Raw genomic sequence first — 288358 nt, 5'->3', positions numbered from 1 at the left:
AAATGTTATTACGAATTTTAAATGTCAATACTGGCTCGTCTTAAAGATGCACGTAGTAATGTTTTGCTAATTAAAAAAAAAGAAAATAAGAACACTTTTAAGAACGAAAAAAAATGAAGATGAAGACTAAGATGAAGAGATAAAGACTTAAAACAAATCAGTCTTTTACATTGAGGGTCGCCCCCTCATGGGCACTGCCATACTGAGATCACATGACTAGTCATGTCACGCAACTGTCTAACAATACTGATTAATATGATATACAGTAGTATACAGTAATTACTGTGCTAAAAGCATAAATAACAGGTATATCTAAACAGAACAAGTAAACAAAACAATATAAATTCTACAGGCACAACATAGGGTACGGGGCTAAAGGCACACCGGGGTAAAAGGCACATTTGACTATTCTTTTTTAAACTACTAGATGGCACAAACATTCAGCTCAGCACTTTTAGGACAGCAACCTGCACTAATCTGATCTATGTAGCAAATGAGAATCGATAAAATGATTGGCTATATTTTGAGACAAATGTCTTGTTAATGATTTTCAGTTTGTTCAAGATAATTAAAGCAACTGTTTTTCAATAACGGAGGAATATGTAAAAAGTATGGTATGTGGCACCCCTGCTGTCAGGGCTAAAGGCATAACAATTAACATGATAATAAATAGCTGGCTGACTTTTCCATTTGTTGACATAACATGGTTAGAGTTGGGTGTCCATCTTAGAGATAATCACCATATTTATAATGAAACCATTAAAAATGTGATATTAATCATATAATTTAGGCTAAATAGCATAATTTTGTAAAGCTACTTATTAAATTATTATAGCATCTCATTCAATGATTTCAGAATCTTTACTTTTAAAAAAATGTTTCTGTATTTTTATAATGAACATATTTTGATGACAAAATAATTATTGAACAAACATAAATATTAAATAGTACAAAGTTTGCTAAAGTGATTGTTTTGAACAAGTAGGCTATTAAAGTCCCCCTGCATCTTTGATCACCAAAATTACATATTTAAATGTTTTTCCTTGAAAAAATGATTCATGCCTAAAATAGCTTGAATGTAACTCTTTCCTCATGTAGTATAAGTGGTTCCGTGAATATGCAAATTAGCCCCGCCTCCACTCACTCGCACCAGCTCAGAGATCCACTCGTTGACGATCACACGTTCACCTGATTGGTTACAAGGTAGTTTGTGACGTCAGAAGCACCTGCGATTTCAAACCACGTTTTTGAGACGGACTTTGTTTTATGGAGAAAATACTCAGCAATGGTGTTGACTTATGAATTTGCACATGGTTTGTCTTAAAGCATAATAAAAACACAACACAGACATATAAACAACATTAAAAGCTTGATTTTCACCACAGGGACTTGAACTTAGAACTTTAGCTAAAGTATTTGTATCAATACTTTGTGCCTTTTACCCTGTGTGAGGTAAATGGCCCACCTCATACATTTATAAGATTTTTAAACAAACAAACAAACAAACAAACAAACAAACAAACACACTTTTATTACTTATTTTCACACAAAATCTGTCGCTCCATCAATGTTCAATAAAAACATATCTATTTTTTCTGCAATCATACACTATAGGAGTTATGAAAAGAAATCAATGGCCTGAGTAAATAGTATAGTCCTGAGTAATGGAATGGATCAGCGTTTGTGCAATCCAAACATAATGAGCAAGAGTAGAACAATACATTTTCAAATAAGCAGTCCTGTGAGAGCACAAACAAACCTCAACAAGCTACAGCTCCTAGGTCACAGACAAAACAAAAGATAAACAGCTTTAGTGTGAAGTGACAGCAGTTGGCAACCAGAGCCTATAGGTGTCAGTAAAAGTCCAAAACCACTGATGCAATGAGACAAATCAAATCCAGATAAACAAAAATGTTCTGCGCAGCTTCAAATGAGTGCAAACTATAAATTATGGGAGACAATAGGTATGTTTACATGCACTCATTTTCATCAATCCGAGTGAATTCAATCCAATTTCATTTTCTGAAAGGCCTACATAAACCTTAAACTTTGCAATCCGATTCACATTTTCGTTCACATGCATTTATGGATTTTGAACAAAACTTCAGTGCAGAAAAAAAGTGCTCTGGTAAACATGCGCATCACAGCACAACGTGTTTTTGAATCCAATCAAGAAGATAGTTGTATTTATGTGTTGACATGCTTAGTTTTTTCCCCTTTTGATACCCCTTTTTACCCTACACCACCCCTTTCAATTCTATTTCGTATCAAACTCAATCAGATCTACTGAGGTCTTAATATGAAGGCTTTTCAATCCGACCGAGCCATCAATCTAATTACTTATTCATTTGGGTGTATGTAAACGTACCTATTGTGGGAATGTGAGGAATGAGTCATCACTATGAGAGCACTCATCACATCACCATTTTTAGATCATTTGATGTTTGTGGCATTCAGGGTTATGTGACATAAGAGTAAATAACTAAATTAGCAAAAGTTTGCATGGAACATTGCATTAGCTTGCTTCAAACCTACATCTCGCTCAGTCTCAGAGCACTGGTGCTTCTAGGACACAACTGTCTGACAGCTGTGCTCATTGTAACCCTCGGTTGGGTTATGTCAATGCATGGTCCACCAGGGATAATCAACAAAGAAGGAATATAATCAAAACTTTTGTCAGACTTAATTAGCTCTGGCTTTTCTTTGTTTCTGTGTTTATAGTGCGAATGAAGTCACTCTGGCAGATGAACTTACAAAGGATGAGGTAGCTAGAACAGAAGTGCAGCCCATTTGGATAGAGAGAGATATAATATGATTATATGATTCACTATTGTTGTGATTTCACTTTTTCGCAAAGACAAACACTCAAGAAGTGATTTATGTAGTAATAGCATAAGGCTTGACTCTTTTGATGACTTTTTTTGCTCGCATTTTCCCTACAATCCAATCAGTTGAACTTAAGGATGTGTAACTCCCTCATGCAGGGAAACACTAGATCACACTCAGCTCTTTTCTGGCCAAGTCGTTTACTGTGATTGCACTTCATATACTGAATGTAAACTGGTATCTCAGAGCTGATAATACAACCTGTTTTACCAAAGTAATCTTGCTTGTTGGGTCTATGACACTCTTTTGACACACACTTTCTTTAATATTATTGGTTTTTAATAAATACTACAGATTTTTTTCATAGTATTTTATGTACCCTAAATACTCAACTTTAAATAATATTTCACACTTTTTAGATAATTTAAAAGGAAAATAAAATGAAAAATATAGATTGACTGGAAAAAGCACAAAATGTTCTCTTTATAAATTGTGGGTCATGGTGGAAAAAACACCACAACTCCAGTAAGAAACCATAAAAATGTATACGGTACATAATTTTTGCTTAATATTTACTGTAATGGGTTAATTCATTAATTCATAATTGTCATCATTTAAAATTAAAAAGACTGGTTTCAACACACAAGTAAAATGATTGAATTTACACATATACAGGACCATATTGTAATGTATCTTTATTTTTTTATATTTTTTTCAACTACATGTGTCTACAGGGTCAGACCAGGTCACTGTGAATGAAGTCATAACCATTAACAGAAAGAGAGAGTGAAGGTAGCAGGTTTTTCACGTTATTCTAAAATTACCTGACATTAGTTCTCTGAAAAGATTTGTCCAACTTACCAACGTTCAAGCCTGTCAAGAAACATAATGGAATAGTTGACAACAGATGATTGTAAGTATGATCCATGTTTGTAGCACAGTGCGGGATGAGTTAGGAACACTCATCAGTTTAGTTGCAGTTTATAACAAATGATTAACATTCTTGAAACATATGTCAGCCAGTCTCCGAGACTGAGCATTTAAAACAGCCCTGGAATTCCTTACACTCAACTTCATTCCACAGAACATACAGTGTCGAACTGCTCGGGTGACCTGAGGGCAGCAGGTTATAGGTCCAATAGAGTGCTAACATACAGGCTGTTTTGGCATTTCATCAGGTGTTTGGGAGTTCACTTTACAGTTTTTGTCTTTATCTGAAAGAATATTCATCAGAAAAGTCTCTTTTTACTGACCTCACCCTAACATTCTCCACGTTAGCCTTGATTTCATTTCTCTATAAAGTGCTTGGGATGTTGAGCTTGTGGAGACAGATAGATTTCAAAAACATTGCCTATAAAAGTTAGCTTGTCCCTCATTTCTTGATCTCTTGGAGTTCACAGTAAAACCATTGAGACATGTCCTGATGTCATTCCGTGAACAAATTCACTTAGAGTTCATGAGGTCATGTTACTCTCCAGCATGTTTCACTTAGAGTAATGCTGAAAGATTCTGTCATGCATATGTGCTGCAAGAGAACACTGGAATTGCCATATGATAGCTTTGTTTGAGGAACAGTCTAAGAACAGTCTAATATTTAAGCAATTATTCATGTGATGAACTTGCACACACATCTCATCCATTCTGCATATTCAAACTGGCGCATCATGTTTTTTTTCTGACTCATAAGAACCAATAACAGCGAATGAGGTCAAACTGAGATGCCAAGACATTTAAAATTGCAATGTTTGATTTAAAATAGTTAAATGAGAAAAGGTTAAATTCTGAATATTGACATCAATTAGGCTATAATCTACATTGAGTTATACAATAATGTGTTGTTCAGACCATGTTTATGGTACTTTTATGTGCTTTTTAAAAATATTTAGAGCTCAGTATAGCATCTCATTTTACTTTCATTGTATGAATAAGAACATTCAGGACAGTCTTCTTTTGTCATTCCACCTCAAAAACAACAGTGTATGGTTTTGGAATGGCATAAGGATCTTTTTTTATTTTTTAATGGGGGGGAGCTGATCCTTTATATCTAATGGAAGACTTCCATATTTCCTGTGAAATGTTTCGAACAAGAGTCCGCAAAGCCACCCTAAATTCAACTTGCCATTCAGTGCGCTGACTTAATTCCGGAGAAGACAAAGGGAAACACAACTTCAAAATGGCCCATTTGTTGAGCAGACTTGGACCTCAGAACTTTTCTTCCCTCTCTTTTAATGTCCCATATGTCATGAATCTGAGCCATGAACCAATCGGACAGCTGGTTCCAGTTTGGCAAGACAATTCTCACCAGTCAAACCATCAAACCATCAAAGCCTGAGAAACTGGAGACACTCTGCATGGAAACAATAATTAATGCAATATGGTGCACAGAACAACTACTTTCAGGTTTCCTTGAGAGGCTCTCTTGTTTAATAAAGGGTGGCCAGTGAATTATAAAGGTTATATCCTGAAGATGTATGAACATGTGTAGGATATCAGGAGGAACCATCTGAATGTTATTTAGTATTGGTTGTTAGCATTATGGTAGAATTTTCCACTGGGCTGGTGGCGCTTGCAAACACTGCTCTCAAGAAATGTAGGGAGAAGTTTGTACATGCTTACATTAAATGGATAAAAAAATTGAATTACATTGCAGCATAAACTATGCAAATTGATATGCCATTACATGTTCCATGGTTCAGTAGAGCCTGTGTAATCTACACTTTATCTAAACATTTGTATCTCAAAAACTTTACAATAAACAGGCACTGTTATTAAGCAAGTATTCAACGCCTTGCCAGAAAAAACATGTTTACTAAATATTTATTTCTTATACTCATAGCCTCTTTTTGGATTCTCAGGAGAGTGACACTCTGTCCTTTGGAATGCACAAATAAAATCTTGCCTTAATTTTCCTTTAAGGAATAGTTCTTCCAGAAATGGAAATTCTGTCGCCACTTCACTTACTTACCTTCATGTTTAAAAGAAACAAAGAAAGAAAAGAGAAGAACATTTGAAGGATGCACACGCTCCTGAATGGAACAAGCTGGCAAACTTGACCATGTCAAGCTCCAAAAAGGACAGGAAACCCCCTTTTTAAATTATCTTAAAAGTTCATTACAACTCCATCCATCAATTCTCCAAATCATTAGCACTAAGAATTCTTTAAATAATAGCCTTTCAAATGCATTTCAGATAGAAATGTGCTTTTTTTGCTCTTTAAGGTGCTCAACACCCATGGTCACCGTGAACTCCGACACTGTACGGAAAAGAGGAGTGTATATTCTTCAAAATACATCCTTTTGTACTCAACAGAAAACCAACAGCATAAGGGTTTGCTAAAGCTGAGACTCAAGACTTAGGCATTTAGTACAAAAAGATTCTGGAGCTCAGTGAAAATCCATCAGAGAATTCTGGAACTCTAGTTGGATCTAGATGTTCCAAGTCTGGCAATGAGCACAGGGTTTGTAAAAGCCCCTGAGCTTCTGATGCCCCTCTAAAGAGTCTGAATTAGATCCAGATGGAGGGACTCTCTGCTGTCAAGGTCCAAAGCCAATGTTTCCGTTAGGGAAAATGGGCTATAGAAGCCAGGTGGAAAACCATTCACCTCAAACCCATTTCCCTCACTGACAGCAATGGCGTTTGATGCCAACAAACCTATGAACAAAGCTTGCATATGATTGTATATGCCTAATCATATAGTACCGGGGGGGGGGAAGCCTTAATTAACGAGACGGTTCAATAAACCATTCAAAACTCTCTAACATATGCACATGCATTAACTTGTCATTTGTTTTGAGTAACTGTGTTTTCCTTTTCCCAAATGACTAAAATGGAAAAATATACATTGAAGATGATTACACGTGCATGCTACAAACCATTAAGCTTGCATTTGGATGTCTTAAAGGTGTACAAACACTAGTCAAAAAGAGAGAAATATTCCTGTACGCTAATGGTGGCCAAATTGCACACTGAATAAAGGAGAACAAGCGTTGTGAAGAGTCTGTATGAAAGTCTCATTTCCCCACATTGTGCCAATGTAACCATGTTTTTTTTCATTCATATTTTTAAAAACCACCCTTGAAACTTTGACAACAAAGTTTCCTCATTGCCTCACCGCTGGAAGGTGTGTGTGTATGTGTGTGTTGATGTGTGAAAGTTTGCAAGACTGCGGGGCGAAACAGCAAGAGACCAGCCAAAAAGCAGCTTTGAACGCCAATCACAAGTAATAAATTCTTCACTCACATAGAGATGCAAGAGAAAGAACAAAGAGGAAAGAATAGTCCTCCTTTGTAAAATTACTGGGACACTGTATAATTAACCTCTAATTTGTACTATGTATGTTTTCACTATTCACTATTTTGCTTTAAACGTAATACTTTTGCTAATGCTTTAGGAAAAACAAATACAAAGGCAGCTCTAATACAAACACACATATGTAAAGAACACAAATAGAGCTGTCCCAGCATACCCTTACCTCCCATCTCCTTAGCTGTTTCCCTCTGTACAAATATATGGGTCATTGACATTAAGTGTCCCAAGTGGTGGTGAACTATTACAACACTGAGGCCCACACAGGAGAAACAAAAATACACAGAGTGTGCGACTTTTGTAGTGTAGCATGCTTTTGTAGTGCTAATTTTGTTCCTCGTGTTTGATACACCCTATATGGTAAGAACATTACAAGCATTACAGTAACAAGCCGAAAACATACATTATAAAGCCAGCTTTAACATTTTTTTTTTCACAATGCTAGTGTGTTGCTATGTCATTGATGTCATTAGTATTCCAAGTGGTTTTGAGCATGTTGCTAGGTATTCACTAAAGTGGTTGGTTACTGGCTCAAATTAGTCAAAAGACCACTCTAAAGCTCCATGGTGTAACAAACGTCCACTGTATGCAAGCTTGATGAACCCATGTGCAGTTTACTGAAATCCAAAACAATGGACAAATACAAGATAAACAGAGACTTGACATGACTATGAAACAAAGACTCATCAACAGCAGGTTACACATAACAATACTAGACAAGAGACCAAATAAACATTAAGGCTATACACACACGACTAATGACCAAACAAGAAACACATGAAACACAATGAAACAATGAACCAATTGACACAAAAGACAAGTAACCAATAAGAATTTATTTATTTTTTATATAATTTATCATCCACTTTGTAAAATCCTAAGTCAAATTGCTTAGAAAAGTACTAGCACACTTCTTCTCAATAATCCTGAAAATGTATAATTAATTTCCATTGTACAGATTGTGTGGGAAGAATGTAATATTTAGGGTGAGCGGTTTGCTCAAATCGTATTTTCATCATATTCCACACATGATGATTATTTGTCATATAATATGTGTATTGCGTTTCTTCTTAGGATGGACGAAAACTACAGTATCATTCCTCACGGAGTCAACTTCCAGGACCCCATCTTCCCTGACACACCGGAGAACCACCGCATGTTTGCCAGCTTGTTCCAATTTTCCAACTGCACCGCTGGCACACAGGTTCACACGTACACCCCAGACTGGGAGGTCCAGGAGGACAACCGAGTGAGCTACTTTTAATATATTAAAATAATAATAATAATAATAATAATAGAATCTAACAAGTAAAAGATGAATTTATGTCAAAGTATTGTAGAGGTCCATTGGACACACAGACTATTAATTCAATAACAAAAGATGTGGAAATTGTTCAAATCTTATTAGATTTTTGCATCACAACCAACCCATTAAAAACCTCTGTTATAGACTTATAAAATTACTTTTTTTTTTCAAAATGAGGTAACACTTTATTTCAATTCTACATTTTAGACATTCTTCTACTAACTATAAGTAATTTTGCAACTGTACATTTCAGCTACTAGTCTTTAGCGTATTAGACTGCCTGCTTAATATCTGCTAACACTTTATTTTGATGCTTGGATATTGCTTGTTCGGGTCTTTTTGCATGTCTGTTTGTGGTTCTCTTGGCTTGTGAAAGGACCAGGGACTCTAGCAGAATTTTTTGTGGCTACTGCATGCTGAACACATAATTAAACATTTCAGTGGAAGATCTGCCTAAACATCAGCTAGTCTGCCAGAGGAATCCAGCAACAATAAGTAGGCAACTTCTCTCGAGAATCCAAATAACTGATATTTTCAAACCTATATTTTGCTGTCAACTGGGATTCACCATTAAGTGTAGATTATGTCTGGGTCCAAGTCTCAAGGGCAGGAAGAGAAATGATTGCTGGGATATTAACATTCCTCTCTGGACATCCTTTCTTCTTTAGCTTTTCACTTGGGAGAACATGTTTTGTATAATGTTGGTGGGATGTTTAAACTCTAAACCAGAGGTTCTCAGGCTTAAATTGCGATTTAGATTTAGATTAGACTTAGACTTAGATTTCTCTATGTTATTGATGGCATATTGTTTAAAGTTCCTTGAGCATAATCTTTATAGCCAAAGAGTTTTAAAGCTGTTTGCTAGTACTTAATGGTACAAAACAGGATTCACTCTCCTTATTTGCATTAGGACCAAGTGAGACACACTTTCAATTTCTTGTGGTAAAAACATCCAAGGCCAGCCCAATTGGCCAAACGTCAGTTTTCGATAAGTGGGTGAAGGTTTCTGTGCATTTGGTCTATTCAGTGTGGCAAAGTGATTTAATTCCAATTTACTTTTATCTGCCTCCATTTTATCACGACCTTGAATTTAGGTTAGAATGCTAATTGATTATTGGTCATTTGTATAATAATTTAACTACACATTTGATTATTCTATTTAACTCTTTACTCTTACTGTGCTTGTTATGCCACTCAGGGTCTCGCAACGGCTGCTCTTTTACATGGATCCGACGGTCAAAAACTTGCTAGTCTGATCATTAATTAGAGGTTATGGCTAATGCTATTTAAAAGCCTGCCCATGCTTGCCATGAAATAGCAGTTCCGCTTACCCCCCATAGTCGCCTATATATATATATATATATATATATATATATATATATATATATATATATACATATATATATATATATATATAATTAAAGCTCAAACATTAATCAGAGGTTATGGCTACTAGTACTATGAAATAATGTCACCCCAATGCTTGCTATTATCTCAATAGTATTTTAATCTAGCCCCCTATAATTAATAATATAGCTATATAACAACTTGAATAAAGCTGAAGCAGGAAACAGAGGTTATGGCTAGTACTATAAAATAATGCCCCAATGCTTGCTATTATTTTATTAGTATTTTTATCTAGCCCCCTATAGTGAATGTGACTGCATAACAACTTAACTAAAGTCGAGCAGTTAATCAGAAATCTAAAATCCCTCCTAATGTGCCCCATGCTCCATCTAATCTGAGGTCTAGTATGCACTTAACCCTGGACGCAGATTTGCGGAAACAATGGATACAACATAATCGACAATAGTTAATCATTTCAGAGTAAGAATATACTAAAATGTAACAATTTATTATTAGTCAGGTAAATGTATCATGCCAATTACATAATCAATTCAAAGATAATCAATACATAACATCAAATGCTCTGAAGTAAAAGATGCATTCCTTACCTCAGGAAAATAGTATACACAATGCAATAGCACACTCAGCATTATGGGCTGATCTGACTACAAAACGCGCCTTGAGCCTCCTGCAACATCTCTTTATATACTCAGACCAAGACAGAAACCTCTTTCAAATGGAAACATGAGCTAATGGGGATTTGCATTACTCAAGTCTCCAGACCTGGGTAGTTTACACCTTTTGAGGATAGAAAGTCATTTGCATGAAAGACCTTGGAAGAGGATCCACCCTCCTCTGTAAGCAAGATATCTCTAAACTCTTAAAACTTGATTACCTTTTGGTTTACCTCTGTGGGAATGAGACCTTTGTACCAGTCGTACTGAGACATTTCAAATGATACCAAACATGTATTGTAAAGAGTTGTATGATAATTGTTCAAATTAAACCATATAGATTTTTGGGTGAATTTCAGATGGTTTCAGCATGTGGATAGAAGAGATGGGGGAAGAGGGGGAGATGGGAAAGAAATGTAAATTAAGACAATACTGATTGACTCTCGGGGTTGGGATGCTAATTTTGCAAGAGAGAGTTCAAATGTGAATTTCCTTTGTTTTCTCAGAAAGTAGCCCTTTCTGAGTCTCGACAGCTTGACTCTAGTCTTACAAACAACAAGAAGTGTTTTCAAGGCTGACACCATAACTTGAAAAAAGGGAGTACTGTATATAACCCTGGTTCCCTGTGAAGCAGTCATTATGTTGATGCTATGGGAATGCCCCCAGGTGTGACCAGTGTCTGAACTAACACCAACTAGTTGGCAGACGCCAATCCTATGACGCCACATGGAGTGCCCCTGCGTTAAACAGGGTGCCAGCATTAGACGTCATCAGCTTCATTGTCCGAAGGAGACGCACAGGCTTTCCAGAAGCATGGAAACGCGATGCAGCGAACTGGAGTTATATAACGTTGACACTATGGGAACGTTCATACCCACTCCGCCATGCTGAACAAATGCCTGCTCCACTAAGCTGTGAAGATCTGCACACTCATAGTGAGCTAGCACTAAATACCTCAACGGACTTAGACTGGAGCTTTAGGACCCGAGTTAATATTAGAAAAGCTTTCCAGCATTAGAGAGACCTAAACGGGAAGGCCTGAAAACGGACACTGAGGTTGCGTTGTTTCTGCTCCATATGTGAGTAACATGGTTTTGAATGTGTGCTGCTGGCAACTAACAATGAACTCTAGATTGTACTCTTGTGCACTGTATGTTAATTTTTTGTGCTTCCTTGTCATTCGTTTGTCATCTTTACTTTATTTTTCGTGATCCCCGCAATCAAAGCTATCACACTGCCTCAGCAGACACAGGGTCCAAACCATGAAGTACAGAAGCTTGACTCTCATCCCTCAAGAAAAGAGTCAAGCAAGAGCGGAATTTACCCACCAGTACATTCAGCTCTCCCGCTCCGCTCTCATAACACAAAGCTTGTGTACATCACTGGCCATGATGCAAGCTGTTGATAAACACTCTCTAAACTGGCATAAGCTAGCATACTAGCATAATGCAGGTACCCTTTTATACGCATGTGTGCCCCATGTGACGCCAAAGGACTGCCGTCTGCCAACTAGTTGATGTGTTTCACACGTGCTTCTGACACCGGTCAAGTCTGGGGGCATTCCCATAGTGTCAACTTAATGATGCAGTATTTGATGAGTTCTCTTGAAAGGGAACTGTTATTTGGGTTGAGTTGAGTGGGAGCATGGGGTCACAAGAATTATAAAACCTTAACATAGGTCATGAATTACACAAGTTTTTTTTTATTATTATTATTTAAAATATTATTAAAACTATAATAGTATCTTAATAATACTTAAATAGCACTGATCTAAATCTTTAAACGTTACATGCATTCATACTGTTGTTGTATTGTGATTTTTGTCAAGTCTAGTCAAGTCACCTTTATTTCTATAGCACTATACAATACAGATTGTTTCAAAGCAGTTTCACGGTAATAAACTGGGAAAAAAAAGATCAATGCAAACTTCATCAGATATAAGACAAATTCAAATTCTGCTGTAAAGCAGCTCTACAGAAGACAGAAGTGTTGTTATTCAGCTCAAGTCAATTCAGTATTGATGCAATTCAGTAACATTGTCAATGTTGTGAGATTATGAAACAAAGTACAATCAGCTAGCTCTGCAGAAAACAGTGTCTTCATCATTCAAGTTTTGTTTTCATCCAATAGTGTCAGTGCAGTCGAATTAATATATTGTGGAACACAACAGGGGAAATTTAGAAGAATATACTTGTAAGAAATTGTAGTTTGCCTCGACCCAGATTCCACTCCAAAATATATTTTAGAATGAGCTCATCCCCAAAATGGCTTAATTATCATAGAGATGAAGGAAGTCAAGTTATATGGTTTCTTCACCATTGATCACATCCTGAGCAAATGGTAGTCAATTGTAGAATGGGACTGGGTGTGGGACACAGAGAACCTTCTCAGACAATGGGGTGTCTCAACTTCATTAACATACAGACCACAGCTGTTACAACAAGAGCAACTTCATTTACATTAAGAGTTGTTAATTGTAACAGGATAAAAGGTTTAAGATTTAGTTCTGGGTTCACTCTCATGCCAGTGAACCCAATGTGCTTTGTGTACCTTGTCACCGCTATGCTGTAATAAACTTAATTTTTTAGATCTTTGACGTCTTTTTTTCTTACATACTGGTCTCTCTTTCAATAAAATGAAGTACATTCATTCCAGTATTTTTTTTTTAATCCTTTTTTTTTCTATTACATTAGAATGGAATGAATGTGATTAAATTATGATAGAATTTTAATTTTTGGGTGTCTTCATTGCTTTTACTGTAATCATCCAAGCATTCCTGGTTGCATTTTATGTAGTAGTCCTGAATCATAATGAATGATTAAGCAATAATCTGTGAGAGCAGTCAACAAAAGATTGATCCCCATAGGAACTGAAAGTAGCACCCAATGGAAATCAATCCTGTCTTCTTCAGTTAACAATCATGTAAATATTTTTTTCAGACAACATTTATATTGGCCAACTATTCTTTATTTCATTTTTTTCTTTTGTTTGCAACACTGATGCCAGAAGAACTTTTGTATGACCTCAGTACTCAGTACTTTCATATGACCTCTATTTAGTTTCCTAAATATATTCCACATTGACAACAGTCTTTACATGTTTATATTACGCAAATCTACAATCACATCTGACCTACATGCAGGTTCAGGTGCAAGCATGATGGTTAGATCTACCCAGGAAACCCACACTTAAAGAAAAGGCCCAGCTGTGACTAATTTTCGGATGTAAAATCTTTTTCAGGCAAGACTCAGGAACACATGTGAGAGTCAAACATGGCTTTCCTCATGGATTATGAAGTTACTGTTGTGTATCAAGAACAACATATGTTATCAAAAGTTTCAAATGAGTTTCAGCTGCTTTGATTTCCAAATGATAATCAGAGCCTGATTAAAATACAGCCAAATTAATCATGTTTTCTCTCTATATCATACTCCAAATACATTAAACCACATGCCTGATGTACAGTAAGTTGAGCAATGAAGGACTTTACACCAAGCTGTGCTTAAAAAAAAGCACCACATAGCTGTAAATTAAATATTAAATAGCCGTTCTGAATGGTAGTGATTTTGTTTAGTGTTACATTTTGCTTTTGGTGAAAACAGAGTTGCTTGACACAGAAACTTTTACAGTTCAAGAATATTCTACTTGGTTTAAATTGCCACAAAAGACTCAATCTGCTTCTGAAGTTTATTTTAGACCATGTTTATAAGTATAGGAGCCAAACAGATGCTTTATGGATTTTGTACTTCCTGTTTACTTCAATTTACTTTCTGTTTACTTTCATTTAGCTATGGTGCTCCAATGTGCAGAAGGCCTTATTTGAGGAGGAAGAGAAAGTCAGAAACCTCTCTCAAAAAGTGAAAATCCTGGAAAAGGCCAACAATCACCTGAGAGACAAGGTGAAGAACATGAAACGTCTCTTGAGGCAGGCCAAACGAGAGACCAAAGAGCCAGTTCAAAGCTTCAAACAGCTTCACGAAGCCGAACCAGAGTTACCCCATCCACAGCAGGACACCACCCAGGAGCAGAAGCCTACTCTCAGGAAAATCCTGCCCAAAAAGCTCAAGAACTAAGAGCTGTTCCTGCACTGAAGGAACGTTGATTGAAATGATGGTGTATTGGCAGATCTAGACTAATGCTTAAAGGTCATAGGGATCTATGAAAATAGTGTAGCCTTCAAAAGGTTCTCATCTGCAATGAACCTTCTACTGTGGATTATACTTCAAAATGGATAGACAAATAAATCCAAAGAGGCATTAGACTAGTTAAATTGTTCTTTAATGACTTCAGAAGGTTTAGACAAACAACTTTTTTCATATACGTTCACACTGCAGGCAAAAGTGGCCCAAATCCATTTTTTTTTTATGCTCATATGCCAATCAGATCACTTTTTTTATATATAACAGTGTAAACAGCACAAACCACATGGAATCTGATCTTTTTTTGACCTTAAAAATGAACACATAAATGCCGACTTCTGTACCTCTGTGTTTACTTGAGTATGACAGTGTGCTGTGCGCCGTCTTTGTTATCATTCTTTTGCACATGCGGGTCAGTTCAGGACCGAAACCAGTTCACACTCAAATCAGAAATTGGCCACGTGTGAACAGCCAAACAAAAAATTTCAGATCTGAGCAATGAATCAGACCTGAGCATTAAGGCTTGCAGTTTGAACATAGCCTAAACGTACAATATCATCAAAACTCAAAATAACAAAAATTATACAATGTTTTGACTTTGATGAATATAAAGTATCATGATCCTTTATCAAAATCTGAAAATACTGATATATATTACAACTTGTATAACCACAGCATGAGGTTTAGGCCAGTAATCATCCAATCCTAATCGAAAATAATGTTTTTGTGAAAGCAAATTTGGTCTTCCTGCCTAGATGCAGATGTCATTGTTAATCGGGCAGAGCCTGACAAGATCACGGATACAGTTGTCTTATGAATTTATTTGGCCAGGTGTTTATATGGAAATTAATTTTGGCACAGTGTAACAACATTGACTTTCAGTTCACAAAAAGTCACCCTTACACATTACTCTAAAAGTCTTTCAGCTGAAACATCCATCTAGACACAAAATCTGGTTTTGAGCTTTTGTGTAAAAGTTCCATATTTGACCATTTATGGCTAAAATATAATCCTAAGAGTCAATGCACATCACAAATCTCCTTGTTTAGGATCAGCTTTCCATTTTCCATTTAAGTTTTTATTTTTTATGAGTTTTATAATTGCAAACAGGGTGCTGAGCACCTGATATATATAACCTTTACTCAGTGAAGCTAAAGTGAAAATGTTCGCCATTTAAGGAACCGTTTACTGAAAAGGTTTTAAAAATGGTGTTTTTTTAAAATGTAAAATAAAATGTATTATCATTTTCTGTTTAACACATTCACATGTATTCCAATGAGTAATTAAACATCACATTTCTCTTAATATTTGTCCATACTTTTTTATGTTTCTTTTATATGTAATGAATCTAATGATATCATAAAAAACAATGCTCCCTTTCGTGGTCACTACGAGTTACGTCGTGACGATGAATGGGGTTTCGCTTAGAAAGCCTATCACCTTCGAGTATTACAAAACGAGCCAATGGCAACGAAATGCCATGGGTCTGCGGAATTTGCATAGCGTGACTCCGCCCCACCGTGTGGGTATATAAGGAAGTACGCTGGCAACATGCAGTTATGTTTTTGCTTCGGAGCCAAGAGGTCCTCTTCACTCCTGCACTCTTCACTCCAGCCTGTTTCTCTGTGTCTACTTTTTGGGGGGTGGCGCGTGCTGACGCCCGTCAGCACCCGCCCTCAATTCTTTTCTTCCCGGAAGTGCATGAAGAGGTCATGAGATCGTGGAAGTCTCCTTTGACTTTTCGCGACTACTCAGCGGCGTCTTCTGCCTTCTCTGCCCTTGCAGAGGCCGCGGCCAAAGGGTACACTGGGGTTCCCCCCGTGGAGTGTTCTGTGGCAACACAACTGTGTCCCCACAGCGCCTCCACCTGGCATGGAGACCCTAAGCACCACTCCAAAGCCTGTAGGTTTTTGTCTACTCTGGTGGCAGAGACCTATAGAGCTGCGGGGCAAGCTGCCGCCTCACTGCATGCTAAGGCCACCCTTCAGGTCTACCAGGCCAGGGTGCTTACTGACATACATAAACCCTTCTCAGGCTTCCATTCAAGATGTCGACAGTCGACGCATTTTCGAATGTGTTCGTCCATTGGATTGGTTTGCAGCAATCGACCTGAAGGACGTGTACTTTCATGTCTCCATTCTTCCTCGACACAGACCGTTTCTTCGGTTTTCTTTCGAGGGGCAGGCATACGAGTACACAGTTCTCCCATTCGAGTTAGCCCTGTCCCCTCGCGTCTTCACGAAAGTCGTCGAGGCAGCCCTTGTGCCACTCCGGCAACACGGGGTTCGCATCCTGAACTATCTCAACGACTGGCTGCTCCTAGCTTACTCTCCCTCGGGCCGAGGATCTCTTTTCTCGGTATGGTCGAATCGGTCGCCATGTGCGCACAGCTTACGAGCGAGTGCGCGCAGTCACTACTGACTTGCCTGAGTCAATTCCAGAGCAAGATTGCGGTTCCACTGAAGTTTTGTGAGAGGCTCCTGGGGCATATGACGTCCACAGCGGCGGACCCGGGACTTCACCCTGTGGACGAACCTCAGCTTTCTACGGGCCGGAGTGCCCTTAGAACGAGTTTCCAGGCATGTTGTTGTCTCAACAGATGCCTCCACCACAGGCTGGGGTGCCATGTGCCATGGACATGCTGCCGCGCGCTCCTGGAAAGGACCCCAGCGCCTTTGGCATGTCAATGAGTTGCTGGCGGTATGTTTAGATCTACACCGCTTCCGTGAGTTGCTCAAGGACCAACACGTACTTGTCCGCTCAGACAATACCGCGACAGTAGCGTACATCAACCGACAAGTTGGTCTATGCTCCCGCCGTATGTCGCAACTCGCCTGCCACCTCCTCCTATGGAGTCAAAAGCATCTAAGGTTGCTTCGAGCCATTCACATACCAGGAGAGCTGAACCGTGCAGCCTACGAGCTTTCACGGTTTCATCCACTTCCTGGGAAATGGAGACTCCATCGCCAGTCAGTTCAGCTGATTTGGGAACAGTTCAGCGACGCACAGATAGATTTGTTTGCCTCCCACGACTCTTCCCATTGCAGCCTGTTTTATTCCCTGACCGAGGGCACGCTAGGCACGGATGCACTGGCGCACAGCTGGCCGCGGGGCCTCTGCAAGTATGCGTTTCCCCCAGTGAGCCTTCTCGCACAGACTCTGTGCAAGATCAGAGAGGACGAGGAACAGGTCATTTTGGTTGCGCCTCACTGGCCCACCCGGACCTGGTTCTCCGAATTTGTACTCCTTGCGATAGCACCTCCCTGGCCAATTCCTCTGAGGAAGGACCTCCTTTCTCATAGACGGGGCACCCTATGGCACCCTCATCCTGATCTGTGGAACCTACACGTATGGCTCCTGGATGGGAAGAGGGAGGTTTGAGTACCCTACCACCTCTGGTGGTGGCTACCATCACTTCCGCTAGGGCATTGTCCACGAGACATGCCTACGCGTTGAAGTGGAACCTCTTCGTCACCTGGTGCTCTTCTCGCCGAGAAGACCCCAGAAAATGCCAGATCAGTGTCGTGCTTTCCTTCCTGCAAGATGGGTTGGAGCGAAGGCTGTCTCCCTCCACCCTCAAAGTGTATGTTGCCGCTATCGCTGCACATCACGACGCAGTTGAAGGTAAGTCCATGAAGGTACCTCTTGGGACCTCGCAGTGGTTCTGTCTGCCCTGCAGAGTGCTCCCTTTGAGCCTTTGCAATTATTTGAGCTTAAAGCCCCTGTAAAGTCAAAATTAAGTATGTGTCCTGAATTTGTCACACCACAGAAAAATGTGTTATTAGCCACCCAGCCAAATTTGAATGATAAAAAAGGCAGCCAAGTAAATAAATTAAGCTATCAAAATCTTGAAAAAATGAGCAGTGGTCTCTGCTCTCAAATGCTGGGGGCTGCGCTGAAACCACGCCCACTCGCGGGAAAGTTGACTCACGGGCACGCATTGCCGATGATTGCACCAGTTGTCGGCGTGACGGCAGGATGAAGGCCAAGGCGGGAGATCGTCGGTTCGGCTCATTCACCAGTAACAGTGGATAATCAGTGAATCCCAGTTGTCTCTGACGAAAGTTTATAAAACTATCCTGTGTAAAATGATCACTACAGAGGCGGGTGTTGGTGGTGATCCTCAGCTCTCCATCAAGGTGGCTCTTCACAAAATTAATCCACCTTTTCTTGATATGATAGTTTTCAGAAATTTAAATAAGGGCTAGTGGTCGACCGATATATCGCCAAGGCCGATATATCGGCCGATATTTGGCATTTTTGAAATATCGGCATCGGCCGATACGTTTTTCTGATTGGCCGATGTGTTGGAAGCGGGACTTTTATTTTGACAGCGCTCCGGACTTTTATTTTGAAGGGAGGCGCTGAGACCACCGGCGCCTTAAGAGAACGGCAACGGCAGCTCCTCAGATCTGATGATGTGATATCATGTGAAGTGTGCATTACTGTCTGTCAGTGACGGTCGGTCCGTGCGAAGTGAGTGAATGCGAACAGAAGATTAGCTTCACAGGAGACGCGATCGAACAACTTTAAATCCTTCATTTTAAAATATGCTGATATATAACCAGTTGCCAACTGTGTCATATTCATATCGTTTTCACTGTGCTATATGTAAAATTAGCGTTACCTTGTCTTTATTTGAAAAAATATGATTACCAGCAAGAAAATAAACCAGATTACTGAGTGCCCTGTTACAGTGTTTACATTCTTTTTATTCACATATTCATATATTTCTAAACAATTACTTTGTGAAAAATACTGTAATAGGATTGCAAATTTAAGAAGTTGCCATTCTAAAGTATAAAAGCATGTTTATTTTAAAAATTTGTTTTATAATTTATTTATAATTTATTAAATATTGATTAAAATAAATATATATAAAAATATCGGCCATTGGCCACCCTGCTCTCTAAGATATCGGCATCGGCCATCAAAAAACCAATATCGGTCGACCACTAATAAGGATCTGTGTTGTAAGTGATCACATCCAGGTAATATATTGCATCCAGAGTACAAAATTGAATTCAGTCCAAGACTTGTCACTAGAATGAAATATAGTCCACAAGGCTCCTGAGGCCTGTAAAAGATATCCTTCTTCCTCTCATGTCACATCTCAGGAATTTGAAGCCCTTGGAGGAACATTGTTTCCAAACACATACACACATTAGCCAAATCTTTGACTCAGACATGCAATAAAAATGGGTAAAAATAGGCTGAACTCTACTAAGGATACCGAAGGGATCATAAAAGCAGTCTGGGTTTCTCCCTGTGCTTGAGAAACTCCCAATCTAATGATCATTTACGACTTATGCAAAGTGATGTTAAGCCAAGTATAAAGTACAAAGCGAAAATGTTTCATCAGATCCCAATCTCTTCTCTAAAGGTTTTCAAACATATTTGAAGAGAAATCATATACTTTATCATGGAATTTTCTTGGCAGACCAATTGCTTGATTCATTTTTCTCAACACAATTTACAGGAGGTTCAAACCCAATCATTTCCATATGCGTGTGACTGTTCCTGAATGGGGGAGGAGGGAGGGGTATGAATTTAACATTGAACAACTTAACCTTAAAAAACTGTACAGTGTGTTCTTTTTTGCAATCATCTGAGAAAAGTGATATTGCGGTGAATGTATGAAGTGGAGAAGTGTGACAGACATTTATAGGTTTTTTATATACGTTCAAACCAACAGCACGGAACTGGCATTTTTTACAAGAGGCAGAAATTGAATTACTCTTTCCAGTGACCTCTTTTTAAAGCATATTCATTTACAACATCATAGTACTCCATCATAGTAGTGCTGCACCCTGCAAGAATCTGTCATTACTCCATGAACACACTCCAAAGAAGATATACATACACTGCGTTTTAAACATAAACCATTTTCTCGGCCAAGCTGCAGACCAGATGTCTTGACAATATGGGGTGCTGCAGTGATCCTCCTTAGAGACTTCACACTAGACATGACTTTGTTTATTTTTTTCCTTCTGTTGATATTTTCAGCAGAATGCTGTATTACATTTGATTAAAAAAATTGGGATTTCCTACTTGATTTCACTAGAATGCCACATGATATCGGATTTCCAGCCTGGAACCTTTCATAGAAATATGCAAATTTCTGCTGACTTTTGCTGAGATCATGTTATAGTAAATTGCAAATGTAATGTGCAAGCAATGGCTCCGCCATAAGAATAGCAATGTACAGTGAGACAATTAAGATTGTTTACAAGTCATTACAATATTTTTCTATTAGTCTGCATTTACTGTACATTGCTTACTGCTTATCTATTTTGACATGCCATAATTTTGTCCTGTGCTAATGACAGCTGTGAATAGAAGCATTTGATCTTCTCCAGAGTGCAAGCACAAATAGAATTATATATCAAACTCATGAAATTATTGAAATACAACCTCATGGAGTACAATAATTGCTAAATTAACAATTAACAACATGCCACTTGGCATGTTTTATGTGATGTGATAAACCAATTTAGCAAAAGTTTCCATACTGTTATATATAAAGTTTATCTGTTCTTAAAGTTAAAGAACTCACTTTAGTAAGTAGCAAGCAGTCGACAATATATACTGCACAGTATTTAGTAAGCAATATTCCATTACAGACAGTTGTATTCATGTTTTCTGTTTTTCTGCGAGTACAATATTTAAAAAAAGGATGTATCATACTGCCCCAGTCATATTTGAATTTCATTTTGGCATAAACTTTAAATGCAAACCTGATCTTAAGCCCCAAATCTTAGACTCTATAGCCAATTCAAAATGGGAGGTAGCCCTCAAGCATGTGGTAAGTAGAAAACTGTTCCAAACTTTGTATGATTATTCAGAAACCTTATATTGAGTCTAAATTTATATATATATATAAACATGAAACATGACAAATGCTTTGGTCTTCATCTTGGAGGGGGCACTGTACTTTCCACTTTTTCCCCCTTCTTTTTTAGCCGGTATCTTATAATCACTGTTTTAGGACTGATATTTTTAGATATATTTTACAGTCATGGTAATTCATGAACATTTAAATATATTGGTAAAAATTACCTATACATATTTTCAAATATGAATGCATATTGTTGCTGACAATGCTTAGGCTGCCATAAGTTTCAAAACTGTGGTATAAAAACCTTCCAACCCAAATGTCTTAATTCATCAGTATTGTACTGTATATGCCGACTCTGCTTGATAAGTGACACAGGAAGAGTGGGATATGATGAACCTGTGGGTAAGTTGACCCACCCCCTGTATCCAGGCAACAGTCAATATTTATGTCATTTGATTATATAACCAGGAAGTACAGTATCCATCATTTATATCTGGCTGTAAAGAGATGAAGTACATGGGAAAATATTTACTGTTTGGAATTAAAAGAGGACCTAATTATTCCATTAGGTATTTTGGAAAATACATCATTCCATCGTCTTTCTACTAAATTAAAAGGCATCCAGTATAAAAGTCTTTTTTTTTATATACAATTTTAAATTGTATTTGAAATGGTAACAATAATGCTAAATAAATATTTTACTATAATAAACTGTTATTTTTTAAGACACAATAAACATTTAAACAATTGTATACTGTCACAAGACTTTATAGTGTTATGTTTAATTGAGCAAGTGGCATTCAGTTACCAATCTATAAAATTAAATCAATGATTTCAAATGTCCATTGGTAATACAATGAAATATTGAGTAAAATATTTAAGACATCTAGCTCAGTCTTCTACAAATAGAAGGTTACTTGCATTTGTCATAAGGTCACAATTTTGCATATGCAGGGGGTCATCAAAGTATCCCATACTGAGTAAATACTAATACTACAGGAATAGTAAAAGAGTATAATGGTACACTACACTCAGCAGCACATAGCCTTAGTCTCAAATCCTCAATATGTTCTAAATTCACTAGTCTGGATTTTTTGAGATGGGTTCATTGACTTGGCAGCTGAAACTAGATTTAAAGGATTAGTTCACTTCAGAATTAAAATGTTCTGATAATTGACTCACCCCTATGTCATCCAAGATGTTCATGTCTTTCTTTCTTCAGTCGAAAAGAAATGAAGGTATTTGAGGAAAACATTCCAGGATGTTTCTCCAAATAGTGGACTTCAATGGGGTCCAACAGTTTGAAGGTCCAAATTGCAGTTTCAATACATCTTCAAAGAGCTCTACATGACCCCAGCCAAGGAATAAGGGTCTTATCTAGTGAAACGATCGGTCATTTTCAAAAAAAAAAATATATATAATATCTATATTTTTTTAACCACAAATGATCATCTTGCACTAGCTCTGCGATGCGCCACCCATTACGTAGTCACGTTGGAAGGTCACGTGTTAAAGAGGCGGAAGTACAGACCTCGTGTTTACAAAGCGAAAGAGCAAAGACTAACGGCGCCTTCACACTGGCAGTTGAAATCAGCTCCGATACGGCTTCGAAATGACCGGAAGTCATTCATTCCCTATGGAGATTCGCAGACCGCATGCGAATGGGTCCGAACCGGGTCCGAACGAGTGCGGTGCGGAAAAAATCGTGTCAGTTGGTCATCCGGATGCGTTCAAAAAATTTAACTCTTGCGAAAGGCTACGGACGGTTCCTATCCGACAATTCCAGCGGAAGTTAGCGTTGCTATGGTACTGATAAACAAACCTGAAATCTTAACTTTTAATAAAATAAATAATGATTTTATAACTAATTTGTCATGTCATTTTTTTATTTTCATGACTTTCTAACGTTATTAGGGCAGTTAATACAATTAAAAGCCCTATTTACCACTATATCACATTTAGCCGACCTGACATGTCAACGTCCTGGGCAACTTTCCTCCACGCAGCAGCCTTCCGATTAATGTCTCTATAACCCTCATCAGAGAGATCATACATTCATACACAGATCATACACAGAATTGTACATTCTGACACTGACAAAATCAACCGTTCTAATCTCTCCGCCATTTTTGTTCTACTCGTTTCAGAAGCTTACGACACTTTTCAACGGTGTAGTACGACGTCCGCTGGGGGGCGTATTGCGTATTACGGAGCTGATTTCAACTGCCAGTGTGAAGGCGGTGTAAAGGTCCTTGCACACTGAATCCGAAATTCGCGTCCAAAAATTTCGCACGTTAAAAAATAAATACGACCACATGTTTTGTCAATCACGTTTACACACTACCTCCAATACTTACGTCCGTCATCATTTTTTTTGGATTGGGTTAGATTTTCTGCGTATTTTGCATCCGTAGCAAGCATTTTGAATGGTGTTTTGACAATTCAGAGACACCGAATGACAAATACGAAAAAACGCATATGAAAATTTCAGACTCAGTGTGCAAGGACCTTAAGTCAAATGGCATTAAAAAAAAAAACACCAACTAAATAACGATGTCAGACGATTTTAAAGTTGGAGGAGAAAAGAGTTTTTCGCCCTACTCTACCTTTTTTTTTACCGGAACACGCGTGATTACGTAATGCGTGGCACATCGCAGAGCTAGTGCAAGAGAACATTTGTGGTTAAAAAGTATATAATTGTTGTTGTTTTTTTTTTTTTTTAAATGACCGATCGTTTCACTAGATAAGACCCTTTTTCCTCGCCTGGGAACGTGTAGAGCCATTTGAAGCTGCATTGAAACTGCAATTTGGACCTTCAAACCATTGTACCCCATTGAAGTCCACTATATGGAAAAAAATCCTGGAATGTTTTCCTCAAAAACCTTAATTTCTTTTCGACTGAAGAAAGAAAGACATGAACGTCTCTTAGATAACGTGGGGGTAAATTATCAGGCAATTTTAACTCCGAAGTGAACAAATCCTTTAAGCAGAAGTTTAAGGTTATTCCTAATTATAATTATAACTTTAAAAAATTAAATCCCTCAACCTAAGAGACAACAAAACATCAAGACTGCCAAGAAAAGCAGTGGAAAAAGAAGCATTTTAAACACAGAGCCACAGGCATAACAAAGGAAAAGTCAGCACTCGCATAATTAAAGAGTAAATGAAGGGGTGGATCAGTGCCAGGACATTCTGCTCAGTTGCAGATGGAAAAAGAGCAAACCTGCTAGATTAGCCTGTTGCACATGTGATTAGCGAATGGTATGTGGGTGTTTGCAAAATCCAGTCTATAGACACAGCCTTCCAAGCATGTTTTATGGCCCACAACATCTCAGACAGACAAGAATGCTGGCAATAATACAGTCTCTGAGAGCTGATGTGTTTAACAGTTTTCCCAGCTTTTGATTCAGTAGTAGGTTTCTCATCCCAGAATTTCCCCAGAGATTATTCAGTTTATCTTTTTAACAGAAGCAAATATAAACTGAACAATTCTATCTCTATTAATTTTTAACACTGGAATATATCAAATTGAGTTAGAAGACAGGGCGAGAGGTACAGATAGCAAGTTAGGGACGCCAGATCGATAAAGTCCCGGGTATGGTCCCCCTGCTCCAAGCAGAGTAACTGGACAGCGGGAAGGTCTATTTTACAAAAAAAAAAAAAAAAAAGAGGGAAAAACTGTGCAAAAATCTCTTCAGTTAGGTTCCTCGTTCTGTCACAAATGGCTGTGACTGTAGTAATCACACGACAAAGATAAACTCAAAGAAAAAAGGATTTCCACAATATAAGAGCGACCATAGGGTGTTAACACAACCAAAGACGACATAGAACACTGATCAAACAGAACCGAGGGTATAAATATACAAGGAACGTAATCAAGGATACAACAGAACAGGTGTAGTGCTAATTAATAACCAAGGAAACTAACTAGGAACTCAAACGGGAATAGAACACAGAAAAACGCAACCAAAACTGAACATTCACGTTATAAAGACAGGGTAAAATCACAAATTAATAGAAACAAAAGCACAACATAACTGCCTAAAGATGCTAATGAAAGCAGTGAGGCAGATCACACAGGGCGAAGCTCAAACCATTAATTAATCTAGAGATCCAAAACTTCATAATATATTTGTTTAAAGATTAATAAAAAAAAATAAAAAAAATGATAGATAAATGTAAAAGAGAATTCCACTAAATGCTTTAAAATTTGAGTCTACTCATTAACACTGCTGCCGCTTCATGGAAATAAACAAAAGTCCACTACATCCTCATCATTTTCAGTGTCAACAGTAAGAATAAGCCAATTTAAGTGCAAAAAGAGCCTAATATAAGTGATATAGGAATAAGCAACATAATTAGCAGTCATGTCACATGCGTTCATGCACACACCAAGACAGCCAAAAATGTGTCATTCATTGATACATACTGTACTGTATCTGACAACAAAAAATGAATAGCATCTACACTGCGATTGCCTTTGTGTTGCGCTTCAACTTCAGACAGAACTACAGTCTTTCGTGAAGTACATATTGTAGAACATAATGCAGAACTTAGCACAGTCAAAATTGATCAAGTCCAGCAGCTGTCAAGGCCGAACATACCAGAGTACAGTCTGGACAGTTTAAAAGATGTAGTAATGCTGGACAGGAGTAGTATAGTCCAATATTCAGATTTGATTTTGATTATATCATTCAATTGTACTCTGATTTTAGAGTTACAATTATATTTACAAAGAGCCTTTGAGTCATCTCCCACAGGTGTAATTGACGTTTTGAGAGTTGGTCACTATATTACTCTTTACAGTGCAACTTAGATTTAGGCCACTTTAGCAGTGCGATCGCTTGTAAACATAAAAAAAATGGTCTCTTATCGCGCTGAAACCGTGACCCATGAGTCATCACGTCTCACCAACATAAAAGACCAACGTAATAGGATTGATAGGTCTCCCTTATTTTGTTCAAATGCATTAAAATAACATAAAAGTCAGTATTATTATATAAAAAAAAAAAAAAAATGTCCAGCCTTTTTAAGTTGACACAAAGGCATCTAGCAGTTTGGCTATGAACTTGCAGAACGGCGCAGACGCAGACACCAGACACCAGACAAACGATGCCTGTGGCTGTACGGAGGTTGTCACTCCAAATTTCTATTTGATGCTTTGTTTTCTTTGCCAAAATAGATAATCCATTTGATTTGTTAGATCTGAGGTTAAATCACGGCAGGCACGTGCAGAGATAGACCTCAAGTGGTGCTCAAGCATTTGCCCTTTTGACCTCTGACCAGATAAGTGCCATTTTTTTATGTTTTAGTTTTTGTTTACAGTTGGCCTGTGGCAGTGGCATCAATTTTCAATTCTCAGTGTGTGCCCGATGACTTATTCTTAATAATTCTGCGAGACCACATGAGCCCCTCCCACAGGTGAGCAGCATCCACGTCTCCTGAACCTTCAATGTGACAAGCCAGGAAATGATCGTGTTTGCCCTAAACTTCAGTAGCACCTCACTGCAGTACATGAGATCCAGGGGGCGGAGTTGGATCCAGATTTAAGGGGTGGAGATTGGTAGGTTTAGGGGTGGGTTTAGGGATCAGGGGGTGGAAATGGGTAGGTTTAGGTATGTAAGGTGGGAGGAGTTGGATCTGGATCCAACTCCTCCCCTTGGATTTCGTGTTCTGCAGTGAGGACCATCTCCTAAACTTCGGCACTGTTTGACACCGCTATGAAATTAAACCACTATTAAAACATCTCAATTCAGCCAGTCCTTCTTTAAGCTTTACAACAAGCAAGCTAGTCTAGCATTGATGTAAAATAGCATCATGCAAGGTCGGAAATGCTACCAAAATGAATAAAATTGCCCCCAAAATTCAAGATATGAATGGCCCTTGCATGAGTTCTATTTTTTGTTTATAACAATTCAGTTAAGCAATATCACATGAGCAAGAATGCTTGTTTCTCGAATATCAGCACGATTGCAAATTGTGATATTCATTTTATACAATAATAATAATAATTTGTTACATTTTTATACTGTAGCACTTTTCTGGGTACTCAAATCGCTTTCTACATGGAAGGAGGAATCTCCTCCGGGGGGAACTACCACCGACGGCAGCCATACTACGCCAGAACGCCCACCATACCCCAGCTTATTGGTGGAGAGGAGACAGAGTGATGAAGCCAATCAGTTTATATGTGGATGATTAGGAGGCCATGATGGACAGAGGCAAATGGGCAAATTTGGCCAAGATGCCAGGGTTTTTAATGACCACAAAGAGTCAGGACCTTAGTTTAACGTATAGTGTAGTGTCCCCATCATACTGGGGCGTGAGGACCCACACAGACCACAGGGTGAGCAGTGCCCCCTACTGGCCTCAATAACACCTCCTGCGGCAGTGACCTGGTTTCCCCAGGACTCCCATCCAGGTATTGAGCCGTCTCAACCCTGCTTTGCTTCAGTGGGCAACTAGTCTTGGGCTACAGAGAGATATAGCTGCTGACAACAACAGTTCAATAAATAATAAGTTGTTTATATGGAATGAGACACAACAAGGCTATGTAGATTCAGATTCAGCTATCACATGTAGCCCAAGACTGGTTGCCCACTGAAGCTAAGCAGAGTTGAACCTGGTCAGTAACTGGATGGGAGACCTCCTGGGAAAACTAGGTATAATGATGGGGATACTATACTGTAACAACCACCGTCTGGATGAAACGTTAAACCGATGTCCTAACTCTGTGTGGTCATTAACAATTCCAGAATGCCCTTCAAAAAGAGTAGAGGTCTAACCCCGGCATCCTGGACAAATTTGCCAATTGGCCTCTGTCCGTAGTATGGCTGCCGTCGCATCATCCATTGGTGGTGGTTTAGGAGATTCCCCCATTCTATATGTAAAGCACTTTGAGTGCAGAGAAAAGCGCTATATAAATGTAACAAATTATTATTATAATTTTTCTGAAAGCTCACATAAAGTTCACATAAATTTGTTATGGTTTTACAGAAGCAAAAAATAAATAAATAATAAACAAACAAATCTACAACTATAGTATGTTGGCAAGTTGTCAAAAACTACCGACTTCGGTACCATGTCAGTACTGAAATTTAAAAAATGTGACGATACCAGCATTTCCTACTAGAATTTTGGGCGCTGTTGAATAAATTCTTAAACACCTCTAATTGGCCATTGTGTTGCCAATCGAAGTCAGTACTTTTGACAACTCTAGTTGGCATATTATTGGTTATCATGGTAACATTTTTGCAAGAGAAAATTTAAACAGGAATTCAAATCAGGATTATAATATTGTTTTATATTGTGTCCTTCATCAGACTCAAAAGCTTTTATGCATGCCACATCTCTCTGTCAGATACTGTATGTTAGTGGACTAATGTAGTGAAAAGTGAACTGGGGGTAATTTCGGGTTAAAAAAAACCCGGCAGCTGGCAGCAGCTGCCATTAAAACCAGACATCAATGGCCTTTCACAACAACCAAAAGTAGGAGGTGCCTGATATGAATAATATAATTGTTCTTGTTTATATAAAGTAATACCAGCCGTCTGTATGGACAGGTGGGGCAGGTCAAGTCACCTTCATTTATATAGCGCTTTTAACAATATGAATTGTTTCAAAGCAGCTTTACAGTGATAATTGGAAATTAAAGTTGTTTAATGTTTTCGCTTTACAGGAGCTCTAGAATAAAGTTATTGTCCAGCTAAAGTTAGTATTTGATTGATTCACTTCCGTTGCAAAGATCATTAGTTATTAACTTACACAACACAGTTTTAAATGAAAACAGAAAACTTTTTGGGTCGTTCATTTGCACGACAACAGTGTTTGGGGGCTCGAGAATGCAAACTTTGAAATAGGTTCCAAGGTGCAAGTTTTGAAAAGTTTTGAAAAACTATCATCTCCGTGTAAACTTCAAAAACATGAATCTGTGAAAATGGTGATGGCATGCTCATGCGTATTACATGTTTAGTCTATAGGTATGCGCGTTTGAATATGTATGTGCGCAGGCGTGTAGTTCTTTTCAAAGTGACAACGCCAAATTACTTGTCTGACCTGCATAATACAGATTTTTTTTTTGTCATTTCCGCAGATCCATGCGAACTGCAATCATTTTGACAACGTTTTATCTGAAAAGAGGTAAAGGGAAGGGAAGGAGTGCCTTCACAGGGGAGAGACTAGTTGACACTTCAGGGCTGCATTGTGGTCGTGTCTAGGCGCAGGTCCTTTATCAGATCTGGATTCGGCCTGGATCGGGCAGACTGCGGTAAACCTCGGGAGAAAAAGAGAGACTAATATTAGCGTAGACGCCATTCTTCTTATGATCAGGTGTTATGGGAAGTCTTCCCGGTTCCAGCTGATGTTTCTTGAACATGTAGTTGATGTCATGAAACTAAAGGTAAACTGTCAAACTGCAGCAAAGGAAAGTACATAATGTGCCAATGTGTCTTTTGTTTTTTGTTTTTAAATATGGAAGGGGTATAAAGGGTTTTCTTATTGTACTATTTGTATATTGTCTATTTGTACACGTTAGTTAAATGTATATTTTCTCTTTAACATCCGCCGATGCTCTCCTCTGAGCTCCCGTAGTTCCGAACGGGCTCAACGTTTGCCATAGAGATACACAAACAATATGGCAAATGAACAAGACCGCGGCAGCACAAGCACACCAGCCAAAAACATTTACAAACTGAATCAGCAGGGCTGCCAACTCTCACGAATTCACCTTGAGACTCACGCAATTGTCACTTTTTACATGCTCTCACGCCACACATCCATATTCTCACGCAGAGAAAAATTGCGACGCAAAGAGGACACTGACACGACACCAACAGACAAGACAGAGAAGGTTACTACTGATATGAAACAAATTCTCAGCTCTCAGATTCTGTCAATTTAATTCAAACAATAAACACCACTTTGGCGCTTGTAAATGTGACGTGACAGATCGCTGACAGATCTCAGTTCAAGCGGCACATGAACCGATGATCTGTTACTCTTTACTATTAATTAATGGTCAATAAACACAAATGATCAATAGGTAATTTGAAAGATACAGTTCAACTTACCGAAATGTAATAAAATCGATCGATCATTGTTTCTCAACCACAGATAGAGGTCCATAAAACAGCTGGAGAACAATATGTCACGTAACATTACATTTACTTCAGGAAAGCCAATTATGACCATAGCATGTTAGTTGGACTTAAAGAAATTGCTATAGAGAGGAGTATTTTGCTAAATATGATAACTATATTACATATTTATTATATTTTTACCTATATACATCATTAAAATATTATAATATAATATTATAAAATATATATGTTATTATAAAATACGCATTATATTTCATTTGAGATGTTATTTTTAACCTTTAATAATAAAACCAGCTGACAGGGCTCTGTATGTTTACAGCATTAGGTGAGATTTTTTTTTTGGGGAGAAAAACATAATACATTAACATATCTACTGTACCTAATATTTATCCAAAGGAATCGATATTGAATCAAGATCAGAATCAAATAACAAGAATTGAATTGAATTAAAATTGTGAAATTTGTGTCAAGCAATAATAGAAACGTCCTGGTTGGCGTCCAGACGTAGTCGACGTTGACTGAATAGGGATACATATTGAAAACGCCACTAGTGCTGCCACCTTCCAGTGCCTAGACAGAAGCACCCTGATCCCCCCGCGATTTAAGGCGGAGAAGGGACAGGGCTTTAGGCCAGGGAAGTCACTGCTGTTCCTACAGGACCACTGGGAAAGCGTTCCCTGTACATGGAAGGAAGGGACGCTGCGGAAGCCACATCCTGCTCACAGGGAGGTAACATGTGGAGAATACACATATGGACTGGGCGAATTGACGGTTAGTACAACATATGGAATGTCACTGGGGAGGCTCCAGCCTATAACCAGGGGGAGCTACTCACCAGACAGTGATGGCAGAAAGCTCTGCCAAGGGAAGACACAGGCTCGCCGTAGGGAGCTGTATCGAGGAAGAATACACATATGGGATCACTGTGGGGATCGCAACATATGGACCCTGCCTAGCACAAGTTCGACCAGTGCATACAAGTGGTAGGCCTGGCTTCGGACGCTGCGCCGCGTCCGTCGCCGGGGGGTTTGGAGGAACTCAACAGGGTTCGGTTTAAGAGGGAACTCTATCCAGTCCATAGGAGGGGAATGGTGCAGCAAGCTGACACTTCGAACCGGGCTCAAGTGAAACTGGCTTCATGAGAAGGGAGCCCACAAGAAGCAGCGGTTCGACTATAGGTGTCGCCCAGCCCCCAACTCTAGAATATCTGTCAGCGAAGCACTCTGTGTCAACGCCTAGGCGAGAGCACACACTCACTTCAGAGGAGCTCACCACCTAAGTGGACATGTGCATCTCGGGATTTTCACCAAGATGAAGGCAGCCACCATTCAGTGGACCAACCTCGCTTGGAAACAGCCTTTCCTTTCTGCTGATTTCCTTAACAGACAAGAGCTGGTCTGAGGTCCTAAGGCTTATGTTCTGTGCACGTATAACCGCAATGAAGCGGACGGACAGAGAAAGCCAGGGCTGGGTCTGCCTCCTCCGGGGCAGTGCTTGCAGGCTCACCACCTGGTCCCACCTTTAGGAAGAGGTGGGAACCTTGGGCACATATAAAGGCCGGGGTCTCAGCTGGTGAGAGTTAGCCGGCCTGAATTCCAGGCACAACTCGTTGGCCGAAAGCAAACAAGTTCCTACCCTCTAGTTCCTACCCCCTACGCATCCAAACTTTAACCCCCTGAGGTCGGCTATCGCGCCGGCGCAATAGGCTCGTTTTTTTCCGTATGAGTGCAAAAAAATAATAAAATAAAAATATTAATTTTTATCTTATATGCTTGTGTTATACATCAATCTATCCTGTTAAGTGTGTATTATTTTTGTGTACACTCACAATAAAAACAAAGTGTTGTGCTTTTCGCCAAATAAAGAAAAATAAACACGAAGCGAGTTCTGCCTTCTCTCTGTCCGTGTAGTCCATTCTGAAACGCGTCCGAAAATGAATCATAACTCAGCGAATACTTCTCACACAGGCACGTGAGATATGTCTTTATGAAGCTTGAAATCTCCTCTTTTAAATGAAGTAATTTATATAAAAAACAAATGTTTTCAACTCATGTAATCCGTTTGAAAGCAAGGAGAGGTACCGTTTTTCCTTCTGCCTCATTATCTCTATAATCAGCTGCGGCCGCCCCGCCCCCGGCGCGATTCACATGTAAATCGTTAGATGATCTAGTATGCAGCGCACCCGCCCCCTGATCAATGCCATAAAAAGTTTCTTCATCAGACTTACTGATAGTTCATCGCGTTTTGAGTATGACACGCTTCTCCGGTAATAAAGACTCCCTTCAGATGATTCTGGACGGCGAGGAAGAATGCACCTTTTCCTCAGAGAAAGATTGTAACTCAGACGACGAACGGCAGCATTTTGAAGAGCGAATTCCGCCGAGAACACAATTTCGGAGTAAGTTTTACTCAAAAGTCTTTTGTCTTTTATTTTTCGTGTTCGCATTTATGAGGAAAAAACAATATTACGTGACAGTTCTCCATTATGGACGCGAGCGCTCTAAAAAAATCACTAAAAGACTTTTAAACTTTCACAGAGACCTCAAAACAGAAAGTACAAATCCTTTCTTTAAAACGAATTTCGTTTTGTATCAATTGTATCTTACTTTTAAGAATTTTTTCATTAACAAATTTCCTGGATTTAAACTGCAAATTAACATTTATATTTCTTATAATAAAAATGAAAGACCTATGTTACAGACATATGAAAGACAACATTTCGTTGATTAGTTTTGGATAGATTATACATTTTTAATGTAAAATATCTGCCACCTCAAATAAGCTTTTGTTTGCCAATATTTGCTTATGTTAAATATAATATGTTTTGTCAAAAATAAAGTTATCAAATAATCAATCAAATCCTTAACTTTGAAATATGTATGATAAAATGTATACTTTAGTTTTTACAAAGAAAGATTACACTTGAATTGTTGTTGTAATTGTAACCTTTTTAATAAAAAAAATATATTTACAAGGTAGATGTAAACAAACTATTAAAAGGTAAATATAAGCCTTTTCTTTAAATAACTTTTATTGTGTTTTATTATTGACAAATTTGGGGAGAGCATAAATATTCCAAAACTGAAAATACAGTATGAGAATTAACTGCACAATTACTAGACATGTTTTCCTTAGATATTATAGGCCAAATTGCAAGCACAATATGAGGAAAAATAAAAAAGAATTGAGATGCTTCCAACTGTTGCTCTTGCATTCTTGTGGCTCAGTGACTCACCTGAATGAATGGCTAATTAAGTATGCGGGCCCCATTGTCTCCTCAGGTGTGAACCACTACATATACATGACCGTTGACGCCCACTCCGCATATGGCCTTTCCAAACAGAAAGTGCTTTGCAAAATTCAAATCAATGTATTGTGTTATGTGAATGATAAGGCAGGGTGATTTTCACTTCATTTTGAAGAAAAAACACTAGGCGATGACATCTTTTAGACAAAAGTCTTATTGGCACATATTTAGAATGTGTTTTATGGCCTTATTTCAGAAACTTTAGTTTTTAGTTTTTTCAATAACCACGCATAAACATTATTCTCTCAAAAATGCAGACATGTACATTCTTGTTGCTCACATTTCATGGTAGCCCTGTTTGTGCTAAATAGTGTGTAATTTTTTTTTGCCATTAATATGTTTATAAGCAACTGAAAAAAGCAAAAATGTCAGGGCATGTCAGAACATCTCAAGGACCCCAAAAACACCTTAGACCCCAGAGGGTTAATTGAGGATAGTAAGAGTGCTAGAGCTTTAGATACTATTTTGGATGCGCCTAGCATAATGAACTCTTTACATGATTCGGTTCCAGCTGAAGTAGAGCCCATGCAGCCGGGCAAATGGGTGACAGTGAGGGATCGCTCTAGTCGCTGATCAAAAAAACACTCTTCCATTCCGATTACCATAACAAATCGATTTGCCCCGCTCAGTGAAACACCCACTGAGAGTTCTGTTGATTGTGCCCTAGTAATTGGCGATTCTATTACACGGAACGTGAAAATAGAGACACCAACCACCATAGTCACATGTTTGCCGGGAGCCAGAGCGCCTGACATCAAAGCAAATTTAAAAGTGCTGGCTAATGCTAATCGTAAATTCTCTATGATCATTATTCACGTCGGCACTAATGATGTTCAACTCCGCCAGTCGGAGATCACCAAAATTAATATTAAAGGGGTGTGTGAACTCGCAAGTACGATGTCAGGCACTGTAATTTGCTCTGGCCCCCTTCCTGTTCGCATGAGTGATGAGATAGTCAGTAGATTGTGTTCTCTTCTCTGCTCTTCTCTCTAGTAATATGGCTCATAGTCTTAGAGCTCAAACATGACAATCTGGGGCTCAGGTCAGGAAGCAAACAGACTGGCTAAACCGACCGTCTGCTAGCGGCCTCGCGTCACCCGGGTCAGATAAATCCCATCACATAGAGCATCTTTCACCTAGCTATCATCATATAGAGACTGTGTCTGTTCCCTGAATTTGGAAATCAAAAAAAACGTTTTAACCCATCTAAGGTTAAAAATTTAATTGATGTTCAACAAATAAAAAACAGCTATAATACAGATGAGCAAATGCTAAAGCTTGGGTTGCTGAATATTCGATCACTTCAAAAGCACTCATTGTTAATGATATGATTTCAGATAATAACCTAGATGTGTTGTGTTTGACAGAAACCTGGCTAAAACCAAATGATTACATTACTTTAAATGAGTCCACCCCGCAAGATTACTGTTACAAACATGAGCCTCGTCTGAAACGCAAAGGGGGAGGAGTTGCTGTAATTTATAGTAATATTTTCAAAACCACTAAGAAATCAAGTTTTAAATATAATTATTTTGAAGTGTTAGTACTTGATGTAAAAATATATAGTATAAACGATAAATCACGCTTGAGATTTATGCTGGCTACTGAATACAGGCCACCAGGGCACCATACAGATTTTATCAAAGAATTTGCGGACTTTCTATCAGAATTAATATTGACTGCAGATAAAGTACTAATTGTTGGTGATTTTAATATACACATCGATAATGAAAAAGATGCATTGGGATTGGCATTTAAAGACATTGTAAACTCTATTGGAGTTAGACAACACGTGTCAGGACCCACTCATTCTCGTAATCATACTCTAGATCTAATATTATCACATGGAATAGATGTTGATGCTGTTGAAATTCTGCAGCAGAGCGATGACATCTCAGATCATTATCTAGTCTCGTGTAAACTTCATTTAGCCAAGGCTGCAAAGCCGACTCCGTGTTTCAAATATGTTAGACCTATCACTTCTGCCACTAAAGATTGCTTTATCAATAATCTTCCTGATCAGTTTCATCATCTCAGCATCCCAGATAGCTTAGAACAGGGGTTCCCAAACTTTTTCATTCTAGGACCCACCTAGACAAGTATAATCAATCTCAAGACCCACTTGCACTGGTGCTACCAACTTTCTCAGTTGGTCGCACCAGCATGATTTGGTTGCACTTTTTTTTTTTTTTTGCTACATGCCATGGGATTAATCAATGCATGCTGATGGTCTTAATCTGCATACCCTAGTTTTGCACTGATGTAAAAAGACTGACAGTGACAAGACCTCATGTTAGCAAAATATTTTAAACTTTTAACTCTTAAAAAAAAAACAAAAAAAAAACATGTATGTTCTTTAATGTTTGATTATAATTTTACCGTCTTCACATAGGGATGGGAAATGATAAGATTTTATCAATAATAATAATGCCACTGACGATTCTGCTTATCGATCCGATTCTTTAACGATTCTCTTATCGATTCTTGATAGCACTGTGTGTGGAAAAATGTGGTCATATGCTTTTCAAAAAAAAAAACAAAAAAAAAACAAGGGGTTTTATTTTATTTTAAAGCTTAAGCTTGAGTAAGCAAACTGTACTTTTATGTAATTTATGTAATAAATAGAACCTTATTGTAAAGTGTTACTGATTAGTTATACACCGATTCAGACGTCTCCTGAGTTCACTGTTGGAAAGATCAGTTGTTTTAACCATTCATTAAAATGAATCGTTCAAAGAAGTCATTAGTTCGCGAATTGGACGTGTGCGCGTTGTGTGATTATCCCAGCAGTTAGGACATGGACATCCAAGATTTGTGTCAACACAGAAAACATTTCATTACTGGATAATTTTTTTCTTTAATTAAAGTGTTGTTTTATGTCAGCTGAATGTCTGGGACGCTTTTCAGAGAAGATAAGGCAACAACTTATTTAGCACAATTCACACCCAACGGTAATTAAGAAGAAAAAAATCTCAGAATGCTCCACATGAAACTTTGGTCTTCCGACCTTTTACCACCGTGTCAATTTATTTTGATTAATATGTGTGAGGGAGAGAGAGCAAGACAGCGCTTAGTTTGGAGACGGTGAAGTCTTGTTTACTTTTTCGCCTGGCTCCGAAGAGAGAGAGAGAGAGAGAGAGAGAGAGCGCGCGACCTCTCTCTCTCTCTGCTCGTTCTTTCAGTTAAACATGAACTGTGACTCTGTCACATGCGCAGCAGTTCATCTATTAGGCTACTCACCGATCAAATAAGACTTTGGCGGGACAAAAATTCACTTTGGCGGGCGCTAAAACTCACTTAAAAGTCGTTTGGTCATTAATCGGACTGGTTTTGTTTCACTCATCGTAACGTAAATTTAGCTGCAGCTAAGTGCCTTTGCGCGACCCACCTTTTCTCACTGTGTGACCCACAAGTGGGTCGCGACCCACAGTTTGAAAACCACTGGCTTAGAAGAGCTCGATATTGCAACAGAAACTTTTAACTCTCTCTTTGCCAGCACTTTAGACACAGTTGCTCCGTTGCGCTTAAAGAAGATTAAAGAAAAAAGTCCAACGCCGTGGTACAACGAGCACACTCAGGCCCTTAAGATGGAGCGCAACTGGAAGAAAACAAAACTAGAGGTATTTCGCATTTTGTGGAAAGAGAGCTCGATTGCTTACAGAGAGGCCTTAAAAGCTGCTAAATCTGCTTATTTTTCAAACCTATTAGAAGAAAATAAACATAATCCTAGGTATTTATTTGAAACGGTGGCTAAACTAACGAAAAAGAAAGCTTCAAGCCCAGAAGTTTCCAAGCAACACAGCAGTAATTAATTTATGAACTTCTTCACTTATAAGATTGATAATATCAGGGAGAAAATGATAACTATGCAACCGTCTACTACAGTATCGCATCAGGCAGTGCATTGTAGTCTCCTTGAGGAAAAATTTGATTCGTTCGTTGTTATAGAAGAGGAAGAATTTACTAAACTCGTTAAATCATCTAAATCTACAACATGTATGTTAGACTCTATACCCACTAAACTACTGAAAGAGATGCTTCCAGAGGTCATAGATCAAAAAAACGCAACTTGATTTTACAGAATTAGTCAATTACAGGCCGATCTCGAATCTACCTTTTCTATCAAAGATATTAGAAAAAGCAGTGTCTTCACAACTGTGTTCCTTTCTTGAAAGAAATGATATCTGCGAAGATTTCCAGTCAGGATTTAGACCGTACCATAGTACTGAGGCAGCTCTCATTAGAGTCACAAATGATTTGCTCTTATCATCCGATCGTGGTTGTGTCTCTCTATTAGTGTTACTCGATCTTAGTGCTGCATTTGACACTATCGACCACAACATTCTTTTAAATAGACTCGAAAATTATGTTGGCATTAGTGGAATTGCACTAGCATGGTTTAAATCATACTTATCTGACCGTTATCACTTTGTAGCAGTAAATGAAGAGATGTCTCATCGATCACAAGTTCAGTATGGCGTACCACAAGGCTCAGTACTAGGACCGCTGCTGTTCACCCTGTACATGCTACCATTAGGAGATATCATTAGGAAGCATGGCATTAGCTTTCACTGTTATGCCGACGATACTTAGCTGTATATTTCTTCACACCCTGACGAAACTTAACAAAAATTAACAGAATGCATTGCTGATATAAAAAATTGGATGACTCGTAATTTCCTACTACTTAATTCTGAAAAAACAGAGATTCTAATTATTGGACAAAAAACTTCCTCACGTAATAATCTAGAATACTGTCTAACACTTCATGGCTGCTCTGTTAAGTCTTCGTCGTCGGGTAGGAACCTGTGTGTGCTCTTTGATACCAATCTTTCATTTGAAAGTCACGTGTCTAGTATCTGTAAAACCGCATTCTTCCATCTTAAAAATATATCTAAATTACGCCATATGCTCTCATTGACAAATGCGGAACAATTAGTTCATGCGTTCATGACTTCAAGGCTAGATTATTGTAATGCTCTACTGGGTGGTTGTCCTGCATGCTTAATAAACAAACTACAGCTAGTTCAAAACGCAGCAGCTCGAGTTCTTGCCAGAACCAGGAAGTATGACCATATTAGCCCTGTTCTGTCAAAACTGCATTGGCTGCCTATTAAACATCGCATCAATTTTAAAATATTGCTGATTACTTACAAAGCACTAAATGGTTTAACTCCACAGTACTTGAGCGAGCTCTTAACGCATTATAGTCCTTCACGTCTATTGCGATCTCAAAATTCCGGCCAGTTGATAATATCTAGAATATCAAAATCAACTGTTGGCGGTAGATCTTTCTCCTATTTAGCACCAAAACTTTGGAACAGTCTTCCTACCATTGTCCGGGAAGCAGACACACTCTGTCAGTTCAAAGCTAGATTAAAGACACATCTCTTTGACCTAGCATTCACATAATACATTATAGACTTCTATAATTCAATGTTAGGCTGCATAGATTAGGTCAGCTGGAACCGGGAACACTTCCCGTAAATCCTGATGTACTCGTTACATCATAAGAAGAATGGCATCTACACTAATTTTAGTGTCTTTGTTTATCCCGAGGTTTTCCCGCAGCCAGCCGGATCCAGGCCGTATCCAGATCTGATGAAGGACCTTCGGCTGAATCCGATCCAACGCAGTGCTGAAGTGCCAACTAGTCTCTCCCTATGGAGGATCCCTTTACCCCTCTACAGATAAAGTGTTGTCGGGAAACTCAATTCGCGTACCTACCCCGAAGTGATAAAATAAAATAAAATTCTGTATCAAAAATTATAAGAAAACACCAGTACTTTGTTTAGGCTTGGTTTGTAGGGAATTCCAAACCTGCGCACATATATTCAAACGCACATAACTATAGAACCAATTCTTAATGCGCATGTGAACGCCATCAGCGTTTCTCACAGGTTCGTGTTTAAAGTCTGCGCAGAGAGAATGGTGTCGTCTTAGCGGCCCCAAATTTAATAACAAATGATCGTTGCGACGGAAGCGAATCAATCAAAACTAACTTTAGCTGGAAAATAACTTTATTAAAGAACCGCTATAAAGCCAAAACAATCTCTGTTACCTTATATTATACGTTTATCTCTGTAAAGCTGCTTTGAAACAATCTACATTGTTAAAAGCGCTATATAAATGAAGATGACTTGACTTGACTTGACTGGAGACCAGGCGAGCAAGAGAACTGTTTCTTTAAAAACAGAATTTTTAACTCACTGCCTGCAGTGGCTAAGGCCAGTCTCTGCAGTGCAGTAGTACCAGAGATAAAGCCCAAGAGGATAAAGAGGGGCACAAGGCAGTGTTCCTTTGCTCCCTCAGGAACCTGACGATCAGGATGTGCTTCTGTCATGATAGAAGGACGGAAGCAATCGCAAGTAGCTCAAAACACTCTTTATTTGACAATCAGTGAGAACACAGTAATCCAGGGTGGAACAGGATAGCGGCGCAGGGACTTTGATGGTCAGATGAGTGCTGTGGTGAAGAGTGGTGATGACGGTGACAAGTCCAGAGTGAAACATCCACAGGAACAAGAACAGGCAACGACGAGACACTGGAACTGGAACAAGACGAACCACACACTGGGAACCACATAGAACGATCTGACAGAGGAAATGAGAATTGAGTGAGTATTTATATATGTGCTGAGATGAGCTGCAGCTGGTGACGGGAGTGATGAACTTGATTGCCGATGAGTGAATAATCAGCTGACACACCCACACAATCAGCACACAACAACAGAAACACGAGACAAGGAAGAGACATGGGATTTATGAACCGTGACAGCTTCCCAGCTACTGCATCATGATGTGCGTCAATAGAAAAAATAGAGGCAACATCATTTTGAGGGTGGAGGACACAGCCCTCACTCCAACCCATTTTGCAGAAAAAGGAGCACTGAAATGACCGAACGACTTTCAGGATCTCCTCACGGAGAGAAGACTCACTCAAGGAATAGGTTCCACTTCTATTTGGCGTAAGCAAAAGCTCCTCTTAGAGGGTGCTCTCGCAGAAGTGATGGTGACTACCACATATTCTAGCGGTAGCCACCAGAACCTCCACGTCCATTCTTAGGACCGGCCTGGAATCTCTCCGGGATCTGAACGTGGGTGCCATCATACCCCGTCTCTGAGAATGTACTCAGGGGAAAGTTAGGAAGGGCTGTCGAGGGGAACTAGGTCTGGTTGGGCCAATAAGGGGCAACTGTCAAGACCTGCTCCACTCCTGACCTAGCACAGTATGTGCAAGTGACATGCGCGCACAAGACAGGAGCGCTGCTCAACACTAGGTGTGAAGAAAAATCACTGAGCTTCAGGAGCATCTCTGCTCAACACCTGAGTGTGATGAAATTCACTGAGCTTCAGGAGCATCTCTGCTCAACACCTGAGTGTGATGAAAATCACTGAACTTGAGCGGGCGCCAAGCGACAATGAATCGCATAGCCGCTTTTTTAGAAGGCTCACTGGGGAACGCATTTCTGCGGGGCCCCGGGGCCAGCTGAGAGCCAGTGTCTGTCCAAGGGTTATCTGCTCGGACAGAAATAACACAACTGGCAGAGGAACGAATCCGGAAAGGCAAACAGATGTGACTGTGCGGCCCCGAATTGGTCCCTGCCCAGCTGTACCGCCCGGGGATGGAGTCTCCACTCTCCCTGGCCAAAGGCTGTTGTGAGGCTCGTGGTGGCACGATTGAGCAGACCGGGAGAACAGTGGAATGAAGCGACCCTCAGAAGCTTCTGACTCCAAGGAGGAGGTGACGGGCGAGTTGTGACATGCAAGGGAAGCTAGCGCAACGGTTGCAATGCTGTCTTTTCAGACCAGTACCAGCTCGCTGAGCAGCGGTGGTTCAAAGCGAGGTGAACTGCAACAACTCGAGGTAATGAATACCAATGCAGTCGGAGGTCGCCCAGGCCTCTGTTAAAGCATGCCCTTTGTACATGGCTCAGTCGGTGTTAGTGGACCTTGTTCTAGGAGCGGTTGGCCCGGAGAAACGAAAGGTTTGAACACGGGCTGAGGGTTTGGCGGCAGGCCGTGGTGATCTGTTGTCACAGAGGGCGTGCCGCTCTGCCACGGTCACCTCGGGACTCGACCTTAAACCAGTGCTGAAGCGGTCTTTATATGGAGGAAGCCAATCGGCTGCATCTGCCATATGCCCCAGGAGCCTCTGAAAATTCTTTCAGTGGGACCCTTTCTCACTTCTGTATAGCTCCGACCGGACACACTCTCCTTGAAGAGGCATGTTGGACCGAGTCCATCTCCATACCGGAAAAGAGATACTCAGCCCATGGGCGAGATTACTCTCTCCCAGTTGACCTGAAGACCCAACTGGCTATGGAGCACTCGAAGGGTAGGACTCTGTACTAATACTTCGAGCCCTCAAACGCAACGCGCAGGATGGCCTGTGGTGCAGAAGGCTAGAGATCTGAAGTACATGTCATTCAGGTCAAACGCTGCAGACCAAGCTTGGGGGCGGGGCATTCTGAAAATTGCCTCTCTGTGTAGCAACTTGGACGGAGGCTTTCAAGAAAGGGCCCTTTTCAAGTGACACAGGGCCAAGATGGTCACGACCCACCACATACTAGGTACATGAAGAACATGTTTATACAAACTGGCCTTCATATCGGCTGGAGGGAGCGGCTATATCGCGTCCTTCGCCAGTTGGACAGCGACATGCGCGCACAAGACAGGAGCACTGATCAACAGTAGGTGTGATGAATATCACTGAGCTTTCAGGAGCATTTCTGCTCAACACCTAGTGTGATGATTATCACTGAACTTGAGCGGGCACCGAGCGATAATGAATTGCATAGCCAAGTCTGATGGACCAGTTGGAAAGCACTTTCGCCTCTACAAACAAGGCCCAGGCCCAGACCACAGACGTACCCGAGGTGGGGCAGCGAGGTGGAGGACAGGGACCCGGCTCGGAAGGCCCGGGGGGCAGCCCGAAGCGGAGTCGGAGTGTGCGGTGCAACACTTACCTGTCTCCACGGAGCAACAGGGGATGCGTGAGAAGGGGGACTCCGGGGAGCCAGTGGCGGAACAGTAACCGTCTGAAGATCTCATCCCCCCATCCCTGGGTGGCCTGTCTCAGGGACGCTACGTCTGACACTGGCCCCCTGGCTTGGCAGTGCCAGAGACAGACCGGGCAGCCAGCCTGCTTCTGCCTCTACGCTGGGGCCTGGGTGGAGGCTGCTGCGGGGGCCCTGCGGAACCGCAGGCAGCGGCAGGGGACGCCCTGGGCGACAAGCAGGCGGAGGAACTGCCACCGGCAGTGGGGTGGAGAGCTGTGGGCGCCAAACAACCCAACCTGGGAAATTGGGGAATCCAGGAACCAAACCTTGTCCGCATCCACCATCTCAACCAGGCTAAGCCAACGATGGCACTCCTGGACCACTAGGGTGGACATAGCTAGACCGATCACGCACACTTCGACACTCGTGCCCATGAGGGCGAGGTCAGCAGCAGTGCAGAGCTCACTCATGGGCGCATGGTCTAGACTACCCTTGTGCAGGTCCATGAGTGTCTTGGCCAGATAGACCTGCAACAACGCCGTGGCATGCAAAGAGGAGGCGGCTTGCCCGCAAGCTTTGTAGGCTCTGACTGTCAAACCTGACGCGAGCTCACAGGCCTGCGAGGGGAGACAAGGATCCCCCAGATGCAGCGACCGTTGGACACAGGTGTGTTGCAACAGACCGCTCCACTGGAGGGATAGCCTCATAACCGTTCACCGCTCTTCCCTCAAGGGTAGTGAGGGGGGAAGAACCACTCAGGCAGTTTCGGCAGTAAAAGGTGCCGTCCACGACCTAGTAAGCTCTTCATTAACTTCGGGAAAGAAGGGCACTGGGGCGGCAGGCTGAGAACCAGCACGGCCCGCCCCGAGATACCAATCATCCAACCGAGACTGAGCAGGACATGGTGGAGGGTTCCACTCAAGCCCGACGGCCTCGACGGCCCAATTCAGCATAGCTGACAGTTCTGGATCCGGCTCGGGCAACGTTACGCTCCCAAGGGAGATAACGCAGTCGAGTCATCATCTCCAGAGGCCAGCTCACCCTGTGATGCTGCAATCGGCATCCTGTCCTCTGGGGTAGCCCCGGGTGAAACGGCTGGTCCACCCATTACAGATGGACCAGCACACTCCACTCCACTGGCTGCGGTGGAAGGGAGGAGTGAGGAGCCCACAGGGAATGTATATTGGGCGAGACATCCAACACTATCCTCCTATCACCCACCCCACGCGGCACCCTAAGGCGGGGCGTGGTAATGGGGACTCGCACTTCGCGGACGAAGGTGAGTTTCGACTTCAACACCGCGACAGTCATATTCCGATTGCAGAACTGTCCACAAAAGCTGCTTCAGCGTGCTGTAAGCCCAGACTCGTAATGCAACAATTGTGACCGTTTCAGAGAGAGACACGGAACGAATGCATCCAGAAACGCACGGGCGGAATGACATCTTTTTTTTTTTTTTTTTTTAAAGACGCAAACGAACCCGTGTTGCTCTTTTTGGAAATGTGACCGTCACCAGTGCTGGAGCACACAGGGAATGACCGCGGCAATACTGAATCAGCGAACTGAAACAGTGAAGCACTCACCTCTCGCCCTCTAACCAACCATAAAACACACAAACAAATAGAAATTTGATGCTGTTAAAACAGCAGTTGAGAGCTTGAAAAGCTCGCGATCACCGCTGCACTCACGCTGTAGAAACACCAACACTGGGTGGTCTTCCCGCAAGAACACCGACACACTCGCTTGTTGTGTAAACAATAGTACTCTTCAGAGACATCCGATCAACTCCGAAGCAAAAGGCAACTGGTGCGTGCGTCCACTTCCCTGTTTATGCGCAGCGGGGCGGAGAGTGTAATCACACACGCCAATGTTGAATTGGCTTGATTAAATAGTAGTATGAAGAAGACAGGCTGCCTAAGCGTGATCCCCATTCAGTCGACGTCGACTACGTCTGACGTTCTCGACTGAAAGGGAACAGTAGCATACCAGTCATTGTTCCATGTAAACATTGTGTTGTCACTAAACTTAATAAAATTCCGTTTAGTTACCAAATGTTTTGACAATCACAATACACTTATTGTGATGCAAGTTTTTTTTACATCCCCCCAAAATCCCAATCAACCCATTTTATGTTATGTTACGTTATGTTATGTTACATTTTCACTGTTTACAGTTTTTGGCTTGTTGTTTCTGATTGCAGTTTAACCCCAAGGGGGATATCCAGACCAAATCCCACAAGGGAAAAATAAATAAAGTTAAAACTTTTTTTTTTTACAATTTCCTTGTCATCTGCAGATTGATTTTAAGTAGGGGGGAAAAATCGTTTTAAATCGGAAATCGTATTTTTTGTGAAAAAATCAGGGTTTTTTTTTTTTAGGCCATTTCGCCCAGCCCTAACGCGTACAGCCAGAGCAGATTCTGCAAAGCGTCATGAAAGACGGCATTAAATCTCTTGTCACAAAGCACAAAACATTACAATAAAAATAAACGTAAACATCTTACAGAGCTCAGACTAGTACCACCTGACTGCTGCAGATTCATCTCCTTCAGTTTAGCTCCATGTGTTGTCTTTCTGCACAAGAACACAACAGCCTAGATTAGTCTTTCACTAAAGAGGATTTACACTGAAAATATAATTGTTTGATTCCTGTTCATACTCCAGTTTTACAATGGACTTACATTGTAGACTTATTTCCTATGAAGACATTGGTTCAGACCTCAGTGGCAGGTGTCTGGGGCAGTGTATTGGGACACTTTATTGCTCAGGAACTAACAGATCCATTTCAGATGTAGGCTAAGGAGCGTTCGCATCTGAGATCCCAAAAAGCTTTTGGAAGAATGCACTAATTTTGTTCTTCTTCCTCACTTTGGTATTTTCTGAAAAAAGATGAAAAACAAATATGTTATTTAAAAACATCTCCAACCACAGATTAAACATGAATAATAGTCCAACTTGTAAGACATTTCCTTTTACATATAATTATAATATTGCATCATAAATACTTTGCTGACATTCACCTATTGAGCTGTTCTCCTCAGGGGTTTCAGGAGAAGCATCCATGCCACCCTGATCAATCCAACGCCTTGCTGTTCCTTGCCACTTCTGTTGAAGGCCCTGCTGGGTCAGTCAGATCTTCAGACATCAGCGTAGGGCTCTTCAACTCTGAAATGGCATTGTTGACATCAACCTTCAGACCTTCTGAGGTCACAGGTTCCAGCTCAGAACTGCTTAGACCTGGGACACCCATTCCCTTTGGATTAACCAGATCCAATTCAGGTTCCGGCTCAGGAACGCTTGGAACTGGGACGCTTGATTGCTCAGTAACAGAAAGATCCGTTCGAGATACTGGCTCGAGAGCACTTGCATCTGGGACATACACTGGCTCTGAAACAGTCGGGTCCGTCTTAAGCCGTGCTGAGATCCCAAAAAGCTTTTGGAAGAATGCACTAATTCTGTTCTTCCTTACTTTGGGCATTTCTGAAAAAATAAGAAAAACAAAATAGCATGTTATTAGAAACTCCAACCACAGATTAAACATGAATAATTGGTCCAACTTATTGTATATACGAATTATGCTTTGTTGACATTCACCTAATGATGTTTTATAAACAAAGTTCGGGAGGAGCACATTCAAATAATCAATCCAATCTACTCGTCATCAAACAATTATGTCTACCCTAATCAGCATGACAAGAAGTATATATATATCCACTCTGTCAACTCACCTAATATTCCGTGACAGTTTTCCAGCATCCCTCCACCACCCCGACTCCTCACTCTTGGCTCAATCTTTTACAGCCAGGAATACGGGGGGAGTACTCTGGGTTCGGGCCGAATACCGAGCCCGGAGCCCTCTCCTCGGACAGCACGCCAAATACGCATCTATTTCTATCTGACTTATTTGTAAGTGTGAACTAGTGAATTGGGCTGTTCTCCTCAGGGGTTTCAGGAGAAGCATCCATGCCACCCTGATCGATCCCACTGCTGCTGGCACAGTTGGCACTGGTGTATCTCTGAAGAGGGGCAAGGATGTCATCAGCATTCTTCAGGTCGCCCTCGTTATACAGACTGTGATCTTGAATATAGCCCACCACAGGGTCGGGCACAAGGTAGCGTACACTATGTCCTTTGCGTAGTGCACAGCGCACATGGGTGGCTGAGATCTCATTGGTCACCCATTCTTGAACCACATGGATGTGCTTACGGTGTCTGGACAGCACATTAGACTGATTGATAAACTTCTCAGCGTCACTGCCACATCTTGTGATGCACACCACACCATAACGCCCCACTATCTCTTCAATGTCCTCAGGCTTCCATAGGTTGGGGACGCCAAATGACTCCAGCAAATCAGCACCACACAACAGCTTCAGTTGAGGGGTGTCTAAAATATATATTTAAATATATACATACACATATATTAGTTATTTTGACTGCTTTAATCACGGTTAGAAAATCATCTTGTTATAAAAGTTATGATTTAATTGAAATACTTGCTCCAATCCAAACCCACATGGACAAGCCAACACTATATGTTAATTATGGTTATGCTGTTGTACTGCAACTAAATACTGAAACATGAAGACAGAGTATGTCGAACATTCTAGAAGGCCGCAAGAAAATACATTTGATTTTAACTTATATTTTAAAAAGTTAAATTACAGTTCCAAAGTTTGGGGTCACAAGTTTTTTATTAAAAAGAAATTAACACCTTTATTCAACAAGGATACACTATATCAATCAAAAGTGACAGTAGAGACAGTCATAATGTTCCAAAATATTTCCATTTAAAATAAATGCAATTGTTTCTATTCATCAAAGAATCCTGGGAGAAAAAAAAAACAGCATGATTTCCACAAAAATATCAAGCAGCACAACTGTTTTCAATAATGATCAATCTTAAAATATAAACAGATATTTTAAATTGCAATATCATTGCACAACATTACTGTTTTACTGTACAGACCCCAAACCTTTGAACAGTAAGACTATAATTACAGTTAATATTTTTACAATTTTAATATTTATTTTATATTTATATTTTTACATATAAAATATTTTAAATATATAATACATAAAAAAGGATGTTGTTTTGGAGTTTATCAACTAAACACAAATATAACTCGCTGTACAATTTCTCTACTGTCCCGAGGGCCCATCAGCCATTCATTTTATTGCCTGTTGTCAGGTACTGTGACAGAGTGACATTATAAACACCACTTTAAATGCACTGAGAAGTAGGAACATTTATCCTATGAAGGATTGCTGTGGATTATTTTCCATACCTGCTTTTGTGTTAAAAGAAAAACCGATCTGAGAGATAGTTGTATTTTGCTCCAGCTGTCTCCTCTTCCCACACCTCACTGTGTACCCATTATTACTGTTGTTGTCACAGCTGGAAATTAGTTCTGCATGGTTGTGCCTAAATAAAAAAAAAAAAAAAAGAATCTGATTCAATGTCAATTTTGCATAAAACTTTGATCATTTTGACATAGCAGAACATCACATATGACATCCAGTCCAACCACACAAGATGCCATTATCAGTTGTGACATGGAAGTCATGCAAAGGTAAAAAGCACTACAATAGGTACAAAACAGAAAGGTTGTGCCATTATCTTTTACGTCAACCAAAACTAAACATTCATTGAAAGCACATGATTTTAAGATGTTCCCACCTAAGTACTTTGACTGTCTCCACCCACTCCGGCTGCTGAATCTCCCAGTCATCCACAGTGATCCACTCGGAGTTCTCTGTGGCCAGTCTAGCCATCTCTAACCGATGACAGTCTTCAATCAGACCTTTCTTTTTATACCCATCTCCAACTGGAGAGATTATTCCTTTCACCACTGTGTATCTTCCTGAGTCAACAAAAAATACAAAAGTTATGAGTTAAATGTGTTATAGGCCTATGTAAAAATATATATTTACATTAATACATGTTTTATTAAAAGTTTACCAGTGTCTTCAAGGTAATCTCGAGCCAGTTCGAACATTCGCAGGTGCATGTTTGTGATGGGGTTGAAGGACCCGTCCCGCATGCCAGCAGCACTACTTTGGTCTTTTGTGCTGTCATTGATTATGTCTCGTGCTTCCTATTTAGCGGAGTAGAAGTATAGTCACAACACGAGCAATTTACGAGTATTATTAAGAACTTTGTCGGTATTTACGTTTGTTTAAAGCAATTTTCCACTGTGTCTGCTAGTAAAGGTCGGTGAAGTTGTTACTCAAGCAATAGGGTATATGTCGAACGTCGCATGACGAAACCGGAAACCTGGTCTCATCGCATCCGCTTGTCATAGAAAGTGTTAACAGCCGTATGAACTGATGCCGATATCTATGGATTTTTAAGGTAATCAGCTAACCTACCTATCTCACTTTGTTATTAGCTTTTTATTCTATTTAAATATCTAAACGTTAGTGTGAAGATTTTTTTTTTTTTACTTTTAAATATCGATCTTCACATGCGAGGGACATTGGTTATGATCATCTTTGCTCGCTCCTTTTAAGTTATCTTGAGTAAAACAGTAAAAAAATGCATGAAGCACATACAAAAGACCTGAACCGGAAGCGATGCGTTCTGTTTTCCGGTTTCGTAATGCGGCGTTCGACATATACCCTATAAAGTCGCTGAATCGCTGTAGACTGTAGCGGCATGCATTGTGGCGTCACGCATTATGGCGTCACGCGTGGAATGTGGCCAAGGTCACGCCGTAGGTAGACGTTCTTATTTTTTACAGTCTATGATTATAGAGACAGTCCAGTCATTTTATGAAAAAATGTTGAACAAATTGCAACAGAGGCAAACTCAACTGATTTTGTATCCTCAATATGTCCTAAGTAAGTGAAAAAAAGCCACGAAGAATCCCATAAGGGGAAGATTTCGAAAAAGACCCAAATATAGCCTATTCATAGCCTATTCATTCTTTTACTCACGTGAATAGTGTAAACATTTTAACCTTTAGATATTACCATGAAAAAAAAAACTGAGTTGATTAGTTACTTACATCAAGACAAACAAAAAATGTAGCAATGTGAGACATTGGGTAATGTGAGACACCCCCTGTATCTAGGCAACGGAACACAATTGTGGTCATATGACCATTATGTTTTCAAGCCCCTCCCATTTCCCCTTGGCCATGAAGGAGAGGATCTCATGGTGCTGTAGTAAGCATGTTTTCTTTTTTTTTTTTCACAAAAATATTTTTTTTGCATGTAAAAGTAAATTTTCTTGCTGTCAACTTAATCAACTGTTTTGCCAAAGCAAATTGATTCAGGTAGAAAAACTTATATCATACATGTTGATGAACTACCAACATATAAAACCATGTGATGATGCTAGCTGAAGATAAGCCTGAATTGCTAAGAGAGATCTTTTTTTTTTTCTAAAATGTGGCGATGGGGTAGAGTGAGACAAATGCTGTGGGGTAAAGTGAGACATGAGGCACAAGTTAAGTTTAGTCTTAAACATATTTTAATGTAATATTACATGACATATGTTTTATTTTTAATGTCATAAACATTGTAGAAAAGCCATCATGCCAAGGCAATACACCAGGAAGACAACCTGGATCAACCAAGAAGCCCCGGACGGTGAACCGTGATGCGCAGGCTCCCTACACACGGGTCTCGCTCCACTCAGGCCTGGGCTCGAGACGACACGGCCACACATAGGGTGCGTGAGGAACCATCCGCCGGGGGCAGGGGCGGGAGGCATCTGGATCGAGGCCGTAAACGGTACGGGTGCTTTTAAAGCGGGGGGAGGCGCAGGGTGAAGTTCGGCTCTTAAGGCGTGCCAGGGGGGGCCCAACTAAACCCCCCAACCGTCCAAGCCTCCCGACGTGGCCATGGCCACTGCCGCCTTTGCGGACATCCGTTTCAGACAGGCCATCTGAGTCTCCCAAGGTCGACGCGGCCCTTGGTCTCCCTCCGGGGAAATCGGGGAGGAGCAAGCTGCCCCTCGACCGGGCAGGGGCGGATCCCAGGCGCGTCCGAAGCTCCAATCGACCGGGCACCCCGACTTGACGGCCCGAAGGAGAGGGTGTGCTCCTCTGGGCCCCAGGCAACCCGGAGGCACCTGTTTTCCATTACCTTGTACGATAAGAGTGTCGTCTCCCTCCTCTACAACACCCCAAGCATCCGTGTTTGGACCGTCGTTGCTCCAGCAGGAGCACCAGCAGGAGCACCAGCAGGTGTACGGATCTGACTTTGACTGGAGATGACCCACCCTCCCTGGGGCCGGCCCGGGAGGTCTGCGAGCATGGAGCTCTTCTTCAAATACAAGATATTTTTGGACATTTTTACAAGGAGGAATATCCTCCAGTGTGTCTTTCACCCCTAGCTCACCCAGGACGGTGCACGTTCACCGGTATGCACGCCCTGGCACCGAGGGACTGGGTGTCCAAACCAGACCCTATTTACTGGAAGTCTCGCCCGCACAAAGTGCACTTTCTCTGGGCTGGGTCAGGCTGTTTCCCCACCCGGTCTGACCACCACGGTTCTCTGGTCCGTGTTCCTTGTCCGAGCGGAGCATTGTCCCTCCTCCACAAAGACCCAAAGGTCCGTTTTAGGACCGACTTTGCTCCAGACGAAGCTCCAGCGGTGGAGGACAAATCCAAATCTGGGCTGGCCAGGGAAGGTCTGACTGCATTGAGCTTCAAAATGTATCACAATATTTTGGACATTTGCTTTTTTTTTGTCTTTGAAGAATTTGGTTCTTTTTTTTTAGGAGGAATTTCCTCCAGTGTGCCATTCACCCTTAGCATGCCAAGGGCGTTGCACCTTCATTTGGATGCGCACCGGTGGGTCATCAAAATTTTTTGCTTATTTGCAAAAATTTTGTTACTAGTCCGACATTAGTTCTGGAATGTGTGGTTGTCAAGCTAGCTGTCAGGATTCTAACTGTTACAACATGTGTTGTTATGTAAGTTTCAGAGTGGAAAAAGTAAGTGGATCAGTTTACCCCCAGCTGGTTCACTTTACCCCCTTGATTTCTCTGGTCTGTCTCAGTTTACCCCTATGCTGGAGTAAAGTGAGACACAAGACCACTTTTTAAAAAACAATCATATTTTCACTGCCCTTCGTCCTGAATACATTCTAATAATTTCCATTGCTAGGAAACATCCTGAATTAATGGGAAATGTGTAAATTTGACCGATTATATCATTTTAGCTTGCTTAGAGGGGAACAAATGTAAAAAATGTCTCACTTTACCCCACTCTCCCCTAGGCCTATTACAAGTTTTTTTAAATTGTTTGTTAAAGGGTTAGTTCACCCAAAAATGAAAATTCTGTCAGTAATTACTCACCCTCATGTTGTTCCAACCGCGTAAGACCTTCGTTCATCTTCGGAACATAAATTAAGATATTTTTGATTAAATCTGAGAGTTGTCTCACTCCTCCATAGGCTTTCAGAGGGACCGAAACTTGCTGGCCCAGAAAAGTTATTAAAGAGATCGTTAATATAGTCCAAGTGACTACAGTGGCTCAATCTTAAGTTTATCAAGCGACGAGAATACTTTTTGTGCACAAAAACAAACAAAAATAACGACTTTATTCCACTATTCATTTCCTTCTCTCTGGGCCTCTAGTTGGTTCACGTAGTGTTTTTGCGTAGCGCGTCTGTGTTACACGTCACCACGTAGGCTCACAATTGGCCGAAGCGGGTCATGTGTGTGATGCGTGATGACGTGCAACACAGACGTGCAGCGCAAAAACACTATGAGGCCCAGAGAGAAGGAAATAAATAGTGGAATAAAGTCGTTATTTTTGTTTGTTTTTGCGCACAAAAAGTATTATCGTCGCTTGATATACTTAGGATTAAGCCACTGTAGTCACTTGGACTATATTAACGATCTCTTTAATAACTTTTCTGGGCCAGCAAGTTTCGGTCCCTCTGAAAGCCTATGGAGGAGTGAGACAACTCTCAGATTTAATCAAAAATATCTTAATTTGTGTTCCGAAGATGAACGAAGGTCTTACGCAGTTGGAACAACGTGAGGGTGAGTAATTACTGACAGAATTTTCATTTTTGGGTGAACTAACCCTTTAACATGGACAAACGTGTATAATCTAATTACGTGTAATTTGCATAAATACCACAACAGATCTAAACATTGGGTATAGCCAGGTGAAAATGTCTTGTTGAATCTTGTTGACATATAATAGTAAAATACTTCATGTTAAGGTCTGAATGGAACCTACGGTGACGCATTGCTGCCACATATTTTTTTTTCCCCTCAATTATGTCATAATAACGAGATCTTATGTTGTTAAAACGACATATTTTCACGTAATAACGAGATCTTATGTCGTTAAAACGACATATTTTCTCGTAATAACGTGATCTTATGTCGTTCTAACGACATCTTTTTCTCGTAATAACGAGATGTTATGTCGTTAAAACGACATATTTTCTTGGCCTTATAAGGACATGTGTCATGTACAAAATATGCCTCTATCCACATAAAATTGATAGTCTATCACGCCTTTATCACACTTCTACGTTCAAAAAGCAAGCAAATAGTAGCAGCCCCCAATCAGAGGCGAACACTGAAGTTTTTTATATAATAGGCTATATCTTCATTACCTAGAGATATAGGCTAATTAAACAAAAAGTAGTCAAAACACATCTAACAGAACATAGCCTATAGTTGTTTATTTTTTACAACTTTGTGTTCTTATTTTGTTTAATGGAACAGTATGTAAGAAATGTATTTTAATTAATCATAAAATGGCCCTGATATGTCACTAGACATTAAGAAATCATGTTCATTTCAAAAACTTATATCACTGACAACAGTAGTCCGGCCAGGATATTGTCATTTAAAACTGAAGTTGCAGCCCTCAACTGATGTTGATGTTGTCATGTTGTGTTTTGGCCTGATGCCCCACCCTCCACCTATCTACCAATCACGAAGTCAGCAGTGTTTCGGCATCCGGGTTGCCAGCTCTGCTCTAGTTACCACAGCTGCAGCTACAAACGTTCCTGCTGGATCCTGCAGCCTATCTGGCAACCTCGAGTCAGGGGGGAGGGGGAGGGGATACACCAGAGGACCCTTACAGCATGGCACAATGAATGATTAAAGGGTCAGGAGGTCTCAGTGCTGTTACAAGGACTGGTGCTTCCTGAGGCACGTCCAGTGGCATTAGAACAGCCTGTTGTGTCTCCACAATATAGCCACCAGTTGCATAACTACCAGATGCCACCAGACACAGCTGGACAGGCAAAGAAAAAGTTTAGAAAGATCCATCCCTCAGCTGCCTGTAAATCTGCCACAGCATCTTCATTTGAGCCATCAGCCTTACTCCGTCACCGTTCAGCCACGTTCAGCCAGCTAAGGACAATTTATCCCAGGCCGACAGCACTGCACCCATTGGTTCCTGACACACCCACTGCCCCTGTTGTGTCTCAGATGTTACTGTTGCCCTGCCCAGCTCCATTTTCCACCATTAACCCTAGAGCAATTTCCTCTGACCTACCTGCAAATGAGGCCACCCCAACCAAACGGTCGTACAATCGCTGTCTCAAGTCACTGAGGTCAGATAAATCCCATCACATAGAGACTATTTCACCTAAATATCATCATATAGAGACTGTGTCTGTTCCCCGAATTAGGAAATACAATTTAATTGATGTTCAACAAATAAAAAACATATATTATACAGATGAACAAATGATAAAGCTTGGGTTGCTGAATATTTGTTCCCTTACTTCAAAAGCACTTATTGTTAATGATATGATTACAGATTATAACCTAGATGTGCTGTGTTTGACAGAAACCTGGCTAAAACCAAACGATTACATTACTTTAAATGAGTCCACCCCCCAAGATTACTGTTATAATCATGAACCTCGTCTGAAAGGCAAAGGGGCAGGTGTTGCTGTAATTTATAGTAATATCTTCAGAATTACTAAGAAGTCTAGTTTCAAATCGAATTCTTTTGAAGTGTTGGTGCTTAATGTAACACTATCTAGTGTAAATGATAAATCTAGTGCTGCAAGATTAATCGTATCGCAATCGCAATCGCGATGTCAAGCCTACGCGATTATATGACGCAAAATGCTGCGATTTTATATTAAATAAACAAATTAGTGCTGTTAACGCAACTAACGCAGCATCTGTTAATTTTTGGCATCATTTGGCTAGTGTTATGATCCCGCTATTATTCATGCAAATGCTTTTAAACCATTCATGCGCGATAAGACAAAAAAGAACGCGCTGTCAGTGAATGTCCTCCTGACACACACACACATACACACGACCCACAGATAGACACGCGCCAGGATCAAGTTCTCTTTCGCCGTAGAACGAACAACACACATGTATGCCAAAATGAATGCGCTGCCTGTGAATGTCCTGACTGTGACGCACAGAAAGACTCGCGCTAATATCGTGCGTGCGCACAAAACAGCATGCCAGAATACAGTTCTCTTTCAAGCTTGAACGAACAATTACACACACAATTATGCCAAAATGTCTTTTTGTCGAGTATCTTCATAACATAAGAGTAGTCTTATGATGAACGTGAAGAGATGTCACTCGTGAGAGAATGAGGTGTGTGTGGGATCCACGTCTCTGACAGCAGCGGCTGGTCTTAAAGGGACAGTACACAGTAGCCACTAATTATCTCTGTCGCTAAAGTTAATCAAAGAACAAAGGGAACAGAGAAAAACACTCACTGCTCTTGACTAAAGAACTTTTTTCTTTAGGCAGATTATCACTAATCTGTGTGTGCATTTATTTTCCTTGAGAACCAAGCAAGTTGACTCATGAAACCATTTGTTTATTATATCGCATATCGCAATCGCAATATTGACCTCAATTATCGCAATATGACATTTTCCACAAATCGTGCAGCCCTAGATAAATCCCGTTTGAGATTTGTGCTGGCTACTGTATACAGGCCACCAGGGCACCATACAGACTTTATCAAAGAATTTGATGACTTTCTATCAGAATTAGCACTGGCTGCAGAAAAAGTCCTAATTGTTGGTGATTTTAGTAGATAATGAAAAAGATGCATTGGTATTGGCATTTAAAAATATTCTGAACTCTATTGGAGTTAGACAACACATGTCAGGACCTACTCACTGTTGGTATCATACTCTAGATCTAATATTATTACATGGAATCAATGTTGATGCCGTCGAAATTCTGCAGCAGAGCGATGACATCTCAGATCATTATCTGGTCTCGTGTAAACTTCATTTAGCCAAGGCTGCAAAGCCGACTCTGTGTTACAAATATGTTAGACCTATCACTTCTGCCACTAAAGATTGCTTTATTAATAATCTTCCTGATCAGTTTAATCTTCTCAGCATCCAAGATAGCTTAGAGGAACTCGATATTGCGACAGAAACTTTTAACTTTCTCTTTTCCAGGACTTTAGACACAGTTGCTCCGTTGCGCTTAAAGAAGATTAAAGGAAACAGTCCAACGCGTGGTACAACGAGCACACTCAGGCCCTTAAGAGAGCAACTGGAAGAAAACAAAACTAGAGGTATTTCGCATTTCATGGAAAGAGAGCATGACTGCTCACAGAGAGGCGGTAAAAGCTGCTAGATCTTCATATTTTTCAACCCTATTAGAAAAAAATAAACAAAACCCTAGGTATTTATTTGAAACGTTGGCTAAACTAACGAAAAATAAAGCTTCAAGCCCAGACATTTCCAAGCAGCACATCAGTAATGACTTTGTGAACTTTCTTTACTTACAAGATTGATAATATCAGGGAGAAAATTATAACTATGCAACCGTCTACTACAGTATTGCATCAGGCAGTGCATTGTAGTCTCCCTGAGGAAGTGAGGATAGGAGCAGGCTTCACTCAATGCATATACTTATAAACTTTAAGAGTGCTGGCCTGGATAATTAGAATACGTAAAGTAGGAGAGAGGCCGCACTATGCAGATAAACTTTTATTTGCACTAAGGAAAATTTCAATGTTATTTCAGCCAGCGCACATACCTGTATTTTCTTCTTGTTTTCGGTCAAAGCCCATAGTAATCGATTGTCGAATTCACACGCATAGGTTTAGTTACCTATGATCACGCGCGTGAACTCGACAATCGATTACTATGGACTTCGACCGAAAACAGGATGTAAATACAGGTATGTGGGCTGGCTGAAATAACATCATTTTTATTCATATCTTTCACATCTACTGCAGTCAGATTCACCCGTGATCACTCTGAAGGAATCACTCACAAGCTGTGCACCAGAGAAAATTTGGATTTCTCTGACCGACATATGTGCAATTTAGGACTTTTGAAGGCCAAAAAATTATAAGAAATAGGCCAGCTTTAAAACCTTGTCATTTCTCCTCATCTTCATATTTCTTATTCTCTCAGTATTCTCATCCTGGCCTATTTCTACCCCTCCTAAAGCTGAACTTTGACTGATAGTGTTTTCATTTTCGTCTGTGTCAGTGACGAAAATAAACATATAGGCTCAACTGATGTTTATACGTTTTATGAATCATTTTCTTAGACATGTTAATTTACTCAAGGCTACCAGGAAAGCTGTAGCCCAAGTCAGTATTGCCATTAGGAACCTTCTGCAAGCTTTGGGATTTGAAAACGTCTGTTTTTAAATGTTAATAGTAATTTTAAATAATACAAATTATAGTTTAACGCAGTTGGTGGAATTGGCAGACGTTCCCTTAAGCATCGTGCGCTGTGGAAACGCGTCAAAGCATTCTCAGGTATAATTATGCAGCATTAATGCATGAATGATTTTGAACGAATATTTCATCATGTCGATATACAATGGTCACATAATGTTAAAACTAATATTGCTATTGATATCTTTGTTAGACTACCGACCCTATAGAACAAATGTCCGGCTAATATCGAACCTGAAACGAACTTTACCGCGCTCAACCAGCGGGAGTGCATTTCACAAATTAGTAATCGCTGGCGTTCAGCGGGGAGGGAGGAAAGTCTGCGTGAACCCGCGTAGATGCAGTTTATGCAGTGAAGACTGAAAAGAGTGTGAGAACTTTATTAAATTTCTGTGAATTTCCTACTTGTCAGGGCCCCCTAGATCTCATGGGCCCCTGGGCAAGTGCCCAGTTGCCCTAATGGTTAATCCGGCCCTGCTTGTAATGACACATCAAGGATGTTAAGAGGCTATAAGCTGGTTTAAAACTTGCCCCATTGAAGTCAACAGGGTGCAAATTTTAAAAAGAGGATAACACGGTGTAGGCAACACCGATTTTTGTCGTTGTTCTCTGTATTGACAGCACTCCAAATTTACAAAAAAAATGAGCTCAATGTTAAAATTGACCGGAGTTCTCCTTTAATATCACTAATTCATCTTTGTCATTAGGATACGTACCAAAAACTTTTAAGCTGGCTATGATTAAAAAAACGCAACGTGATCCTACAGAATTAGTAAATTACAGGCCGGTCTCGAATCTACCTTTTCTGTCAAAGATACTAGAAAAAGCAGATGCGAACATGTGATGCGTGTTTGCACAGAGGTTTGCGCAGAGATAACTGATAATCATTTGCACTTTGTAGCCTATTTCCGGGAGTGCGTTCTCGAGCCACCAGGCATTGTTTTGTGCGGATAGGTGGCCGGAGCGCGTTGAGGGTTTTCTGTTAGAGCAGTGTCGTGTTAACGACCCCTAAGTTAATAACTAATGATCTTCGCAATGGAAGTGAATCAATCAATCAAAACTAACTTTAGCTGGACAATAACTTTATCCATGATGCTTCTGTAAAGCCAAAACAATCGCTGTTACTGTAATTTCCTATTATCACTGTAAAGCTGCTTTGAAACAATTCATATTATTTTAAAGCGCTATATAAATGAAGGTGACTTGACTTAAAAGCAAATACGTGCAGAAAGTGTGGCCAATTTCGTACACAAGAAACTGGCCATAGCCAGTAGCTACAAAGGCTACAAAAAAAAATTTGCCCAAATAAACAAACAATTACTACAGGGCAGTGGTTACAGAATATGAGAAAATAACACTTGTGTGTCTGTGTGATTTATTCATTTTGCTCTCTTGGTTGGCTCTGCTCTGTTTTTTATCTTCCAGCCATATTTATTTAAAAATATTATAGCCAACTGTGCACTTTTTTATATTCTATTATTATTATTATTATTATTATTATTATGAAAACAATATTAAAGTCCGCGTGAACCGGAAGTTGCAAACGACTTTTCTCCAGTGCTGTGACGTATTTCCCAGTGAAAAGGAATATTGAACAGAGGGCAGGGCTTAATTTTGATTTCACTTGGACTGAAAATGTGTGAGTATCTAAAAGGATGCATACTTACACTATAACAGATATGGAAATATATAATTAAACAACATTAAACTATTATTTAAGTACAGTGCACAAACATATATTTTTATATACTTATATTTTATATAGACTGTACATAAATTTTTTTTTTTTTACTTATTTTTATGTTTGTCTTCTTTTGTTGTTCCATGAATTCAGTACTTTTCCACATTTTTCGAAATATTTATATAGTTAATAAATCTATTTCTCTATGAAGACTGGTGTGTTGTATTTATTTGTTTTATTGCTTGTAATGAAATTCAGTGTACAGTTGCATTCAGTGTCAAGTAGCTGTTCCTTTTCACTCTGAATGAAATAGTATATTACAATATAGTGTGAATACAGTAATATGGGGGATATTTTGTCCCTACTGCCATAGGAAATGAATAGAATAGAATAGAATAGAATAGAATAGAATAGAATAGAATAGAATAGAATAGAATAGAATAGAATAGAATAGAATATTAGGCATTTATATAGCGCTTTCATATGTACTACTGTACACCCAAACGCTTTACAATCATATCAGGGAATCTCTCCTCAACCACCACCAGTGTGCAGCATCCACTTGGATGATGTGACGGCAGCCACAGTACAACGGCGCCAGTGCGCTCACAACACACCAGCTATAGGTGGAGAGGAGAGAGAGTGATAGAGCCAATTTAGTGGATGGGGATTATTAGGAGGCCATGATTGGTAAGGGCCAATGGGTGGAATGTGGCCAGGACACCGGGGTTACACCCCTACTCTTTACGAGAAATGCCATGGGATTTTTAATGACCACAGAGAGTCAGGACCTCGGTTTAACCTCTCATCCGAAGGATGGTGCTCTTTGACAGTATAGTGTCCCCATCACTATACTGGGGCGTTAGGACCCACACAGACCACAGGGTGAGCAGCGCCCCCTACTGGCCTCACTAACACCTCTTCCAGCAGCAACCTGTTTTTTCCCAGGAGCTCTCCCATCCAGGTACTAACCAGGCTCAACCCTGCTTAGCTTCAGTGGGCAACCAGTCTTGGGTTACAGGGTGATTTGGCTACAGTGTGATATGGGAGGGTGATATGGCAGGGTGATATGGCAGGGTGATAAGGTTAATTACCTTAATAAATGCATTTGGACAAAAATGACTATCTTAGTCAATTGGTCATCTATTCAAATGGTTTACTCCAAAAAGAAAAATTAAACTTAATGAAACAATCAATAAAATTAAAATCAAATACATACATTTCTTTCTAAATCAAACTTAGAAACGAAACAATCGATAAAATCAAATATTTTATGTGACGGTGTGGATTCGAACCTGTGACTTTGTGAATTTCTCACATTGTGAACTGTGTCTCATGAGAACACCAATTTTTAGTGTTTTTCTGGAATTTTTTGGATCAGGGTGAACTATCACTATCCCGCTGACCTCCCAGACATCTCCGGTCTGAATTAGAAAGAAGCCATCATCAGGTGTCTGGAGAGCGTCTGGTCCCGATCCAAGACCCAGTCAGACCCAGAGCCAAATTCTACACCAACGACCGCGGAGAAGTCACGCAGACTGAGCGGCACCACCTGCCGCAACGAGTGAGCCAGAGTCCGTGGACAAGAGGACAGAGCTTACCATCACCCTGGAAGTGACGCACCAGCGTGGTTCTGACCAGGGGTGTGAGCCTGTGACACCAGCGGCCGAGGGAACGGAATCGGAGGACTAGCTGATAGACTTCGATGGGGACTTGTCAACTCCCGGTATCTGAATCATCTTTATTGTTCATAGAGAACTGTGACTCATCAGACTGTTCAGACCTACCACTGTGTAAGGACAACAATATGCTAACCTGTGTGGGCTGCGTCATAATTACAGTCATCCTCTCAAGTTCGGTTGCATCACCATCACCACAGAGCTCAGCCAGTCCTCCAGAACTTTGTATTTGAATTTTCTTGTATATTTTTGAGTAAAAATACAAAATACCTGGAATCACCACTGCACCAATCATCACAACACCATTGATAACTGTCCAGCAAGGTTCCTCTTATCCTCGAAAGGACCTCAACTTCTCTCACCTGTTTGTCTGTCTCTATCTCACTGCTAACAGAAACAATAAGAAATTGTGAGATTTTTCAGAGTGTGGTGAGATGTAACCTCTGAATCGAGGGCACTGGTCTTTTGTGTTAGACAGCTATCACCTCTATGCTGATGGATTTGGTAACCACACAGACTCTTGATGACTGACGCACACACAATGTGCTGCTGTTGAAAGGTAAGTCCGCTGAGTGTGTGCACTCATTAATTCTGGAAACATTCATCACATTGTTGTCTCTGACATGGCTGCATGGTTCTCTATGATACCCATAGTGAAGACAGAGGACTATGGAAGCAATCCAGGAAGATCCCTATACTCCTTTATTCTAATGTTCAGAATGTTCAAGAAAAACTTATGTTTGCATGACAAAGTCTAAAACTTTAAAAAGCCTCGACGTTTTGTTTAAAACAAATAGCAAGAAAGTTAGCAAGGGTTTGATTAAGCTGTATATGTTGCTTAGAAGTTGCTAGGATTATCTCAATGGTTGCTAGGGTGCTGCTGGTTGATACATATGATATTTTGAAAGAAATTGCAACAGAACTTGGTGGTTGCTATGGTGTTCTAGTTTCTGAGGTGTTTCTTGGTCATTGCTAGGCGGTTTTGAGATAGATTTAATTTGATAAAGAATAATAAGCTTAAATAGTATATCAGTATGTTGCTATTGCAAATAACACACCTGAATACTTTTTTGGACTTTTTTGCTCGCGAACTTTAGCTGAAATATCACTAATGTGCCAGCACGTTTACTGTGACCTACACCAGCGGCACTAAACAACAGACTCCAAACAGTGCAAAACATTGACATCAATCATCATTTTATTTTCTTACACTTGTATGGGAGCTGTCATCATTGCTGGCATAAACTTCTGTGATCACTTGAGCTTCATGGATTGACAGTCTGGGATTCTCTACTGCTTTTGAAAGTCTAACAAATAATGAAGAGGTTAAAGGTTGAAGGTCAGACACTCAGATAAGGCCTGGGTCATGCTTCCCTAAGCAAATTGGTTTATGTAGATGATGATACTACATCCTTTTTGGACAAAATGCCTCTGATTAGTTTATCCAGAAATGACCTTTTATTTATTCACCTTGCCATTCAAATTGATTCTATTTGTACAATGAAAGTGAATGGGGACAGATGCTGCAAAATAATAATAAAAAATGCACCATAAAAGTAGTCCAGACATAGTAATATTATAAGCCTTCAGAAACCATTTTACACTGTTCTAAATTTAAACCATTTTCAAATTGCATTAATTCCAATGAGGCTTGGAATATAGTGCACAAGCAGTATGGACCAAGATATTGTTCAATACCTGGAGAAAGCTGTTCATCTCAATGACAGTTGCTTGGAATATATAACTCCTTCGAATGGAGAATGATGCTTTTTGGCAGCAGATTAGTGTAGTTACTATAGCCTATCTAAAAGCAGTGGCTATGGATTGGACCATGCTAACTTGTCAAATCTCATCCCCTTGGTGTGGATTACTTTTTGAGGTCACACTTTAGTTTAGGGCCCAAATCTCACTATTACAGGCACAATGTGTAAGACTTTTAGATTAAAATATCCAAAAACCACTAGAACAATGTTATATACTTTGTTGACTTGTGTACTTACAGTCTCCCAAACGCTTCCAACAATGTTTAAATGAAGAGAAATCAGCAAATTTAACCAGGACACGGACCATGTCATCGCGTCATATCCACGTTAGCCTAAATTTTTAGTTTTACTTTTGTAAAAACCATGGAATCACCAAAGACATTTTAATATTGTAGCCTATGTTTTTTATTAGACAGGTGAGCAAATGTTTGGATACATTTATCAACAGAAAACGAATCATTGTTATATAGCTCAACACGGTTAGTCTTATTGTTTGAATCACTTGTTTTCTTGATTTACCATGAGGGCCATGTTTTTACAATGCCTCAGAGACAACACTATTTTGCCAAGTGGCTAACATAGCTCTATGAAACCATTAATTACATAGAGCTTTCTCCATCATACAATATACGCTGCATTACCCCACATTCGCAATGAAAAGAGTGTAAGTGTCCAACTGCAGCACAAGCATAATAAAAGCTCCGCTGGACTCTTATGTATCGCAGGTGTCTCTCATTAGCATTCACTTTACCGGCCTCATACGTTCCCACAGCTCTCGGCCCACCCTGCTTCATACCACAGTAATGTTACTAAAACTTCCTTGAACATGATTTCTGCCCGAGTCCGTCGGATTCTTTTCCATCGGCTATGGAGGTGAAGACGACAACTCCCATGAACCCACGCTCACTCACGGCGTCATCAAACTACGCCTTTGTTTTGAATAAGTGACTCTAGCGGACAAACGTTCATATTGTGCCTTTTGTTCATAAGCATGAATTACTACTGTTGTGGAAAAATTCATCTTTTCTTTGTATTTTATTTTTCAACGATTTAACAAACGAATGCCATGCGTTCTTTGGCTGTATTTTGAGTTTCTTTTATGATATTGATACAGCTGCAGGGTGTGTGTGTGTGAGATTTCAGAGGTAAGGAGATTCCCGTGCTGGGGAGGGGTCAAGGGGGGTCCCTTTTGTTCCTTGTGCTGTGAAGGGTTCAAGGGGGGGGGGGGGGTCCCTTTTGTTATTTTGTTTAGTGGGGGCTGTAGGAGATAGCTTTTGAATAGAACACTATAAGGAGCTGGTCAACCTCTGCTCTGGGTCTCACTCCACCTGCAGCTGGACTGTGGATGGACTGGGAACATTCTTGCAAGAATAAATATCTTTTAAGGACAATTTGAATCCTGATGTCTCTTATGCCTGATGCTATTTTGTTAGTTACTTGTTTTTGCCTCAACACTACGATATTGGCTGTTTGTAAGTACTTATAAAGCACATATTAGACCATATTCTACATCCCTTAATCCTTCTCAATACCTAAACTTAACAACTACCAACTACCGTACTATTAATAAGCAGAAACTAGGAATTTCTTGAGGCAAAAGTCTGATCTAAAGTGTGACCATAAATATTTACAAATATCTATTTACAGTAATCTTTATTTATACTCTTTGATGACAATATTTGTTTCTTGCTGAGGAACAATAAAACACTAAAAATATTAATGGGAGACAAAAGGAGTTTGAGGAGGAGACTTTCCACACATCATCATTTTTCTCAGATCTTCCACCATGTGTTCCTGTGCTGCAGTGGTTGGAGAGGTGGAAGAAGTGTCTCCAGTCTTCTTAGTTTGGCCAGCTTTGCACACAACAGTTTAGTGGTCAGGTCGAACAGGTAAATGAGGATTCATTGCTTTAAAAGGCAGCGTAGGGAATTTGGACACAAAAAGGGAAAACAAAAATGTTTTGATAAAAAACTTGGTTTGCTTTTGATAAGAAAGGTGATGCAATGGTCCCAAAATCTGACAACAAAAATATAGAGAAGATTGAAGATTGAAGCAAGTGACAAAAACAAAGAGGATGACAATCTATTCCAGAGCTTTGAAAAAGCTTGTAATATATGGCCATTACAGGGTGGTCTCCATTCAGACAACATGGGCCCCTCTTGCCTTTGTAAAAAAATGAAGAGAAGCGTTTATGCAGAGGTCTGATAGCCTGTCAGAAAACACTAGTTGCAGTCTCTTGGGGTCGACACCAAGCAGGGGAGAGGGAATGAGTAGACTGGAAGAAATGAGGTAGAACAGTTTTCATCGCTCCAGCAGGAAGTGTTGACTGACACGAACTGGAACAGAATCACTGGTGTGAGGCTGTGAACTCTGTGTCCTAACTTTCTATTACTTTCCATCATATAATTTAGAGGGAAAAAAAATACTGGTTACACTGACCCTTTGAATCTCATCTCATACCGTAGAGGGTCCTTTATATACATCACACTTTTATACACAGTGGCCAGATGCCACGTTTTGTGTTTTTCTGTTCATGTCTGAGTTTTGTAATAAGTTTTCATTGCCCATTTATTTGATCCAGTTTCCCAGTGTGTCTCATTGATTTATTCCTGTCACCTGTTCTTCAATTAATTCGTTAGTCTTGTCAGCTGTGTCTCGTTTCCTTGATTAGTCCCTGTGTATTTAAGCCCTGTGTTTGGTTCAGTTTAGTTGTCTGTTACCGTTGCATTTGGATGGTTGTTCTGTTCCGTGTTCGTCTGAGTTCATTGTAAATAAACCTTTTACTGTTGCACTTGGATTCTGTTCCTACTTACCCCGCAACCACCGTGTGACAACGGCTAAAGTGTTTGGACCTATATTTGACTACCTTTATGGTGTTTTTGTTATTTATAGAGCTGCAGCTTGGACATTCTGAAAGAAAAAAAATCTTTCTCAGTCCCATGGAAAACTGAAAAAAAAAAAAAAAAAAAAGACAACACAATGAGTGAATAATAACAAGTTTAGCCTAAAGCAATGAAATCTTTCGAAAGATTTAAAGGCCCACTGAAAGTGCCTTGGAACGCGCAGCTTTGTATGATGCGTTGATAGGGTGCAAGGTGGGACCAAGCAGCAACCTCCCTGTCTCTCTCTTGAAACCAACATGGAAGTGAATTCAATGACAATTCATCGACTGGCCGCTTGAGGCTGGGTGCAGAAGTGAGTCAAATCTTTATCTCCCCCATGTTAAAATACCCAACTTTACAGCAGAAAAAAAAAACACATTTACAGCCTGGTGCAAAAAGTGGCTTTGGTCTATACAGCTTATTTTTCCCTTCATGACAACTGTGAGGGGGGTGATTTTTTTTATAACTCACCCATTTAAATTATATTAAGCCTTAAATTTCTGCATAATTAAGGGTGTCCACTTTTGAGTGACACGTTTGTCTGCTGTTTGTTAGCCCTCAGCTCATTGTCTGACTGTAAAAATAAATAAATTCGGGAGTGACGCGCTACCAAGATGGCGACGGTCGGCCACGCCCACTTTGGTCTTCAAAAACGGTCTTCAGAAAACTACGGGTTACGTCACGGACACTACGTTCATATTTTTTTACAGTCTATGGGTGGGACACATTGAATGGCTCCTCCCCCTTTTCAAATAGCCAATAGCGTTTAGTTTACCTCACAGACTGCAAGTTGTACTTGACAACGCCATGGAAGCGAATCTGAGCACTGATGATATGTTGGATTCAATAGTAGAGGTGTGAATAAATCCTAGCCATGTCATTCTTAACCAACGTACAGTTGGAAAACAGAATAAAACTCAAGCGTTTGAGCAACCGAACACACACGTCCAACCCATATTGCTCTGTGACGAGTCAACGGTGGGTTTGGCCGGGCAGCTTTAGATTCTAGAGAGCATTTGATTGGACAGAAGATGTGATGAGAAGCTGAAGTTCGCGGTGATGTCATAAAAATGTGTTATCCATTTTAGCGGAAGTGAGAGACTGTAAGTTCTGAATGCTTATATCTCCTAAATGCGAATTTTGTCATTGTTTTGGAACATACCAGCTTATTCATAACCTTAAGGCTAACTAACATATTCATACTAAAAGCTAAAAAACGTACATTTTTATTTCAGGGGACCTTTAAAATAGCATCAGAGTAACATTAGAAACACAATAAAAATATCTAGTATCTAATTCAAAATATGTGGCTTAGGTGTATATATAGCACATACAGACAATATATAAATTGCATGTATTAAGTGATTTTTATATAACATGTCTGACATTCTGCACAGACCAAGAACTCCCTAGAATTTCCACTGTGGTGCAGGAAATACTAAACCCCCAAAAATCCCACTTTAAAAACATGCTTACCATAACCTGCTATTATTCACTTCTACCATATCCTTCCACTCATCTCTCTCTCTCTCTCATGTATTCAACACGCTAGACAGAACACAGAAACAGTGCATAGACAAGGAAAGTTTAATCCACTTTACAGTTACAAATGTTTTAAAAATACAAATCATTGGCGTCAATATCGAGCAGTACTCCATTACAAATACAGTAAATATCTATGATGCACTGCATCCATACAAGTAGTGGCTCAAAACAGCTTTTACAAGTCTTACAAAAAAGGCTAAACACAGTATGTATATTCTGATGGTCATACATATTAATACAACATACTGTCATTAATATTTTAGTTCAAATCAAATCAAAGACTACGGTGAAATTCAATTTAAACACATTAGGGAAATTGACATAAATCTGATTTTGGTTTAGAAATAGTTTGTTTAGAAAGAGAAATGACTTCAGTTTTTGTTTTAAAGGGTAACTCTCGGCAAAATGCAACCTAGGGTCTTTTTGTTAATCTACCCGAGGCAAACTTTCGTTTAAAAGCATAATTAGAATGGAAACGCCACTTTTAAGTTTGACCGTATTTTCGTTTTCGGTCAAATTGCCTTTTGAATGGGAGTGAATGGGGCACTTCTATGATAGCATCAAAAATCGCTATTCTTAAAACACTAAGAAGGCTCGACACAACATGAAACTTTGCTCTCAGTATCACCAGGGGCCCATGAACACAGAGTTTACTAAAAAGAAAGATTTTGAACAACTCAGTCAAAAATAGTCGATCTCCGAATGCAACATAACAGGGAGGAGAGTAAAGATGGAAAGCTCCTAAAGCTTAGTTCCATATAAATTCACAGATAATTTGTTGTTTTGTCGTTAGTGAAAATCAATATTGACCTTGTATTTGAAAAAGGATCCTCATATAAGAAACAATGCTAAAATTCAGAGTCAGTTCATTCGCATTCGGAGATCGACTATTTTTGACTGACAAAATGGCGGCGGACGAAAACACAGTGAGTTGTTCAAAATCTTTCTTTTTAGTAAACTCTGTGTACACAAACAGTGTTCTCAATGCTGGAGTTCATGTGTAGAGCCCCTGGTGATACTTCCAGCAAAGTTTCATGTTGTGTCGAGCCTTCTTAGTGTTTTAAAAATAGCGATTTTTGATGCTATCATAGTCTTGCCCCATTCACTCCCATTCAAAAGGCAATTTGACCGAAAAAGAAAATACGGTCAAACTTAAAAGTGGCGTTTCCATTCTAATTATACGTTTAAACTAAAGTTTGCCTCGGGTAGATTAACAAAAAGACCCTAGGTTGCATTTTGGCGAGAGTTACCCTTTAAAGAGTCAAGCCCTTGAAATTCATTTTGCATAATTACTAAGACCAATGATACAAATGTTTGGGTTTGCAAATATATTTTAGGAGTGTGGAAAAATGGGGCACTTTTTGCAGATTGTAAATCTAATATTGTTGCCATCCTGAGTTGGTTTAAGTTGGTAGATTTTCACACCGTGTTCATTCCCAAACTTCTTCCAAGATACTGTCAAAAACACTGTCCAAAAGACATGAACAAATGCAAACCACAACTTCTGCAGAAAGCATTCAGAAGCCAGAGAGGTAGCTATCAACTCTTTATCACGGAGAACAGGGATAGTCAGAATGACATACAACTCTTACTATATGTGCAGTGTGCATACTGAGAGCGGTATGTGCGGAATACAACAGTATTCCGAACGACGCTATCTAATTTTGACATCATTAAAACTTCATTTAAAAAACATTTTAAATTATGGGGCAGTATATAGTAGGCCTATATAATGTGCAGTATGCATTACACAGCACACTTGTATTCCACTCCAAACATAGTTGTTTTATGACAATCATGACCCCGTCTCTGTCGTTAGTTCCATGGCGAACATTTTTTTTAGGCTTACACTGAATACATCTTAAATTGAACTAGTAAACTTATTTTTTTCTGCACTTTACATTTAACAATAGCATATATTTCTGAGTAAACATATTTATCTGTGTATTTACAATAATCTTTTTATGTATGTACATAAATCACCACAACATGCTTAAATCATTTGCTTCTGACTATATCAACATATATATTTATGGTAAATCCTCATTTCCACTGTCTCAACCACAGTTACTATGCAATACCTGTGCAAAATACAATCATACATATATTTTTGAAAACGCCACAGCATGTAAAGGGCTACCACAGCAACAACTGATTAGTTCAATTGAATTTATTCTTTGACCCACCATCTCACAATGGCACCTTGATCAATACAGGAGGTCTGCGCAAGCAACACTGCAGGCAAAATCACATGACAGGATGTTCTTCACGTTGCCTTTCACTATTAACTGTTTTGTACTGTTTTTTAAACTTTAACTTCATCCTTCTTCACCACACATCTAAAATAAATTCAGAAAGCAGATACAGATAGAGCAAAATCAATAATTAAATTAACCATTTGTTTTCATCTTTTATTGTTCATTAAAATGTATAATTCTTGGGTTTTATTTAAATGTTTTTTTTTCAACCTTACATTTTCTTATCTATTGGTGAACGGAGATCCTTGAATGCCGTTCAGCACCAGAATTTAACCCTTCCAACCACCATTCTGAACATTATAGACGGATAACAGAGGGTCTATGAAACTGCTGTCACAAATCAGACTTGCATGATATTTGTATGTACTTTTACATAATCAATAAATCCAAAACATTTGGTATCGTTTGAGAATTTAGCACTATATATTATGTTCATCCAAAGCAATTACCAGCATATAGACATTTTTGAAAATAGTGTTTTCCCTAAAAACAAAAACTTAGAGAAGTCTTCCAATGCATTATGGAAAACCACCATCTTCCAACAAACCCGTGGGAAACTCTTTCCGCAAACATCTGGAGATTCCAATTATGTGACTTTTATGAAACAGTTTTTCCATTTAATGTTTTTTTTTTTTTTTTACTTCTGGATGGGAGTGAATGGAAACAAACAAAACAATAAAATTGGAGTCAAGTCACACATTCATGTCATTTAATGGAGGTTACTTTCATACAGGTTCCAACATTGAAAAGAATCCAAATTTTCAAATATAGTTATATAATTTGGACCACAGCCTCGTAGTGACATGATTTCGTATCCTATAGTTCTTGTAAAACAACCATTTAATATATCAAAATTCTCTGATTTCTATATACTTCTAAATATTTCCTCCCCTGAGTACTGTTAATGTTGTAATAGAAAGGGGTTTACAAAAAAACAAAACAAAAGCTTTGCCGTATTTACAGGATGGCAGCATTAAACATTAGACGTTAACAAAGCGTCCACCGACAGTGCATAGCTTAGAATAGCCGTATATATGCCTTGTAGGTGAATCTGATGGTAAACAGCTATGTTTTAACGTGTACAGCTTCCAACATTCCCAAATGAAAAGATGAAACAAAACATGTTTGAACGAACAAAAAAAGTAAAACATTGATACTGAATCCATGAAGGCACCACAGAAGACATTTGAAGCGAGAAAGACGCTCTTAAACATACTGACAATGAATTCATGATCGGTTGAGTTGACTTAGTGTGCAAAAAGACATTGAATGTAAAAAAAAAAGATGTTTCAAACACAAACTAAAATATCATTTACACTTAATCAGCGCTTCTTATGAGATGTGGCAACATGGATCTAAAATCTGTTCGTACCTTAGTTGAAAAGAAAGAATATATAACATTCACGGTGTGAATTTGAAATGGACAATTTTACCATTTTAACCCAACGCCAAAGTTCTCAATCGGATAAAATGTTGCAGAATCTAAAACTGATGTGTATTAAACTAGGCCACATCCCAGCAGCCTTTTTGCATTTTGAATGAAAGGAGAAACAGGCCTGCATACTTTTAGTTTAGGAAAAGAAAAATGAAAGTAGACGGTGTTGTTTTAAAAAGTGAGTTAAAACACAGTCCAATCTCTATCCAGCTCCCACAAAAGCATATATTACCCATGCAGCGCCTGTGGCAATCTTCTCGCTTCTTTTCTTTTCCAACTCGCATTAAACAGAATCCCTCCATTGGAATAGTAGTGACCACATTCCCACCTGGGTTCTTTACACTGCAGTGCCTCCAAGTGGATGCTGGAGCTGCACAGTATTCCTGGCCAGACTGGGGGTGTGGCAGGACTCCAGTGGAAAAACAGGACAGTCAGTCATTGGTTACTGCAGGATGATTGACACTCAGACCCGACTAGTAGGATGGACATGGTAGGTGCAGTTCTGGATGTCGTTCCCTTCACCGACACCCTCGGAACAGCCGCTGTTTTCCCTCCGCAGGGCTGGGAAAGAGAGAGAAAGCTTAGCCCTCATTTAAAATTTCATCCCGAAAAAGAGTCATCCTCATCACTGCAAAAATGAATTGAAATTAAGAGAATTATATATTATTTAAACGGTAAAATATTTTCAGATTATGGTTGTATGTGTTGTACTTTTAATTTATGCTAATTTAAATAAAAAAATGGTTTGGTTTTCGATACTGTATTCCACTAACGAGAGATTTTTTAAATACATTACAATTATAAAAATGAGATATGTATTTTTTTAGTGCTGTCAATATTAATCGCAATTAATCGATTCTAAAATAAAAGTTTGTGTTTATATGTGTATTTACAGTATATTATATATATATATTTTATATATAGTGTGTGTACGTGCCTGTGTATAAATATATATATATATATATATATTTATACAGTATATATACATATGCATACTTATGTTTGTGCACACACACACACACATATCTAAATATAATAGTATATACACATATATTATATAAATACAAACTTTTATTTTAGAATCGATTAAATCGCAATTAATTGATTTGACAGCATTAGTATTTTTTAACATTACAGTTATGAAACTTTGTGAAGAAAAAAAAATTATTAATTAAAAATTGGTTTAAAAAAAGAATGCAAAAAAATCTATGTTACTAAAATAGGCTTTGTTGTCCCCTTATGTAAAATATAATTTCTGTCTTTCTTTTTTTATATTATGGGGTGCAATTTGTTCTGGCTTGACTAAATACTGAAATATACAGATGGACAGATATATGATTGTGGTTTCAAGTTCAGACTGTGTAAATATTTGTTTTGCTTCATTATGACTGGCAGTTGATGATAGTGTCTGTCTGAATGAAAGGGTATGCAAAAACACAATAGGAAATGTAAATGTGACATGTTTGGGGACTGACAGCTCTCTTCCTCGTCCCCCTCGGGCAGCAGCAGGTGTCCATGGCACGGGCTGGGCAGGGTGGACTGCATTTGGCCCTCCTGACTGGTTCCCAACTGCAGTCTGCGCATGTGACGAACTACAGCTGTGGCATTAAATGCTTGCTGTGAATGATAGCAAGAGAAAGATAGCCACTGAAATCAGAAACCATGCTTTACACCTTTGCAGTACAGACTTTCTCAGATGAGGTCCTTCCACTCTCATATGCAATGATTTACCTTCCACTTGCTTTTGGCAAAGTTCTTCTTGATTTGGGCACTGACAGATTCATGGATGTTCTTATCCAACGCTGTGTCTCCAGCAATCCTGAAGTACAAAACACATTTATGTTCAAGTTTCCAATATTTTTGAGTAGCCAATCTGTTGTTTTAAGGCAACGGTTCATCTAAAACACAAAGCTATGTCATTATCTATTCCCACCTTTGTTCCAAAGTTGTAATGCTCACTTTCTCACTACAGTTTAACTCTTATGAAGGTACAGTAGATAGTCAACCAAAATGCCTACACTCAAAAAAATAAAAAAATAAATTTATTCAGGCCCTTCATAGATATGACGCATTTCAATTTCGTTCACTTGACTTAAACATTTCTAATTAGCAGTAATACGTATTTATAGTTAATGAGTCAAACATCAAATATTTAAATAGTGTCATCTATGTAATTTATTTAAGTTTGATCAACTCAGTTTAGCTAGATTTAGGAAAGATGAGCACCTTCTGCACATGCACTCAAGTCTTGTTCAGTTTAATTAAAATGTGCTGAAGTAGCATAATTTTTATGTGTTCAATCAACCTAATATATTTAAAATTGAACTTTACTTAATTCATTTGTGTTAAAACTATAACATTGTTATATATATAGTATATCTATATCTATATCTATATCTATATATATATATATATATATAAAAAACACTCCTCTTTCCTAAATCTAGCTAAATTGAGTTAGACTCATTAAATATAAATATGTTGAAGTAAAGTGAACAAAATAAAGGGGCCAAAATTTCAATCGCAATTTACTGAAAATCTTCCCCTCAGCCACAGCTCTCAAACATCGCTTCTGTGTTCTCAAACGTCATATGACATGATTGGTTACGACATAAGTGAAAACCAATGGCATTCGACATCATTGATGACAGGCCTGGCACAACAACTTTTCATGCATATTCAAATATATTAATGAGATGTTAAAGCTGTAGCAGATTTTCAGTGAATCACGGCATAAAATTATAATGTATAAAGCATAATGTATGTTAATTTTTTTAACATACAGCCTCATACTATTTAATCAAATATTAACACTCCCTCGCAACAACATCTCTTCTCTGATGACGTGTAACACATGTAGTACTTATATATGGTTATTTTTTGTCATTTTCTGAGAGAAAAGAGCAGCATAAACAATATTTAAAATATTCCTTTTTTGTTTCATAAAAGAAAGTTATATGGTTTTGGAATGACACAAGTGTGAATAAATGACGCTTATGGAAAGAATTCCACAAGCTCTACATCATCTGTAACAACGAAAGGTATTCATTGTGTTCTTGGATCCGTTGACAGATGTTTGAAAGGTGATGGTTCATGACAATGTCTGACTGCCTTTTCAGGCAGTAAAACCACAACATCTGGTAACTGTAATAGTTATGCCAATAAATATCTGTATGTAAGCAGTCATTTTTTTTTTAATTGCTATATAAGAGACTGTAAAACACAAAGTATTAAAGTGCTATATGTGAGATTTACAGTATAATTGTTGAAGATCAGTGTGGAGTCTGAACTCATACCATGGGTGCTGAAGAGCCTGTTCACACGTGTAACGCTGGTTGGGATCTTTTTCCATTAAATGCACAATAAAATCTTTGGCTGAGAAAAGAGCACATTGTTAAAGTAAAGAACATGACATAACTGTTTCCATAATGTCATTGAGAAACAAAGGAAATGGCAGAGAAAAAAAGAAAGACATATTTTGACTCTTCAAATATATTTGACAGCCATTATAGTTTAATAAAAGAAAACATGAAAAGTCATGTTTTATCAGCAATAAACTTATGAAAATGTAGCATTACAGAAAAAGTTTGTGCTATACCTGAGTCAGAGATATCATCCCAGTATGGCGAATCAAACTCATACTCCGCCTTCAGGATCTGCTCAAAGAGCTTGGCGTCATTCTCATCGTAAAATGGCGGATAGCCACATAAACTGAAAAGAGACAGACAGATGGTGAGCCCAGTTAAACTCTTATGAACAAATTCAGTTCAGGTACAACATTAGGAAATTATAGCTGAAGAGACAGAGGAAAGATAGGTAAAAATGTAAGAATACACAGTAAAAGCATCAGCAGTAGTGGCACTCACAGGATGTAAGCGATGACCCCGATTGACCAGCAGTCCACCGCTTTACTGTACGGCTTCTGTGCCAGAACCTCAGGAGCTGAAGATCAGGGTAAATAAGATCAAGCATCAATTCACACGTTTATCCATTCAGCCCACCGGGTCAGAAAGCTTTACAACGGACTATTTTTGATTAAATAAAGCAATAAGTCCCGCAAAGCCGTGTTTTACAGTGAATTCACTGTAAAACACGGCTTCAAGGGGCTTATTGCTTTTATAAAACGATTACTCCATAAAAATATTAATTTTAATATTTATTTTATTCATAAAATAAACACTAGCAACAAAAAATATAACGTTATAACACATTTATTCCTCCGCCAAGCAATGTAGTTCCAAAGAGGTTGGAGGGCGGAGCCAGGCTAGAGCAACACATGCGAGATGGTCCTCAATGCAGAGCATAAAATCCGGGGGGAGGAGTCGGATCTAGATCCAACTCCTCCCACCTTACATACCTAAACCTACCAATCTCCACCCCCTGATCCCTAAACCCACCCCTAAACCTACCCATCTCCACCCCTAAACCTACCAATCTCCACCCCTTATATAAGATCCGACTCCTCCCCCCGGATCTTATGTACTGCATTGAGGTGCTACTGACACATGCAGCAACAAAGAATCACAAACGGCAGTTGCACAGTAACACTAATGTAATGCGGTCACAGGTGTGTGTTTGTTGAGTTGAGTAATTTACAACGGCTTCGAACGCGGCTCAACTAATCAGAATCAAGGACCGGAACTATCCGTTTTATGATATATAAATATATCGTGATTAATCATTCCCCTTGACCCATTTGTGATTTCTGCAAATAATTGAGGTACCACCTCACTTCAAATATTGCTATGTGCACTTAATTAATTGGTATATCATATAATCAATTTGTTATTATAATACAATCAATTGAATATAATAAATTATATTAATTATTTATTACTTACTAATTAAAATTGTTAATCGATTGACAGACATTATTTGGCTGGAAACCCACAGGCTGTAAATTCAAACCCGAGAAAGGATCATCGTCATCACAATGTAATTCATGGAAACAAATTCCAAAGGCTCCAGTAGTGTGACAAAAAACATGTTTCCTATCATATTCAGGTTATCCCTGTTAGATTTTACAACTATGTTAATTTTAATGTTGGGGAAAAACTGGTATTTTTCAAGATGAGAATACTGGTTGTGGTTGTAGATACATTTTTAGATTTGTTGTCGCTTGCTCCTTTGCAGTCATCCATGTATAGTTGGCAAAGAGACTTATACCCAAGTTCACTTCTCACTTCTTCTGTATAAATAACCTACATCTAATCTCCCTGACACACATACAGGATATTCTTTAGAATTGGGTGCACATGGAACCAGTCTCAACCAGTCATTTCTAAAGCTATGAAAACTTGCAAGAGATAAGGTCAACAACTGAGGGTATACAGGTATACCAGAGGTTCTTACAACACACATTTTATCTGCACATTTTATCAGAAAAGATTGATGTTAGACCAAGTTTACACCTGGAATTGAACTACATGTCCAGACAGAACATTTCATTGATATTCTCAGTTGTTATATGTGTATTATTCTCTTCAAGTCAGAAACAAATAGTGTTCAAATCCTTCATCCAGATACGTATACCGTACTTTTTGCATATTTGCATATGGAGGCGTGTCTTACCTACATATCCAGGAGTGCCACATGCTGTGCTCATCACACTATCCGAACCCTCAATCTTTGACAGGCCAAAATCGCTGATCATGATTTTGGAGTCTTCATCCAAACTGTAGTACAGCAGGTTCTCTGGCTGAATCAGACAACAGACACAAAAAGGTGATTGAAACTTTTGTGTGAGTGGTACATGTATATACAACACACAGAAAATGTAATTCGAACGTTTACTGTCACTGGGTTAAGTGATCAGACACACACACACACACACACACACACACACACACACACACACACACACACACACACACACACACACACACACACACACACACACACACACACACACACACACACACACACACACACACACACACACACACACACACACACACACACACACACACACACACACACACACACTCTTTTTATTTATGTGTTAGCAGAGGCAGGCAAGAATCACATTGAACATCCTTCACTGCACTGGTTATAAACAAAGAAACTTTGCATAACGACTAGCATAACTCATGTTAACTGTAACACCAGAAACCATGAAGGTAAGTGGCTGGTTAGAAATACTGTTTGATAATAACTAACTGTTGCGAAATTTGAATGGTTGATCAACACCTCTAATATATTAAATTTACTTCTTGTGGATAACAATGTATATGAGCAAAACTCATAAAAAAGTGCATTTACACTACTGTTCAAAAGTTTGGGGTCAGTATTTTTTTATAAAGAAATGAATGCTTTTATTCAACAAGGATGCATTAAATTGACTAAAAGTTACAGAAATGTAGCTTGAGCAGCAAATCAGCATATTAGAATGATTTCTGAAGGATCATGTGACACTGAAGACTGGAGTAATGATGCTGAAAATTCAGCTTTGCCATCACAGGAATAAATTACATTTTTGAAATATATTACAATAGAAAACAGATATTTAAAATTTCACAGGTTTATTGTTTTTGCTGTATTTCTGATCAAATAAATGCAGCCTTGGTGAGCATAATAGACTTCTTTCAGAAACATAAAAAAATATATATTACTTTAACTTTTAAACGGTAGTTGTAAATGAAAATAAAAAGCTAAATATTTCTAAATGGTTTCTAGGGTGTTCAGGTGGTTGCTAGGTGGTTACAATGTGGTTCAGGGTGATTTTTGATGGATATTTACTGGCCAAATTCCCAAGATATGGCTTGAGTCACTCATAATAAACACAATAAAAAACATAAACTGTTGAATAAATATAGTATAAATAATGCATGTATATTGGAGTGTGGGGGGGGGGCACCAGGAATTACACTATCTGGACTCAAACTCACATCTCCCAAATGAGAACCAGGATTCAATGTGAATGAGTCAACCACTAGGCCACGACACTGACCTAAATGACAATTCTTAAGAAAAAATGCGTTACAGATCCTTCATTTTGAACTTATTCTAAAGTTTAGAAATGGGGCCGGAGACATTGATTGATCCATTTACCTAGAACTACTTTCCTGTTCTCTGGGGGCAAAGACCCAACTATTAATATCAAGAGCACTATCAAGGACTCCTGAATGAAATGATAAAGCTGGATGGGAAAAGAAAAGGAGACTTTAAACTTTCAGAACAGATTTCTGACACTGAACCGTTGCTTTAATCTGCTTGATCTGCAGACCCGTTTCCCTCCAGACCAACTGCCGCCTCACCTTCAGGTCTCTGTGCACAATGCCCATGTCATGCAGGTATTTCACAGCGTCCAGGATCTGCTGGATGAGCTTACTGGCATCTTTCTCAGTGTAAAATCCTTTTTCCACAATCCTGTCGAAGAGTTCGCCACCGGACACTCTGCCAATGGAAAAACAGAGAGATGCTTGCAAAGCCGTCTTTCACACACACCAACGCACATGCTCACTTCTCTCTCGTTTTTTTACCCGAGACAGACTGGCGCACAGCAGGATCCCAGCAGAACCACATGCTGATGCTGTACTGCACCATAACCACCAGATGAAGCTGTTTTACTCATTTTATGTTGAAAGACTAGGCAGTCACTCTCCCTCTCTCTCTTACAGGTCTCTCTTACACATTTACTTGCTCAATCTCACTGAGGTAAACTTCAAAGATGACTCATTAAAAGTGCTGTAGTAAGAAGTCGATTTTATTCCTCAGAAGTGGTGACCCTACCTATACTAAGGAAATGTATAATAATTCTCTTGCACTATGAATATTATGGTAATATAATATAAGTTTGGACATAGACCAGGGTAGCCTACTGTTTAAAGTACTTTGGAAGAGCAAGTAAATTCCATGGTATTTGAATATGCCATTTACTGGCTTAAATCAAAGTACAATACCATGTGACACCATCACTTTAAAATGGTGCCACAATAGTACTATTCTTTTGTAAGGATGATCTAGGTTTTACAACAATAGCATTATTATAAATAGTTAATAAAAATAATAATAAAACAAACATTTAAAGGAAGAGCTTCTCCACCCTTCCTAAAACACTATTTGCTTTTTCTATTTGAGTGAATTTCATGGACATGTCAAAAAATGCCCAGGTCATATTTCACATTAAAAATCAAAAGAACAAAAACAAAAGAAGTACTATTTTGCATGCAGTTTTTTATTTTAATTTTTTACATGTGACATTTTCTCTTCCAATTATAATTACCATAATACAAACAAAATGTGTTCCTGGAGTCCCCAACACTGCACATTTTGCATGTCTCCTTTCTCTGGCCTTGTCCACACTAATACGTTTTCGTTTGAAAATGCACCTTTTTCTCTCCGTTTCGGCCTTCCGTTCAAACTGAGACTTTTTGAACAAAGCTTTTTAAATTTGAAAACGGTGTTTCCGCGTTGTAGTGTGGACTGTGAAAACTGAGGTATTTGAAAACGATGACTCATTGTTTATTCATCATGTGGCGCATATTTTACCATATTCTTGTTTATACCGCTATTGTGTCTGTTATGTGCTATTCACTTTCTACTTTAATCCGGACACATTTGAAAACGATGATTTCGTTTTGGATTTGTACTGTGGAAAAACAATGACATTACTTACATTGTAAAGTAACATTTTTGGTATACTTTATGGTAGTATTTGTTGTAATTAATATAATTTAGACTTATTAAAAAAAAAACGTATTACAGTAATGAGAATGATTTGTTTGTTTTGTTTTATAGTAATGAGAATTTGAAGTTTTTCACATTATGGTAATGAAAATTGTGCTTAATTGTCATGAAAATAATTTCACCAATGCAATAAATTTCATTGGTCCTGAAATGTATAATTTCTTTAAGACATGTAATAGGAATATAGATTTTGGGGTGAAATATGATCTGGGCATTTCTGTGAGATTCACCCACTCGTGGAATGGACGAGACATGCTGTCTATGTGCGTGTCAGGTTACAGTGACACATTATTCAGCAGTGAGTGTTTTGTCTGTTCGCGTGTGTAGGATGAAGGCAATGCTGAGGGTGGGATTTCATAGTCTGTGGTATTTGAAGCATCAAGACTGTGGGTGCTAACACACACACACACACACACACATATATATATATATACGCACACATACAGAGTTAATGTCTCGCTGAGTTGAAAGCCTTGGCAAGCTTGGAGTCCTGCTGTCTGCATGCAGAGCTGCCATCACCCGGAAAATACGACAATGAACATCTCTCGCATCCTTTTCTGTCATTCTGTCGCTCTTGATCTCTCTGTTAACACAGCTGTAGTGGAAACCGACCCTTTGCTGTGTTTCGCTCTCCATCTTTTGTCACCCGTGATATAATCTGTCTCTCCTCTCTATATACACATCTAACTCTCTCTCTCCTGACATTTTGGATGGTGGGTGTGAAGAAGCAGGTGTGAGCATATTTTCCTGGCTCCGTTCAGCTTATGCGCCTGTGTGTGTGTGGTTGTTTAGCCTTTTCCTTGATTTCTCAGTGGAAAAGACAATAGCGAAGCTCTCTGGCACATAAGTAATTAAAACAGGTTGACACTATGACACGGCGAGAGAGAGCCGAGGGTGGTGACACACAGAGTCACGCATTACCTGCTCCTCTGTAGCTCTATGGGGCCTGTTAGAAAGACACACGATAGATTCTAGTATTGTGTCTCCTGTGGGTTCATCTAGATGAAGTGTGTCATTATTTCAATGTTAAAATGCTTTTTTCCCCCTCAAAGAACAGCTTAATATGCAAGACCAACTTAAAGGTGCCGTAGGTGATTCTCTGCAGAAACATTTTTTTTGTTATGCTGGTTGAAAGTCTCCTCATATCCTGATAGCCATCACTCTGTTAAGCGGTCTAAATGTATTTTTTATAAATACATGTCGTCCGTGGAAGGCGTAGGACCACAGAATGTTCGTTCAATCGTATCGTTCGGTCTGAACGGTCCTATAGCACGTGTTCCCTGTCGGTCAATGTGTGTTTGCATACCACTGCGCAGGCTGTTCACGCAGACATAACAAGTCATCAGCGCGTTAACGTACACTGTGCAGACAGAGCGAGAATGGCAGGCAAGCAGCAACAACAAGCAGACTCTCATCGTGGAACCCTGGCATGCAAGAAATATTAATATACACTCATAAGTTTTGCTAGCTAAACAATCCGAAAACTAGCTGCATCTAATTCCGTTTTTAAAAAGTTGTTTTCGTTTGGTATTGTAGTGTTACTAACTGTACTATAAAGTTTTCTCACCGGTGAATGACACATGATGTATTGTAGTAACGTTGTCTCCAGTCTTTTTGGCTGTGCGCGTTCATGCTTTCAGGAGGCGTGGCTTTGGACGCCGATTTGCAGGGAGGGTGGGACGTACGCTTTTAGTGCTATTAGGCTAAAGTTAGCATTTTCCATGATGTCCTACTGCACCTTTAAGTCTAAGTAAACCAATTGCAGGTTAATTTCCCTCAAAAAGTCTCTGAGATGTTTTCAAATCATTTCTCTGTTTGTTTGAGCACCCAGACCAGGGGTATGTCTCCCTAAGAAATATGATCTCAAGTTCTGTCGTTATTAACATAGATTCAGTGTTTTCTGAAACCATATGAACATTTGCAAACAGAATCGCAAATTCAGGGTTTTTGCAAAAAAAATTAAAGTAAAATTTAAGGCTCTTTAAGACCTTATTAAGATCTGAAGATATAAAATAATACTGTATATTAGGGGTGTGCAACAATGACAAAATTATTATATCTTGATCATTTCAAAGACTTTGTTGATAACAATAATTAGATGATATTTTGGTGAGTGAACAATAATTAGATGATATTTTGCTGAGTGTGTTTTTGTGCTGCTACCATGGCTGGTTTAGGCCTGTTATTGACAGCTGACTCACAAAGACATTCATATTTTTCATATTCTATGCGGTGGTCAGTTCACAGCAGTGACAGAAATTAACTTTTTTTATTACAGGGCAATATCTGCCACCTTAAATTGATTTCCAGGGGCATTTTTTACCTATGTAAGGGCTTTTTTCCCCCTAAAATTGTTAGATGTATGCATCATTGACAATGCGTTGTCTAAATGTAACTTACAATGTTAATTTATTGTTCATTTAACTGTTGTTAAAATAAATCTCACATTTGCAATCGTGATGATATTTGGGGAAAGTGGCACTCTTGCTCATGTGTTATTGTAATATAACTACACCATAATTGGGGCAAAATTGGGGCCCGTGTATCTTGAAATTTGGGGGCATATAACTGCACACATCATGCAGTGAAAGCGTGAGTGACAAACTCGATGATTAAGTAACAGAAGTTGTTATAACAGTCATGACTAAGTAATTTCCCTAACAATGCATCATACTATGGTAGTGAAGCAGTAAGTTACGTCGTTGTACAGAATAAAATCCACCCCAACCAGACACAGCAACACTGGCTCAACCAACAGAATGAGGCTGGGGCGGGGCTATTTGTTTAGTCAACCAATGGCAGATTGAGGGAGTGTTCAGTAAAAATAGTTTAAATAGTCAAGTGGGGAAATTACACACCTCACCTTTAAACAGTCAGTCCTTCTTTAAACTGACTAGTGTATGGTAAGTCTTCTCTTTCCCTGTGGTATATCAGTAGATCTTGAGCTCAGAGGATATGACACTTTTTGCACTATTATTTTGGCTCACTCTTGACATGCAACTTTGAAGATGACAATAACGTCATAAACCTACTCATTGTGAAATGTGGTTATGCTGGCTGAAAGTGTCTTCCCATCCTGATAGCAATCACTAAGTTAAGAGGTCTAAATGTATTTATATGTCTATATATCGTCTGTGGAAGGCATAGGACCATAAAATGTTCATCCAATCATTGAATTCGGTCCGAATGCAATGATACAATGTCCTATCTGCCTGTCAATGTGTGTATTTCCATACCTCCACGCACCTTTTCGCGCAGATCATCAGCGTGTTTCATGCTATGCAGAGTTAGACAGACGTCAGTCACTGAGCAGCGTAACCGAAACAACAGCCACCATTTACAGTTTCTACTGAACCAAAACAACAGGCTTATGCTGCGTTTACGCCATAACTACTGTAATTTCAAAGAGATGAATACCCGTGACTTGAATTTATGCATTTCAGTGGCTACACTATCAATGCCGAAATGAATCTGCATTAGTCAGGTGGTACAGGTCAGTGCTCTTTAAGTTGTTTATGTTCATTATTATTGTAATGTTATGGGCTTTGAGACATGAGGTAGTTTAACGCCGTCTCTCGTGATGCTTTTGTTTGCTCCCTGATGTGTGTGTTCATGTGTTTTGAAGGAGGCGTGGTCTCATGCTTTCAAAGCTAGCTCGCTATTGCTAGCCTCTCTGAAAATCGCCTACCCTACCTTTAACTGAATGTTATTTATAATGAAATGAAAATGTATCAAATACAATACAATTTTTAAATCTATATAAAATGCAATAAGTTGAACTAAAGAGAGCTTTTTTGACCCCCAAAGTCGGACTTAGGTACATTTTTGTATATAATGTCATAGTTAAAGTACTTTTATTGTCTTTGAAATCTGGTTAAAATGTACTGCTGAATGTCCTGACAAGCATTTATGGTAAACTAAACTATAATGTATTTTTTATTGAAATGTATAAATCATGTATTTAAATATTTGTAATAACACATTTGTAATGATCAAGTTGCAATTTACAAATTTACATTTATTAGCTCTAAATGTAATATCAAATAACACACTACAGTTAAAATTATAATCAAGTACAATGCATGTACTTTTTAGTATGTTACTCAGGACAAAAGATAATTAAAACTTAAGGTCCTTGCACATTGAGTCCGAAATTTTTGTATGCGTTTTTTCGTATTCGTCATTCGGTGGCTCTGAATTGTCAAAACACCTCTCAAAATGCTCGCTACGGATGCGAAAAACGCAGAAAATCGAACAATTAAGTACGCAAGTACGCAAATGTGATGATGTCAAAGCTTAACCAGTGCATTGCAATCATAGCAGTTTCCGCTTATGCCATTATAGTGTCTCCTTTGGCTGAGAATGTAACATATACTTACACTGTTTTATGGAAGAGTTCCAACATGTTTTAGAATACAATTAGAACACAATTAGAACACATGTGTTCATGTACTTATGTAGAGAATATTTTGGGTCTAAATGTCTACATTTATGTATGGTAGCAATAATAATAAATTTAATAATGTCTGTTCTCTACCTTTGCATCTCTGCTGCAAATCTTGTGCTGTACAAACGCTCTAAAATACAGCTTTTGGCCTGCATTTGGATTGATTCACCATAAAAGCCATGCAATATCTAAACTTGGAGAGCCTTTAAGTCACGGAAATGAATGAGTTCGAGATAAGGAGCTAAAAACGGTAACCAGCACATGGCAGCTGCACTAGATAATAGCTGAATTGTTTGGAGGTCGGCTCATGTACTCTGTGTGGAAAGCTGGAAATATGGTACAACAGCAAAGTTCAAATAAAAGATCAATCACTCACAGTTGCATGACAAGGTAGAGGTGTGATTTACACTCATAGATGTCCTCCAGGGAAACTATGTTGGCATGTTTAATCCTGAGAGAAAGAGAAAGGTGGGGGAAAAAAAACATGTCAACCCAGAGATAAGGCAACATATCTAGTCTAAGTACTTGGTGCTTATACTTCCAGAATAAAAAGTAGCATCAGAGACCAAAATTATATACAATCACTGAACAAAAAGTTCTATGATTGTATATAACTTTACACAGGAAAAGTTAGTTAAGTGACTTCATCACACTAAAATCATGTTGACATGCTGTTTCTGTCTTGTAGCATACCTTTGAAACAGTGAGTATCAACCAAGCTTAACATGTACTGAGCATGAAGTACTCCTTTAAGGCACGAAACCAAGAGCATTATATGCAAATCTTTTTGGGTGGAGGCGAAAGTGTCAAATTAATGCTTCGTTTTAATTAGTGCTTCACAGCGCATACTAACAGGTTTAATAAGTCTGTCTCCATGAAAGCTGATCCGACCCCAAATCTCTCCTCATCCAGACCAATCTCTGCCACAATGTTTTAGACCGTTAAACTGACCCAGAGATGCGTCATTAATATTTACCAAGGGGATCTGGAATCAGGTTTCTAGTTGTCTATAGCCTGAGACGCAATGTAAATATGAAACCAGGCCTGAGTGCATTGAATCCTGAAAAAGAGAGTGAGAGGAAAACCAGACAGAGGGTTTCATCAAATGTCTCATGCCTATTACAAACATACTGTAGGACATGTTACTCACAACAACATAATGTGACATTTGCAGAGCAGATGGCACAGTGAGACACTCGTAGCAAGAAGGCAATAGGCACATCTCACAAAAGCATGGAGAAAAAGGGTTTCATCTTTAATTTGATCAGCGGCCTTCAGCGGTTCCATAAGAATTTTTCCTATCCATTTTCTTCTCCACAGGGATTTCAAAACATTCATCAAAAAGAGTTACAATCAACCAAAGCTACAAGACTAATCACAATATCACAAACTTTCATTTTGAGCAAAAAAAAGTATTTGAAAATTGGATAACACAAAAGAACTAAACTTATTATTATTATTATTAATGAATGAACTACTAAACTACTCATTGGGAATTATGGAATTGAATCAGAAATGACAAAATATTGAAACTTTAAATTTATATTTTTGATTAAAACATTATTTAGTTTGGGACTGCAAGATTCATTAGATTACATTAGACGTTTGATTCAAGTCTGATTTTTAAGATTTATTCAGCATAAAAGTTCAAATTAATTAGTCAAAAGTAATAGTAAAGGCATTTATAATGTTACAAAACATTTCTATTTCAAATAAATGCTGTTCTTTTGATTTTATCAAGCTTTTAAAGAATCTTGGAAAAAATGTATCATGGTTTCCACAAAAATATCAAGCAACACAACATATTTTTAAACATTGATAAAAATAATAAATGTTTCTTGAGCACCAAATCAGCACATTAGAATGATTTATAAAATAGATCATGTGACACTGAAGACTGGAGTAATGATGCTGAAAAATCAGCTTTGCTATCACAGCAATAAATTACATTTTAAAATATATTAAAACAGAAAAGAGTTAATATTTCACAATATTGTTTTTACTGTATTTTATCAAATAAATGCAGCCTTGCTGAGCACAAGAGACTTGATCTTACCAACTCCAAACTTTTGAATGGTAGTGTATATTTTTATATAAATTAATAAAAGCAGGGCTTGACATTAACGTTTTTGCGTACCAGTCTACAACCACTGTTGCTAGCGGTTTTCCAAAGTTACAAGCCACTCATCATTTTCACTGGCTACAATTTTGACATTGATGCCATGGTGAAAAACTGCCATATTGATAATTTTAATATGATCTCATAATTTGGCAGCAGGTTTATTAGGCTGCTGTCACTTTAAGACCTGACACACATACCCATTATACTTCACATGCGTTTTATTTCTAAACTGTTACGTTTTTTACGTTTACTTAAAACATAACTGACTGTGTTTACATGACCACTCTCCAAGACCGGCATTATGACATTATTTTGTGTATTTGACTGTTTAAGCGCAATAAGCAGCAAAAAAAACACTACATTTAGTACTGAGAGGCGGCTTTATCTGCATGCACTTTGGGTGTGAGCACAAAATCTGTGGGAATTAGTAAAATTGTGCGCAATACTCAAAATCCCATACTGAAATTCAAGCCCTGTAACACCAACAATATTCATCCGGAGCACATGAAACGAGTGAGTGAGGAGAGGCGGGTTTGTGTGCCACTCGCTGTCAGAGAGATGAGAGAGAGAGAAAGCGCAGCTAGTATGGTGCAACTATTCTGCTGAAAATGAGCATTGGAAGTGTTTCAGATATTTCAGTATCGTTATGTATCGAAAAATCCATATTTTTGACAATACTACATTGCACTTATTTTATTATATAAGATCCTGTTTTAAAAGACTACAGCTGAAAAATGTATATACAGTATCATATATAAAATTCAACCCACCAAAGTGGCTAGTAGGGATGGGGGGTGGTAATGTCAATCCCTGAACATAGGTTTATTTTATGTATCCATATATGAAAATGTCTATTTTACGTATTTTACGTGGTTCCATAGGTACAAGATGTCATCATCATACTCAATCCCAAATCTGTCTGACACAAGTTTCATCTTTGTTTGATGGCGATTCGGGGAAGTCCAAATAAACGAATCGCATAATATGAAGTAAACTCTTTCAGAAACAGGCAGCAGTGAACACTGCGTAGGAACCCTGAGAATCAGAACGCAGCTTGTGACATATTGAACAGACTGTACTTCCCTCCCACACAGCCTTGAGTTCATTCAAATTAAATATGCCGTCTATTCTGACTAAAGTCTATGAGGGGGTGGATTTTGTGTTAGTCTAGTGCATAATAAAGAAGAGTTAAAGAAAATTGTATCAACTAATGTCACGCATCTTCCTCCGTGACCCCTGACTCTCAGTCTTCACTGCCCCCACAACAGCCAACAGTCCAGCGGATTTTCATTGACTTACAGAAGGACTGCGTGAGTGTGTGTGACATGCGGGGGCTCTAATTGAGCCGAACGGTGGAATCCCACACACCTCCCCATTGGCAATACGACACGACAGAGGCACCTGAATGAGTCACTGAGGATCTCTTCCACTCATTCTTTCTCTCCCTTCAGCAACATGTACACTCACCCACTCCCCTTCTCGCCTTCTCTCCTTTCAGGCATACTGGTGGCCTCGTCTTTGCCTCCTTCAGAAACTACACACCTCTCCGACCCACACAACTGTGGGCAGGCACGATTCCACAATAAGAGTATTATTGTTAATGAAAACTATTGCTATTATAAATGATTAACTATTTAATTCTCACTTATATAAAATCAAAAAGTATAAATGTGAGCTACAATAACAACAAAAACTAAATTAAATCAAAGACAAAATCATTTAAATTGTCTTTGAAATTAATGCTGATTTAATTGGTCTTGAATGCATGTGAGTGGCATCCAGTTATCATCTTGAAAATCTAAATTATTTAGTGTTTTTATTTTGTGCACACCAAGGAAAATAACTATATCAATAAATGATTAAGATTTAGTTTTAAAAATCGTTCTAAATGTAAATGAATAGCATTTGGATCACTTACAGCCAATCAGAATCTATCCTGCTTAAAGGGCTGGATTATTTAAAGGTGCAGTGTGTAATATTAACAGCTAGTGGTTGAAATGGGAACTGCAGTCAATATTCAAAATATTGGAGAGATTTTTTCCCCCCGCCCCGTCCTCCTCAGACCTCCTCACACGGGTTGCCAAATTGAGAACAAGCAACATGAACAAGCGCAATTGACAATGGAAGGCAACGAGCCTTACACTAAGTTGATTTAACCATGTTGAATGTATTTCTGAACCGATGGATGCTGAGGTTTTTTAGGTTGGACAGAATATGCAATCTTTGACCCAGTTTGTTTGCTTGCGTCCATGGTTGCAATAAGCTTTGTTTTCTGCCAACTGGCAACCCAGGGATGTCGAAATATACTATTGGGTAAATTGGCAGTGGGCGGGATCACATAGACCAAAACAAAAACAGACAATCCGACATGGAACGCACATTTCGAAACAGAATAACAAGCTGTAGCATTGTTTTTGAAGAAACAGGCATGTGAACTTATCATGTTTCCTAAATGTCTGCAAACATATTATGGTATTTTTTAAAGTAGAGTCGAAAAAATTACATACAGCACCTTTAAAGTGGCAGATGACATAACTGCAGTGCACGTTTATAATAAACAGAACTTTATTGTTATAGATTTCATTATAGTTATTGTTTTTGGTGTGAACAGGCCTTTACTATAAATTGTGTATAATTACATGCAACTAACCCTATAACACCCTAATCCTAACCATATAGTAAGTACATGTAGTTAATTATTATTACTCAGGACTTAAATGTATAATTAATTACACTGTAACACAGACACCTTAAATCAATTGTAACCCTTTATTTTAAGGTGTTTGTGTTACAGTGTAATTACACGCATTAATTAACATGTATTTTAACATGTGTAAAATGTTTGTAATTAGGCATAATTTACTATAGTAAGTACAAGTTATACAAGTAACAAGGGCACTGTAAAATAAAGTGTTACAGAGAAACTATTGTTTAGTTTATCCAAACAGAACTCAAAATAAATTTCAAAGATTCCACACTGTGAACTTCGCTAACTTTGGCAAATCCAGACTAGTTGTTTTCCAGTTTGGCCATCTGACAGAAGATCTGAGCAGATCCAGTCTGTGCGGCTGAATCATAAATTCCCCAGAGATTCCAGTATGATGGTAGTCACAGTTACCTTATGAATGTAGAAGCCACGGTGTATTTATAGCACATACCTGCAAGTATGGAATGCTGTATAACGCTGAACTTAAATTGAATGGTTTTATTTTCAGTGCAACTGCAACTAACCCTCAACCAAACCCTAATCCGATAGTAAGTACATGTTGTTAATTAATATTACTCAGAATTTAAATATATAATTACATTCTAACAATGACACTTTAAAATAAAGTGTAACCGAAACTTTTTCTAAACTATAATAACCCTGCTTGAAAAGTACAAAGTACTTGCACTCGCTCCTCAATCTGTCCCAGGGTGCCCTGCGTTCTGGTGTGCACAGTAAGGTCACTGAGGTCTTCCCTTGAGGACGCCCTGTCGGATTCACAGTGACATAATCTGGACATCTTACACAACGCTGACATCACAATCCTGCTGTATCATCTCTGTGGGTGACAAAGACCGCGGGACTGTCCCTGCAGTAGATTACTGTGAATTGCTTTGAACAAAAAAACATTTGTTCAAAAAAAAAAAAAAAAAAAAACAGCTAATCTGTTCAGTTAGGATATAAAGTTGTGCCACAAGCGTATTTGAGACAATAAAGACTTAAGCTGTTCAAAAACTTAGAGCTGCCTCGCTGTCTATGCACTACATGGGCAGCTTTCTCAGCCTTCTCAGGCAGCATACTAACTGAAACCGAACCTCATACATGACGATTTTAAATGATCACCACAAGACTCAACTCATAATTCATACAAGTTGAGTTTGACGTTAGTATGTTGCTAAGCTAATGACACAACATTGGTAATAAGCACATTGAGATGGAAATTCACCCTTTGTGTGAACCTATTTGTCCATGTCGTATGTCCATCTATTTTCGAAACGATTCAACAATGTATGCTTGTCATTTTATTTTATTTTTTTGGATGTCATTTTTTGTCAAAATGTCATAAATTCTTTAATTATTTAGCCAGTTAAACTCCACCCCCTTTTCACAACTGATACACAATGATGAAGTGACGTTGCATTCATACAATGAATTTCTGCCATTCTCTGCAGGCAGAAAACAAAAGAATAGGAAGAATCATCAGCAAAACTTGAAATGGCTCAGCGATTTACTGCAGAGCAAGTACTGAACACAATCAAATATTAGTGTCAGTGTCACTTGATGGTTTATCTGGTGAAAAAGCTGTCAGCGATGAAAATGCTGATTTTGAAGTTGTTGAAAATGATAGTTTTGAGAATATGGTTGAGAGAGTGAATGCTGAATGTACTGGAGAAATGAGCTCTGTTGAGGACAGTGATGTTGGTATAAAAAATATGCTCAAATATCGTGACAGGCGGAGATCCATCTGTGTTAGATATAGATCCGGGTCGCTAAAGACCCGAATATGAAATAATGATTGGCGAAACATTCATATACGTCACAGTATGGAAGAAAATATCTGTCAATAATTCTGTAATATTGTGACTTTAATAAGCATAAAAATACATTGCACACACAAATATGGTATAAAATGTTTAAATTGTTTGAGTTTTTATTTGGTGTTGACTGAAAAGTACATTTTATTTAATTAATTCGCCATCTTGGATGGATTTTCTTAACGAATGTAGTTGATGTCGCATCAGTGCATTCTGTTCTTCTGTTAATGTGATTTTTCACCAAAAATTAGGTACCTTACAAGGCGACAAAATGTTGCTGCCTACCTTTTGCAACAGTCATCACATTAAAAACCTACGATGCATTAAATTGCTGTCTAAGTAGGGCAGCTCATTAGGTAGTTAAATAAATGAATGAGGATCCATGCGATTCTTTAATACCCTAGTTTTTCACGTAATGTAACAGCGCAGGACTTCTGGGTTTCTACGTCAGAACGTAGGCTCACTATTGGCCAACGCTGGTCATGTGTGTGATGTGTGTCAATAGTGAGTCTACGTTCTGACATACAACCCAGAAGCGCTGCGCTGTTACACTATGTGAACTCACTCAGGCCCACACAGAAGAAAACGAATAGCTGAATAAAGTAGTTATTTTTGTTTTTTTGCGCACAAAAAGTATTCTCATCGCTTGATAAACTTAAAGGGGTCATATAATGGTACATGCACTTTTACAAGTTGATTGTACTGAAATGTGTGTTGGCAGTGCCTGTACACAACCATCATAAAATGATAAAATCCATCAAGTGTTTTTTTTTTTTTTTAATCTCCTTATATGTTTTACCCCGTCTCAAATCAAGCCGTTCGATTTTGTGACGTCACAAAATCGACGCCCCTCCCATGATGGTTGATTGACAGCAGCGTTTCAAACACAGACCCGCCCTCGCTCGTGAGCAGCTGTCTGTCATCATAGTGCATTGTTGATATGCTGGAGCAGAATGGCGTCGTCTAAGCGATTGTGGTGTTCTGTTCTTGGGTGTAATAACGAACACAGCAGTCATTTTGATGTTCCTAAATCCGAACTGCTGAAGACACAGTGGCTGAGTTTGTTTTTGAAGGGAATATGCCCAAAGCATTGACGCGGGGATTCCCCACGATCAACGTCCATGCTTTCATGTTTGCGCGAATCATTTCACACACCAGACTGCTTTACAAACAAGGGTCAGTAAAGCTGGTTTTGCTAAGAAGCTGCTCCTGAAAAAAATAATCGGTACCAACGTGTTCCTGCTGAACCTCCAGAAGAAGTAAGTGTAACATTTTATTAACCTTTATTAATATATTAATCTTTGCAAATCGCTTGCACGCTTCAAGATGAATGCGTCTAAGGTTTACACTCAGGGTACATTACGGCATGTTTTCTATGTACTACGTTCTCAATATAATTCATAATCCCACGTTTATGATGAACGACGCGTTATGGTTATTGTGTTATTGTGTTATTACAAACGGTGTACGCACAGAACAGAGGGGCGGGGTGAGCAAAGCGCATTATCATTTAAAGACACATGCACTTAAACGGCGTGCTGAAAACAGAGCTGTTTTTGACCAGGTTAAATGAGTGTTTTCTTACAATACTAATGAGAATTTTTAATTAAATTATATTATTTACAAACTTTTAATTTAGACCCTAAATAATCATATTAGCGTGTACAAAAATGGCATTATATGACCCCTTTAAGGTTGAACCACTGTAGTCACTTGGACTATTTTAAACATTGTCTTCAACTTTCTGGGCCGGCAAGTTTCAATTACATAGAAGCCTATGGAGGAGTGAGCCAGCTCTCAGATTTAATTAAAAATATATTAATTTGTGTTCTGAAGATGAATGAAAGTCTTATGGGGTTGCAACAACATGAGGGTGAGAATTTACTGACAGAATTTTCTTTTTTGGGTGAACTAACCCTTTAAGTCTAAGGCCATTTCACTGGTGCCAGCAGCATTGTTGAGAAATGTGACTTTCCAGCAGACTGCGAGTGCTTCCTCATTCACACGTTGCCTCAAATATCTCTGTGAACGCTGTGCCTCTTTGCCTGTGGTAACCCAGGCAACCCAGCCACTAAAAATAGCGTCGGCTGCTCCGGCTTCAGTCATTCCCACAGAGCTTTATGATTCCAGCGGTTTAAACATTAGAATCTTAACACACACACACACAAATCACTTGCTGTCCTCTCTCCCTGAGATAACATGGCTGTTACATATAGATGAAGACCTTCATGGACTTTACAACTCTGGGCCACAGTGTTCATACAGCCAGGGCGTGATATTTCATGTGTGTGTGTGTGTGTGTGTATGTCATATACATCTGTAAGTGAACTAAAACAGCTGTTTCAATGACTCACTTGTGGAGCACAGCGATCTCATTTTCAATGCTGTTTTCTTTACCCTCCAGAGCTTTTTTCGGGATGCACTTAATCGCCACTAGTTTTCTCGTCCTCTTCTCCTCTGCGAGCACCACCTCAGAGAAAGCCCCTCTGTAAGACAAAATTCAGAATACAGTAAAACCAGGGTTCAACAGACCATTAGGGGTCCATCAAGGTCCTACGGAGACAGATATACAAAATATTTAGACTATAAATAGCAAACACATTTCATAGCATTTCTAACTACAGTACATAAATGAACGTTAAATAATGATCTAAGTATGTAATTAATGTAATAATGTTTTAAACGTTTTTTTTAGAAAATCTAGCTTTTATATATTGGGTTGTTTGGGTTATCTGAGAGTCTGGTTGGGGGTTTCTGGCCGTATTGTTATTGTAAAAAAAACATACAACTATTAAAGATTTTGGTAACACTTTGCAATAAGGTTCATAAATTAACCTTAGTTAACTACATTAGTTAGCATGAACTAATAATAAACTGTACTTATACAGCATTTGTTAATCTTTGTTAATGTTATTTTCAACATTTGCTAATACTGAATGAATGACTGTATTTTTATTAACTAATGTTAACAAAGATTAACAAAAACAGTAACAAATCTATTGCTCTTGGTTAGTTCATGTTAGTTAATATTAGCTGTTACTAAATTAACCTTATTGTAAAGTGTTACCAAGATTTTTGATAATTGAAACATAAATTCAATTAAATATCCATATTGCATTTCATTTAAAAAAACGTTAAAAAAATTAAAAATGTTAAATGTTTCACTGACAACTAACTGAAATAGATAAGTTAAAGTACCAAAATTGTATATTTATATTAAGTGTATTTAACTACTATGTAACAACAACAAAAAAATAAAATAAAAGAAAATGTAAAAAGCTAATTCAAAATATTAATATATACTATAATATTATATAAGTAGTACTAAAATATCATTAGTTCCTGGGTCAGAAAAAGTTGGCAGCCACTATCTAAAACAACGGCAAAATTCCTAAAATTGTTGGCAGGATTAACATCATGCTGGGACAGCGTTCCTGTCATTTCACTAGTAATTTGATCGGCAAATACAGTGCAAGTCACAGATGGGTCGAATGTTGACACGTTCTCAAACAGACTTGTCTTAACAAGAGCTAACCACACAAAACATGGTATAATGGCAAGCAATAAAAGCTCTTCCATGTAAATTTGAGTTCTTATCTCCAACTGTGAACGCGACAACAATATTTAGTTTCTGAGGCCCTGCCCACAGAGAAATCTCACTGCACATGACCGCTGCACATAGCTGCACATTAAGCATCCACTATAGTGGACCAGTGAAAGCAGGAAAACAGGAAGCAGATGTTAACTTCCTCTGAAACGATAACAGCACAGGCAGCGAGCTCTCTAGAAGAGATTAGAGGGATAGTTCAGCCAAAAAAGAAAACTTTGTCGTAATTTAATCATCCTCATGTTCTTCCAAACCCGTACGAGTTTGGTTAATCTTCGAAACAGTCATTTTAAATGAAACCTGAGAGGTTTATGTCCAGGTAATCAAACCTAAGAAGGTCCAAAGGTCCTAAAGGTGTCATAAAACAAATACATATAAATCAAGTGTTTTAACCGTGAAGAGATACGCTCACTTTATATGATGACAACTACATGTCAACTAGCAGTCATTAGAGTATTAGTAGACTGTAGTAGACTGTCAGTAGATGTAGTTGCAAAGTTACTTCTAGTCAGTAGAATGTCTGTTGGGAGCATCAAAATAAAGTGTTAGCAGATATTAAGCAGACAGTCTGAGTCTACTAATACTCTAATGACTGCTAGTTGATATGTAGTTGAAAATGTGCTTATAGTTAGTAGAATGTCTAAAGTGGACCATTGAAATTGAAAGTGTTACCCAATAGTGTCATTATTCAGTTCAGTGTTGATTCAATTAAGTTCAATAACTGTGTAAAGTTCATCAATTATGAAACGAGATCAATTCATCTATAAGAAGCTCTACAGAAGACAACAGTGTCGTTATTCATCTCGAGTCAATTGTGAAACACTCATCCGATAGTGTCAGTGCAATCAAACCGATGATATTACTGAACTTTTAAACCCCAACTAAGCAAGCCAAAAGGTATATAAAAAATGATTTACTGAGTGTCGATTCGACTTCAGTTGTTTCAGCTTTATACCACTGCACACAGAGATCCAGTCACAAGACATAATGAACAGAGGATCTGTGATCAGGCCTAAAAGCTCTGATATCATCAGCAAACCACCCAGCCTGTTCAATATTTGAGAATGGAATGAAGATTAAGAGCAAACTCATTATTAAACAGGATGTGATTATCGCTCCTCAGCGGCACAGATCCGGCCAGGCAACCTTATCCCAGAGAGCTCATGGAGGACAAACACTGATATGATGCATAGTTAAGCCGGCACACGTACGCGTGTCCTCGGCACATGACCAGAGGACAGGGGAAGACTGTGGGCTAAACCGCTGACGCTGACCCTGAGAGGACACGCACACAACATATCCCATCAGCCCATGCACTCGCTCGAGTACAGCAATGCCACACTAGTGCTCACACACAACTGAACATGGCACACAGATATTGACATGACAAGCGTAAAACAGCAAACAGTGCATATGTCGGACATCTTTGTTTCAGTCATGCAATGTGACCTCATCAAACTCAATGTGGTTCGACAACTGGAATCAGTCGCTCTACTGTAAGGAAATGTACACGACTAACACATGCAGGCAGGGCCTAAAATGAACACTCGCCAAGCGCCAAATGAGAGTTAAAATCGGTGTTGGTGAGTATATGAGTCAATTGCCATTTGGCCAGTAACAATTTTATGAATTCTAACAATACAAAATTGTGAGAACATGAAAGTGAACAAGCGTGAACGACGCTCGGAACAGTTGTTATCAGTTTTAATGCCCATAACTAGGGGCCGGGCTGGGCGATTTTCACGTTTTTTTAGATGAATTCGAATTGAATGTTTTGCCACGATTTTATTATTTTTAAATCGAGAAATTGCAGTTTTGAATGAAAATAGACATGTTGACAATTCAGCTATGATAACAGTTAAGACAAGAAAATGATCCGACCACATGATGAACACATTGCTAGTCTTAAGCGGCTGTTCACTGAGAAATGCGTTATTGCTTTGAAAAAAATAAGACGCGGACAGTGGAATGGGAAAAAAGTGAAGTTATTAGATGCGAGTTTAACCTTTTTTAACTTGAGTGCCACATTTTTAGAATTCAGTTTCATGGGTGAGTCGCTGAAAAAGACGCGAGACACGAGTGCAACAGCCAAACACTTCCGCCAAACATAAAAACAAAAGGTCAAATATAGGAATTTAGCAATTCAATATCGTCCAAATTTTATTGGGCTGATAACGATAACATTAAAAATGAACATATATCGGTGGCAGATATATGTTCATTTTTAATGTTATTTGTTAACCATTAAATTTAAGTCCTATTCCTATTGAATTGCTTGAAATATGATTGAAGAAAAAAGGAAAATACAGTAAAGTGCAACATGTGCAGCGCAAGTCATTTAGGCTACATAAAATTACAAATGAGAACGTTATAATTGTGTGCTTGGGACATGGATTATAATGGTGAGATTTTTGCTTTTGTAATCAGGCTCTCTAAATTTATATAAAAATTTGGATTTAGATTTATCGGCCAATACATTGGTTATCAGCTTTCAAATATAAAGAATTATCGGTCTCGGACAAAATTTTTATATCATTGCATCCATAGTAAAATAGCGCAATGGAACGCAAAAACCTGTAAAGAACTTCTACTGTATGTGTGATATCTCATGTTTGCATGATGGTGACAGGCTGAAAGGTGCTGTTATTTTCAGTTTTACAAAGCATTTGCTGTTTATAATAGCCTAATACTGCTGTTATTTATTGCAATTACTTTTTGGGTAAGAAATATTTAGCGTTTTATTTTATTTCTGAGTATATAGGATATGTTTAAGACACGTTTGTACAATATTTGCCTTTTATATTTCATGTATATTTTATACATTTACACCATGCTGATCACTTAAGTTGTGGTCCACTTGGAATAGAACATTTTTAACCGGATGTTACTTGAATCATATTGTAGTTACGTTTTTAAGTTGACTAGTTAAACGTAAAAAAAATCAGTCGTTCTAAAAAAAAAAAAAAAAAAAAAAAAAATCGGGCATATCGCCCATCCCTAGACATAACATGAAAATAATTATCACCTTATTGGAATTATCAATTATTATTTAGTGTGTTGCCTGCTACACAGTTTCTAGGTTATTTCTAGGAGGTTGCTTACTAGTCCAAGTCAAAAGAGCCTGTAAGTATGATTATTAGTAGTAGTGATCCTTGCCTTCAAGTAAGAGCAACAGTTCAGAGCTGGGGAACTGGGGCAGAGCAGCACATTCCTCTCCGGTCAGAGACACAAGAGGACGGCCATCTGCTGAAACCAGGGGATGTGGACTAGATTACAACACAGGCTGTCTGTTGTGGCTTCCTCATTATATTTCCCGAAATACAAAGGGGACAGAGAGAGGGACGCTGGGGGCAGAGATGGACTCCAAAACATGATCTGGAATTATAACTTTATGCCTGAAAGAATGTCATTTTGATTAACGCTAAACCCAATTCATGATTGACTGAGTGTCAGCTGCACTTTTCATTATTGGAAAAATAAGCCAGTTTATTTTAGTCATTTGTTCACCAAGCTTGTCACAATGCACTCTTGAATTGAATTACGTTTCTGAGTACCATTAGGAACAATCATTGACATCGTGATAATGTCAATAATACGGTCACATTCTCTATCCTTTATCTTTTCTTTCCGTCCATTAAGCATTCTTTCCCATTAACACACTTTCTATCTCTCTCTCCTTCTTTCTCATGTACCATTAAAACACACTTTTGCTTGGTTTGGCCGCTGGAGAAATTGTGGTTTCCCTGAGAGGAAACAAGAGGTCAGGAGCAATGCAGAGGGGAGAGGGACTTCCAGTCTGTTACATGACTCTCACATCTCACTTTAGAAGAGAAAGCCTTCTCGGAAAGACATTTTAAAGGAATAGTTCAATAACCACTGCAACCAGATCATGGAGTCAGAACTGTATCAGTCCAATTAGTTCAGATCATTTTTTTTAACCAATTCTTTGAAAAAGATTTTCACAAAGTAATCATATGGCTAATTGTATGATACATGTATGGTGCTTTGGTGTCCTTCTGGAAATGTAATGGCCCTTCATGTTCTTCACTTAGGGGTAAAAAGAAAGACCTGAGCAGTGATGTGCTGTTAGCGAACATCCTGTTTAGATGAATATGAGATTTCCTCTCAATAACAAAATAAACAACAAAAATGACAGCGTGAGAAAACAGCAGTTAAGAAAGCATCTGATCACAGTGACGTGGATATTTGCACTAGTTCTGCAATGAGGCACTCCAGTGAAGTCACATCATGTTTATTTATATATTACTTTATACAACAAATTGCTTTAAAGCAAGCAGCTTTACAGTATTAAACATGAAAAAACAGTGTCAGTGTCGCTTTTATTTAGAATTATAACTTAAAATGTACTTTTCAGTGTGTTCATGTTTTTGCTCGTGCCTGACCCTCGATGGACTGAACAGAAGAAAGAAAACGGAGAAGATTTTCATGTCAAAGGAGGCGGAGCCACAGAGCACATCTACCTATCACGAAATCCCCATGGACCAATGGTAGTTTGAAGGTGTTTACTAGAGAGAGCAAAATATTCCTCAAGTTCGCTTCGGAAAGCTCCAAATGAACTTTGTCTTGGCCGAATTTTTTCAAAATGACATCATACAACTTTGTCCTTTGTTCGCTTGAAGTATATCAGGGAATTATGGGCCAGATTTACTTACAGCTTGCGCCACCGCAAATAGTTTTTTAATGCCAAAAAGTTATGTCAAGATTTCCTAAAGACACGCAGTAAAAAATTAGCACTGAAAATGCGAGGACAGGGTTACTTTTGCGGCTGACCTTATTGCATATGCATTTGTTGGACACAAAATTAATGGGATTAGAGCAGTGGTTCTCAATCCTGGTCCTGGGGACCCACAACTCTGCACATTTTATATGTCTCCTTTATCTGACACACCCAGTTCAGTTCAGAGCTCTTTCCTAACGAGATGATGATCTGAATCAGGTGTGTTAAATTAGGGAGACATACAAACTGTGCAGAGCTGTGGGTCTCCAGGACCAGGATTGAGAACCACTGGATTAGAGTATTTAAATTTTTTACCAAGGTTTGCGCTAGTCAATTTACTGGTGTTTGCGACATTTTTTACCGGCCAAAAAAAGCATGTCTTAAACCAGACACTAATGTGCGCTGCTCTTGGTAGATTGTGTTGGTCATTATGGAAATGATCCGGCTGCGTCTGTGTTCTTTAATTTGTGTGTCGTCAATAGATCAAGCGCAGAACTTTCCACTCCCATCAGTGCTTTTTTGGAATTGCACGTTCACGCTAACTTGCCCTGTTTAGTAAATCTGGCCCTAAAGCTTCCTTTTTGTTTTAATTGTATGGAAAAGAATAACCACTATTAAAGATTTCTTCACCTGAGTTCATTTTTAGGTGAACTAATTCTAAGTCATGTAAGGAATAATTGATGACAGGCCGCTGAATTATGGAAAAATAATGCACACCCGAGGTGGTAATGTTACACCTCGGATGTTAATTATTTTTCAATAATTCAATGCCCGGAGGTAATTATTCCACTTATACTATGGTACATTGTTCAGATTATGTATTTCCAGAAGTTTGTCAGTTTTTGTCCTTAAAACGCTCTTGTGTGTAGGACAAAATTCTTACACATTAAATCCCAAGCCTCCATTTCTAATAAAAAAAAAAACAACGTCATTTTAGAGCTAGTAACGGAGGTTTGAGCCGCTGATAACAGACTAATGCAGTTATTAGGTAGAGAGAGAGAGAGAGAGAGAGAGAGAGAGAGAGAGAGAGAGAGAGAGAGAGAGAGAGAGAGAGAGAGAGAGAGAGAGAGAGAGAGAGAGAGAGAGAGAGAGAGAGAGAGAGAGAGAGAGAGATTAAGCTTGTTTGAATTACCCGAGTCAGTGTGTTTCTCAACAGTGTTCGGCAACAGCATCTCTACTAATAGTGAATGTTTATTTGCTTCAAGAACATAGCCATTTTACATCGCTAGTGAGAAATGTCTTGTAGCTTTTAAGTTGTTATACTCTTTTATTGATAAATTCGCTTTGACAACATGTTTCTGTGCGAGTGTGCCTGCGCATCCATGCATCCTAGCATGGATAAGAGCAGGGAGAGCACAATAACCCTCCTTAGGGTAACAGAACAGAACCAACATGAATGTATTGCAGATATCAATTCATTTTAATGTACAACATAATTAGAGAATTTTAGTCTGATTCAAGGGGAATCAGAATGCCAAATCCTGAGTGATGAAAGGAGGAGCTGGGGATGGAGGAGGGTAATTCACTCCTGAGAAATGCGATAGCTGCTGATAATCCTGAAGGAGCTTATTTATGAATACTAGGCGTCGTATTCCACGTGGATCAGCTGAGAGTCAGCTGATGCGAGCTTGACTAACGTGACCTGCCAGAACTGACGCTATGCTTGATTTTTATCCTATTGTGTACTATATTTATTTGCTTGGTCAGTGTCGTTGTGGGTTTTGGTTCTTTTGCTGTTGTCGGCTGTGAGGACCTTTAAAATCATTTGGCGAAGTGATATGGACATGTAATGCGGTCAAGACCTGCCTGGAACTACTTTAGCCATGCGTTTCCTTGAAAATAATAACACACCTTAGAACGTTCTTCAACCAATCAGATTGAAGCATTCAACCGCCCCGTAGTATAATTGAAATTAGAGCACTGAGGCAAACAAATTACACGGGGTGTGACATTCTTTAGGAAACTATTAATTCAAACTAATTAAATACCACAAACAATTTAATAATTAATCTCTCAAGAGACCGACGCCACATGACATCTTTCTTCCTGAGGCAGTGCTCAGCCTAAATTCAGGTTAGTGCAGGTCCCACAGACTCGACACGGAACCGTCATTTCTGCGGACTGCATTATGTAACGTTCCCTAAAATAAACAAAAAGCAGGTGCAGCTCATGTGCTGGAGGCCAGACCGAGCTGTGTGAATCGAGTCAGACGGCCCAGTGTCTCTGGACGGATGCAATATATCTCAGCTTAACTCAGGCTACGCTTAATAGCTGCTCCAGAGGGCCTTATCAGCTGATCTGAGAACAGCATTGTGTATCATACATTTTAACATCATAATCTGGATTAGGACTAGACAGACTGATCCAAAACATGCCATATTGGTGAACTGGTTCTTTACCGCATTTTTGGGTGAACAAATTATTTACAGTACAGTACAAGTAGGGACTTCCTGCATAAACATGTTTGCTTGTAAAATGCATTTATTCTTAACCATGTTAACTGATGTTACAATACCAAACACTGTATTTGCTAGAAAAATGTATATTTTCATTAAATATTAGGTTTTCTTTAACAAATGGCCTGTTTCACTGTCCACACCGCAAAAGAGTGATCCATTTCAAATTTTAGCAAGATTCTATATTTGCTAAAAATATTAATATTTTTCCTTAAATGGTAAATTTTATTTATGTTTTTATTTAAATATTTTAGTAATGTTTTTGTATTTTATGTCATTGTAGTATTTATTAACATTTAGAATGATCTTTTCTTTATATGCAAGTTTTAGTCATGTTGTTATGTGCTTTCGTCATTTTTATTAGTTTTTGTTTATTAAAATATTTCTATTTAGCCTTAATTTATTTCATTTCAGTTTTAGTCATTTTAGTACCTATTAATTTTTTGTTAGTTGCAAAAAGTTTTTTTTTTTTTACGTTTTTGTCTAATATTATATTATTATTATTATTTTATTTCAGCTTCATTTTAATTATGGCTGTCAAATAGATTAATTGCATCAAGCATAAAAAGTTTTGTTTATATAATATATTATATTATTTTATATATATATATATATATATATATATATATATATATGAAGAGTTCAGATGCAAAAGCCTCTAAGTGCCATCTGAAATTTTCTTCTAGAATGATCATTTTTATCAAGCTCGTATATTAAGTTCAGTAATTTCATATATATATACACACACATATATGTATATATATATATATGAACATAAAACTAAAAGTGGGCAGAAAATCCAGAAGAACGATGTAATGAAATGCTATAGACGTCTATCTTATTCCCTTAAGTTACTGTGATAGTGTCGCTATACGTTTCTGGCACACAGATGATGGGAACAGTCCCACTAGGCGTGTGATTCAGAGAAGAGCACTTATAATGTGGTCGATCAGGGTCGCGCACAAACATGCACAAACAGCAGCACTGATTGATCTCTTGGGATATTTCTGTTTCCAAAGCAGGAGTTGCGACCTCACACCTGGCCGTCGGCCGAGCCCGGAGGATAGCCTGCAGACAATACCACTCAACATGACCAGACAATATCTGTGATGACTAGACTACAAGACTAGAGAGATGTGGCACACTAACAGCCAATTCCAAATGCTATTTATACACTGGAAAGAGAACTCTATTTGTATAGGGACCCTTCAGAGAGGTTCACTTCCACATGGCCTTTAATGAAGTGATCGTCCGAATTTCATTATTTGAGATAACATTACCTATATGGTGGATATTTTTTGCCACAAAATTTCGTTTTATCATAACATGATGTGAGTAGTGATACCTTGCAAAGGTTTTGGCTTTCAAAACCCTCATTACTAATCTCAAAAATATTCAGAATTTTTGACATTTTCAGGTTTTTGTAAACCACATTTGTTTTATTTACAACAGTCAATAAAAAAAAAGTAACTTTATTATTCAAAATAAAGTCGTAATGACCTATACGTACAAAAAGGCACATTTACATTTATTTGCATGATTTGTTATCACAACTTTTTATCTTTTGTTCAACTTATATATATTGTGGTTCAGATAACATAATATTTTGAGCTAAACTAATCGCCTTCATAGTATTAACTAAAAAAAATTATTTCAATGAACTCAAAATTTTAAGGCAGCCAGGCAACTTACTTTTTTAAGTTAAAAGGCAGTTTCAAGCCAAAGCGTTTTTGCATTGCATTACAGTGCTTTTCTATTGTTTTCCCATGTAAATATGCGATAGATTGACGTGTTTGAACACTGTGCGTGCATTTTGCGTCTTTTGCGGCACCTTGCACATGTGTTCTAAGAATGAATGTAAAAAAAAAAGTGTCTCTAGACCTTGTTTTTTCACAGTTCTTAAAATAGGGGCCTAAAAACAAGATGTAGTGGGTGGGATGTGCATGGCTGATATGAAGAACACACTCCAGTCTCTGCAAATCATCACTTGCAGTGAGAAAAACAAGAGTGGAAACATCTTTCCTGTGAAAGGGGGTTTTGGGGGGGGGGATGACAAGCGACAGCAATCAGGAGATTAACCTTTCATTCCAGGCATAAACGCGGCAGAAGACACACCTCGATTGTGTTTGTGGGTGTATATGCTTGCAAATGTGTGTGTGTGTGTGTGTGGGGGTGTGTGCAAAAGGATTGGTGATTGAATAATAAATGCACAGGGACACCTCATGGTGTTTACCAGCCTGGTAGAAACACCTGCTCTCCCACACACACACACACTTTCAGTTACCGTCCACACCTCCACTAGAACATAACAAACAATTAAAACCCAGACAGTGCAATCTGTTTCTGAAAAAAGGTAAATAACAAAGTGTTCATGTGACACAATCGAAGACTTAAAGGGATAAGTCTCTTCTAAGCTTTATAATGGCAGTGAATGGCCGTTTCTGTTTTGAAGTGGCCGGAAGCTAGTTATTTTACTTTATAAAGTTTTAAATATGGACATTTTTCTAACACAAACGCATTGCTTTGCTTCAGAAGGCCTTTATTAACCCCCCGATGCCGTGTGGAGTATTTTTATGATGGATAGATGCACTTTTATGGACTTAAAAACAGAAACGGCCATTCACTGCCATTATAAAGCTTGGAAGAGCCAGGACTTTTTTTATATATATAACTCAGATTGTTTTCGTCTGAATGAAGAATGTAATTTACACCTAGGATGACTTGAGTAAATCCTGGGCTAATTTTCATTTTTAGGTGAACTATCCCTTTAATTTTTTCTCTCTTTACAGAGAAAAACAAACATCAAAAGTCAATGTCAAATTACCATTAATCCCAAGCATGTGGCTTTCACTTTAAATATTTGCGCTGCCACCTAAACTGCTCTGACAACACTCTGGATGACACGCCATGCTCATCTCGTCTTGGGTTAAACCAACACTCACAACAGCCTGTAACTGCATCTGCTAATAAGCAGCTAATGGAAATTCAACATGCCCTAGTGTGCTTCACATCAATGAAAGGGAAACCATTAAATCGCTATGGCAACTCAGCAGTGATTTGGTTCAGCTCAGTGCCTTTTCTGAGGGATTATGGGTTCTTCATAATCAAATCAAGTATACCTGGAGGAAACAGTGCCTCATAACTGGGTATCCCAGAACCGAAACATTCTGCTGTTAAACAGGATAATGTTACAGTATAGCAAAACAAAGCGAAAACAAGCGTCATTATTACTATTGCTCATACTTAGTGTAAGGAATTCGAACAATCCCCTAACTAAGTTTATTCAAAAGGCTATTCAAAACAATTACATTAATCACAGAATTTTTTTTTATAATTATATTATATAGATTGTTATTGGTAACTAAAACTGAAACCTAAAAAAAAAAAAATAATCAAATATATTGTTATAAAAATATATAAAATAATTGAAAAACTTAAATGAAAATTAGAAATGTTGCCAAGGTCGAGTAACTGAAATTAAATAAGTTGAAGAACTAAAATTGATAAAACTAAAACTGAAATACATATAAAGTCAAGCTGATTATGAAAATTAAATAAAAACTAAAACTAAAGTAAGCACATAACAAAATTGCTAAAACTTAAACAAAAATTCAACTAAAGCTGAATATATAAAAAAAGCAGCTAATTCAAAATATGAATAACCATACAGTATAAATAATACTAAAACAGCACTGGACTACAGTGTTCAGAATCGATTTTCTTTTTTTTTCTTTTTTTTTTGTGGACTCTTAGAAGCATGGACAAACAAGAAATGGACTTTTCCTTGTCTACTATAGACTTTCTTGTGCGGACCATAAAGTAGTAAATAATAATAATATAATAATAAAATCTTATATCACGATATGAGTATTTATATTTCACGATAACGATATATATCACTATATAGTTATTTTTGCTTTAAATAAGGTCAAGATTTTTGATTCCATTGAAATTTCATAATTCTTATAACCCTTTTCAATATCATTAAAAAAACTAATACTAGCCTAAAAAAACTCTCAAGCTTACTGAAGAAAAATAAACAGTGATAAAGAAAGAGCAAAGAAAACAAACTACAACAGAACAATGACAAGTGAAATAGACCTACCGGAAAAAAACTTCAAGGACTAGAAATAAGACATACTACACAAATTGTATAAAGTAATCAAATTTATAAAAACAAAACAAATGCATAGTCTTTACCGTATAAATTAAATATACATTTATTCTTTTTAAAGTTGCAAAAGTTAAAAGTACACTTAAAGGTACAATATGTAAGATTTTTGCATTAAAATATCCCAAAATCTCAAGGCCAGTGTTATATATTTTGTTAAGTTGATTACTTACAATATCCCAAATGTTTCCAACTATTTTTAAATCGTGAGAAAATTGCGATTTTAACCAAGGAAACGGGGCGTTAGAGCAGGGGGGAGCTGGGAGTCGCCAGTCAATTGCGTCATATCCGCGTTACCCTCGGTTTCCGCTCGTACTGCGTGGAGTCCTGGACAAATGCGGAAGTTGTAGTTGTAGCGTCTATCAAGCAACAAACGTTAGCTTGTTTCTTGCAGTCGTTATGGAACACAATTATTCTTTACCGATTGCAGCTGGTTCTGTCGACAAAGCATGCTTAATTTTATATTTTCCACATGTATCATTCGGTTATGTTTATGTAAGGAAAGTATTATTGCTTTAGATTTGTGTTTAACGTTAGTTTATTGACATTGTTTATCTGGTGTTTATGGCCATGTAAATAAATATAGCATGTGTTATACATAAAGATTAATCAGTATTTTGGCAAATGATGTGGGTATGTTCGAATGTACTTTTACAACAATTGTTTAGAACACGTAAAACTGCGCCGCGTTATCACAACAATGGATTCGACAAATACAGTAACATCTATGATAACCAATTTGGTATTAAACCTTACTTTTCTTGCGGTTAATTCATTTTAATGAAATAAAAGTGTGATGAGGTTCAAGAGTCAGGAAGGAAGAAGACAGGGGTCGGCGTGACTGGGACTCTGGTACTTTATTAAAATAAAACAAAACAAACAAAAGTCGCGCACAATGCGCATTCACCGTGGCAACCGCGACGCACAAAACAGTTAAAAAAATGAGAGCTCGGATCCACCGGTTTTCTTTCTCTGCGTCCAATTTTCTCTCCAGTCTCTCTCTCGTTCCAGCGCGCGGCTTATAAGCGGTCTCTCCACGCGGATCACAGCAATAAGACACAGGTGTTCGTCCTTTGCACTTGACCTACTTGCGTCCCGCTTATCTCGTTTCTCTCTCTCCCGTTACAGACCGCGCTGAACCACGCCCCCCTCGCCACAAAAAGCATGTCATTAAACGCAACATTTATAAAAATAGAACTTAACCTCATCCATGAATATGATTTTTCGATTCCCGTCTGATTTACATCCACGGTGGAATTTAAAACGACAGTTCCCATCATTCCACGCTCCTTCACATCGTCATCAAGCTACGCCGTTGTTGTTGTTTGGAATGTAGCGCCCTCTAGCGGCAAAAAATTCTTGCATATTGTACCTTTAAGACATAAATTACAGTGTCTACTTGCAAATACATGGTCAATTTGACACATAGGTATGTGTATTTAACCGTTTAACTGGCTGACAAATTTCCCTGGGTTAATCATGTGTACCGGTACATCACCCACCCCTTTAGTATACAAGTAATCCTAAAATAACACTGACTTGGGAGTGGGACATTGCATTTGCACCAACATTTCCTGTAGCTAAGACAATACAGATGGTACTAGTAATCCCAATTTTATTTTTTATTTTTTATTAAAAAGTAATGTTTTGACCATCAACATTGATGTGGTACATTTAAATTGAATATTTATACGGCTCTTTCATTGAATGATCAGTTTTCACAATGGTTTAATGGGCATCTGGCATTGGACAGCAGCTGAATGGACCTCCATGCACGTTTGTAAGACATCTGAGCACACTTCACTGTGTGCTGTAGACCTGGTGATAAACAGGCCACCTCCTGCTGTGCCCCGGTGTGACTCTTTCGTTTGGGAGAACGAGTGCGAATCATGTTATTGGAAACAGGGCCATATGTCTTCCTAAGAAACCGCAAATGCAGTCTTGCTTGTCCGGAGGCGCATAAAGCTAAGCAGATCTCGCACAACTATGCTGACCTGACAGAAATTTGTCAAACTGCTGACCGTCCTGTGCTCTTACTGTCTATCAATCACTGAAATGAGAGTATGAGAGAGCACGGGGTCAGCAGCAACAGCAGAAGCGGGCACAGGCGATCCATATTCCCAATTGATTTTAGATTATTCCAGTGCTTTTTAAACCGCCCACAAACCACCAGCCCCCGCAAAGCACGCTGGGAAGTGTCATAGTTCGCACAGTGCCACTAATAAGGTTGGGCATGTGATCTGTTGTGGAGCAGAATGAAATGCAAAAAAAAAACAAAAAAACACACAAACAAAGTCAAAAACATTAGGCTAACTTAACGTAGACAATAAAGCAGGTGAAAAAAATCATTTAAAGATTACTGTTCAAAAGTTTGGGGTCATCTATATATAGTGGAAACCATGATATATATATATTCTCAGTTGAATATATATATACACACACACAAACACACATACAAAATATTAAGTTGTTTTCAACTGTGATAATAACAAATGTTTCTTATTGATTTTCTGAAGGATCATGTGACACAGAAGACTGGAGTAATGATGCACTCATGATGGAGTTTTGCATCATAGGAATAAATGACATTTAAATGACATAGAAAACAGATATTTTAAATTATAATAATATTTCACAATAGTACTGTATTTTTAATCAAATAAATCCAGCCTTGGTGAGTAAAATAGACTTAACATTTAAAAAACGTACAGACCCCAAACTATTGAAGAGTAGTATTAACTTAAGTACGATCCACCTGTTTTATTGTCCAAAGCCATAGCTAGGGATCCGAATATCATAGAGACTCTTGGGCTCTTTTTGGTCCAGAAGACCCGATAGTAACAACCCAAAGCATTTGCTCCCACTACCTATTCTATTTAAGGCTGTTATATAAATATGTTCTGCACAGCATCCTTTCACATAAAAATGCTGTGTAAATAAATATTTTGATTAGTGGTACAGAAACTGCCAACCCTACTCTATTATCCAAAAATAGCTCTGGCTACTGGCCAGCGGCTCTCTCTTAGTTAATGGAAAACTGCTTCAGTCACAGTTTTACTTCCTATTTACACCACCTATTTTTGGAACATTGTTTTAAAATCTTTAGGTTTTTCAGGTTTTCAAACCAGGAACAAATCCTGCAAAAGAAAAGAAAGCCAAATGTAAAAGATACAATGTACAAAGATGTAAAAATAGAGATCACTTTTCACTCTAATTTGAAGATTTGCTGCTCAAAAAACAATTCTTGTTATTATCAATTTTGAAAACAGCTGCTTAGAATTTTTTTGTGGAAACCATGATATACTACCATCAAAATTTTATAAGAAGAAAATAAATGGTCCCACTTTATATTAAGTGGCTTTAAGTACTATGTACTTACATTGAAATTAATAATTTGATACAATGTACTTATTGTGTAACTACATGTTTTTACATTGTACATTTTAAAAATTCCTGCATGTAATTACAGCTGTAATTAATTTATGTAATTACATTTGTAATTACACAGTTGACCCTTCCCTTACACCTTAAACCTACCCAATCCACCACACCTGTCCCTAACCTTACCCGTATCACACCTCAATAGCAGCAAAAGTGTTTTACAATACAACACGAACACAATAAGTACATTGTACTTATTTTTAGATTTAAGTACATAGTACTTAACGCCACTTAATATAAAGTGGGACCAAATAAATTAATACATTTATGCAGCAAAGACATATTAAATTGATCAAAAGTGCATAATCTTACCAAAAAAATCTATTTTAAATAAATGCTGTTTTTCTTTTTCTTTTTTTTATTCATCAAAGAATCCTGAAAAAAAAAACATATATATCATGATTTCCACAAATATATTAAGCAACAAAAACTCTTTTCAACAGATAATATAAGAACCATTGATAATAATAAGAAGCATTCAGTAGGCCTACAAATAATAATTGAGCAGCAACTCATCATATTCGAATGATTTCTGAAGGATCATGTGACACTGAAGACTGGAGTAATGATGCTGAAAATCCAGTTTAGATCACAGGAATAAATTACATTTTAAAAATATAACTGAAGAGAAAACAGTTCTTTTAAATTGTAATAATATTTCACAACATTAATATTTTTACTTAATTTTTAATCAAATAAATGCACCCTTGTAATTGTAACTAAAACTGTATTTGGGAACTTTGAATAACACACATGCACACTGACATGCACACCGTGACAAAAATGTAAGTCTAATGTACATTTGCTAAGCATCGCAATTATGTGTACTTATCGAAGATTGCCCAACCCTCTTAATGACATCCTCAGAAAACAGTCTGTTTAATCTGAAAGAGTGTCCACAGGAGTCACTTTGTCAAACATTTACTAAAGGAAGTTATTACGGTGTTGATAAACAGAGTTCGTAGAGTAACTACATGAGAGCAGGGGCACGAGGGATTAGGTGGGGGTGAAGAAGCATGACAGTTTTTTAGCACTGAACACATCAACAACTGTTAAATCAACATGGAACAAACAGCGTCCACCCAAAAGCTAAATACACAGTCTGTTGCTCTTGGATACAAGCAGATCCAACAACAAACATCGCTTTCCTGAGAATCGGAATACATCAGGAATACCTTAACGTATCTGTAGCGTGCTGAAATATATCTGTAACGTATTGCATGCCAACGTAAGCGTGTGAAATGCGTCAAGATCCTGTTTGATCAGAATCGAGTACTCAAATAAACCACAAAGATATCAGAACTATGGTTTCTAGCATATTGCTATGCCGTTGTTAAGGTGTTCTGGGTGTTTGCTTACTGTGACCCACTAGTATCTTATTGTGCTTAAGCAGTCAAATACACACATAATAATGTCAAAATGCCGGTCTTGGCGAGAGTATTCATATAAACAGTTATGTTTAAAGTGAACGTAAACAGTTGAGAAAGAAATTGCACGTGTAACAGTATGATGGATCAGTGCGTCAGGTCTTAAAGTGACAGCAGCCTAATATATCTGCTGCTAAATTATGAGATAATATTAAAAATATCTATATGGCAGGTTTTCCCTTTGGTATCAATGTCAAAATTGTGGCCAGTGAAAATGCTGAGTGGCTATAACTTTGATAAACCACTAGCAACAGTGGCTGGTGTGCAAAAAAGTATATGGGATTTCTTCTTGTTTTATGGCCCACCAGATTAAAATCGAATACACACTGTAAAACGGCTTCAAAGTAAATAGTGATGAAATGCATGAAATTACGGTAACACTTTATTTTACAGTGTCCTTGTTACACGTTGCATGTAAATTATGCATAATCACATGCAACTAACCCTAAACCAAACCCCAATCCTAACTTTAACTCTATAGTAAGTACATTTAGTTTATTATTATTACACAGTACTTAAATGCATAATTACAATGCATGGACACCTTAAAATAAAGTGTAACCAAAATTACCGCAATCATTATATGTGCCACAGTGCTACTGAAGAATCTGGGAAATACCTAAATAAAAACTATGAATGATGAATAGACTCAACTGAACCATATATCCATGAACTTCAAGCTGACTGAATTGCCTGCTGGAAAATGCATCTTAAGATGATGCTAGCTGTGTTTTAGAGCATTTTAGCGGGTTTCTAGCGGGCCATTTCCACGTTCAGAAATTTAGCTTAACCACCTTGGTTTATTGCTTGTCCAAAATGGCCTTCCAGCTTGATCCTGATGGTCATAAGTTGTATTTTACAGTTGGCTAATTTGACTCCACGCCAAAGGAAATGGCTTTGGTTTTTCAAAGATGCATAAACTTACATTTCCAGTCTCTCACTTGCTCAATTAATCAATAGCAGTTTTAGTGAAGCACATTAACAGTTTGACATTGTATCGACATGTTCTCCAGTTTATGAACTAGATTTTATGAGGCTGGCTGAGTGTATGTTTGAAGAGTTTGTTTAGGTTGAGGTTTTATGAGGATCAGTGCAACATCCCTCAGAGCGCTGAGCGTCCGTCCACCGCAGCACAAAGTCAAACATGCATGGGAAAGCCTAAGGAAATTCAGCAGAGCATCACGACTGGACAAAATGCCCCCAAAAATCTTTTCCACTAGACTGAAAATTGAGGCTCTCGATCCTTACACATTTACTCGGGAGATTATTAATAGAAAATAAAAACTTTGTTTCCATAGCAACAGTAATAGTCCATATGGAAAGTGTCTCCTCCTGTTGCCAAGACAACCAACCCACGATGAGCTCGCAGTTGAACGATGTAGAGAGCTGTTGATCTTTCCCCAAACAAGCCTGGACAACATACAAAACTGACCTTACGAATAGAGTTTAGCCAATATTGAAATCTTGAGAAAGAGAATCTTGTTGAGATTTGCAGTACCAAAAAAGACAGACTTATTTTAACATTTGTTCCAATTGGATTCTGGGACTGTTTAAAACATAATGTCTTTCTGCATTCTCATTAAACCTACAGAGAAAAGCAGACCATCCTAAAACTCTAGTTAAATAAATGTCTGTCCCAAACCGTTCCTGCAGACATGATGTCACTGAAGATTCCATTAACACTGAGTCCAGGCCTAGGATACGGGCCCTGAGTATTCCCACTCTCGCACTGTGTGAGCAGAGGCCAAAGGTCATCTCACAGACACAAAATCGAAGCAAGCCCCCGCTATAACCCGAACAATAGCCGCCTTTAAACTGGCTCTGAGTAAAGCATGTGGAAGTGTTTAATGAGGGTCTGGAGTTTGGAATTTAGAATGGGTTCCTGTTCAGATCCGTTTCCGACGCAAAAAAATGGTTAATGTTTTGGAAGCAGTGCTGCACCGTCCACTACTGAATCTACAGTGCTACAGAAAAACAAATAACGTACAGTTTGCATGTGGTGTAGTTTGAACAAATTACTCTGTGAGCCGCATCAAATGGTTCTAATCTTACCTCACTTAACAGCAATTTTTTATTTCATCAAGTCCAACACAAAATGGACAAAGAATTTGAATGTGAATGAATTTGCGCTTCAAGAGATTGTAATAACTGACTTGTTGTTCGTAGTTAAAGATACATATAGAAAATAGCAGTTATTTTGTTTAGTAGATAGCACCAAATATGTGGTATGGGTTCCTTCAAAGGGGGTTAAACAAATTTATTAAAGGGATAGTTCACCCAAAAATTCAAATTCTGTCATCATTTACTCGCCCTCATATCATTTTCGTTCATCTTCAAAACACAAATGAAGATCTTTTTGATGAAATCTGAGAGATTTCTGTCCCTCAGTTGACAGCTACTCAACTACCACTTTGACGCTTCATAAAGTTCATAAAGAGATCGTAAAACTAATCCATATGAATCGAGCGGTTTAGTCCAAATTTTCTGAAGAGACACGATCGCTTTATATGATGAACAGATTGCATTTAGGTATTTATTCACATATAAACGTTCATCAACTCACAAAACAGAAGCTCAAGCATGTTCGCTTGACGTGTGAGAACCAATGAGGTTCATCATGTTTGAGCTTCAGCAAGAACCAATGAGGTTCATTCTCGTGTTACGCATCATGTTTGAGCTTCAGCAAGAGGTTTGCTCTCGCATGTCAAGCAGGTTCGGTTGAGCTTCTGTTTATGTTCACTGATCAATGTTTAAATGTGAAAAAAGCCTAAATTCAATCTATTCATCATATAAAATGATCTTGTCTCTTCAGAAAATATGGACTAAACCACTCAATTCATATGGATTAGTTTTATGATCTCTTTATGAACTTTTTGAAGTGTCAAAATGATAGTTATGTAGCAGTCAATGGAGGGAAAGGAATTTCATTAAAAAGATCTTCATTAGTGTTCCGAGGAAGAACGAAAGTCTTACGGGTTTAAATCGACATTTTTAATTTGTGGGTGAACTATCCCTTTACTAAAATAGTTTAAGAGCCAAAACAATAAGAAGGATCAGAACCAGAATAATGGATAACCAGTCCAGAAAGTATTGTGGCCTGGACAGTTTCATATTGGAATGACAGTCACATGTGAGAAGTTGTAGGAATTGTTGTTGCTCCCTGTTGAAATCTGAATATTTGGTTTATTTAAAAGAGCTATATTCTACATATTTTAGTAGGGGTGTGTATCTTTGGGTAGACAGACAGGATTCGATGCCATCGAATTGATTCATGATTCACAGGTTTTCAATTCAGGAACGATTTTTGCACATTCAGAAAGATTCAATCCAATTCACAGATTCGACTTAATTCGATTTTGATTAATGAGTCAGTAAACTAATCCAAATATTTCAATAAAAATAACAATTTCACCTCAAGGCGTCAAGGTCTCATATGCAGATAAAGAAAAGAAAAAAAAACTGCTATATCTTAAGACATACAGAATACAGAATACTTGATACAGAATTTTATCTTATAGAAAATTAAATCACAATTTACAATTCCTTTGGTTTTCCAATCCAAACCCTAATCCTAACCCCGATAGTAAGTACATTTAGTTAATTAACATTACTCAGTAAACATTTTAGTATTTTGAATCGATTCTTTGACCTAAACAAACTATTCACGATTTAAAAATCAATGTTTCAAGATCGATGAAGGTGCATCGACAGGATTTGTAATCGATACGTAAAAAATGTTATATCGTTATACCCCTAATTTACAGCATTTTCTGTCTTTATCTCTGAAAAAACGTTTGTCAAGGTTTCTTACACCAAAACCTTTGAAATAAAAAGCCTGCATTTGCTACTGTACCTTTAAGACTTCTATTCGTAAATGATCTCTGTTATGACAGCTAATTTCCACGTACAGTATACTCTGATTCGCCAGGGTGGGCCAAGTCACTAAATACTGAATGTTCCCTATTAAAAATCCATTAAAAGCTTGACTTTCTATGAACATGCACTTGGAATCAAAGGGAAGTGCCACGTCCACATAGGTCAACACAAAAAGATCCCTCAGCCCAAAATTGTAGCAAAATTGACTAAAGATGAATATGATTAATGTCAGGAAGAAACGACTGCCATCAGCAGAAGTGCAAACATTAGCGGTATCTTTGTAGCTGCTGAGTTGGAAGTAAAATGATCTTATACTCACGTTCCCAAAACATCTTTGAAGTCATAGATTTCCTTGATGTGCGATGTTTTCTTTTTCCAAGAGTGTCCTTCCTCTCCCAATGGCATTTTGCTGCGGTCAATGATGGAAAAACTGAGAGAGGAAGAGGAAACCATTCAATTACTTTACAATAAAGGCTATGCAAAACATCCCTAAAGATTGTTAGGGAAACTAACCGGAAACTAACTGATCTTCAGCTGAATCCTTTAAACCTTTGACGTATAGGGCTATTCACTTAGACCTTGACCTCACCATGTGGAAATCTTCAGGCTTAAATGACTGTGGTATAATTTATAAGAGTCACATGAAGACACATGATGTGCCTTTTATGAATTAAGACCTTTTACTATGTGTCAGCTGTGATTACTATTTAGACACCATGATGTCACAGCAAGTTCTCCCCAGCTGTCAGTTTTTCCTTGAGCATTTCAAAGCAAGGGGTCTGAAAACACACTAACAATATCAGCCAGGCCAGTTTCATTTAGCTCAGGCTTCAATAAGACATGAGAATGTAAATTGAGACAGCCGCAGTTACTTAAAGAATCTTGCAACACCTGTTTGCCCACATGGGTGTATCTTCACAGAGAAAGTGCTTTTTAATAGGTTGTTCATTTGTACAAAGACAAATTGGAAAGTTTGTCGCTTAGTTGCTTAAGCATGGTGGAAATGTAATGAATTATTAAGTCTAACATATTCTCACCATGTGTTTATTTAAGACTTAACATAAGTTATTTAACTTACCTGTTCTATACCAGATCAAAGCTTCCACCAGAACAAAAAAGGCTCAACACCATGTCAGTATGGTGTTGAGCGAATCAATCGGGTGAACCAATGATTCAATGGTCCATTCATAAAGAGAGCCATTTATTTAATTCCTGAATGAATCAGCTGTTTGAACGAATCGAATGAATGAGTGAAAAATCAATGGGCCCTATCATACACCCGGCGCAAGTGTTTTTTGCTAGTTTCAGCCGACCCAGTTATCATTTTCACATCCTGCGCCACGTTGTTTAAATAGCAAATGCATGTGCGCCCATGAGTGTGCTGGTCTGAAAATGGGTTGTGTTCAGGCGCATTGTTGGCGCGTTGCTATTTTGAGGCAACTGAAATATTTTTGATATATATATTTTATATATTCAAGCGCGTTAGTAATGTGCGCCTATAGTCAGGTGACTCAGGTCCACAACCCGCGTATACTGTCCCGTAGATGGTCTACATGAAGCGTTCAGTTTTTCCGCTTGCAAATTCCGCCATGGCGCGAGCGCAACTGGCTTTTAAAGGGAATGGGAGATGAGACTCTGATTGGCTTATTGCACGTTACACCCAAAACACACCCATTACTCATTAAGAGAATAGGGATAACCCTTTTAGATAGGGCTGCACGATTAATCAATGGGCTCTATCATAGACCCGGCGCAATGCGGCGCCAGGCGCGACGAAAGTGTTTTTTGCTAGTTTCAGCCCGACGCAGTTATCATTTTCACGTCCTGTGCCACGTTGTTTAAATAGCAAATGCATTTGCGCCCATTTGTGCGCCCATGGGCTGCTGGTCTGAAAACGAGTTTGTGTTCAGGTGCATTGTTGGCGCATTGCTATTTTGAGGCAACTGAAATTTTTTTATTTTTTTTTAAAGCGCGTTAATAATGTGCACCTATAGTCAGGTCCACAACGCGCGTACACTGTCCCGTAGATGGTCTGCTCGAAGCGTTCAGTTTTTCCGCTTGCAAATTCCGCCGTGTAAATAGCGAATACGCCATGGCACGAGCGAAACTGGCTTTTAAAGGGAATGGGAGATGAGACTCTGATTGGTTTATTGCACGTTACACCCAAAACACACCCATTACTCATTAAGAGAATAGGGATAACCCTTTTAGATAGGGCTGCACGATTAATCAATGGGCCCTATCATACACCCGGCGCAATGCGGCGCCAGGCGCAACGCAAGTGTTTTTTGCTAGTTTCAGCCCGACGCAGTTATCATTTTCACGTCCTGTGCCATGTTGTTGCGCTCATGAGCATGCTGGTCTGAAAACGAGGTTGTGTTCAGGCGCATTGTTGGCAAGTTGCTATTTTGAGGCAACTGAAACATTTTTTTTTGTTATTTAAAGAGCGCGTTAGTAATGTGCGCCTATAGTCAGGTCCACAACGCGCGTACACTGCCCCGTAGATGGTCTGCTCGAAGCATTCAGTTTTTCCGCTTGCAAATTCCTCGATGTAAATAGCGAATCCACCATGGTGCGAGTACACCTTGCTTTTAAAGGGAATGGGAGATGAGACTCTGATTGGTTTATTGCACGTTACATCCAAAACACCCATTACTCATTAAGAGAATAGGGACAACCCTTTTAGATAGGGCTGCACGATTAATTGCAATTTACATGAAATCGCACTTTTTCCATACATGAGAAGCATTTATGAACCTCTTGTCCAACAAAAGACAACATTTACTAACATGCTTTTACTCCAAACTCACTTCATAAAGACGATTGAGCATCCATCTTTGAGATGATGTGGCAGATGAATATTTATTAGTCATGTTTAATCAATCAAAGCGTTTCAATCTGTTTATTCAGCTACAGGGATAGGGATTTCCTGGAATGATGTGTGTTGTCGTACTTCTGCGGCGGGGCATATTTGGCGTGTCTGCGTGAGACGCCCTCTGGCATTCAATTGGAGGGTCACTTACTACCGATCAGCCGCTGCACTGACAACCTGCGCATAAAAAAATCGTAGCCTTTGCCAAATTGCGTGCGGTTTGATTGTGATTAATCGTGCAGCCCTACTTTTAGAACATGCGCCGGGAGCGCCAACCATTTTTCCCGTCGTTAAACTAGCAAAAGTGGATTCGGACACGTCCTAAGTGCACTTGCGCCACGCGCTTTAGACCATGCGCTTAGATCGTTAAAATAGGGCCCGATGACTTAATCATTTAGACATTTACCGCCACCTACTGGCAGTTTTTGTTTCTTATTTAGAGTATTGTTTCATTAAAAATGATTTCATATTTCCATATTAATAAATAAAAAAACACATTAAAGGAACAGTTCACCAAAAAAAGTTAAATTCTGTCATCATTTACTCTCATGGCCGTTGAAGCTTAAAAGTTTATGTGTAATAAATTCTGTTGAATCAAATAAACAATTTTTTTCTAAAGCTACTTTTTATAATGTCTATTATGCTTTTCTCATTTAACACAATAATAACTTTAATGATCTTCTGGGGGTATTTTCTCAGCCAAACTCAATGTGTGATTTATTTGTGATTAATTATATTAATTAATCAGCAAAATTAATTAATCGCTCGACAGCCATAATAATAACATTAATTATAATTATATAATTTGCCATCCACCATTAGATATCAGGACATTTAATTGTTAGTTTGCTCTCATTTTATATTCAGATAACCATTAAATTGCCATCATGGAACATTTTCTGATGCTTAAATTTTACTTGTAACAACTGATTTTAGTTTTTTCTATTGTTTTATAATTTTACATTTTTATAATTTATTTAGACAAAATAGGCTAGAGTGCATTTTAGTATCGCACCCCTAAAATATTTTCTACATCCAGCTTTAATTTACAATATTACACTGGAAAGATACAATGTAACAGTTCTGAAATAGTACAAGTAGAAATATGGCTTTCATAAAACGTAAAATGTGTGATTTTGTAAATCTTTAAATACCGTTTTGTTTTGCCATTTGATTTTCAACGGTACGCTTTACAAGTCACCAAACAGCTTTTGTGAATGTTACTTTCACTCCAAACAGCCTTAGGGATATTCGAAGATCAATACCAAAATAACATTTATGCAGCTTTGCACATTCGGTGGCCCTGTAAGTCTTCAGCAATCACTTGCAGGGAAAACTCTGCTGTGTGGGGGTTTGTTGTGTCTAATTTAGAGAGTCAGAGCACAAGCATTTCTTCATGATAAGTGTTGCCACCATCAATCCACCCCACTACATGCCTCTCATAGATAACAATCAAGGCTCTGCGGTCTGAAACAACCAGCTTACTATTGTTGTCCTATATCTAAGGAACTTAAGGAGATGGCTCATGCCAAAACTTGTTACCTAATGTCAACCATAACCGTCTACTGTGCTGTTTCTGTCTACGTGGTCTACTGTATTCTTTTTATGTGATGACAATGTTTCCATGGGAACCCGGTGATCCACGGTGTGTCTGGATGTCCAAATGGCAAGCTAACAGAGCAGCTGCGTTGGGATCTCGGGTGGTTTAGGCGTTCAGTTTGGGTAAACACTCTAAACTGTTTGAATGTTTGTGTTTAGAGAAGGCTGTCTCACCAGTAAACCTCTGTGTTAATTGATTCTTAATCGGAAGACAGTACATTTCCCCTTTCCTAAAACAGAAGTGTTGCAAAACTGTAGCAATATATTTTGAGCAATGTCACAGCCGTGTTACACCGATCAGACATCTGAACATTTAAAGTTTGCTGCCATCAAATGTAAAGTCATATAGCTAAATCTGTCCTACATAAAAGAATGTTCTGGGTTCAGTAAGTTAAACTCTATCGACAGCAACTGTAGCTTGCTGTGAGTTACCACAGGAAATAGACCAGCACCTTATACAAATGTCAATGACATGAAGCTCATTTTCATCCAGATCTATTATTGTATTTAAAAATACATTAACATGCAATTCATACATTCAACAAATTATAGACACCTCTTTTATGATGCAAATGTTTTTCATTTCTGAATACAAATTTTGAAGAGGCATTGAGTCAAATATGTCACTAACACTATCCTGACATATAGATGAAGAAAATAAGCCTTGTTCAAAGAAAGAAATACTTGAAAAGAAAACCTTTGGTCTTTTATTTTTATAGTGAAGCAAATATTTGAAAAACTTTTTTCCCCACCAAATCATGCAATGGGAAATGTGTTGTGACCAACAAAGTCCTGTGATGCAACCAACGTGCAAAAACATGCAGGAAATAAAGAAACGTAAAAAAGAAAATTATGCAATCGAGACGAGAACAACCTATGGCCCTCATTGACAATAGTTCTCCTAAATATCTGCCCCTCAAAAAACGTAATGATATTTATGAAATAATAATTCATGATAAAAATAATGATTAATATGTGCACTCTAAAAAATGCTGGGTTGTTTCAACCCAAATTTGGGTCAAATATGGACAAACCCAGTCGTTTTTTAAATGTTTAACACAACGGTTGGGTTTGTCCACATTTTACCCAAAATTTGAGTTAAAACGACCTATTCATGTATTCAAAATGTGAGGATATGTTATTTTTACATAAAATATTTTTTATACTCTACATTTAGACTGAAAAACCACCTTTTCTTTTCTTGTAGAAAATCCTGACCCCAAAACACACAAAAAAAATTAAAAGAGATTTCCCTTACAAATAAAGTTTATAATAATTGTATGCTGCACCATAGCTTTCCATAGAAGGCTCTGTTTTAGTTCACTGGACTGGATCTGGATCTGGATCTGGATCCTCACAGACTGAACATTCATACTTCAGTAGACCGCAGTATGTGGTATATTAGGAAATACTTGAAGTCATTGCATAACTAAACAGACTCAATAAATATTGATTTCACAAAGTACATTACCATAATAATTGAAATCCAAATTGGTTTATGGTGCAATTGTGCTTTAACATTCATCATATAAATGGATAATTTTATTATGGAAGACTTTGTTGGTCTAATCAAAACCAAGAAATCCAATTAGCTAATGGCCACATTTAAATGGGCTACATAGTGTATAAGAACAGATATAAATGAATGTAGTGGTACAGTGATCGTCCCAAAGACATACTCAAACAAAGGTATGAGTACGTCTGTAATCAAATGCATATCACAAAAGTTGTCAATAGAATTGAACCAAGAATGTTCATTTAAGTAAATGCTGGAAATTTCTTTTTAAAACCGGACTGGTATACTTCCTTAAAACTTCTGCATTACAGACAGACGGCAAGCTCAAAACAGCGAAGAAGGAGTGCAGGAATTAAACGTGATGACCGGGCCGACATCTAACATGAACACATGCAAAGGAGATGGGAGACATTAAATTCCCTCTATTTACAAACTTATTTTCTCGTTGAGAATCACCGGAGCATCCAGTCACATCACTGAGTTAGACTAAACTTCATCCAATGCTCTCCAGGCAAGCAAAATATGAACATACACCAAAGACTCAAAGGCATCCAAAATCTCAGGCAAGAAGTTTTAAGAGTCGTATACATAGGCACCTTATATCATAACAAAGGCCCGGTAGGTATTTTGGATCACTACACATGCAGGTCCAGCAGTAGAAAGGGGTTTCAATTGATCATTTTGTTAGTGAGGAACCACATAGAGGTCAGGAAATAGATTGTAGAAAAGCTATAAACTAACCCACGTACAAAGGAGGAGAATCATAAGGCAAGCTTGAAGTGTTGAAAACAGACACATCCATTCAACGCTACCATCTAGATCATCATGCAGCATTCATAATGTTTTGAGTTCATCAGACAGACGATGGAGATACTCACTGGTTTCCCATGGCTGCTCGGAAGAGGACAGAAGAGATACAGAGTGACACCTAAACCTTCAGTAGGTCAGAACAGTGTCACATCACACTTAGAGTCTGTCATGGGCGTTCATAACCACAAACTGCGCTTCCCCTTTAAAGGTGAGCTATCTAACCACACCATAACTCAAACTCAGGAAGTATAGAGCTTATATACACACATGGAGGTAACCGAAGCGTGTGTTCTCTCACCCTGAAAAAGGCCTCCACTACAGGATGTGCAAAATCAGGCTACAGGAATGACTCAGTCTTTCTGTTTGTAAGCTTTCAAAACCTACAGTGATCAGTGAGAAATTAATCCAATTAACATACTCCTGAAAATTGGGGAAGATTATCTGTGAATAATAACTCAAGTTTTGGTCTGTTCCCTTATGGAGCTTAATAGACATGGTTACAATGAAGCTGCATAATTTTAATCAAACTACATTTTGTATTTTGCATTTACATATTTAATCCCAAGAATCAATCGCCGTTTTCATGCAGACGTCACTAAACATTACTTGTAGCGCGCCAGTCATCCAATAATCACAATAAGCTTTGCGCTTTACACTTCCGATATGGAACAAAGTCTCAGCTTTCAAATTCTGTAAATTTTACCATGACATTTAAACAGTAAATGTCGTTTTGTGGCGTTTCTTGTGTTGTGACATATCGCCATCTGAGATCAAGTGGCAGAACTGATCATCTCTTCCTCTTTACTAGTTACAGCACAAAATAAACATGAATGAACATCCGAATGTATGTTGAAAGAAACTGAAATGTACTATGTCTCATGTAATCTGTTCAATCAGTGTTTCAACTGCAGAAGGACGTCATTAAAAAAGCATGAGAACAATGTCACATAATATTACATTTACCTCAGGAATGACAGTGTTTAAATGGAGTAGAAAATGTACATTTAGAAACTGCCTTATGTGCCATTTAAATGTTTGTATAAAACTCAATCTTTTATTGTTGATTATTATATTTAAAAATAAACCGCAGTTGAATTAGTAGTATGGACTACTTTGAACCAATATTAATGTACCAACTAGCTCACTGATTCAGATGAGAGAGATTCTTAAAAAAAACTATCCAAATTAATCAAATTAAGATCAGAATCAAATTGAGTTTGTGAATCGAAATCAAATACAATCAATACCCAGCAATGCTGCATGACAATTATTTGGAATAAATGATATTTAAAAAAAAAAATTATCTACATTGAATGTCAATGGGGTCCAAAACTCATTGGATCTCACTGATTTAACATTGTATGGAGAACAAAACAACAACACTGAGACAGTTTGTCTTCCACGTAAGAAAGAAAGTATTTCAGGTTTGGAATGACATGAGGGTGAGAAAATAATTACACAATTTTCATTTTTGATGCACTGTCTCTTTAAGCATGGCTGAGATGCTTACAGATACACAAATGCCCTATGGTTGCTTGGGACAGTTAACCCATCAAGTGTGTGATCCACAACAGGTTCAAAGTTCAGCTCTTCACGGCACCATCCAGCACAGCTTCACAGCACCATCACGACTAGCTACATACATTTTTTTTTTTTTTCTCCCAGAGGCTTCCACTGAAGCGCGGCACCCTCAACACGACACTAAAGGGAAGTGAATGCAATGTGAAAGCACAGGGAAGTTCATCTGCCGCATTGTTATAGTTTCAGAACACTTAAAATGCATGACTTTATTTCCTTTTACAGCCTAGTACAGAACTGCACACATGACAATGCAAACGAAGGCTTTGCAAAGAGGAAGACGTCCCTTCTAACCAGCCCTCACATTAACGCGTCTATCTACACATCACGATCACATTCTGACTGTCAGAGCAGCCCACAACCAGCTGATAAAGACTAGATCTATCCTCGTACAGAAACTGGTCAGACAATAGACTGTTATTGACTACATGTGATATAATGAATTGCTAAGACCGACAGGCTGTCTGATCCCTAAAAATGTGCAAATGAGGGAATCAGACAGCTAAAGTGCTTTAAATAATGCCAGCATTGGCTGTGCTGTGTGGCAAAGAGAAAGAAATAGCACAAGAAAACAGGAAAGAAATGCTAAGAGGCTGAAATAGAAAGGGCACACATGTGGAACCACTTGAATGACTGGTTAAAAGACACAGATGCTATGTTGAGATAAGACAACAATAATGAAACCAAAATATTAAACCATTTCAGACTATTAGAAGCTAAGTTTGTCCTTTTATGGTCAGAAACTGCAGTATGGTGGTTTAATATATTTTAAGAAGTTATGTAATACAGTTTTATTTCCCTTTTCTTCTAAATTCATTTTTTATTGGGATGAGCAATATATTGGTGGTCATATCGGTATCGGCTGATACATATTTTATGTTTAATATTTTTAAATTAGGTTGATGTATATTAGAAGAGTTTTAAAAGTTAAGAAATCTTTAACTGGTTCAAATAGACTACATTAGGTCAAAAAAATTTGGGGGTGAAAATAAAATAAAAAAATTCTGTTAAGATTTACAAATAAAAGCAGTAGTACACACTATATGTTTGATATAATTTGAAGTCTTGGACATTATTGTGTATATACTTGTGTGAATATTTACATAAAAAAATATATTTATCGGTGTATATATCGGTTATCGGCTTTCAAATATAAAGAATGATTGGTTATCATATCAACCAAAAGTTCCATATCGATGCAGCGCTAATATTTTAGCATCTCTCTAACCTTTAGAGTGGAACAGTCCATTTTTGCTGCTTTGTCTTCGGTCGAGTTGGATATAGATTTTAACTGCGCCATTTTTGAAGGAAAAACAAAATGTGAAGAAATGTGCCACTCAAACTGTTCAACTCTAAAAATAACTTCAATTGCTTATTTCTCCTAGCCTAGAAATCTAGACGCACCTTAGCGGCAGCAAATTTTATTTTGCAGCCAGTGTCGTCTAGCAACTCTCCGTTGGCTTGCGAGCTGGAAAAACCAAACTGTAGGCAGGCCAATCACATCGTTTATAGAGTCGGTGGGCGGGCTTAACATAATGACGGCAGAGTTGCGACGGTTCCGCGTGAATTCCCTTCTACTTGAAAACAAAGACGACGGGTCTTTCCAATCGGCTTTGGCCGCGACTCTGGAAGACTTGGAGTTAAGCTTTTCTTTGAGAAAAGAACAAAGAACGGCACTGAAGTCGTTCTTAAAAAAGGAAGATGTGTTCGGAGTTTTGCCAAAACCAAAAACGGATCCGGCAAAAGTTTAATCTATCAACTAGCTCCGCTGGTGGGAAAGCGCTCTGGTTGGTTGAAGCGCTGTCCTATTGCGTGCAGAGGGAATCTGAAAGACAACCGTTTATCCCGCCCCTCGGATTGAGCCCTGCCAATGGTGTAGTAGGGCTGTCAAAAGATTAATCGCGATTAATCGCATCCAAAATAAAAGTTTGTGTTTACATAAAATATGTGTGTGTACTGTGTATAATTATCTTGTATATATAAGTACACACACATGCATGTATATATTTAAGAAATATTTGCATACATATACTGTATATATTTATATATAATTAATATTATATATAAATATCATTTTTTTTAAATATAAATGACACATTTTTCTTAAATATATACAAGCATGTGTGTGTATTTATATATACAAATTTAATTATACACAGTACACACACATATATTATTTAAACACAAACTTTTATTTTGGATGCGATTAATCGCGATTAATCTTTTGACAGCCCTACAATGGTGTGTTCCCGGACCCAACATCTTGATGTGGGTCTGGCTTGTCAGGATATATTTCTCCCATTGGGATTCTTCAAAAGGATGTGTGGTGCGAGAAACAGCACAAAATATGACCATGTCCCACATTTTACTTTTATTGTTATTATTAGTTAGCCTATTCTGATATTAGGAATAAAGCATTGTTCACAAACCAGCGACTTTGACGTTGCATTAGGTGTCATAATAACAGTTATGAAAACTATAACCGCTAAGATGTCAACATGGAAAGACATGGACTGTCAGCAAATCAGTTTTTATGCTACTAACAACAACACGCAAATGATAATTTGCTGAATCGTTTATTCGTCTGACGTCACAATGCTGCGGAAGTTCAAAAGAGTCATTTTTGCAACAAAAAATTATTTGAGGATATGTTTTGAGTTTTAAACTCGCAGAGTATTCAATACAATAGTAAAATCGTTTTTATCTGGAAATAAGAGCATTTGATGCCTCATATGACAACTTAATCAAAAGCGTTTATTGTTTCTGTTCTTCATCCTTTGGTATCCTTTAAAGCAATCAGCTGTCAAAGTTTCAGTGCGTTCAAAGACTTAGAGTGGTAAACCACATCCACCCTCTGAATGAGTGAGTGCGATAACTTCAGTGCGTTCAAAGACTTAGAGTGGTAAACCACATCCACCCTCTGAATGAGTGAGTGCGATAACGCATCATAAAGTCAACCAGCTCTAATACACGACTGTAAGCTCTTAATCTGGTGGACCAGCCTGCATTTGCGAAGTGCAGGGTTATTATTAATGTGCATCATTTTTAATAATATTAAAAGTTGAATGCACATTGTGCACATGCATGCATGCATACATTACATGACATCAATACATAAAACCAGCATAACAGGCTCCTAAAATGACAGCGAAAAAACAGCAGCAGTTATCGATCGTGCACGGCTGTCCTGAACATTTCGTGTGAGATACAAGGTTAATTGTAAATAAGGGTACCTGTGCTGTGTGTCGGAGAGGTGTGAGGAGCGTCTCGTGCTGTAATATGAACGCGTTCGCGCTCGCGCTAGAGTCACTCGCAGAGAGAGAGAGATCTGACTGACTGCTGGTTCCTCGCGCTCACCCAGTCTCAACGCGCGACTGACGTCACGGACACTCTACAGCTCTGCGCCAATCAGAGGACAGAGACCGCTGAATCAGGTAATAGAGGCGGGGTTATGTCTGCCTGACTCGCTGTTCCCAGAATTTGATCTAATAGCTGGAATTATCTGATATCCTTATTCCTTGGAGCTCAGGATGTGCTGATGGGGACGTTTGTTTAAGAAAATCTCTCCTGCTGTCCCCCGATCTCGTTGGTGATATAATGAATATGTTCAAATACATACATATGCAGTGTGTAGTGCATTTCAACTGTAATTTAATCACATTTCCCTTGAAAAAGTAAAGGAAGGGATTACTCTATTTTTCTGAACTGTAGTTACTTTTGAACTAATTGCATTAAATGCTGTATAGACAGGCTTTAGAATAAAACAATAGTGGATTTCATATTAAAATGTAACGTTTAATGTTAAAATGTATGTTTTTCATGTAACCTTCTCCCTTTAAATACTTTGATCAGTTCAAGAATAATTTATGAAATTTAATATCGTTTATTTGAAAGAATTAAAAGAGCAGTTTCATGTCTATCCTTGTATTGTTCAACTGGTCAAGGTTGATATGGGATTTAGAAAGAAATTAGTAACAAGTGATGCAATCATTTTTAGAGATTATATATATGTGTGTGTGTGTAGGATATATATATATATATATATATATATATATATATATATATATATATATATATATATATATATATATATATATATGTGTGTGTGTGTGTGTGTGTGTGTGTGTGTGTGTGTGTGTGTGTGTATATATATATATGTATGTATGTATGTATATATATATATATGTATGTATATATGTATATATATAAAGAGACAGAGAAAGAGAGAGTTCTATCTATCTATCTATCTATCTATCTATCTATCTATCTATCTATCTATCTATCGATCTATCTATCTATCTATCTATCTATCTATCTATCTATCTATCTATCTATCTATCTATCTATCTATCTATCTATCTATCTATCTATCTATCTATCTATCTATCTATCTATCTATCTATCTATCTATCTATCTATCTATCTATCTATCTATCTATCTATCTATCTATCTATCCTTCCCTTATATCCTTCCCTTATATCCTTATACTATATAGTATAATTTTGTTGTTTGTTCACAGATAGTTGTACTTGTCTTCACCTGACCCAACCAATGTGTACAGTAATACATGAATAAAAACATTACGCCACCTCCTGGTGAAAATTATTTTTTGCCTTTGCCTATACTCTACTTCTACTACTTTAAACTTCAGATTTGCAATATGTGGAAGAAAAAAATAAGTATATTATGAAATGTAATTATATATAGCCTATATATAACGATAAATATGCAATGCATATAATTTATATTTTCAAATATTATTGTACAAGTTAATGATTATGAAATAAAGCTTTTATTGCCAACATATCTTATGAAACTCTAATCGTCTTGTTGCTCTTATTTGTCACGTGTCGCTGAGCCTCTAGAGGGCGCTGTGTTGAAACTGAACGCACATTAAACCGGAGTGTGTAGCGTTAACGCGGAGTGTGTGTTGCCTGGTGACGCCGAAGCTGAACTCGCTGTTTCCTGCGCCCTCTGTCACCCAAAACAAGTTTCAAACAGACAAATCACCGTCGATGCATTGAGAATAACGCGCTCACTTGTATTCGAACTTAAAACCACTCGCTATGTGATACAGACAGCATCTCTGGAAGAGGATCATGGACAGCTACTTGTTCGTTCGAGTTGTGGGGAAGGGGAGCTACGGGGAGGTGAACCTGGTCAGACACAAATCAGACCGTAAACAGGTAACGGTAGAGTCATGCGAATCTCTCTCTCTCTCTCTCTCTCTCTCTCTCTCTCTCTCTCTCTCTCTCTCTCTCTCTCTCTCTCTCTCTCTCTCTCTCTCTCTCTCTCTCTCTCTCTTCTCTCTCTCTCTCTCTCTCTCTCTCTCTCTCTCTCTCTCTCTCTCTCTCTCTCTCTCTCTCTCTCTCTCTCTCTCTCTCTCTCTCTCTCTCTCTCTCTCTCTCTCTCTCTCTCTCTCTCTCTCTCTCTCTCTCTCTCTCTCTCTCTCTCTCTCTCTCTCTCTCTCTCTCTCTCTCTCTCTCTCTCTCTCTCTCTCTCTCTCTCTCTCTCTCTCTCTCTCTCTCTCTCTCTCTCTCACTCACTCTCACTCTCACTCTCACTCTCACACACACACACACACACACACGCTCACGCTCACTCATTGAGATTTCACTACTGGCCAAGCTGAACTAATATCAGATTGTGTTGTTGTTGTTTTTACTGCTGAGAGTTTGCCTCTTCCATGAAAATGTCTAATTATTGAATTTACATATTTTAGGAAAAGCGTAGGAATTTTGTATTATTGTGTGTTGCATTAGTTAACATTAGTTAAATGCATTAGTTAACATGAACTAAGAATTAACAATACTTCTACAGCATTTAATTAATGTTAATTTGCTATGTATTATTGAAATCAAATGTTGTATTTGTTAGATTAGTTAATGCACCGTGAACTAACATGAACAAACAGTGAACAGCTAGATTTTTAACTAATTAATTAATACTGTAGCAATACTGTAATTTTTTAACAAATGTATTTGTTCATTATTAATTCATGTTAAAAATTCCTTAACTAATGATAACAAATGAGACCTTATTGTAAATTGTTACCAATATTCCTTGTACGTAACACTTATATATAATAACTTAAGTTTAGAGGCAAATTATGAGCTATAGGATACTTAATATCAGAGTGATCATGTACATTTTTAAATATTAGTATGTATAAAAAAATGAAATCCGATCAATCTGTTAAGCATATAAAGCAACGTTTTAGGTGTTCTTATTATTTGACTTATTACTATAAAGGCAGTTGACATACTGCAGTGTACAATTTTGAACAGCATTTTACTTGAACAGCAAGTTATTTAGATTAAAGATTACGAGGGAGCATGTATTAAAAAATAAAATAAAATTCTGCATGGATAAATAATTGATAATAAGTAGTGCGATGTTCCATAAAAAATAGGAATTGTCAATTTTGATTTCATGGTGACTTTAAGGGATGGTTCGGAGTAAAATCAACCTAGGGTCCTTTGCTCCATGACCTTGAGCCAAACACCCCCCCAGAAGCTTTTTAAATAAACTCCTGATGTACTTACAAACCTTCCAATGCCTTTTTTTTATGAGTACAGAACCCATTTGTACTACTGTAGAAGTTTGGTACCATTCCGGGCATTATTAGTGGGGTAATTTACGAGATACATCCTAGGATCCATTAGCGCCTGCACTAAGCCATCCGGCTGATATCTCTAAATAAGCTCTAACTTTAATAATGTTCAACCAAGGGGAAAAAGGTTTCTGGGGGGTGTTTGGCTCGAGGTCATGGTGCAAAGGACCCTAGGTTGAAATTACTCCGAACCATCCCTTTTAATATACTGGGGGAAAAAAATTATTAAAGTTGTGGAAAATCTTAAAAGAACTAGTTAGCATACTAGTTAAAACATACACTTCCCTTTATACAAACTGAAAATAATGGACATTTGGATTTGGAATATATGATTGCTGATTTGTTCTGTTCCTAAAGGAATAGTTCACTTCAAAACGAAAATTCTGTCATCATTTCCTCACCCTCAAGTTGTTTCAAACCTGTGTGAATTTCTTTCTTTTGCTGAACACAAAGGGAGATATTTTGAAGAATGTCCATAACCAAACAGTTGATTGACCCCATTGACTTCTATAGTAGGAAAAAAAAATACTATGTAAGTCAATGGGGTCCATCAACTGTTTGGTTATGGACATTCTTCAAAATATCTCCCTTTGTGTTCAGCAAAAGAAAGAAATTCACACAGGTTTGAAACAACTTGAGGGAGAGTACATGATGAATTTTCATTTTGAAGTGAACTATTCCTTTAAAATATGAACATTTTCCACTAGGATTCATGTCTTATGTGCAAAGTTGTAGCTTGGTATCTTGTATGGTTTTGGCAGTATGTGATCAAGAAGCTGAACCTGAGAACATCCTCCAGACGTGAACGGCGAGCCGCGGAGCAAGAAGCACAGCTCCTCTCTCAGCTCAAGCATCCCAACATAGTCACATACCGGGAATCATGGGAAGGCGAGGACTGCCAGCTCTACATTGTGATGGGTTTCTGTGAGGGAGGAGATCTGTACCACAGACTCAAACTGCAGAAGGGAGAACTGCTGCCCGAGAGACAGGTGGTGGAGTGGTTTGTTCAGATAGCCATGGCCCTTCAGGTAACTCCATATCCATCAGTCTGTCCAAATGTCCTTTCCGAAGTTTCAACTGAATAATTTTTTTTTATCCGTAGTATTTACATGAGAAGCACATCCTGCATCGAGATCTGAAAACACAGAATATTTTCTTGACCAAAACCAATATAATCAAAGTGGGTGATCTGGGCATCGCACGGGTCTTGGAGAATCAGAACGACATGGCCAGCACTCTGATCGGCACACCTTACTACATGAGTCCAGAACTCTTCTCCAACAAACCGTACAATTATAAGGTACCGCATGCTCACAGTCACAGTTAGTGCAGCTCTAGATCAGTCTTCATCAGTGATCATGTCTAGATCCACTTTTGCTAAATCGGTGAATGTCACAAAACCTTTTTTTTTTTACCCCAAAGTCCAAAAAAAAATATATATATATATTGTTTACGTTTTTATCTAGCAATTAACAACTAAACAATAATAAAAATAAATAAAAAATCATATACATCCTATATAATATATATACTATACTTCAAAAGTTTGGGTCAGTAAGATTTCTTTTAAAGAAGTTAATTAAAATTAATATTCTGCAAGGATGCATTAAATCTTTCAAAAGTTACAGTACAGACTTTTACATTGTTACAAAACTTTTCTATTTCAAATATGTTTAATGTTTTGTAATATCTTTTCATTGTAGAATCCTGAAAATAGTTGATCATGGTTTCCACAAAAACAATATGAAGTAGCACAACTGTTATAAAACATTGATAATAATAAGAAATATTTATTAAGCTCTAAATCATAATATTAGAATGATTTCTGAAGGATCATGTGACACTGAAGACTGGAGTCATGATGCTGAAAATTCAGTTTTGCATCACAGGAATAAATTACATTTTAAAATAAAGAAATAGAAAACAGAACATATTTCACAATTGTAATAATATTTCACAATATTACAGTTTGCACTGGAATTTTGATCAAATGGATGCAGTCTTGGTGAGCATAAGAAACTTTTGTTAAAAACATATAACATCTAACCAAACCCAAACTTTTGAACTTATGTAATATATTTTTATATAAAATATAATTTGAAATGTAAAAGGTTACAAAAAGAATTGGCTTAAAAAATAAAAAAATAAACTCAAGTAAAATATCAAACATAAAATGTCTGAGGATTTCTCAATTTTTAAGACAGAAATCTAAACAGTCCTAAAATAGCTTTTTTTATTATTTTATTTTTTTAGGGTAACCTGGAGTTTTGCTCAACCAAATGTTGTGTTTAAGATTAATCATTATTTATGTTTGTTCATTTCAGTTATGTTTGTTTGTGTTTGCAGTCGGACATTTGGGCTCTGGGATGTTGCGTGTACGAGATGGCGACTCTAAAACATGCCTTCAACGCAAAAGACATGAACTCTCTCGTCTATCGGATCGTAGAAGGGAAGGTAGAGGATTATATTCATCATCTGTTTCACTGCTGAACTGTGAATATTTGCATTTGTCAGATCTAAAGAGCTTGCCATTCATATGAGTACTCAATTCATCCTTCCTCATAATATATTAACAGTATTATTAATTATTCATTTTTAATATTCAGCTGCCCCAGATGCCGAGTAAGTACGACCCCCAGCTGGGAGAACTGATAAAGCGGATGCTGTGTAAGAAACCAGAGGACAGGCCGGACGTCAAACACATCCTCCGACAGCCGTACATTAAACACCAGATCTCCATGTTCCTGGAGGCCACAAAAGAGTATGTGCTTATTCCCACCTCTCCAATAAAATTCCAATTAAAAGATTCCACTAGATTTCAATAGGTTTGTAACTAGGGATTCGCCATTTTTAACAAACAAATATTGTCCGATACCGATATTTGTCATTTGCTCTCTTCTTAATCTTTTGTCATTTAAAATAAATTTGTGTTTTAAAGGGGTGGTTGAATATGATTTCACTTTTCTAATTTTAGTTAGTGTTAAATGTTGCTGTTTGAGCATAAACAACATTTGCTTTTAAAGAAATTGCTTTTTAAGGACTACAACAACGACATTCCTCCTGGGTTAGTGACATCACCAACCCTAACATTTACATAAACCCCGCCCCCAGGAACAGTTTGAACATAAAAGGCTAAAAGTTTTTGAAATTTTCAGTGCATGTCTGTGAGAGGTAAAAGGACACAAGCTGTTGAAGCTCCGCCCCCCGTGCCGGGAGCAGCAGCTCATTTGCATTTAAAGGGACAGACACAAAAACGGTGTGTTTTTGCTCACACTCAAAAAGTGACAACTTTAACATGCTATATAAAAATATTTGTTGGGTATTTTGAGCTAAAACTTCACAATACACACTCTGGGGACATCAGAGACTTATTTTACATCTTTCGAAAAGTGCATTATACCACCCCTTTAATCATTTTTTAAATAAGCAATGTTCAAAATGTAGGTATACTGGCTAGTTTATTGCTGCATCATCAAATCATTTCTATTGAACATGGATCCATTTAACATTCAACAGGCCAACATAAAAACAAATACAACAGAACAAAGATGCATATGAAATAAACAGTGCTTTTCAGGCAGGTCTAACAGTAGTTACAGAAATGAAGTAATAAAATGCTAAATATATTATTTATTGCATAAATTAAATATACATTAATCTTTATTAGTTTGATTAACTTTAAAACAGACAGCAGCGCTGCAGGAATATTAGGCTGCTGTCACTTTAAAAGCTGCATGGATTCAATATACTGGTACACAATCGACTGTTTACGTTCATTTAAGACATAACCAACTATGTTTACAAGGAGACTCGCCAAAGCGTGCATTTTGATATAAATGTGTGTGAATTAGAAGTGAAAGAGAACTCAATTCAGTATTTGTGCCCTGAGACGTGGCTTTTCAGGCGTGTACTTTGTATGTGTGCGCACACAAAACCTCTCACACAGTGAGTAGAATTGAGTTTTCTTTCGCGTCTTCTTGCGCTTGAATATTTAAATTATTAAAAAGATGCAGCACTGGCCTGATCGGAAGAGTGACAGTTCCATCAGTTTTCCCGTGTTCATGCTTCCCCCAGGCAGTCCTTATTGTTAAGCCCTGCTGATTTCAATTTGTTTTGGCAAGCATTTAATTATTTTACCCAAAGAAAAATGTTGGATTGTGCAACAGACATTATACAACCCAGTCCCTTCACACAGTTAACCATCTGTTTGTAATATCTGCCTTTTTCTTGCTGTAGCCAATATACCGATGGTTTTAAACTGATCAAAAATTGCCCGATAAAAATCAGTGGCCGATACATCGGTGCATCTCTAGTTGTAACGGTACACAAAGATGACGCTTCGGTACATACCTTGATTTTGAAGTCATAGTTCGGTATGTTTTTGGTACAGGAGGGGGAAAAACTAACCATGTTTTTTTTTTTTTTTTTTTTTACAAAATATGTCTGTCTTTAAATAAAAAAGTCTGTCAGTATTGCTGAATACCCTGCCAGTTTATGGTTCTGTTGTAATTGGGGAAGAGATTTGAAGTGCTTTTACTTGTTGATGCAAATATGTTAGCCAAATATTTTAGAATAAGGTTAGGATTATTGGGCTCTAATCCTCTCCATCTATTTGACACACATGCTCTCCGGCACTTGTTCATTGAAGTCTGCAAATTTAAAATTAAATTCTGACTCGCTTTCTGTCAGGATAATCCTTTGTGCGAAATTGAAAAATTTGGGTGAATTTGTAACATTTACAGGCAAGTATACATCTGTAAGATGTGAGTTGTGCGCTAACAGTAAGGAATTGAAGTGCTTAATTTAAAGCATTTCTCATGTTTAAGACAGGTTGGATTGTGCATTTATTCGGTAGCAACTCACTCTGTGTGCTTCATTATTTTTCAGATGTGTTTGCAACATCAAAGTATATTGATATAAACGATATTGCCCCACATAAGGAGGAAAATCAAAGTTAAAATTACAATCCGCACACAGAGATTAAAACAATACTGTATTCATTTGGTACACGTGTACGAAATTTTTCAGTTCGGTACATGCGGAACGTAATTCTAAGTGTATGTTTACACCCATTGTTTACAATGATCTGTCCTGTTACTGATCTAACAGGAAAACTGCCAAATCACGGAAAAATGCAGCGAACAGCAAACCGAGTGCCGGATCAGATGGCTCAACCAAACCAAATCATGAAGTTCAGCCACAGTGTTTTAACTCTGAGTCAAAGACCAGAAGAAAAAAGGTAGGATGAAGCTGGCAAGTTGCTGATTTCATGGCCATGCGTGTGGACATGATCTCAGTTCATCTGTTTTGTTTTCCACATTTCATAGGTTGAAGAAAATCACTTGAACCGACAACAACTCTGTAACGGTGCGGTGGAAAATGTGGTTCCTAACCCACCCTTGCCCCCCAAATCTCCTAATCGGGACATTCTTATCTCAACAGGCCTATCTATAGCCACTATTAGCAATGTAGACATTGAAATCCAATCCCAGAAACAAAGAAAAGCCAAGCCACCACAGCCAAAGCCCAGCAGCCATCAAAACCACAAGTCTCCATCTGTGAGCGTGAAGAAAGAAGATCCCTGTCCTCCTCAGACTCACCCTCTGAAACAAGAGTTTGGTGCCAGCAGGACGGAGGATAAGATGTCAGCGGATGGATTGAGATCAGAAAGCTCAAACACTCCCACACCTGCAGATCGAACCAAGAACAAGGCTCTCGAAGCAAGTATGGATCTCAAAGACGACACTATGAAGCTCCTGCAGGAGGCAGGGGTGGAGGACCTCCCGTACGAGCCCACTGAACAACATCACGATGAGGAGAGCCAAAGAACTTCAGCAGCTGTTGACGATAATCACAGCGATGCTTGTGTCACGAAGGATGTTCCTATTGGAAGTTCAACTGAGGAGAGTGAGGTACGTTACTGTGATGGAACCGATCGAAGCTTCTGATAGGTTTGCACACTGGTAAAGCTGGTTGCACACTGTATGATTTATAATAGTTATTTACGACTGTTGCTTGTCAGACTGTACGAGCATGATCCCCGCTGTTAGCCATGTCACACTGTTGGGTCTCAGTTGTCATTAATGTCAGACTGCTGTGTTGAAAAACTGGTGCACGTCCGGAGTGTTACATCATCAGTCCTTCTCACGTTCAGTGACTGAGCTGCATTTACATGTGGTAAAAAAACTGGAGAAAAAACAGTATGGAGCAAGTGGTGGTTTGTTGTTGTCTCACTGATTGTGTTATCAGGTTCTGCGTTCTTATTGGCTTTTGCTTTTGACGCATCTCGTCTCATAACTTGCCAGTATTTTGTTGGAGGTACAAAAAAAAAATCGTCTGTCAGTGAGCAAGTCAACCTAGCGATCAAAGACTTCAGATTTCGGCCTAGGATCAGAGGAATCTTTTAGGATTCATAAACTTTGTCTCAGACGGCCAAATCGTGGCCAAAATCGTACAGTGTGCACCCGGCTTTAAACCGTAACTCTCTTAAAGTCCCTCTTATATTGAAGGACTTTAATATGATTTATCATCTGTGCTAAAAGAAAGATTCACAATAATAATAAATTCTGTCATTATTCACTCACTCTCATGTCATTCCAAACCTGTATGACTTTCTCTCTTGTGTTGAACATAAAAGGAGAAATTTTGAAAAACGTCAAATCAGAAAATGTCCATACTATGGCAGTCAGTGGTCACCAAAACTGTTTGGTTGCCAATCATGGGCTTTGAAATGTCATATTTTGTGTTTCACACAAGAAAGAAAGTCATACAGGTTTGGAACAACATCAGGGTGAGTAAAAGATGACAGAACTTTCAGTTTTCAGGGACTATCCCTTTAGTTTATTTGATTGATTGATTGATTGATTCATTGATTCATTCATTGATTCATTCATTCATTCATTCATTCATTCATTCATTCATTCATTCTAAAGACAATGTGTTTTTTTGTCCGTCACATTGCAGGGAAGTTTAGACTCCACAGAGAAACTACTCAAGCCTGTTCCTGTCATTTTAATGGTAAAACACTCTTTCTTTCTTTCTTTCTTTCTTTCTTTCTTTCTTTCTTTCTTTCTTTCTTTCTTTCTTTCTTTCTTTCTTTCTTTCTTTCTTTCTTTCTTTCTTTCTTTCTTTCTTTCTTTCTTTCTTTCTTTCTTTCTTTCTTTCTTTCTGTCTTTCTGTCTTTCTTTCTTGTTTTAAATAATTTTATTTAAAGATATTTATGAAAATGTATATTGTTTTATATTGTATATTTAAAAATATTTCTTTACTTAATTGTTTATATTAGTATTAATGGTAACACTTTACAAAAATGTTCATTAGTTAACATTAGTTAAATACATTAGTTGACATGAACTAAGAATGAACAATACTTCTACAGCATTTATTAATCTTAGTTAATATTATATTCAGCATTTACTAATACTTTATTAAAACCAAAGGTTGTGTTTGTTAACATTAGTTAATGCACTGTGAACTAGCATGAACAAACAATGAACCGCTGTATTTGTATTAACTAACATTAACAAAGATTAATAAATACAGTAATAAATGGATTGCTCATGGTTAGTTCATGTTAGTTAATACATTAACTAATGTTAACTAATGAACCTTGTAAAGTGTTACCTTATTAATAGTATAAATATTTACTTAATCATTTAAAACCTGATAGTAAAACACAGGTGTTATTATTGCTTTTGTTTTTCAGATTGGTGATTGAAATACAATTACAATTACAATTACTTTTTGTGCAGATCATTAATTAATTGTTGTTGTTGCTGCTGTGTATTACAAAAATATTTCTAATTTATATTTTTATTATAAATATTAATAGAATCCTTTAAACAATATTTAAACATTACTTATAATAACATTTAGGAGCCATGCAATTCAGAGTCCACAGCGCTCTCAGATCACAGCAGAGCAGTTCTTCCTCCTTCTTCCTCTTCCTCCGAACCATCCACGTCACGTCAGCGCAGGCAGAGGAAGAAGGACACATCTCTGGATGACCACAACACTCATCAGGTGAGCAGCTTGAGCATTGGAATTCTTGTATTTTATAAGCTAAATGATTAATTTATAGTTTTTTATCAAAGAATCAGTACAAACCAGAATGAATTCACATATTTATATTGTCTGTCGCTGATCTTACTCACTAAAACATTTATATGTTTAGGTCAAAGCAGTGTCCCGACCACTGCCGCCTCTTCCTGAAGATATCCTATCAGTAAACAGTGGACAGAAAGCCCAGAGTAACTCCGATCTCTCATCCGATCTCTCGTCCAAGAACACTCCAGAACACCAGGTGGAACATTGGGGACTGTATTAAACTGCTTTATACAGTATATCCATGTAAAGAATGCATGTGCAGTAATCTGATATTTCCAATGGTATCATGTTTCTTTTAAACAAATAATTTAAAGCTTTGTGTTTCATCTGCAAGTTTGTTGTTAATAAAAATCACTGTACTTACAGAGCCGTCCACTGTCTGCGAGGGAAAGGAGAAGACTGAAGCAATTACAGGAGAACTCCAGACAACAAGGTTTGTGAATTTCTTTGAATGTCGTGAAAATGTTTATAAAACAATAACAATATGAATGGAACGTGGAAAAATTACAGCAAATATAGACCAAAACAAGATCTGAATACACTTTTTGTGTCGGGACCAGTGACCTTGTTCACATGACTAAGGTCCATGTTCTGTTTAAATGCTTCATAGCTTCAGGGTTATTATTGTGAACTAAAACTAATGCTATTAAACAGAGTTTTGTTAAATAAAGATGAATAAATGTTAGATGTTGCAGCACTAAATTACTGACTGGAAATACAAACTAAAACTAAACAATAACTAAAGCTAAGCCTGAAATAAAAATAAATTAAACCTAAAGTAATATTTAAAAAAAAAATAATAATAATAATGAAATGGCAAAGCACATAACAAAATTACTAAAAACAATTAAACTAAAATGAAAATATAAAATAAAAGCTATTAGTATGTAAATAATACTAAAATAACACTGCACAGCTATTGGAATATAGACATAGACATGCACATTTCTTTTTCTTGTTCTTTTCTGAAAATGAAAATGAATATGACCATATTCTGACTACTGCGGGAATATTCTTTTGTATATAAACACAATCAAGATGTATGCTAGATTCTTTTTCAGACTGTTCACTTTTTAGTACGTTCACCCAAAAATGAAAATTCTCAAGTTGTTCCAAACCTGTATGAGTTTCTTTCTTCCGCTGAACACAAAAGAAGATATTTTGAAGAATGTCCGTAACCAAACAGATGATGGACCCCATTGACTTACATGGTATTTTTTTCCATACTATGGAAGTCAATGGGGTCCATCATCTGTTTGGTTACGGACATTCTTCAAAATATCTTCTTTTGTGTTCAGCGGAAGAAAGAAACTCGTACAGGTTTATCCCTTTTAGAGGAGGGTTTGACTTTCATTCTGTTAAAGAGGCCTCACGAGCGATAACACTCTTGAGAACAGTATTGGCGGATCAAAGTGAGACGTTTCTGCATGCGTCCATTAGAATGCATGAGGGCCGCCCACTATGATCAAAGCCCACAGGTGCTGCATAACTGAATTCAGATAAAAGCAGATTTTGTACAATGAATATGATTCCTTAGTTTCTTTTCTTTGAAGCAGTGTCCGCTGTCAGAAGGGCACCTTGTGATGTCCCCTCATTAGACAGTAAGCAGACAGACCAGCTCCACTGCCCGAGACCTGCCAGCACAACCTTGGAAACAAAAAAGGTATGTCTAATTTTTCCTCCTCGACTCAGAACGGTCTTTCAAACAGCATACACTTCATTCTTAAAGGCATAGTTCACCAAAAAATCTAAATCCTGCCATTGCCACTCTATCTTCTGTGGGACATTTAGATATTTTGATATTTTCCTTTCAATAGTTCCCGACATTCTTCATATGATATTTGATATGATATATTATTATGTCAGATCTTCTATATTAGAAATGCATACATGTTTGGAACTACATGAGGGTGAGTAAATGATGACAAAATATTAATTTTGTTTCATCAAGTTTCAAAACTATTCCTATAAATTCACCATGTCAAATTTAATGCCTGACTTTAAATAAATCTACTCTGTGACAGTGATTCCCAAACATTTTAGTGTCGCACCCGCTTAATAGGAATTTAACATCCTTCTACGTTACCTCTAGTCAAGTCAAGTCAAGTTTATTTATATAGCGCTTTTCACAATACAGATTGTATCAAAGCAGCTTCACAGTATTAAATTAAAATAGTACATCAGTGTTTGTTTCTAGTGGAAAACGTCCACGTTTGGTAATGCTGATCAATAGTATCGTTGATTGATTAATTAAATTAAATATCCCCAAATATCCCCAACTGAGCAAGCCAAAGGCAACAGTGGCAAGGAACCGAAAAACTCCATCAGGTGACCTAATGGAGAAAAAAAAACCTTGGGAGAACCCGGGCTCAGTCGGGGGCCAGTTCTCCTCTGGCGTTTATGAACTAGAGGTCAGATTTAACTGTAAGATTAAAATATTATATGAATGCCTGGCTGAAGAGATGCGTCTTTAATCTGGTTTTAAACTGGGAGAGCAAGTCTGAGCAACGAACAGTATCCGGAAGACTATTCCAGAGTTTTGGAGCTAAATGTGAAAATGCTCTCCCTCCTTTGGTGGACCTAGATATCCTAGGTATGACCAAAAGCCTCGAATTTAGTGATCTTAAAGAGCGCGATGGATTATAGGGCGATAGAAGATCCGTTAAATAGACTGGAGCTAAGCCGTTTAGGGCTTTATAAGTCAGTAGCAATACCTTGTAATTAATACGGAACTTTATAGGTAACCAATGTAGAGATGATAAAATCGGTGTTATATGATCATATTTTCTTGATCTAGTAAGAACTCTAGCGGCGACACCTCTCTCTTCCACTCTTCCACTGCAGTCGCACCTTTTCCATTAAGGGATAATTGAATAGAGAAATATGCAGTGATGGTAAAAACAAAGTGATACCTTTAAATATTAAACTACAACCACCAGTAGGTGGCGGCAAGTCACTGTCTTAATGAGTGAGTTATCAAGTCATTCATTCATTCATTCATTCATTCATTCAGTAACAAGCAAGTATTTATGAACGAGTCATTTAATCATTGACTCACGATTCGTTCAAAGCCGCTGATTCGTTCATGAAACCCCACTGTGTGTTTCAGTCCTGCTGTGGCTTTCGTTGAAACTATTATTTCATTGCAAAATGGTGCAAACAAAACTGTTTTAAAATCTCCATCACTTAATATTACACTTTTGTTTGTTGAACTGTTGTATAAAATCAGTGTCACATGTGGATATTTGTTTGTTTGTTATGTTTTTGTAAATCGATCTCTATGAACATTCCTCTTCTATAATTGGTTCTTCATGCTAGTAAATGCTAAATCCCCACGTTTACAAAGGTACATTGTCGAGAACAGCAGTAATGTAGTAATGTGCTTTGCTAAGGCCTCATACTCTGCACTCAACCATCATACGCTCGCTGCTTGTGTGGACGCAGTCACTTTTGATGGCAAAACATGAGGTGATTTGATTGGATCTAAAATGATTGGATGTTTGAACTTTTACAGCATTTTGCCTGTTATAAATACATGCTCAGTTTTTATGTTATTCTTCACGTACCCCTCTGTCACCTTACGCCCCCCAGTTTGGGAACCACTGCTCTATGACATGTACTCAGTGTTATGTATCATTATCACCTTAGAATCCAAGATCTCAGCTAGTTGGTCAAAGGGATCTGACCTGAACTGTTTCGGTTGTCTTTGTGTATCAGGAGAGGAAGTCCTCGTGGAGACAGTCTGATGAAGACGAGTGTAGTTCCTCCACCAGCTCCACTGAACGCTCAGAGGGGGACTACAGAGAACAGTAAGACCTCACACTAATGTGCTCTAATAAGACATCACTGGCTGCATTTATGTATGTACAAATTCTGAATAATGACGGAATTGGGTCATATTCTGGTTATGTATGCGTCATGTAAACATATATGTGTTCTTCGCATTGTTTACTGCCAATAACAGTGACTAAAGACCAATTTTTTTATTTATTTTTATACAGAAAGCGTGAAACCAGTGAAATGCAAGACTTGGTTCAAATGATGACACAGACGTTACACATGGATGCCAGAGATGTATCACTGCCTGAGTTCAAACTAAACAGGAAGTACAGGGACACCCTGATGCTTCATGGGAAATCCAGAGAGGGACAGGGGGATTTCCAAATCAGCGGCTTCCCGTTAGGTAACTCGCTTAACTCGTTTTTTGTTTTCAGGAACATTCACGGTCAACACAAATCTACAAATTCATTTAAAACAGAAAATTGCACATGTTCAATATTTTTGAACAAATGTGAATTGAGTAATTCTTCATTTTCTGGCGACAGAATCCATCGTTATATTCCTAATTGTCTGTATTTAGATGACAGCACGGGTCCAGCAAAGGTCAGGAGAGTGATCGAGCACTTGCGGACCGATGTGGTGAAAGGACTCGGCGTGAAGCTGTTGGACAGAGTCCTGGACATCATGCAGGAGGAGGATGAAGTTAAGAGAGAGGCAAGTTAGCTAAAGTGAGCAGACCTTTGACTCACTGTACTTTAGAGAGACATCAGAATCAATAGGCCAATCAAAAATCATGATTCATCATTAACTGTTGTGAAAATGTTATTCTACAGGGTGGGCCATTTATATGGATACACCGTAATAACATGGGAATGGTTGGTGATATTAAAGTCCTGTTTGTGGCACATTAGTATATGTGAGGGGGCAAACTCCTCAAGATGGGTGGTGACCATGGTGGCCATTTAGAAGTCGGCCATCTTGGATACAACTTTTGTTTTTTCAATAGGAAGAGGGCCATGTGGCACATCAAACTTATTGGTAATGTCACAAGAAAAACAATGGTGTGCTTGGTTTCAACGTAACTTTACTCGTTCATGAGTTATTTACAAGTTTCTGACCACTTATAAAATGTGTTCAATGTGCTGCCCATTGTGTTGGATTGTCAATGCAACCCTGTTCTCCCACTCTTCACACACTGAATGGCCCCCAAGGTCTCCCGATCTGACCCCCTTAGACTTTTATCTTTGGGGTCATCTGAAGGCAATTGTCTATGGTGTGAAGATACGAGATGTGCAGCACCTGAAACTACGGATACTGGATGCCTGTGCTGGCATTTCTCCTGCGGTGTTGCTATCAGTGTGTGAAGAGTGGGAGAACAGGGTTGCATTGACAATCCAACACAATGGGCAGCACATTGAACACATTTTATAAGTGGTCAGAAACTTGTAAATAACTCATGAACGAGTAAAGTTACGTTGAAACCAAGCACACCATTGTTTTTCTTGTGACATTACCAATAAGTTTGATGTGCCACATGGCCCTCTTCCTATTGAAAAAACAAAAGTTGTATCCAAGATGTCCGACTTCTAAATGGCCACCATGGTCACCACCCATCTTGAGGAGTTTGCCCCCTCACATATACTAATGTGCCACAAACAGGACTTTAATATCACCAACCATTCCCATGTTATTACGGTGTATCCATATAAATGGCCCACCCTGTAAATTCATGATACAGTGGAGGAACTACTGAAACCACACGTTCACAGAAATTACATACTCGGGGGGCCTTAAGATTACATTTTATACATCTTAAATATATTTAACCATATTTATAAAGCATTATAGCTCAAGTCGCAAGGTTCCTCTGCTTAAAAATTAAGATTTGCGTATGTGTAAGTGGTTTGGGGAATTATTTAGAATACTCCAAATTCATGAACATTGGAGGTTAAGAATAAATTGATGTGAGAATGCACATTGTGAATTAGACAAATTTCTTGTGATCTGATTTTAGAGTACTAGTTACCCTTTATTTTCCTGTTTATCCCTGTAAAGCTGCTTTGAAACAATCTGTATTGTTGGTAACTTGATTAAGGGTATGCATTTATAGAGAAAACAGTTTGCTAAATGGAAAAAAAAACATGAAAGCATTTTTAGAAAATATACTAAATAGCTGTTAGCCTTATATTTCTATTATTTTTTTTCTATCCAGCATTTACTGCAGGAGCAACTGGGGGAGGAAAAATACAAGCGGTACGCAGTGAAAGTGCGACAGCTGAAGTTCTTTGAGGACGTCGCATTCAAAGATTGAGCCAGATCAGAAGCACATGAGCATCTACTTGTGAAACACTGATGTACCGTTACGACTTGTGCTCTTCACAGAAAATCACTGTTACTTTTGTAATGCTTTTGTGAATGTATATTGATATAACTGAGCTTAACACTAGATATGCAATAAAGCTGTTATTATGCACCTTTAAATTTCACAAAAGCATTATTTTCTATTGGAAATGTGGACCTATGCTATGTAGATAGCAATCTTGAATTTAATAGCAAGACGTTGAAAATAGTTAAATAGTTTTCCTATTTTCTGGACTGTATATTTATATGATGAATAATGTAAATCAATATGAAATGATTTTTAATAAATGACATTTTCAGGAATGCTGTGCTTTGCATTAATACATCTCCACTCAAAAAAAAAAAAAAGTTCCACACAAATAAACCAAACACAGTTCTTTATTACACATACTGAATGTTGAAACGGTGACAAAAATGGATGGGTTTTCAAATAGATTGTTTGTTTCTACTGTATATCTATATGGCTTTGCTGTGCCAAATCCCCACTAAAATGCTGGCGGGAATCACTTGTGCTTCTTCTTCTTCTGACTCTGACTCTCCTGAGGTTTGTCACGGTTCTCTCCGGACGTCTCGGGCACGGCCGGCTGCCAGCTCAGAGGGTTTTTTCTGTACATCGGCCAGGGAGGCAGGGTGAGCTGAAGAACAGGACAGCCAGAGTTACACAAGAGGATTTCTGAAACTTTACATCAAGCAAACGGAAGTCTCGTGACATACCAGACAGGACACTGTGAATCCAGCCAACATTATGTAAACCGTCCACCCAAACTGCTGAATAAATAATCCATAGACGAAGCCGATCACCTGCAAGATAGAAGACGTGAGGCAGAGGAGAAATGCCAGTGTTGTGATGGCTTTCGAGGTGCTTCCAGTGTTACTTACCGCTGACACCAGAATGATTCCTTGGAAAATTTGCTCGGCAAGTTTCTGTCCCTTATAGTCCTGCAAATAATCAGTGTGAATATATGAATACTCATGTTTATGTGATGAATTATACACAAGCAAGCCATCAGGAATGTGTACCAATTTGTATAAGAAACGTTAGAAATGTAGATCACCATGCATAAGACACACTTTCTCTTGGGATAGGTTATGCAATAAATAGGCTACTTATATATATTTAAAATATAATAGTGTAAATAATTACTTGGATACATTTCAACCACAAAATATATATTTAATGAATTACGTCATAAACATGTGGATCAATACTGTGTCTACTAAGAAAAACATTTTCATAAACGTTACATCCACAATTCCTCTCCATCACTTGACTCCCAAAGCTGTTGAGTGCACACTAGATTTAAACATTTAATGGGTAGCTTTCGTTCTAATACCAGCACTAGCTAGTTGGTGTCACTGTGCTGATTACAGCAGCAAAACCAAAGTTGAATTTTTATATTTTAATATTTCCACAGGACCGTCGCTAATGCGTTAGCTGCTAACATATGACAGTGTTTTAAAACAGCTCTAAACACCACTGAACTCACAATATAAACACGTGCACGCTTACCATCACAGGGAGGCTTACCATGTGTGTCGGAATGGATTTAAACATTGCAAGCATTTTGAAATAACAAAATGAAGCTGCTAGATAAGTTTATTCTGAAGAGAGTGATGGTTTGGTTTCCTGTTTGAAAGTGTGTACGTAGAGATCCGCAGGACCCCTTAAAAACATCGACCGGCTACAATGCTTCCATTCTGCACATATCAGAGAAAAATACCTCTTGTGATCTCTCGGTGCAGATGTGGCTTAAATAATAGGATGATAAGTTTTCGACGCTGTCTCAGTGGAATTCTAAATTAAAAGAAACATTTATGTTTATAATCAGGCAGTATTCTAGACGCACATTTCAGACCATATATGGTCAAGGGCGTGTTGAAGTACGTCATCAGGCGCTGGAACGATCAGATCTGTAATTCATATTAGAGATTCGGATTCGGATTTTGATTCATCTCAGTGACTCGAATCTTTTGCATCATTTCATTTCGTTCTGGTTTGCTCTTTGATTTTTTTATGTGGTAAAAAATGTTTTAAGTGATTTGTAATGAATTGTAAATCTGCTATTGCATTGTTACACCAGAAGATGGCAAAAAGCAAACGTTTTCGAGTCAATTACTACTTTAAATGCACAGACTCATGACCGAAACGAGTCTTGTTATGTCTTATTAAGATTTGCATTAACATATCTATATTATTTTCATTCCGTTTTGTCAACTGCTGGCTATGATTTGTATTAAGCGATACAAAATCAGTTCATTCAGTTCTGTGGAAGATTCAGTGATTTAGATTCCGTGGCTTTATTGGCATGGCAAAAAGCATTGCCGAAGCATTAATAACATTAAATTAAAGACATACACATTTAATTCAAAAAGGAAAAAAAGTTTGAGAAGGAAACCTCGGATCAGACTCCAATCTTCGACTCGTTCTGTGCACTGAAGGGGGCGTGTTCGTTCAAAGGGTCAAGCCAATGAAATGCTTCTATACAGGCCGCACTCGAATGCTATTGGCTCTCGCTACAGTCTGTCTTGAAGGAGTCAGTGCATCGAAGTGTGCGAGACTGATTCGTTCACTTAAAAGATTCGTTCAAAACACCAGTCGACTCCGGCTGTTGCGCTCTATCCTGATACTATATAACCAGTGAAAGGTCTTTTCTGCTCTGGCGTGTTCACTGCAGGACTGAAGGGTAACTGGACTTGTTGATGTTGAGTTGGCGTTTTGGATGAAGAACCGAAGAGACTCCAGACGATATAATAAGTAAGGTTTAGTACACACCTGCAGTTTTCAAGGCTTTATGTTTGAGCAGTTTTGGACTTCTTTGCTCAAATGCATTTTGTTTGTATATGCAGTGATTTCTTTACTTGTATGATTTAATTTGTAAGCTTCTTGTGTTATATTCCGCTTCAACCTGATGTTAAATACATATTTCTGTCGTTTTCTTTTCTGCTCACTCATGTTAGTGTTTGTTTTCATTCAGGATTTAAACTCGAGTGCTTTTGATCGAGTGCCATGACTGTACGCAGAGGTGAGTATATTCGAGTATATATATATATATATATACACACACACACACACACACACACACACACACACACACACACACACACACACACAAGGTTTTAAGCATTGCTTTCTTCAAACTTTATCTTTTAACATATAACCTCTCTTTTCCAGTGAATGTGGTTATTCTTGTGCTGCTTGCCATCGCCTTTTTGATTATTTTGCATCGAAATCTGCTAAATCTCAATGATTTCCTGAAGCAAGAGAATTCAGGTATGAAGATGTTGATGTTGGTGAAGTTGAAAAGTTTTTGGCACCCTCACTGATCTTTCTTTGTGTTTGCAGACACGGTGCCCGGGATGGTCCTGCCCTTTGAGACTGACCTCCTGTCGGGTCATAAGGTCATCCGAACAGGAGAGGAGATCCCAGTGCTCATCACCGCTCCAGAGGAGAGACTGGGAGCTGCTGTCACCGCCATGAACAGCATCTACCGCAACAGCAAAGCTAATGTAGTGTTCAACATAGTGACTCTAAATGAGTCTGTGGTTCATCTCAGGTACACCTTATATCGCATTACTATGGTTTATTAAACCAGGGGTTTTCAAACGGGTCCGCAAGGGAGTGCTTGGGGGTCCATGAAAACGTTTACAGAAAAATTATATATACAGTACCGGTCAAAAGTTTGGAAACATTAGTATTTTATTGTTTTTGAAAGAAGTCTCTTATGCTTATCAAGCCTGCTTTTATTTGATCACAAATACAGAAAATTGTAAATAATATTTGTGAAATATTGTTATGATTTAAAATATTGGTTTTCTATTTTAATATACTTTAAAATATAATTTATTTCTGTGATGCAAAGCTGAATCTACAGTGACACATGATAGTTTGGAAATCATTCTAATATGCTGCTTTATTATCAATATTGGAAATGCTGCTTAATATTTAACATTTTTTAAAAATCTTTTTAACTGTTTATTCATCAATGAATCCTGAAAAAATGATCACAGGTTCCAAAAAAATATCGAAAATATAACTGTTTCCAACATTGATAATAACTGAGTATCAAATCAGAATCCTAGAATGATTTCTGAAGGATCATGTGTCACTGAAGACTGGACCATGTGAGCGTTTACACCACGAAAGCAATCCGGTTAAATGCGTTTTCGACTACCTCTGAAAGTGGTCAATACGTTTTAGACCCCGTTTACACCTGTATTTAGCATCATCCACTTGTGATCTGATTGACCAAAACGGCAAATCTTAATACCAGGCGTAAAAAGATTGAAAACCCCTGTATCAAACTATATTGTGTTTCATTACCTGTGCTGTGATAATTTGGTACACATAATTATTTCTCATTCCAGAACATGGTTGAGTAAGACTGACTTGAAACATAAAATTATAATTTTTGATCCGAAGATCCTGGCTGGGAAAATATCTAATGATCCTCAGAAGGTGGAGGCAGTGAAGCCGGTAATCAAGCGCCAGTGCTTCTGTTAGAATAGAAGTGTAAATGTCAGTTATATATCATAACTGTATATGTATTTTATTTTTCAGTTGACCTTCGCCAGATTCTACATGCCAGTTTTCTTGCCAGATGCAGAGAAAGCAATTTACCTAGATGATGATGTAATTGTACAAGGTGAAGTGCATAGTTTTAGAATTTTTAAAGACCCCAGAATTCACATATTGTCCACAGAGGCATATCCTAATACCTGTCCAATCACATCAATCTAGAATGAGAATATCGCATGTCATTGCCTCTATATATACATATATGTGTATATATGTTTTGTTCTATGACGTACATTACACACACTCACACTCCAAACATTCTCATGTAGTAACTAGTAAACATAACAGCTTCAAAATTTGTGTTTTCAATATGGGTGTGTAATTTATGTTGTAGAACAAAACGTCCAAATATAGTAAACTTATGTTTACCACAGACCTTTTTTTTACTTTGAAAAACCCCATCATAAAAACCCTTAGGAAAATCTGGAGGGAACCAGTGGCGAATTAGTCTTCAAGGTTTAGACCTCATCCCTGCACCACTCTGTAAAATTACATTTTTAATTCTAAATAATTTTAATTTAAAGTGGCATCCAGTTATATGGGGTATGAAAATGGTTATTTTGTTAATAAAATGTTCAAATTTATTCAAATCTGTTTTATTTTTCACATTGGAAATGAAAGGTAAAGTTCATTGTATTGTGGAATACAGTTCTCTTTGGATTTGGATTTACACTGCACATTCTATTACGTGTAGTACACCATCTGCATATTTTACACATACAGAATTTATGCGTATTGTACAAGTATATATATGTAAATAAATATATATATATATATATATATATACATATATATATATATTGTAGGTATGGTACTGTGATTGGTACTGTAAAATACAGCAGGAAGTGCTAAATGTATTCTTTTCTATGGTTCAGGGGACATTCAGGAGCTTTTTGACACCAGTCTTAAGTTTGGGCATGCAGCAGCTTTCTCAGAGGACTGTGACTCTTCCTCCTCGAAAGGCATGGTCAGAGGAGCTGGAAATCAGGTGATTATTCTGTAATGATCTAAACTGCCTGGATTCCAGAATCCGCTCAGACCTGTCAGAATGTCAGCAGTGCGATGACAAAGACACACGGAGGAATATGACACTACAGGATGTTTTTTTTCAAAAACATGAACTTGTTTATCCAAATATAGCCATGGTTTTTGAATATATAAACCATTTATTTTCTATATTGTGGTATAAAATGATTCATACCATCCAGCCCCAATTCAAAAAAGTTTTGCATAACACATATTCCATGGATTTGCTCATTTGTTTTACCTGCTACAGAACAGCTATATTGGTTTTCTGGACTTCAAGAAAGAGGCGATCAAGAAGCTCGGAATGAGAGCAAACACTTGCTCGTTCAATCCTGGAGTCTTTGTGGCCAATCTAACCGAGTGGAAGCAGCAGAATATCACCAGCCAGCTTGAGTTCTGGATGGAGCACAATGCTAAGTTAGTTTCATGTTTCATTACTTGTGTTGTGTTCTGATTTATTATATTATTCATTAAAAAAAATGTTAAGGACAGCTGTTGTATGTTACAAGGCAGAGAACTGGAGTAAAATCCAGTGTTTAATCTGTTGAAATCCTCTAAGACATCTCGAGGTACAGGGCCGTAAATGGTTGTGTGTGGTCGTTTTGCTTTAGAGAGGACCTTTACAGTAAGACTTTGGCGGACAGCATCACAACGCCACCTATGCTCATCGTGTTCTACAAGCACCACTCGAACATTGATCCCATGTGGCACGTCCGACATCTCGGTGAGGAAGTCATTGAGGCTCTGGTTCATAAATGTAAAGCAGCTTTCTGAATCTCTTAGTGACCAATAGTTTTTCATTTTGACCTTTTCGTTTCTAGGGGCGACAGGAGCGGGGAATCGGTATTCAGCTCAGTTTGTGAAGGCTGCCAAACTTCTCCATTGGAACGGACATTATAAACCGTGGGGAAGAACCTCCTCTTTTTCTGACATTTGGGACAAATGGTACATTCCAGATCCCACAGGTAAATTCCACACAATCCGGAGACACGCTGAGGAAAAATAGACTGTGGTTTGGACTACATGCATACAAAAAAAAATAAGGAAAAAAAAAGTGCTTTGTGGAGGGACCTTGTCAGACATTTGGCTTTGTTCAGGGGATTTCTGGATGCAAAATATGGGGCCTTCTTAATGTTCTTTCAAGAAACCTAGTTACTGGGACCAACATTGAACAGAGAAACAGCAAAGAAGCAACATTCAACACCAATCAATGCACTACCTCAGCATCCATTGTCTAATTATAAAGTACTAACACTAAAACATTTATGGCAGAGCTTTTACATTTACATACAAGTGATCTAGATTTTTTTTTTTTAATGTCGTTTAATCCTGAATATTTTGGGGTGGAATTGTGGACCAACTTGTTTTTTTGTTGCAAAATTTATTTCATTATCAATATTTTAGTCTGTTTCAGGGCTTACGACACAAACCTGTGACGATTAACATTTCAAATGCTCTTTGACACTACACAAACCACTTTTCCCTTCGGTTAAGTGTTCAGTTATATTTCTGTGGGTGCATGTTTTTTCATGTCAGCTGTTACTCAGCATGTCAAGTTTTGTCCTCAGATTGAAGGGGAAATCATGCTAATTTGTACAGAAAGGAAAAACTGTTATAAAGTATTGAATAAAGCTCTGTATAATTTTTGTATGCAATGTAAGAGTGTTAACCCTTTATTTAGTCAAATAAGCTATAATGCACATTTTATTATGAATGAATACATACAGATACACTCTAACCGAGTGCCATTTTACAATCTGACTCCTCTCAGTCCATGAAATTTTACACAAAATCTGTGTTGAAATCATACGCGTCATCACTGTTGTTGTGCTGCATTGAAGTCAGGTCGACGTTGACAAACTTCACTTTAGTTTCTTTAGTTGGCTTGTCTACAAAAGATAAGACAAAACAACTGATAGACAGAAGACATCAAACCGAAAGAGGAAGTTTATTGGTGTAAATCACAAAACATACCTTCTCTCTTTTGTGTTGATTCCTGAATCTGTGTCTCCATCTTTGGAATGGGGATTTCAGCCTCAGGCTTAAATGTGGACAGCGGCTGTGTGCCAGCAGGGTTGACTTGACACTTAATTTGTACAAAAAAATAAAAGATGCATTAAAATCAAGACACTTCAATATGCATTCTGAGAAACAACAACATTTCTCTTGTATATGGTTTGTGAATATCAAATCTACTGGAGTTGCTGTCAGAGAGAAATCAGAGTTGGATTAAAAGGTCATCAAGGACTTATGTGAAGAACTAACTCATCATTTCTCATGGTCTCTGATGACAGAGGTAAGTGGCTCATATGAAGTACCTCGTCTGTGCTGGCGGTCATGTCCGTCTCATCTGCTTCTGTCGTTGCTGTTATCGTCTCTTTAGGCAGCTCACCGACGTCCAGCACACCAGCAGTGGGGCCTTTTGAGCTGAAATTTATACTGCTCGCTAGATTTGGGGACCGCACACCTGAGGACAGGTACATTTCATTGATATTTCGCTTCATTAAATCTCAAGTGTTATATTCTGATTTGTTCAATGAACTGATGTACCTCTGATGGCATTCTGGTTGCCCTCCCTCACCATGTCCATATTCAGACCTGACTGCAGTTCAGTCACGATGGCATCAGAGAGGTACGAGGGGAGGTCCTGTCGCTCTGGTGCTCTGCTGTGGTAACTCAGTTTAGCTCTAAAACACACAACATAATGCTTAGGAAGAGACTGCTGATTCGACTTAGAAAGAAAAAAGTGATTTAAGAATTATGTACGGTGAATAAACTCTGAAACTAACCCAGTCCAATCGTTGAGGAACGTCGTGGCTGCCAGCTCTGTGTTTGGGATGCCACCTTTCTGCAGGTAACCTCGTTTCTTGGCTAAGGTGGTCAAGAACTCTAAGGAGTTTCTGTAGTTTGGGACATTATACTGTAGCATTATCTGAAAGAGACACATGAAACAAAAAGTTTGCAATACTGTATGAGGTTAAAAAGAAAAATGACAATTGACCCCTCAAAAAGGATTTCCACTGTTAAAAGTTTTGTATTTGTCTGAAAAAAAAAAAATGTAATTCCTGTTGCAATTATTACCTACATTCTATGAAAAAAAACCTTTGGAAACAATGGAAGTCAATTTTTTAAATAAAAAATATATACACACATTGTTGGCATTCAAAACAGTTAATAATAATCTATAGAAAATGTATTACGACTTTGAATCAATGGCAATATGAGCATGTGCGATTTCCAAACTGCATCAAGTTATTTTATTTATTTAATATTTTAATTCAGAATTCTATGGAAGCTTGTTTCCGCCACAGAATAAAACACTTTAAAAGATAATTGCGACTTTTTATCTCACAATTGCGAGTTTACATCTCGCAATTCTGACTTTATTTCTCAGAATTGCAAGATATAAAGTCAGAATTGCATGAAATAGTCACAATTGCGTGTTATAAAGTCAGAATTGCGAGATATAATGTCAGAATTGTGTGAAATAGTCGCAATTACATCTTGTAGAGTCAGAATTTTTTCTTTTTTTCTCGCAATTGCGACTTTATATCACGCAATTCTGACTTTATAACACATAATTGCGAGTTTATATCTCGCAATTATGACATCTTTTCTCAGAATTGTGAGATATAAACTCACAATTGTGAGATATAAAGTCCAATTCTAAGGAAAAAAAAGATGGACACTTTTTTTTTTTAACCTCAGAAAAGTTTATATCTCACAATTCTGACTTTATAACACGCAATTGCGACTTTATATCATGCAATTCTGACTTTATATCTCCCAATTGCGTATTATAAAGTCAGAATTGCGTGATATAAAGTCCCAATTGCGAGAAAAAAAGTCAGAATTCGGACTTTATAAGACGCAATTGCGACTTTATTTCATGCAATTCTGACTTTATATCTCGCAGTTCTGAGAAATAAATGTAAACTCGCAATTGTGAGATAAAAAGTCGCAATTATTTTTTCAAATGTTTTATTCTGTGGCGGAAACAAGCTTCCATAGAATTCTGTGACTTTCTCAGACCTGCCAACCTGTAAGCATTTAGCATAGCAGTTACGCATTTTGACCTTAAATGCTGGTACGAAACAACACAAAAAGCTGGTGAAGCCTTTGGGGCAGGTCGCATCAGTGAACCTCTATCTAAAAATAGCTTTTAGTTTACAGCACAGACTGGAATACCAGATTGCTTATGTCTGTGGTATAAACTATTTAGATGCTTTTATAATGAATTCCTGGTTCAGGAAACCATTCAGGCTCAGAGTCAGCGTATGTACCACCGTATGTACACAAATTATAGGAAAGTTGCTGACCGCTAAATTAACTTAATCACGCCGCTGAGACTCCACTATAGGATGTAGTGACGGATCGCGTGCGCTCCACTGAATTCACTCCTATCGGTTGTCGCTCTTGAAAGTTGTTCTTCATTTGCATAAACTTAAACCTATCAACTTTGTCACGTCGCTGGACACATCCTGTCACCAATGGTCACTGTCACTCATGCGGCCAGAAATCACCAGCTCTCCATTGAAACAAATGTGATTTTGTCACTTAAGAGAGAGGATGCATTCTCGTTCTAAAATTCTGTGCAAACCTGAGTCAACGTTTGATCTAAAAGCCACAAATCTCCTATTGTGATTTCTTAAGGTGTTCCTTACATGCTGCTGATTGCACTGTTTGAGTAAAGTCCTGACTGCTTCCAGGGGACTCTCCTCCTTCTCCTCCACCTGGAGGCTCCTGAGGGCCATCACGTCTCCTGGGTTACCGGGGGCCGCCACAATCCCTGGGCTGTCAATCATCTTCACACTTTTAGTAATATGCACTTCTTGCATACATCTATATAGGAGGGGAAGAATATCATTGAGGTTGGTATGTTATTGAGGCTCAATGCCTTACAGCAGAAATGCATTTTGGGAAATGAAGCTCAGTGTTGGATTGATTGAAGACTTCATGTGGTGGTCAGTTCAATACAGTTCATCATGCTTCAAATTCACATATACTAGGACACTAAAATAATGAAGCTTTACCTGGTCAATCCTCTCTGTAAGCCAACATGACAGGCTCGCATTTCTTTCAGACTATTGATGATGCTGCTCTTTCCCACGTTAGGGAAACCTGAAGACAAGGCAACAGTAAAAGGTTCAATAGAAACACACTAAGCAGTTACGAAATTATTTCATGATGACGAAATGAGATCACCGTGGTGCATAAAAATGACAAGAAGTCCTACCGACAAGGCCAACTTTAAGCATGGTCTCGCCATCTTTCTTGTTAGCCAAGTCAGTAAGCGTCTGTAGGAGACAGTCACGTCCAAAACATGAAGCTGCTCTGCTGTGATCCAGAACTGCATTCGTTCCTCTCTGCTTCTTCTGTGACTGTAAAATGGAGAATATGAAGTGACAATGAGTGCGCTTATGTAAACGCGTTAACCCGTTTCCCTTTATCGGAGTAAGGTCATAAACGGCTTAAGCATAAACTGTTGGTCAGTTTATTAGCTCGGCTAATGTATGCACTGTTATTGATACAGTTTCCACATGTTCACCGCAATAAATTAGAAAAATACTCGGTAAATAAGTACAAGTAAAATAATCGGTTTGTTGATGCACTTGTGAATGCAGATGGTGAGGAATTACAGGAATTATTTTATATGTAGTCTTTACATTAAAAAAAATTAATTATAATGTTTCTCTCTAGGCCAATTCAATTAACTTATGAGAAATTTGAATCAAGGTCACAGGCTGTATTGGCATTGCACTCTTTAGCAGTAGCACTTGTGTAATTCTACATATCCCTTTTCCTTAGTTCAGTGGTTCTCCAATTAGAGTGCCGTACCCCCTCTCTTCCACTTAGGCTGCAGTCACACCTTTTCCATTAAGGGACGACATTTGCCCTCTTTAATCAATTTTTCCAGTTAATTTTTTACCTTTATAAAACAAATAATGCTTTAAATAAAACAATGTTCATATAAATATGCAATGATGGTAAAAACAAAGTGATTCAATTAAAACTAAGTCACTGTCTTGAGTCAGTCATCGAGTCTTCCATTCATTCAGTAACGAAGCAAGTTGCTGTATTTATGAACGGGTCATTGAATCTCACGATTCGTTCATGAATCACAGCGGTGTGCTGCAGTTCTGCTGTGGATTTCGTTGCAAAATAGAGCAATAAGCCTACTGACAATACTGTTTTAAATGTAGTACATCACTTAATATTACCCTTTTGTTTGTTGAACTGTTGTATAAAATCAATGTCACATTTGAAATCGTTTGGATAATCAGGAAACATTGCATTCTTGCTCGTATAATATGATTAACATTAAAAACACAGCTGGATATCAGCCTGCATTTTGATCGCACATTTAGTCGCACAAACAGCGCAAGCGGCTCGTGACAGAACACACTTTGAATGACACTTTAATTTAAGTAGAAAATCTCAAATGAAGATCGCTGAACTCGTTTACTTTTCAGATCATCCGCGCTTCTTCAGCAGTGTAGAGCATGTGCACATGGTTGCCAGATACTAATGAAAAGACCGGGTAGAAACGTGTTCTTTTGACAGAAAAGCCCTGATGGGGGATTCAATTATTGAAATCTGGTAACCGTAAGCATGAACGCTCGTAAAAACTGTAATGTGTTGTCTCCTTTATTCGACAAAAACAAGTGGTTTTGGTCAAGTTTTTATTTTTTTAAACACATTTCAGTCTCGTCTTTTTCCGTCAACGATATTGCATGTGTTGATAGTCACAGTTATCGTTTAATGACGTGGGTGTCGTCTCTCATCGTCTTGTCTTAGTCAGGAAAAAAAAGGTCGTCAACTAACATTTTTCGTCATAGTTTTGGTTAAAATTAACACTGCCTCAAACTGAGTAGTGCATCACTGAGAAACGTCCTGCTCGAGTCGTCCTTGCGATGGAGTTTCGGGTTGAATAACTAGTTCTTTTAGTGTTTCATCATCAAACTCGCGCTCAGATTGATATGGTAAAATCTACTTCATTGTTCGTTACTGTGTTTAGTTTACGGTGTAGGAAGCCTCAGGACACGCAGAGCTGACATTGTTATGGCAATGGGTGTTTTTGTTTTCGACACGCGCGCTGTACGCGGTAGACCAATCACAACAGACTGAGCTGTCTGGCCAATCAGAGCAGTCAGAGCTCACGGAAAGGAGTGATTTAGAGAGATTGATTCATCTGACAAGTCGTTTGAGAATCATTAAAAAATGTGGTGATGTGCAAATGTATATTATGAGAAAATGAAACCTGAATGTTTTTTGACCTTTGATGCATGTAAACCTGTTGTAGGAGACTCCAAAACAACACACTTTAAGGGATGTTTTACATTATGGAACCACATACCACAGTTCTGTCCTTTAGTTGCATAGATGCTTTGAAGAGAAAAGTTGGACACTCAGCTTCAAGATACCCAAGCCATTTCTCTAGGTTATCCTTAGGAACAAGATCTAAAAAGTAAAAAGAGACTTTAATAACCAGTTTCCATCATGATAACTGGGTGACTTTAAGTGTATGGCAATGCAGACTGCTCTCTACCTATTTTGTTCAATATGAACAAGAGTTTTTTCTTTCCCTCATGTTTCAGGACGGTTTCCTCCAGCTGAGGACAGCGGCAGCCCAGAGGATCTCTAGCATCCAAAACCTCCACGATCACATCAGATGCCTCAATAACCTGCACAAGAATTCAATCCCATGTAAGATCAACCTTGTGAATGACCATTTTGGCCATGTTGGAGACCCTCACACAGATTCAGGAATATATTATTGTCAGTTTGTTATGCTGGAAATCAGTTTGTCAACTTGCCTTGTTCAGCTCGCAGCATTTGAATGTTTTAGCGCTTTTCTCTTTAGCTACCGCAGCCCTTGCTTCTCTAACTTTCGTCCCCTGCAAACAACCAATAAAGTTAGAAGTGAAGCTAGAGTCAGTGATTTACTTCTTTAGTAAAAGTTTCTACACCTTTCTTACCTTTTTAGCTTTCTTGGCTGCAGGTTCGACTCCTGCACTGGCAGCTTCTTTCCCCTCTTTCCTCTTCGCAGCTCTTTCTTGCTTCTTTACAATCTTGTTTTGCTCTTTCAGAGCTTCAAGCTTCAAGAACAACATAATTAATACACATCAGTTAAGTGCAAAGACATATGCTTCAGTAATTGATAGGTACAAAACACTCTGACTGTTAGTCTGGAAAAATGAAATTTGATTTCCATTGGTTTTAGTAATGATCTTACCTCCTGTTTTCTCTGCTCAGCCTCTCGAAGCACTTCCTCTTTAAAAGGCGCACTGTTTGGTACTCCAACATCTTTCTTTGGCTTTCGGCTTATCCCGGTCTTCTTTGCAGCTTTCTTTAATTTACGGTTATGCTCCCGAACCTAGCAATGGAGAAAGACAAAAAATAATAAATGGCAAGAGTCCAAAATGTGTAATAATAACATCAAGAAAAATAATAAACAACATTAAGCCTTATGTGTTTGTCCTTCGGACGAGTAAACCGGACATTCACTTGAGTAAAAAGGTTACTTGTCTGGATAGAAAAAAAATATACTCAGTGTTCTATCAGCTTTTACTTGCTTAAATAAGCATATTTGTGATATTTGCTCTCTGAAATTTATTTCCAGGGCATTTCTTTTCCAGTTAGGCTCCTCTGGATGATGCATTAACATGTTTACGGTTATTGCCTTGTCAATTAATAATAATAGAGCCATGTTTGCAGTTGTGCCACCCTGAGTTTTTCAATTATCTCAACAGCTGTAAACTGCTGATGTTTCTAAAACGTTTATATGAAAGATTTCAAACCTAATATGACGCCATAGTATATTTTATTATTAAGACACCATTTTAAATGGTTGTCTAAGTCCGTGTAAGATAGCAAAACATAAAACAAGTACTACTTAAATGTACTAAAAATGAATTCAAACTAAATCGGTTTATAGAATAAAACAGTGAATTTATCAAATTATTTTAAAAGGAAATCATGCACTTGGACACAGAAATACGCACGCATGTCATTAACCCATACATACATGGGCTGTAACAAAGCCCATATTAACGTATGTAACTTACATGTACAGTTGAAATCTCTTACCTTCTTTTGTATTTTGAAGCGTTTGGCGCATGATACGCGTTTGCTTGCCTTCTTCAACTCTACAAAAGACACGTGAGTTCCGTCAGTGTTTGACTACTTACTTCTGATAGTTTATTACATCCTTTTAGCAAACAACGGGTAAATATAATGATTTACGCTGCTTTGGTATGCTTAAAGTACGTTAATAATACTATTTTTGAGAGTATATACTCACTCGGCCTCTTCATGTCTGTAGCTGCTCCAGCACGCGCTCCTCTCGTACACGACGCAGCACGTGTCTACTCCTCACTTCCGCTTCCGCTCTCGCGCTGTGAAGGGTTAATTTTTTTCCCTCAGTTTCTTAATAAATCACTCAGCCTCCTTGTTGAATGTGTGTCAGTCCTCAGACAGCTCTCAGAGACAGCTGATCAGACACGGACGGTAAGGCCTGCACCTCGCGCGCTCTGTGTATTGTTTGCAATATCTGCCGTTCATGCTATAATAAAGCGCGAGCATCATCACGCAGAGTGTTGCATGGCCCAGTGCGTGCGTGCGCGTGTGTGTGTATGTATGTGTGTGTGTCTTTGTTTTTATCCGCCTGTGCTGATGCATGTGTCACACAGCTTGTGTCTGCAGACACATAACGGTCCCACCTTCACCATCATCATCATCATCATCATCGCACTGCTGAAGTGGCTGTGATCATCAGACGTGATAATAAATGCATCTGATCACAGGTTCACGCATTGTCTCATAGCTGCACATCACTCATGTTGGAGGTGCTATTGTAAGAACAGCATAATAAAAATCCGGGTTGTGCAGAAGACTGATATTGATCTGCAGCTTCTTGTGTTGTTCTATATCTGCATACTTTCAAAAGTGTGGACATCTTTCTCTTAAATGGCACATGAATGTTTACACGTATCAGCTGCCACTAATTTGTAAGCTGGTATTAACCAGCAGTACTGTACTTTAGGACGACTGCTAATTTTCTACTACACCAACAATAATCAGTTAATTGTATTATATGCTTATTTAATTAGTGCTGTAAAATCGATTAATCGCATCTTAACAAAAGTCTGTTTACATAATATATTTATAATTATACTGATACTATACAAATATATATATAAATATATATAACATATACATTTGATAATATATATATATATATATTATGTATACTGTATGTATATCATATGCACTGATTTGAAAACAATTTCCCGTATATTCCACATATATATTCAGTTATAAAGATGAAAATACTGTAAAATATTTAACAATATCAGTGTTAGAAGCTTTCAAAATCTTTCTGCCATTTTGCTTATTTTTTATTTTATTTATTTATTTGTGGTGGTGACTAATACTAGTTGCCATTTTCTTTTCTTTTTAGCAATAATAACTTCTTTTTAAAACTATGGCTACCATTTTTATAAACAACACTGGTAAATGGATGTCTAGACATAATTCTGTTAGTAAATGGCACTAGCTAGTATTACTGTATTGTGGGATTATTGTTAATTCATGACGAAGCCAATGACAATACTTTATGGCTATTTTTAATAAATACATTATTAAATTTGATTTGAAAATGTTCGTTTACTGACCCTTTACCATGATAAGCATAGTTTCCACCAAAATATCAGTCACTACAATTATTTTTACTATTATGAAATATTTCTAAATTTATATTTGATCTCATTCTAACAGAGTTTTCAGAATCATTTTCATTTAATTTATTTTTATTTTGATAACAGTGTTGGTATATAGCAAATAACCACAGTTGTATCTTATTATTAGTAACTGTGTGACTATAACGTTTTGGTGCAATCAGTGGTTTGCTCTTAATCACATAATTCTGTTAGTACCCCGGTATTAAATGAGTAGTATTACTGTGCAACAACTTTACTTCAACAGCAGTAATTTATAAAAAATATATTTAAGGAGCATTCAGTTATTAACTATTTGACTTATTACATCTCTTTCCTAGCGTTTACAATGGGCTCAAAGCGACGGAGAGCCACGTCTCCATCCAGCAGTGTGAGCGGAGGAGATTTCGAGGACAGCCAGACAACATCCATACCTTCAACCAGTCGGAAGAGGAGAAGAACCACAAACATCCCCACTGTTGACCCTGTGAGTTCATACACTTCATGTACATTTGATGTGATCCATCTCTCCCAGATCAAGTGACTTCACAATCTGCTTTAGGAATATTGCATATTCTAGTGCGTCATCTGTTTTCCTTACAGATTGCTGTGTGTCATGAGTTGTACAACACTATCAGAGACTATAAGGATGATCAGGGCAGGATGCTGTGTGAACTCTTCATCAGAGCACCAAAGAGAAGGTCAGTGACACACGAGAGATCGAGTGAATATCTAAAACAGTTTCAACATCACAGTGGATAAGACATGCAATGCGTCCCCACAGGAACCAGCCGGATTACTATGATGTGGTGTCGCAGCCCATCGACATGATGAAGATCCAGCAGAAGCTGAAGATGGAGGAGTATGATGATGTTGAGCAGCTCACAGCCGACTTTCAGCTCTTATTCAACAATGCCAAGACGTACTACAAAGTGCGTATCTATCTTACACTAGCAGTCCAATGCTTGAAATCATGTCTCTCATGCTCACCAAAGCTGCATCAGTATAGTAAAAACTGTAATATTATTAGAATAACTGTTTTAATATATTTTAAAATGTCATTTATTCCTGTACGTTTTCAGCATCATTTCTTCAGTGTCACATGATCCTTCAGAAATCATTCTAAAATTTGCTGCCTAATTATTATTTGTGCATTATTATTATAACAGTTCTTAATATCAATGTTGAAAACAGTTGTGCTGCTTCATATTTATGTGTGAAACTGATATATGTTTTAAGATTCTTTGTTGAATAGAAAGTTCAAAAGAACAGCATTTATTTGAAATAGAAAGCTTTTGTAACATTATGAATATCTTTACTGTCACTTTTGATTCATTTAACGCGTCCTTGCTGAATAAAAATATGAATTTCTTAAAAAAAAAAACTCACAGCCCAAACTTACACAAAAGATATTGATAATAAGAAACATTGATAATTATAAAAAGGTTTCTTGAGCAGCAAATCATCATATTAGAGTGATTTCTGAAGGATCATGTGACACTGAAGACTGGAGTAATGATGCTGAAAATTCAGTTTAGATCACAGGAATAAATTACAGTTTACTATATATTAAAATAGAAAACCGTTTTTTAACATTCTAATCATATTTCTGTATTTGTATTCAAATAAATGCAGACGTGGTGAGTGGAAGTGACTTCTTTCAAAAACATTAAACAATCTTAATCATTCTAAACTTTTGACCGGGAAATATATTTGTATATTGTTTTAATTATTGTGCCATGAATAGGTTTGAGAAAGTGAGATTGAAATATTGATGATTATTGCTTTAGATCTACCAAATCATTTAAATAGGAAATTCACAAATGCCAAAAAATAAATAAATACAAATCAGAATACGCTAAAGCCTCTTTTCCTGTGCAGCCAGAAACTCCGGAGTACAGAGCGGCTTGTAAACTGTGGGATCTGTACATTCGCACCAAAAACGAGTTTGTGCAGCGAGGAGACTATGATGAAGATGATGACGATGACGACACACAGGAAACCCCCGGAGGGGCCACAGAGGAGGAGGTCAGAGGTCGCAGATCTTGACGGTCATGTTGTGTCTGTCGCCAGGGAGGATTAGGACCTATTCAGAAGAGTTTTAGATGTGTTTGGGCAGAGTTAAATCAATTCTGCTTTGTTTTGTTTGTACAGTCCGTCTCAAGCCTTAAGGAAGTTCTCGGGCAGCTTCTGGATGCTGTGCTGTCGTACACAGAACACGGGCGTCTCATCAGTGAACTTTTCCAGAGACTTCCCTCTAAAGTGGTAGTTGTCTCAGTTTCGTTTGAGTACATACACAAACATATTATATTATTATTATTATTATTAATTAAACATTTAAACATTCTTTTTCAGCAATATCCAGATTATTATGCTATTATTAAAGAACCAATAGATCTGAAGATCGTTGCACACCGGATACAGGTATCTTATTATTATGATCATAATCTATTACAGCTTATCACCATTTATTATCGATTTACACTGAAGTTTGTGTCTTTTCTCCCTTAGATGTGCTACTATAAAAGTGTAAACCATATGGCTAAAGACGTTGACTTGTTAGTCAAAAATGCCAAAACCTACAATGAACCCGGATCACAAGTGTTTAAAGTAATGTGTCACTGAAGTTCTGTTTGCATTTGAATACAATTTATGTAATATCTTAGACTTGCACTGATTAGCATTTTGTAATAGTTTAATACATATATAATGCCATGTTGTCTGTGATATAGATATATATATATATATATATGGATTTTTATTATATTTGAAATCATGAATTTCCAGGATGCAAACACCATCAAAAAGATCTTTGCACAGAGAAAACTGGAGCTTGAACATGCAGAACCTGTTAAAAGTAGCATCAGGATCAGGTAAGTTGTTTTATGGATTGCATATTTTCATAACACATTTTATTAGTTAGTTATTTTAGCTTAAGTATGTAAAATAGAATAGAATTATTGAATTGTACCAAATATATTAGTTTTCAGCATCAGAATGAGGTAGATTATGGATTACATTTTATGGATTACAAATCATGGATTACATTTTAATATTATAATAAAAGTAGCATCAGGATCAGGCAAGTTGTGTTATGGGTTACATATTATCATAACACACTTTATTAGTTAGTTATTTTAGCTTAAGTATATAGAATAGAATTATAAAATTGTATTAAATATATTAGTTGTCACCAACAAAATGAGGTAAATTATGGATTACATTTTGTGGATTACAAGTCATGGATTACATTTTAATATCATAAAATAATTTTAAGAAATGTGCTAGTTTTACAACATGCAGACATTTTTTTTAACTTTTGGCAATATAATATTTGCATTTGCGTAATTTTACAATTGCACCATTTTAATATAGTAAAAATTATATAAAAAGTATCATTGTGTTTTTTTAAGGTTTGTAATATGGTGTTATGTACCCACTCTAATGTGTGGTTTTTAAATTAATGAATGATTTTTATCTACAAACTAAAACATTTATATTCTGTGAAGTTTGACTTGTATTGTTTTTGCTCTGGTGTTTGTGAACAGAAACAGAAGGTTTGCACAAGGAGACAGACTCTCCTCCATCACTACCGCTCTACAGTACGGCTCAGAGAGCGAAGAGGATGCCATACTAACTGGTAATAGCACTGTTGAAGACAGAGATGTAACATCAATATATTATGTTAGAATTTGTCTTGTATACTATATACTAGGGATGCACCGAAGTTCCGGCTGCTGAAAATTATCGGCCGGAAATGGCATTTTTGGTTTTTGGCCGAAAGAGAAAAAAGGCCGAAAATATGCCACCCCAAATTATTTAATTAAAAAGTTTAATAATAATACAATTATACAAAAAAACTAATTTAAAGCAAGATATTTAACTTTTTTTTTTTTTTTTTTTTTTCGTTTCGTTTTTCGGCCAAGTGCATCCAGAATTTTCGGTTTCGGACCAGAATTTTCATTTCAGTGCATCCTTACTATATGCTAATCAGAAGACTGTTTCCATGTTCTCAAGGCTCTGTTCATTACGATGAAGGCGAGTCAGAGGCCGAGAGCCTGCACTCCAGCATGGACATGTGCAACCCCATCTTCCAGATGTACGAGGCAGTGCGGGGCGGCAGAAACAACCAGGGACAGCTCCTAGCCGAGCCCTTCTTTCAGCTGCCCTCCAGGAAAGACTTGCCCAACTACTTCCATCAGATCAGCCATCCAATCTCCCTCCAGCAGATAAGGTGCAGTAGGACGGTAGGACGCTCCTCGGTTTTCAGCAGAGGATGACATGTATTTTATCTCTCCTCAGGAGTAAGATGAAGAACAACGAGTATGAAAGTGTGGAACAGATTGATACAGACCTCAACCTGATGTTTGAGAATGCGAAACGCTACAACGCTCCCAACTCTCAAATCTACAAGCGCGTGCTGAAGTTGCAGCAAATATTGCAGGTAATATAAATCCATTCCACTCAGTGACGTGTTATAAATTACTGTGAATTACAGGGACTCAATGGGCAGTGCAGTTAGAATGAATGATTTGTGCTTTGCCCCGCACATGACGTGCGAATAAAAAATAGACATTGTAGCCATTAATTAAGAATTCGCACCCTTGAAATGACCACAGTTTAACTAAAATGAGGAAATTAATTAGTATAATGTGGCCACAAATGAATTCGTTCTTGAACAATATCTTGTTTTTTACCCATAATGTCATGTGTGGGATCTGTACATTTATACTGTGAAAAATATCTACAAATAAAATATATACAAATGTTTTATTATTAAATATAATATTAATTTGTAATGTAATAATATTTATTTGCATATAATATTTTTTATTATTATTAATTGAACATTCTCTGTGATAAAATCTAAAATAAATCTTTTTTGTTGTTTAATAGAAAAACATTAACATCATTGGAAATTGTTGAAGTTACAGAAATAAATGGAATTTCACAGGTTTAGATTTTGAGAGAAGCAAGTTTTCATAATGTAGAATGTGTTTATTTATATGATAGGCTAAATATAATAAACCAGGAAACTAGATGAAGAAAATTAAGCCATGCATTTGAGTTGACATTCTCCTAAATCGTGATTATCGGTTTAACCGTTATCATGCAGCCCCAAATGAACCTACAGTTCATCACATGAACTATTAAACATGTTCCACCAACGTGTGACATCCAGAAAGAATCCGTTTTGTCTTCGCTTTATGTTTATGCATACGTGTGTCTTCAGATGAAGAGGAAAGAGCTGATGAGGAGAGATGATGAAGATGGTGACAGTATGCTCTCATCCACGCTTTCTGATGGCGGCAGCGTCAAGCGCAAAAGGTACATTTACAACATTAGTGAACCAGTGGTAGTATACTACATAGTTGAGTACATAGTGTATAGGGCATCATTTGGGACATTCACGCTTTGCAAGAGTGGCAGTTGCTAACACATCACTAACACATGACCTCTTGCAGCCATAAGAAGAACACAAAGAAGAACCGCATGAAGGCTCTGTACGCTGCTGTGGCAGAGGCTCGAGAGATGGGCACAGGACGGAGACTCTGCGACCTCTTCATGGTCAAGCCCTCAAAAAAAGATTACCCAGACTACTACAAGATTATACTGGAACCAATGGACTTGAGGACCATAGACCACAACATCCGCTCTGACAGATACCCCAGTGAGGACTCCATGATGGAGGACATGAAGCTGATGTTTCGTAATGCACGTCACTACAATGAAGAAGGCTCTCAAGTGAGTTTAAGGGTCACTAATAAGCTTGGAAAGGCCGTATAGAGCGTGGGTGTCCAATCCTGTTCCTGGAGATCCACCTTCCTGCAAATTTCAGGTCCAACCCTGATCAAACCAGAACCTGAAGATCTTCAGGAGCACTTGATCATTACAGACAGGTGTGTTGAGCAGGGCTGGAAGGTAGGCATGCTGGGAATATCCCAAATTAAATGTCCTACTTCAGACCTCAGTGAGTTCCAGGCAATCATCTTAGAAGTGACGTCAAATGACGCATCTCGCTATTAGGTTGGGGTTGATCGATTTACGGCAACTTTCAGTGGCGTTCCAGACATTATATCTAAGAACGAGGTGGGAAAAATCATGAACACAGCAGTAGATCTCCAGGAACAGGATTGGGCACCACTGGGATCGAGTAAATGAGCATGAAAATGAGCTTTCTGAAGAATTTCATTGTTGTAGGGATTATGATACTAACGTTTCATGACTAGCTTGTTATTTGGTTTGACTCTAGGTTTACAATGACGCCAACGTTCTGGAGAAGATATTAAGAGAAAAACGAAGGGAACTTGGACCGCCGCCGGATGACGAGGATATCGTTTCACCCAAGCTGAAAATTAGTATGTTTAGAAAGCGTTTTTTTATCTGCAATATTTTATCAGAAAAATCACAATTCGATTTTTTCCCCCAAATCGTGCATGCCCTATATTAGGGTTTGTTGTCCAGTTTTAAACTTGCACACATGTTGGTCAGACACTCTTTGTTGGACAGTTTTTCATCAATTCTACCACAACGAGTCAGAAAATGTAGTATGATCCTATTTAAATTGGAAGTGTGTAATTTTTACACCACTTTGAATTGTAAAACAATTATATTCCCAAAACTAAATTCTCAAACTTTCCTACTTTCCGCATCATTTGCAACTACATTTTTTTATTTTTCATTTTATGCATTTAGCAGACTCTTTTATCCAAAGCGACCTACAGAAAAAGAACAAAGCATTCATCACAGAGCCAATAATCATTGTGGTACACAGTGCCATGTCATTTTAAGATCCGCCTCTAGTCAATAATTTTATCCCTTAAAACTCATCTCTGATCACCAAAATTACATATTTAAACATTTTTTCTTTGAAAAAAAAATTCTTCATGCCTTAAAATAGCTTGCATGCACACACCCTTGCCTCATTTAGTATATGCGGTTTTATGAATATGCAAATGAGCCCCGCCTCCACTCACTCACTCAGCTCAGAGATCCACTCATTGCCGATCACACGTTGATCTGATTGGTTATAAGGTAGTTTGTGACGTAAGAAAGACCAACGATTTCAAACCGTGTTTTTGAGACTGTCTTTAGTTCACCGCAGTTTTAAAGAGACTTTGCTCAGCAATGGTGTCGACTTATGAATTTACACATGGTTTGTCTTAAAGCACTAGACATTAAACGCTTGATTTTCACCACAGGGGGACTTTAACATTAAAAAAACTTCTGAATTTAAGCTCTTATTTTTGGAGGGAAGTCTCAGGAGTTATGGTTTTCACCAGTCCTCTTAGGAGAAGCTGTGACTGACCATGTGCCACTGTCTTTCCAGGGAAGAGTGGCATCTCTCCTAAAAAGTCCAAGTACCTGACCCCTCTCCAACAGAAACTCAACGAGCTCTATGAAGCAGTGAAGAACTACACTGACAAGCGTGGACGTCGCCTCAGCACAATCTTCCTCCGTCTCCCGTCCCGCGCTGAGCTTCCAGACTACTATGTGGCCATCAAGAAACCCACAGACATGGAGAAGGTCAAGAGCCACATGCTGGCCAACAAGTACCAGGATGTTGATGCTCTGGTGGAAGACTTAGTCTTGATGTTCAACAACGCTTGCACTTATAACGAGCCTGAATCGCTGATCTACAAAGACGCATTGGTGCTTCACAAAGTGCTTTTGGAGACTAGGAGAGACTTGGAGGGCGGCGACGACGCGCATGTCCCAGATGTTGCACGGCTCATCCAGGAGCTCATCCGCAATCTTTTCGTCTCAGTGCTTGGCCACCAGGATGACGAGGGGCGTTGCTATAGTGACTCGCTGGCGGAGATTCCAGCTGTTGATCCTAACAATTCTGATAAGACTCCACTGAACTTTGAGATCATCAGAGCTAACGTGGATAAGGGCCGTTATAGGAGGCTAGATGTGTTCCAGGACCATATGTTTGAAGTTTTGGAGAAAGCCAGACGTCTGCACAGGTGATGCTCTTCATGTACTCGTTTTGTCTTGGGGTTTTTGTACCTGGAGAGGTAAAGAGTTGTGTTGCACGATACCAAATGTTTAAATTGTGTCGTAGGACGGACTCTGAGATCTTCGAGGACTCTGTGGAGCTCCAGCAGTTCTTCATCCGGATCAGAGATGAGCTGTGTAAGAACGGAGAGATTCTGCTGACGCCCGCCCTCAGTTACACCACTAAACACCTGCACAGCGACGTGGAGAAAGAGAAGAAAGAGAAGCTGCCCAAAGAATATGAAGAGGATAAACTCAAGAGAGAAGAAGAGAAAAAAGGTACCGTTCCTGTAGTATTCAGTTGTTTTTCAGTCTGTTTATGTATTCAGAATTACATCATAAAATCCAATTCATACATACAGTTACTTGAACATACCTCTTCTGTGATAAACATGGTTTTAATTTCTGAATTCAAATTAATTTTTGGAATTCAAGTGAAATCCTTCAATTCAAGTGAAATATTTATTAATTAATATTTCATGATTTAAAACAAAAAAAACATTTTACCTTGAAAAAGGTATGTTTTGATAATAATGACGTGTACACTCACATATTTTAAGGAAAATGTGTAATTCATTTATACTTGATGTTTACACCACATTTTTAGTCACTTTGATAAAAAAATGTAACTTGGCACAGTTAAAAATGGCATAAATGTTTTTTCAGAACCATATGATCTACATGAAAAAAGAGTACATTTCTAAGAGCTTGTATTAAAATGGATTTAAAAAAAAAAATAATAATTTTCTTTATCTTAGAAACCCTTATTTACCATTGACCCATTTACAGAAGTGACAAACGTTTTGTAACCACAAACCATAATCAAACAGGATAAATATTTAGCCTTTATTAACCATCACAATTTTGGAAGTGACTCCTTTATTCCATACACACAAAACAATCATTTAGTGGAGTTCTCTCCTGTGTTCAAACACAGTCTTTGCTTCCTAAACTTTGCACTGTGGTGCAGATGGCTGTTATTAATGTTTCGACGTTGATCTCCAGAGGCTGAGAAGAGTGAGGACACAGCAGGCGGCGGATGGCAGGGAGTCCTTCAGCGCAACTACAGCCAGGACTGCAGCTTCAAGGACAACATGTACCATGTGGGAGACTATGTTTATGTGGAGCCCACAGAACCAAACCTGCAGCCGCACATCGTCTGCATAGAGCGCCTGTGGCAGGATGATGCAGGTATTACATCCAGAAATCATTAGATACATGCTGTCAACATGTGCTATGCATTTATGTTGTTTCATAACACTATTGATTGAGAATATACATTACTGTTAAGATTTGGGGAACAATAAGATTTTTTTTTTTTAATGAAAGAAATTTCTACTTTTATTCAGCAAGGATACATCAAATGTGACTGGAAAAGACCATGTTTTTTAAAAAAAATCTGTTTCAAATAAATGCTGTTCTTTTTTATCTTTCTATTCATCAATGAATCTTGAAAAAAAAAATGATCAGGGTTTCTAGAAAAATAAAAAAGCAGCACGATAATGATAATGCTAATAATAAGAAATGATTCTCGAGCAGCACATCATCATCATTAGAATGATTTCTGAAGGATCATGTGACACTGAAGACTAGAGTAATGATGCTTCAGCTTTGCCATTACATTAATACATTTAATTTAAAAAATATTTTGAAATAGAAAAGTGTTATTTGAAGTTGTAATATTTCACAATATTATTGTTTTTACTTATTTTTAAATGCAGCCTTAAAAAATGTTACCAACCCTAAACTTTTGAACAGTGGTATAGCTATTATTTATGTGTATGTATCTTTTCATGAAGGAGAGAACTGGCTTTATGGCTGCTGGTTCTACAGACCCAACGAAACATTTCATCTTGCAACACGCAAATTTCTTGAGAAAGAAGTTTTCAAAAGCGACTATTACAACAAAATTCCTGTCAATAAAATAATGGGCAAATGTGTCGTCATGTTTGTGAAGGTAATATCATTCAGCGATGAGTCCATCACATTCCCAATGAAACAAAATCCATTTTTACATTAATACTACATTTTAAAATCTGCTCTGATAAAACCCCTTATTTTAGGAGTATTTCAAGCTTCAGCCTGACAGCTTCCGAGCTGAAGACGTTTTTGTCTGCGAGTCTCGTTATTCTGCTAAAACCAAGTCCTTCAAAAAGATCAAGATGTGGACGATGCCCCTGAGCTCAGTGAAGTTCGTCATTCGTGAAGTGACCTTGCCTGTGGTTCGGGTGGCCTCCATGTTTGCACCCAAACAGGAGAGTGACAAGCCTCCTGAGGTGGTAGAGGATGGTAAAGCTGTACCATCCATCATTGATAAGGTAAGACAAACACTGCCCAGCCGAAAAAATACATTCATTGAATAAAATACAAGATCTTGACCAAAAATGAATGCACCTCATGATGGAAATAAATGTGCATCAGTTTTTGGTCAAGATCTTGTATTGACAAAGCAAGAGTCCAGCACTCTGTAAAGTCTCCTCCAGCACATCCCAAAGACTTTCAGTGAATTTAAGCTCTGTATTCTGTGTGAAAATGATTCTTCATGCTCCCTCAAAACTATTCTTTCACAATTTGAGCCTGATGAATCTTGACATTGTCATCCTTGAATATGGCTTGAAGAATCATTTTCACACATGAATCGGCTCCTCTGAGTCCGGAGCTTAAATTCATTGAAAGTCTTTGGGATGTGCTGGGAGACTTTACAGAGTGCTGGACTCTTGCATTGTCAATACAAGATCTTGACCAAAAATCACACAGCCTTGAATTGTCATCCTTGAATATGGCCATAATATGTCTTCCTACATGGTTGTTTTAAGAAATGAAAAGCTACACACTCCATCAATGAGGGTTTGAAGAACTGTCAATTTGCCTATTTAAGTCCAAACAGCAACTTTTTTGGTAGTGGCTGTGTATATTGGCTGATATTGAATATCTTTGATACGTGCTGCCTGACCGTCAATCTGTGTCCTCAGGAGAGGGAGGATGTTACCATGGAGGTCAGTAACGGCGAGCCAGGCTGCCAGTACTACGAGCAGCTCTGCTACAACGACATGTGGCTGAAAGTGGGAGACTGCGTCTACATCCGCTCTCATGGGCTCGTTCGCAACCGTGTGGGCAGGTAGGGTACCGATGACGAGACGCGGTGTTGCTCATGTTCTTCCAAACTATATGCCGTCATTTTGTTTGTGGAACAAAAAAGGAGATATTTAGCAGAATATTCATGCTGCTCTTTTGCATACAATGAAGTCAAATGTAGAGCTTCGAAAAGAACTAAAAGGAACTATAAAAGGGTTCGGTCTACAACAGGGGTGGGCAAACTACGGCCCGCGGGCCACATGCGGCCCGTTAGGCTGTTTAATCCGGCCCGCCGAGTATTTAAAAAAATTGTCTTAAGATCGCATTAATTTTGCCTTTTTTCTTGCAATACTTTGCGTTATATATTTATATATATATATATTGCGTTGCATATATTTGACAATCGGAATATCAGATATTGCATGCCATAGCTAACAAATGTAAAAAAGGAAAAATGACATAAAAGCAGATCATCATTCATTCAGCGCTGTTGTGGCTGCGGTGTGTCACGTAACAAGCAATGACGCGTCACCATGGAAACCAAACAGACAGCGCCTTAAGCGCATAGACTTGTTGCACGTTAATGTTTTTTCCTTTTTTGGAAACTCAATGAGAAAAAAAATGTTTGGTAACCGCTTGCACACCTTAGTTTTTCCTTTGATTTGTCTGCTATTTAGTTTCTTTGCTCCTCTGGATTTGTGGATGTATCCTGCCCGATTCCGTTTACCGACCTTTATCGTCCGGCTTTTGACTTCGCTCCCCTGTCTGCCATACAGAACCCGTTTTTTTTTTTTTTTTTCATTAAATGTTCTGATCTCCCTTTGCCTTTTATGTTTTATATTATTATTCTTAAAATAAATTTGTATATTCGTTTATTTCCACAAATGTATGACTTTTGGAAGTGCAAATTGCCATTCAGTTTTAATAAAGTTGAATTAACGTAACCTGTAATTTTTACTCTTCTAAGTGTACACTTGCAGATGTTTTGTTTCTAATTTACTGTTAGGCCATTAAATAATAATAAGGATAAACAATATTTAAAAAGTATAGGCTATAATTATCTAACATCTTTAAAAATTAACATCAAAACATAACATGCTAAATGGGGGATATCTACCATAAAAAAAATTATTGCCAGAATGTCGTCTCTCAGTTGTTGAATTTCGCACAGACATTGCCACAACATTGTCTGTTTGCTCAGCCCGATCTTATGAAAGTGCGAATACCACGAATTGTATTTGTAGTGCATAATATGTTTTCGTGTGCAAGATTTTTGGGCCGTCTACTGCTACTGGGCCGGCCCTCTGTCAAATTTTTAAAACCCAGTGTGGCCCTTGAGCCAAAAAGTTTGCCCACCCCTGGTCTACAAGTACTCGCAGTTATATCATTCCAAGCTCAGAAGACTTTTGTTGTACTTTGAAACACAAATGAAGATATTTTTAATGAAACCTGAGATATTTCTGTCCCTCCATTGAAAGTCCATTGATCAAAACATTGACACTTCAGAAAGTTCATAAAGACAAAAGTAATTCATATAAATTGATTGATTTAATCTAAGTCTTCTGAAGACACACAATAGATTCATATGATCAACAGATTAATTTAGGCTTTTATTATTATATATATATTGATCGATGCTTCAAGTCTTTATAAACTGCTTGAAATGTGAAAGATTTGGTAACAGCTTGCGGCAGTGTTAACCCTCTTCTGGTGTTAAAAAACTACTGTCAGGATTTACTAAAGACATGCAGTGAAAAATTAACGTTGAAAATGCGAGGACAGGGTTATTTTTACGGCTGACCTTATCGCATATGCATTTGTAGGAGTTTGCCTTTCAGACGCAAAATTTATGGGAGGAGAGTATTCGAATGAATCATGCAAGGTGATTTAGTAAGGTTTGTGCTCATCAATTTACTGGTGTTTGTGCCATTATTTACAGCCCAAAAAAAGCATGTCTTAAACCAGAAGCTAATTTTCGCTGCTCTTGGTAGATTGCGTTGGTCATTATGTAAATGATCCGGCTGTGACTGTGTTCTTTAATTTGCACGTCGTCAGTTGATCACGCACATAACTTTCCACTCCCATTGGAATTGCCCTGTTTAGTGAATCTGGCCCATCTTCTTAGGTCTTGGATGTCGCTTTTGGTTAAAAGATACGGAGATACGATACAAAAGGGAGCCAAATGCATTTGGTGTCATTGATGTTAACATCATAATAGTGTTTTGGGTAAACTGACTGTTTAATGTTGCATAGCAATCCCTCTTGGTTATTTTATTTCTGTTTGTACTTATTGTAGCCATAGATTCTAAATCCCAACTGCCACTTCCTAAGATGTCAGTAACAACAAGCCCAGCAAACTTGGATTCATGACAGTGTCTCCTGATATATAAATGATTTTGTCTTGTAATAGGATAGAGAAGATGTGGGTGCGAGATGGAGCTGCCTATTTTTTCGGGCCCATCTTCATCCATCCCGAGGAGACCGAGCATGAACCTACTAAGATGTTCTACAAGAAGGAAGTATTCCTCAGTAACCTGGAAGAATCCTGTCCTATGACCTGTATTGGAGGTAACAGTATTTTGGCTGGCCCCGAAGTTAAGGTCCATCATCACAGTTGTATTACTGAGTGGTTTCAAGAACATTGACTGAAATACATTGACTCTGCCACTGAGGGATTTACATTGAAAGGACTATTATTACATGAAGTGATATGTTAGTTTCCCTGATTAAATCTTATCACCATGTCTTCTCCCTCATCTGGAGTGTTTTTGTCCTCAGGGAAGTGCACAGTGTCTTCTTTCAAAGATTTCCTGTCATGCCGGCCAACTGAAATGCCGGAGGAGGATGTGTTGCTGTGTGAGAGCCGCTACATCGAGAGTGAGAAGCAAATGAAGAAGTTTAAAGGGCTGAAGCGTTTCTCTCTGTCTGCCAAAGTAGTCGAGGATGAAATCTATTACTTTCGGTCAGTTGCTTCAATAATCCAAAGAAAAATAAAACTTGATTGACTTAGAAAACAGACTTTAGTGTATAGCTGTGGGATTGCTCGTTTCTGTCCCAACATTGAACATTGGACTCATGCTTTTGGTTATCTCTGTCAGAAAGCTCATAGTGCCTCAGAAGGAGCCGTCTCCGCTGCTCGATAAGAAGATCGAAGAGTTGGAGGCCAAGTTTGCGGACATGACGGATGAAGAGCTGGAGGATTTGGGTGATGATGATGGAGACGGTTCTGATGCTCACTGCATGCCTCAGCTTCAGACTCAGCTGACCGGTGACATGGACATGCTGCATTACGCCCCCCCGCAGGTCTGCAGTCTCTGTTGTTGAATGAAAACCATTGTTTGTGCTTGTGCAAGAGCAATAGGGAATAGCAGTAGGTGACCCTCAATGATTTACACCACTGATCTCAGAAGGGGCTTCTCATTGTCATTGTATTATTTACTGTATTGTCTGATAATCAGTAGTCTCGAAGAGCGAGAGTATTCACTGTTTAACTTATTCTGGTCAAAAACTGGCAACTTGGGACATGTAAACTGGTCATTATTAGATTTAGGGCCAGATTTACTAAACAGGGCAAATTAGCGTGAGAGCGCAAAACCAAAAAAGCACAGATGGGAGTGGAAAGTTCTGCGCTTGATCTACTGACGATGCAAAAAAAAAAAAAAAAAAACACAGACGCAACCGGATCATTTCAATAATAACACAATCTACCAAGAGCAGCGCAAATAAGCGTCAGATTTAAGTTAATGTCAGTAAATAATGATGCAAATACTAGTAAATTGACTAGCGCAAACCTTAGTAAATCACCTTGCTTGATTCATTTAAATACTCTCCTCCCATAAATTTTGCGTCTGAAGGGGAAACTCCTTCAAATGCATATGCAATAAGGTCAGCCGCAAAAATAACCCTGTCCACGCATTGAATTTTGACAGTAGTTATTTAACGCCAAAAGAGGGTTTGTGCTGGCGCAAGCTGTTAGTAAATCTGGCCCTAGATTATTAATATTTTCAAAATTACTAGAATAATGTCGTATCATTATGAAATTTAAATTGTAACATTAAGCCATGTTAGGGGCCGTTTACACAGAACGCATTTTTGCATTCCACTGCACTACTTTTCCATTGTTTTTCAATGTAAACACGCACTAGACTGACATCTTTAACCATCACGTCTCGCGTCTTTAGCAGCATCTCGCGCATGACACAGCATTTTTTCACTCCACTGACCTGCGTCTCACGTTTTTAACAGCAAAACGGCTTGCCACAAAGTGCTAGCTCAATTCCAATGACTAGTTTTTCTGCAGAAAGTTAGCAAATTACTATAAAGTAAAGCTGTCCCGTTTCATAGAATCCTGCCAATCATATTGAAGCGAGTGATTTTGGTATTTTTGTATGTGATTTGAATCTAAAGTAGCACGAGTTGCCTCATGCACCCCGTCTAAGGCCGAGACTAGTTCATCAGCATCTCATTTTCCCACAGTCCGCACCAAAGTCCATTAAGGGTTTGTCGAAGAAGGAGGGGGCAAAGAGGAAGATCAACATGAGTGGGTACATCCTCTTCAGCAGTGAAATGAGAGCTGTCATCAAGGCCCAGCACCCTGACTTCTCTTTTGGAGAGCTCAGTCGACTGGTGGGCACAGAGTGGAGGAACCTTGAGGCCACTAAGAAAGCAGAGTACGAAGGTAAAGTGCCTGGAAATCATATATGGACACTGTCTTCAATGTCTTCAGGTTCTCCATGAAACATCTAATTGTTTTTCTCTTTTGTGGTCGATTCAGAGCGGGCAGCCAAGGTAGCGGAGCAGCAGGAGCGAGAAAGAGCAGCGCAGAACTCCCCGAGAGCAGGTACCCCAGTAGGGGCGCTCATGGGGGTAGTACCCCCCCCGACCCCCATGGGGATGCTTAGCCACAGCATGACGCCTATGGCAGGTAACCCCTCTCAGGTGTGGTGGACACACAGAGCTGCAATACGAAGCCTAACTGCTAACACACCATCTTCAGCCAGTTCATTCCTTTCGCAAAGCTGCCATGTTTTGGTGTCTGTAATTTCAAAACTAACGCTGTTATCTTCCATCAGAGTTACTGCATGAACTGCAACAATCATGAAACTTTACTACCCCTTTTTCATTGGGATGGTGCTCAGCCATGGGTTCAGAGGACTTTTCTCCCAAATGATCCGTTTCCACTGACTTGAGAGCTGAATAATGACGTAACGGGTTGTTTATCCCAAAATCAATTGAATTAATTTATATAGAATAGTATTGAATGTGAATATCAGCCTAAATTAAAATTTTGGTGCATAATCCTAAAATTATCAAATGGATAACAAAAATAAAAAGGCTAGTGTTGTTTTTAACTAAAACTATTTTAAAAAGTGCTAGATAACCGAATTGAAGTAGAAATAAATTAAAATATAAATATTAGCTGAAAACACTTGCCATTTAAAAAATGTATATTAAAAACTGAAATAAAATATGTTTGAATTGAAGAAGTAAAATTAATAAAAACTTAATTAAAATAATAATAATAATTAAAAATAAAGTTAAATAGAAATTATTTTTATTTTTAAAAATAACAAAAACGTAATTGATAACTTAAATATGAAGTGAAAATATGAAAGTAAAAGATAATTCAAAATATTATTAAATACTCAAATAGCTGCTGGAGTAGCTTTGCAGCTCAACTTAATTGGAGAAGAACGAAGCAGTTGATCAAAGTGTACTTTACATGCTAAGGTTCTGGCTTCCATTGCAAGTACCAGCAGCCATTGCAAAGATGATTTTTCAGGCCCAGAACCACTTTTCTTCAGTGGAAATGGGTGGATACGGGTCAGATTAAGCACAGCTCTGGTGCCCAATTTGTGGAAAAGGGGTGTGTGTGTGTGTGTGTGTGTGTGTGTGCGCGCGTGTGTGTGTGTGTTGGGTTTCATGTTTCATCATGAATGATAAATCAGCTTACATGCTCTAATTGTAGTTTTCATTTTCGTTTTACATGTAGTGCATGAATTCATTCTCATAACTGCATGATATACTGATGCATGCATATGTTGTGTCGCCACCTTCCTCTTCCAAGGAAAAGGCATGCTGGGTAGTTACAGGCCACACATGCTGCCCTTTCAGGGGCCTGTCGATGGCATGATTAACATGGCCGGCATGCCTCTACATCCCATGGGGATGCCTGCCTTACCACTCCACTTTCCGTGGGGTATGCCTGGCATGCCGTATCTGGGTAAGGACCACTTCACAGCCACACGTCCCCACTCGCAGTTGCTTCCTGTCTGCCTCTCCAATCCTAACAAGAGGGGCTACCTGTACCATAGAGCAAACTGTCCGCCCGGACCAAGACAAAACCAAGAGACTCCCAATGTTCTGTTGAGGAATAGTTCAGTTCTGTCATCTTTTACTCACCCTCATGTCTTTCATTCGTACAACACCAAATTGTGGTAACACTTTACAGCAAGTTTCCATTTGTTAACATTAGTTAACTGCACTAGTTAACATGAACTAACAAAGAACAATACTTCTAAAGCATTTATTAATCTTTCAACTTTTAATAATTCATTTTTTAAATAAAAAGTTGTGTCTGTTAGTATTATTTAATAGCTAACATTAACTAACAATGAACAGTTGTATTTTTATTACTAACGTTAACCAGATTAAATATAGCTGCAAGCAGCAAATAACGGGGTTCAAGCGCTTTAACGCCTTTAAGCACATGCGTAAAAAGTTATTATATTTTCTTTAGCAAGCTTGTAACCACCACAATCATAGCCAAAACAGGCAATTTACCAAGGTAATATATGTTTTAAAGCTTTTTAACAGTTATCGAGGTGAAGCCAAAAACCTAGGACTAGTTTGCGAAACAATTCGATGGACAGCAGCGGTCCTAGAGGCAAAGTTGCTCAGAAGGAGAAGTTCTACCATGCGGTATGATAAATGTCGTGGACATATGTGAAAAATCGCGTGATAAACATCTTTCTTAAGGAAACGCGTCTTTTAAGACAGTAAAAGAAATGGACACAGAGACCCCATTGGATTCAACGGAGAAAAGTGAAGTCAATTAGAAGCACTCTCTTCCTGATGGCTGAGCGTACTGCGCAGACTCAAACTGAGCTTGACGACGTAGATGAGACGTGAGCAACCTGTCTGTCTTCTAGTAGCTGTGCCAAGAGAAATCTGAATCATTCCCTTCTGAAACTTGCAGAGACGGAGAGTGTGAGTAGGAGCTGTCCATGAGCGAGGAGCAGGAGCAACTTTTGCTAAGTATTCTGATTAATTATTTTGTCATTTTGCCTCCACGTCCCCCCGATTGCCCGCGAGCTTCTCCTCCTGTCCATACGGTAATTTCTCTACTGTGCGACAGAGAGTTTCGTGGTTATGACGCAATCGTTAGATTATTTTTACAAAAACTGCTTCTACGGGGCCATGACGTAAGATACAAGGTAATGGAGCCTTTTATACATTTTTGTGTGCTTTAGAAATAAATAATGGACAATCTTTAAACGAGTCTTTAAACGCCTCAGATGTAAAGTTATTTCGCTGTCAAAGTGACGCCAAAATGAATGGGAGTCAATGAAATGCTAACAGCAGGTGGGGGTCTGCTAATCAATGGCGGCCCCCGGGGAAGCTTCAGTTTCGGCTGAAAGATTACCCCCCTGGTGATAAACAATCTTTTATGCACGTGAAAAACGCGAAGGCGCCCCCAGGTGGCCGATTTCTTTTGAATTTCTCACAGGCCTCGAGGGCCGTGAGTCAAACTGGCCCTGCGAGTTTCCTTCCGATCGGCCTCCGTTAACCTTGTCTGACAGCCGCTCAAACTTCACTGGAGAACTTCACCTCACCGCTGCGGACACGACTCAAAGTTTTTTTATATAATTATTGACAATCAGATTCCAGAGAATCTTTCTGCACTGGTTTGGTTCCGATTAAAAAATCCTAGGACTATTTAGCAAAGCAAAATTCCAAAATACCAGAACATTTCGAAAACGTTTGAATGTTTTGTTCATCGTGAGTCAAGGATCTCAATTATATAAGACACTTGAGTTTGTGATGAACAGTTTCGGAGTTATGAGCCATTATATACTTTTGATTGCTGTAGCGCCCCCATCAGGCCGATCGGGGCGAACCTTTGTGACGTTGTAGGCGGTGAGAGTACTACCCTCCTCAAAAAGTCTCCACAACTTATGGTTTCGTCTGCCTGATCACTTTTTGGGTAGAATGCTGATCCTTGGAAATTCTAACAATTGTAATGGAGTTTCAGCGCTACAGGCTTCAACCCCTAATAAATTCTGTTACAAATGTATTGCTTATTGTTAGTTCATGTTACTTCTGATGGGAGCTTATTTTAAAGTGTTACCCAAAATTAAATATTTTAGTAACATTTTGGGTCCCACTTTATATTAAGTGGAGTTAAGTACTATGTACTTACATCAAAAAATAAGTACAATGTACTTACAATGTACAATGTACAATGTAAGTACAACACTGTTCATGTTGTATTGTAAAACACTTTTGCTGCTATTGAGGTGTGATACGGGTAAGGTTAGGGACAGGTGTGGTGGATTGGGTAGGTTTAAGGTGTAAGGGAAGGGTCAACTGTGTAATTACAAATGTAATTACATAAATTAATTACAGCTGTAATTACATGCAGGAATTTTTAAAATGTAAGTACAATGTAAAAACATGTAGTTACACAAAAAGTACATTGTATCAAATTATTAATTTCAATGTAAGTACATAGTACTTAAAGCCACTTAATATAAAGTGGGACCACATTTGGCAACAAGGTTTTATTTATTAATATTAGATAACTACATTAGTTAACATGAACTAACAATGAACAATACTTCTACAGCATTTATTAATATTAGTTCATGTAAATCTCAGCATTTACTAATACCTTTTTTAATCAAGTTGTATCTGTTAACATTAGTTAATGCACTGTGAACTAACATTAACATTTTTATTAACTAACATTAACAAAGGTTAATAAAAACATGTATTGCTCATTTTTATTTCATGTTAGCTAACACATCAACTAATGTTAACAAATGAGACCTTATTATAAAGTGTTACAGATATTTTGAAGAATATTCAAGTTATGTTCATTAGAACGAAAGCTATAGTGACTGGGAGGAGTTAAGCTTCAAAAAGGGACTAAACACAGTATCGCTGCATCTGAACATACCGACTTCCCTACATAACAGTATGCTAAAACTGAAGTATTTCTGAATACATAGTATTCGCAAACCAGTAGGTAAAAAGTACATAGTAAATGACCTACTACTGCCAGATTCCAGAGTCCACATTGGATAGACACTTGACTATCCCATGAAGCCACAGGAGAGGAGTTGTAAATGGCAGGTAACTGACGCTGAAGCTAGGTCACACGACAAAGACAATGATGTATTGGATCCAGATAACATTCAAATGACTCACACACATTTATTCTTTAACTCTCGATCCATTAGGCCACAACTGCCCCACAAAACATAATTGGCAGCGGTGGGATTCGAACCCACGCCTCCAGAGAGACTGGAGCCTAAATCCAGCGCCTTAGACCGCTCGGCCACGCTACCTCTTCTGAAGCTGTGCTGCAGTTTTGTGTCAGCAACAGTCCAAAATGTAATTCATTGATTGGTGCTTTTAATATCAAACCTGACACAAAACTTATCATTCAGCGAATAGCAACTTGAATTTCGATCTTCTCCAAACAGAAAGTTCGCTTTATTACACGAGTCAGATGCAGTCCTTTCATTGCACATGTTTTGGAGCTTGACAGCCCCTGGTCACTCACTATATCATCAGTGTGAAAACAATTTCTCCTTTTGCTTCATTTGAGACTTCAGATGTCTTAATTTCTGTGGATTATGCCATAAACTACGATGAGATTTGAATGGTTTCAACACTGTAGAACTGATTATCTACTCTGATAAACATGAACAGAAAGAGCTGAGGGTCTCAGTTTACTTTGAAAGTCTCTTCTTCTCAGTGTATGCTGATACCTCTTTCACAGGTATGAATGGGATGGCCCCGGGTTCAACAGGAAGTGCTTATGGGACTCAGGTAATGCTGATTTTGAAGGGTTTCGCGTTTATCCGTTATATGAATGCTAAATGTTAATGCAACTTTATCTCTGGCAACAATGGTTGGATTGAATGGGATCATTTCTGCGCTTCGAGTCGTTCTGAATCTTTGTTTTTCTGTAGATGGGTGTGATGAACTCAGGCCAACAGGCTCCACCACCCTACCCGGGACAGGGGCAGGCTGGGACGCCCTCTCTACAGCAGCCCTCCACCCCCATATTCGTGGCTCCTCCACCCAAACCCCAGCGACTGCTACACTCAGAGGCTTACCTGAGGTATATTGAAGGACTCAGTGCTGAGTCCACTACTGTCAGCAAATGGGACCAAACTCTCTCTGGTGAGTAAGAAGGCAGATTTACATTATGTTCTAATGGTCGACCAACATTGCCAATGCTGATACTTAGACAGCAAGGTAGCCAGGTGGCTTGAGGTTAGATGTCACCGGAAAAATCGAAGGAAAAAATGGTAACACTTTACAATAAGGTTTAATTTGTTAACATTAGTTAACTACATGAGTTAACATGACCTTACAATGAAAATACTTCTAGCATTTATTAATCATTGTTGAAGTTAATCTCAACATTTACTAATACCTTTTTTAATATTAAAAGCTGTATCTGTTAAAGGATAATTCACTATTTTGTCTATTTTGTAGTTTGAGTGGTGGACAAAGAAATTTTGACAATGGTTCCTGTCTCGACTTTTTGACTATTTTAGAATTGCCCATGACCGCTTTAGAATGGGAGTCTATGGCCATGCACAAACATGTCCTTAAAACAACCCTTAACTGTGCAACTCACCGAGTGGTTAGTGGTGTTCGTTGATGATTAAAAACAAATATATCGGCGCATCGTATGATTTCAATCCGTTTATTTTTCTATAGTGGAACTATTTTTTCAGATACCTCACAACCGCGTATAAACTTCCGCTCGATATTTGAGTCTGAAGCGTCTTTTCCGTTCCCGGTAGCGCAGTAATATCAACGAGCAATGAGTCCTCCAACAGAAATCAATGGGATTTTACAAAATGCCAAATAAAACACGACAGAAACTGTATTTCGCTACGTTACTTGTTTTGGAACATCAACGAACACCACTAATATAAAACTGTTGCACAGTTAAGGGTTGTTTTAAGGACATGTTTGTGCATGGCCATAGACTCCCATTCTAAAGCGGTCATGGGCCATTCTAAAATAGTCAAAAGGTTGAGACAGGAACCATTGTCAAAATTTCTTTGTCCACCACTCTTGCTCATCCAAAACAAACTACAAAATAGACTCAAAGTGTTAAATACCGGAATTATCCTTTAAGTAAGGGATAATGTACATCCAGGTGTTATCGCAGAATAAACCCCGACAGGGTGATCCGGACCCCGACGTGACGAAATCAATATTGTGTGCAGAAAATATTGTTTTGAGTTTTAATAATATGTTATTAGCTCACCAAACGCAAAACTTCCATGAGGAAAAAACGTTCCTAGCAAGTGCCGACTTTAGTTACCTGGATGAGCCTGTGTTATCAGTTTTTAATGGTTGTTATTGGGGGTTATTACATGGCTTGGTTGAATTCTAATGTAGAATGCGGTGTGTTATTTCTTGATAACAGACCGCTGCTAAGTATAACACACCGTTGCCATGAAAAACAGAGCGTTGCTATGGACGCAGGATTCTAACCGTAGAGACGGAATAGACTATTTTCTTTAGCGGAAGAAGCAATATAATAGTTTTTAAATCAATAAACTCCTTTTTAAATAAATATTTTGTGTCAAATTATTGATTTACTTGGTAGGTAGCCATGTAATAAGCGGGATAATGTAGAGCGAGGCGGTTGTTATAGCGAATACAACCCCTTCAGGCTGATTCAAGATCCGCTTCGCATCGGGGTCCCGATCAGCCTATCGGTGTTGTATTTGCTATAACAACCGCCTCGCTAAACATTATCCCTACATAACATACCGATGGATGGCACAATTGACCAATCAGAGCTGTGTAATAATATTAGTTAATGCACTGTGAACTAACATGAACATGAAGGTTTAAAGGTTAATAAATGCTGCGAAAATATATTGCCCATTGTTAGTTCATATTAGTTAATGCATTAACTAATGTTAACAAATGAGACCTTATTGTAAAGTGTTACTGAAAAAAAAAATATATATACATTTTGCATAAAGAAAATGCAAAATATGAGTGAGATTTACCCAGCCTATGGATGATAAAATACAATATATAATATATAAAACAATTTCGCAATACCAAATAAGATTATTATTATTATTATTATTTAATAGTATTATTGGTTTATGAACTTATTGTTTATAAATGAAATAAACATTCACATTAATGTTCAAAATGTTTGGGGTTGGTAAGATTATTTAATGCTTTAAGTATCTTATACTCACCAAAGATACAGTTATTTGTGCGTAAATACAGTTAAAAAAACTATAATTGTGTAAAATATTACTGCAGTTTAAAATAGCTTGTTTTCTTTTTTATTATTTTTTTAAAATGTAATTTATTCCTGTGATCAAAGCTGGATTTTCGGCATCATTACTCCAGTCTTCAGTGTCACATGATCCTTCAGAAATCATTCTAATATGCTGATTTGCTCAACAAGAAAAAAATCTTATTATCATTGTTGAAAACAGTTCATATTTTTGTGGCAACAGATGCATTTTTTCCAAGTTTCTTTGATTAATAAAAAGTTTGAAGAACAGAATTTCTTTGAAATAGAAATCTTTTGTAACAAATGTTTTTACAGTCTCTTGAACTTTTAAACGATAGCATATGTTACACAATATTTATATTAGATAATTATTAATAATATTAGAAAAATGTGTATTATCTACTGTTAACAAGTCTGTCCGACATTCACCAAATGTCGTGTGTGTGTGTGTGTGTGTGTGTGTGTGTGTGTGTGTGTGTGTGTGTGTGTGTGTGTGTGTGTGTGTGTGTGTGTGTGTGTGTGTGTGTGTGTGTGACCCCAGCTCGCAGGAAAGATGTGCGGCTCACTAAAGAGCAGGAGAGCCGTCTGCCCTCTCATTGGCTGAAGAGCAAGGGAGCTCACAAGACCATGGCTGACGCACTGTGGCGACTTCGGGACCTAATGCTGCGAGACACACTAAACATTCAACAGACGTACAACATCCAAAACATCTGAAGCATTCCTCTTTATTATTCTTACACAGTGAGATGAGCTGTTCTTAGTGTTTTCATGTTGTGATCCAATAACGTTCTGTTTAGGGGTTTGTAATGCTAAATATTGTCTGTTGGCTTCGTTAGTGTTGATGTTTCTTGATAGCACTTTCAATTGGCTGATTTTGTATGTTGACTATTAAATGTTCTTAGACCAATTTAAACATTTTCATAAAATGTTGAACTTTAAAGTGTTGACCTTAATGTTTGTTCATTGTAATTTGTGAGGCGAATAAGTTAGGATTGTTGTGAAAGAATGTAGAAATGGCCGTTTTTGGGTCTTGGTTCGTAAAATGGTATGACAAGAAGTCAATAGGCCTATTTTTCATATCATCCCAGTTGTATCAGCTTAAATCATTTTGGAATGGACACTATCTTGTCTATTGTTTCAATAAACTAACAGTGACAAAACTACTGGACATAATTGCTTTTCTATGGAAAAATAACCATTTTTATAATTTACCCTGGTAACTCTCTCTCTCTCTCTCTCTCTATATATATATATCTATATAGATATAGATATATATATAGGTTTATTTTTAGTTTTTTTATATAGTTTCATATAGTTTTTAAATGAAATCTTCAATGCTCACCCAAGCATTTATTTGATCAAACATACAGTAAAAACACAAACAGTAATATTTAAGTATTTCAATAAATATATTAGTTTACTCTTTTCTAGTTTAATATATTTAAAAATATATTTATTCCAAAGCTGAATTTTCAGCCATTTTAAGTGTCACAATGTCCTACAGAAATATGCTGATTTGGTGCACAAGAAACATTTATAATCTACATTAAAAAAAAATGCATTTTTGTGGAAATTGCCTTTTATAATGAATAGAAAGTTAAAAAAACAGCATTTATTAGAAATATAAATAATTTCCAACATCTTTACTGTCACTTTTCATCAAGTTTCTTTGCTGAATACAAGACTATACGATGAAAAGTGATGATAAAGACATCCATAGTAGAACATTCACTACTGTGCACTTGCCTCGGTGAAAGTTTATTTTTATTGACAACATTATATAAACACAAAAGGAAACAGTCACAATATAGAAGAAAGAAAGAGAAGAGCCGCTGCGAAAGGTTTTTTATTTATTTAGCCCCGGTGAAAGGTGGGTTCGTTGTCCGCCATGTTGGTGACGTCACTCGTGAGGGAATGAATGAAGCGTCATCCTTCAGGAGCAGCTTTTGCAGCGCGAGGCCTCACTGCACGCGCAAACACATCACCAGATAGGACTTATTACATTTATTAACCGCCAAATCATAACATATAAACGCAAGACAATGTGGAGCGCCGGAGCGGTGAGTTTAGTGCTGATCTCGTGCCTCTTCTGCGCGTCGGTCGGCGCGGACGGTCTGGTGAACGAGGACGTGAAGCGCACGCTGGATCTGAGCACTCACCTCGGGAAGATCACAGCCGAGATCCAGCTCGCGAATCACGGGGCGTCGCGAGTGCACAGTTTCACGCTCGCGCTGGAGCCCGAGCTCGCGCCGCATCTGGCCTTCATCGGTGCATCTGTGAGTAAATCAAATAATGAATAAAAATACAAGGCAAGAGTGGGTGATGCTGGAGGGCAGCTCTTTGCTAGCTATCACTTTTGATAGCTTCTCTTTTAATTGTAACTTATTCATTTCGGACTGTTTCGTGCTTTTTAAATTATATCTGAAACTTATTTTTGCCATAGAGACAATAGGGAGTGCAACTTTTCATATACTGCAGCCTAAGCTAGCTGCATGATTCCGCTTGATTTGTACATTTGCACACATTTTTGGCTAATTTCATCTCAAACAATGTAGTTAAGATGTAAAGTTCGTTCAAATAATGAATTCAAATGAATTCTGATTTAATGCACATGGCGTTATTGAAGTGTTATATATCTAGGATTAGCATTAGCTGTGGCTGTGCAGCGCACTTCCGCTTTGCTCTGTCAGTGCCAGCGTGACACGTACGTTCTGGAGACACAGTTCACTTCCGTGCTGTCGCACTACAGCAATATAATACAAAAACATGAGTCCAGCGTCATTTGGTTTTCTTCTTTTAATAAAAATGTTTGTTTCTCGTGCTTAAAAGTGTATATTAGTAGCTATGAGTTTGACAGACGGCTCATATGCAGGTGTTTGGCTTTCATCTGTAGACAGAGGGCTTGTTTTAAGCTTCAACAGACTTTAGGGTCATGGATTTAACCTGTTTTTCTTACTTTAGACTGCATATTAAGAAGTTTCTGGTTATAACATAAGTTTGTTTTATCTTCACCAGGTAAAGGGAGAGGAAGAGGAGGATGAAAGCTTAGAGCTGAAAGAGAAAACTATCCCTGGACAAAGGTAAACTGGTCGAAAGTATTAAAGTCGGCATGAAACAGAAGTTACAATCATCTTTTCTTCACTGTTGTGACGAATATCGCTTCTCAAGCCAGAATTTATTTTTTGTATGGGACCTTTTGACCATGGGAAATTGATTGGATGGTTGAGGTCTGCTATTGGTGGATCTCATGTGAGTGACAGGTTGCCCCGCCCCTTCCACCAGTAAACACATCATCAGAGATGTCACTGGAAGAGGGAGGGGAAGTTATTTTGATTAAAGAATATGAGGGCACATGAATTTCGTTTATAACAACTACTGCAAGAAGTTTTGTTAGTTTTTATTTTGTGGTGACTAACATGTTCAGCATGCCAAAATCAGATTTAGTTTAGGGCTGCTCAATAATGGTTCAATTGATCATCAGGATTATTTTGCTCAAATTATAAGTTATTAGTAATCACGATTGTTCTCATTTAAAGGGATACTTCACCTCTGGAAAGATGAATGTGTATTTAAAATGGGTCATTTATGTAGAAGAAATGTGGAATTATTTGGAGCTTTCTAGACTGAGAAAATCCAGAAAATTTATTTTTGGCTTATGTGGATGAAAGACAACAACTCCCAGAATGCACTTGCTTCACTGCCCTAGGAGGCCACTCCCAAGCCACGCCTACCGGTTAGAGAGCGCAGTTGAAAACAACAAGGTTAGGCTACTAGTGAGACTCTGTGACGAGTTTTCCTGGGATTTCGAGATCGCCCAAAATGTTCGGGATTCGGCTTTTGCGTTCTACAGTCGCCATTCATTCATCATGTTTACTGTGGCGAGCAGGACGAGGCTGACGGCCGCGGGAGAACGGCGCGAGGCCGGTGGCGTCATTACTGAGACGCGCCGGGTCTTGCATCTCTCACGGAGGAGCGGGAATTTTCTTAGCAATGTTAAAACGCACATCAACCAATTGTTTAGCGTTCATGTAAACACTACATTCAGATTCACCAATCGGAATGAATTCAGTTAGATTGAAACAAGAGGTGTGCATGTAAACAATGAATGGCGACTGCAGAAAGCAAAAGCCGAATCCCGGACATTTTGGACGATCTTGACGGCCGGACATGTCCGGGAAAAAGAGGATGGTAACCCCTACTACTCAGTTTTCTCCACAGAACAAGAGCCTGCTAGCTCTGTTTAGCTTCCAAAGAAAGACGGCTGACTGTGTGTACATTCTGAGAGTGAGATCCCACCCTCTATGGGCGGGTTGAACACATGCGGGACAGCTCCTCCTACTGGCTGTAGTCTTTAGCCTCTGGCCAGAAAAATCCTCCGATGACGCAAAATGACGATTTTGACGTCATCGGAGGATTTTTTTCAGACAAAAAATACATAAATCTCTCGTCTCAGGGGGATATGAGGGTGGAAAGCACAGTAATTCGAAAATACTACAGGTTTTCTACTAATATAAAGCTTAATGCTAAATCCTGAAGTATCCCTTTAAGAAATTTCTATTTACATTTCATCAGAATCATTCCAGTTTCGCGTGATCACAGATCAAGAGAACGTCAATTCAGTTATTATATTTATCATATACATAAACACACTTACTAGAGGTCAGCCCAAGGTCCATACGTCAGGTGATATTTGGCTTTTTCTGTTTGGTGTCGCAAGCAGGACTTTTATTTTGAAAATTGAAAATTGTAGACATAATTTGATATATTTAGAATTAATATTCGATTTTAGCTTTTGAGAGATGCTTCTTAAAGTTTTACCATTTTTCATAATTTAGAAAGCATTCGACCGATATAGTTTGTTTAATTTTTTTATGGTCCTTATAAAAAAGTATGGGCGTTGTATCCTGTATAAAAATGCATGTTGTCTGTGCATGACGGTCCATCCGAGCAAAAGATTGAAGCTTTGTGAATTGGGTGTGGACTGGATTGTTCACTGAACACGCATAAGCGAGCAATTTCAAACTATGCTGTGTTACATGCTATAATATGTAGTATTAGCATTGCCTAGTCTTTAAGAAATTATGATTCCCAGTGCACACAGACTTTTCAGATGTTTGTTATTGGATAGTGTATACTTTTTAAATGATCTTATTTAACAATTTCTGAAAATGCCATAATAGGACTACAGAATTAAGAAATATATTTATTTTACAGATTTTTTTTTTAATTCTAATTTTTGTAAATATTATGTACAACAAATATATGTTTTATTATAGCAATAGTTATTTAAATCATTAAATTGATATCATATATACATTAGTGGCCATCGCCAGCATCAGCCATCAAAAAACCAGTCGAACTCTACATTATGAATACTGGTAAAACTTTAAGAAGCTTCTTTCAAAAGCTAAAACAGTTAAATTTGTCATCGATCCCAAATTATGTATGTGATTTTCTTAAAAAAAAACAAAAAAACGATATAGTCTCAATTCATGTTTGTATTTACAGTTTGCTTGCAGAGTTGGTTGAAGCAATGAGCACAAGTGTCTTCGTAAAGGAACACAAACATGCGGTGTTGCACTTTGATTTGTGCAGAGTATCACAATAGACATCTTTAAACGATGGGAAGGTTGGGAAGATTAAGTATTACACTGGGCAGAAAATGGATCCATTTTAGAGAAAAGCTCCTTTTTGGGGATTTAAACTGACATCTGGCAACCCACACATGAAACCTTGTTACCAATGCAATTAATAAATGAAAGAAAAAAGTTTTCAGGATAAATAACCAGTGGGCTAATATCTCAGATGATTATGCTTATTCGAGAGAAGCAATAATGGGATTAATCTTGTAACCCTAATTTGAATCCAATTTTAAACTGCAAACGGATGTGGTTTGAAGACAGATTTAATGTTCGTTTTGCTTTTTAGACTACAAACAATTACTCTAACGAGTCAGATGTGACAAAAGTTACACATGGGCTATGAGAGACACTCCTCGTTGTGTATATTGGCATGTTCCTCTTCTTGGAGATGTATACATCATTTACAGCTCCATCTTGTTCTCTTCCCCTCCTGCAGTGGTAAATTCTTCGAGGCACAGTTACCGTCTTCTCTCGCTCCGGGGGCTAAACTGCGGGTGAAGGTCGAGACTGTGTTCAGTCACGTGCTGAAGCCTTTCCCCACCCAGATCACCCAGGCCGAGCGACAGCTGGTGGTCTTCCAGGGGAACCACTACCTGTTCTCCCCATACCCCACCCGCTCCCAGACCACCCGTGTGCGCCTGGCCTCCAAAACCGTGGAGACCTACACCAAACTGGGCAACCCCACAAAGAGCGACGAGTCTATTGAGTATGGACCATTCAAAGATGTACCTCCCTTCAGCCAGGTGACTGACCACAGCAGTCATATACTGCAAACAGTGTGTTTACATGATAGTATTGACTTTATGTGCTAGTTATGAAATTGACTGACTTCATGCTTCACGTCAGTTTTTCAGTTTTGTTTTTACGTAACTAGAGTTTGGGCTCAGTCAGATTTTTTTTTATGTTTTTGAAACTTCTATTGCTCACCAAGGCTGCATTTATTTGAGCAAAAATACGGTAATTTTGTCTAATATTAATTTAAAATAACTGTTTTTTATTTTAATATATTTTAGAATGTCATTTATTCCTGTGATGAAGCTGAATTTTCAGCATCGTCGATGTTAAAAACAGTTGTCCTGCTTTAATATGTTTGTGGACTCTGTGAGAATTGTTTTTGCAAGATTCTTTTAATAGAAAGTTAGAAATCTTCTCTAACCATTTTAATTGTTTTTGTTTGATCAAATCTTACTGACTCAAACTTTGAACTAGAGGTGGACCGATAGTGAAGTTAGGCAGTAATTGATTAACCTGTAGGGGAATAACAGTTAGACCCCATAATGAGACCAGTATGTTCAATGAAGACCAGGAGTCAATCAGTTGACAGATTTCTACATTTACAAAAGCTGTAGAAAATGAGTAAGAGGATAAAACAGTCTCAAACTAACTTAGGATACAGAAACACTAGCACCTATAGTCATATGGATAATCAGTTGAGGTAATTTATTTACTCAAACAAGGTTATTTAAAGACATTATCTTTGGCACACTTAGTTCTATATATGTAATAAACTTTGGGAAGGGCCACAGGTGATACTAAATCAAAACAAATGCAAATTTGAATATTTTTCTATTAAAATATTATTTTACATTTACTTTGCTTAATGTAGTCAAATCCAAATGCATGTCAAATCTATTTCGATAAATCCTGTAAGGGTGGTCCGATCATGATTACGATCACTAGAAGCAGTATTGGCCGAAATAAATAATAGCCAACTCTCTTAGAGGAGCTTAGCAAATATAGCATTCCTGTGAAAAATAATAATAAAAAAACAGAACCGTCTTTATCAACTTAATATCAAAGTAATCAAATATAAAACAACATTGCATAGTCTTCACTGTATAAATGAAATATAGATAAATCCTACTAAATCTACTGAAGAGCAATAGACTTTTCTTGTTTGATAAGCATTAATAACACAGACGGCTGCAGGAGTATTAGGCTGCTGTCACTTTAAGACTGAATGCACAGATCCAATATACTGTTACACATGCGACTTATTTCCCAACCCTTTGTTCACTTAAGACGTGACCGACAGTGAACTCCCCAAGCGAGGTATTTTGACACATTTGTGTGTATATGTGATCATTTAGGCATAAACCTGAAGCTCAGAGTTTTATGTTTATTAATGTTCCAATCCATCTCAGAGCGAGTGCACAGAAATCCTCTTGGGCAACAGTATCTCTTTCACGGCGTAATGCAGTTTATTATCGAGCACGTCCTGCAGTTTATTGTTTAGTGACTGTATTTTACGACAATCGCTGATCTGGCTGTTTTGGATGTTAAGTTTGGGTTTTTAGGGTCAAATGAAAGCGCTTGTTGAACTCAGCACTGAACAAAAACTCTGATGTTTTGAGTGGGGAATGGATTCTGTCCAATATAAACACTTCTGATTGGCCATTGCGTCCAAGAAATCAACCTTTGACACTCTCCAGAGCAAAAACACAAAACGCACTTGAGCGTTCGCCAAATCTTCTTTGCCAATATGACATTATTACATTATCAACTGTACAGGGTGCTCTCGCTTTCTTTTGAGGGTGGTTCGCACCCTCTAGAACCGGCGGTGTCTCATTACTAGCTTTAAATATACAACCTAGCTGGCTTACTGATGAGTAAACGTGCCCAGCTGGATTTAAACCAGGGTTCCTCAAATCCAGTCCTGGAGGGCCACAGCTCAAACCCTGATCAAACTCGCCTACCTGTGATTTTTCTTTTTCTAGTGATCCTGAAGACCTTGATTAGCTTGCTCAGGTGTGTTTGATCAGGGTTTGAGCTAAACTCTGCAGGGCATTGGCCCTCCATGGCAAGATTTAAGGAAATCTGATATAAACTAATGCAAATAGACCATAACAAGCATGACATTTAAATAATTATTTAAGATTTGCATGTATTTTTGCTACACTGTTCGCTTGAGGTAGGCCTTCAAAGGTTAACATCCTCTCAGCCTCGTTGGCTACTAATGCAGCATCTAGTCAACAAAATAATCCTTTTAAAATGACAACCTGTTTATGTATTGTACGGTATACCTACCTTTTCATTGTCAAAGTTTTAAATCTGCATCTGATATATTACGTGTAGCGTAACGTGTCAAAATAAACACCACGAGGTGCCAGTGCTAGCTTTTATTTCGCCTCTAGAGGCCGCTCTCATACTGTGATGACAGCGGACCCTTCTCAGCTGATCCTGCAACAAACGCAACCGGGAAAAAAACGATTATTGCCGATAACCACAGTCTGGAAACGAATCTGCTAAAACGATGTGTATGTGTGGACGTCTACTCTGAGCAGCAGTGTTTAACCTTTTGAAAACTGCTGGTTTGTAGGATGCCATGAAGATCCACTATGAGAACAACACACCCTTCCTCACCATCAGCAGCATCACTCGAACCATCGAGGTCTCTCACTGGGGCAACATCGCCGTGGAGGAAACCGTCGATCTGAGACACACTGGTGCCTACCTGCAGGGGCCCTTTTCCCGCTATGACTACCAGAGACAGTCTGACAGCGGCATTTCCTCAGTCAAATCTTTCAAGGTGTCTAAACACTCTCTTTTTATTTTTTTAAACTCTTCAAAGAATTTTGCAAAATGACAGCTGGTCCAACATAATGTCTCAGCTGAAGTTTGTGTTCCTGTAGGGAACTCGAAAGAACTCTATTTTGGTCAGGGGTATGAAATATATTATATTTGGCTTTGCATTGAACATTTTAGATTTCATATTTTAGAGTCTAGATATGCATGGAAGACTAAGAGTGCCTCTTAAATAAAAGGAAAGTTAGACCTTTAAAATGAATTTTAGCTTAAATGAAGAGGAATCTTGACCTCCACGGTGCACTTGGTTTGATGTTCTTCTTCAACTTGTGTGTTCTGTATCCCTGCAGACCATCCTCCCAGCCTCTGCTCAGGACGTGTACTACCGCGATGAGATCGGGAACATCTCCACCTCTCACCTCCAAGTTCTAGATGATTCCGTAGAGGTTGAAATCCGTCCCCGTTTCCCGCTGTTCGGCGGCTGGAAAACACATTACATGATTGGTTATAATCTTCCCAGCTATGAATATCTCTACAATCTGGGTGTGTGTCTGGTTTATGAAGTTGAGAGATTAGAAACATTTTTTTCTTTTAATTTAAAGTCATTATAAAGTTACAAATCCATTTGGCCTTTAGGAGACCAGTATGCCCTGAAGATGCGTCTGGTCGATCATGTCTATGATGACCAGGTTATTGACCAGCTAACGGTGAAACTGATCCTTCCTGAAGGAGCCAGGTGAGCATCTGATATAAGTTTAATTTGGTGACTTGCACTTACAGGTATAAATATGTAATACACAATTCCTTTAAAAATCTTGACAATAGATTAACTGCTGCTTTGTTGGTCTAGAAATATCCACATGGACACCCCGTACCCCATCACCCGCAGTCAGGACGAGCTGCATTACACTTACCTGGACACCTTTGGCAGACCTGTGCTGGTGGCCACCAAGAACAATCTGGTGGAGCAGCACATTCAGGACGTTGTGGTAATCTCAGACTTTCACAGGAGACCAGCAGGGTCATTTTAAATGGTGTTAAATCTCTTGCAAAGATACAGAACTTCTGTAAAGCCTCAAGATTCCTCAAGTACAATCCTGTCCTGTCGTCTTAACCCTGATGCACTTTACAGTGTTGCTTAGAAAATATGGGCTGAACATTTTAGTTTTCATATTTTACAGTCTGGTCTAGATATGCATGGAAGACTAAGAGTGCTTCTTAAAATAAAAGTTACTAATTTAAAAATAAAGTAAATCACTATTCAAACTGATAAAAAAAAAAGACCTTTAAAATGTTAATTGTAAATAAATACAATTGGCAAATGGATAAAGCAATTTAAATGTAACATGCTACATTTAACTAGAATTATAAATATAAATTAAAAGGTTTTAAATGCATTCACTTTGACCTTTTTACATTTGTATTTTTCAAGCAACACTTTTTTATATATATATTGAAGCTCATTAAGAAAAAATTCTTGCATATTTTTTTTCTTTTAATTTTCTTCTACATAGAGTAATCTAAAGCTATTCAAAAAATCTACTTTTTTTTCATCAAACTACAGCATTGTTTCGGATATTTTTATTTAGTTTACAAAAGTGAGTGGGCATGTACGTCAATTTCTAAACAAACGCTGAGCAGTTGCCACATTAAACATGGTGGTTTTGCCATTATTCGCTGCAGTTCTTGCTCTGCCCTCTAAAGTACCGGTGCTCTGCTCAGCAAACCTTTCTTCAAATTTTTCCAATGGAATCGAAGTGCATGCAAAGTGTCAAAAATGTCTTGTGGAGGCAGCGACCGCACCAGTGTGCTTATGCAGAAAGTAGCAAATATAAGCCCTCTGTGTTTTTCTCATTAGGTTCACTACAACTTCAATAAGATCCTGATGCTGCAGGAGCCGTTGTTAGTGGTGGGAGCGTTCTACATCCTCTTTTTCACTGTCATCATCTACGTGCGCCTCGACTTCTCCATCACCAAGGTGCGCCTGGAGCACACGGTATTGTAGAAACGACTGAAGGTGTCCGATTCTTATCTAAGCTGTCCGTTTCCTCATTTACTCTGCCAGGATCCAGCAGCGGAGGTGCGTATGAAGGTGGCCTCCATCACCGAGCAGGTCCTGACTCTGGTCAACAAGCGTCTCGGCCTGTACCGCCACATGGATGAAGTGGTGAACCGCTACAAGCAATCCCGGGACACCGGAGCCCTAAACAGTGGCCGCAAGACTCTAGAGGCTGAACACCGCACCCTCACCAATGACATCACTGCTTTACAAGCCCGTCTGAAGGCAGAGGGCTCCGATCTGGCTGAAAAAGTAGTCCATCTCAACAGAAGCCGTTCTTTTATCTCATTTTAAAATGCTTTCAGTGGTTCTAAACGTTCACCGTTCCTCCGCCTGCAGGTTGGCGAGATACAGAAGCTGGACGGCCAGCTGAAGGATCTGGTGTCCCGATCCTGTCAGGAAGCCGAGCGGCTGGTGGCCGGAAAGGTGAAGAAGGACGCCTACATCGACTCGGATAAAACCCTGACGGGCAAGAGGCAAGAGCTGGTCAGCCGCATCGACAGCCTTCTGGACGCCTTGTAAATCTCACACCGGACTGGCAGATCAAGTGTACACTCACATACAAGATGCATCATTCTGTGAACATCATGTTGGTGCCTTTGTAGGAAGTTTGAGTGATTTTTGCAGGATGTGTGTGTGGTCGTGGAAGAGGGTTTTTTATGTTTCATGTTGCTGAATGTCAGATGCAGTCTTCATTATCATAGTCCAGCAAACTGCTTCCTTTTCACTATCATTTGCAGTTTTTGGAGTCGGATTTGAATTTAAATTGGTTCCACAACCTCTCATCGTAATCTCACCTGAACATCATTGCACTTATTGTTTTCAACAAAAAAAATAGAGATAGAGAGAAAAGGATCTTCCCCGTCCTAAAACACAAGGTGCTGAAAAGGTTGACGCTGATATGCTCATGTTTGGAAATTTTCTATTGGGTTTTTATTTCTCACATTTTTGTATGATTTTCTTTTATTGTAAATGACGTACTTCAGTTCCACAGTGAATGATATGAATGAGATTGATTTTTGTATGTCATCGGTAAATGTGACACATTTTCAGTCCGTAAATAAACAAGGTGTTTAAAACCGGACCAGTGATCTGATTTATTTGACTATAACAGTCTTTGCAAAGTAAAGCAATTTTACTTCAAAATGTGCAGGCCATTAGACACCTATCATTAATCCATTCTATCATTAAGTTCTTAGTGTCCATAAATGTCTTTTTTCTCCCAGAATACAAACATAGTTTTTTTTGTGGGGGTAGCAAATTAATTCTTGAATATTTAGCAAATTAAATCTAAACCTTGAAAATTAAAAAAAAATGTTTTATGATTCTTTGGTAGTTTTTTGTTGCCATGTTATTTTTAATGGTTGTTTGTGTGTAATCAATATAAGACAGCTTTTTAGATTGCTGGAAATTGAGTTTATATACAAAAAAAAACTAATTTTTACTGTGTAATAAACCCTTTTTTGACAAAAGACTGACAGTTACCAATCAGATCTGTTTCCAAGTTATGATGATATAGTTTTTTGTGTGGGTGTGTATATTTTTAGTTCATATAGTCTAGTGTACAGTGCCCAGAATTATATCAGGTAATCCATCTTAATTTTGTGTTGGTTTTTCAAAGCAAACATGATTGGATCACCTTGATCCAGATACACACTTTTTCACAGTGCTCTAAATGGGGTTAGATTTCACAATGTAAAGAACGACAGGTAGAAGAGTCGATGGGTCACTTTAAGTGTTTTCATTGAAAAGAAAGAAAACAACATAATGCAAACATCACCTTCCATTTTCATTTTCCTTTAAACGATCAGAACCCTACAGAGGCACTGAAGGGTATGGAAGCTTGTTTCCGCCACAAAATAATAATAAAAAAAAGATAATTGCGACTTTTTATCTCACAATTGCGAGTTTACATCTCGCAATTCTGACTTTATTTCTCAGAATTGCGAGATATAAAGTCAGAATTGCGTGTTTTAAAGTCGCAATTGCGTGTTATAAAGTCAGAATTCTGAGATATAAAGTCAGAATTGCGTGTTATAAAGTCAGAATTCTGACTTTTTTTCTCGCAATTGCGACTTAATATCACGCAATTCTGACTTTATATCTCAGCATTCTGACTTTATATCTCAGAATTCTGACTTTATATCACGCAATTGGGAGATATAAAGTCAGAATTGCATGATATAAAGTCGCAATTGCGTGTTATAAAGTCAGAATTCTGAGATATAAAGTCAGAATTGCGTGTTATAAAGTCAGAATTCTGACTTTTTTTCTCGCAATTGCGACTTTATATCACGCAATTCTGACTTTATATCTCAGAATTCTGACTTTATATCTCAGAATTCTGACTTTATATCACGCAATTGGGAGATATAAAGTCAGAATTGCATGATATAAAGTCGCAATTGCGTGTTATAAAGTCAGAATTGTGAGATATAAACTATTCTGAGGTAAAAAAAAAAAAAAAAGTCCGTCTTTTTTCCCCCTTATAATTGGACTTTATATCTCACAATTCTGAGAAAATATGTCAGAATTGCGAGATATAAACTCGCAATTATGTGTTATAAAGTCAGAATTGCGTGATATAAAGTCAGAATTCTGAGATATAAAGTCAGAATTGCGTGATATAAAGTCGCAATTGCGAGAAAAAAAGTCAGAATTCTGACTTTATAACACGCAATTGTGACTTTATATCTCGCAATTCTGACTTTAAAACACGCAAATGCGACTTTATTTCACGCAATTCTGACTTTATATCTCGCAATTCTGAGAAATAAAGTCAGAATTGCGAGATGTAAACTCGCAATTGTGAGATAAAAAGTCGCAATTATCTTTTATTTTATTTTTATTTTTTGTGGCGGAAACAAGCTTCCATAGAAATCCGATCAGATTACTTTTGAACATGGGTGAAAAAGAAATGTAAAGAAGTAGAGCCTCTCTTTAATGAGTGTGCATTGTAACGCAAAGTTGAGATGTGGCCCAGAGAGAAAAAAAACAATAGGTGTCGGAGGAAAAGATGCACGAGAGATGGCGTATTTTCCCCGTGTTTAATAAAATTACTCAAATGTCACACTCGTCCGCATACATGGGGATCGAGTGAGAAAAAGTATACAAACAAACACCCAACTCTGTACTTTTATTTCCTTTTATATTTGTGACCAAAGTACAAATGTCGGTAGAGCGGTTATCTCTTCTCCTCACCTGTCAAATCTATTACTGACACGCTACGCACATGCGCAGTTCTCATTTTACCTCAGATTAACATAAAAGCACAAAGTGACCGTTACAGCATGTTCTGACCACAAGAGGGCAATAACACGCTGTACTCGGCCTGAACCCAAGTCTTGACCCCGTCTGTCTTAGTGGTAGTTAACGTTCTTAATCTAACACATCTGCTCGACTATGTAAGGTAATCAAACGTAAAATCAATGTCATTAAACAACTGTTGGTAATATGTTGGATTTTGTCACTGCATACAGGGCCAGAGTTTAACATTATTGAGCAATTTTGAAGATCTGTGACAAAAAAAGTGACCTAGGCCTGTCTCGCATAACCAGTAACCAGTTCTCCTTCATTGCTAGCATGCACATCAAATCTGTATTGATATATGGCCAACAGAACTTGAGGTGCTTCTCTACAGGACTTCCAGGATCCCAGGATCCAAGACGCTGGCAGAGGCCAAGCTGAGGTCATCATCACCTCATGAGTGAGGTCATCACTGGTCACCACAGGGCCATTTCCTGCGCCAGCATAACAACTGCCATTCCCATCCCCATGATAACGCAGACATATTGTATATGCTGTACAATAATCATTCTGAAAATACACACTGGAGGGAAACCAAGACAATGTCTGTTAGCACTGATGCTTAGAGCGCCGGAGCCTCACAATGGCACACACTCTGTGTTTGTGGTTAGTCTTTAGCACCGCTGGGTGGGAAACCCTGTGAAACTCTCATTCTCACACATTCGCAGACAAAATGCTGTCAAAATGGCTTTTGTAAAAGTCAGGGGCATGTGTGAATGCTGAACAGAACACACAAACAGAGAGGCTTCTGGAATGGCTATATGCTTGTGCTTTTCATTACATGTGTTTACAGTTACAGAGCTCGATAGCATCTGTCGGCACATCAGTTTGGGTCATAATAAAGCGAGAGTGTTCTATGGACATTACTGACATAATTGTGCATATTGCTAGAGGATTTTGAAATTATTTTATTTTTAATTATGTTGTTTTTTTTTTTAAGTCTTAAAGTTTTGGGGCCATAAAGATTCTTAGAGCATTAAATACTTTTATTCAGCAAGGACGCATTCAATTGATCAAAAGTGACAGTAAAGACATTTATAATGCTTCAAATAAATACTGTTCTTTTGAACTTTCTATACATCAAAATCCTGGATAAAATGTAGCATGGTTAAGCAGCACAACTGTTTTCAACATTGATAATAATAATAAATGTTTCTTGAGCATCAAATCATCATATTAGAGTGATTTCTGAAGGATCATGTGACACTGAAGACTGGAGTAATGATGCTGGAAATTCAGCTTTGATTACAGGAATAAATTACATTTTAAAATATATTATGTTAAATTGGAATAATATTTCACAATATTACTGTTTTAACTGTATTGTTTTAATCAAATAAATGCAGCCTTGGATTTAGAAAAAGAGCTTTTTTTTTGTTTTGTTTTTTACATTTAAAAATCATACCGACCCCAAACTTTGTATGGTTTTTGTTTTTTTTGTGGCTTTTGATTAAAGATATGCTAACGCTTTTCTAAGAAATCTAAATTATGATGTTTTTTTTATTATAATTTTTTTAAATCCCATAAACTTACACTGACAGAAATCAAAGCCATATCTACAGGCCAAAACATCAGCGAATCAGTGGGCCCTTTCGGACTTGGGCCAGTAAGTAACCACCTAGCAACACCCTAGCAACCACCTATACAACTTAGCATAGTGGCAGTGAGATTTACACTGAATTTGTCTTTAGATATCAAACTATAGTTTGAAATTCTTTACCATAAAAACTCACATCAAATAAAACCAGCATAATTTGGGTCCTGGATGCTGATTGGTCAATGCAGCGTTCCATCCATGTTTTATTCCCAAAATATCACAGGCCTCTCATACCTTCAAGACACAACTTTTGATTTCTGCTTGATTTTGACACCGAGCCAAATGTCAGATATGGCATTAATAATCCCGCATGCGCGAGCTGACTGGTGGGCGAGAGAGAGGGCCGTTACGGGTGCCGGCGCTCCATCACAGCTTCATCTAGAACATACAGTACAGCGTCTGCCAAAGCTGCGGTTTAGCTGTTGACCAAACCGGAGCTTAAATTCTGTTTGAAACCGGAATCCAGCAGCAGTACTGTATCCTGATGTGGTGCACAGTGAAAGCTGAGGTGTGTGTGAGGGTGTGGGGGAGGTGGAGGGTGGGAGCACACACACACACACACACACACACACACGCTCCAAGCTGAAGAGTTCAATGACAGTTTCTCAAAGCCCAGGCAGAAAGCTCAAGAAGACTCCAGCACCAAACAAAGAGTCCAACTTGGCCGGTGTTCATTAGCGATAGAGCGTCCACAATAGAGGCGAGTGTGAGGTGGTCTCGGGCCCCGGGGCCGCACTGACCCGCCGTTGATTGATTGTGCCGGGCCGGGCTCACCTGCAGCCCCTGCACACGCACACACACACACACACACACACGCGAGCGCGCACGCACGTCCTGACAGCCTGCAGAGAGACCCGTCAGTGTCAGAGAACAATATCCTGCACTGTGCAGCTCGCAACTGAGCACGCTCATAAATCACCACGGTGACAGAGACACCGCCCTCACTGTCCGCACTCACACACACACACACACACACACACACACACACACACACCGTCAGAAAACCTCAAGCTGTGCAACTACATGAAAGGGGTGTTTTTGAGAGGTTACATTGTGGCACCTGACTTGGGCCGGCAAAATAATATTCAGCTTATTAACTGTGTCCTCTCGCATACAACAACTGTGTTATTTACGTATTTATGAAACCGATATAAAGCATCCTGGTCCTGCTTGCTGATTGGTTAATACATTGATCCATATTGTAACAGAAATGACACCGGTTCACCGAAATCATCTATGATATAATCATAATTTTTCATCAAAATTGTATTATTAATTAAATCTACTATGCGGCATATGAATTTGCGGCAAAATATTGTAGTTTGAATGGACGGCATTTGACATCGACAAAAACGTGATTTTTGGGAACACTTTATTTTAGAGTCCTTGTGTTACATGTAGTTACTATAGTGATAACAGTAAATTATGCATAATTACATTAAACTAACCCTAAACCTCAGTACAGGCTGTTAATGAATATTACTCACTGTCGATTGTAACAAAGACGCCTCGAAATAAATTGTAACCGATTTTTCTGCTCTCTTTCAAAAGTTGATAAGCTTATTTTTTTTATATCCTAAGTATGACCAGTTAATGGCATTTTATTATTTGCATTAGCATTGGTTTCCCCGATTACTGTGACTCTATCAGAACAGACCCACTAGTTCACAGCCACTGATATAGTAACATTACTCAAAATCAATTTCCCAAAAAATCAATTGCACATAGATTTTTAGTTAATGTGTTACAGTGTAATTAAAAGTGTAAGTACATTATACATACATGTACTTACTATAGGGTTAGCAATGAGCTTTGGTTTAGGGTTAATTACATGTAATTATGCATAATTAATGTGTAACGAGGACACAGATTTTTTTCTCATTGAATGTTCTAATCCACTCATTAGCATATAACATTACAGAAGTAAAACTGTTTGCATTTCATGTTGTTTCAATGTTTTATATTGACTTTAATTTAAACTTTCCAGTAACCATATTCTTACATTTCTAGCCGCACAATCTCATAAAACCATACAAGCGTTCAGCTTTTATATGAGAAACAAAGAGCTCCAGTAGTCTGAGGAAACAGACACCCGTCCACAGGTGAATATATGACCTCTAAACATCCCGAGGCACAATCCTCCCCTCACAACAACGGTTCTCTCAAACGCACTTTCATCTCTCTTTCATCCCATCTTTTTGTTTTAATAAAGAAAGACGAGGTCCAGCTGCAGCTTCCTCTATGTCTAACTCTATATTTCTCCTCAAAATCCTCCAAAAATACACTTTTCCATTCTGACTTTTAATGATATTTTTTAAAAGATATGGCTAGATATTATCTGACTATAAATTCTGATTGGATGAGCTATATGAGCTATTCAAAGTTGCCATGAGTTATTTTTTAATTCAGATGAAATAATGTAATTTACTATCGTTTGTGTTTGTATATATATTTAAAAGATATTAACACTTTTAGCTGAAGAGTCAGCAAGGATGTAATAAATGATCAAAAGTGATAGTAAAGACATTTATAATGAAGGATTTCGGTTACACTTTATTTTAAGGTGACAGTTACATTGTACTTACTCAAGTAATATACATGTACTTACTATAAAGTTACTGTTAGGGTTTGGTTTAGGGTTAGTTACTTGTAATTATGCATAATTTACTGTTATTACTATAGTAAGTGCATGTAGTAACGTGTAACTACGTCACCTTAAAAATAAAGTGTTACCAGGATTTCTTAATATTGTTTTTATTCGTTTTATAAAAACGATAAAAGTTAACAAACATAAACAAGCATATCCATCACCCTTCTTACCAGGGTTTCTATGTCAAATAAATTTTGTTCTTTTGAACTTTTTATTCATCAAAAAGTCCTGAAACAAATCACAAAACCATAAAACTGTTAAGCAGACATTGAGATTATCAGTGTCTTCAACATTGATCATAATCAGAAATGCTTCTTGAGCAGCAAATCAGCATATTAAAGGTATAGCGGAGGATTTTTTACTTCCGGGTGGATCACCTATACTATTGGTCCTCCTAATTGTCAATCATTCTGGTGAATCAATCAAACTTTTCAAAAAGTGGAGAGGGCGGGTCTTATCTAAAATTCGGAAAGATCCTCCGCTATACCTTTAAATATACATATAATTAAGCACTTTTTTAATATACATAGATTTATATATCATATATATATATATTTATTTATTTATTTTTCTAAATGTATTTATTATCCTTTTTTAAATAATACTTTTAAAGTAACTTCATTTTCTGTGCCTTTTATATCCTCCTGAGAACTAGGGAAAACGTGACAAAAAAAAAACCACAAAACATGTGATTACATTAATTACATTAAATTACATTGTTTGGAGCATAAGAAACAAATGCATTTTTGCAAGACATTTTTGAAAAAATATATTTTAATCATATGTAAAAAAAAAAAAAAAGCCTTTTTTATAAATTAAGCAATTTAATTAATAGTAAAATTCCATCATATTGAATTGAATATTCCTTAGGTATTTTAATTGAATAATTGAAGAGCACTCTATTTTATTAAGAAAAATAAAAGACACACATGGCCATAAATGCCATTCCCCTTCTATGCATTGCATCTATACAGCTGTTCTTGGGGCAACATGTAATGAAAAAAGACGTGTAATAATGGGAGTAATAATTGGGAATAAGAATATCTCATGTTTCATATGAATACTGATATGTAATTTCTTTCCCTATTCATTCCAAAATGCCTGACATGCCATCCTGTTATTCCGTTCTCTACAGTGGACATGTATGAAACCAATGCCCTTGTAACAGAAAGTCACTTCAAAGTTCTGATTTGAAAACCCATAACGTGTTCCTGAGATGTTCATTTCTGACAAACAATTTGAAAAAGAGTCAGATTAAGAGTGCTACATTTGACCATTCAGTCATATTTAAAGACCAAGAAGAGGGAGTTGTCAAGGTGAAACCTTCAAACATTTGGTATCTCTGCAAAGCCCTGAATGTGCAGGACATCCAGACTTAAAACTGAGACATCAGAGAAATCCGCTAAAACATATTGTCCACTACAGAGGCAAAAGGTCTGTTCCGGGGTGTCAGGCTGCAATAGCAAAAGCAATATGACACTTACAGCTCTACAGTGATTTCATGGTTAAAACACCCCTTACCCATGGTAAAATCAGTGTAATGCACGGCTTCATGACCACAGCGCCTGCCGGTTTAGAAAAGCACACAACAATAGCGTGTGTGAGAGAAGCCAGGCACTGCCCTGTCCGCCGGTCATTCCACACTGACAGAGCTTTAGGAAGAGAAAAAGAGGAGAGCGGGATGAAAGGTGAGTGGTGCCCTGCGCAGGTGGCAGGTGTGATCACGGCGGACGGCAGGAGCAGAGGGACACAAAGGACCGGTCTGTTTCTCGCTCACAGCTGCAGGGGGTGGAGATGAGTCCGGCTGACAGATAGACAGACACCACAGGGGAGGAGGGAGACGGAGAGATGGAAGGAGAGCTCTGACGGTGATACTTCAAACGCAGGATTGGGTCCTGGGTGCCGAGAGACACATTCTTTCTAAAAGAAGGGGGGGGGGGGCAGGCGGAAGAAAGAGGGAGATAGAAAAGAGTAATGCTGCCTGTGCGCAAGTGTGTGTCGAATGTGAATCTCTACAGTCGCTTGGAAAACCAGACATACACTTAAAGTGTCCGAATGACAGTGCGTCGATTAAACAAAAGTGCAATCCCACAAACAATGCTGGAGATTTTCACAGAACTAACTTCACTTTTCTGAGCCATTCTGCCATTATTGACTGGTATGATTTCAGTTCACACTAGAGTGACCACAGGTGAAGTTTCTTTGTAATTATTTGTGAAATTTACAAGAATTCCTAAATGAAAAATGTTTCATTCACAAGTTTTTTTTTTCCATTGTACTATTTGTCTACATTTTGAACATTTGTGAACATCAATGACAAATAAAAGTGTCCATGGAAAAGAAAAGGGACCTGAAAAAATCTAGTCTACACCACAAGTGCCAAATTCTAAAACATTTTGTATTTATGTTGGTTTCATATGCTTTTGAAAACTTTTCTACCATTTTCAAGAAATGTTTCAATTTAATAACTTGTCAGGTGGTGTAACCATAAAGTAAAAATTACATATTGCCCTGGCATATTGAATACATGTGAGTGTACAATTATTTATGATTGTTTAAAAAATGTAAATATATTTTATAACGTAAAAAGTATTATATATATATATATATATATATATATATATATATATATATATGTATGTATGTGTGTGTGTGTGTCTGTGTGTGTGTGTCTGTGTTTATTAATATCTACTTTTTACCTAATCAAATATATTTACATTTTTACATATATAGTACTGGTCAAAAGTTTGGAAACATTACTATTTTTTTTATGTTTTTTAAATAAGTGTCTTATGCTCATCAAGCCTGCATTTAAAAAAAATAATAATAATACAGGACAAAAAAACGTAATATTGTGAAATATTATTACAATTTAAGGGTATTCTATTTTAACACACTTTAAATGATAATTGATGTGATTGTTATTATGTGAATTTTCAGTATCATTACTCCAGTCTTCAGTGTCACATGATCTTTCAGAAATCAATCTAATACGCTGTTTTAATTTTTTTTAAATCAATGTTGGAAACAGTTGTGCTGCATAATTTTTTTTATAACCTGTGATGTTTTTTTCAGAATTCTTTGATGAATAAAAAGTTGAAAAAGAACAGCATTTATTTAAAATAGAAATATTTTGTAACCATATACACAAAGATTTTAAATGATCTGATTAAGAGACTTAGAAACTTATTACTAGGTCTACTACTTGTTTGTAATACATGTCTGTGTGACATGAAATTGTAATAACAGTGTTTAGTTTGATAATAGATCTGTTGATCATAGTTTAATCCTCTCCTCTTGTGTAACTGTCCAGAGCTCCAGCTAAGACCCCCTGATCTCTGCCACATGGCATCCCATCAAAGCACCTTCACTCCGGGCTCTGAGAGCGAGTCAGCCCCCTGATTCATCTCTGGAGGAAGCATGCCTGTGTCAGATCCCCGTCTAATGTTTTTTCATGAGTGTGTGTGTGTGTTATTCTTTGCCTCAGCACGACTCCGCATGTAGTTTCAACCCAGCTCCCTGTCAAAATACACACATAGTCCAACCACTTCTGTACGCGACAGTTAATACATAGATGATTTGATTCTTTTTGAATGTCTCCACAACCATCTGTGTGCATGAATTATCACACAAATAGCCGCACACACTTGGACTGACTGGAAGGGCAAGGTCACTTCCCATTGGCCGCAAGTCTAACCCTCTGTTTTCCAGGGCAGTCTTTTCCCCTCCTCGACTGCTGATAGGAAACTTAGATAGAACCTCCCCAGACACTTCAAAACATCTGTCCATGCCCTTCCTTCATACTCTCTCCCTCTTTATCTTTTCCACACTTTGTTTAGTACCCTGCCCCACAGCATTAACTATTTGCCCTCTACCTGTCAGAGCGGAACGTGAAGGAGAGTGCAGGTGTGCCGTCCCAGGAACGTGAGGAAGCCTGAGCTTTGACAGATAGGAAGTGACCTCCTGCTCTGGCTGCTTCCCGTATCACTCTTTATTTACCCGGACCTGCTGTCCTCCAACATCTGAAGCTCACTTCCACCTGCACAGCCCGAGACCACCTAAAGCTCTCCACTGAGGAGAGAGAAGAGAGAAGCTCACACTGACCTACAAGCTCCACCTCTGGTTTTATACCTGAAAACATTTTCTAAATCATAAAATAAAGAATTGTACCTGCTTTTTGGCCAGTCTCGGTCTAGGGGACAAAGGTATCTCAGTATCAGCTGTGTTTTAGATGTTTGCTGAGGAGAAATAAAGATATACAAATGAGACAATAATTGACAGTGTTAGAAAAAAGAACTACAAACATTTGACATGAAAGTTGATGCTAGGGCTGCATTATTAATTATAATAAAACCAAAATTGCAATCTGGCTTAGTGCAATAATCAAATCACAAATGCAGCGATTTACTTAAATCAGCGGTTCCCAACCTTTCCCAACCCGTGGCCCACACAACCAAACGGATACGTTTCCGCAGCCCACTGTGGGAATTTTAACACACCCAACTCTTCGTCGCGCAAGTTAATGAGGACTTAGAAACTGAGATTGTTAACACAGTCTTTATTGAATAAACTGGCAATGAAGAGAAAATTCAGATTATGGGTTACCGGGACCAGGTCCGGTTCCAGAATCAAATCAGGTGTTTTAGCCTTAAGACTTTTGTGCGGTCACTATGTCAATCATTGCAATTTCGAGGGAGAATTCCACATTTGCAGGAATCTCTTCACATCGTGTCTATACTTTGTGAAAATGATCGGATTCGCGAGCTTGCAGAACTCAGCGCTGAACAAAAACTCGTTTTAAACGGTGAGTGGATTCTGACTAACTTAAACACCTCTGATTGGCCATTGCATTCATAGATAGATATGTCTGTGATTGGTTACATTGCTCAACGCTGCAAAAGCACGTTGTAAATAGAAACATTTGACGGCTCTCCAGGGCGCAAGCACAGATCCGCACTGGAGCGTTTGCCAAATCGGTTTCGCCAAAATCCCATGCAGCTTCAACTGAGGGTGCCCTGTTGTGCAGCCCTACAAATAAGCAAAGCAAACCCGGAGCTTGTTTTAAAATTACATTTGCAATTAATCCTAACCCATCGAGCAGCCTTGGTTCATTCTGAAATCTCGCTTCTGATTTGTATCTTGTTAAATGAGGGCAGCTTGTAACATGTTTGGATGTTTTCTGAACAATATGTGAGATTATTCGATTATTATTATCGCATCAATCTCAAATGAGAAATAATTGAGTTATTGACCGCAATTTTTCTTTCCGGTGGGAGCATACATTCTTTTAAAAGGTACACAATGACAAAATCAGTCCAGTGCTTATAGTGCTATAAAGAGGTCATGATAAGAGTAAATAAGGAGTCGCAGCTGAACATAGATCACTGGAAAGAGAACAATGCAAGGAGATTGTAGGGAGTGATTTTGGAAAGATGATGTTTTAGGGCAGAGTGCAGACAGGAACGCTGGGGTGAGAGTGAATTGGACATGCATTATGGAGAGTGGACGGTTTGGAGAAGGGAAGAGAACCCAGAGTTGGAGCCAGTTAAGAGGAATATCAGGAAACTCCCCCCCTCCTCAGTCAGGACCACCCCTCCCAGCTCCCTCTTCCTGCCAAAACTCAGCACACTTCCTCTGCAGCTATTGGGATTCCCACCTGGGACATTCCATCCATGAAATGCACCTCTCTCTCTCTCTCCCATTTTGTGTTTTATTTACAAACTGTAGGCTACACATTATTATGGTTACACTCTTGGTTAAAGTTTCCTTTTCGTGGTTGAATTCATTCCTGGTTTTCACAATAATACTCTGCCATTCAACGAGTTTCAGTTTCTTATAGAGATTTCTGTCAGAAATTTTCGCGGTTGTTTGTTTCGCGCAAAACCGTGTTGACTTTTTGGTGCCCTTTGAACATTCGATTTTGGCAATTTTTTTACATTTGTCACACGCACAAAAATGGGCTAAATGTTTTGTGATAGATGTGTTGTGTGAATATATAGGCTAATAAAGTGAAAATAACGACAGTGGCTTACTTGTTTTTGTCGGTGTGCGGTCATCGCGTGAGCAGCCCACAGTTGTACCTCAGGCCAGCGCGACTTTTCGCGAGCGTATTTAACTTGTAATCTAACTTTTGTAGTTGTGAAACGTTGCTTGTGCATACAAGAATGATAGCCTACCTATACATAAGAATACCTCAACTTTTTAACATTCAAGCATAATTAGAACCCAACATATTCGCATCCTGTCCATCTGGTGTCAAAAGCATTGAAGTTGTGTGGGAACAGCCTACACTGCGCTCTGACCACTAGAGGTCACTATATCACAAAGAAAAACGCCTATTATCAGTCATTCCGTTCATTGCGAGCTACTTTGTATTTTTTCCAACACAAAACGGGTGATGTAGACAGTTTTTATTCCCTTCAGTTCTCCCATAACTCAGGAAAAAAAAAGCCATTATCCTGATGAAATTAGCTAAATGAAACGACAGAGGAGCGAATGTTATGCGAATGAATATGCAGGGACTCGCAGGAAGGGTGAAAATACCAGTTTTCATGACTTTGTGTTTGACCTTTTCGGAAAACGAGCTAATCCTGGGGTATAATAGACTCTGGTGCAGATATGGAAAACTGCTGCTCCGTTATCTGAGTTGCCTTGGAGACCATCAGCGAGCGCGCGCCCGGTGAAGATGCCGCCTTATTAAAAGGGGAGTTTGTATATATTGGAAAAAGGCGCTTTTTGTCATAAGTGTCACTCACATGCACAACGTCCTCCTCTCGATTGTAAATGGAAACCTGTCTCTTTTCTCTAAAATAACAAAATTCACTTCGAGCACGGTTGAGCATAGAAGTCAATTTTTGTGAGCAGAAAGGGCCTATCAATAAAACGGCGCTCAGTGAACTGTATCTAGCATCTTGTCCAAACTAAAAATAATCAATACAGTGTTCGTATTAATTAACAGCACAGTTATTCATTTAATAAAACAACAAAAGACTGGCAGTGAATTCTTTTTTTTTATTTAAAGGGCTAATAATAATAGCCTAATAATAATAGATAAAGGCATTTAGAGGGACTCTAGAAAATATCTTATTAATATAACTTTTTTAACTGTGTAAAGGCTAAAACATGTTTTCATAATTATTACAACAATCTTATGTAATTTCTAATTTCTATAACAATGCTGCATGTATTTTCAGAGTTTCTACTTTATTTTCATCATTAGAAAATCTATTTAATTCACTTTGGCAGCACTTTGAATTATTTCTTTTATTTCTAAGGGCAGAAGTTGCGGTTTTTTAGTGTCTTCTGTCAGCGCGGAGAAATGTAAAATGAATTCGAATTCGGATGATTTTTAAATTCCTCTGATTCATTATGAAGTTTCCACTTTCAGGACACACGTTTTTAATGGCATTAACTTGTAGGCGTTCATTAGTGCTGAAACGAGATCACATGCTGTTTTAAAGCCTAATGGACGGGCTGATATTCAATTACAAAACACTAACAGTTATAGTAACTCTATAGCCGGATTCTGCGAGAACTCTAGATTCTGATGAGAGTTATTTCGATAAAACTAAAATGATTTCTCACTAAAGGACTAGGCCTAGAAATATTTTAAAGGGCAAAACTTCCTATTTTTATTTTATTTAGGTAAATGACTCCTACAAAAGCTTTATAAACAATTATATGTCAATTATTGTTCATTCAATAGAAAACCGCCTCTTATTGTTTTTTTGTAATTAGTAATTTCCACATGAAGTATTGCAAAGCGCCAAGTGTTTTCAGCTGTCTGGCTTTCAATTAATTTATAGGACTAGGCCTACCTATTGATTTTATTTCCCATAAGAAAGACGTGCTGAAAAGGTAGGTAACGATAACGATACTGCTGATACCCACTGGATAAAGGAGGCAAAACAAGTGTTTGGATGAAACGAGCTAATTTCACAACTAATTCAACACGTAACAGATCTAATGACAAGACAGAATAATCACGCAGATACCTATCACCAGTAGCACTACAATATGAATGATAATGGCTGCATTGATATGTTAAGCGTGTGTACCTCTCTGCCCGTCCAATAAAGTCGCTCAAAACCCCAGCTAATATTGGCCCGAACACGTTAAATGTGTAAATATTTCTCCTTCGGGTAGCCTATCTGTCTCTATCACCCCTGCGATCTTCCCCCTCAAATGATGCATTAGATGCATTGAATGTATTTGTTGTGGCGGTTTGAAAAGGCGGCGATAATCTGGGGGAGAGAGATAAGAAACACCAATTTATTCAGCGCCACTTTGGACCCTGTTTCCAGCCTCGCTCGGTCCTGACACCTCCAGCGGTAAGCTGATAACGATTAGGCCATTTATTATCTTCACAAAGAACAAAGATTGCCTCACGCCGATGAAATATTACCCCCGGTAATAATCGGAAGGAGAGGGCCCTGGCATCTGATGCATGCATATATAAATAATAACTTTAGAACCTTTTTTTTTTTTTTTAACTATTAAAATGATGAAAATAATATATAAAAAATGTAAACACTGTTAAAAAAATACAAACAAGCCATAACAAAATAATAATAATATTAATTAACATTTTACGAGTCTTCAAGAAAACTCAGTGTGGGATATAATAAATGCATAATAATTGACGTATTGCTTTCACTATTTAGCATGGCTTCATAAAAAATAAGGCATAAGAACTCGTAATGTGTTTTTCCAGGATAAATGTGTCTGATTCTCGCGCACTCTTTACTTTGACGCATGGCAACTCAGACTCGGAGACATGCACGCGCTCTGCTGCGCCTTTGACGGACAACGTGAAATGGAAATGTCACCGTGTCTGCCACAGTGTGCACTGCTGGAAGGGAGCAGGCGAGCTTAGCAAGTCGCCTTTATTAGTCTAAAGTAGGTTTTTTTTTTAATGCGCTGGAGATGCAAGCTCGAGACTGATAAGCGCTTATCTCGCGCGCATCATGAGTGAGCATCTTCTTCTGCTCAGATCGCAAAGCTCCTGTAAGCCCAGCACCTACTGCTCTTAACGCTTCACCATCAGAATACATGCATACATTAGATCTTTCAGAAATCCGCACACTAAATCCATTTAGTTCTTTAGAATCAAATAGGCCTGTCATTCTTTTTCTTTTCTTTATCTTTTTTAAACAAGAAATAACAACAACACAAATAATAATGTTAAAAATAGATAGTGTAATGCTTTTACTGTTTTTAACATTATTTGTCTTCGTTTTTTTTAGTTAAAATGACCGGGAGCTTCAGAAAGCCACTCAAAATTGGCATCATTAATTTCTTAATAGTCATTTTAGTCCTTTAACTTTTGATAGCCTTTACATCTCATGGGGCAATTTGTCTCGACGTAAAACTTTCACGTGGTGCAAAGTAAACCTCCTAAATTACCAGAACATCTAGAGGTGTGTCCTCCAAAATTACGAGATTCGCTGTCAGCAACTAAATTTGTTTTAAAAAAAAAGTCTGTATAGGGATATTCGCTTGTCAGCATACTTGTAATAAGATATGAATAAGTTGGCCACGAAAAGACATGCCAACTCATGTCATGACATAAAACTGATAACTGAAGCACTCAAAAAGGAACTGATAAACACAATACAAAACGATTAGGCTATTCTTGAACGATGCACTTATACCGGATACTCTGAGTAGCCAAATACTTGTCTTTCTTTTAATCTGTTATTCTATCCTTATTGATAAGTGCAAGACAATGGGGAAAACCAAAGAATTTTGATTTTTATCATAGGCTAATCCTATAGGCCTGCTTTTTCAACATCATGCGACCAACCGGAGTATAGCCTCTGATTTGACTGACTTGAATCCTTCACCGTCCGTGGTCTTTTGCATGAAAACAAAACAATAGCTGGCAATGGACATTGTTATTTTGATCATTCTATATAATGCAATTAATTCTGTCAGAGTTCACTCCTCTCGCGCTCTCATTGTGCTCGTGCACTCTTGGGGGAAGCCGGGCGCGAGCTGCACCTGCCCTGCATGAGCCGATGCACGCGAGCACGGGGTCTTGTGCCAGAGATTTGCCGAGGCTTTGCATGTTTTAAAAGTTGGTGTTATGTGTGAGAGAGTTAAAACTGGCTGGGTTGGGGGGAAGGCAAGGTCGACCGCGACGTCGCAACATATATAGACAAGATCAAGAAGGAATAGAATTCATTAAGATGGGAAGCCTAAAGGCGTCTCATATTAAAAGTAAAGATTTACATATTCACAACACTCACGCAAACACATCTGCAGAATCGCAGTGATCAAATGAGAAGGACAATGCTTAATGTGCAAATCACGCTCCAGTATCGGTCTACCATACTATCTATGGTGGGGTTGGCTTATAATTATTCCTGCAGTGTAAAAACATTTTGTTGGTTTAACTTAAAAAAGTAAGGTTAACTTAACATTTTGAGTTCATTAAATAAAAAATTTGAGTTAATACAACGAAGGAGATTGGTGTAATCAACAGAAAATCAAAATATTATGTTGTCTGAACCACATTAATTTGACAAAAGTGATAACAAATCATGATTTTAATTAAATTATCCTGACTTCTCAATCTAAAAAAAAAAAATGTGCCAAACCAAGTAAGAGTGACAGTAGGTGCAACTGGGTCTTGTTTCATAATTATACGAGTGAAAACCACACATAACATCTTCAGCACAGCTTTTAACTATCAAAGCACGACCCGGAAGACCAGATTGGCTGACGCACGGCTACGTTCCAGCAGCCCCACTTTGTGCCTCAAGTTTCGCTGTTTCCAGCCAGAGAGAGAGAGAGAGAGAGAGAGAGAGAGTACGATGTGTCAGACACTACACCACGCCGTAAGTCACTGAAGAAAGATCCTCAGCGAACGAATTCTGGAACGACGCTTGCCTGTCAGGGAAGGTTGGCATCGCCAGCTATAGAGAAGACTGTGCCCGGAGCTTCAGCGCTTCGCAAAGCGCAACGAATCACCGATACTCTTCCCTCAAAGACGGTGCCACACGGAATTGGCCCCAGGACACATTTCTCTGCTAAATGTCAAGAGAAGAGTGCCTAATCGTAAACACTGGTAAGATGCGTTTTGCGTAGACTATATCATTCGACACAGCGAGCGTGAGGTCGAGTAATACGAAGAGATTATTCACGCGTTTTAGAGAGGTATTTATAAAGAGAACTGTTAGTCCAAAATAGGTTTATTATGGTGTACTTAATTCCATCAAAAAATGGAGTTTATTTTAATTTGATAGCAGTTTTTAATGGTTTAGAATAAAACAAAAAAAGATAAAATGATGCGTTTGTATGGCTGAATAGAAATAATAATAATTTAAGGTTAAATATAAAAATACATATTGTGTTTCTAAATCCGTTATCTACACTGTACTACTGTAGGCATTTCGGAATATAAGAAATGACAAAGAGCGTTATAGCCTACGTTTTTCGTATAGCTCAAAGATATAGTCACAAGTGCTAATAATATGAATATAATATTATAATATTTAAAATAGTATTACTTATTTTACATTTATTAAAAAGGATATTCTATGCCTTTCTCTTTGTAAACATGTTCAAATAAAATCCAAATTAAACATACCAAAAGGCAAATTTATACCGCATAGACAATATAGGCTAAACAAAACATGTATTAATGAAACAATGCATGAAATAATGTACATTTAAGAGACTCGTGAGGAAATGTATGCTTGTGTTGATGCGATTTTGTTATTTAACAAACCAAGAACACAGCACACGTTACGAAAATCATTTTTCCGCCAACATTTTCAAATGGGAATTTGAATGATTCTAAATGTGAAAGCGAATGTGAGTTGAGGAATTAGCTTTCTCGGGAATGCCCCAAGGACGCCTGCATTAGCCCACCTGTGCTGTTTATTTAAATCATTGACTCCAAGAGCTGTCAAGCACAAAAGAAGGGCGGGCGCGCTGTCATCACCCATCAGATTTATGACCGCCACAGGATCATTTTCCGACTAAACAAATGCCATCACCCAGCAGAAGAACTTTATCCAATGTGCCGCGCAAGACATGAACCATGCGCGCTAGAATAAACGCAGGACGGGTCGTTTAATACTGAGAACGCATGCACGCATATGAGACTTCGCCTCAAAATAATGTGGATTGTTGTTTGAAATAAAAAGAGGGTGAGACGCTTTGCTTTCAAACCCTGTTATTCATGCTTCAGCAGAGGACAGGAGGCTTGTGACTTTGCCTGTGCTTGTGTCTGCCCCCGAGTGCCCTGTCACAATCTAATTACCCGTGAGTAAAGGACAATACCGCTTCAGCTGGTCTGTGTCATTCCCCCTATATCCCAGTGCCTGCTTATCTTCACAAACCCTTCTGCGCCGCTCTCTGCCCCCTCCTGCCCTCCTTTAACCCCACGGAGAATGATAAATGCGCGGTGAGGGAACGAACGGCCAAAGCCATTTCACGGCACCTGTTAATTAAGGGAATGATTGCCTCCATTTTCGCGGAGCTTGTTTCCACCGCGCTCTCCATTATTTTTGATGCAATTCATTTAAAGCAAAGTATAAAGTGACATCACAAACATGATGTCATTGCCGTCGTCACAGTCACACGTGTTAGACGACACGACTTGTGTTACATAAGAAATAAAGTCTGAATCTTCACACGCGTTTAAAGAAGACTGGCCCCACTGAGTTAGAGTCCTCAGTCGGGTCAATCTCTTTAGTAACACCCCCCGACTTTAAATGTTAAGTCTCTAAAAGGACAGTCCCTTTTGTTCTAACGTCGAGAGCACCTGGATTACCACAGGTATTTAGTTCAGGTATTCTCTAAAGAATATTTAGCCCTAGGTGGCCAAGATTAGCGCAAACACACACACACACACACACACACACACACACACACACACACACACACACACACACACACACACACACACACACACACACACACACTATATATAATAAACATGTATTGACACATTTACACCACATATGCGGCAATGAAGCTGCATGTAAGGTGGCATAACCTACCACTAAAATACATGTACATGGTTTAATGCACACAGCGGCAGAAATGAATTTACACCGAAATTACAACAGAATTATTAATGTTATGAAATAATGAAAATATTTCAATATTTGTATTTCAGATATTGAATATTTTATTTCCCATAAGGGCTGAGGTGGGTCAGAGCAGGACTATTAAAGGTTGACTTTTATATGCCAAATTTTGTGTAAATGTTTGTGAAAAAGCCTATAAAAGAAAAGGCCTATTAAAGACGCCGTGTTGTGTTTCATTAGCACTCAGTCAGTGATAAAGCAGTTGAAAGATCATTGTATACGCGTATATTTAAAGGTTTATATCAGCTTCCATTTATATCTGCATAATCTGCTGTTGCACCTTTTTGATGTAAGACTGTGTATAAAATGCATCATTACACAGCAAAACCAAGCGTCATATTTTATTGTACATTCTAATTTGTTGGCTTCAGGCTGGGCTCTTTGTGTTGTGTAGGGCCCCTGGCAGGAATCCAGTCCGTTAAAGAGGGATTTAAACATCTGATATTGTCACACAATAAGGCCAAATAGCCTGTTTGAGCATCTTTATACATCCAACGTTGACAGAAGCTCTGTGGTCTAAGTGCTCAATATTATTGTCCAAATTGATTATTCGCTCTTCAGCCAGACCAAAACTCTTACAAAAAAAAAAAAAAAAATCATCCTCTTATGATGGTTATATGATTAGATGAAAACATGTGAAAACACACTATGCCTATACTAGCCATTAATACTCAGTGTATTAGTTGTGGATAGCTGTGGAAAAGTCTTTGCAGCGCGTCTAGATCTTTTTCTTCTTTCCCGAGATACTGTGACATCAAGTCATGGCGTCAGAGTGGCGGCCGATAGGGGCTCTGAGATCGCGCTTCAATTATTGCCTTTCAATCTTCAGACTAAAACTCCTGTTTTAAATAATAATAAAAATAAATAGCCCTATTGTCAGAAATACACCCCACCATTATTTCTAGGATAAAATGTAGCCTAAAAAATCAGTTTGGTTAAAACTCAATTTCTCATTTTTTAAAACCGGTTCTTGGCTAGACCAGAGCTGTAACTCCATCAAGAAAACAAAATTACCTCAACAGTGTCTTTCTCGATAGATGAAAAACGAGCCGGAGCGCCCTGGTTGTGATAGTCAAGTCTATCTTGTGTTATCTTTGATTGATCCAACCAGACAGGTTAAATAATTAATATACACAAAGCGTTATACAAGCAGTTAGAGGCCATAGAAGATATCTAAAGGAGCACGCTGCTATATATAGGCCTATTACATTTTATATGTTAACGGAAGGAGTGTTTATTTGTATTAGATTATTTGAATTGGAGCTTCCACTGCATGAAATTAGTAGGCTATGCAAATATGTTTAAACGAATTTAAAACGCTTGGAATAGGAAATAGCCTTTTTTGACTGGATGGACAAGCACATTTTATGTTTAGCCGCAACAATGTATTAAACCCTTTGTGTACATTGAGGTCTTCAGTTGACTAACCTGTATCCACAGTTTATCTAAACGCTTATCAAGCTAATTGGCGTCGTTCTGTCTTTCTGCCTGCGGTGGGTGAGCCTGATGCTTGTTTTGCCATGAGATAATTGTAAGTAAGAATCAACGAAGCTGCCCTAATGGCCACCAATTGGCTCAATTTGGACCTGCCCATGCGACCTGTCGGCACCAAGGAGACACGGACCCGCTATTAATATGTAAAGTAACGTTTGATCGCTCGAAACGGCATACAAAGAATGTTTTCACAAGAAGAATGTGGTGAGAACTAATTTAAAACAATTAGACGAGCAAGAACAATAGCCTCGAATTTAAGGACCATAAAACACTCCTCCCCAATTAATGCCCGAGGTGCTAGGAATCGTGTTTGTTTGCTTTAGGCATATCGCATGTGACACTTCACTGATACAGGTTTTGTTGTTTTAAGCAATGTTAAAATGTTAATGGTCAGGCAACAGGTCTTAATCACAGTATTAAGTTCTTAAACAAAAGTTTATGATAACTGCAATAAATAGGCCTAATTTTGTTTATCAATAGCCTAGAAAAAAAAAAGTAATTACACTATTAATTTATGATTACACAAAAGTAGTCCAACCAATTTAATATTATTATTCGAATAAAAAAAATTCAGTATTTTTGTCTTGATAAACGTTCTGAGGCCGTATACAAGACTTCAGCTTTACATTCTTAATTTCAGGTAATTCTGTTAGTCTTTGAGTAAAAAGACAACATTATTACATCATCATCTTGAAGCTCTAAGAAAGGTAAAAAGATCTGAATAAATTGCTCTGCTGAATGATGAGTCTCTCAGCTCTCTGAATGTGGAGCACTAGGCCGACAGTCGCCGTGGCAGTTTGGAAAGCATGATGTTCGAGCCAATGGCAGTCAGCGCGATCTGCTATTGGTTAACAGAGCGATCCCTGCCAGCCCGTGACCCCGCCCATGTTCGTAAGATATGGAATCTACTGGCGCCAGTTCCGACAGTACACAGGCACAATTCATTAACGAGACTTCTCTCCGCTTCACACAGTCGCAGAGTTTTAGAGAGTTTAACGATTGGGCTGTGGACAATTTAAACCAGTGGCGAATTACGAATGTCAACAGACATTTTGAGGATTAACATTCTTTGTACAGGACTAACACGGGAAAAAATAAACTGAGGATTGTAGTGCTGAAATGCTACTTCGCGCCGTAAGTAGGCTACTTGCGCTATATCGATAGTTCTTTAAAATTGCGCAGTTGAGCTTGTAATGAAGCGACTTATTTCAAGTTGCAATAGCGTATTTCGATAAAATGAAGATTCTTTGTACTAATGTAAATCGGTCTTGCAATGTATTTAACGTTCAAATTGAGATGCATCTATTTGTTCTCTTACAGGTGTTCCTGAGCATTCTGAAAGCAAAGAAGCAGGACCTCTTCTCCAAAAATAAGGGCATAGCAAGTGAACAGAGCATCACCAACTGAAGCTGAACGACAAATATTGTAATAATCTAAAGGACCTGGGTCTCTAAGTGTCCAAAAGGTTTTCAGTAGGCATCTAGAAAACTTTTTTTTTTTTAACGTTTTCTAAACGCGGACACTTCAGACATGGAGGTTGCGGCCGATCAGTCTCGATGGATGGCCCATCATCATGCGGTACTCAACGCCCAGCACCCAGAGTCACATCATCACGGGCTTACACACAATTACATGGAGCCCATGGCCCCTCTTCTTCCCCCGGACGAGGTGGATGTGTTCTTAAATCACTTGGACTCGCAGGGGAACCCCTACTACTCCAATTCTCGGGCCAGAGTATCATACGGACAAGCGCACGGTATGATTCATCTTTATGTCATATTTCTCTCGCATGAATTAGGCTATAATATTTTAATCACAAAACGTGTAAAGGTAGGCTATCTTGTGGATATTTCATTATGTAATTTCCGATCAATATTTCAGTCACACTTTACATTAATCATGAACGAAAATAAACTAATGAATATGAATTAATTTATAAAGCTGCTTGAAATAATATTGCTAAATTATTTAACCTATTATTTATACTTAAATGTGTTACGAAGAGTTCAATGTAAAATGTTGCTCATATTTATGGCGAAAGAGAACATTTGTTTATGTTTTTTTTTGGTCGTATAGCCTATAGGCTACTTTTGTGCTTAAAGAAGGTTTAGTAAACAAACTTGACCTTGTCGACCATTTATGCCCATTTTGTGTCAGTTGCATATATAAAGGCTACTGGTGTTACTTTAGTAGCCTACAACTGCGTTGTGCGTGTAGTGTAAAACCGAAAGATTTAGACGGTTTTTACTCACTTTGAGTCCTAGTGCGGCCTAAATGTGCGGGACTGTCCCACGGCTCGATGTCTCGAGGCTTAACCAAAATATGCTAATGTAGGCTTAATGTTTATTATTTATATATTTAGCCTATTGATATATTTTTTTGCAAAAACGTTATGCATATGTGCCTGGCAGACACCAATTAGCCGAGCAAAAAGATGACAAAAACAAAAAAAATGCGTTTAAAATGAAAGATATCGTATTTCTTCTCTGCGGTGCGAACTGTCATCTCCAAGAGGTGCGTGTTGAAATGTAAAGATAAGAAGAAAAAGAAAATGTCCAGCGAATGGTTGATGAGGAAAGGGAAGTTCGTGTCAGGGAGAGAGGGGGATCAAGGCACTTCCCGGATGCCAAATCAAAACGAAAAATTCCTGATGAACTTCTTAGTTCAAGTGTCTAATTTGTGCGACGAACAGGCTGTAGTGAGAATGCTTCGTTAAAAAAGTTGTCGTGTGTCGCTTTTGTAAGGAGATTTTCCGTCTGTTTCTTAGGAGTAAGTGCGTTTTTATTTTGAAAATCATGTCGAAACGAAGAAAAACATCTTTTAAGTGTTAGCGAACAAACACTGGACTAAAGGGTGAATCGGCAAGTGCGGTTTTGTGCATTATGGATATTTCATATAATTTTATTTTATCTCAATGTCAAGTTTGTATTGTTTGAGTTACGGAGTCAACAGGTGAGGTTGAACATTATACGTTTTGTTGTTTGAAAAACAAACTGGTGTTTCGGCAAAAACTGTAGAGATTTAGACATTTTGCTCGTAATTTTCATTTCGAATTGAGCTTTTATGTTCGTTTCTTTCATGTATTTCTCAGCTCGTCTCACGGGAAGTCAGGTCTGCCGGCCACACCTCATACACAGTCCCGGGATCCCCTGGCTGGACAGCGGGAAGGCAGCGCTCTCCGCCGCGCACCACAACGCCTGGGCGGTCAGTCACTTCAGCAAGCCCGGCCTGCACCCCGCCAGCGCCGGCTACCCTTGCAGCAGTAGCTCTAGCACCGCTCCCGTCTCCTCCCTCACATCCGCAACACACTCCAGTCCACATCCCCTTTACAATTTCCCCCCAACCCCACCGAAAGACGTCTCACCGGACCCTGGTCCTTCTTCTCCGAACTCCACCACTGCAAGAATGGACGAAAAGGACTCCATCAAGTACCAAGTCATCGCTGATGGGATGAAAATGGAGGGATGTAGTCCTCTTCGGGGAAGCCTGGCTATGAGCGCCCAAACACCGTCCACGCATCATCCCATTCCGACCTACCCAACGTACTCCCTGCCCACTCCACACGAGTACGGCGGCGGGCTGTTCCATCCTGGTACCCTCCTCAGTGGATCCGCTTCGGGCTTCACACCTAAATGTAAAAGCAAGACGAGATCGTGCTCAGGTGAGTTTCTTTAGAGCTCTCTGACTCGATCATGAAGTGAAGAATAGATACATTTACATTTGGTTGGATAACATTTTTACAAAGCATTTTTCACATCAGTTATTAAAAATGTTACATTTACAAAATCTATAGCCTATGCAAAGTATTGGCTATAGCCTATGTAAATACCATATGTGTGTAGGATTTTTATGGGAATAGCTATTTGAAAATAATTTAATTTAGCCATAGTGTATACATATGATTCCCAATGGTTACTGGCCTAGATAGGCTATTTCAATTTTCCATTATCACAGCTTTTTTTTTTTTTATTGGACACAACGTTTTAATCTAATTTGGAGTTTACTTATTTTGTTTTTGTCTAATTAAATGAGTTCGGCCGCCATTTTAGGAATCTCCCTCGAGGCAACTCTACACCACAGTTTTTTAATTATGACAAGCCACAAGTTTCAGCAGCTCTTAAAATGCTACATCATAATGTATCACCACTCAAAGGCGGCATTATAAAAATAGTGGTTATCATACATAAACTACAAACCCAAGCTATTTAGTGAAAAAAAAGTCGATAGGCTATTTTTACGTAGCCTTTTTACATGTTTAAATAAATGTAAAGAGATGACCTGTAGGCTAAATTGCATTTTTCGAACACACTGGATTTACTTAATGGTGAAGAAAATGTAGATAAAATTTGAGAAATTATAAAGTTGAAGAAACAAAAATGTAGGCCTCTAACATTATGATAAAACATTTTTAAAGTGCAAGGAATCCCGCCAACAACAACAACAAAAAAGATTTAGATCACATAAGTACCAATAGGCCTAGCCTATATTAGTGGAGCTGTATTGAAAACGGCTTGATAAAAATGATAAATAAAATAAATTATGAAAATGGCGCTTTTGGCGAGGTTTGCAGACCTTTCGACATTAATTAGCATATTAAATGACACACAAACTTATATATATTTATTCCAAGCAGATTCGATTTTTTTTTTTCCTGCGTGTTAGGTCTTAAGATTAATGATTTCACTTGGCAGGCTGCGTGTTGCCTTACGCTTTGTTTTCCTTTAAATGTAGCTTTTATTGCACTTAAAACGTTGAGGAGTCACGACGCGCTGGCTCCAGTCATATCCTGTATACCTTCAGTTGAAGAAATCACGACATACTCCCCCCTCCGCCCTCCTACGACCCCAATACTAACAAAACCCCGGCGGGACAGGCCTTCACAGGCGACAGGACCCTGCTGTTTGTGTGCTTATTTATGCACGACGTCGGCCCGATGCACCGCTATCAAATAACATTAATTTGAACTATTCTTAATGTGTTACAGTTACATTATATGACACGTTACATGCAATTATAATTGGATATTACAATAAAATAGGAATAACAATATGTAAATAGCCTACAAGATGCTTAATAAATGACTGAATAATGTATGAGAATAATTATAATCAATAACACTCAGTGATAGCCAACCTATGAATGTAGAAAATGTCTATAGGTGGAAAATATAAGTTCAGTAGGGTAGGGTTCAGTGCATTGGTGAATGGAACCAATTTTGAACTGCATAGTAGGCCTAATATTTTTATTTTTTTTGTTAAATGAATACTACAAACATGATTGGGCATTGAAAGAAAAAAATATTGATTTGTTTTAAAATTAAGAAAATATGAAAGGTGACTGTGAAAGGCAAATGCATAAATGAAACAAACAAACAAAAAAAAAAAGTTTTTTTTTGTGTGTGTGTGAAATGTACCAATATTGGCCACACCTCTGATTTAGGTGAGCCTCTGTTTACTATTCGCTATATTCGCTGGGCTGTTTTCACCAAGTTTCAGTACATTCAAAATGCAAGTGAAACTTCGAAAAAAGGGCTGAAAATGACTGAATTACAACATCATATACACTTCAAAAGAGCATCCATTGTCCGGGCTTATCCTTTTCTCTGGTCAGGGTGGGACAGCGACTATCTCACATTATAATGTGAATAATAGAGAGGTGCTCAGGGGAGTGAGGAGGAAGAGCATATGAATTAAAGCGCAGGGCCCTTTCCAGCAGGTTAGGGTGCTTTACTGTGATATGACACCTGAGAATATAGGACAAGCCTGGACAGCTGGCTGATAAACAGGAGAATATATAACATGGAATTAACTCACACTTTAATCAGCTTCTTCTTAAAGTGTCTGGAAAATGTTGTATATGCAAAAGCACTGATATAAAAGGTTGGTCTGTAAGTAATTTAAGAGTAGAACCTGGATGTATTCATTTTTCACAGTTATGCAGTGTAAAAAAAAAAAAAAAAAAAAAAATCATCCACACACGCACATTCATACATTTCGATATCAGTTATGTAATGCATCCAGTTCAGATAAGGGATTCCAATGTGAATGTCATGTTAGATGTTGGCTAATTAACATGGGAGTTGTTTTTCTCTGCCCAGTCCGTGACCCCGTGTTCCTGTATTGTAGATCGAGTGTGAACTTCTTAATTATATAAATTTCCCTTTGCTTTCCCTCCACTTGAATTCTGCACAGAGGGGCGTGAATGTGTGAACTGCGGAGCCACCTCTACCCCGCTGTGGCGGCGGGATGGGACGGGCCACTACCTCTGCAACGCGTGCGGCCTTTACCACAAGATGAACGGCCAGAACCGACCCCTTATCAAGCCGAAGCGCAGACTGGTGAGTAGATCAGCACTCTTTCAGTTTCTTACACACGTGAGAAAGAGGGCTAAATAGGAGCACGGAGCAGAAAGCCTGAGCACAATTCCAGGAAAGTTATATTTTCCCTATAATCTTCCTGGAATTGTTTGTCGCCCTCACCCCCTGGTGATCCCCTACTCTGCCTGTTACAATACTGCTACTATTGCCATTGTTCCCGCTATCATTATTGCTTCTAGTTCTGATACTGTCACTGATACCAATGCCCATGCCGGGACAATTATCACCACTCCACACTGAGTGAAACCTGTTGCTGCACTATATTGCCTGAGCGCATCTGTTTAGATCAAGCAGTTTGATCCAGTTGTTCTTTTTCTGGCTGTGTTTAGAAAGCCACATGCCATTGGTTTTGTTTCGTGTGGCTGGCTTATGATTCTGGTTCCATTTTAGAATCGCTGCCAGCAGAATTATCTAATTTGATCTCGGTGAGACGAGATGCTTAAAAGCAGATTTTTGACGTTCTATTATCTTAATGGCTTTTTACATTGAGATGATTGATTGAAGGTGCAAGATCATTTAGCTGTTTCCCTGTGGAGAAATCATTAAGGTGTGTGAAAAGTCAAACTTGATTATGCGTTGGTTATTAATCTGCCGTTTTTCCATAGTTCAGGACAGCTTGTAAAAGAAGGCTCCTCTGCGCTTGTATTGAAATATAACTCATATCTCGCCAGGCTGGGGTGACAGTTTTTCCAACATCAAGATTCTACGAAAACAGATGACTTTTGAAGAAAACAGGCAGGATATTATTTTCCCAAACTAGATAGATTTTTCTATTCACATAATCTTATTATATCGTCTAGCTCTAGCGGATGAAACTCTATATCTCTACCTCTGTCTCTTTACACTGTTATTGAGTCATTTTTGCAGTCTTTCAAAAAGTGACGTAATATTATCATATATTCATTTGGAGACGCAGCAAGCCGGCTAATTGAGTGAGAGCGTCTTTTCTATCAGCCATGTGTAATAATTTAATTTTCACTTGGCTAAGTGACCATCAGAGTGTAAATATAAGAGTCTCAGAGGGAATCTTATTTCCAGTGTTGTAAAAGAGACGCTTACATACTCAGCGAGAGAAAAATGAGCCTTGTAGCGAATAACAGAGTGACATATTCAAAGAGGAATTGAAATATGGATTGCAACTGATGATGATCATTATTATTTTTAGCAGTAGAAGGTGAAACACACTGTAGCTGTTAGTTTCTCTATATGTTCTCATGGTGAAAAAAGCCACAGGGTTTTCCATGGAGTCAGTGTGCTGGCCCATGCTTTTGCATTTTGGGCTGAAGTGTTTTCAGAGCGCTGTTCAAAGGCCATCCAGTTGTTTCCTATCCGGATATCTGCCCGGGCCCGATAAGGAAGCCAGGCTCCCGGGTGTTTCCGTCTTCAACAAACCCGGCTGAATTTTCTCTGGCCCCGGCAGGCCCGAATGACATCTACTGTAAAGCGATTATCAGAGCACTATGTGTGAAGGGGCTGGGGCAGGGATTGGAAAATAAATGGATTTATACTCTTTGCTCTCTTGTTTGTCATGCTCGACTGGCACTGAGTTTAAGTATCGGAATGTGCGTGTTTTTGTTGTCGTCTGCGTTTTGTTTAATTTCTATTCAGAGCGGCGGTTATTTTTTTTTTATTCGTAGCTTCCTTTTACAAAAGCTTATTATGTAAATCGTTAATGAACACAAACTGCAAATGCTATACGTGTTGGACTGCGGGGGAATTGCGTTGTATGCCTATAGATGTTTCTCATTATGTGTGAAAAATTGATCCGTAATGGACAAAAAGCGAACAGAGGATTGATGACCCGGCTTTGCAGACGCCCCGCCCACTAAAGCGTTTGATTCGTGGCATCAAGGCGAGCAGTGTATCGAAACGATATAAATTAATGATCTGTACTGAAATATGGCAGAATTTAGCTATTAGATACAGGTCAGAAAAAAGCTAATTTTTTTTCGAACCAGGGCACAAATTGGAAAATTGAATTTAGCGTATTTAAATGCACAGAACAGGCTATATTTAATTAGCCCAAACACGGAGGCCAGTCCTTGTAAGAGACTTAATATGTTAAGGCCGCATCGTGGCGGGTAGTTTTGAAATGATGTCTGGTGCAGAGTAGCCAACACATGGGTGAGTCATAATATTCGTCACCCCATCAGATTCTTATCATGGATGCTTTTACTTCAACCCAAATCTAATGCCTGTTTGATGTCAGAGCGTAGAATAGAAATGCAGAATTGAGTTCATGCAGTCCGACTGCATTCAGTGCAATAAAAAAGATTTCAATAAAAATAAGACAATGAGCCACGATGTTACAGTAAAAAAACAAAAACAAAAAAAAACAACAACTCTATATAGGCTTTATATATATATATATATATATATATATATATATATATATATATATATATATATATATATATATATATATATATATATATATGTATATATATATATATGTATATATATATATATATATATATATATATATATATATATATGTATATATATATATATATATATATATATATATATATATATATATCCACCAATATAATGGATTAACCTATTTTAGTCTTTTTACGCAATAATAACCAGGCTCATCCATTGAAGGCAAACGGAATTAGGCTATTCGTTTTAAAATGGCTCCATCCTTTTTAGATTAAAAATGTCGTTATGGATAATGTATGTTTTAATGTCGTGTACCCAGTATTGAATCCTCTGTTTTTCTTGCCTATACAGTCTGCTGCGAGGCGAGCTGGCACCTGCTGCGCGAACTGCCAGACAACCACGACCACTCTGTGGCGGCGCAACGGGAACGGTGACCCGGTGTGCAACGCCTGCGGGCTCTACTACAAACTCCACAACGTGAGTATTAAGAGTCGCAAACACTGAAAGTGACAGCGAAGTGCTCAAGTGGGCGGACAGCTTGTATCGATTGAAGAGAGGGTGAGAGAGAGACCGGGGACGCAAAGCCGGCTTTCCCTGTCAGACAGAGCCCGTTGACCGTTTTCTTTTTAGATTAATCCAGCTTTGTTTCAAAGGAGGGCGTTATTCCCAGGAGGGACGACAGGGCGGGTCTGCCATTCAAGATACGGCGTCAGTTATAGGCTATCAATTCGGAGTTGTCTGAAACTAGCCTTTTTAATGTTAAGCTTGGCTGCGATCTATTTAGCAGACGAATAAATACATTTCACCTTAATGAAACGAGCGAAACAAAGGAGGAAAGAGAAAAAACGAAATTGCGTGACAGCTGAGCTGCTGAATTGCTTGGTTTTCGTTTGAAATTCAACAGTAAGAGCATAATATTGACTAGGCTACATTATAGCCACCCTTTGATGTATAATGTGTGTCAAATATTACATCTAATAAATATAAATAAATGTTTATATAGCATAGGCTACAAGCCAAGTGTAAATTATAGGCTACAATGAATTTGAATGGAAATTAACCACATGACATTAAAAAAAGAGGTTCTATATTTGATAAAAAAACACTTATTTTATATATATTTGTATACAATAAAACGGCAGACGAATTGATCGATTGAATCGTCATATTCTAATGATCCTCGTGCGATCATGGTTTCCTCAAGCGAAGGCGTTCTTTTCTCAACTAACTTTTGTGTTCAAAAACCTGTTTGTAAAACATGTACTTTGAGACCTCATATCCTTTTGTTTTTACTTCCTTTGTGCTCATCATTAACCTACCCTATCTTGTTTCTTACAGGTCAATAGGCCACTGACCATGAAGAAAGAGGGCATCCAAACACGCAACCGCAAGATGTCCAGCAAGTCCAAGAGGAGTAAACGATCTGGCGAGGGTTTCGAGGAGCTCTCCAAGTGCATGCAGGACAAGACCTCTCCGTTTGGCAGCCACAGTGCTCTGGCAAGCCACATGCCACACATGGGCCACCTGGGACCGTTTAGCCATTCCGGACACATGCTGCCCACGCCGACTCCCATTCACCCCTCTTTCAGCCACCCTCACCATTCCAGCCGCTCTCCCGTCTGGGCCGAACCTCACTGAAGACCCACACTCCATCGCTAGCTCCTTTATACCGAAAATCTCAATGCACTCAAGAAATCTCCCCTCCCGTCAAGAAATCTTCCACAGGCGAGGGACACGAAGGGGGTTCGTGTCGGTTTAGTTCCTGGTCGGACACTGCAGAGGAAGGTGCCATCTCATCAACAACCACGTCAACTTGTATAGAGGACGGTTTAAAAAGACGCTGAGGACCCTCACGGACAGAGCAGAGGGAAAGAGAGAGAGAGAAAGAGAGAGCTGTCTTTGCTTTTAGCCTTTCGTTACGTATTACTGAGTCACTTTGGTACTGTCCTGAAAGAGAGGATATGTCTTTGCAGAATCACTGTGTGGCAGTTCCTTTGAGAACAGCCGCCTCAGAAACTCTCCAGTAAAGAACTCGCTCTGAATCTCTGCGAACATGATGAGTCAAAGAGAGAGAGACCACTAAGTTTATCCCCCCTAACATGCTGGAATACACCCCTCCCCCTTGGGCATGATCCCCTCTGAATGGACTCTATGGATACGACATACAAGCAAAGAAATGTTTATAAAGGTTAATTGTTATTATCGTTATTGTTATTATGATAATTTATTTTCACCCTTTATCTCTTATTTCGCTTTCCTCAGAACACATTGTTATATTATAAATATTATTTGATTGTTATTGATAAAAAAACACTGACCTATCCTAGCCAAGGCAATGTTGCTGAGCTGTACGTTTTTATCATTTTCCATTAAACAAATAAAGGAAATAAAGTTTTAATACTTCATCTCCCCCCCCTCCCCGAGTACTTTCTTGCTAACGTTCACTCTTCACCTGAACGGAGACATTTTTGCGGCTACAGGTCGGTTTGCTCATTTATGTTTCTGATTCCAGGGCATCATATTTCCCAGCATTTACTGTAGTTTAATATGAGAAATGCACACGAATGCCAAAACATGCACGAGGCCAAACACAAACACACCCAAGCGCTCGGATAAGCTGCTGTTCCGTATACCGAGTGTCAGAGGGAATTTCACCTAGGCATCGCTGAGTTCTAAGGTAAGCGATATCAGATGCACGTGCTAAGTGCCTGAACTGCAGTGTGTCTGGGTTTGTTCTGTACAGCTGCAGCTGGGGAAGAAGGAGACCTATATGGCATACATAAGCCCCCCGGGGTGCCTCGATTTGACCCAGACAACAGGCTCCAACCACTGGTCCAGCATGTGGGCTTCCAATCACAGTCATACTGTACAGAATGCATTTAGATGGACGAATTTGTTGTCCCCGTGTCCTCCTTTTCAACTGACCTCCTCAACCCCCTCAGTTCTGGCTTGTCTTTCTGGAGCCAAAGGAAAAGTAAGCAAAAGGACAGCAAGTTTTTTTTTTGGTGGTAGAGAGAGAAAAAGAGAGAAAAAAGAGAGAGGGAGAAGAGGAAGGAAAGGCAATCAGTCCAGTCCATGAACAAACACGTGGGGGGCAGTTTGGAGCCTTCTCCCACAGATGTGCTTGCAGCTGAGGCTTGCAGGAAACAGCTCTTAACCTGGTCTCATTTTCAGGCTATTTAACCCAGTGCAGCGACTGAGGAAACCATCAGCCCAGCCAACAGTTAATGAGAGAGACCCAACAACAGCACAGATCATGCTGACGAGGGCCGACTTCAGGTCAACACCGACTCTTGCACAAGTGCAGATGCCCATCCCCCCACCCGAATAATCACACACCCCTCTTTTGTTTTCTATTCTATTCTATTTATTCTATTCTATTCCAACTAGTGCTGTCAAATTGATTAATCATGATTAATCGCAACTAACAAAAAAGTTTGAATTAATATGTGTATATAAATTATTATATGTGTGTGTTTGTGTGTCTGTGAACACACACACACACACACACACACACACACACACACACACATATATACACACACATATAGGCTATTATATAAACACAAACTTTTATGTTAGATGCGATTAAACACGATTAATCGATTTGACTGCACTAATAACATTCATTGAGGCATCCAATCTCTCAGTGGCGTGATTAATCTTCGGTAAATTAGCTGAAAGCAATCACTAAAGGTTTTCTAGAAGGGATAGTTCACCCAAAATTTAAAATTCTGTCTTCATTTACTCATGTTGTTCCAAACCCATAAAACGTTTGAAACACAAATAAAGATATTTTTAATGATTTCTGTCCCTCCATTAAAAGTCAACTCCAACAAAACTTTGACGCTTCAAACAGTTAATGAAAACATCGTAAAAGTTAGCTATATAAATTGAGAGGTTTAACTCAAGTCTAAATGATAATGAATCCTAAAAGATTTAATTTAGGCTTTTATTCTGCACCATAGAACATCATATATGGTAAACAGAAGCTCATCTGTACTTGCTTGACACTGAGAATCATTTGTTCTCGCGCGTCAAGTAAACATGTTCCAGCTTCATTTACCATACTTGGTAAATTGATTTTTGTTGAACTTGTGAAGTCACAAGTTCTTATTGGAATATATATATATATATATATATATATATATATAGCCTTTATTAGGGCTGTCAAGTGATTACATTTTTAAATCTAATTAATTACACAATGTGGTGATTAATTAATCTAATTAATGGCAAATTAATCACACATCAAATTTGGCTGAGAAATTACCCCCAAAAGATCATTTTAAATCATTATTGTGTTAAATGAGAAAAGCATCAAATAAACTAAAAAGTAGCTTTAGAATTTTTGATTCAACATAGAATTTATTACACATAACACTTTTTAAGCTTCCACGGCAATGAGGGTCAGTAAATGATGACAGAATTTTTGGGTGAACTATAACTTTAATAGGATTTTTATTAATATGGAAATATGATTTTTTTTTAAATAATAATGGCAGTAAATGTCTAAATGAGTAGGCTAAGTTATTAGCCCCTTTCACACAGGGATTCCGGAAAATACACGGATAATGTGTCCCTGGATTTGTCCAGGGATCTGTCCCGGGATCGTTTGATTTTGGTTCATTCACACTGCCAGTGATTTTCCGGAATCTGTGAGTGCGTTCACACACTTCCCGTAAAGATCCCGTAAAGACACGTGACGTCAGGATGTGTTGTAGAAAGACAAGTCTAATTTTCCGCTACGGCTCTTTCCATTGTAGTCGTGCAATTGGTGGATTTTTTTACGCAGCGTCTTAAGTTTACTAATGATCTGTGCTGTCGATCTCGAGAAACCACGCTCAAGCATTTTTTTCTGGATTCGGTCGTAGGCCTACACTAAAGCATCGCGTACCATTCCACAAAGCTGGCGAACGCTCTCAGCTTCAGTGCGGATAGTAAGGAGCTCCTGGTCTCGGCTTCATTCTAGTTTGTAGACATTTTTTTTTGTTCTTTCTTTGTTGATGACAAACACAAACTTTCTTCTAAGAGCAACAAAATACCCCTTACGGCATCAGTCCTGTCTTGTGTTCACACAGGGCGCATTTCCGGACTGATCCCGGCAATGTTACTAGCTCCCCATCCCAGCATCAATCCGGGACGTGTTTGCGTTCACACAGAAGGCACTCCAGCAATTTTACAGCGATTTTACGGTAATTTCCCGGGATCAACGCGCTGTGTGAAAGGGCCAATTGAGTCATTCATTTTATTAGATTCGTTCAAACGGCTGATTCATTCAGCAATAAAGTAAATACATCCCTTTATGAATGGACCATTGAATCTTCAAAACGCGAATTCATTTAGAAACATCGAAGATAGAGACACAGTCATTCTGCTATAGCTTTATGAGTAGCCTAACAAAAAACAACAACAACAGATAATATTGTGTCTAAAATATAACACAATTTTAACTTAAATCTATTTAATTTAATTTAACGTATTAAATCGACAGCCCTTAGAGGGTATACATAAATCACAATTTTTTCATTTACTCACCTAGACCTTTCTTTCTTCTGTGGAACACAAAGATACTTTGAAGAATGTTTCAAGTGTTTTTGTCCCAAGTGTCCAAAGCGAATGGGGTCCAAAACAACACTGGATGCCAAAATCTTATTTTTTACAAATCTTAACAGAAATAAAATTTAAATTATGAACTCAAACATTTCTTATAAAATATATATTTTACACTCACATGTACACATTTTTACATTAAAATGACTCATTCTGGTCATCAAAAATGAGAAAACTGACAAGATATATTCAAAAAGTGAGCTGATAATGTCTTGCAATAAGTCTTTAATAAAGTCCACAATATTCTGCCTCACTGATGAAAACCTGTTTGCTGTGTTTGTAGCAATAGTCCATGACTGTAACTGTTCAGCTGCATTCCTGCTGTGTTTGCCAGTCATAGATGCCACTGGGCTTTTTTATTTGTGTGTGTGTAGAGGTATTTGTGTGTGTGTGTGTGTGTGTGTGTGTGTGTGTGTGTGTGTGTGTGTGTGTGTGTGTGTGTGTGTGTGTGTGTGTGTGTGTGTGTGTGTGTATGTGTGTGTGTGTGTGTGTGTGTGTGTGTGTGTGTGCGTGCGTGCGCGTGTTGTTCTCTTTGGCCAGGCTCCCAGAGCATGAAACATCCAACGGACTCAAACAGGGCACTCCTGAGGGAACTAGCTGTCTTCCCCAAAATAATAATGGGATTGGGCCGCGTCAGAGAGACGGGAGAGGGAAAAAGAGAAGCTTTATTCAGCACAGAGGCTGAGGCACCGTGACGTGCTCGCGTGGTTCCTCGTGTGTCCTTGTCCTCTCTGTCCCCACATGTGTGTTGTTTTCGTATGGTGTAAGTGGTCTGTTCTTATGTATATGTGGGTGTGGTGGCCATGTTCAGAATGGAAATGTAGCTTCTCACTTAATGAATATATATAGGTACTAGGCACATAGCCAACAACTTTTTAAAAAAATGGAAGTGGAAGAAAAGGAATTATGTAAAATAAGAATGGCATGAAGTAGAATAGTGTCCATGAAAAATACATTTTTAAATATTTAAAAAATTTAATTCAAAAACATGTCACTGTACTCTTTGTATTCATGTTGGTATCATATGGTGCATATTGGTTGCAGCTATGTATGAATTGCATTTTAATTGTATTTTTAATGAATTACTAGATATGACAAAAAATTGCCTGTCATTAATTACTCACTCTCATGTCTTTCCAAACCCATAAGACTTTCGTTCATTATTCGTAACAGAAATGAAGATATTCTTAATAAAATCTAAGAGCTTTCTGTTCCTCCTTTGACAGCTACACAAACACCACTTTGACGCTTCAAAAAAGACTTGATTGCTTTATATGACGGAACAGATTGAATTTAGGCTTTCAACTCACACATTAGTTGTGGTAAAAAAAAAAAAAAGCTTGAGCTTCAGCAAGAACCAATGAGGTTCATTCTTGTGTTACACATCACATTTGGGCGTAAGCAAGAACCAATGAGGTTCATTCTTGTGTTACGCATCACATTTGGGCGTAAGCAAGAACCAATGAGGTTCATTCTTGTGTTACGCATCACGTTTGAGTTTCAGCAAGAACCAATGAGGTTCATTCTTGTGTTACGCATCACATTTGGGCGTAAGCAAGAACCAATGAGGTTCATTCTTGTGTTACGCATCACGTTTGAGTTTCAGCAAGAACCAATGAGGTTCATTCTTGTGTTACGCATCACATTTGGGCGTAAGCAAGAACCAATGAGGTTCATTCTTGTGTTACGCATCACGTTTGAGTTTCAGCAAGAACCAATGAGGTTCATTCTTGTGTTACGCATCACATTTGGGCGTAAGCAAGAACCAATGAGGTTCATTCTTGTGTTACGCATCACGTTTGAGTTTCAGCAAGAACCAATGAGGTTCATTCTTGTGTTACGCATCACATTTGGGCGTAAGCAAGAACCAATGAGGTTCATTCTTGTGTTACGCATCACGTTTGAGTTTCAGCAAGAACCAATGAGGTTCATTCTTGTGTAACGCATCACGTTTGAGCTTCAGCAAGAACCAATGAGGTTCATTCTTGTGTTACGCATCACGTTTGAGCTTCAGCAAGAACCAATGAGGTTCATTCTCGTGTTACGCAGCACGTTTGAGCTTCAGCAAGAACCAATGAGGTTCATTCTTGTGTTACGCAACACGTTTGAGCTTCAGCAAGAACCAATGAGGTTCATTCTTGTGTTACGCATCACATTTGGGCGTAAGCAAGAACCAATGAGGTTCATTCTTGTGTTACGAATCAAGTTTGAGCTTCAGCAAGAACCAATGAGGTTCATTCTCGTGTTACGCATCACGTTTGAGCTTTCGCAAGAACCAATGAGGTTCATTCTCGTGTTACGCATCACGTTTGAGCTTCAGCAAGAACCAATGAGGTTCATTCTCGTGTTACGCATCACGTTTGAGCTTTCGCAAGAACCAATGAGGTTCATTCTCTTGTGTTACGCAGGTTAGGTTGAGCTTATGTTTATGATCGCTGATCAATGTTTAAATGCGAATTTCATAATTAATTTTTCATCAAAAAGATCTTAATTTCCAAAGATTAAAGATAGTCTTTAGGGTTTGGAACGACATGTGGGTGAGTAATTAATGACAGATTTTTCATTTTTGGGTGAACTATCCCTTTAACTATTTGACACTTTTTTTATGAATTGGTGGTGAATTTATATGAATTTGTGCAATCTTGTTTGTACATTTTCATGCAATCTGCTGATTGCCCACTGATGATTAGGTTCAGTGGTGGAGTTCAGGTGGCCTTCATGCTTATTTATTAATAAAAAAATTGATCAAATCATACAAATTCATTCAAAATTGCTAATTTGTAAGAATGAGAAAAAGTTGGAGCATCTTGTCACTGACCTACACACACAACGTAGATGACACATGACCTCATCAAACAGTAGCCGAAAAATAACTTGATGACCTACTACTTTCGGCGAGATTCCGAAGTTCACATCCAATGGATACTTCACTATCCCATAAGGCCACGAAAGAGGATTTGGAAATGCCAGTGAAGTGATAGGTCACATGACAACATGGCGGGTATATAATGTATAATTCTATGCACATTCTATATAGATATACTATATAGAACATGCTTTTTTCGCAAAGTAATTACTTACAATTTTAGAGAGTATGCAATCACGGATGCTTCTTCGAATACCAATGGATGCAAAGCATCATGGGAAAGTATTACCAGAAGATTAACGTGACACATGAAGTCAAGGGAAGATCTACATCTATGAAGAGTATTCTACAAAAACAACAATATTTTACTTCTAAATTAAGATGCCTAAATTATGACTAAAAAGAAGTCGGATCTTTTAACGGCGCGGTTATATAGTACGGCAGAATGAAAGCACAGAGACTTATGACTAAGGCTTTAGAAACAGCACGGTGGCCTCTCGTCTCCGAGCCATGAGAGCTTTATGAGCTACAATCAAGACGAGTCTTCTCTTCTTTTCATCCTCTCATCCTTCCCTTCATCTCCCTCTCCTGCCCTCCCTCACTCCCTTCATGTATTTGTTTATGTATTAAATTGAATTAAAGGAATCAAAAGGTGGCGGGGGCCGTGCGCACACAGACTCGAGTTATGGAGCTAAAGATGAAAGCGTAAAGAAGCGAGGAGAGCGGTTCAACCGCAGGTCTCTAGCAATGCGAGGGGTCAGACGCTTGACCTCATACAAACATGCTTCAACTAAACACGCCGTGCCCTCCCTTTCTCTTTTGTTCTTTCTCATTTTCTCCATCTCTCTTTTTTTGGTCACTCTTTCTGCACCCCGCCAGGGAAATACGGAGTCATATCCTATAAAGGGCAAAGGAATTTTCCTCATTCCTAAGGCGCTTTGATTGCCTCCAAAATAAAACGCTTTTATGTATCAGTGTTTTGAAATAAAATGATCTTCCACAACGCCTGTCCTTGATCTGAGACTACTCATGTGATGGCACCAAGCATATTTGCTTTAGATTTACACAAATTTACTAGACTTAACCAAATTTAAAAACACAAACATTGAAGTGACCCCGGCCTCCACTGCCTTTTATTATAGATAGATAGACACTAGAGATAGACAGAAAGAGAAAGAAAGAGGAAGGACAACCGCTTTACTCTTGGGTTCTCTGTTGGAACCACTGCAAAGGTCAAACGGCTCTTTCTGATGATGGTGGGGCATCCCAGATCACACACTCACACGTTCACCTACACAAACACACACGCAGGCAAATCACACATCGCATTAGTTTGATATTATTAGCTGCACTTCCTCTTTCAGGTCTAACATAAATTCATAGAAATATGGTCCCTTGGTAATGAAATGCCAAGCAAGGGGTGGAGTAACGGTAACCATGTTCAATAGCCTGAGAAAAGTATGTAGGAGGGTACGGCGGTTACAGCATGTGTTCTTCCATTGTTTCTCCCCCAAGAGACACATTCATAAACACATACACTTAAAAATACATGAATAGGGGTCCAAAAGTCTGAGACCACAAATCTGGGATTCAAATGATAATCTAATTCAAATAAGGAAACAACAAAGAAATATTATGACATAAAATTAGTAAGAGATATATAAAATTCTGCACTGTTAGATCACTAATCACAGAAGCAAATGTACTCCTTTGACGGCCAAATGCTCTTTGCATCTTTTTAAATCATGCCGGAGAACATAATCATCAGATTTGACAAAAAACTTGTAGTTTAGTGTACAGCTCAGAGTTGCATGTAATGGAAGTAGCGACAGATCAACCAAATCAACCAATCAGATTTGAAGGACAATTTACAGTTTATGTAAAGTTTAGGCTTACAACCAGGGTTAGGTGCTTCTACATCACAGTATTCACTTCATCATTTTATTATAAGGTAAGTTAAAGGGTAAGTTATGGATAGGGTTAGGTTTAAGGGTAGAGATAGGGTTTGGACAAAATTTTAGGACAGGAATGTTGTTCCAGGATCAACAAAATATATAGACCTAGGATCATGTCTTACTTGGCAAAATCAAGGTGACCATGAGGTATATCTGACTGAAACTTGGATCTAGCCATTGGCTGTTGACTTGGATGAAGGCAGATCTAACGTGAGCTTGCAGTCGATTGTAACCGAGGGCCGGTGTTTAAGCAGACTCAGTTATTGGAGAAGTCCTGTATAGGCCAACGTCACCACAGAAAAGCCTGTCGTTTCACCAGAAGATCCAGTTATGACATTTCGATTTAAAATTCAAAACAAAAAAAAATGAAATGGATGGATGGATGAATCGAAAAATAGATGGAATAAAGATACAGTGAATTTGGTTTTATTTTATGCCAACTTTAAAGAACCAAAATACTAAACTATGATATCAATGTTTACTTTTGAATGCACTCAATTTGTTGAGCTGATAATAAGATCTGTAAAAGCAAGACCGACACATTTTCATTGGTGAATTTTTGGACTTACACACTAACATTCACTCCTGAACAACAAACTGGAACGAGCCGGTCCCTCATAAGGCCAGGACAAAGGCAAAGCCATGAAAAAACTGCAGCTCCCCTCTCATTACCCTTTACAGTTGTTTCTCTTTAGTTTCCTGCTCATGTAGAAGGCAATTGTTTAAAACCCGCAGAAAGCTACAAAAGTGTTTATTAAATTGAATGCAGAAAGAAGACAGGGAAGCGCTTTTGGTTTAACTTTGGAAGCATGGCTGATAAAAGAATGCACCTGAAGAAAATATGACGGCGTTGGTCCGCTCAAAAAGTCTGACACAATGCTAAATTGCTGTGGGTGGTTGCCAAGGCATTGCTAAGGCATTTTGGGTGGTTGCTAGGGTGTTCTGGGTGGTAGCCACTACCAAGTCTCAGTAATATTCTGGTCTTTAGATATAAATAAAATCAGGTTTAATATCAGTCGATCGGTGGGATTTTTATCATCTGCCATGCAAGTCTCATTACTTAGTCAGGACATCTTCACATCATGATGTGAGGTATCAATCATACTTTTAGATCACAAATACTAAGGGTGAGTGATTTGCTCAAATCCACGAATGAGCAATAATGATGCTTGATGTAACAAATTAGTCATTTATGAAACAAAAATAAAATTCCCGAAGCACAGATCATTGGCAGAGGTCACAGAATCTGTGATTGCTTCTAAGAAACGTTTTCCAGGAACAAACCAGATGCAGGTATCAGGATGTCACTTTCTTTCTGTTTTGGTCTTTCCCTCTTGCTCACACTCTTCCTTTTATCTTTCTCACTTTCTCTTCATTGATTTATTCTGCACTTACAGTACGCTTAAACCAAACCACCAAACAACCAAAAACCCCAACTCAATACTGCTTCTCTGGAGCTCTAACATACACACACACACGCACACAAAACAGGAAGTGAAAACATGAAGCAGGAAATACTTATATTGTATTATTAGGTCTGAATATGCCCTAAAATTTGTCTAAAAGGCAAGAAAAAAAATAATATTTTTTGATGGTCCACGGCTGACTGCTTGTCACACTTGGTTGTGCGCGCCTGCTTTGCAAAGACAAAACATCTGTACTGTGTTTCACTATACAGCACAGCTCAGAGATACAAAGACTGAAAGAGAAACATCATGTAAAGAGAAGTGAAAAAGATAAAAAGGAATAGAGAGAAAGGGTTTCACATAAACACTCGTGGTTAAGGGCCACCTTTATTGCTTTTTGTGGTTTCATATTGGTCATGAGGTTCTGAGTATTCTGAAGGTTTTGTGAAGCCCACATTTCCCATGAAACTCTTGTGTCAGTGTAGAATGGTTTGAAAGTCCATAATCACTGTAAACATGGAGCTTGAAGCTTTAAGGCATATGATGGGATGTTCTACTGCTGGATTGTCCAGTGTTGTGGACAGGGTCGAAAATTGAATGATGACTACTATGACAAAAATAATGACTATTGTAACGCTTGACGTAAAGCAAGTCAGATTTGGAGTTTTCTTATGTCTCATTCGAACTACAGAAACGCGACCCAGTTTGGCAAACTTGCATAGTGTGGTTATAGCAGATATAGGGCTGCAAAGCAAATCCAGAAGTGTCTTTCACTCTGTTACGACTTGATGAACCACTGATACGATTTTGGAAACATTATTTTAAGGAAAAAAATGTTCCTTAGTGTTGTTTTAAAAATACACTATGTAACTTTTTTTGTTCAACATTAACAAAAATTTAAACAATGAGTCAATCCTTCTTCCAAAATATGTTTTTGTCTTACCCTGGGCCACTCTGTCTATTATAAGTGTTTATATTTTAGACAGGTCGGGATGGTTTTTGTGGGAAATTGTCTATAATTGTCTATAAACCGACTTTGCTACTTTGAAGCGTGTCTGGTGTGGGAGTGGCATGGGTTAGTCGTCACAACGAAAGAGAAATCCTGACATGGAGACGCCGAACAGAGGAGAGCCTGCTGGCAAAAAGAGAACCTACAGAGCTCGTAATAAAATGAGAATCAACATTGGCTTGTCTTTTCAGAGATGGAAAATGTTTGTAATGTTGTAAAAGTGATGCAGAGATGGCGTTTTTAATACTCAACTGTTTAGTAAGGTATTTTTTAGAACAGATACATTATCGTATGTAGCTCGTTGTAAATATAGCTGACTATTTATACAGTATATGATGGGATATATATATATATGTTACCGGTAAAGTGTGAAATCCCGGTATTGTATAGAATGCCTAGGCAATGTATAGAATGCCTGATGGTTTTTGGCAAAAATACATTACCTAATTCTATACATTACCTAGGCATTCTATAGAATGCCAGATTACACACTTTGCCGGTAACATATATATATATATATATATATATATATATATATATATACAGACCCTTTCCAAAAAATTAGAATATCATGGAAAAGTTTATTCATTTCCATAATTCCATTCAAAACGTTAAACTTCCATAGATTATAGATTCAGGGCCCACAACTTAAATGATTTCAAGTATTTAGTTGTTTATTTGTACATAATTTGGGCTTCCAGCTCATAAAACCCATGAAAACAGGATTTAAAAAAAATTGAATATTACATGAAATCACAGTAATTACACATGGTCATTGAACCAGGTTTTGGTTCTTTTGGCAGTGTGGGCAGGTGCAAATCCTGCTGGAAAATGAAGGAAGCATGAAGTGCTCTGAACATGTCCTGGTAGACGGCTGCGTTGAGTGGACAGCACAGTGGACCAACACCAGCCGATGACATGGCTCCCCAAACCAACACAGACTGTGGAAACTTCACACTGGACTTCAAGCATCTTGGATTGTGTGCCTCTCCATTCTTCCTCCAGACTCTGGGACCTTGGTTTCCAAATGAGATGCAAAATTTGCTCTCATCAGAAAAGAGGACTTTGGTCCACTGTGCTTTATTAAATCCAGAGTCAACGCAGCCGTCTACCAGGACATGTTCAGAGCACTTCATGCTCACTTCATATTGACATTTTTCACTTGTTTTGCCTGTTGCTCATAATTAACCTGTGTGCATTCCGACTCATTTTGCCAGCACAGGTCACAGTATACATATATATAGCCTATATATATATATATATATATATATATATATATATATATATATATATGTGACCCTGGACCACAAAACCAGTCACATGGGTCAATTTTTTGCAATTGAGATTTATACATAATCTGAAAGCTGAATAAATAAGCTTTCCATTGATGTATGGATTTGTTGGGATAGGACAGTATTTGGCCGAGATATGACTATTTGAAAATCTGGAATCTGAGGGTGCAAAAAAAATCTAAACATTGAGAAAATCCCCTTTAAAGTTGTCCATTTATGTTCGCGATTGTGCTGCATTCACTCACAAAAATAAATGTTTTATATATTTACGGTAAGAAATGTACAAAATATCTTCATGGAACATGATCTTTACTTAATATCCTAATGATTTTTGCCATAAAAGAAAAATCTATCATTTTGACCCATACAATGTATTGTTGGCTATTGCCACAAATATACCCGAGAGACTTATGACTGGTTCTGTGATCCAGGGTCACATATATACAGTGCTATGCATAAGTTTAGACACCCATGCTAAAGTTGACTAAAAAGAGGAATAAAAAATCATATTTTGGAAATTGAACTTTATGCCTTAATTTAAAAAAATTAGGAAAAATCCAACCTTTAAGGACACCAATTTTCTTTGTGAATGAATAATGTATCGTAAATAAATAAATGTTCTTCCTTAAAATACATGGTGCATAAGTGTGTACACCCCTATGTTAAATTCCCATAGAGGCAGGCCGATTTTTATTTTTAAGTATTTTTTTTTAATTAATTTTTAGGATACTATGCATCCTGATAAAGTTCCCTTGGCCTTTGGAATTAAAATAACCCCACATCATCACATAGCCTTCACCATACCTAGAGATTGGCATGGAGTACTTTCCATAAGATCATCTCTCAATGCAAATCAAACTAGCTATTAGGCTAACTGAAATAAAACCATGCCAATCTCTAGGTATGGTGAAGGCTATGTGATGATGTGGGGCTATTTTAATTCCAAAGGCCAAGGGAACTTTATCAGGATGCATAGTATCCTAAAAATTAATAAAAAAAATACCTAATACTTAAAAATAAAAATCGGCCTGCCTCTATGGGAATTTAACATAGGGGTGTACACACTTATGCACCCTGTATTTTAAGGAAGAACATTTATTTATTTACGATACATTATTCATTCACAAAGAAAATTGGTGTCCTTAAAGGTTGGATTTTTCCTAATTTTTTAAATTAAGGCATTAAGTTCAATTTCCAAAAGATGATTTTTTATTCCTCTTTTTAGTCAACTTTAGCATGGGTGTATTAACTTATGCATTGCACTGTATATACACACACACACACACACACACACACACACACACACACACACACACACACACACACACATGTGTCCACAGTACATCATTTCCATCAAACTCATTTCCATCAGACTATCGTTCCTGCAATTTGATTTAAATCCTTGTACCAACCTTTTTTCACATTTGACACATTTGTTAAAGGAGTAGTTCACTTTGTTTCAAACCTGTATGAATTTCTTTCTTCTGCTGAACAGAAAGGAAGATATTTAGAAGAATGTCAGGTCCCATTGACTTCCACAGTAGGAAAAAAATATACTATGGAAGTCAATGGGACCCAGAAACTGTCTGGTTACTGACATTCTTCTAAATATCTTCCTTTCTGTTCAGCAGAAGAAAGAAATTCATACAGGTTTGAAACAACATGAGGGTGAGTATATGATGACAGAATTTTAATTTTAAAGTGAACTTTTCATTTAAGTGTTCATTTTGAACCCTGGTAAACAAAACAAAAAAACAATATAAATAAACAGACACTATCGAGAAAGGTTTTTGTTTCTGCCCATGTTAAGTGAAAAACCCCAACAACAGCAGAGGCCTGCGCTTGACTGTAAATAAAGTCTAAAGTGAGAGGTGTGGTCCTGGTCCTGACTGTACTTTGTGAGAAAATGGGTCGGCGTGCCCACCTGGGACAGGAGTATTATACCCTTTCTCTATCAAGAAAGCCAGAACTGGAAGGGGCTAATGCAGAAGCTGTGAGATAGCTAGCATCACATTTCTTTCTTCTTCTTCTTTTTTTTTTTTTTACTTTATAAAACAGCTATTGTCGAGTCAATAATTATGTAGTGACAATCACTTTTTTTGGAAAAACAAGCAAACAATTCAGACAATGATTTAATTACCATCAGAAATTGGACACTGAGATGGTCTTGGGATGCTGCATAAACATATTTTTAACAAATTACACATCTACAATTTTGTCAGCTTTGTGGTTTCTTGGATGTTATGTTGATACAGTAAACCTCATGATTGGTTTGTCATGTTTGATTTATGTGCTCATAATCAGTTGAATTCACTGTCAAACAAAATTCAACACAAATGTTTTGTTTCATAAACATAGCAGTACTTTCCTAGAGTTTTTTTGCTATTGAGTTAGCATTTGTGTTCTTAAGCTGACAGTAGAAATGAATAAAGTTTCTATTATTTTATACTCAGCACCCCCCTCTATAAAGCATTATAGTTTATGTTTTGTTCATAACAGAAAATCAGAGTGCACTGTCGGTGAATGCACTCTGAATTTGAGAATAACGAATTGTATAGTGAATGAAATTGTTCTATAGGATTAACGCTGTGTTTAATTCAAAGTCGGTTGTTAGATATGCCTATCTGATTGCTGACCCTATAGCTATTTTTTTGCCCAATGCTCAGAAGATGGAGTATAAGAAAACAAAATTTTTACAATTTTGCAAATGTCAGTTGTCAAAAAACAAATGTCTTTTTTTTTTTTTTTATTAAATTACAGAGGATAAATTATGCTATCCAGAACTAGCATATTTTCAGGTGTATGTTAATCCATAATAAGTATAAATCATCTAAAAATATTTTTAATATGTACACAAATTCAGATGAGCAATAGCGCTAATCACCAAAGCTAGTCAACTCTTGAAGACACAATTTCCAGCCTTTCTTTGAGCGCTAACATTAATGCTGGTCTTGTCAATGAATGTTAGCATTGCAGCTATTAATGTTTACATTTAGTTGGGGTTGAAAGCACTCTTATATAGCAAAGCAAAGCAAGTGCTCATTTTCATTTCTCCTGAAAGAACCAATATTGAGGCCAGCATTGAGGCCACTCTCACCTGTGAGAGGTAACATTTAGCAGCTTCAGCGGTATTCATATGTCCCACTTGAGACACTCTTGAATTCAATGCATCCTTGTGGGACAGACAACATTCAGGCCTTCCTGTTCTTTTCTGAGGCAGACAAATTCATCCCCACTGTCTGTGCACAAACAGGCACATTCATCCAGCCTTCCATTGATAGAGCAAAGGGGGCAAGTGCTAATGCCAGAACAGGCTCAGGGGAGTGTTAGTCTGGACGGCCCATCCCCATCCGCACCCCATGTGCTTTCACCATCAGGTAACTAGAGAGGGTGAATCTAGGCCAGCCTGGCACATTACTGAAGTTGGGGCTGAGGGGATAGAGAGGTATGGGACATGGTGTCTGTCCCCGAGAGAGTTTAGTGGGACCAGGGATCAGCCACAAAAAAAAAAAAAGACAGAAATTTTCAGAGACCCCAGAAGGCTTTCATTCACCAATTCAACATGGACATTAAGAAGGAATGAACGAAAGCTTTTCTTTGAAGAACTGTTTTATTGGAGTGGGATCATTTGGCAGGGTAGATTAGGACTTTCGCTGAGTAAATGCATGGAGAACTGACAAATTGGGATTTGCCTTGGAGCTGAGAAGCCTTCTATCCAGGCCTCATTTAAGCAATCTTTGGCTCTTTAGCCATGCGCAAGAGCGAGGCAGCACAGGTGAAAACCTCTCCAGACAAAACACACACATTGTTTTTCCACACTTCTGCTTTTGTTGTGTCTAGTATCTGTGCTGTTCCCGAGACCCCCATGTTTTCACTAGCAGCACCACTACAGAATTCATCCGTGCAATCTAAGCATCCAGCTTCCAAGATCATCTTCACAGATTTATCAAAAACAAACAAAAAAACAAACTAAAAAAAGTTCTCATCTAACTCACAGACCTTTAATGAGCCTGACCTGCATTGGCCCAACCGAATAAACACTGCAGTCGCCTCCTTTAATAATGGAACACTTATACAAAAAGTTTCCAGATGGGAGTCTTCACTTTTGGCTTTCAGCGAGGCGACATTCATGGCTGCATCTCCTTCCAGAGCGAAAGCATGGTTATGACTCTTACATAGGGCCATGTGCATATGCTTGCTGGGCTGGCAGACGCCAGTCTCTGTGAGATTAGAGCACTAATCAGTGATGCTGAGGGTGCTGGAAAGGCTCTATCTCACAGGGAAATCACTATGAAAACCTGTCTGCTCTCTCATTCGCTCAGTGGGATGTTGCAACTCCAGCATCTAGTGGGCCTTATCTCCGTGAAGCAGATTGCAGAATTTGATATGCATCTGTGAAATGGTAGGAAATGACAGTCTCCAAAAAAACTACATGATGAGTCAAACGGTGTGTCTCAACATCACCTCTCTTTTTTCTCTTTCTTGCTCATCCCTTTGCTCTCTCTCACTCTCTCTCTCTCTTATTCTGATCGCTTTCAACATCTAATCTCTGATTCCGGAGAGAAATGTACACCAAGCAGATCATTTTCCTCAATAAACGTGTGTGCACAAATGAAGGCAAATACCTGTAAATGCGGTGTGCCCATGGATACATGTGTTTGTGCATTAAAATGACTTGTAGAGCGCATGAAGATTGGCATCAGTTTGATGCCATCTTACTCTCCAACATTAACATCGTCACTGATAAGAGTTTGTCCTCGTCAGCACGACACTCTAGCAGCACGACTGGGCTTTATCGCGGTTTGGGAGTGTTATAAGGTGAGCTTGGGCCTCTATCAAAGTAATCTGAAATGATAGGCAATTGGAGGGTTGGGGTTATGATATGAAGTGTGTGTTTGGGGTGGGGTTTGTGGAGATAGGGGGTTTGCATGGGTGTCTGTAAGTGTGATAATATCTTATCCTCAAAATACCTAAAACTGCACACTTTTATGCATGCATGTTATGTTATGCATGCAGGCGATACTCTCCTAACCATCTATCTGCTGTTTATGAGTTTATAGCCCAGGAAGTTAATGGTCATGCATGCACCCTCATTAGACCACCCTGAGCAAGCATATCAGAGTGCTCAGAGACAAGATGAAAGGTAAGGCATTGAGGCCATTAGATTATGGGTCCATTGTAAGGGAAGGGCAGCAGGAAAATAGGGACACTTTGACAGTTTTAATTTCCTTTGGAGCACGCTCTATAAAAGGAGAATAAATCTGTACACAACCATGGAGGGAGATTGGCTCCCCAAACAGGGGGAAACAAGATCATTTTACTACTCTCTTCCCTCCCACCAACAAGCCACAAGCAAAGCTGCCCTGGGGTCACCTCCCAACCGCCCCGACTTCAGCCATGACATCACAGGCCACGGAGGTTGTCGAAGAGCGTGCATAATGCCACGGGTTACACAGTGGATAAGCAGTTAGAGGTCGACTATGAAGAGAGAGAGGGAGAAAGACAGACAGACAGAAGTACAAAGAAAAAGTAGAAGGCCTTTTGATTAGTTTCCTTGGCAGGAGAACAAAACTGTAAGGAATGTAGGCAAGTGGGGAGAGAGAAGTGACTGAGAGAAAAGAGGGAAAGAAAGAAAGAGATGAACAGTGGAGGCTACAGGATCTGCTGAGTAAGACTGGCCTTGTTGATTCATTTCCTCTTGTGCTAGTTCTTATTCCCCCCTTGTTTAAAACGCTTCATTCACACAATGAGAGTGCATACTGGTCAACGGTTCCCAATGACGACTATAAATATACATAGTCATTGAGCACAGGACAGAAATCCTTTAATGAAACCATGGTTTATTGAAGCTGACTAGTAGTCTATATTTCATGAGTTCAAGGTAAGCTGCACATATTTGGCAAATTTGACTAAATTTGCACTGCCAAAGATTTTGAGTGACAAACTTAAGCGACTGGAAGTCATTCCTTTTTGATGGAAGTTGTAAAATTGAGGTGACATAAGCAACAATGACCAGTGCCGATGAATCTCTTTTTAAAAGAGTGATGGGTACTACCAATGAGAGACAACAAAAGAGTAGATCAACTTGCCTTCTCCAGCGATTAAACCACTGCCAGTGTGAACGCCTCATTAGAGGCGCTCAAGCATAAAGGTCCTTGCACACTGAGTCCGAAAGTCTTGTCCGAAATTTTTGCACGTTAAAAAATAAATACGACCTCATGTTGTGTCAATCACGCTTACACACTGCCTTCAAAACTTTCGTCAGTCATAATACATTTCGGATCGAGTAAGATTTTCTGTGTTTTTTGCATCCGTAGCAAGCATTTTGAGAGGTGTTTCGACAATTCAGAGCCACCGCATGACGAATACGAAAAAACGCATACGAAAATTTCAGACTCAGATGTCCAAGGACCTTAAGACTCAACTCAAGTTCCCCACTGGACTATTTAATTAAGTAGGTAGGACATTCTATTCATAATTATTGTCCTCTGATCTTAGGGTAGGGTGAGTCTTAGGGCTTGGGTTAGGGTCTGGAACAACAGCCTATTAGCCATTTACGGCTAGGACATGGTTGTCCAATCCTAATCCTGGGGGGTAACCTTCCTGCAGAGTTTATCCGAAACCTGCTCCAACACACCTGCCTCCAGGAGCAGGACTGGGTTAGGACTGGTTGATATGAATGTTCTCCATTGCAGCCATTGCTTCCTGCATTATGCTTAACAGGATTAGGTGAATATGCTTCAATTGAATGAAATAACTTGATGATTGTGGTGCGGATTTATTGTCTGTTTAATAATGTGGATGATTGTTTTTCCAAGATTTAGGTGGTAGGATAAATAACTGCTGTTTAATCCTGACAGACTGTGTAACTGTGAATTTGAAGAAGCTCAGTAGCATGGCAATGATGGCAGTTTCCCGAAAGTTTTGAAAGGCCTGTAAGTAGATCAAAGATAGAAACGTTATTCACTAATAAACTATTTCACCTCTTACTGATTCCCATTTATACACACAGCATGGCATTGTCCCCTTCTGGTGTCCAAATGAAGCATCCCATACACGCAGGCACACCAATGTCAGGCCCATTTCACAGTGCGTCCTCAGCCTCCTCTGTGTGTGGCCGGGGGGCAGCGATCACTCTATTGCTATGTAAACACTGGGACACAAGTTCACACTCTCCATCTGATTAATGGACTAAGAACATTGGACATGACAGCACAGCCAACCCTGCAAGATCCAGCAGCACACAGTGCAAAAGACTGCTCTGTTCTTCCCTGTCTTACTTTCTCTCTATTGCTGTACTGTCTTTAAAAGAAAAAAATAATAATTGGAGTGCTCATGGTTTTTACCCATTATATGATCTATTAGATGAGCTACTTTAAAATGTAGGATGATGTGTAAGTAACTACTTCACAGAATTAGCAAATATCTGAATTAGCTGCAGTAATTTGCCAGTAAGATACATGATCAGGTTAGCTAACAAAGATAGGACAGACATTTTTTTTAAAGATGTATGCCTTTATAAGATAGTATGGAGAATGCTCAAAGAGTGACGTGGGAGAGAGAAAGAGAGACGGGGTCAGAGAGAACCTTTAGAGAGAACCAAACATTGAAACTTGGCCCGAAGCATAACCCATGAGACTATCGCCTCTGACAGGGCAGTCAGTTTAGAAAGCAGGATAATTGTTCTATCCTGCTTTTATTTATTTTTTCTATCCCCAAAATGCATTATGAATGAAAAAAATAAATAATAATAATTGAAAACTGATAGAGTTAAACAGTTTGAGTAAATAGAAATGATAAAGAAAGTTTGTCTCCATTGTGAAAGCAGCAATGAATATGGATTCACTTTTACTAAAACGTTTTAAATATTTATTACGCCATTTGTTATGAATTACTTCATTTAAAACTACATGTTTTTGGATCAAATATAATTAATTGGCATATTTGAAATATTTAAAGCTACATAACAGACCAAAAGTTCCAAAAAAACCACAGATAAAATAAAATAAACTAAAAGTATGGATTGTTTGGATTGTTAAAATATTCAGATGTTTAGGTCCACATTCTAAATAAGTCCACTTTCTGCTCTGAGTTTTTCTAGAATGCACAATTTAGTTTAAGCTTGCCATAAACTTATTGGCATCTCCATGTTACACAACCCTATGAACAAGCACTGACAGTGTCAGCATGTTAATGTCAAGGTTTAGGACAGAGAGTTGTGACAAATGGTCTTTCTCACTGTTGCTTGCTTAATCGGAATGATACCGCAACGTCTAAAGGTCTTGAATCATGTTTCACAATCATGGGGCATCATTTTTCATAAACAACATCTTCCAAAATCAGCTGTGGAATTAACGTCTCAAATGTGTGAACTGAAAGCTATTTTCTTTGCCAAATAAGACATTAATTCCACTACAGATACTGACAAAAGATTCCAGCTCACTAATATCAGAACACGCACTAATAATACATGCACTAATTGATTTATTCAAAATTAGCTTGATGTGGTGATCAGTATGCACTGTATTTCCTCTGTATTATTGTGCAATGAGGTTTTTTGTGCTTCTTTTTTTTTTGTCATGCTGAAAAACAATTGGGAAATTGGCTTAACAAACCAGTGGTGAATGGTAAACCTGTACTTGCAGACAGAAGACAGGGTCTGCATGCCTGTCAGTGGTAAGAGCAATGCAAAGTAACGCTGACACATTGCATTGCAATGTTCCACTCCACCTATGTAAAGCATGCAATACACATAGGCCAATGTGTGTGTGTGTAAGCGTGACATGCAGACGCCAGACTGGTCCGTCTCCACAGGACCAAGGCCTTTCGACACACAAAAGTTCGCAGACACGCTCACACAAACGCAAGCGAACACGCGTCCATTGCCTCTGCTCAGATCATGTGTCAACAACATTAATACTCTATTGTTTGAAGTGAAGGAGTTTGGCTTCAAACTTTATTTGTCATGTGACCCGAGTCAGCACCCCCCCATCCTCGAGTGCCCCACTTCCCCCCCCTCCCGCTGGCGCCTACACGGTTTGTTAGGGGCTGCCATAGGCCATCATGTGATCTGACTGCCATTTACCAAACGCACACACACTCGCTCCCTTTGCAAATCAGGATACAAGCACACATACACACACATATCAGTCTCTCTTGTTCATTTATTGTACATATTCGCTGGCACAGTGCCTTCTGCTTTCATCAGGGTTGAATCAGAGAGCTAATACTAATCACAACAATAAACGGCATTATGCTGCATACATCAAGACCTTTCTCTCTCTCTCTCGCTCTCTCTTTCTGTCTGTTAGACACAAGGCAAAGTAGTCACACCTCAAGGCATCCAATCTCAATGTCCTTACTCGACTCGCTCAGTTGACAAGTTGCCGCCGTTTCATTTTTTCATGCCTCGTTTGTTTTTGTTGCGGATTGAACAGACTTTTTGTTAAGCTTTCTGATGTTTGTTTATTCAGTTTAAAGCAATACTTTATCCATAAATGAATGTACTCAATCTCACGTCAATCCAAACCCTTTCAAAAAACAGTCTGAAGTCATTCAAAAGCCATTCATGTATTCATGAGAGTTGATTCAGTTCAAAATGTATCTGGTTGTTTTGTATCAAAAATGTTTTTTTTTTGGGCTTATGGAACAGCATTTATCTTACAATTTCAACAAGCAACCAACATTTTAATATTTTAAATTATGTTTAAATTATATTTATTAAAACCAAGTCATATCCAAGTCTTGTCAATGTTAAGTTCATTTGATACACTACTGCCCATAGTGTAAATTTTGGGTCTGTAAGATTTTTGAATAAAATTATTACTTTTATTCAGCAAAGGATGCAGCTATGACGACAGCCTATGACGACACTGTAGGCCCGGAAGTCCAAGGCGATGCTGCCAGCTTGAGGGACCGAGGCGAGGATGGGGGCCTGGCAGACCAAGCCAACACTGGAGGGAGTGAGGACCAATGGAGAGCCGGAGGGAAGGAAGAGCCCGGTGGAGCCGAAGGGGTGGAGGGTAAAGGTACAGCTAGACACTGGGAAGTCCATGGCAAAACCAGGATTACCAGAGACCAAGGTGGTGCCGGAGGGACTAGGGAGGCTGGTGGAGCCTGAGTGATGGCGGAGCTGAGGGAGTGCAGAGCCAATGTGGAGATGAAGGGTGGAGATGAAGGGCGGACAGGTGGAGCAATGGGCCTGGAAGGCCGAGGTGAAGCCAGGGATTCACTTCACAGCGTCGTGCTGGTGGTGAAGTCACCTGAGGCAGAGTTGACGAGCTGAATGGAGATAGAGATCTGGGCGGAGTCAGTGATGTGGGCGGCGCCAAGGGGCTACAAGGCACCAGCGGAATATCAGAGTCTAGGGGACTGGACGGAGACAATGGGGTGTGAAAAACAGGAAGGGATAGGGTCATCCAGCGGGTTAGGAGCGCATTCAGGTGCAGGAACAGGGGTGGGAGCTGGCTCCTCACTGAGCCAGTGCTCCTCAAATGACTCATCTGACTGTCTCACAGGCTCCTTGATTGACTTGGTGATTGCCAGGCTCCAGCCTCGGAAGCGGTGACCGGCTCTGGCTCCGGGGGTGAACAACACTGTGGCTGGCTCTGGCTCAGGGGATGGAGGGGGCTCAAGCTTGTGATCCACAGTGGGCGCTGGCTCGGGCTCTGGGTCCGTGGATGTTGTCTCTGTATCACTCTAGCCATCCGGGGCACTCCTGGCTCGGGCGATGTGTCTTTTCTGGAGTGGAAAGAGAGAGGTTGGAAGTGTTGAAGGTCCTGGAGAGTCGGAGTTGCTGGTATCGTCCTACACGACTTTCACAGTGAGGATGGTTCCACAAACCCACAAGACATACTCCGCAAACTCAATGAAGGGATGGTGATCCTCCCTAACCAGCAGCATCTTTCCTAGAATGTCATCTATTCCACTCCAGAAAAGCTGTTTAAGGGTCTCATCGCCCCAGCACGCCTCGTTGCTCCAGGATGTTCTCTAAAAACTCCTTGAGAATGCAACCTTTTTGTAAGTAACAGTCCATGTTTTAACTCGTTTGAAGGTTGGTTCTTCTGTCATGAACTGTAGTGTGGCTTTCCAGCACGCACGACTTGGGTAATAAATACAAATAGTCTTTAATGAAGAAGTAGAACAATCAGGTGATTCATAGGAGAATAACAAAGCATATACATTATAGCCAAAAACGGGAACTGACAAACACTGGGCTATATATACAAGGTAAGAACAAAGGAAACCAAACCAGAAACAGGTGAAACTAATACATAACTACAGAAACCAACGAGGACCTAATAAGTAACCAAAGAAACAGAACTAAACTCCATTGAAGCACAAGAAACAGAAACACAGAAAAGATAAGGCAACTAAACCAAACATTATCCTGACAAAAGCTTTGCCATCATAGAAATGACATTTTAAACTATATTCAATTAGAAAACATCTATTTTAAATTGTAATACTATTTAACAATTTGACTGTTTTTACTGTAATTTGATCAAATAAATGCATCCCGGTGAGCATAAGAGACTTTACATTTTTACCAACCTCAACCTTTTGAACGATAGTGTACACTGCTTTAAAAAATGCTAACTACAAAAATGTATTTCACATTGCTTTTATTTGTTATTATTAACTGTTGTTAACAACTTTTTGGACTATTAGTCAAGTAATCAACTTAGCATTATTAGCATTTGTGTCCAAAACAACTTACAAATGCACATAAACCTGCAGGGGTTTATGAAGGTTTAAGCATGCAGGTGCAACTTTTATTAAATAAAAAAGTTTCACTCACAAATCATATAATCAGTTCTTGAATCAAATTAGAAAATTCAGCTTCAACTTTTTGCTCATACTCTTAACAGAACATGAGGATTAAAACCCAATAGAAGAGGTGCTCTTATCACTGTAAATAAGTTCATTTTGTAAATGGAGGGATTATTGTGTGGACGACGAGGAAGAAAAGGCAGAAAGAGAAGAGCGTCACTGTGCTTTCTCTCTCCCTCATTCGCTCTCACCCTCTCTGGCAGTCTGCCAGCCAATGTAACCCAAGACGACATCGGTTTTGCCCTTCCTAGAGAATTTAGGAAGCCATTAGCAACATCAAATCATTACTCTAGGAGAGAGAGGGAGCAGGGAGAGAAGGACGAGGGATTGAGAGAGGAGAAGAAGATCAGGTTTCTTTGTGTTTTCATGTGGCCACTCCATTACAGTAATGTGCTGGGGCCCATTTAACTAATGCAGAAAGGCACACTGATACCCATAATAAACAGTATTACACAGTGAATTAGAGCCTCGGACGGCACAAACAGAGACAAGCACCCTGTTCCTACCATTACACACACACACACACACACACACACACACACAGATTTATGTTCACTATTTGAGTTTGCAGTTTGTCATGATCTAACACTGAGGATAAAACAGCGTCTTTCTCAGAGTTCATTTCTAGTGTGTTTACAAAAGTGAAAAAGCTTGTAGAGCTCTATATACGGGCTTCTTCTAATCATGGTTTATATTGAATGATATTTAGAGACGTACTCTTCTCCTTGGCAAAGCAATCAAGGCGTAATCTAATCACTTATTTCACATATGCGATCTAGATTTCAAAAAGACTTCTGGCTGACGCAAATGTCAAAAACTAACAGCCTTGCGTTCGAAAAGGCTTCTGATGAGAGATCAAACGCAATCGCACACACAGATACACACACAGACAAACACAGACACACACACACACAGACACACACACACACACACACACACACACACACACACACACACACACACACACACACACACACGCACACATTATAACTCACATGCAAACACTGAAATTGTAAAAACAGCAACACAGGCAACTAATAGACAAGAAAAAGTATAAATGAGCTCTTTCTTCTTGATTACTCCTAGATAGGAATGAGATTGAGTGGAGAGCAGAATAGAGTAGAATAGAATTTCAGAATAGAGTTTTAGAAGAGATGTCTTTGCTCAGATTGGTGAATAATAGTTTCCACAATTCTCAGTACTGTAACACACTCAGTACTGTAACGTATCTCATTCTTTATACTGTTAAAAAAGAAAGAGGGTATATCATTTTTAATGTATTGTTTCAAATACTTATAAAAGATGATAGTATTTTTATTTTAGATTTAGATTTAATTTTTATATATTTATTTGATATATTTATTGACCTATTTTAAATGATTTATTATGATTCCAACAAAAAAAAAAAAGAGTAATATATTTTTGCTTAAACGCATTTCTGTTCTAATTTTATATAATATAGATACTATATTATTATTTCACTATATACATATACAGGTACCTATATATATATATATATATATACATATATATATATATATACATATACAGGTACCTATATATATATATATATATATATATATATATATATATATATATATTGAAATGTCCAGGCACATTACGATAATAACAGCTTGGGTTAAGTGTGCTTAGTTGTTATGAAGATAAATATAACAATGCATATATATATATATATATATATATATATATATATATATATATATATATATATATATATATATATAGATTTGGTGGTGAAATGTGATCTGGACTTTGGACAGCTACCAAAGTCTACAATTAAAAGTAAAAGATGCTTAATGAAACATAACAGAACTCAATGAAATCTTCTGGGAAGCGTTCAACATCTGCAGAGGCCAGCTGAAATAATGTGACATCTTCTAAGTGATCGTCAAATATTTAATTAGGTCCACTAATTAAAAAGAGAATGAGCCGGTCAGACAAAATCACGACGCACAGACTTACAAGGGCGATCATCGAGACATTTCAATTCCATGTGTAAAGCTGCATACGGCTTGTCTTGTTCTCTCTTTCTCTGTACGTAGTGAAGCCACTGTCACCCTGACGTTAATCCAGTTCAAATGTAAACAGGCTTAGGTCTTCATTCCACACTTAAACCATATCAAATGTATCAAAGCAAGAGCTCAGTGGCGTCCTTGGCTACAGCGGGGTCACGCCGCGGACACACGGGGCCACACACACAACTCAATTAACCTCAGAGCCAGGCAGTCTGTCTGTCCAACACTCACAGTGTGTGTGTGTGCGTGTGTGTGCGTGTGTGTAAACCGGGATTTTAGGGTTTAGGGGCTGTAATTGTGTGTGAACAAATCTGTGTTCCAGTGTGTATGTAAGTTAGCCCTGGGTTAATAGGTCACAACATGGTAAAGTGAACACATGAATGTATGTTTTGTGTGTATGCGTGCGTGCATTTGTTGTTAGAGAGACTGAATTAGTCCATCACATGCATCTGCAGGTCATCAGATCACCCTCCACAATATCTTGTGTGTAATCTTATTTGTAACGTTACATATCTGCAACAAAATAGTAATTGCTGAAGCACGTCACAGCATGTGTGTTATGTGTTCTACATTTAAAAACGTGTGCTGCATGGGTTCTCTGTTTACTGTAGCTTCTGCTACCATTATATTGTAATTTTTATTTATTTTTTAGTTTTCTATCTATGTTTTATTTGTTCAAAAATAATACTTTATAATACAATTTAAACTTGCATACACTATATTAATGTAATAAATGGTTATTTAACTGTACTTAAAGAGAGTAGTCACTTTAATGACTATGCTTCTTAAAGGGATAGTTCACATAAAAATGAAAATTCAGCCATCATTGACTCACCGTCATGTCGTTCCAAACATGTAAGACTTTCGTTCATATTCAGAACACAATTGAAGATCTTTTTGATGAAATCTGAGAGATTTCTGTCCCACCATTGACAGCTACGCAACTACCACTTAAGACACTTCAAAAAGTTCATAAAGAGATCTTAAAACTAATCCATATGAATTGAGCCAAACTTTTTTGAAGACTCGAATGTTTTATATGATGAACAGAATGAATATAGGCTTTTATTCACAAATAAACATTGCTCAGTGAACATAAACAGAAGCTCAACCGAACCTGATTGACATGCGAGAACAAACCTCATTGGTTCTTGCCGAAGCTCAAACGTGATGCGTAACATGAGAATGAACCTCATTGGTTCTCGCTGAAGCTCAAACGTGATGTGTAAGACAAGAATGAACCTCATTGGTTCTCTGTGAAGCTCAAACGTGATGCGTAACACGAAAATGAACCTCATTGGTTCTCGCCGAAGCTCAAACGTGATGCGTAACACGAGAATGAACCTCATTGGTTCTCGCTGAAGCTCAAACGTGATGCGTAACACGAGAATGAACCTCATTGGTCCTTGCTGAAGCTCAAACGTGATGCGTAACACAAGAATGAACCTCATTGGTTCTCGCCGAAGCTCAAACGTGATGCGTAACACGAGAATGAACCTCATTGGTTCTCGCTGAAGCTCAAACGTGATGCGTAACACGAGAATGAACCTCATTGGTTCTCGCCGAAGCTCAAACGTGATGCGTAACACGAGAATGAACCTCATTGGTTCTTGTTGAAGCTCAAACGTGATGCGTAACACGAGAATGAACCTCACTGGTTCTCGCCGAAGCTCAAACGTGATGCGTAACACGAGAATGAACCTCACTAGTTCTCACCGAAGCTCAAACGTAATGCATAACACGAGAATGAACCTCATTGGTTCTCGCCGAAGCTCAAACGTGATGCGTAACACGAGAATGAACCTCACTGGTTCTCGCCGAAGCTCAAACGTGATGCGTAACACGAGAATGAACCTCACTGGTTCTCACCGAAGCTCAAACGTGATGCGTAACACGAGAATGAACCTCATTGGTTCTCGCCGAAGCGCAAACGTGATGCGTAACACCAGAATGAACCTCACTGGTTCTCGCCGAAGCTCAAACGTGATGCGTAACACGAGAATGAACCTCATTGGTTCTCGCCGAAGCTCAAACGTGATGCGTAACACGAGAATGAACCTCATTGGTCCTTGCTGAAGCTCAAACGTGATGCGTAACACGAGAATGAACCTCATTGGTTCTCGCCGAAGCTCAAACGTGATGCGTAACACGAGAATGAACCTCATTGGTTCTCGCCGAAGCTCAAACGTGATGCGTAACACGAGAATGAACCTCATTGGTCCTTGCTGAAGCTCAAACGTGATGCGTAACACAAGAATGAACCTCATTGGTTCTCGCTGAAGCTCAAACGTGATGCGTAACACGAGAATGAACCTCATTGGTCCTTGCGAAAGCTCAAACGTGATGCGTAACACGAGAATGAACCTCATTGGTTCTCGCCGAAGCTCAAACGTGATGCGTAACACGAGAATGAACCTCATTGGTTCTCGCTGAAGCTCAAACGTGATGCGTAACACGAGAATGAACCTCATTGGTCCTTGCTGAAGCTCAAACGTGATGCGTAACACAAGAATGAACCTCATTGGTTCTCGCCGAAGCTCAAACGTGATGCGTAACACGAGAATGAACCTCATTGGTTCTCGCTGAAGCTCAAACGTGATGCGTAACACGAGAATGAACCTCATTGGTTCTCGCCGAAGCTCAAACGTGATGCGTAACACGAGAATGAACCTCATTGGTTCTTGTTGAAGCTCAAACGTGATGCGTAACACGAGAATGAACCTCACTGGTTCTCGCCGAAGCTCAAACGTAATGCATAACACGAGAATGAACCTCATTGGTTCTCGCCGAAGCTCAAACGTGATGCGAAACACGAGAATGAACCTCACTGGTTCTCGCCGAAGCTCAAACGTGATGCGTAACACGAGAATGAACCTCACTGGTTCTCACCGAAGCTCAAACGTGATGCGTAACACGAGAATGAACCTCATTGGTTCTCGCCGAAGCGCAAACGTGATGCGTAACACCAGAATGAACCTCATTGGTTCTCGCCGAAGCTCAAACGTGATGCGTAACACGAGAATGAACCTCATTGGTTCTCGCCGAAGCTCAAACGTGATGCGTAACACGAGAATGAACCTCACTGGTTCTCACCGAAGCTCAAACGTGATGCGTAACACGAGAATGAACCTCATTGGTTCTCGCGGAAGCTCAAACGTGATGCGTAACACAAGAATGAAGCTCACTGGTTCTCGCTGAAGCTCAAACGTGATGCGTAACACAAGAATGAACCTCATTGGTTCTCGCCGAAGCTCAAACGTGATGCGTAACACGAGAATGAACCTCATTGGTTCTCATGCATCAAGCGAACATGCTTGAGCTTCCATTTACCACAACTGATGTGCGTGTCGATGAATGTCTGTTTTAAAAAAGGGCACATTGTAATAATGTAAAATTAAAAGTTTAACTTAAAGTACATTTTAAATCATGTTTTAATAATCGTGTGTCGTACTTTAAAGTACACTTATTTTGATGTGTTGACTAACATACTAAAGCACATGTGAAGTACTTATTTAACTGTACTGTTATTAGATATAACATGACAAATGTTAATATATTTTAATTGTAGTAAATCACAACTTCATCATTACAAATGTGTAATTACACATTTATTTAAATACATAATCCCTCATGGGACTAATAATGAAATCAAAGCTAAGATTTACTAACTTAAAATTGTACATATTTAAGGCTAAAATAATTTTCCATAATTAGTTTTCTACCTCTGACCTTTGACCTTTTTTAAGGGTCCCATTATTTATAGTGAGGAAAATAAGTATTTGAACCAAGCGGCAACCTCCCCGTCTCTCTCTTGAAACCAACACGGAAGTGAGTTAAACTGCAATTCGTTGACTGGCCGCTTGAGGCTGTTGTCAGAAGTGAGTCAAATCTGTATCTCCCCCATGTTAAAATGCCAAATTTTACAGCAGAAAAAAACGTGTTTAAAGCCTGGTGTCTGTATGTGGATTTGGTCTATACAGCTAATTTTGCCCTTCATAACAACTGTGAGGGGGGTGAATTATTTTATAACTCGTCCGTTTAGTTGATTAATATTTAAATTTAAGGGTGTGGCCAAGCCACTTGAGTGACAGATGGATTGCCGCTGTCCGTGCTAGCCGTTTGTCTGCTGTTACTAGCCGTCACTTCACCTCAGCAAATGTTAGCTGCTGAACTTGCCATCTCTGCAGTGTTTGTGCTTTTTTTCGGGATTATTATTTCATACAATTTAATACTTGGGTAACGTTACAAAGCCCACATCTTTGGATTCCGTCGTTATCGTTCGAGAGAACAACCAGCGCTGTATTTCAGTTGTTTTCCTCTGTGAACATGCACTAATGGATGTCTGACAATTTGGCTTTTTGGGGTTTTCAAATTTAAAACGTCAATAAATGCTCGTTCGTTCTGCTCCCATGGAACAGATGGATTATAATATGCTTATGTAAGTTATCGTCAGATGAAATCATGCGGGCGTCGGCGCTTTCTCCGTCCGTGAATGAGCGCGCATTTTCTAGCGCATTTACTTGCACTTCAGTTCAAAGGCAATATATCTATGGTTTAACGGTTAAACCATAACCCATTTGAGAGACGGCCAACATCAGAATTTAAAATGGACTGAATAAGCTCTCTACGAACTTGAGCGATGCCGCACTGACGGACCATGAAAGAGTGACGGACATGTATGCACATAAATCACTGTCACACACAAACACTCTCGAAGTAATACACAGTCTCACTTGTAGCCATGTCTTTTAACTATTATAATATTTCGAAGGGCAAAAATAGGAACGTTTAATTGGCTTTACATCATCAGCTAACTCGATCACGTCGAGCTAGGTGATTTCAGATAGCCAGGCTCCTCAGCTCCACTCACGCCCCGCCTGTTTGTCTATTTTCTGTTATCCGGGAGTGACGCAAGGCCAAGATGGCGACGGCCGGCTCCGCCCACTTTAGGCTTCAAAAATGCTCTTCAGAAACCTACGGGTGACGTCACGGACACTACGTCCATATTTTTTTACAGTCTATGATTTGAACACCCTGCTATTTTGCAAGTTCTCCCACTTGGAAATCATGGAGGGGTCTGAAATTGTCATCGTAGGTGCATGTCCACTGTGAGAGACATAATCTACAAAAAAAAAAATCCAGAAATCACAATGTATGATTTTTTAACTATTTATTTGTATGATACAGCTGCAAATAAGTATTTGAACACCTGTCTATCAGCTAGAATTCTGACCCTCAAAGACCTGTTAGTCCGCCTTTAAAATGTCCACCTCCACTCCATTTATTATCCTAAATTAGATGCACCTGTTTGAGGTCGTTAGCTGCATAAAGACACCTGTCCACCCCATACAATCAGTAAGAATCCAACTACTAACATGGCCAAGACCAAAGAGCTGTCCAAAGACACTAGAGACAAAATTGTACACCTCCACAAGGCTGGAAAGGGCTACGGGGAAACAGCTTGGTGAAAAAAGGTCCACTGTTGGAGCAATCATTAGAAAATGGAAGAAGCTAAACATGACTGTCAATCTCCCTCGGACTGGGGCTCCATGCAAGATCTCACCTTGTGGGGTCTCAATGATCCTAAAAAAGGTGAGAAATCAGCCCAGAACTACACGGGAGGAGCTGGTCAATGACCTGAAAAGAGCTGGGACCATCGTTTCCAAGGTTACTGTTGGTAATACACTAAGACGTCATGGTTTGAAATCATGCATGGCATGGAAGGTTCCCCTGCTTAAACCAGCACATGTCAAGGCCCATCTTAAGTTTGCCAATGACCATTTGGATGATCCAGAGGAGTCATGGGAGAAAGTCATGTGGTTAGATGAGACCAAAACAGAACTTTTTGGTCATAATTCCACTAAACTTGTTTGGAGGAAGAAGAATGATGAGTACCATCCCAAGAACACCATCCCTACTGTGAAGCATGGGGGTGGTAGCATCATGCTTTGGGGGTGTTTTTCTGCACATGGGACAGGGCGACTGCACTGTATTAAGGAGAGGATGACCGGGGCCATGTATTGCAAGATTTTGGGGAACAACCTCCTTCCCTCAGTAAGAGCATTGAAGATGGGTCGAGGCTGGGCCTTCCAACATGACAATGACCCGAAGCACACAGCCAGGATAACCAAGGAGTGGCTCTGTAAGAAGCATATCAAGGTTCTGGCGTGGCCTAGCCAGTCTCCAGACCTAAACCCAATAGAGAATCTTTGGAGGGAGCTCAAACTCCGTGTTTCTCAGCGACAGCCCAGAAACCTGACTGATCTAGAGAAGATCTGTGTGGAGGAGTGGGCCAAAATCCCTCCTGCAGTGTGTGCAAACCTGGTGAAAAACTACAGGAAACGTTTGACCTCTGTAATTGCAAACAAAGGCTACAGTACCAAATATTAACATTGATTTTCTCAGGTGTTCAAATACTTATTTGCAGCTGTATCATACAAATAAATAGTTTAAAAATCACACATTGTGATTTCTGGATTTTTTTTTTATTATTATTATGTCTCTCACAGTGGACATGCACCTACGATGACAATTTCAGAACCCTCCATGATTTCTAAGTGGGAGAACTTTGCAAAATAGCAGGGTGTTCAAATACTTATTTTCCTCACTGTATAACTGATTTTGTACTATTAAGATAAATTATTTATGGTAAACTGTCTGAAACTTCACACACTTTCAGATGCATTTGCACTGCTAGTAAAAAGGTCTTAGGCCTGGTTTCAGACTATAGGGCTTAGATGTAAAGTATATTTTACACTAGTTCACAATAATTGCTTGTCAATGCATTCGGCAGTACACTTTAACAATATTTCAAAGACAATAGAGGAAATTATGAAAGTAAATACAAAGTTGAACTGAATTCATACTTAAGTGGGCCAAACAACCTTAAAAGTTCAGCTAAATGCAAGTAATATACTTAATTGAACCTACAATACATTTTCATTTAGTTGCAATTAACATACAATTAAGTTCACACTTAAGTATATTCTTTTAAACTATATAATTTACATTATAAGTATACTCTTTATAAAAGTATAAATGTATTTAACATTTATCAATATTTATCAACAGGTAAACAACAATTTCTTAAATACATTTTTAATTCAGCAATTTGATTTATTCATCTAGGTTAATGTTATGATATAAATAATATTGTTCACTGTTAATTCATGCTTGTTTATTTATTATTGTTAATTTTCAATTTTACTTTATACTTCATTTATTACTAAATTAACATCCGCCTAGATTAAGAAATGCTGTAAAGGTAATTTTTAGTTCTTGATATCTGATGCATTATAATGTAAAGTGTTGCCAAATCATTTTGAAGCCTCAGTTGTGAAAGCTGTATTTGTGCTTGTTAACCTGAAGGCCAGTTAGCTAAACACAGCTGAATCCCAAACCAGATTAGCTATAAAGGGATTTAAGTTTAGGCTGTTGGAAATCAATACACATTTCATGCATATAGGTAAACCTAAATAATGTTTTAAGTTATAATAATATATAATAAAATGTATACTGCAACAAATGTGTATACAGAGTGCAGAGGACTGAGATTTCCATGAGTTTAGTCCTGATTCCAGGAAGGGCTCAATCATCCACACACGTTTTTTCCCACACATTGAGGATACTTTAACGCAAACATCACATGTTGAAAGTATTTAAAACAAAACTAATGTTTGTCAGAGCTTTTTGCTTTACGGTCACTCTATAATAACCGGCTTAATAAAGGCCATAAAATAATGGTTATGGCACAGTTGCTCAGCTGGTTCAGTCTCAGGTAATGAGTCACAGTAACATAACTCAGCTGGTCGCTCTGAAAATCACCTGATGCGCATCATTGTGTGTGTGTGTGTGTGTGTGTGTGTGAGAAATGAGCAGTATTTCCATTCACACAATTCCAATTTCATTTTCCAGACTCTAAATTGTGTGTCACCTTTAAACCAGAGGACCAATCAAGGTTAAACATGTGCAAATACTCTGAATATTGACATTATTTAATTCTGGGAATGGGTGCTTCCTCTTTTTCCCATAAATACCCAAGAGGACTCATCCCTTAGTATCCCATCTAGTCATCCCATTCCCCTGCATCAGACCATATAAAAATCACCTTCACGTTCCCTAGAGGGCACTTCCCAATCATTCCCACGTCTTGTCTGAATTATTGCTAGTTATGTTCAGTGGGGTAATGTTGGAACATTCTGTGTCAGTCGGTTGCAGAGGTTTCCCACAATCCCCAGGGGTGTACCTGTCATGCTCCACAGGGATTCTATCCCAGTCACAGCGGCATGGCTGTGTTTTTGGGCCATGGTCACCCCAGTGTTCACAAATATACACCCCCCCCCCCCCATCTTCACAGACCCCTTTACTCGCTGAGTCATCAAGCCCATCATTCTTATTGTAATACAAAAGTGTCAATAATGCCCTGTTCTGAGAACAGTCCTTATCTGATGCCACACAATCCCCCCAGGACAATCACCCCCAGCCAAGCCAAGCTCAGTGTCTAGATGATCACAGCACATTCCCACACAAACACACATCTGATTAATAAACGTGTCCTTGATTTTGCATGTGGAGTGGATGAATTTATATGGAATGGATTTCTAGTTTATATATTTAAAAAAGAAGAAAAAAAAAAAAACAGGACATATTCTTACATCTTTTGTAATATAGAGTATATCTACATATCTTATTTATTTATATATTTATTTTATTTTATTGTAGCCTGTTTTAGGAACATTCGTTTTTTACATTATTTTCATGACAATTGAAAATGATAGGTAACATAACACAACAGAACATAAAAAACCACAACAAAACAAAGCAAAACAGAACACAAGAAAACAACAAAACAAAGCAAAACAAAAAAGAACAAAAAGCAATGCAACAAAACAAAGCAAAGCAGAACACAATACAAGCAAACCAGAACACAAGAAAACATAACTTAAAACAAAGCAAAAAAAAAACCACAATACAACATAACACATCACAAAACAAAAAACACTGCAACAAAACAAAGCAAAGCAAAACAGAACACAATAAAACATAACTCAGCAAAACAAAGCAAAACAGAACATAACAACAAAACAGAACAGAACAGAATAGAATAAAACAAAACACAACACAACACAACACAGCAGAACAAAAAGCAAAACACAACAAAAAACACAATATAACATAACACCACAAAACAAAAAAATACTGCAACAAAACAAAGTGAAACAGAACACAACAGAACAAAACAAAACAAAAATGAATAAAACAGAACACACAAAAAAGACAAAAAACAAACAAAACAAAACAGAACACAACACACACACACAAAATAAACAACAATTACGGTAATGAGAATTGAGGAGAAAAGTGGGACACATTTTTTTCCAGCAGTTCGTTCAAATATGTTCCTGCATGTACCTGTGGCGCGCTCGTGTGTGTGTGTGTGCTGACTCACTGTAACCGTGATTACATCAGTCAGCTCTAATTGTCCTGTATCCCGTCCATCACAGCAGATTTAATTGTGCTGGTTAATTAATAATTGCGTTTATCGAGGGGACATCAGATGCTGGATGTTGGGACGGCCCGTCAATGTAATTGGAAGGTCTGCCGAAACGCCAGAGGAAGCTTTTACCCAGGAAGGTTATCAATGTCCCTGCTCCAACCTGTCATTTACCGCAACATTCTCTCTCTCTCTCTCTCTCTCTCTCTCTCTCTCTCTCCATCCCTCCTCTATCAGTCCGTCTCAACCTACTTTGCATCCCTGTCTTTCACTTGTCTGCCTCTTATATTACATGTCTATTCAAGAGCGAAGCTTCTACTGTAAAAATAAATCCTGTTAAATTTAGATTTAAATTTACACACAAAGACAAATCACACTTAATTAAATAATAATATATAAATATATTATAAATATTAAACATATTTAGATATTAAATATAATATAAAAAATGATCACAACATACTCTAATTGTCACGTTTTAGTCCAATGATGATGAAGAAGATTCAGGTAGAGGCGTGTTTATTAAAACAAAGTAACTGCAGTTAATCCACATAGATGTGAGACAGCGTGCCACGCATAAAAAATAAAGGAAAATGACTGAAAGGAACAGAAGAACTTAAATACACAAGGTGACGAGCTCAAATACAAACAGGTGTGCTCTAATTAGAAACATAATGAATCACCATGACAACGGATTAATGACGCAAACAGGAACATAGGCAGACGCAACTAAGAGGATCATAATAAGAGTCCATGAAAATGAAACTAAAGCTAAAATGAACATAATGGTGACACTAATGTGCATAACTTATAACAAAATTATAAGGGTGTTTATTTATTTTACAAAATATTATTTTAATCACAAAAAATATAATTATAACATTTGTATTGTACTCTAATAAAACCATGTAGATTCTTGTTGAATACAATATATTTTAATTTTTATCATGATTTATATGGTAATATAAATATGATCACTGTCAAATATTATATGACCAATAAGTTATGACAACATATGTTTTTACATTGCTTTAACTCATCAAAATAAGTTAAGCAATTTTCTACTTTTTTATGTTATACAAGATTCAACTTTTTTTTAAGTTAGTTTAATGTAATTTAAGTTGAAATGACATCCAAGTTACCTTCATTTTTAGTGTACCACTTTCAGAACGTATATTATTTTGCAGTAAAATTTCACGTATGGTCTCATTTTATCCAATATAATTTTCAATTGACCATCTAGGTAACATACAGTTAACCAATTATCCAAGTTTACAGTATACATGCTTATTTCTGCCAAAATGTATGATTTTTAACAGTGAATTTATAGGCAACATCATTATTTAAACCGGACAAACAGTGATGGGCCTAGAGACAGAGACGGTCCCTTTCTAAAGTGTCTTTCTCCGTTTACAGACGACTTTAGCTCAGATCAGTCATGCTGGACCGGTTGAGATCGCTGAAATTGATCTATTGATGCCTATTGGCCGAGCTAGAAATACTAACACAATTACCTGCAGCCCAACTCATTCCCGCCCCACGTCCATCTTCATCAGCACAATGCCTGAGGGGACGTGTGACTGCTGTACAAACACACTCCAACACTCTCCGCATCTTCTCTCTTTCTTTCTACTCACTTCATTCTGTAATCTCTACATCTTCCCCCTTTCTCTTTCAGCCTTCTGCCCTCTGTCTATCTGACCTCTCACTCCTGCTCTCACCATGTCTCTTTTAAGTGCTGGATAGTGTTTTGTATAACAACTACAAATACACCTGGATCCTTCAGCAGAGGTGTGTCTCTGTTATATGAAAGAAGAATATCCTCTGAGATAAAGATAATGCTATTCTTAGGGTAAGCGTTCCCATTATCAGTTTTGCTCATATGAAAACGGTCAAGAACATGTTAATAGTAATAATAATAAAAAATAATAGTAAAACTTATGTTTTACTATGAGACAATGTTTGCATTTTGACAGTCTTCATTGTAAATAGGCATGCAAAAATAAATAAATAAATAAACACACTTAGAAAATGAGCATTAGAGCAATGTTAAAAAATAATATAACTATAAAGTATTTACAAGTCATGGTATTATTTTTGTGTGTTAAATCTTATTTCAATAATAATAAAAAAACTGTTGTATTACAGCATTTTTTGTAAAAAAAAATGTTATTTATTTAAAAAAAGGTACAGTATTACAATAATGAGAATCGTATTGCTTGTATAGACGTTATGCGCCAGAGAAACAAGCATGCCGCCATCTTTATAATATTGTCTTTGAACTTCTGTTTTTGCAGTTGCTCTGTATATTTCTATGGCATCGCTGTCCAAGAGAAATGGGCTGTTGACGTGGATTTACTTGTTGTAGAGTTAACGAAAGTTTCATGAGCCGTGTAATGTTTGAAGTGATGTCATAACAAATGTCAGTAGACCGGGAAGATTTGAAAACGAGCAGTTCATTCTTAAACACGTAAGATCGCTTTGGAAATACAAACCGGAAGACAAAAGACAACAAGGGGCGGGGCTACATAAGGTCTATATAAGCATAGATATCATATAAAGGCTAGATGTCTCGTCCGCGCTGCTGGCCAATGGAGCTCGACATCCGTACACGGCGGCCATCTTACCACAGGGTGCTCGCTCACTCATAACATGGTGCATGTACTTTTAAATAACCATAACTTGCTAAATTTTCTACCGATTTTCAAACGGTTTGGTTTGTTATAAACGTCAGAGATGTAGCTATTATACTGCATACATATGAATAATTATGTTCAAAATGTTTAAGCATTCAGAATTATAGCCACGTTAATAACGTTTGTAAGAAACCAAACCGTTTGTAAATCCGTCCAGATTTCAGCGAGATAAGAGGATTTGTGTGCGTGCTGCTCACTCACCTTAATTCACAGAGCCCTGTGGTAAGATGGCCGCCGGTGATGCCGGAAGTGACTCCGCCTTAAGACATCTAGCCTTTATATGATATCTATGTATATAAGATCCAAAGATGATGCGTGACACCAGAGCCCGTCTACGGAGAGCCTTGGCACTTCCTATTAGCCCCATTGTATCGATCTTGGTTGCAGTTCCATTAGAATTCCACTGGAGGTGATCGCGGGCGAGTGCAGACTGAATGGGAGTCTATGGGGCTAGACGGCTAAATGTGTCTCTTTCACCCGATTCCCGTTGAGAAATCTCAGATTTTATTATAAGTTTTGCATGGGTTATAGGTCGAAAGTTGAATGAACGAGCACTTATTTCTTTTCGATTTCTTACAGGTTGAGTTGTTGTTGCCCATAACACTCTAGCATTCTGCTAATGACGTCAGCATTCTGACGTCATTGACATTTTAAAAGACTTTTTAAACAAAATAAGTGACTCTAAAAAATCTAACACCCAGCAGTGTGTAATTTCTTTGCATCTCCTTTCGAATACAACATTCAAATTACTAGACAAAAAATTATATCCTGAGAAAAGTGGATTTTGAAGGTTTTTCGCCATAGACCTCCATTCATTCTGCACTCGCCTGCGAACGCCCCCGCATGGACAGAGACGTGTTACTGCAGCCAGTCCAGAAACCGGAAGTAAGCAGAGAGTGCCAATTCTCTTCCTATTAGACATTCTCTGGTGACACAGATTAAACGGTAATAACAAAGACTTTAGGAAAACATTGAGAGCACTACGACATTCAACCAACATAACGTCAACAGAAGAGGAAGACTGAAGGCTTAAATACACAAAGGATGACGAGTAACGGAACAGGGAACAGGCGTGGACTAATTATGGACCATGGCAACTACTGAAAGACTAACTTAGAACTAAGGCAAAACAGAGACAATGAAAACCATGACAGCTTTTACACGACAGCGTTTTCAACTAAAAACGGCGTTTTGGCCGTTCATGTACACGACAACTGCGTTTTGTGGGCCTGAAAACACAAACATTTGAAAACGGGTTTCAGAGTGTACGTGTCTCCATGTAAACTACAAAAACGTGAATTTGTCAAAATAGTGCTGTCATGCGCATGTGTATCACGTGTTCAGTCTATAGGCGTGTAGTGTTTCTTTACAAAGTGACATCGCCATCTACTGGCCTGGCAGCAGAATACAGCATTTTTAATAGTTTTCGCAGATCCCCTGTGAATGGTGATCGTTTTGAACACTGTTGTCATCAGACTTAGACCTAGACAGACTTTATTGTCATTCAATTGCACATTTTACAATATACAGTTGAGCGAAATTTCATTGCAAGGCTCCGAGCATAAACGGAGCAGTATGTGAAAAACGCAAAGAACCATTTTTAGTACATCGTTGTCGTGTGAACTTACTCTAAATCTAAACAGAAACAGAACTGTGGCACTAATGTGAATTATTAATAAAAGAGTAATGCATATTAATATATAAATATAAACATGAATATTAATATTTATTAATAAAAATATGCAAATATTTTGGGGGTGAAAACCTTTTTTTTAGGGGTGAGCGGTGGGGGGTGGGTGGGTTTAGGTCTGTTGATCATGCAAAAATGGCAAAAGTAGCCTAAATATGACAATATGATGGTCTGTGAACCAGCCTGAACAGGACTGTTAAGTTTAAGAACAGGCCAGACCAGACTAAACGCTCTGGTTATATCCAACTATGAGACATGGACGAGACCAGAAACAAAATAACATATACTGAATGGCTTGTGTTGGATAGCAGATTCTATTTGGAAGTTTTGTTTTTTTCTATTTGTAAAGTCTGAAGGGATTGTTTTGAGGCTATTAAATGTGTGCGTAAACGGTGTGTAGTTTGTTGAATAGAGTGGTTAATAAAGGTCCCGTAACCCTGCACAAACACACACCCCTTTACTCATTCCCCTGGGTTTTGTACTAACGGTCCTGCTGTCGTGTGTATATGTTTGAATCAGTCCAAATGCTCCAATAACAGTGGTGATCACAAGCATTCCACACACACACACACACACACTGGGTTTTCTATGTTTTATGGGGACATTCCATAGACATAATGGTTTTTATACCGCGCAAACGCTACCCCTAAAACTACCAATCACAGAAAACTTTCCGCATTTTGAATTTTTCAAAAAACATAATTTACTATGATTTATAATCATGTTTGTCTCATGGCAACCAAAAAAAAAAGACTTAAACCATAAGTGCCATACAACTACACAAATGGGATGGATATAATACGTGCCATGAAAGACCATTCAAACATTTTCAATTTATATACAGAGTATATAGTCACTTTATTTTAAGGTGTCCTTGTTAAAGCGTAATCATACATTTAAGTACAGAGTCATATTATTTCACAACACGCACTTACTATAGGGTTATGGTTAGTTGCATGTAATTATGCCTAATTTATAGTTATTACTATAGTAAATACATGTAACAATGACCATGTAAAATGAAGTGTTACCCTATTTTTATACATTTATTTAATCGTATGTCATGTTACAGAAAACACCAGACCCATCTTTGGACTATAAAGCTGAAATAAGAGAAAAAGAATGAGTATACGGCAGAAATAAAAACATCGAGAGAGAACAGACACAGGGCATTATGGGATAGGATTCCTTTCGGTCGGTGTGGTGGGCTGGAAGTCGGCCGGTTTTACGTAACCTGTTGAATGCTTATTGATCGCTTTGTGTTGTTTAAAGAATGGCCTCAACAATGGCATCTTCCTCTGTGAAAGAAAAGAAAGTGCTCCTTTCTTTCTCCAGACATTTGTAAGCCGTGCATGATGCCCCGGCCACATGAATGTGCCATTGTTGAGGCAAAGGGAGCAGCTTACAAGAAAGCGAACAATACCTCACACCGCTGACAATGTGCAGACAGGGGATAGGGTGCAGGAGGTTTAAGAGCAGTTGTCTCGCCGAGGACTGGTGACCCAAATGAGAGGAGGGATGTATGATCGCTTGTTTGTGGACGTATTGATTAAGGGACAGAGCTAAAAGGAGGACAAGAGGAAGTGGAAATGAAACAGCTTTATTTTATTGTTATGTGTGTTACAGTTGCTGTAACATCAAACATTGACATTGTTAGGAGTCTGTTTAAACTCGTCTTCCCTCCCTTCTGTCTCCTCTCTGCTGTCTCTCCAGCTTCCTACACTTTTATTAAACCTTGGTTGTTCCAATCCTGCACCTTTTCTATCTCTTTTTTTTAAGGGATAATTCACACAAAAAATGTGTCATGATTTACACACCCCTGTGTTGTTCCGAACCTGTATGACTTACTTTCTTCTGTGGAACACAAAAGAAGATGTTTTGAAGAATGTTGATAACAAAACTCTCGTTATCGTTTTGGAAGCTTGTTTCCGCCTCAGAATAAAACATTTTAAAAGATAATTGCAACTTTTATCTCACAATTGCGAGTTTATATCTCAAAATTCTGACTTTATGACACGCAATTGCAACTTTATATTATGAGATGTAAACTTGCAATTGTGAGAAAAAAAAGGTCAGATTTGTGCGATAAAAGTCTTTGACTTCCATTGTATGGACAAAATTTCGTAAAATTTACAATCGTGTGGATTCCTGTTGAAATGACTGGTTTCACATGCACACACACACACAAGGAATTGATTTATGTATATATATATATATATATATATATATATATATATATATATATATATATATATATATATATGCACTTTCATTAAAAAGATAAGAATGGATGACTAAAAGACAGAATTTTCATTTTAAAGTATTTCCATTTTTAACTATTTTTTGAGTTTTTATTTTATTTTTGATAAAAATGTGTTTACTTTAATTTTTATTTATTTATTTATTATTTAACAGTGAAAACTGTAAGTTCTTCCTTTGCAACAAAATGGGATATAATTGGGGATATAATAATAATAATAATAATACGCTGATCTATCCATACAACTCAACTGCATAGTTAATCAAGTTCAATAGGATTTTTTTTTTATTATTATTATTAAAAAAACAAACAGGTACATGACACTAGCCTCTCAACGGGACCTGAACACTCTTGTCTGAATGTGAGGACTGATGGCAGTAATGAGACTCCCGTTCATAACATCCCCAAATCAGACAGAGAGGCACCATGAAAGAGATGCGCCTCTGATAGCCGTAACTCCATCACCCTGCAGTGATAGCAACATCTCTGGACCTACACAACATCATTTACACACTACCTGCTCTCAGACTCCACAGCACATGGAAATTGACGAAATTGGATCGTGTCTTCGGCTTTTAAAAGAGATTAGATTTTACAGTTGGACGTTTTCTGCCTCCCAACCTTCCAGTTTCTCTCTCTTTCTTCCTCTCTCGCTTTGGAGCAGTTTGTTGTGAAATAGTGGGACCCCAGTCTCCTGTCCTAGGGCTCATCCGTTAGCTCAGTTTAATGTAGTTATGAAGGGGGGGTTGAGCTTCCTGTCTTGGCCGAACAGACCTGGTTAAATGAGGTTTTTGGTTGCCTGGGGGAGCAAAGTGTAATGGACCTTATTAACTCTCTCTTCTCTCTCTGTATATATGTGCGTGTGAGCGCAGAGGAAGAGATATGGAGGTTAAGGGTACGGCCCGGGAGAGTGACGGTGTATTTGCTGTGAAAGAGCGACGTGTGGTGTGCCACTATACTGTTATTTATATCACCACCAAGTTATATTGCAGTATGGACAATTTTAGGAGAACATTGCTAAGTTATTATGCGATATTTAACTAAATATTTTTCAGAGTGTCTATTTACAAGGCTCGCCTTGTTGGCAGAGGCTATTTACACTTACACTCCGCCCACTGACGTCTGATTGGGCCAGACGTCTAATCGGTTTGACGCTAATCGACCCGAGTTTGAATCTGCCTTTTGCCGAACTCGCTCTACTCCCTTTTCCCATCACATATCAGATCGGAAATAAATAAAATATTAGAAAAGCGTAAATAAAGTGTTTAATAATAAACTGTTTATCGGTTAGGGTTATGGGTAGTTGTAGGGAGGGCTTTATTGTTCCAATAAGGCATCCATTTAATCATTTTAATCGATATAATCATTTACACTCTATGTTATTATTGCATATGGTTTAATGTACAACAACACTGGTGCAAATAGTATCTGCCACTATTTATAAGTATAAATTGCATCTATTCTACTATTCTAGCATCATCTTAACTAGAAAAAAATAGAATCGACTGCTATTTAAACTTAGTGTAAATAGCATCTATTGCTAAGAAAATATGTTATTTTCACTTAGTGTAAATATAATCTAGTTGCTATTTTCACTTAGTGCATTTAGCCGTCTAGAATTATTTTCACAATCTTTCATAAAAACATACTGTGCACTTCGTTTGAAAAAAGTATTTTTCAACTATGATGATTTGCAAAAAGTAACTTTAGTATACTTTTAATAAGTACTTTTTATGGAAATAACACAATTTAAAAGATTATAGTTAAGTGCAAATTGTAATGTACAGGTTTCAGACACTTCAATGAAAATGCACTTTACTTTAAATTTATATTTAACTTCAGATTGTTTATTTTAACCCACTTAAGTAGGACTTAAGCATATCTTTATATGCACCTTCATAATTACTTCTGTTGTCTTTGAAATAAGGTCAGCTAAAATATACTTTAATGCCATTTCTATTGAAACTTGTATGTCATGTATTTTTGTAATAATGATGAGGTTACAATTTGGTACATTTAAAATATATTCACACTGAATGTAATATCAAATAACAAACTACAGTAGTAGTACTTTATAATCAAGTACTTTACAATTGCTTAAGTCAACACATCAGAATAAGTGGACTTCTTTAAAGTAAAACACTTAATTTGACATTATTTCAATGCACTCTATTTTAAAGTGTGTTATGAAACACTGTCATGAAAATGGACTCTCTTAAAGTATACTTTCAGAGAGATTTATTTAATCAATATTATAGTACTTGCAAGTAAAGTACAATTAAGCAATTTTTTCTCTATGGGTGGTCACATGCACAGACCCTTACAGAAGCAATGTAAAGTGGTTATGCCCAAGTTATCTTCTGAATTCTGACTAAACATCCAGAAATGGCAGGATCAATAAAATGCCATAACATCATAACAAATATATACATATATATCCTGGTCATCATAAGTGGTAAAATGGTTTTGAAAAAGTGGTTTTGGATTTGAATTTCTACCATCATAAAGACAACAAAAGTTTTTAATGACCCCCTCTATATACATACTATATGACGACTTATGCTAAGTGTAGTGCGTCTATCTACTGTCTCCAGTTAAAACACACAGAGCACAAACAGAAGATTTGGCAGTGGTGTATTGTAACATACTGTGTTACAGAACAGTGAAGCATAAAACTACCATTGTAAAACTGGAAATTACACTTTTCTACTACAAGAGCAAAAAAAGCTGTAGAGTAAGACACCACTAGCAGATGCTTTTACCCAGAGAAACACCTGAGCTTAAGAGCCTTCAGGGGCACAATGGTTGCTTCATGACCCATTGCTAGGTTCAAACCTATACTTTTTTAGTTAGTTAAGATCATTCTAGCCCACACAACCATAGAAGCTGAAGCAAATCTGAATTTCTCCTCTTAAGTTCGTTTTAGGTCATTAACGTGTTTCAACTGTACAGCTGAGACCTCATTTTCAAACATGCAAGCAAACATACAGCTTGACCCTACATCCCAGCAAGCAATTTTGTGTTTAAAAGACATCTAATAGCAGTCAAAAAACAGCGCTGACGTGCAGGCTAAAACAAAAAAATTGGGCTATCAGTGAAAATTTAATAGACGTCGAACCACAGCCCAATAATACACAAGTCATATAGAACATGAAATGAAACCAAACACCTTGCAATCACTGTTGACTTTGCTTACATGATGGAATATCATACATATCGCAAGTTATTTTGGCAAAAACGAATGGAACCAACTTCAAGGTTATTTTGGCTAGAAGTGGGTTACTCATAGCAGGACTATATTGGGTCTCTATAGTAGATGGTGAAATGACGGCTATTGCTTGCTGGGATACAGACATTTTAGTGACCCATGCTAAGCAAAGAGCCTGTCGGACACACATAAAAGCACAAACACACACGCGTACACACGGTGCCTGCCTACCGCACCCTTTCCCATGGGTGTGTGTTGTATGGGTGGGGTGTTTGGCTCAAGGGGAATGAGGTAACCCAAGTTACAGGTCATCCTGTGTGGTGTGTGGGTTTACTTAGCTATACTTTTGTCCCCGGAAGAGTGAAGCTAAATCTAACAAAACATCCCACTGGAATCACCCTCAACTGGAAAATCAAATCATAAATAAATATGATCACTGGAAAAAAAAACATGCCTCTACCTACATTTTTGCTAAACCACAAACAAACGTACCTGTAAATACAATTCACTGCAGTTTCCAGTTGAAATGATCGCTAGAGGCAGTAAAACATCAACAACTTTCATTCCTGTTCACACAAATTATGATTACAGGGGCAGATCATTGACATATTTTCAAGTGGTTTCTTTGCACAATACTTATGTCCTCAAAACATTTTACCATAGTGCATGATTTGTGCATTGTGATTTCAATGTTTGCATCACATAATCAGCTCCATATGTAGGCCTACGTCTTTTCTGGTGTAGTAAACTTGCTCGATAGCTCATCTGGTACAACACTGCGCTCGGGTCCCGTAAAAATACAAGTCACGATAAAAGAGCTCAAAGACAAAAAAAAATTTGCATCAGTAAATGTGTTTTTATCTCACGCTTGTTTTTGCTGTCACTAATGGTTAGGTTTAGTGTTAGCTTAACCTTTTAGCGCCACTCACCGGATATTTCATTTCAGACCTACTGCAATACATTCGACAAACGACGTAAAAATCGTTGCCAGTAACGCCCATCTGTTTTGGATCAAATGAATGTGCTTTTAGTGCCATTACTGGACATTTGACTTTGAAAGCGACACAAAATAAGCACCGTAATATCATTTTGCAGAAAGGTCGCCACAGGCACGTTTTTCCAATGAGCCAAGGTTGGTAAATAATGTTTTTTGGTTCTAAAAATCCATAAAGTTTTCTTTTTAGCTTGATATAAAAGCAGTAGAGGTCTACATAAAGCTTTGTAAATGGGAATGTTTATGTGTATGTGTTTTTAACCTTTGTCCATCAGTTGCACTTTCCTTCTCCATCTCTCTCTCTCTGGGGACACGGTTGTCGATCGCCTACCATTCTCTTGCACACCCCGGCTGTCCTGTAACCATGGTAACTGCCCAGATGTTGGACTCTGATTAGCCGAGACTGCCAAATAAAATCAGGGTGTTGATAAAGATCAGGAGGCGGGGTGAGGGGGGGGTGATGGGTAGTTATAAAGGGACAGTGTGGCATATACACACACATATAGACACATACAAACACGCACACGTGTAAACACATAAATGACTGACGAGGATAAAAACAACCATCACATAACAGGTTTTACACACAGTGCATTATGGGAAGACTCTCTCCCAGCAAACAAGCGCCTGACCAACTAAATCCATGGTCGCTCTAAATATACACTTGTGGATATTTATATGTGCTGTTTTAACACATTTGGTAAAAAACAAAAATTTCTTTTCATTTTCCTCACAATGATGTGGCACAGCACGGATTACAAAAATAGCTGAGGTCTTTCATTCGCTTCCAAAGAAAACACTTCATTACTCCACCTGGCATCGTGATGATGTGGTGTTAGCGGCGGACTGCTGGGAATAAAGGTGCTCATTGTCCCAGGATCTCTCCAAGGTCGCCGAGGATGACAAATACACACATGTAGAGTCTCTCACTCACTCACACAAAAGCTGCCATGATGGAGCGAGCTTACATTTCTTCATGTCCAAAGTGCAGTCCTTCCGTGCTGACTGATGTTCTTTTGTCAGTGAGAGTTGTTAAGTCCTAATTGCATAGCAGAGTAGGACCCAGAACAGATGTTTTAACCCCAAAGACAACAAAATAGCTGTGTTTGGATGTGTTAACTGTCCACAGCTTCTGAAATATGTGGCTGTTGAGCAGAAACCTTGTGTGTCCAAAACCATACATTTTCTGAAAAAAAAAATAAAAAAAAAAATAAATAAATAATTGAATACTGTGTCATCAAAGTATATGGCCAGACAGTTGCTTACGTCATTATATTATTACATTTTACTAAAACCAAATGGATTTCAGACTGCGATGAATAGTAGGCCTAGTGTCTAAGGTCCAGTTTACACCTGGTATTAAGATGCGTTTTGGTCAATCGGATCACGAGTGGGCGAGGGAGACTCATATCCGTATGCACCTGGTGCTTTACTCTGTCTCTTTTGTCCATTTTCAACCACTTCTGTCCTGATTTCTTCGAGGTGAGGGTCTATGGGTGGATAAATGTATGGGTTTTTTCAGATCTTTCATTCTAATGGACAAAATAAGCTTGCATAATTTACATATGAACGTGACCATAGATGACGGAAAAACATACGGCAAGATCACGCCGAACGCTGTGAGTGTGTGTTAGAAATCAGAAATGGTGAGAAAACATTGTCTGGCTAGTGCACTTCTCATAACGTTCACACATTAGGTCAGTAGGCGGAGAGTAGACGGTCTTTTGAACACATTCGCCCACATGAGCGTTTACACTACGAAAGCAATCCGGTCAAATGAGTGTTCGACTACCTCTGGAAAGCTACCTCTAGCTCAAAACCTTTTAGACCCCGTTTACATCTGTATTTAAAGTTGTTCACTTGTGATCGGATTGAGAAAACGGATATCGTATGGGGGAGTTTTTCTATTACTTTCCCTTAACTGGGAAAGAACTGAGAACTGAAAAAGCTCCAAAAAGACAAAAAGTTCAGTATAAATAAAACAGATTGTAAAGAGTCAATAGTGATTGACATTTATTATACTTTTTGTCCAGTTTTAGGAAACCAGCAGAAAATGGTGTGGTAAGATCCAAAAGTAGCAACTAGGTTTAGGGGTTATGCTTGGGAAAATGCAAATTATTACAAGTTCAACATGAGACTGAGTTGTTGCCTGGTCATCCACATCGTCACTTAAATGACTGATAATTAAATTTGGAAAATGTTAAACTAGGCTATTTTTTACTTGACAACCATGCAATCGTATTTTCATTTGAGAATTGCATGCTCTCACTTACAACTTAGAACAAAATCGACCATTATCTCAACTTAATGACTTTTGAATGTTCAGGAATGTACCCGACTCAAATGACTTTTCAGTCTTTTTCAGAAATTTCACTTGCGACAACGATCATATTTTCAGCAATACTTTTTGAGAATTTATTTTTCTCACTTAGAAAAAATAAGACCAAAATATAAATCTCTATATCAATCTTTGAACTTATAGCTATTTGCCCTAGACAATGCTAGACAACAGTATATATATATATATATATATATATATATATATATATATATATATATATATATATATATATATATATAATACAGCTTGCTTTAGTAGATCTACATCCAAAGGATATAGAAAATTGTATCTGAATTCATATCATCATTACATTTTGCCCTAAAGCCTGACAATGGTAAAGCACTGTCACATAGTAACAGAATGATTTCCTGTTAAGTTGTTTTAAAATTATGTGTATCATGAAAAGTGCTATACAAATACATTTCACTTGATCTCAGGGATATCAGTCAGATGGTAGGGACATTTTAAGCGTGCTGTTTCAAATTATTGGATTACAAATAATTTTGGTTGGAAAAAAAGCCAAAAACCCAAATAATAATAAAAAACCGGACGACACTAGTTCAAATCAGTCAGGCCATTCTTTTGTCCCTTTTATTTCCTTTATGCTACACACAAACACACACACACACACACACACATTTTTTCAAATATATCTGAAAGTGTAAAAAAGTTAGCGAAGTTTAAGTTTACTGTAAAGCAAATGTACTGCACACTAATTTATGCTAATATTTTTTATGTCTAACCGTATGTCTAACCAAGTTGTGTTTTTTAAAGATGACGTTAAATTACTTAAAGGATAAGTCTAAGTTAGAAGACTTAAAGGTTTAAAGTACCGTTTCCATTATAACGCAATGTCCAATTTCAAAACGTTTTTTTGCAGAAAGAATTTTGAGTGTTTACGTGTTCAAACGACACCTAAATTATGATGATTACTAAAATATGTGATGGGGGTGAACAAGTGTCTTCTACTCCCGCTACTCACTGGGACACTGGTAGTTAGCAAACTATAAAAAGTGATGTATGTTAAAATTAGGAGCATTATGTAGCCAAAAAAGTAGTTTTGTTTTGTAAAATTTGAAAATCCCTTTAATGCCTCTAGCAGCTTTTCAGATTATTATGGGGGAGAATTTGACATTTGTTCAATTACTGTAAGGTCCTGTGGGAAAAACTGTAATAAAATTAAAAATGACGTGCTCGTGATTTCTGTTTTTACTCCGTTACACCATCGGTGTGTGGAGGTCACAGTGGTGGCGCTACCTGATATGTGTATGTGCCTTTAATCAGACTGAGAGGAAGTGATCAGGTACTTCCGTCCATGGACCGAAATCACATTAAAACATTAAAACATCTCTAACCTAAAGTACTGATAATGGAGCTAAATAGGTAAAGGCCGTACAACTTCCCTTCTCTCCCAGAGAAAGAGGGAGGAGAGGGAAAGAGAGAGATAAAGGGAGAGAGAGAGGCTGGAGGCAACACTGTAAGCCTCGCCTCTCCATTTTCTAATAAACTCCAGCAATCAGATCATTTGTGCTTTAAATGGGCAACTTGATGGCAGCAGTCTGCATTAGCCACTGGTGCTCTCACAATCTGATTAGACACAGACAGTGACAGTTTCCAGCCAAAGCAGTAGGTAACACAATGACAAACACGCACACACACACGGACACAAATGCACTGACAAACAAGGCCCTTGAGGCTCCCTCTCGTTGTCGTTCTCTCCTTCTCTCTTTCCCTCTATCTCTGAAGACCTTTTTTTGCTAGTGTTTGTGGCACTAATTGAATTGCGTGAAGCAGATGTCATTATTGTTGAGCAGTCAAGCACTTGATGTTTCCAAGTTGTTAGACACTAATTTAAGCTTATTAGCAGCTTTACCAGGGAGCAAAGGTCGCCGCTATGCGTGTGTGTGCGCTGAAAAGTCTTTCCCTGGAAGGAAAAAGGATGAGAAATCTCTACAAGGACAGGAGCAAAAGATAATGACAAGCTTTGATAGCAGAAAGTAGCTTGAAGCTGAAATGTGTCATTTTAGCACAACTTACGTCATCAAGTGGAATTATTGGGCCTGTTTTCACCTGGCCACTTCATGCGTTTTCTCTGATCGGGTAGCTATCCGATCGTCAAAAGACCAGGTGTAAATGCCCTATGAAACACTTTCAAGATGGATTTAAATCCGATCACTCAAACCACTTCAGGAGGTGGTCTGAGATGCATTCCAGACAAAACTGGACACGTGTAAATGCATCTGGTTGTTGAAAACACAAACTTAAATTTTACTCCTCCCAATATGGTAAAAAGTAACGGCGTTAGCTGGTGGCAAAACAAAGGGAAAACTGGAGGCGGGCAATACAAACCAGCACAGATTCGGCTACATAATAAGGAGCTTAAATTATTAGTATTCTTATTAAATGTCATCTTGTTGTGTTGTTGGGTGCAAGAATCAACAGAGTACAGGCTCCAATTTGAAATTGGATAATGTTTTCTAAATGTTTGTGATTATTTGTGAAGCATCTATTATTGTATACATTGTTTTGATTGATTGTGACTAGACTTTTTGAAGAACATGGTAAGAAAGGGTAATCAAATACATAGTTAAAAAAATGAATATGCTGTATCTGGAATTTTTATTTCTAGAAAATATTGACATCATTAAAACTGCACCGTAATGTCACTCTTTACATTGTCGTCTTCTGTCTGGCCTAGGCGCTGGCTAGGCAGAACTGCGGATCGTAGGTTACCACACAAGTCTTGTGCGTGACCATTTAGTACAGTTATAGGCATCTAATGATTTACTAACAAAACTTGCAAACTAACGTTAGTGAAGCGGCCAGAGGGATCGTTCTGCCACCACCTAAGCTCCGCCCACAAAAAAACGTCACTATGTTTACCAACTGAAAAGGGGTCTATAGGCTGTATGACATGGTATAGCCAGATATGACGGTGTTACTGCATCACACCTCAGCACAGATGAGTAGCTGAGTATCTCTTCAGCAAGTCGACGTGCAAACTGCCACAAATGAAACTGAAACTTCGGCATCGCAAGAAGCTCAACACACAATCATCTTCATTTAAGTAGTAAGACAAAATGATCTTACCAGTTCTGATGCTGCTTTCTCTCCTATTGCAGTCTTTGATCTTGAGTTCAATGATTATATGTTTCCCAAAACTATAGTTCGCATTCGCAAACAGCTTCCCAAACAGCTCTCGGCCTGTGATTACAAGCATATATTTTTAGTGAGACATGGAGTTCAATAGATCATGCTCTTGAGCAAAACAAGCAAGCTAACATGCAGTGCAACCTATATCTTTCATTTCATATATATACTGTATATATACAGTATATATGTGCAAATTTCATTCTACATCTTTTGAAAGCATTTTTCGAAGAGTGCGCAGGTTTGAATGTGCTCTAGTTCTCTAGAGTATGATGTAAGAGGGAGCCATGATTTAATCAAATATCTGTATATAAAGCAAAACAACAGAGAACAAAAATATCTAATATTTACAGCAATAATCTGACATTAAAGGTCCCGTTATATGCCCCTTTTCACAAGATGTAAAATAAGTCTCTGATGTCCCCAGAGTGTGTATGTGAAGTTTGAGCTCAAAATACCCAACAGATCATTTTTTACAGCATGTTTAAATTGACATTTTTTGGGGCTCAGAAAAACGAGCTGTTTCAGTGTGTGCCCTTTAAATGCAAATGAGCTGCTGCTGGATGACCCAGGGGGTGGAGCTTCATGAGCTCGCGCTCAGTCTGTCAGGACAAATTCATCTCACGGAATGATGATAATATCAGAAACTCTCAGTAACGGTGTTCAGTTCGAGTCGGACAATAATGCCTACAGAGTCAGAGTGCTGTATAGAGATGAAACAGGTATGGTTTAGTAGTTTTTACGGTTATTATAACGTATTTGTCATCTGCTTGTATGTATCCATTATTTATTAACAGCCTACAAGTCTGCTGTTTCGGACCAGGTCCGAATGATGATCAAACATGTACTGATGAGTTTAATAAAGTTTTGTGTACATCACACAAAAGATGAAGCGTCAGTTTTACTTCAGAAAATCACCGTAAGAGCTGAGTAAACACATTAGCCTAAGTTATAAGAAGTGCGCAAGTAGCCAGTAGAGTTGAGGGAGCATTCCTGTGGGTGGAGGTTAGTCTAAACACAGTTCTGGTGATGTCACTAATGCAGGAAGTAGAGGGGTGTAGTCCAATCGAGCCGTTTTATGTAGTCAACTTCTGTTAAATAAAATATCTCGCTTGGCATTGAACTTTGAGCTTTATAATTTTACAGATATTATTTATACTCTAACAACAACATTACACACTAACTAAAGTTTGAAACATGGGATCACGTAGAACGGGACCTTTAATTAGATCTCGAACTAATTAATTTGCACCCCCACATGTGGGCTCATAAGGTATGTTGTGCCAAGTTTGATGTCAAATATCAAATGATGTTCAGACCTGGATTCATGCATCTTGACACACCGTATTTAAAGGTACATGGTTACACTGGTAACCTAGACGTTCCCATTCAGTCAGTCAAGTTCAATGTTACGTCCCTATGGAAAGCGCCATGGCAACTGAACTGTGTTACGAGTGTTGGAGATACAGATGCTGGCAAGCTACGGCTAACCCTTTTGGCAACTGCTCTTACAATGTCGTAACCTACCCAGCACCCCTTGAATCCGAGGAGGTAGTCCTCCATACCGAAGGGGTTGGAAGGGACAGGGTTTACTCTGGGGATGGTCGAAGCTGCTGTTCTTACCCCAGGGAAGAGTACTTCGGAACTCAATTTTCATCGTTTCTCAGCCATGACCATAACGCTCGGGAAGTGTTCCCAATCCCAAAGGAGGAGAACACAACGGAGACCTCACCCTGCCCGAAGGGAGGTAACGTGTGGAGGTTACACATTTGGACTGACCCGTGGAGCAGTGCTACATATGGAAGATCTCTGCGGTATGTCCTACCCAGCCAGGGAGGAGCTGCTACCGGTGCAGAGACCGGGCTCCGATCGACATCCGATCTTTATCCGGAATGCCGAATGAGGCACATGGTGCCTCACGTGACCAACCTGGACCACCTGGACCAACATTCGACAACTCAATGGCACATGGCATGCTAGAGGAATGGGAGGTTCGTGGGGGTGGACCCGACAAAGAAGCCCCCACTGTAACCCTCAGATCTCCCAGAGTGCTAACCAGACCCGCGGCTCAATTACAAGAATTGGCGGGGGACTGGGTAGCAGCAGAGGGGACTTATGACTCCATATTGAAGAAGGAGAGTTGCGACCGCAACGCCAACATGGGCATGCTCTTGCAGTAAGAGCATGCACCATCCACAAACGCTCAATCAGAATGATGTTTGCTCAGGCATTAGAGACAGCGATTGTGGCCATCAGATGAAGTCAAATAACTGCATCCAGAAAGACATCTTAAAAAAGACGCTGACCGCCCATGTTTGCTCTTTTAGGGAAACTGCTCTGAACGCCGAAGTGCAGAGGGGTGAAACGCTGCACTCTCCCGGATGCGAGACACCGCTGGATCCGCCTTCACACTGGCAGAGAGATCCCACGACGAGCTGCAGGCAATAGCAAAATTGCTGTTTTCGGAGATCAAATCAAAACTGCTGTCTGCTCTTTGTGCTTTTAGAAATGTACTCTTTCTCTTGAAAGTCGAATGGAATGAGCGATCGCTGTACAACCGCTCGGCTTCGAAGCAAAATATGAAGTGAGTAATGCAGGTCCTATATATACCCGTATGTCTGGGTGGTTGAGCCTCGGCATGCAAATCTCATTGGCTTGTTTTTTTACCACTTGGAGGTGATTGGGCTCCCGGATGAGACCCCATGACGTCATTCCGACGTAATGTCGAATGTGACTGACTGAATGGGAACCACCTTTATGGTACTTACAGCACACTAGCATTCAAAAGTTTGGGGTGGATAAGATTTTTTTATGTTATTGAAGTATGCTAACAAAGACAGCATTTATTTGATCAAAAATACAGTAAAAACTATGAAATATTGTGATATTTTATTACAATTTAAAATAGGAGTTTTATTTTAATATATTATCAAATGTAATTCATTCCTGTATTCAAAGCTGAATTTTCAGCATCATTACTCCAGTCTTCAGTGTCAAACTAGATGTACCGCATCGCGGTACAAAATATGACCGCCGCTCAGGCCTGCACTGGCTTTCCACAAAAATAAATGACGTGGAGTAATTTGGCTGTATTGTGTGTTTATGTATATACCTAAAAAAAGTAATAGTATGTGCATGTCTGTCTGTGTGTGTGTGTGTGTGTGTGTGTGTGTGTGTGTGTGTGTGTGTGTGTATGTGTGTGTGTTTGTGTATGTGTGTGTCTGTGTGTGTGTGTGTGTGTGTGTGTGTGTGTGTGTGTGTGTGTGTGTGTGTGTGTGTGTGTCTGTGCGTGTATGTATGTGTGCGTACATGTGTGCGCGTGTGTGTTTGTGTGTGTGTGTGTCTGTGCATGTGGATTTGTATGTGTGTGTATGGGTGTGTGTCTGTGCGTGTGGATGTCAGTGTGTGTGCATGCTTGCGTTTGTTTGTATTCCTGCATGTGTGTGTGTGACAGTATCATCCTAAACCAGCAACCCTTCGCTCAACAGCACCATCTACAGGCCGATGAGTGTACAGTCACTAAATGTGCACATAAATGAATTTATTTTATACCCCCCCATGGATGAAATTCTACAAAACTTAGCAGAGGATACCCCCAGAGGATGTCAAGTTAATCATACACATGAAATATGGTGCAGTTCTGAACATCTCCACTGAAGATAGGGGCGATAAAAGCAGAATAGTATTGCATTTTCATTTTTTATGTGAGGGGCGCAAATCACAAATGAGTGATTATGGGCTAGGTTGATGTGGGCCCTTAAGAGCAACATACCATAAAAATTTCTTCATCCTCGGTGCCACGGTTCAGGTAGTTATTTAGGAAAAACTGCATTTTTTTGGGTTGGGGGGGGGGGGTGGCCCCCGGGGACCAAACGAAATTTTTCCGTAGAAGTCTAGTGGGGCTACATGCCCACCAAATTTCATGTTCCCCGGTGTTTCGGTGTCCCTGGTATCGTTGCCGAAAAATTTACGGGGGCCCCAGCGCAGGGAGGGGAAGTGGCCCCCGGGGACCAAACGAAATTTTTCCGTAAAAGTCTAGTAGACCAACATACCATAAAAATTTCTTCATCCTCGGTGCCACGGTTCAGGTAGTTATTTAGGAAAAAATGCATTTTTTTGGGTTTGGGGGGGCCCAGCGCGAGGGGGGGGGAGTGGCCCCCGGGGACCAAATTAAATTTTTCCGTAGAAGTGCAGTGGGGCTACATGCCCACCAAATTTCATGTTCCCCGGTGCTTCGGTGTCCCTGGTATCGTTGACGAAAAATTTACGGGGGCCCCAGTGCGGGGGGGGGGAAGTGGCCCCCGGGGACCAAACGAAATTTTTCCGTAAAAGTCTAGTAGACCAACATACCATAAACAATTCTTCATCCTCGGTGCCACGGTTCAGGTAGTTATTTAGGAAAAACTGCAATTTTTTGGTACGGGGGCCCCAGCGCGGGGGGGGGGAGTGGCCCCCGGGGACCAAACGAAATTTTTCCGTAAAAGTCTAGTAGACCAACATACCATAAAAATTTCTTCATCCTCGGTGCCACGGTTCAGGTAGTTATTTAGGAAACCTGCATTTTTTTGGGTTTGGGGGGGCCCAGCGCGGGGGGGGAGTGGCCCCCGGGGACCAAATGAAATTTTTCCGTAGAAGTCTAGTGGGGCTACATGCCCACCAAATTTCATGTTCCCCGGTGCTTCGGTGTCCCTGGTATCGTTGACGAAAAATTTACGGGGGCCCCAGCGCGGGGGGGGAAGTGGCCCCCGGGGACCAAACGAAATTTTTCCGTAAAAGTCTAGTAGACCAACATACCATAAAAATTTCTTCATCCTCGGTGCCACGGTTCAGGTAGTTATTTAGGAAAAACTGCATTTTTTTGGGTTTGGGGGGGGCCCAGCACGGGGGGGGAGTGGCCCCCGGGTACCAAACGAAATTTTTCCGTAGAAGTCTAGTGGGGCTACATGCCCACCAAATTTCATGTTCCCCGGTGCTTCGGTGTCCCTGGTATCGTTGACGAAAAATTTACGGGGGCCCCAGTGCGGGGGGGGGGAAGTGGCCCCCGGGGACCAAACGAAATTTTTCCGTAAAAGTCTAGTAGACCAACATACCATAAACAATTCTTCATCCTCGGTGCCACGGTTCAGGTAGTTATTTAGGAAAAACTGCAATTTTTTGGTACGGGGGCCCCAGCGCGGGGGGGGGAGTGGCCCCCGGGGACCAAACGAAATTTTTCCGTAAAAGTCTAGTAGACCAACATACCATAAAAATTTCTTCATCCTCGGTGCCACGGTTCAGGTAGTTATTTAGGAAACCTGCATTTTTTTGGGTTTGGGGGGGCCCAGCGCGGGGGGGGAGTGGCCCCCGGGGACCAAATGAAATTTTTCCGTAGAAGTCTAGTGGGGCTACATGCCCACCAAATTTCATGTTCCCCGGTGCTTCGGTGTCCCTGGTATCGTTGACGAAAAATTTACGGGGGCCCCAGCGCGGGGGGGGAAGTGGCCCCCGGGGACCAAACGAAATTTTTCCGTAAAAGTCTAGTAGACCAACATACCATAAAAATTTCTTCATCCTCGGTGCCACGGTTCAGGTAGTTATTTAGGAAAAACTGCATTTTTTTGGGTTTGGGGGGGGCCCAGCACGGGGGGGGAGTGGCCCCCGGGGACCAAACGAAATTTTTCCGTAGAAGTCTAGTGGGGCTACATGCCCACCAAATTTCATGTTCCCCGGTGCTTCGGTGTCCCTGGTATCGTTGACGAAAAATTTACGGGGGCCCCAGCGCGGGGGGGAAGTGGCCCCCGGGGACCAAACGAAATTTTTCCGTAAAAGTCTAGTAGACCAACATACCATAAAAATTTCTTCATCCTCGGTGCCACGGTTCAGGTAGTTATTTAGGAAAAACTGCATTTTTTGGGGTTTGGGGGGGCCCAGCGCGGGGGGGGAGTGGCCCCCGGGGACCAAACGAAATTTTTCCTTAGAAGTCTAGTGGGGCTACATGCCCACCAAATTTCATGTTCCCCGGTGCTAGCGGCGGTCATAATGATCCTTCAGAAATCATTCTAACATGCTGAAGAAACAGTTTTTAATATTATCAGGGTTGAAAACAGTTGTGCTGCTTAATATTTTTGTTTGTAATACATTTTGTCAATCAGGATTCTTTGCTGAATAGAAAGTTCAAAAGAACAGCATTTATTTGAAATTGAATTACATTTTTTTTTACCAGTGTAAAGGTTTTACTTGTTATCGATGTAATACACAATCTTACTAACCCCTTGTCAGCTTGACCTCCTGGTGATTCTGAAAGTGTGGTCACTGGTCAGCGCGAACATTCTGAAGAAACTTATACTGTTGTCTTCCACACAACAACATGCGGGTCAATAAATTATGACAGAATTTTTCTATCCCTATAACTGCACAGCTTTAAATGTGTCTATGCCACTCTTCCTCCATCACTATGCCTCCATCTCCATCTCACTATCTCTCAGTTTATTAATCAAGGTCAGATGATACCACACCTCTCTGAGAGAGCAACAGTGAAATTATCATCCCTGCATAAACACCTGTTGTTACACTGACGAAGCCCATTAGCGCTGCGGGGCTAATGTCGCGGAAATGCCGCCTTCTGAAAGCAACCTCTGCTTCTTATCAGACAGAAACAGGAGGAGTCCGGCTGTGCTCAGCACATTCAAATGGCCCATCAAATCTAATCAGAGCACCTGTAAAAGCCTGCAAAAACACAGAAAGAGAGCGCAGTGTCTCCAGTTACCCAACAGCTCTCGCACAGAAAACCACCACTATACTGTGGGGCAATAAGATAGGCCATTCAGATACTGTAAAGCAGGAGGGGGCACAACAGCATCATGTTTTTCTGTGGCTGTGAGCCTGATTATTAGGGAAACCAGATTAAACTTCAGAGAAGACACCATTAAATGGCTCAGCGAGCACAGTTTTCTTTCCTGTGTTGATGTACTTCCTTTTGAAACAGGAAGCTTGGGTGGGAATTAATACAGAGCTTTTCTTTTTTAATCAATACTTTTGCTCTGTTTTCCCATAAGAGAAAGACTGTAGATTGTGAATGTTCATATATGTAGCATTAAGTTTTTCGTTTTTTTTCGGCTAGATCATTTAATTAATATAAAAATACATTGATAATCACTATACGTACATATGCTGACTTAAATACATCATTTTTAAAAAGTTTTTATTTGTGAATTAAAATTCATTATGATAATTTCAGATAAGTCAGTAATATCAGGCTGATAGCAACTGTCTTAATATCACAATCAAGAAAAAAATTATATATATTTATATTATATATATATATATCGAAACATCAGTAAAGAATTTTGTTAAAATATTAAAAACAACTTTATTCCACCAACTTTAAGTCATGTGGTGCGACCAACATGCAGTGTGTGAAAAAAAAAAAAAACCCATGTAAACAGGAAAAAAACTTAAAATGATTTCACAGATATCATGATACCTTTGTAGATGCTCATGGCTGTTTTGGCTGTTGTCTAAAGTAATTATATGAATAACAGTAGTTCCAAAATATATCTTTTATTTTATTCAAATATATTTTTTTGTTATAAATTGTACTTTCATGCATATTTGTCCAGGACCTCTGGCAGAAAATTAGGCCCACAGCATTAAAGATACAGCAGAGTATTTCATTTTACACATGGGGTACTTTTTATCCCTGTATGAACCAAACCCATATTAGGTGTTTGCTGCCAAAAAAGCTCATTTTTTGTTTCATTCAGTTTCATCTGACCATAGAACCCATCCCGTTTGAAGTTCCAGTAGTGTCAGTTACTTTTCAAATGTTCTATGGACAGATGAAACACACACACACAAAAAGAGCTTTTTAGCAGCAAACACTTAATATGGGTTTGGTTCATACAGGGATAAAAAGTACCCCATGTGTAAAATGAAATACTCTGCTTTATCTTTAATGCAGTGGGCCTAATTTTCTGCCAGAGGTCCTGGACATCTTGTTCAGATCATGAATTCGATCAAATAACAACAGGTACAAAATCAAAACCTGACAACTTCTTATAAATGGGCCATGTTTGGATCCTCCAACAGGACAGTGATCCAAAAACAAACATCAAAATCAAAACAAAAATATGTCACTGAGCACAAAACCAAGCATCTGCAATGGCCATCCCAGTCCCTGACCTGAACCCTTTAGAAAATGAGTGGGCTGAACTGAAGAGAAGAAGCCCCAACATGGATCTGGGAATCTGAAGGATCTGGAGAGATTCTGTATGGAGGAATGGCCTCTGATCTCTGGTCAGGTGTTCTCCAAACTCATCAGGCATTATAGGAGAGGACTCAGAGCTGTTATCTTGGAAAAAGGAGGTTGCAAAAAGTATTTAATAAAAGGGGGCAAATAATTGTTCCCAATGTGTTTTGGAGAAAAACATTTATTTCATAATGTGATTTTCCCTCACTTTCAACTATTTTACTACAATGAAAGGTCAGATTTTTGCTATTTAAAAAAAAAAAAAAATATATATATATCATAAGGATTAATTTTTTTTACAGCCATCGTTGATCATATTTATCAAGGTGGCAAATAATTCTGACCAGCACTGTATATGCCTCCTCTCACTCTGATAGATTATCTGAACGTGTTCCTCCCACACTTTGTTAATAAAACATCATATGTGATCCGCAATGACCGATTTACGTCAGTGGCTGACAGAAAATCAACCGTGAAAGCACATGTTGTGGGGAAAGGGATCTTACAGCTCTTCACTGGAAATTCAGTTGTTGTTCGGCCATTTGAACCACAAATGATCCCAGAAGGACACCCATTTTAAAGTGATAGTTCACCCAAAAATAAAAATTCTGTTCACATTTACTCAACCATATGTTGTCCCAAACCTGTGTGACTTACTTTCTTGGGTGGAACACAAATGAAGACATTCTGAAGAATGTCTCTGAAGAGTTGTTTTTGTCCACATTGGACCCCTTTGATTTTCTTTTTATGGACAACAAAAACAAACACAGACATTTTATAGAAAAAAATTTCTTT

General features: G+C 38.4%; 10 protein-coding genes across 18 annotated transcripts in view; 6 read left to right on the top strand and 4 right to left on the bottom strand.

The window, feature by feature from the left end:
- Window positions 1-15900, top strand: part of ccdc3b (coiled-coil domain containing 3b) — a 16560-nt gene extending 660 nt beyond the window's left edge. Inside the window, exons 2-3 of the mRNA XM_081357653.1 lie at window positions 8206-8380; window positions 14247-15900. Coding sequence (XP_081213779.1) covers window positions 8206-8380; window positions 14247-14531 — 460 coding nt within the window. The 3' untranslated portion in view covers window positions 14532-15900. The remainder of the gene's footprint in view (window positions 1-8205; window positions 8381-14246) is intronic.
- Window positions 15901-40210: 24310 nt separating this feature from the next.
- LOC308685358 (nicotinamide/nicotinic acid mononucleotide adenylyltransferase 1-like) lies at window positions 40211-49110 on the bottom strand. Its single transcript, XM_081357061.1, has 8 exons — window positions 48802-49110; window positions 48520-48703; window positions 48128-48264; window positions 46568-47226; window positions 45860-46319; window positions 45521-45718; window positions 45344-45413; window positions 40211-40433 (listed from the first exon to the last, which is right to left on the bottom strand). The coding sequence occupies exons 1-4, from the start codon at window positions 48881-48883 to the stop codon at window positions 46757-46759; spliced, it is 873 nt and encodes a 290-aa protein (XP_081213187.1). The 5' UTR covers window positions 48884-49110; the 3' UTR covers window positions 40211-40433; window positions 45344-45413; window positions 45521-45718; window positions 45860-46319; window positions 46568-46756.
- Window positions 49111-69173: 20063 nt separating this feature from the next.
- camk1b (calcium/calmodulin-dependent protein kinase Ib) lies at window positions 69174-125937 on the bottom strand. 4 transcript variants are annotated; one of them, XM_081358609.1, is made up of 12 exons: window positions 125812-125937; window positions 114523-114633; window positions 92842-92973; window positions 84221-84295; window positions 77966-78104; window positions 76281-76407; window positions 74576-74651; window positions 74308-74420; window positions 74006-74084; window positions 72441-72528; window positions 72185-72326; window positions 69174-71270 (listed from the first exon to the last, which is right to left on the bottom strand). In XM_081358609.1, exons 2-12 carry the CDS (start codon window positions 114606-114608, stop codon window positions 71173-71175), a joined length of 1155 nt encoding a protein of 384 aa, XP_081214735.1. In that variant the 5' UTR covers window positions 114609-114633; window positions 125812-125937; the 3' UTR covers window positions 69174-71172. The 4 variants fall into 4 exon arrangements, with proteins under 4 accessions (XP_081214735.1, XP_081214734.1, XP_081214736.1 ...); XM_081358608.1 differs by lacking the exon at window positions 125812-125937 and adding an exon at window positions 121069-121165; XM_081358610.1 differs by lacking the exon at window positions 125812-125937 and adding an exon at window positions 114717-114770.
- A 1532-nt stretch (window positions 125938-127469) lies between these two features.
- Window positions 127470-143741, top strand: nek4 (NIMA-related kinase 4). 2 transcript variants are annotated; one of them, XM_081357178.1, is made up of 16 exons: window positions 127470-127765; window positions 129954-130220; window positions 130295-130492; window positions 131539-131646; window positions 131799-131953; window positions 134302-134431; window positions 134520-135104; window positions 136156-136209; window positions 137068-137214; window positions 137366-137494; window positions 137665-137731; window positions 138855-138961; window positions 141016-141107; window positions 141300-141481; window positions 141659-141792; window positions 143291-143741. In XM_081357178.1, the coding sequence occupies exons 1-16, from the start codon at window positions 127679-127681 to the stop codon at window positions 143387-143389; spliced, it is 2541 nt and encodes an 846-aa protein (XP_081213304.1). In that variant the 5' UTR covers window positions 127470-127678; the 3' UTR covers window positions 143390-143741. The 2 variants fall into 2 exon arrangements, with proteins under 2 accessions (XP_081213304.1, XP_081213303.1); XM_081357177.1 differs by having other exon boundaries at window positions 138852-138961.
- A 58-nt stretch (window positions 143742-143799) lies between these two features.
- spcs1 (signal peptidase complex subunit 1) lies at window positions 143800-145270 on the bottom strand. Of its 2 annotated transcripts, none has more exons than XM_081357179.1 (4): window positions 144968-145270; window positions 144319-144378; window positions 144154-144240; window positions 143800-144074 (listed from the first exon to the last, which is right to left on the bottom strand). In XM_081357179.1, the coding sequence occupies exons 1-4, from the start codon at window positions 145001-145003 to the stop codon at window positions 143943-143945; spliced, it is 315 nt and encodes a 104-aa protein (XP_081213305.1). In that variant the 5' UTR covers window positions 145004-145270; the 3' UTR covers window positions 143800-143942. The 2 variants fall into 2 exon arrangements, with proteins under 2 accessions (XP_081213305.1, XP_081213306.1); XM_081357180.1 differs by having other exon boundaries at window positions 144950-145250.
- Window positions 145271-145993: 723 nt separating this feature from the next.
- Window positions 145994-150699, top strand: glt8d1 (glycosyltransferase 8 domain containing 1). Its single transcript, XM_081357356.1, has 10 exons — window positions 145994-146194; window positions 146415-146462; window positions 146612-146710; window positions 146783-146993; window positions 147805-147913; window positions 147998-148082; window positions 148891-149003; window positions 149292-149458; window positions 149653-149765; window positions 149863-150699. The coding sequence occupies exons 2-10, from the start codon at window positions 146447-146449 to the stop codon at window positions 150045-150047; spliced, it is 1098 nt and encodes a 365-aa protein (XP_081213482.1). The 5' UTR covers window positions 145994-146194; window positions 146415-146446; the 3' UTR covers window positions 150048-150699.
- gnl3 (G protein nucleolar 3) lies at window positions 150416-158712 on the bottom strand. Its single transcript, XM_081357355.1, has 15 exons — window positions 158346-158712; window positions 158132-158190; window positions 157278-157418; window positions 157021-157140; window positions 156859-156939; window positions 156591-156726; window positions 156399-156502; window positions 154278-154422; window positions 154075-154162; window positions 153706-153883; window positions 151831-151973; window positions 151592-151728; window positions 151360-151508; window positions 151016-151127; window positions 150416-150930 (listed from the first exon to the last, which is right to left on the bottom strand). The coding sequence occupies exons 1-15, from the start codon at window positions 158356-158358 to the stop codon at window positions 150824-150826; spliced, it is 1713 nt and encodes a 570-aa protein (XP_081213481.1). The 5' UTR covers window positions 158359-158712; the 3' UTR covers window positions 150416-150823.
- Window positions 158396-184525, top strand: pbrm1 (polybromo 1). 3 transcript variants are annotated; one of them, XM_081357352.1, is made up of 30 exons: window positions 158396-158551; window positions 160101-160246; window positions 160363-160460; window positions 160544-160691; window positions 161641-161787; window positions 161914-162024; window positions 162115-162183; window positions 162271-162369; window positions 162547-162632; window positions 163308-163399; window positions 163777-163993; window positions 164062-164203; window positions 164993-165087; window positions 165225-165504; window positions 166013-166118; window positions 167090-167729; window positions 167828-168039; window positions 168766-168951; window positions 169560-169717; window positions 169824-170078; window positions 170733-170878; window positions 173246-173403; window positions 173614-173797; window positions 173934-174138; window positions 175312-175513; window positions 175610-175759; window positions 176903-177058; window positions 180845-180894; window positions 181038-181251; window positions 183900-184525. In XM_081357352.1, exons 2-30 carry the CDS (start codon window positions 160109-160111, stop codon window positions 184070-184072), a joined length of 4917 nt encoding a protein of 1638 aa, XP_081213478.1. In that variant the 5' UTR covers window positions 158396-158551; window positions 160101-160108; the 3' UTR covers window positions 184073-184525. The 3 variants fall into 3 exon arrangements, with proteins under 3 accessions (XP_081213478.1, XP_081213480.1, XP_081213479.1); XM_081357354.1 differs by lacking the exon at window positions 176903-177058 and having other exon boundaries at window positions 175610-175675; window positions 183900-184515; XM_081357353.1 differs by lacking the exon at window positions 176903-177058 and having other exon boundaries at window positions 183900-184515.
- Window positions 184526-185236: 711 nt separating this feature from the next.
- Window positions 185237-195668, top strand: rpn1 (ribophorin I). The gene is made up of 10 exons (XM_081357885.1): window positions 185237-185634; window positions 186374-186438; window positions 189437-189743; window positions 192320-192529; window positions 192876-193068; window positions 193162-193261; window positions 193376-193514; window positions 194384-194503; window positions 194591-194836; window positions 194924-195668. Exons 1-10 carry the CDS (start codon window positions 185401-185403, stop codon window positions 195104-195106), a joined length of 1797 nt encoding a protein of 598 aa, XP_081214011.1. The 5' UTR covers window positions 185237-185400; the 3' UTR covers window positions 195107-195668.
- Window positions 195669-212937: 17269 nt separating this feature from the next.
- Window positions 212938-227900, top strand: gata2a (GATA binding protein 2a). 2 transcript variants are annotated; one of them, XM_081356943.1, is made up of 6 exons: window positions 212938-213208; window positions 218055-218490; window positions 219826-220395; window positions 222926-223071; window positions 225847-225972; window positions 226834-227900. In XM_081356943.1, the coding sequence occupies exons 2-6, from the start codon at window positions 218265-218267 to the stop codon at window positions 227131-227133; spliced, it is 1368 nt and encodes a 455-aa protein (XP_081213069.1). In that variant the 5' UTR covers window positions 212938-213208; window positions 218055-218264; the 3' UTR covers window positions 227134-227900. The 2 variants fall into 2 exon arrangements, with proteins under 2 accessions (XP_081213069.1, XP_081213068.1); XM_081356942.1 differs by lacking the exon at window positions 212938-213208 and adding an exon at window positions 217657-217868.
- Window positions 227901-288358: the final 60458 nt, after the last annotated feature.

Source organism: Scardinius erythrophthalmus (genome assembly GCF_964197995.2).
Source record: "Scardinius erythrophthalmus genome assembly, chromosome: 25".
Taxonomy (NCBI): domain Eukaryota; kingdom Metazoa; phylum Chordata; class Actinopteri; order Cypriniformes; family Leuciscidae; genus Scardinius; species Scardinius erythrophthalmus.
This window is presented reverse-complemented; position numbering and strand designations above follow the sequence as displayed.

Coding starts and splice junctions, on each gene's coding strand:
- spcs1 (XM_081357180.1), bottom strand. CDS start 145,003: ATGCTTGCAATGTTTAAATCCATTCCGACACACATGGTAAGCCTCCCT. Junction 144,241..144,318: donor GAATCATTCTGGTGTCAGCG/GTAAGTAACACT, acceptor TCTATCTTGCAG/GTGATCGGCTTCGTCTATGG. Junction 144,075..144,153: donor GATTCACAGTGTCCTGTCTG/GTATGTCACGAG, acceptor CCTGTTCTTCAG/CTCACCCTGCCTCCCTGGCC.
- LOC308685358 (XM_081357061.1), bottom strand. CDS start 48,883: ATGCGGGACGGGTCCTTCAACCCCATCACAAACATGCACCTGCGAATG. Junction 48,265..48,519: donor GAGACAGTCAAAGTACTTAG/GTGGGAACATCT, acceptor TTTTTTATTTAG/GCACAACCATGCAGAACTAA. Junction 47,227..48,127: donor TTCTTTTAACACAAAAGCAG/GTATGGAAAATA, acceptor TATATATTTTAG/ACACCCCTCAACTGAAGCTG.
- gnl3 (XM_081357355.1), bottom strand. Junction 156,727..156,858: donor AATGCTGCGAGCTGAACAAG/GCAAGTTGACAA, acceptor ATTCTTGTGCAG/GTTATTGAGGCATCTGATGT. Junction 150,931..151,015: donor ATCAACACAAAAGAGAGAAG/GTATGTTTTGTG, acceptor TATCTTTTGTAG/ACAAGCCAACTAAAGAAACT.
- pbrm1 (XM_081357352.1), top strand. CDS start 160,109: ATGGGCTCAAAGCGACGGAGAGCCACGTCTCCATCCAGCAGTGTGAGC. Junction 162,025..162,114: donor AGAGACTTCCCTCTAAAGTG/GTAGTTGTCTCA, acceptor ATTCTTTTTCAG/CAATATCCAGATTATTATGC. Junction 162,370..162,546: donor CCGGATCACAAGTGTTTAAA/GTAATGTGTCAC, acceptor ATGAATTTCCAG/GATGCAAACACCATCAAAAA.
- nek4 (XM_081357177.1), top strand. CDS start 127,679: ATGGACAGCTACTTGTTCGTTCGAGTTGTGGGGAAGGGGAGCTACGGG. Junction 134,432..134,519: donor CAAAGACCAGAAGAAAAAAG/GTAGGATGAAGC, acceptor CACATTTCATAG/GTTGAAGAAAATCACTTGAA. Junction 136,210..137,067: donor CTGTTCCTGTCATTTTAATG/GTAAAACACTCT, acceptor AATAACATTTAG/GAGCCATGCAATTCAGAGTC.
- glt8d1 (XM_081357356.1), top strand. Junction 146,711..146,782: donor CCTGAAGCAAGAGAATTCAG/GTATGAAGATGT, acceptor TTGTGTTTGCAG/ACACGGTGCCCGGGATGGTC. Junction 149,459..149,652: donor TGGATGGAGCACAATGCTAA/GTTAGTTTCATG, acceptor GTTTTGCTTTAG/AGAGGACCTTTACAGTAAGA.
- rpn1 (XM_081357885.1), top strand. CDS start 185,401: ATGTGGAGCGCCGGAGCGGTGAGTTTAGTGCTGATCTCGTGCCTCTTC. Junction 185,635..186,373: donor TGGCCTTCATCGGTGCATCT/GTGAGTAAATCA, acceptor TATCTTCACCAG/GTAAAGGGAGAGGAAGAGGA. Junction 186,439..189,436: donor AAAACTATCCCTGGACAAAG/GTAAACTGGTCG, acceptor CCCCTCCTGCAG/TGGTAAATTCTTCGAGGCAC.
- camk1b (XM_081358608.1), bottom strand. Junction 78,105..84,220: donor CTCTACCTTGTCATGCAACT/GTGAGTGATTGA, acceptor TTCCATTGGCAG/AGTGTCCGGTGGCGAACTCT. Junction 71,271..72,184: donor GGGGGACGAGGAAGAGAGCT/GTCAGTCCCCAA, acceptor TCTCTTTCCCAG/CCCTGCGGAGGGAAAACAGC.
- gata2a (XM_081356943.1), top strand. CDS start 218,265: ATGGAGGTTGCGGCCGATCAGTCTCGATGGATGGCCCATCATCATGCG. Junction 218,491..219,825: donor ATCATACGGACAAGCGCACG/GTATGATTCATC, acceptor TGTATTTCTCAG/CTCGTCTCACGGGAAGTCAG. Junction 225,973..226,833: donor TCTACTACAAACTCCACAAC/GTGAGTATTAAG, acceptor TGTTTCTTACAG/GTCAATAGGCCACTGACCAT.